This window comes from Paroedura picta, chromosome 3 (assembly GCF_049243985.1).
Source record: "Paroedura picta isolate Pp20150507F chromosome 3, Ppicta_v3.0, whole genome shotgun sequence".
NCBI lineage: Eukaryota > Metazoa > Chordata > Lepidosauria > Squamata > Gekkonidae > Paroedura > Paroedura picta.
In genome coordinates, this window is record NC_135371.1 from 101,571,863 (window position 1) to 101,860,220 (window position 288,358).

Genomic DNA, 288,358 nt, shown 5'->3' on the forward strand with positions numbered 1-288,358 from the left:
ACTTTTCCTATCCAGAATTAGAGAAAAGAGAATTCTTGGCAAAATTTTCTCTTCTGTAAAATGAGGATTGAAAATAAGCATCTGGCATCCTGGTTGAACATATGCACCATAATTTAGATTCCATTTTATGTGATACTAAAAAGAATAGTTGGCTTTTACAACCCCTTTTTCACTACCCAAAAGAGTCTCAATTAAGCGTACAACTGTTTTCTCTTCCTCTCTCCACAACAGACATCCTGAGAGGTAGGTGGGCTCTGACAGAACTGCTCGATGTGTTACTAGCCCAAGATAACACAGCTGGCTGCATGTGGAAAAGCTGGGAATCTAACCCATCATCTTCAAATTAGAGGCCACCCCTCTTAACCTTGATGGTGTAGACAAAACACACCCTTCATTGCCTCTCTCAGATCTATGATGTTAATGGGATCTCATCCTTTATTTTGAATTGCATCTCCCAGCCTGAGATGTCCCTGCATTAAAAATAAGACATATTTTTAATACTCAGGCTTATTTTATTCTGTACAAACCTGCAAGTGGCCATAGTGGTTTTAAACATCCTAACATTATACTACTCCAAGAGGATAGAGAAAACCAAGCTATATATTCATGTATTTACTGATGGCTTAAAATACTTGCAAGGGATAAAAAACAAATTGTAGAATTATTCCCATCTGTGGCTTTAACTAAAGCAACACTCATATATCTTTATAAAAATGGTGTCTATAATTTCCAGATCTTATGAAGTCAATCAATTGCATCCTGTGGAAATTACAGTGGCCCAGCTGAAGCTTTCCATTTAAGATATGCTTGTTCTTTACGAATACGCACACAACAGTGGAGTACTCCTAAAACAAGTAGTTCTGAATAGGAGGTGGGGTTCAGTAGACATTAAAAACAAACACATTAATTAGCACTGTTTAAGCTTGTAACAAAGTGTCATAGTGAGCAGCCCATGAGTCCATTCACACTCGCATGACATCTCTGGGGTCATACCAACATTACATGCTTAATTGTTGTAATAGGAGTTATTTCCTTTTCTCAGGGAACTCCGGGATCAGTTCTGTGATGGGGGATAAGGACTCTTGGTGGAATTCACAGCAACCTCACCAAATGACAGTTTCCAGGGCTCTTTGGGGAAAGTTACACAAAAAGTGATCTAAAACTAATATACATTTCTAAAGAAAATATGCCCTGGATAGCAAACAGTGGCTATTGCAACCTTTGCAAAGAAAGAGGGCAGAACTGCAATTATCTGCCTCTAGCTTTCAGCAGGCAATGATTTAGTGGCTCCAGGAACAATGAGCAGAATTGCCCTCCTCTGCTTGTTTGTGTCTTCTCACTCGAATGCAATCCCACGAAGAAAAGCTGGGTGACATATTATGCTGGGTCAAGGAAAATATGTCTGTGGAAAGGAGGTGGATTAATGCGGGTTCTATGGGTTTGAAAAGACCTCTCAAGAGTGTGACCACCAAAGACATTTACTTTAGCCTGTCAGTTTAGCTGCAGGGGTAGTCAAACTGTGGCCCTCCAGATGTCCATGGACAACAATTCCCATGAGCCCCTGCCAGCATTCGCCGCTGTTTGACTACCCCTGTAGCAGGACTATTTGAGATCATGGTATCTGAGAAATCAGTCTGTAGCTGTGGCCATTTTTTCAAAGCGCACACACATTTATATACTGGCTGCTGTTATGAAGTTTTTTCGCTGAAATCATTGCTTGTAATCTTTTCTGCAGCTGACAGCTTATTTCCTTGGTGTATGGTTTGGGTTGCCACAAAACCTCCTGAATTATTAAAATGGTAACATATTTCCTTCTAAGGAAGCATTCAAAACTACCGGAGACTTCTCAAAGTTCTCCTGCAGCCTCCTGCAGCCTTAACTGCACAATCCCAAGGAGAATTACCCTATTCTAATCCGTTACTTGCAAACAGCTTTAGATAGGTGTAGCTCTGCCTTAGATTTCACTGTTAAGAATAGAGTTATGCCCTTTACTTTGTAAGTGTTCAAGTCTGAGAGATTTTGTCAGTCCTGAAGAAGACAATGATGATGATGAAGAAGGAGAGCTCAGTTGTTGTACCCTATTCTCATTCCCAAAGGAGTCTCAAAACTGCTTATAATTGCTTTCCCTTCCCCACAACAGTCACCCTGTGAGGTAGGTGAGGCTGAAAGATCGGAGATAACTGTGACTGACATAAGATCACCCAGCTGGCTGTATGTGGAGGAAGAGGGAAACAAATCCAGTTCTCCAGATTAGAGGCTGCCATTCTTACCCACTATACCAAGCTGACTCTCAAGTAGCCAGTGAAGTAGGTCAGGCCAGCTGTACAAATAGCAAACACAGCCATAGAGTGCTTCTTGCAGTAACTTGCACCTGGGAGATATTGCTGGAAAGATAAACTCTGCTTCTCTGCCATGTAATAAGTGAACAGCATATTCACATGGAAGAAATTTATTCTACAAACAACATGACAAACTACACTGCAATAAAGAGACTAGCTGAGACCCTATGCTATAGCACATCTAGCATCACTTCTAACCTTGCTTATGTGTTCCCTATTTAAAAGATGCTGAGAAAGCTTAAATCATACAGAATGCCTCATTTATAAATATGCTGTGTTGCATTTCTCTGTGCTGTTCAAAAACGCTGCTGTCCAAATATTGTCATATAACAAAGACCGAAATCTAGAGAAACCTCAAATGCAATAAATGCTAATAATTAGCAGCAGGAAGGTTGAACTTTGGGGACTTTTTTGGCATTTTAGTTTATTAAAGGCAATGTGATATTTGCTATCCCCGTTGAGAAAGAGAGTTGTTGTTGACAGTCATCATAGATTTTTCAAGGAGCTGGTGTTAAATTGTAATTTTTTTTCAAATTCATGTCTAGTTTTTTCAATTTGTTTTAAGAATACGAATGGTCTACTTAGCTACTTAGCTAAATCTGGGTACATTCACATATGGCCTTTATTTCCAGAATATTTACTTCTGGAATTTCAACATCTTTGGAGAATATGTTTCCTACAACAGATTTCATCTCTACAAAGAAAAATGCAGTATCCCATTATCGCCACAAGAGAGAGCCTGAAAACTCTTACATGGAATTTGTAGGAAAAATTGGATTGACAATATGTTCTATAGGACCCATGAAACTTTGAATCCTCAAGTACACACACACACACACACACACACATACACACCTACAAAATATTCTGAGATCTGTAACACTTAGGGCCAATTTTATGTCTGTTTACTTAGGGAAATTAGGGATGACTCCCAAATAAGTGTGTCTAAAATGGTAGCTTGGCTTTTGTTATCACTGTTATCTTGGATTGGGATAAGCCACTGGCTGCTTTGCCCAAATCCAGCCCCTGGCATTACAGATCCTATCCCCCATCTGAGCAGGGCATGACGGGAGCACTGGCTGTGAAGCTGATGGACAAATGTTTCCACTGTCAATATATCTCGGGCTTATTATATAGCAGTTACTATATTATTCCAAATGAAATTCTACCCAACCTTTTCCTCCTCCTTATTTCCTTCTTCATTATCCTCTGCTGGCTCCAGCCATTGAAGTATTGTTCATTATTGTCAAATCCTGTAAAATTGGTTCCAACAAATACAGTTCATTCCATTGTTTTTGTTGGCATGTTTAAAAATACAGAATGTCTTTTCTTGCCAGACAAATGTCAGCTGAGCTATTGGCTGGTTATTCTCAGGAACACATTGTCTTCTGCTCCTGTGGTCCATGAAATGGTTACAAAAACAATGGGAAAGCTACCAGCATCTTCTTGCCTAGCAAATTTCTTGGTGGCTAAATGACATCTGACATTTAGGGAAAAGGCTATTTTAAGTGCATTTGAAGGTGTCCACATATAATTGCAAGAAAAGAAAGGACTAGGTTGCTACCTGATGTTCCTTTCCCAACAACCAGTTGTGTTCCTGTTCTGTCTTCTGCAGTGGGGCAAGAAGTCTACATTTACTCCAAACAATTCCTAATACAATTCACACAATATTGGCTTATTTTTCACATTTATTTTTTCTAAATGGTTTGCATGAAGTCCTAAAACCTGCCTAGCAATGCTGTTTCCATTTCTATGGATATCTGAGGGGGAGAAAAGAAAATTAAGCTAAGGCTAAATTCATTACTAAAAATCGCACATTGTAAACACTTTTTAAAAATCATTCTTACTTTGCACTAGAGCCCCAAAGGATGGTCACTGGATTTTCTCAGAGCTGAAGCAAAGATTTAGATTCTGTCCAAGAACGTATCAAAATAATTGCCTCCTGGAATGCTAGTGTGTAATAGTGGTAAGAATGCCATTTTAGGATTGAGGGGAACCAGGTTCAACTCCCTTCTCTGCAATGCACACTCACTGGGTGGCCTTGGCCCAGTCACACACTCTCAGCCTAACCTCTCTCACAGGACTGTTGTGAGGATCAAATGGAGGAGAATGATTCCACTCATTCTTAGTCCCCATTATGAACACTCTTGATGAACAGCATGGACTTCTCTCCGGAAAGCTACATTTCTCATGGAAACTTCCTTTCCGCAAGATACAAGCCATTGAAGCATATTATTCAAATGTATGCAGGAGATAGGACATTGGAAAGAGCTCACAGTCCTCTTCTGGTTCACAGAAAAGCGGCTGTGAGCATGAGGAGCACATTACTAAAATATTGGATAATATTCAGGTATCCCTATGATTGGGTAAAAGTTTTATCTAGATAGTAGAAGGACACTGAATGGTACAGAAGAAATGGTTGGCAATTTATGAAAAAACAGAAAATAAGATAGTTATTTATTTTGCCAGAAAAATCTACTTCTTAAAGGCAGGCTTCATATTTGAGAAAATGCTTTGAGCCTAAACGTTTTCTACTTTCTGTTGCTTAGGGAGAGTTTGACACAAGGCAGTTCTGTCAAACAATGTATTGCCGGTGCACTTTAGTGGGGGCGGGTTGCAAGGAGTCTTCAGGACCTCCACACTGGAATGGGTCCTTCAGTGTTAAGTGCCGACATGTGGGCTCTTTCCTACAAAAGAAATTTGGAGTGGTAACATCTCATAAGACGACCGTACTGCTTAACCCGAAAACACTTGAATAGCTCCTGAGAGAGACCTGTTTTCACTTATGCATCCCTGGCTCACACAGGCAAAGGGGAAAGGTGCAGCAGTAATTTACACACCATAAACTTTTGTAGGTTTTATTCACCTCATTGGCCTGGTATTTAAGCAAGATCAGATGATGACAGTGTAATCTGGGAGCTAAAAGCATGATGGCTTATTCCCGAAGCACCACCATTCAGTTTCATAGACGAATGACCCTGACCAAGGGAACTGGGAAAGCAGGCTGATGTAAGCGAAATGAGAACTGAGATCATGTATAAGTTATTATGCATGTTATATTACAGTAAAACCCAACATGAATAAAGTGCCATAAAAAGATGAATGGATACCCTGCCGAAAGGCTGTCCAATATGGATTGCTTCAGTAAGATCAAAGATGTCATGGGCATCTTATATATACAACACATAAAAGACAAGTTCCTTATTACTTTTTTTTTCTGGAGGAAATGGCAAGAAGGGTTTTTTTCCAGCATTCATTGCAATAAAAATATAGAATGATATAACATCTCAGCATGCTTTATGGGAAACAGACATGAGATGGGATAGGAGTCATCTCTCTATCTTTGCACCCTTTAATTCTTTATCAAAGTTAGTGATACTCCAATTCCGAAGTCGGGGGTAGGGGACAGGCTGGAGTGAATAAGAAAACTCATACAATGTGGGCAACTTCCTTCATGTCTGCTTATGATGCTTGTAAACCTATTGATATATATGTCTTGAATATGATCTGTTTGATGTTACATAGAAATAGTATCATATCTATTATTCAGTACTATCCTAAGAATACATCCCAGAGGGAAAGTCCTATTGAACAGAACTGAGTAGGATCCTAAGTAGACCTGGGGGTATTGTGCACTGGGGGAAATCTTGCAAATACTCTGCAAAACAAATGTCTTTTTCCTGGTTTCTGCATGTGGCCTCATTTCCTCATGGAAGCCCCACCATCATATTTTTGATTCTTCATGGTACTCACCCCTCATGGCATTGAGTGCATATTATCCACAATGATTCCTTGCAGTATTGTAAACTTGCTTTGCTGTGACTTTTCCTTTATGATGGTTCCAGGGAAACCTTTTTTTGCATGCATATATGTGATTGTGTTTTTTTCTCTCCTTTCCTGTGCTATTGTACACCAATGAGTAAACGGAAAGCCCCTTTCTGTTTGTACTCCCTCATCCACCAATGGGAGGTTTGTGCCCCTTGTTTCGCATGGCCCTTCCCACCTCTGCTATTACAACATTACACCAGCAGAAAATATTTTTGTCATTCCCTCAGAGACATTTCAATCAACTCTCTAAGAGGAAACATTTATCTGAGAGGGGGCAAAGTGGTAGTGTTTCCAGAGATACAGGTTGGCACTCAAAAGGCTGTGCCCACATGGGAATTTCTTGTTGAAGTCTCCATGTCCATTAACAACAATTCCCATGCCAGCAGCATGTGTCAGAGTGGCAGTCAGGTGACATAGCAGCTGACCATAGCCTACCAATGAACATGCAGTAAGTACCCCTCCCCCTTGAGGATTTGTCATCATAATTGTTTCAAATGCATAATCATTAATTACCTTAGTATTGCTCTCATTGAATCCAAATTCAGAATATTGTGTCGAATGGTTCTAGTAGTGCCCCCCCAATGAAGGAGAGCTCTCATGTTGAGAGGCATTAAATATAACCTATTGTGCAGAGTTTTAGTTACTCCTATTTTGAAAAAATATGAGGGAAGTACAGAAGGAACAGGAGATTTAAAATGGTCAGAGAAATGGATCATATTCTTTAGAAAGGATTTTTAAAATGCTAAGGATCTTTCACTGGTGAAAAGGATGGTTGAGAGATGACAAAAGTATATTTAGAACCATGTACTCCTCAGAGGGTTACTAAAATTATTATTAATTATTAAGGCACATTCTACCTGAGGACTTGAGGTCTGGTTTTGCCATCAAAACCTCAGTTACATGTCCTGAATCCTTTTTTCCTTCACACTTGCTACTGAGGGGACTACCATATCTCGTACTCTGGGAGATTAACTACTACTCCCTTCCCTTTCTGCCCTTGGTATGCCTGGCCTGAATATGGGCTTTAATATGAGATTAATCACAGAGGTTAAATTAGCTGTATTGAATGTAAAGAATTTGAGAAAGGTAAGTGCTGACCAAATAAATAAGCACAACAGACACAACATGGATAAAAAGAAGTACAAACCAGTCACAGGCCTCTAACCCTAACTCTAATTGTAGTGTGGCAAGTAATTAGAAATCACCAATTACTTTGGATTCAGCATCTAGAGTTGTATTCATTACCATGTGCTCATGGGTGCTTCTTGGAGTTAAGGTAGAGTCCTCTTCCTGGATGAGTCCAAAGGGCCAAGACAGCTTCTTCAGTGGGTTTAGAAGTTTTATTATTTCCTCCTTGGTCCACATACTGGCAGACAACCCTTTGTCTTTTCCTGTTCGCATTTGGGTCCACTCTGTCCATTGTTCTCCTGAAGCTTTATAATTTAGGTGTGACTATGACTGTAGAAGAGGAAGAAGAGTTGGTTCTAATATGCTGCTTTTCTCTACCCAAAGAAGTCTCAAATACTGTTTATGCACTAGGAACTTCACTGCCCCAGCTCCCATACAGGAACACAAATTGGGGGTAGATGAGGTGCACTAGGCCAAATGCTCCCCCATGTGGGTGCAGGAAGAGGTGGGGCAACCTGCCATGACTAAAACTCTAGCTTGCAGCCCAACGTGAAACCTTCAGTGCGTAAACGATCAAAGCGGCTTACAGTTGCCTTCCCTTTCCCCTCCCCACAACAGATACCTTGTGAGGTAGGTGAGGCTGAGAGAGCCCAGATATTACTGCTCAGTCAGAACAGCTTTATCAGAGCTGGGGTGAGCTCAAGGTCACTCAGATGGTTGCATGTGTGGGAGCGCGGAGTTAAACCCGGCTCACCAGATTAGAAGTCTGCGCTTCTAACCACTACACTCTCTTTAGATGAGATGCTGGCTGCCTATTGTTTCTCTTCAGACTAGAGTCTACTTTCCTGTGGTATTGAATAGCTCTGTGCTCGGGAGTTAAGTATCCTCATTCCTCCTTCTCTTCCTCCTTACCAGCCAGCAAAATATATATTTTATAAATGCTGATCCTGTGCAGGCTGAAAAGCCAGTCATTTCCATGTTGGAATGTGAAATTTGGGATAAGGAGCAGTCACTATTAAAAGTAGCTGTCAATAGATGCCACAGCTAGTTGGTCAAAAAGGGTGTGGGGGTCATGGGGAGTATGTGGGGGGGGGTATGTGGAGCTATGTGTGCAAGCAGCACACCTGGCAGAATGGCTGAGGCTGGGCCAAAGGGTGCCTATGTAAGGTGTCATGTGCGGCAAGACTAGCCTCTCCATCCAGACTGCCGCTGGGACAGCTTCCTGCCCATTGTTAGAATGTTACAGGTTGGTTGTTCTTGTTAAAAAATTGCCACCATTGTGGATTAGGGGGCACTAGAAGGGCAGGGAGGCCCGTCTGTGAGCTGGACTCCCTGAGGTTTGGGATGGGGGTCTCAATAAGAGACTGGCTGGGCAACAAGGATGGCCCGTCTAATAGTAGTAGTTCTAGCCAGAATGGTTTAAACTTCAACTCCTCAATATCAGAGATGGTGCATTTCTGTCTAACAAAGTATGGGGACAAATATAAGAGGTGGGACTGCCATCTTGCTCTATGAACTTTGGTGGATCATCTGATTGGTTAGTACTGGAGACTGAACTCTGAATTAGATATAACCCAAAGATGTCACAACTTACAATCAATTAGATATAACATTAATCTCACCTGGTATAATTATCTCATAGCTTTATGCCTTTTAGTATATATGATAAAATCAGCTCTCAGGTTTGAGCTACATAAATGAGAAACTGGTTAAATAAAATGAGGATCAACAGCCGGAGTCATGATCAGAATAGCAGTGCAATCCTAAGCAGGGTTACATTCTTCTAAGTCCATTGCAGTTAATGGACCTAAAATGGCACCGCTTTGCTTATGATTGCACAGAAAACCTCTGATAGAAAAAGTTTCCACCTGGCATAAAATTGTGAATTGATTTTGGTCTAGTAATACTAATTTTCATCCTGTTGAAACTGGAGTGTGCTGTAGTTAAGAAGAGTTTATTCAAGTCTCACCAGGGTAATGTTTGCAATGTTTTTGAGAAAGAGATCAAGCATATATGCCCCCCCAATACTAATCAAGAGTTTTCTTGCATGCCATGATTTCTTCTAAATAAAGAAAGGAAAACCACATATACACACATTCATTCATGGAAACTTCAAGTGACTATAATTCTAATTCATGTTGGTTGGAATGATGTTGGTTTTGCTAGAAATACATCTAATATGAATTTGTCCTTATAATCAAAAAATCTAGAGGGTATATGAATGGGGGCAGCGGGACATGACGTACATAGTGGTTTATCTGGAGAACAGGGCTGCAAAGCATTGTACTTACTTTCCACTTTTATTAAAAATGCCATTCTAACAAGCCCTAGTGGCCTTGGCGCATGGAAAATGGCTTGCTGTGTTTTGAATGGCACTAAGTAACACCCCAGGGCCTTAAATCAGTTCAAGATGTGTCGATGGCATCTGATCTTGGCCATAGAAAGGAAATTCAAAGCAGTATAGATTTAACCTATAGACCCTCCTTCTGATTGATGCTTATCAATAAGGCAGGGAAAGTGAATCCAGGAGACATTTTAGATCGCTGCTCATTGACACAGTTCTAAGAATTATAATATTTTTATAATTGTTACGAGTTATTTCTTTAAATCAGTTGGTGTTATGACCTTTGAGATAGTGATTTTATGTTCGCATTCGTCATTTCTTAGTTTTCATTCCCTAGGCATGAACAACTAAGGCTGCCTGACCAATTTCTATGTAGCGGTACAAAGGGACAGCCCTGTGGCAAGAGAAGTGGAAGCATTCTGAATCCTTTCTTCTACTGAGAAAAAGTGTCACTACTATTACAAGCCAATATGCAAGGTATGCTTAGGCCTAAACAACTTTACAGATGAAGGAGCCTTAATATTTATTTATATGTCATGTTCAAAGCATTATCTCGGTAGCCCTCACAAGCATGAAGCATGCCCAACAAAGCATGACAAAGAGTATCACCACCATGTTGCCAGTGGAGGCTGAAATAAGTCTGTGGGGGGAAAGAAGTTGGAGGTAATTTTTTTTCTCCTTTAAAAAACCTGAGTCACAATCTTTCATATCAGTACTAAAGTGACTTAGGAAATCAATCTAATTATTATTATAATTGATGTTTAAAGAAAATGCTTTTCCTTCCTGCAAATCCTCCCCCCCCCCTCCCCATGAGTTAAAATACTCAGGCATTCTACATCTAAATTTCAAGAAAAAAAATCTCTTTTCTAGAGCCAATTCCTGCCCTGCACGGCAAGCATTGCTACAAGTGGGAATGTTGCACTCCTTTGTACTACTCAGTAATGGAACATATTGACAAAGGGAGCTAAGCCCTCTCCCTCCTAGATGTGACTGACCTCAGATGCTTTCAAATTTTCTTTCTCAACTCCAACACTAAAGTCTACTGGGTTGGGAAAAAGATCTAAAAAGAACTGGTCTAAGATTCTTAATCTATGTGCTCTGATAAAGTTATCCCCCCCTACCTGACTAGTATCGAAGCTTTCTCTGACAGGAAAGCACTCTTATTTGCTCGGCTGAACTCTTTCCCCTCCAATGTTCTTTTAGGAAGGTTTAACCGCATTCATTTAGTGGAGAGACTATGTTTTCATGGCTGTATGGTCCCTGATCTCCTTCCGCATATTATTACATTTTGCCCTAAATTTTCCTTATACTGCCAGGGGATATCCAATATTCTATCTTCCCTTCAATTCCATAGTAACGAAACGGCAGCGATCAATAAACTACTTGATAGTAAGGATCCCGAGCGGATCGCCCGCATTGCAAAATTTTTAGCAAAGGTTTTTAGTATTAACTCCTTGTTTTTAACAAAATTGAGTAACTCTGTCTGATTCTTATAATTGTACCATTTTGTATCTCCTTACCTGTATTGTTCTTTATGCCAACAAAGGCTTTTGTATCTCTCTCTCTCTCTATGTGCTCTGATTTTGTTTATAAAGAGAACCCTTTTGTTCCAGCCTAATTCATTTACATGTTAACTGAAGGATTCATTTTTCATGAAGGTAGAAGAAGAAGAGTTGGTTTTGATTCCCCGCTTTCCAGTGCTCAAAGTAGTCTCAAAGCAGCTTACAATCTCCATCCCTTCCTGACCCCACAACAGACACCCTGTGAGATAGGTGGGGCTGAGAGAGCTCTGACAGACATGCTCTGTAGTAACAGCTCTAACAGGACTGTGACTAGCCCATAGTCACCCAGCTGGCTGCATGTGGAGGAGCAGAGAATCAAGCCAGCTTTCCAGATTAGAAGCCGCCACCCTGAACCACTATATTAGATATACTAGAATATACTAGATATACTAAAATATTTTACTCCAACTGCCAAGAACACTTCATTTTCAATGTTATTTTTCTTTTCAAACAAAATATATAGAAACAAGGAAATACAGCTGGCAAAATTTTAGAACAAATCATCAAGCAGTGGGTCCTTGAGCAGCTAGAGCAGATGGCTGTAATTACTAAGAGTCAGCATGGCTTTCTCAAGAACAAGTCATGTCAGACTGACTTTATCTCTTTTTTATTTCAGTAAGGCTTTTAATAATTTTCCGCAGGATATTCTTATTGACAAATGGGTAAAATGTATGGATCCTATTACCGTTAGGTGGATCGAGAACTGGTTGGCAGATCGCACCCAAAGAATACTTGTAAATGGTTCATCATCTTCTTGGAAAGGAGTGACAAATGGAGTACCTCAGCGATCTGTCCTGGGCCCCATGTTGTTCAACATATTTCTAAATTATTTGGGTGGAGGAATAGAGGAGGTACTTATTAAAAATTGTAGATGACACTCAGCTGGGAGGGGTAGCAAACACAGAAGACAGAATCAGCATACAAGATGACCTTGACAAGCTAGAATAGTGGTCCCCAACCACCGGGCCGCAGCCCGGCACCTTGGCACCAGGCCGCGGCTCCCTCTCCCCGCCCCCCTCACAGTAAAAAACTTCCCAGGCTGCAAGCTTGCGGCCCAGCAAGCTTCTTACTGGGGGAGGGGGGGAGAGGGAAGCAGGGCCATGCACGAGCGTATGTGCCATGCGCAATTTGGGCCAAAATCACGCGTGCATGCACGTCTGCGCATGTGCGCCGTGCGCGGCCTGGCAGTCGCCCTCCCTGCTGCCGCCGGTCCCCAGCCTCAGAAAGGTTGGGGACCACTGAGCTAGAAAACTGGGCTAAACTGGGGGGAAAATTAATAGTGATAAATGTAAAGTTCTTCATTTAGGTAGGAAAAAATCATATGTATCACTATAGGATGGATAAGAATTGTTTTGGCAGTAGTATGTGGGACAAGGATCTCGGGGTTTTAGTAGGCCATACACTGAACATGAGTCAGCAGTGTGACTTGTTGGCTAAAAAGGCAAATGGGATTTTGGCCTGTATTATAAGAAGTATAGTGTCTGGGTCACCCAAGGCGATGTTACTGTTTTACTCCACTCAGGAAAAACCTCACATGGAGTACTGTGTTCAGTTGGGCACCACAAATGAAGGAAAATATAAACAAACTAGAGCATGTCCAGAGGAGGGCTATAAAGATGATGAGGGTTTTGGAGACGAAGTTGTATGAAGAAAGGTTGAGGGAGCTTGGTCTGTTTAGCCTGCAGAGAAGACAAATAAGAAGTGATCTAACCATTTTGAATCACTGTCATATGGAATAGCGATCCCCAACCTGTGGGCTGAGGACCACATGTGGTGCTTTGACTAATTGGAGGTGGGCCCCGAAGGACGCCTTCTCCCTCCCCCCCGGCCCTTTACTTCATCCCCCCCCCCCGACCCTTTACAACACACTTCGGGTGCCATTGTCTCCCATCACTCCCAGATCTCGTTGCAGAGAAACAAGCTCAGGATTCTCATTGATTTGTCATTGTCATGAGTTAAAATGTCCATGAAAATAAAATGTTCCTTATGTTCATTGTTGTGGCGTGTCTGTATCTTATTTTGAAGGGATGTTTAAACATAAACTCATGCTTCTAGACCTGTCGGCCGCATTTGATGTGGTCGACCACGAGTTATTGGTACACCGCCTCGCCGGAGCTGGAATAAGGGGGACTGCGCTTCAATGGCTGGTCTCCTTCCTACAGAACCGGACGTAGAGGGTTGCGATGGGGGAGAGTATGTCGAGCCCTTGTGAGCTCCCTTATGGGGTTCCGCAGGGGGCGATATTCTCTCCCACACTTTTTAACATCTATATGCGCCCTCTAGCCCAGCTGGTCCGGGGCTATGGGCTGGGTTGCCACCAATATGCGGATGACACCCAGCTCTACTTCCTAATGGACGGCCGGCCGGACTCCACCCCGGATACATTTGCCAGCTATTTGGAAGCGGTAGCTGGATGGCTCAGGCAGAGTCGCCTGAAACTCAACCCCTCCAAGACGGAGGTCCTGTGGCTGGGCAGAAGAGGGCAGGACCAGGAAGCACGCCTCCCATGCCTGAACGGGGTACAATTAACACCTGCACCAGTTGCCAGGAATTTGGGAGTGACATTTGATGCCTCCCTCTCTATGGAGGCTCAGGTCACCAATGTAGCTCGGACGGCATTTTTTCCATCTTCGCCAAGCCCGGCTACCAGCGCCCTACCTGTCCTCGGAACACCTGGCCACAGTGATCCATGCAACGGTCACTTCCAGATTAGACTTCTGTAACTCGCTCTACGCGGGCCTTCCCTTGTCTTTGACTCGGAAGTTACAGCTGGTCCAAAATGCAGCTGCCAGGGTCCTCACTAGAACACCTTTGAGGGCCCACATTCAGCCGGTGCTTTGTCATCTGCACTGGTTACCAGTCTGTTTCCGAATCAGATTCAAGGTATTGGTATTGACATTTAAGGCTATACGCGGCCTGGGTCCCGTCTACCTGCGGGACTGCTTGGTTGCTTATGCCCCCCGCAGGGCACTCCGCTCTGCGGGTATGAATTTACTGGTTGTCCCGGGCCCACAGGATGTTCGCCTGGCCTCGACCCGGGCCAGGGCCTTTTCAGTCCTGGCCCCAACCTGGTGGAACGAGCTCCCAGAAGAGCTAAGGGCCCTGCAGGATCTACCAGCTTTCCGCAGGGACTGTAAGATGGAGCTCTTCCGCCAGGCATATGGTTGAGGCCAGGGCAGCTCTCCCACTAATCCATCAGAGGATCCCCTCCAATATTGAGATCTCTAACACCGAGATCATGGTTAGATGTATTGTATTGGTGCCACTCTCTTCTGAAGATTATTCTCTCCACCAGGCTGAACTAAGATCAGAATTGTGACCACCGCCGCTATATGTTATTTGATATGTTATATGTAACTTTTAATTGGGGTTTTTATGGGGATTTTATTGTGTTTTAACTGTTTATGTTGTAAACCGCCCTGAGACCTATTGGGAGAAGGGCGGTCTAAAAATTAAATAATAATAATAATAATAATAATAATAATAATAATAATAATAATAATAATAATAATAATAATAATAATAATAATAACCATAGCGATCAGAGAGCGTTAGGGCAGTGGTTGAGAGTAGAGGAGTAAACTATCCCCCACCCACCGGGCCTCAGTAAAAGGCGTTGAGTGGTCCCTGGTGAGTGGTCCCTGGCGTTGTGTGGCGTTGAGTGGTCCCCAGTGATAAAAAGATTGGGGACCACTGATATAGAACATGGAAAAGAGTGCTTTTCTGTTTCCCCATAGGGACAAACCAGAAATTAATTAAAAATAATTTTTGGCTAAACATCCAGAAGAATGTTCCTGACAGAGCAGTTTTTCAGTGGAACAGGCTTCCTCAGGAGGTGGTGAGTTCTCCTTCTTTGGAAGTTTTAAAGCAGAGGCTACATAGTCATCTGACAGAAATGCTGATTTTATGAACTTAGGCAGATTGTGAATGGGTGGGCAGGAAGGAAAGTGTCAGTGTTTCTCTCTTGTTTCTCATCTTTGCATACTCAGGGAATTGCTGATCATCACTGCGGGATGGTAGGTGAATTTCCTCCAGGCCAGGCTGGATTCTGGAGATTTTTGGTGTGTGTGTGTGTGTGGGGGGGACCACTTGGGCATGAAGTTGGGGTTACTGTGGGTGAGTGGGCAGGTAGTTGTGAGTTCCTGCATTGTGCAGCAGGTTGAACTAGATGACCCTGAAAGTTCCTTCAATTCTGAGGGCATTTCTGCACATCATTAAAAATAACATTACGCCAGCTGAGTGGCGTAACATTAAATACAATTGTGCCTCCCGGCCCCTCTTCACCTTTTTTGCTGTCTTGCTCTTCTCTGCCATCATTTCCCCATCTACAAGTGCTGCTGGAAATGGCGGAAGAGTGCAACAGGATTTATACGTGACTCTCTTCCACCTGTCACTCAAGCCACGCAGCCAATCCCCTTTCTTCATGATGTCCACCGATACCCGCTAATTTTTTCTTAAATGCATCAATTTGAACAGCCGATTGCCCAAGTTAACTACACTTATAGTGAGAAAGTGTTGACTTTATCAACATTAAGGTAAAGGTAAAGGTATCCCCTGTGCAAGCACTGGGTCATGCCTGACCCTTGGGGTGACGCCCTCCAGCGTTTTCATGGCAGACTCAATACGGGGTGGTTTGCCAGTGCCTTCCCCAGTCATTACCATTTACCCCCCAGCAAGCTGGGTACCCATTTTACCGACCTCGGATGGATGGAAGGCTGAGTCAACCTTGAGCCGGTTGCTGGGATTGAACTCCCAGCCTCACAGGCAGAGCTTTCAGACTGCTGCCTTACCACTCTGAGCCACAAGAGGCTCTTTTATCAACATTAGTGGCTGCACAAATAGGATTTTTTTCTCCCCCACCCCATCCCACCCCAACGATCTGTGCACCTGCATGGGTGGCACTGCTGCTGCCTCCCCCCACACATGCATACAAACACAATCTCCCATGAGGGGTTCCTGCTGCTGTTGCTGTCTCCCCTGTGCACATGACCACACACATACACACATGCTCCCCAGTGAGGAATCGCTGCTTCTCCCTCTTCTCTGCTGCATGCACGCACACACACTCTGCAGATGTATAGCTGCATGTGGTCGAGCCACCTGCCTGAGGGCCTCTCTCACTGGCTGAATGGAGCTTGCTGTGGGCTTGCAGCTCCTCACCCTGCCCCCCCCCAGGCGCCTCTCAGCTCTCCACCTTCTCCGAGAGAGGGAGGGGTGGAGGAGAGAGTACCCGGCTCCCCCATGTACTCTTCAAAGGAGGCTTCTTCAAAGGAGATAACTCCGGGTGGGGCGGGCAGGACAGGAGAAGAACTTTCTCTGGGGACACAAGGGGGGAGAGGGCAGGAGCTTTAGAGAGGAATGCTTTGTGCTATGTTTGGAAGAAATTCTTACTGCCAGTGCCTGCACGCTTGTTGACCTATTCATTGCTCCAAGATGTCAGACATTTTTAAAAAGATGTTAATGTCCCCAGGAGAGGGGGGCAGGAGCAAGGGCAAGATGAGGTAGGCGCCTTTCATGCAGTTGACCCCCTTTTTTAAAAAAAAAAAGGCAGACTTTTCAGAGGGACGGGGGAGGAATGGAAGATGGCCACAAGGAAAGGGACATTCCCAAATGACTCAAAATGGCTGGCACAGGGGAAAACATGATGTATACATTTCTGCATTGGGCACCCTCTAATTAGACTCTGCTTAAGAAGATAAAATCTAGAGCCATTCCGCACAGCGTTAATGTTGCTGAAGTCTTACCATTGTGTAACGCTATTTTTTTAACATTATGCACGACATCGTACACAATCTGCAACACTCCTGCAACACTCCCACAAAAATCGTTTCTTTGCAATGCTTTTCGGGGAATCCACAAAAGTGGATTTTCCCTTTAAAAACCACTAGACTCTTGAGAACAACCTGCAACACATCCCAAAAAGACATGTGCATTCTCAATATAGCTGTAGCAAGAATGTCCCTCCCTAAGTTCTCGCACCCAAGCCTCCAGCGTTGCGATCGCCATTTATTCCCCTGAAACTGGCAAAAGCAACGAATAAGCAATGCTTCTCCGGCTAAAATCCGGCTAAATTTATAGACAAGCAATTGTCTATAAAGTTTCCAAGCACAATACAGCCCCTTGTTCGACACTGCCCGTAATTTCGGCCGGAAATTGCACTGGGGGGGGGAGGGATTTTTTTAAAACTGTAAGCGCATGTAAACAATTAAGTGCAAGCTCCCACGCCTTTCTGATACATCGAATTAACAAATATGTGTTGCTATAGGTGTTTTGGGGTTTTTAAAAAACAGTTTTTAAAGGGAAGCACGAACACAACAGTTCATTGGCTGTTCTTTTTGATTGACGGTGAGTGGCGGGAGTAAGCTCGGATAAATATTGCCTCCTTTGTTGCAATTCCAGGGAGACCGGAAACTTGTGCATTACGAGAACAGCACTAGTTGGAGAGCCTTTGTTCCGAGAAAACCAGCTGTGTGGGTTGCCAAGACCTGCCGCTATTAATTGTAGTGCTTTTCGATAGTGCTCGGATTAAGCTACATTGGCAGTTGTGCAGAATGGCCCCTAGTTTACTGGGGATTCCTTTGCTGCAGGGCAAATGAGGGGGCTACTCAGGACTGCTCCTGAAAAAGCAAATTTGACTGTAGAAGCGGACAAAAATGTCAACCCTTTAAAAATGCAAATCTTAACAGTGCTAGTGTGGAAACTCATGTAAAAGAAGCACCAATTATGATGAGAAATTTGGCCACACTCAGTGACCATCTTCCCAAGCAGAAATCTGAAGCCCACCACAGATCATTGTCCTGCTAATATCTCTAGCTGCAAAATCAGAAATGGGAAGCCTGCCACTCAAATGCCTGCTGTTTAAAAGGGTCAGTCTAACTGAGCATACTCTGTAGCAATCACCAGCCACAGGTCTCCAAGCAACACTGTTTTTATCCCCAGCTTCTGCTGTTCTACATTGCCTCTAATCTAAATTGCCTCGAAAACTCATGCCTTGAAAAATCTTTGTTGGTCTTAAAGATGCTATTGGACTTTGATTTTGTTGTGCTGCTTCAGACCAACATAGCTACCTATTTGAAATTATTCCTTTTGGGATCAATTGATGCCAGAGCCCCCAAGAATTTGTCTAATCTTTCTTTTTTAAGTCATCTGTACCAGGGGCTATCACTACTTCCTGTGGCAATGAGCTCCACAAATTCCAATAGCTATCAAAAAAACCTAATTTTGTACAAGAAGAATATGCAACTACTCTCCTAAACCATTAGGTCATTTTTTAAGAGGAATAGATTTATCTTTGCCATGTGATGTTTTAGTGTACAAAGAGTCACAAATGGAAAAGACCATTTTATTACCAACTAGTCTTCAAAGCCCGCCCATAAAAGTGGGCTTTGAAAGGGGGGGCCATGGCAGTGGTCCCTGCACCCCCGCCCCCATGCGGGGACCCCCCCACCTGCCTCCCTCCACGCCCCTGGCTTCCCTGCAGGCCTTGGAGCAGGTCCGCCGCATCGGGGACACAGCAGGCCTGCTCAGAGGCCCATAGGGAAGCTTCCGCTGCCCGGGCCACTCCCCGCTGAACTCCAGCCATTTTGGTAATCGGCCAATCAGAAGGCGCTTCACGCCTTATGATTGGCCTCTCAACTGAATGGCTGGAATTCTTGTCAGTCTGGGTGAAGGACCAATCAGAAGGTGTGAAGCACCTTCCGATTGGCCCCTCACCTGGACTGGCCCCGCCCACTTCTCTGCCTACTTAGGCCTTACCAATTATGAATACCACTCCTAGTGGTTTCAGATAACTTGCCAAAAGGACAGGACATCTCAAACTACAGCCAGCCTCAATACCTCCCACAGCACCTTTTAAAAATCACTTCAGCTTGATCCTAGGTAGGAGAAACTCCATTACCAGTTTTTCCATAAAGGTGCCGTAGATGACAACACTTGCTGGTACCCAACCACACAATTCCTCCATTGGGGTGGTATTCCCTTTTGCTTCAGAGCAGGCAATGATTTCTCCCTCCCATTGCAGAAACTCCCTTTGCCTGTTCCACTAGGATGCAGCTGGATATGTTGGTGGAAAAGTCTTCTTGGTGAAGCTTGTGAATAGTTGACTGCACAGCACTGCATCTAGCATGTTTTATGGAACATTTGTCAATTTGTCAGCTTCCCCAACACAGAGAGACTTTAAAACTTCTTTATATCACAGTATGACGAATGGAAAGCCTTAAAGCTAGAAAACACTGCACTGAATTTCAACAAGCATGCTCTACAAATAATTCCACACATTTATATGACAGCTGTTTAAAAGTACTCCAGAGAATCTGACACTTTCTCGCTTTTGGCCAAAGTCCCTGCCCTTTTCTGTTTGATGTTTAACTTTGCTGGGATTATGCTTGCTAAGAACACACACACACGCACACACACAAAATGAAATGATGAAAGGTTATAATCCAGCTGATATCAACTATGTCTGAGACAATGTGGAAATAAATAATCGGTTACTCTATCACCGTGAACATTACCATCCCACACTGGCGTCTTCAGCAGCAGCGTGACCACAATGTCCAATTATAGGATAATTATTGTTATTGTGTTTCTGACCATGAATTGGTGGGAGTTTAGTGCCAGTATGAAAGAAGAAGCAGGAAGTGGGAGGAATGAGTGTTAGGATCTGTTGGCTGCCCATCCCCAGGGAGGTTGCCGTTGTTTCCCCAAGGGAAGAACTGCTGCTGATCTCCTCAGGCATCATGGGACATCTTCACAGATATTTGTAGTTGCACTTAGCAATTAACGACTAAGAATATTAAAGGTTCTGAAATGTTTCTGGAATTTCTCCAGTGATCTGAAATGCATGCTCAAAACTCAAACAATTAACTGGGTATTATTGTTGTTGTTGTTGTTGTTGTTGTTGTTGTCGTTTAGATTTTTATTTCCTGCCACACCTGAGACCATCTTGTGGTGGGTTATAATTGTCCACAAAAAAACCCCTGTAAAACCCCACTAAAATTGAAACAGGATGTAAAATTACAGTATATAGATAAGAGAACATGGTAGTAAAAATCCACTACATCCCCCCATAATGACAAGAGGGGAGCCATAATCTCTGCCGTAGCTGACCCTTATGTACTGCTGCTTAGCACCAAGCACAAAGCACCATAGAATCATAGAATAGTAGAGTTGGAAGGGATCCCCTAGGTCACTGGGTGGGGGGGCGATCAGATCTTCTACTCAGATTCCGGCCTCAACCTGTCGCTGTAGTAGACCTACAAAAGTAGTACAATGTTCTTTATCACCAAAAATATGGTGGCCAATTTGAGGTTACTGCTTGCACAGGTATAGAATCCATCAAGTCTGGTAGGGCCTTTCATAGTGATGCCAGCCTCCAGGTGGGACCTGGGGATCCTGTGGAATTGCAGCACATCTACAGTCTACAGAGATCATTTGCCCTGGAGAAAATAGATACTTTGGCATGAAGTCCCTGTCCTCCCCAGACTCCATCCCCAAATCTCCAGGAATGATGCTAGAGTTGGCCACCCAATTCCCCCAACCCCTGCCAGTGTTTTGAGGGGGGGAGGCTGGCAGCCATTGTCCTTGAGCTGCAAGCTTCTGTTGTGTACCACTAAACATGGCTGGAACTGGCCACCATTTCTTTAACACTTTCTCTGATTTCTGCTGCTATCACCCAACAAGAAGAGCATGTAGAAACTGTGTTATCATTGTATTTCTATCTTCATGCTCATTCCAGTACTTTGCATGCTAATTCAGCTCTCATTTATGATAGTCAGTAGATGTGGACATTGGGACCTCCCAGGTATTGGGTTATTTTTACCCATTTTAGAGCCAAAATGCAGCTGAAAATATTCTAGTACACTACATTCATGACTGCTTCGACCCGGCTACCATCTTGTCATCTTTTGCCCAGATTTCTGCACATCTTGGGGGCTATGTCTGGTTTGTTTCAATGCTACTCACAAAAACTAACATGTAGAATAGGTGGGTAGCTGTGTTGGTCTGAAACTGCAGAACAAAATTTGGGTCCTGATATAAAGAAGTGTGCTTGCACCTGAAGGTTTATATCATGAATAAAGTGCCACTGGACTCAAACATTGTTAGGTAGAATGTAAAAAAGGTCCTCCAGGAGAAAAGAACATAGCCACTATTGTAACCTATCCGTTAATGGATTGTAAAGGTCTTACACGGCATTTATGGTTAGGGATGAGCATTTAGATCATAACTAGCCTAACTCTGATCCAAATGTTGCTAGATTCAGCAGAATCATGAAATCATAAAAAGGTAAAGGTATCCCCTGTGCAAGCACTGGGTCATATATAGACCACCACTCTTGACCAGGACAGCTCGTAGTGGTTTACAGTAAAAATACATATAAAGGTAAAGGTAAAGGTATCCCCTGTGCAAGCACCGGGTCATGCCCTATTCTTGGGGTGCCGCCCTCTAGTGTTTTCATGGCAGACTCAATACGGGGTGGTTTGCCAGTGCCTTCCCCAGTGATTACCGTTTACCCCCCCCCCAGCAAGCTGGGTACTCATTTTACCGACCTCGGAAGGATGGAAGGCTGAGTCAACCTTGAGCCGGCTGCTGGGCTCAAACTCCCAGCCTCATGGGCAGAGCTTTCAGACTGCATCTCTGCTGCCTTACCACTCTGCGCCACAAGAGGCTCTTCATGAAATCATAGAATAATAGAATTGGAAGAGACCTCTTACCCTCCTCCAACCCTCTGCACTATGCAGGGCACTCACAACCCTATCTCTCATCCTCTGCAACCTGCCACCCCCTTGAATCTTCACAGAATCAGCCTCTCCCTCAGATGGCTATCCAGCCTCTGTCTAAAAATTTACAAAGATGGAGAACCCACCACCACCCGAGAAAGCCTGTTCCACTGAGAAACCGCTCTAACTGTCAAGAACTCCTTCTGGATGTTTAGACAGAATTTCTTTTGAATTAATTTCATCCTATTGGTTCTGGTCCGTCCCTCCAGGGCAGGAGAGAACAACTCTGCTCCATACTCCATATCACAGCCTTTTAAATACTTGAAGATGGTTTCAGATCCCCTCTCAGTCATCTCATCTCCATGCTAATAAATCCAAGCTCCCCCAACCTTTTCTGATACATCTTGGTCTCCAACCCTTCACCGTATTTATTGTCCTCCTCTGGACATGCTCCAGTTTATTTACATCCCTCTTCAACTGGGGTGCCCAAAACTGAACACAATACTTTGAGGCCAAACCAGAGCAGAATACAATGGTACCATCACCTCCCATGATCTGGACATGATACTCGGTTTGATACAGCCCAAAATCCTATTTGCCTTTTTAGCCATCAGGTCACACTGCTGACTCATGGTCTACTAAGACTCCTAGATCCTTTTCGCACATACCACTGCCAAGACAAGTCTCCCCCATCCTATATTGTATTGTATGTTTTTCTGCCTAAATGCAGAACTTTACACTTGTCCCTATGGAATTTCATTTTATTCAGTTTCCCCACTTCTTGAGCCTATCAAGATCATCATCCTATATTCTGATTCTGTCTTCTGTTGTATTGCTACCCCTCCCAGTTTAATATCATCTGCAAATTTAATATGTATCCCCTCTAATCTCTCATCCAAATCATTTATAAATATGTTGAACAACACAGGCCCCAGGACAGATCCACTTATCACTCTTCTCCAATAGGATGCTGAACCATTAACCATTAACAAGTACCCTTTGGGTATGATCTGTCAACCAGTTATCTGTCAACTAGTTATCGATCCATCTGACAGAATTAGGATCCATACCACATTTCATCAACTTGTCAACAAGAATATCATGTGGGACCTTATCATAAGCTCTACTGAAATCCAAATAAACTATGTGCACAGCATTCCCCTGACCCAGCATGGTTGTCACTTCCTCAAAAAAGAGATAAGGTTGGTCTGACATGACTTGTTCTTGCAAAACCCATGCTGAGTCTTAGAAATCACAGCTCTCTCTTCCAGCTACTCAAGGACGGACTGTTTGATGATTGGACTGTTTGATGATTTGCCAGCTACAGATGTCAAGCTGATGGGTTGGTAATTACCCAGATCCTCCTTCTTCCCATTACTGAAGATAGGGACAACATTCACTCACCTCCAATAATCTGGCACCTCACCTGTTCTCCAAGAGGTGTCAAAAATAATGGACAGAGGTTCAGAGATTATATCTGCAACTTCTTTTAGTATTCTTAGATGTAATTCATCAGGCCCAGAATACTTTATTTTATTTAAAGAAACTAGGTTTTTATAGACTCTTGACACCCCAGATGGGACACTTCCCTAATGTGGGAATCCAGCAGCAAGGGGACCCACGTTCTTGGTGGGGGGTCTGGGCGGTCCCCAGGGTGCTACTGGGAACTGGGTTATTGTGCTTGGCTGACAGCAAGTCAGGTTCCCTCTCCCGTGTTGGGCCAGTACTCCTGCGGAGTTGATAATAAAGGTGTGGTCTTGTATAAGGCAACAAAAATGTGTATGCATCTTCCTTAAGCCCAAGGTACGCTCTTGGCAGTCAATATCTCATTAAGTTTTTAACTTGGTTTGGAACTCAATTGGAATGAACCATGAAAAAGAACTATATGAAATAGTTTTTTTTTAATCTATATTAATGTGTCTATCTCCCTCTCTTGTTGTCTTCTGCCAGTTGGAGAAGATTGTTTTTATTTGGTGTTCTCTCACTAACTCTTATTACCCCTCATCCCTGTTGGAGTGTTTATGTTTAATTTAACTGTTTTTAAATATTCTTATATATTTCTATTTCAGGGACCTGGGGTTAGGCAGAAAAATAGCATAGAAATGCTTTTAAATAAAAGAAAGAAAACGTCAAGGAGCCTGCACTGTTCCATGACAATACTAAAGCACTATGAATGCTATTCTTCAGAAATTACAAGGTACCAATGAATCTGTTTCTTTACTACACAGCATCAAGCAGGAATCTCTCTCTTTCCTGAGAACTTAAAATGTCCTTAGTTTCTGTTAGGAAGAGGTTGAAAATAAATTAACATTGCACTCAAAACTTCCTGCATGGAATTATCTGTTCACATGCACAGTGATGTCTGGGTACAACGTGGTGGAGGAGAAGCCAGCCCCAGATTTTCATCAGCTAGATGTTAAATTAGTCCTCTCTTTCACATGGGCTTATTTTATTCCTTCGGCCTTGATTAAGAACATGGGTTTGATTCTGTGAGGAACAAATTCTTCTAAGTTCTTAAAAGGGAAATGGTAGTTAGCACACTTTTATTATGGCTGCTTTACTGGGTAACCAATACAGCATGTTACCATTATGAATCATCTGATTTGGAGTGACATGAAAGGAACTGGAAGGGCGGGGGGAAGACTCCCAGCCAAAACACTGGCAGGCAACAACTCACCAAGCTAGATCAGCTGCTGCTGGCTTTTCTGGTAGCAACTGTCTACAACTTATCGTTGTTTTGACTACACGTCTCAGCCCATTTCATAGAACAGAGACAAATCAGAGTCAGACGGAGGCCATGTCTATGCTGCAAATTTAAAGCAGTTTCAAGCCTATCTATCCATCATTATTCCTAATGAAGGAACTCTGCAAAAGGGGCTGTAAACTTCATAAAGACTTCAAACCATCCTTCCCAAACTGCAATTTTTGGGATGGGAATGATGAAAAATAATTAGGGCAGCCAACTCTATTAAATAGACAGGACATTTCTCTCTCTCTCTCTCTCTCTCTCTCTCTCTCTCTCTCTCTCTCTCTCAGACTGTTGATAACCAAAGTTTAAAGAGCATTTCATTAGGAATTTTTAGTCCAATGGATACATGTGTCAGATTATTTTTTTTACTGGCTGCTAAGTTGTATAAACAACAGAGGTGCTACTAGTAGGGAGCCAGAGGTTTTGAAACAGGAACAGAAATGCCCCCTATTCTGAATATGGTAGCACTTCTCTGAGGAATCAAATTCATAACTTGGTTGATGTTGCCAACCCAGGTCTTCTGTTAGAAAATCAGGAAGCAGAAATTGCTAATGGCTCCTTTTAGTAACTTCATCTGCTGAGCCTACTGCTGCCCTTCCTGGGTAGGGAAGATCTTGCAATTGTGCTGCATGCCCTGATAACCTCTAGATTATATTATTGCAATATGCTGTACATGGGGCTTCCCTTGAAGACTGTCCGGAAGCTACAGCTGGTACAGAAGGCTGTGGTCAAAAAGTTACATGAGAAAAATACTGTCTGAGGCAATTAAAAAATCAGGTCACTGCAAAAACATCATATATGAAACTAAGCACAACAGGGATCAGTTAATTACATAGATATGCTTAACTGTGTCTAAGCTTCCTATGTAGACAAACACCATATTCTGAGCACCAGCTGTTAACATGATTCACAGGCAGTTGAACTTTATGGTTTTGACAATGACCTGATTTTTAAATTTTTATATTATTTTAATTATTAATTTCAGACATCGCTCCAGATGAAGAAATTTAGAAAATGGCTATGACCTGAAGCCAGTTTTACTGTTATGGGCTGTGATTTATAGATTTTTCTGCACAGCTCCTTCTTGAAAAAAAAATAGACGAAGAAACAAAGAGAGACTTTTCTGCTTTAGTAGGTTTATTGACTCAGACGGTGGCAGTGTTCAGGACAAGAAGTGGAAAACTGGGGGTACATATGAACAGTTTCAGAAAATCAACTCAAGTGGGTAGCTGGGTTGGTCTGAAGCAACAGAAAGAAATTCCAAGATGGCGATGGCAAAAAAAGCTTTATTCAGAACACGTTCAGCTCACGGGTCGTCTCTGCATGTCGGTCTGAAGCAGCAGAACCAATTTAGAGTTCAGTGGAATCTTTAAGACCAATGAAGTTTTATTCAAGGTATGAGTTTTCATGTGCACACGTACTTCCTCATATCTGATATGAGGAAGTGTGCAACTTCCTCAGATATGAGGAAGTATGCATACACATGAAAGCTCATACCTTGAATAAGACTTTGTTGATCTTAAAAGTGCTACTAGCCTCTAAATTTATTCTGGAAAATTAATTAATTGCTTTCTTCTTGTATACTTTGTGCCTTTGTGTATACTTTGGGCCTTTTCGCACAGGGATCTTTGTTGCAAATTGTTTGCGGAATGAAAAATCGCCATTTAAAATAGTGGAATTCGTCGTTATGCATACCTGCCTTTGTAGTGGAATCAGTTGCGTTTTTTAGCGTTTCCCACAGGCTTCCGGTCTCGGCAGAAATCGCTAGAAAGGAAGCGCTATTGCCAAGCTCGTCCCGCCCCTGGCCGTCAAGCAGCCAATGGGCAGCCGTTAGCATGCTCCCAAACAGCCCCTTTCCCTTTAAGAAAGGTTTTTTAAAAAAAAAAACGACCCATAGCAATGAATCTAGGTAGATTCGTTGCTACGGAGAGACCCATCCAGCTGCCTAATGTGAGCTGTCGTTTGATTGTATGATCATTTGCACGCTGCCTCGAGTGATAAAAAAAAAAATCCCCCCCCTCTCACGGGCACGATTTTCGGCTGAATTTATTTGTAAAAAATAAAGGGACTTTATTTCAGCAAACGGGCTTTTCAGTGGTTTGTGCTTAGTGACTAAAGGTGAAGGACTGAAGCCAGGGAAGCCTCTAAACAGAAAGAGGCTCGCCGGTGCGTTTATCCCCGCTCGCTCGGAGAAAAAAAAATGGCGATCGCTTCGCCGGAAGTTTGGAGGAGAGAGCCAGGGGGAGGGACTTTGAAGAACCAGCAACAATGGTAACGCACAGATCTTTAGCGCTACTGTTGCAGATTGGTTGCAGGAGTGTATCGCTATCCGGAGGGTGAATCCACTTTTCTGGATTCCCCTGAAAGCGCCACAACGAAGCGCTTTTTGCTGATTGGTTTCAGGATTGTTGCAGATTGTCTACGACGTCGTGGGTTATGTCAAATTAGTAGCGTTTCCAAATAGCAACCATTCTGCTACTTTGAAGCCGTGCGAAATGGCCCTTTGTGTACTTTGTGCCTTTGTGCCTGCCTCTGGTCTGTAGTTTCAGTACCATTAACAAACATGGTTCTCTCAATCAGGGATTACATAGTAGTATAATAAGGTCATGTAATCATGCAACCAAATTAGAGTGAGGGCAGGAAATCTTGCCCTTGCTCTAAATTAACTTCCTAATAACTTCCTATAGTCAATTAGATTAAATTTTAGTTGCACAATAATTCATAAATCCCAATTAAACTGAAGAGTATAGTTTCAGGCTGAATGGGAAAACATGTTTGCCCCATCCTCCCCACTAATTGCCAAAAAGAGGGAGAAGTTATGTGAGTTTAAAACTTTTTGTCAAACATGCTCTTGCCATTTTAGTCCTCAGTATTACAGCAGAGGACACCAATATACCCTTCTATGTCTCCCCCCGCCCCCCGTTGGACTAGTTAAAATGTTCACTCCCTTCTATACAAATGTGCCACCTCCATTTTCACATGGAGATTCACCTGAAATCAGAGAGCTCTTATACTATAATGGCTAGCACTTCAGACCAGGACTCAGAAGGCCTAGGTGTATTATACATGGCAGGAAACCTTATAAAAAAGTCTGCCCCAAAAGATGTCTTTTTAAAAATGTCTGCACATGGCACCAGTTTCATCATGGAAAACCCACCATAGTATATTTGATTTTGCATAGCACTCTCCCCTCTTAGCGGTGACTGCATCTTTTCAGCACAGTATTTAAAATTAGCTTTACAATTACTTTTATGACAGTACTGAGGATGGCCTTTTTCATGCATAAACATTACTATGTTTTTGGACTCCTCCCTTGTGCCACCATACACCAATGGGGAATGGACAGCCCTAGTCCCTCATCCACCAGCTCAAGGTGCCCCTTTTTCAGTGCTGCCCATTCCATCTCAGCCATTACAACATCTCACCAGCTGTGAGAGCAAAGCTGAAATGGCAGTCTACCACCTCTGTCACAATTTGCCTATTGGTATTAAGGAATTGATTATTCCATTGTGCATGCAGACAAGAGAGCATATGAAACATCTTTTTTTTTTAAAAAAGTAGTATGACCCTTAGATTTGCTATAGTGCAAATGAATGAAATGTTCACATGCACAGCTTTGGAGGAAATCGTTAATGACAGAATTGTGATCCTTGAAGGCAATGCTGTACCAAGATGGTCCACCATTACAGCTGCAGAAAAACAAACTCACTAACTGAAGCCAATAAAAGCAAAACCAGTTGTGGTCAGCCTCCATCTTCTGTTTACAATTCTTGCCACATGTGGACATGCCCCCCATCTGTTATTTCATTTAGGACAATACTGGTACTCAGCTGAATTTGTGGATGGAACTACTGAAAATGAAGGAGTCAATGTAATTTTTTGCTCACCGAGACTTTTAGAGACCTTAATATTTATTACTGTTGAGCTCACATCTTTTTAAACATGCTTACATTTGACTTGGATATGCCTTCTGAGAATTGAGGATGGGGATGGGGTGGAAGAGGAGTAAGCAATCTTGCTTCAGAAAGGAGAAGTCTGCAATCAGATCATCAATTGGGCAAAGAACACATCACTAGAACCTTTGCTTAATTATGGAGAAGCTCCAGGAGTGGACTAAGGCACCTTATAGAGATTGAGGTGCCCTCTCAGAAAATGATTGCAGAGAGAACTGCAGAGGTATCGTGGAAATGGGTGTAATCAGAGGGGATCAGGGGAGGAGGAAGCTTGTGGAGCACAAGAAATCATGAGAACCCGAGCAAATTCAATTTGCTTTTGGTTCCATATGCCCCACCCCACCTTTTAAACCTGCTTCTTATCTGATCACAGCCATTCCTCCCATTTCTTCAGAATGGATAGGATGCAGCAAATTCAGATGGCGTTGCATGTCATCTGTATGCAGGCGTTCCTCCAAATTGCACTGATGTACCAGTGGAACATGGATTGCATGGAGAGATTGATCCATGCAGTGATTGGAAACCGGAGGACAGTTAGCATCAGAAGAAAAATGAGACCCTTTCTTTGCGGAGCTCACAGAACTTTTTTCACCTTGGTTCATGTTCCAGCGCCTCACCTGTACTCAGTGTTTGCTAGATCATTCAAATGGGTTGACAAGTTTGTGTTCAAAATCTGGACAGATGAACAGTGGTACCAGAATTTCTGCATGTCGAGGGAGACAATCTTAGAGGCCATCTGGCCATGGCTGACTCGCAAAACTATAGTTGCCATCATGCTCTGGTACCTGGCCAATATGTTAACCTACAGAGAGATCAGGGAGTAGTTTGGTGTCGGGCAAGTTACCACAGGGGAGAGTGAGCTAGAGGTGTGTCAGTCCCTAGAGGTAGAGTTGTTCTGAAAAACTGTCCTCCTGGGAGACCAGATTGCTAAAATGAGCCTATTTGATTTCAAAAGTTCCTGAAAATGGCTATGATGTTCATGTTTTGTAGAAGGAAATATTTAAAATTGAGGGAAATTAATTTTAAAATGACATTTCTCTGTGTCACTTGCCATGGTGTGCCATGCTTGGAGGAACACCTGTTGACATGAATTGTTAAATCCAAACCATGGCGCTGATTATCAATTCCTTTTTTTTCCAGATCATGCAGGGCTTTGTAAATTATGACTTCCCTCACTACATCGGGGCTAATGACAGCACCCACATTCCGATTTGTGCACCAGAAAATGTCTTGCTTCCTGCCTTACACGCCACCATCTGCCGTTGCATTTTTGCAATTTAACTTGCACCTTTAAAAAGCAGCACAAGTCTTTTCACCCAACAGGAGCGTGAACTTTAAGGCTGAGTGGTTTGGGATGAATTTCGGATGCTTGCAGCATGCCACTTGGAACACAGAGAGTTTTATGAAGACAAATCCCCATCCTCAGTGTTTGTTTGCTAGGCGGCCGCAGTGAATGAAAGACTGTGGCAGATTAACTTTCAGGGGGAAGGAATGAACACCTTCCCTTTACTGGTGCAGCAAATGAGCCATGTCACAGTGGCAATGTTTCAAGACATATAGGTTGTCTATGTAAAAAAAATTCACCACCATGGGAATGTATTTTGGAAGCGGGAAACATTAAATTAAAACATGGGATTCGAGCCGGAAAGCTCGCAACATGGAGCCACAGGTGCCTTGTATTCTTCCAGATGTGCCACACCACTATGATTGCTGTGTTCTATACTACTGTCAGGTGTTGCTCAGACTGTTAGCAGTGTTGCATCAACCTTTACTAGCTAGTGCAGCAAAGGCAACTGGAAGCTATGAATACCTGTAAGCCAGTCCTCAAAGCTAGCCAACGAGTGCTGAGCACAATGGAGGACCTGCCCCTCCTACCAGGAAACAGCATTTCCAATTTCTAAGGATATGTCATGATATATATTTGCCAAAGCATAATCATTTGCAATGTTATATTGCTAGAGGAGGAAAACAATTGTGTAGTAAAGAACATGCATAACCACAACTGTTTTTAACAATTAGAATTTAAAAGGGTCAGTGTACTGACTTTGGTGCATAATAGCCCCTAGATTCCAACCCTTTCTCTGCCATGAAGTTCACTAAGTGAACCCAGGCCACTCTCTGAGTAACTAACCTACCTCACAAAGTTTTCATGAGGAGAAAATGGAGGGGACCACTCTGAGCTACTTGAAAAGAAAGATGCCCTAAAAATATGATAAATGAAATAGCTAGTGCGACATACAAATCACACTCCAGATCTCAATTTACAGTACACAGAGTACTGAACTCAATCATCAGAAAGGCCAAAGCTGAGAGTGAGCTAAGATTAGCCAGGGAAGCCCACTGTAACAAGAACAGACATGGACAGAGAGGTTATTGAGAGGCTGTCTGGGTGGCAGGTTGACATGGACAGCGCGACTCGCAGTTGCTCCTTTGCCGGCAGCATGACGCATAGGGCCGCCGGCAAGGGCGCGGCTGCCGGGGGCTCCCTGCCCGTCGGCCTGGTGCGCCGAGAGGCGCTTCGCTGGCCTCTGGCGCAGGCGTGAGGCTGGATGCTGGATGCGCCTGGATGCGGAGAGGAAATGGCGGCGAGGAAATGGCTGGCCCCACCAGAAGCCCGCGTCACTACCACCTCTGCAGGCCGCCCTGGGCTTCTGGCAACCCCAGGACCACAGCCGCGCTGTTAAGGGACAGGAGCATCGCGAAGCCGGTGAGTGGGCCTGGGGTTCTGTCTTGGCTTTGCAGGGAGGAGCGCGGGGTCGCATTTGGGGGGGGCTCTGGGAGAGGGGGTGGATGGGTGTGTGGGAGCGTGTTCCTTACCCTCCCCCCTTCTCCCCTTTCAAAGCCCATTTTTATAAATGGGCTTTGAAAGTAGTTATATATAAATTGTTTTTTTTCCCCCAGGATTTCTCAGTGCAATTCTGCCTCTTGTCCTGCTGAGCTCTGCCGCCACCTGGAGCACCTGGCAGGCTATTGCACTGCACTGGAGGCACTGCTGGAGTGGCTAGCGGCTGAGAACAGGCACCTGCAGGATGAGCAGCAACAGTGGCAGGGCCCCCCCCCCCAGCCAAGCTGCTTGTCCTGCCATGACCCCTGTGAAAGGGTTGTTCCAAAAGGGTCCTGACCCCCAGTTTGGTGACCACTGATCTACAAGGAGCAACCATTCAGAATCATCTGACTTTATCATCGGAGGGCACTTGTCTTAGAACCTCTCAATATTCTCTGATTGGCCCATGCACCCATTGCAGGCATTTTGTGGGTGTGCCCACTATTTTCAAAATTCCACAAGTGTCCGCTGGTTCAGCAAGGCCAGGGAATCCTGATGTAGTGACCTTTGATACGGGGTTTATTTATTTATTTAGTTATTATATTTCTATACCACCCTCCCATGAGGCTCAGGGCGGTTTACATTAAATGTAGAAGTATATAGTGAATCATGATAACAATAACAACAATAATCATAACAGTGGGTTCCAAGTTAACAAATTTACAACAGTTTATAGTAAATAATAACTTTTATAACTTTTAACATAAAGCCATAGGGAGGTCAGTTTGGATTCAGATCATTGGGGGGGGGGGGTCTGGGGACCAGCAAATGTTCTTTGGCTGGTCTGGGGGGGGCAGTGAATGTCGTTTGGTCGGTCTGCCTCAACCAAATGCCTGGTGGAAGAGCTCCCTTTTACAGGTCCTACAAAATTGTGAGAGTTCAGGCAGGGCCCTGATTTCTTCAGGGAGTTCATTCCGCCAGGTGGGGACAGAGAAAGCTCTGGCTCTGTTTGAGGTCTGATATACATCTTCGGGGCCAGGGACCCTCAGCCAGTTGGTGGTGGCAAAGCATAGGGCTCTTTGGGGGGTATAGGCAGGGAGGCGTTCTCTCAGGTATATTGGGCCCAGACCACATATGGCCTTGAAGGTTCTGTTTACTTTTAAATGGATGTTTTTGAACAACAGACTTCCCATGTGAAAACTGAAACATTCAGGAGACTGCACCACCCTACTGATTGAATATTTAAATCAGCTTATGTGAGACTAAACCAAGGAGAAAGATCATTTTAACACATGAAACTGATAAACTCAAAACCACTGGCCCCTCTAGATCAGTGTTGTCTGCTCTGTCAGACAGCAGTTACTCAGCTTCTTATGCAGAGGAAGATCTTTCCTAACAGTCACTACCTGGGAACATTTTTTCCTGGACATGCCAGAAGCCTTCCTTGTGCAAAGCATGTTTCCTGCCATTAACCCACAGACCATCCTTAGGGTTCTGCCACATTTCAACGTTTAATTTTGTTCAAGCTCAATATGAGCAAGATAAATGGAAACAGGAGTGAACAGGTTTGTTCCACTGGCTTGCTGTAGCATGAAAAAAAAGAAACCACCACTAAAGAAGGGAAGAAACAGATCCTAATTTGTCTGATACATTGATCGAGACATATAATCTCAATTGACTGAGCAGTGAGACAAATTCACGTGCCCCTAGCAATATATACTCCCCTAATGGCCTAGAGTTGCCAGCTGTCTAGGGAAAGAGAAAAAACAGTAACAACAACTTGGCCCACTTCTGTATCTTTCATAGCAACTTGACTGGCATAAATAAGATGGACTTTTTCATGTAATGCCAAATGCCTACATATCAGGCTGCTGCTACAGGTGTAGGAGTGGGAACCAGTCAAAAGGGTAGGAACATTTTGTGAGAATTTCTGTAGAAGAATCCTTTAGCTCACACGGTCACCATTAATCACACTCACATGGAGTACCTTTGCCTCATCCTTTTTAAAATGTCTAGAGGTTCTTCCACTGTGATCACCATAAAATGTGGAAGCAATATGTGCCATAAGTTATGACGAAAACTGTGATCAAATCAATCCAGAAGATGCAAGCATAGTTAGCTGGATAAAAAGTGCTTGCTTCTCTCGTAAATGAATTGAGTTCCCTAATCCTTGTAGCATTTTGCAATCTTGCTTGGCCTATAATTTTCGAGCACTTTTGGAAATGGTGATGAATCACAGCATTTCAAGATCTCAGAGAAAAGAAGAAAAACCAAAAGAGATGACAGTAGTGCTCCTTTCTTCGTTAAATATATGTTTGCAGCAGGGCATGAAGTGCTGGGCTTAATGAGCAGCTGCAATTTACTTATCTTTAAAATGGATCACTTTAAATACATGTTGGTGAATGCTCTTCCCCTGAACTGCCCATTAGACATGAAGTACAAAGTCAACGGATTGTATCTGAGAAACTGTTCTTATCTTGTGCCTTTAATATGTGAGCAGCAAGGGAGGGGGAGAGCAAAGGGGGCAATAAAAGGGTCTTAGCTGTATAACATTTTTTTTACATTGGAATGTATTAGGTTTTTTCTCAGCCCACAAATGAAAAGATAAAACAGAACAGTGCAGTTTTAATAGAAATGACTTACTAACCTGGCAAAACAGTCCAGGAAAAAGGTACATGAAAAAAATGTTTTTGAAGGACTGCTACAGGATGTTAGATCTCAGGGTCTGATCCAGAATGTCAAGGGGTTTTAACCTATAGGTTGCCAACCATAGGTTCAACCATATAAATGGGGGAAAGGAAGTTCTCAGGTATGCTCCCCTTCAGAAAGTGGTCTATCATCTTAATTCTTTGGGTAATGCTGAGGAAGCCAGGTTGGAGTGAGGGGAGAGAGAACAATCCTGAAGAGGATTTGACAGTCTGTACTTATAGATCCTTGTTAGGGTTGTCACCAATCTGGAGGAAAAGTGTCCTGCCCCTCTAACAGAGAAAATAAGAAAATCTCTTCTGTGTCGGACCAGTGGTCCTTCTAGTCCAGCATCCTGTCTCACATAGTGGCCAACCAGCTCCAAGGCCTTCCTCAGATCTTCCTTCCTAGCTCTGTTTTTCAGAGGTTGACTGCCTCTGAATGTGGAGTTCCATTTAGTTAATGTGGTCAGCAGACCTTTCCTCCATGGATCTGTAATCCTCTTTTGAAAGTTCTCCATGCTTGTTTGCAAGTATAAATAAGCATTTATTTATGTCCATCCCGAATCTACTACTCATTGGCTTTGCTGAATGTCCTCAAGTTCTAATGTTTTGAGAGGGTACCACAAGTAGTGATACTCTCCCCCACATTTTTCATCATCTATATGCATCTTCTGGCTCAGCTGGTCCAGAGTTATGGGCTGGGATGCCACCAATATGCGGATGACACCCAGCTCTATCTGGGACGGACAAGTCTTTAACAGGAATGATGGATCAATAACAGTGGCTGATGACAGCTCTAAACAAGGTGGAAAACCAACAGTAGAAGAGAAATCTGAAATTCTGGAGACGGAAAATGGGATGCCGGAGTTCTGCAGCCCAGATAAGGACACCCTTTTTAAAAAGACATACAGCCATCTCAAAGCAACAGTGTACAAAAATCAATCAAAAGAAATATGGATCTGCAGTGAAAGTAACCGATTTAAAGGAGCTCTTTGGGGAAAAAATTGTATTGATACTGGAGTCCAGGAGGTGCAACGGCCTCAAGATTTATCGATGCATATTCTGCGGGAAAGAGTACAACTGCACTTTCTACGCCAAAGGCCAATGGGACAGAATATAAGTCTACGGGAACGACAAGATGTAGCAAGCCTCGAGATGAGACCCCCTTAAGAAGACCGAAAGCTCATATTGTTTTATGTTTAATGTTATACTGTATTCTATATTTCTATTTTTATGAAAAAGGGGAAGCAGTGTCTCTTTCTCTCTTGTTTCTTGTTTTTCTTCCTTTGTAGGCATATAGGTAATATAATGATTAGTGTTGGAAATATAAAATGGGGTTCTCCCCCCTTATTTTTTCTTTCTTCTATTAGTGTATTGTTCTAGGACCAAAGCCTACACTGACCTGTAGAAAATGTTTAATGTTAAGCTTTCAACTTAAATCTGAAAATATACCTGTCAGGATGGCTCTTAGAATGGGTCAAGTATAAATTGTTTTGTAGATGTATAAGAATTAAGGATAAGGAGAAGCTATAGAAGACTGAAAGCTTATATTGTTCTATGTTTAATGTGAAGCATTTAATCTAAACCTGGAAATCTTATTATTCTCTGTATTAACAACATATACTGTATCCTACATTGCTATTTTTATGAAAAAGGGGAAGCAGTGCCTTTTTTCTCTCTTGTTTCTTTTCCTTAATAGGCATATAGGTAATAAAATCGTTAGTGTTGGAAATATAAAATGGGGCTTTCCCCCCTTAGTTTTTTTATTGGTGTATTGTTATAGGGCCAAAGCTCATATTGATCTGTAGAAAATGCAAAGCTCTCAACTTATACCTGTCAGGATGGCTCTTAGAATGGGTCAAGTATAAATGGTTTGTAGATGTATCTGTATTAAGGATAAGGAGAAATTATGAAATCCTTTTGTAATTTTTTTTCTTTGTACATCTTTAAGGCAAAGCCCTACTTTCCTCTCCCTTCATCAGGGTATTGATACAGGGCCAAAACTCATACTGTTCTATAAGAAATGTTTAATGTTAAGCATCAAACTTAAACCTAGAAATATCTGCCAGGATAGCTCTTAGATTGTATCAAGCAGTTAACGTGAGGTCTACGATCTCTCAAGTAAGTTGATTAATAATAACTTTTCTTTTGTATATCTAAACAGGCCTTTTTTTAATGTAGTGGAAATGTGGATGGCTCTTAGACTCATGGCTCTTAGAGTTTTGGGCAAAAGTTTATATCACTGTGGAGTCAATGTGGGGTCGTATATTTTCAAATGATGATTATATTTTATTTACTGCTTTTTGTATCAATAACTCGTGTTGCATCCTATATTTCTATCTTTATGAAAATAAAAAAAAATTCATTACAAAAAAAAAAAATCTGACTCACCAGATTAGAAGTCTGCATTCCTAACCAGTACACCAAGCTGGCTCTCTGAGGGTCCCAGCAGAGCTCTCTGGGTTCTGCAGGACCTGTAAGATGGAGCTCTTCCACCAGGCATTTGGTTGAGGCCAGGCTGGAGACCAGGAGTACTAAGATCAGGTCTCTCCATTCCCCCTCTTGTGAGCAGTACTCCTAGGCCAACATCTCTGGGACCATCTACAGAGATGGTGAGCAACACAGTGAGGCTCCACAGGTAAGAATAGGTTATTGTTTGCTGCTGCCATTGACCATCTGTTATCAATGTATTGGGGCTTTAATAGTTTTATATATATATATATTAGAGACTCTTGTGGCGCAGAGTGGTAAGGCAGCAGACATGCTGTCTGAAGCTCTGCCCATGAGGCTGGGAGTTCAATCCCAACAGCCGGCTCAAGGTTGACTCAGCCTTCCATACTTCTGAGATCGGTAAAATGAGTACCCAGCTTGCTGGGGGATAAATGGTAAATACTGGGGAAGGCACTGGCAAACCACCCTATATTGAGTCTGCCATGAAAACGCTAGAGGGCAGCACCCCAAGAGTAGGACATGACCCGGTGCTTGCACAGGGGATACCTTTACCTTTACCTTTATATGTATTTTTACTGTAAACCACTACGAGCTGGCCTGGCCAAGAGTGGTGGTCTATAAATTTAATTAAATAAATAAATAAATAAATAAATAAGAGGGAGAAAAAGTTGTCTCTTTCCTATCTTAGCTGATATTCTTGTTGACAAGTTCATAAAATGTGGTATTGATCATAGTTCTGTCTGGTGGATTGATAACTGTTTGAGAGATCATACCCAAAGGGTATTTATTAATGGTTCAGCATCCTCTTTGAGAAGAGTGACAAGTGGAATGCCCCAGGGATCTGTCCTGGGGCCAGTGGTGTTCAACATATATTTGTAAATAATTTGGATGAGGGATTAGATGGGGTATTTATTAAATTTGTAGGCAATACTAAATTGGGAGGGGTAGTAAACACAACAGAAGATAGAATACAAGATGATCTTGATAGACTCGATAATTGGTCTAAAATGAATAAAATGAAATTCAATAGGGACAAATGTAAAGTTCTGCATTTAGGTAGGAAAAACCAAACACACCAATATAGGATGGGGGAGACTTGTCTTGGCAGTAGTATGTGCGAAAAGGATCTAGGAGTCTTAGTAGACCATACATTGAGCATGAGTCAGCAGTGTGACTCGGGGGCTAAAAAGGCAAATGGGATTTTGGGCTGTATCAAATGGAGTATTGTGTCCAGATCATAGGAGGTGATGGTACCACTGTATTCTGCTCTGGTTTAGCTAAGGTTGTGAGTATCCTGTATAATGCAGGGAGTTGGACTGGATTCCCCAGGAGGTCCCATCCAACTCTGTTATTCTATGATTCTATGATTCTATCTCTCTACCTGTAATGTGTGGAAATGGGCAGGAAGCATTTTTTAGTGTAAAGGTCAATATCCTATTAAACTTCTGTTTTGTGTCTGGGTTGCTGGTAACCCTCTAATAAATATATACATGAGGAAAAAATAGTAAGTCCAAACCTAAGATTGTTTGTTATTCAAACAAATAACAACAATGGGCCACAATGTAGGCACTATCCCTGGTTTATAGACCCTGCATCACAAGGTCAAAAACTCAGAAGATCCATCAATTCTTTTATAAGGCTACACCAAAAGCTCTAAAGACTTTAAGAGGCCTTTTCTTTGAGTCCTCTAAAAGCCTCAGTAGATTGATCTCCACTCAGTGGAGAAAATAAACCTTAACATTAAGCCTTCTTCTCCCTTCCTATCTGGCCAGCCACATTCCCAGTCCATTGGCCTTCACTGTTTCCTTTCCTGAAAGCATATAATAATGAAGTCTGCAGAGGTTCCTAAGAAAAATAGTTACAAATTTTGGAGAATCCTTTAACCTATACATCCACAGAATCATTATGAGCCTTGTTGTATCAAATAACTTGCTTCGTGACGGCAAAATCATGCTTGAATAAGTATCATTGGATACAGGGGAGATGGGGATCAAAGCATACAGCTGAGGATATACTGATTTAATATCTGTGCAAAGAAAAACAAAGCAGGCATTTAAATGATATGTTTTGTCTCTAGGCTGCTGATGCCATTTCAGAGGAGAATTTAGCTGTCTGGAAATGTTCTTCTCTCTTCTCCTCCATTCTTCAAGTCTTCGACATGATGGAGCAGAGATGCCTCCAACATCTCTCATCATCCAGCTATTTAGATTAGAATAGTAATCTTCTCTTTACCTCTAAGTGTCTAGCATTAAGTTGCCTAATAAATAAATAAGTACAACCTTGGAGAATATGCTTTTCTTTGTTGTTTTCTGACCACATGCACTCAGCAGCATACTGCACTTATCAGCCAAACTAGGTACTTTGCTAACGTTTAGGATATTAAGACTTTACCATAAGTCTACCAGTATTTAATATCCTTCAAAAAATAACAATATAGTGGTAAAATAGATTAGTTTAAAATATTTAATAGCTAGGCTCCAGCAATATGTGGACCAAGAACTTCCAGAAGTACAGGCAGAATTTCAAAGAGGCAGAGGAACTAGAGATCAAATTGCCAACATACGATGGATCATGGAGAAAGCTAGGGAGTTCCAGAAGAACATCTACTTCTGCTTCATTGACTATGCTAAAGCCTTTGATTGTGTGGAGCACAACAAATTGTGGCAAGTTCTTAAAGAGATGGGAATACCAGAGCATCTTATTTGTCTCTTGAGAAACCTAGATGCAGATCAAGAAGCAACAGTGAGAACAGAACATGGAATCACTGATTGATTCAAAATTGAGAAAGGAGTCAGCAAGGCTGTATACTGTCGCCTTGCCTATTTAACTTGTATGCGGAGCACATCTGAGAAAGGAGGGATTAGAGGAGTCACAAATTGGGATCAAGATTGCAGGGAGAAATATCAACAACCTCAGATATGCAGATGATACCACTCTAATGGCAGAAAGTGAAGAGGAACTAAAGAGCCTGTTGATGCGGGTGAAGGAGGAGAGTGCAAAAGTTGGCTTGAAACTCAACATTAAGAAAACAAAGATCAGGGCATCCGGCCCTCTCAATTCCTGGCAAATAGATGGGGAAGACATGGAAATAGTGACAGATTTTATTTTCCTGGGCTCCAAGATCACTGCAGATGGGGACTGCAGCAAAGAAATTAAAAGACGCTTGCTCCTGGGGAGGAAAGCTATGGCAAATCTAGGCAGCATCCTAATAAGCAGAGACATCACCCTGCCAACAAAAGTGCATTTAGTCAAGGCTATGGTATTCCCAGTTGCAATGTATGGCTGTGAAAGTTAGACCATAAGGAAGGCTGAGCGTCAAAGAATTGAGGCTTTTGAACTCTGGTGCTGGAGAAGACTCTTGCGAGTCCCTTGGACTGCAAGGCGAACAAACCGGTCAGTCCTAGAGGAAATGAGCCCTGCCTGCTCCTCAGAAGGCCAGATCCTGAAGATGAAACTCAAATACTTTGGCCACCTCATGAGAAGGAAGGACTCCCTGGAGAAGAGCCTAATGCTGGGAGCGATCGAGGGCAAAAGAAGAAGGGGACGACAGAGAATGAGGTGGCTGGATGGAGTCACTGAAGCAGTCGGTGCAAACTGAAATGGACTCCGGGGAATGGTAGAGGACAGGAAGGCCTGGAGGATCATTGTCCATGGGGTCGCGATGGGTCGAACACAATTTCGCACCTAACAACAACAACAACAAAACTTGTAATTATTGTTAATTATTAATTATTGTTAAGATTTTGATGAGGAGGTGATGGGGAGGACTCTTGATTATCACTTATATATTTTTAATGTATTATATAATCAAACTAAAATTTAGAAAGCTTTAAGGGGAAACAATGGTTCTTAAGGGTTTTACCACAACTAAATTATAACAATTATTTGAAGAGTACAAATTTGTGTTGCCAGTTCTGAGCATGGAAAGACCCAGAGATTTGGAATGTGGGGCCTGGAAATGGTGGGGTTTAGGGCAGGGAAGGACCTCAGCATGGTACGATACCACTGAGTTCACCTTCCAAAGCAGCCCTTTTCTCCAGAGAGACTGATCTAGGTCATCTGGAGAGCCATGGTCACAGTGGTAGATCTCCAGGTGCTACCTGCTATCTAGGAGGCTGGCAACACTGAGGGAAATTCAGCATGTAAAGTTTTTATTCCAGTACTGTGAGTGAAATATTATTTTACCACAGCATTTGTCTATATATTTAGTGTATTTCATTATTATTATTAGAGAGTTGGCCATTCCAGTTAGGTAGAGAACAGTAGAGGTTTGAATCCCATCTGGCAAGAACATGTGCTAAGAAAATGTGGGCGAGACTAGGGTTTCCAGAACTTGTAACCCATACTTGCAGTTTGAACTGGTTATTAACATGCTGTCAGTTACAAGAAGTGTGAGAGAAAGTTCAATATTTCCACCACTAGAATGTGGTTTGCAGAAGTACAGACCATGCAATTTTATTTTGCGCCACAGATACATGACCAAATACCACTGCAGATGTGAGTGATGGCAGACTATGGGTAATTACTGTGCTGAAGTATGTAAGCATTTGAGCTTATTCCCAGTGATATGCTGAAGCAAGAAAAATTATTACACTTATGGAATACCTCTAGTGCTGGCCTGAAAACTTCAGGAAGTGGGAAAGTGACAACACCTCCATTATGCAACGAACCAGGATGAATTCCTGGGGTCTCCTTCATATTAACTAGGGGCAGATCTATCAAGAAGATGGACAAGTGTTTCCATCTTCTTGCTGCTGCTGTCTATGATAAAGAACAATGGCGGTGTCATTAAAACAGGTCCAACTGTCACCGTTGTGCGAAGGAGCTGAGCCTTTGACAAGAAAGAAAACACCTAGGCCCATTTAACTGGTTATAAAATAGCAGTAATAAAATATTTAGAACCAGTGATCTGACTGGAATTAGATTTTTAAAAGGAAATATTCACATGTTCTCTGAAATATGAAGTAATGATGAGGGCAGCAATAGTCTCTCCTGCTCTCCCTAAATGACTCCCCATACTGTGCAATGTGACTGTGTTGATCTTCTTGAAGAAAAACATAGAGCTGGAAGAGGAAGAGTTGGAATTTTGTAGCCCGCTTTTTACTACCCAAAGGAATCTCAAGTGGTTTATAATTGCCTTTTCTTCTTCTCCCCACAACAGATGCCCTGTGACAGTGGTCCCCAACCCCCGGCCCTGGGACTGGTACCAGTCCATGGATCAGTCGGTACTGGGCCGTGGCTCTTCCTTGTCCTCCTTCCCGGCTGCTGCCTCGGGGGCTGCCCTGCCACTCTGCCGCCAGCTCACTTTTGGTGCTCTCTAGCAGCTGCCATGGCTGGGGCTCCCCCTCGGCATGGCACTGTGCAGCTGCTGCTAGCAGCACCCCCCAGTGGGCAGTGGAAAGTCAGGGGCACCGGCGGGAAAGCAAGTGGAGCAGGAGCTCAGCCAGCAACAACGTCTCTCGGCAAAAGACTACCCCCCCCCGGGCCTCAGTAAAATTGTCAAGCGTTGACCAGTCCCCGTTGATAAAAAGGTTGGGGACCACTGCCCTGTGATATAGGTGAGGCTGAGTGATATCTAAGAGAACTCTGAGTGGCCCAAGGTCACCCAGTAGGATCCATGTGAAGGAGTGAGGAATTAAACTTGGTTCTCCAGATCATAGGCCATCACTCTTAACTGCTACACCAAGCTGGGTTTGAAAGTACACCAAAGGTCAACCCTTACACATCACAAAGAATTCACTGCTCCCACTCCCCCATTGACCCCTGCTATGTGCCCAGAGGAAGGCACCAAGCCTCCAGAATTGCTGCAAATCCAGTCAAAACAAGCATCATGGAGATACTTCAGAAGCCTCTGAGATGTTGAAAGCATGATCTGGAAACTACCAGCCTAAAACATTCTGGCTTCCAGTCATTGTAAAACCTTTCTACAATTGAGGAAACATTAAGGGCTGCCACTATTCAGAATTAATGGTATCTGAAGTTGTTAACCTCAAACTGTTTCTACAATAGCCTCCATTTTAGACAGGTACTACAGATGAGAACATCAGATACTTTCTGCCTTCCTGTGCATTCAATAAAATAACAGCTATTATTAGTGACTCATGGCCATTAAACCACTATCATCACCTCCAGAAAAAATAATAAGTGAAGCACCAGTTTCTCCTGGGCTTGACAGATCGCTCTCAGCACAAGTGATCTGTCCAATGTGGTAAGGACACCCATCCTCAGAAAGTTCAGAAGTTCCATCTGATAAATGGATTTGGCTTCTTTTCAAAACCTTACAGGATTCTCTCCGCATTTTAAAAGCAGTTGGTATTGCTAAGGAAAACAGGTTTCATCGGTCTTGTTAACTCTCAGCATAGCTTGCAAGAGAAAAATCATAGCTTGTTTTAGAAAAACCACTTGAAATGTAAGCTATTTGACATGAAACAATTGTGTACATCTTTACCTGGCTCCTCATCATTAAAAGACATCTCTGTTGTTCCTTCCTTTCTAGGACTTCTTCATTGGATTATCTTCTATAATCTTTCCATAGTCCCACATGCCATATTTGGGGGCAGAAGGAATACTACAGGGGTGAGCAGACACACATCATATACTGCAGAAAGACAATGCACACATGTTGGCCTTAATGTGCTACCTTAACCCCATAGGTGTCATCAGCATCTACCCAGCCAGAGTTACACCCTTCTAAGTGTTTAGAATTCAGAAGATTTAGAAGGATGCAACTCTGGTTAGTGTTGGCAGGGTAATTAACACAGCAACAGGGCGCAACCTTGTTAAATAGTAGATGGAGAGTTTTTTTTGAATTGACAAACTTGATAAGGAAGGAGAGACAGAGATAAGTTCCTAACTACATCTCTAGCTGAGAAAAAGGGGAAATTGTATTAAGAATAGTAATCTGGAGAGAGACATCAAATTGTCTTCTTACTGCCCCCTGCAGGGTCTCCTTCTCTTCTTCTTTGTACACCAGGTATTGTCTTTTCCAACAGCTGGATGGTACTGATCATCACTGATGTTTGTTTTCTTGTCTCCTCGCATGTATTTGTGTGAACTTTCCCCCTCACCAGACATTAAGTGTTCACACACAATACTTTCAGGGGAACATATGAATGCCAAATCAGATCACTGATCTACCTAGACCTAGACCAGTACTGTGAACTCTGACAGGGAGCATCTAACCATGATCTCAGGCTACAGTCTTTCCTATCATCCACTGCCTGGAGTCTTCCAACTGATGGTGCCAAGGAATGAACCTGAGACCTTCTCATTGCAAAGCATGTGCTCCATCCTTGAACCATGACACTTCCCAAAAGATCATTTTTTAAAAAAATGACAAAACAGTTTGCTAAAATTGAACACATGCTGAAGACCTTGAAGATGCTCTTCAAGATATGGCAGGAGGTCCTGAGAATGTCCAGAACAAACAGAATGTCCAAGCCTGTTTTAGAAGACCTGTCTGTAGCTGAATTCTTTAATAGCCTCATTGGTGACCATTTTGCCAAGGAGCAGCACAAGACTTAACATTAAGAGCTTCTATACACTTTTACGTTCTTTAAAAGAACATGGAGTATCTCTAGTCAAAAATGCCATAGTGGGGGAAGTAAATGCATTCAGAGACCAATTCTGCACAGGCTGAACAGGCCAGGCTAGCACTCATATGGCAATAGGGCTAATCCCCACTTCCAAATGATGTTGACACTGTTCCATCCTGGCATATTTTAGACCCTCCATTGCCCTGTGCCAAGGGTATGTGGATATTTCTGCCTTAACCGGTCTGCCACAGGGACCAAGGGCACAGGCCTGTCTGATGGATGGGGGAGAGCTGGGCCTTCCAGGCCCAGCTTCTCCCTGTCTATGGCATATCAGCAGGGACAAAAAATACCCCAGTCAGCTCCATGGTGCTTCGCAGTGGCACAGGGCTGAATGGGGGCATTTTTTAATTTGCACTGTGGGATTGTGTCTCACCTTCATGCAAATATACAACTCCCCTACCACTGCCCCCTGTGTGGCAGAATTTTTCCACCCAGTCTTCCCCAATCCCCGGGCCGCAGACCGATACCGGGCCATGGAGCCCTCAGTACCAGGCCGTGGGGGGGGGGAGGCACCAGCGCTTGTGCCGGCACGCCAACGGGCATGCCTCCCTCCCCCTTTGCAGTATGGTGCTTGCTGCACCGGGAGCGTTCAGCTGTTTTGGCGGCCGATCGCTCCTGGGCCCCGGAGCAGCAAGCGCCACGCTGTAGGGGGAGGCACAGGCACCAGTGGGCACAAACGCGCAGGCATGGAGCTGCCGCGCCTGCACGTTTGCACCCGCCAGCACGCCGGCGCCGGCACCCACACCTCCCTCCCCCCCTGCGGCACAGCGCTTACTGAACTGGGGCCCAGGAGTCATTGGCCACCAAGCAGCCAATCGCTCCTGGGCCCTGGCACAGCGGGGGGGGAGGCGCCGGTGCTGGCACCGGCACCAATGGGCGCAAATGCGCAGGCACAGAGCAGCTGTGCCTGCACATTTGTGCCCGCCAGCGCACCATCACCCACGCCTCCCTCCTCCCCAGTCCTCGGGCCTTCCTCCCCCCCCCCCCCCCCCGATCTTAGACCATGCTCTAACTACTACAGCACACCGGCTGGTTATTGTCAGTCCAGTGCCCAGAAAATTAATGTTCTAAATGTTCAAATTGTATATAATAGTAGTGCATTTGTGAACTGTTTGATGTAAATTCAAAATATTGGAAAGTTTGGATTTTTAAAAAATAAACTCTGTATGATAGGTAGATCTCAGTTCCAGTTAAGCATAGGAAGAAAAACACTGTGCGAATTTAAACTGATTTCTGATTCAGACTGACCATTTCCCCTGTCTCAAGTAGCTGCAAGGGTTATAGTAAGCACTGATTTCATCACTCATTTTAGACACATTTTAGCTCAGCATTAAACCATCTGTAAAATAGCAAGCTATCATATCCTGTTCTGGTATATTATGACTTCCTACCAAAATTACCTCCAATAGATGTCAGAAGACAGATCCATGGCTCACGTTATTTTTTAATTTTCATTCTTTTCTCTTGTGTGTTCAGTCGCGAGAAAACTAAACTCTCAAAGATGTCCCAGACCACTAACAGCAGAAGTGCTGAGGAGGCAGAACTAAGACGTTTACAGGGGCTTGCGGGGAAGCAGCTGTTGCTGGAATTGAGTCCAAGCAGCACTTACGGTGGGTACCCCAAGGTCATTCTGAATAGCTCTGAAGCGGAATCCAGCCAATCAGACATTTTATAGTGACTTTCAGAGGATTTCTGTATTTCACAGGTGCTCTCGGCAGGATGCACATGATCCGAACATTTGCTGTGATTGCTTAAACAGGACAAAAACCAAAGAACATGAGTTGAAAATGGCAGTTTATGGGAAACGATGCATTCCAAACAGCAAGGACTGATGATCCACTACTTAGGCTGTCTGTAGATTTATTTGGCACATGTTGTACCTAGCATGAACTATGATCTAGAAAAAATATATACAATTGCATATATACACAGAGACTGGTGAAAACGTCCATTTCTGACAGATACACTTTGGACTGGGTCATCTTTCCTGATTACTGTGACCTGACCAACCATCAACCATACTTTCATAGCCACCTTTATCCCCCCCCCTCTCTCTCTCTTTCTCTTTCTCTCTCTCTCTCTCTCGTATGTGTATGTGTGTGTGTGAAGTGCCATCAAGTCACTTTTGACTTATGGCAACCCAATTAATCAGAGTCCTACAAAATGTCCTATCACTAACTTCCTTCCTCAGTTCTTGCCACCTGAAGGCTGTAGTTTCCTTGAGTGTGTCAATCCATCTCATGCCAGGTCTTCCTCTTTTCCTGCTGCCTTCAGCTTTTCCTAGCTTTATTGTCTTTTCCACTGACTCTTGTCTTCTCATCCCAACTTCTTAACTCTACTACTAACTTCTGCCTTGCCATTTAAAACAAGGACTATAAGACTGGACATGCTTTCTACGCCATACTCCTGAAGCTAAATTCATACTCAGCACTGAGCAAACTATGCTGTTAAATATTCACTGTCCATTATAAAATATTACTGAGTTAAATATTGTACATCAGCTGTCAACTACAATAAAAAATGGAACAGCTTGCCATGTATAAATTCCATCACATATTAAATGGCCAAGATCAAAAGTGGTAAGCTAATATCATTAGATGCTGAAAGAAACAGAAAATATTCAGCAGATCTAACATTCAGAATCAAAATGCAAAGAGAACAATTTAGGAGCATTTTGGAAAACAAAATTTGTTACAGTGTTAGCTACTGTAGAGGAATGAAAAGAAAACAGAAATTCCAGAGACACTAATCTAGACAGGCCTTAAATTATTCTTGCAGCATCATACCTTCCCATAATACATGATGAGATTAAAGAAACTTAATTTTAATGGGGAAAATGGGGCAAGGCACAGAAGAACAAACTAGATGGCACAGGATTACCTATCAATTATACTCTGTCAATTATACTCTGTGCAAACTACTCATGTCTTCCCATGACTGCCTGCTGGTACTATATACTGTTGTATGTGTGGATCTGCCAAGGACTGAGCTTGAGGTCTTAGGCAGGATCCAAGCAGACGCATAACTGACCAATCAGTTTAAGCCAATCAATGCTAATCTGGCCAATTGCATGCATAGTTCTGGAGACCTATTGTCTGCTTTGTATATATAATACGAGAAAGGAAGAAAGATTCAAAACATAAACAGAGAAAAACAGAACCTTTCCAAGGCAATTGGTACAGTAATTTTTATATATCAATAATTTTTTAAGGACCAACCAAAACGGTTTCTAGATATACTCCGTTTTCACAATATTTCTTCAGTGGTTGATTCCTTATACTCTTATCAAGCAGTTTTTATATATATAGATAGGCCACCAGCTCTGTAAAGTATTGTGGGGAATGTCAGTCTGACAGGGGAATTCTGGGGGGTGATTACCTATTTTGATAATCATATGCTTGTGGGGAGGACAGCCCTCAAGCTTGCCGACCACCTCTGAGAGGTCCTGCACCCTTTCAACACAGCTGGACTGAAGGTGAAGTGAGAGTAATGTTGTCTCGGTGTTCCATCAGTACCTTGGTTTCCTCATTGATGCCTCTGGAGTCCACCCAGCCATGGACAAGGTGAAAACCATTCACTGCCAACGTTCAAATATGATCTGCAAGCCTTCCTGGGCCTCTTAAATTTCTACCATTCACTTCTGCCCAAAGGCCACCATCACAGAGATTCTGCATCGGCTCTTTGATAAGAAGACACCCTGGGTCTGGGGATCCACTTAGAAATCTGCATTCAAGTCTGTCAAATGTCTTATCACCTCGGAAAGCGTACTGATGCACTTTGATAGGACTCTGTTGTCCTGGCTTGTGATGCATCCCAGATCAGAATCAGCACCGTTCTGAGCCACTGCCTACCAGATGAGTGACAGGTTTTGGTGTCCTATTTCCAGACCTTATTTCCACTAAGCACAACTATGTGTAAATCAACAAGAAGGCACTCGCTATAGTGATCAACAAGAAGGCACTCGCTATAAAAAAATTCCATGACTATCTATATGGCAGAATTTTGGGTTTTCTAGAAGAGTGCTTGATACACCAGATCACCTCCGCTCTGTTCCACCCTTCAAAGAACAGGCAGGCCGAGTGCATGGTCTGCATGCCCAAGATGCACTCTCCAATCTGACATAGGGAGATTGGCAGCAGCACCTGACTCACTTCCTGGCTCACCAACATGCAACTCCATTGTCATTCATGGATAAGAACCCAGTGGAATTGTTGATGGACCAGAGACTCCACACCCTCCTGGACCATTTGCATCCAGACCATGATGCAACCCAGTCAGCACACTAAGAGGTCTCCACCATGCCCTGCACCTTCATCTTCATCCCAGATGACCCGGTCTATGTCCAGAACTATAGTGACAGCCCCAATTGGGTCCCAGCCACCATCACACAAACAACTGGACCGGTTTCCTACTATGTCCAAGCCCCTGATGGCCACCATCTCTGCCAGCATGTGGACCAAGTATGCCACCATGACTCCAGACCAGCTGCACCATAGGCACTACCAAGGCCAGCACCCACAGCTGTATCCACCACTGAAAGATAGTCATTTCAACCTGTCACAGCACTGGACTTGACTGCGCAGACACTGGGTGGGCCAGCATCAAGTGTTCCGGCAGACCCTATCTTTCCTCAGGACCCTATCTTTCCCCAGCCAGCTCCAGCTCCTCAACTTCGCCAGTCCACATGGATTCCCACGACACCCTGCTACCTGCAGGACTTTGTAGGGACTATCTAAAGGGAGAGGGGTGCTGTGTATGTGGATCTGCCAAGGACTGAGCTTGAGGTCCGAGGCTGGATCCAAGCAGACACGTAACCAGTCTGGCCAATTGCATGCACTATTTGGGAAACCTATTGTCTGCTCTGTGTATATAACTTGTGGTTTTCTGAAGGCTTTCTCAGTCTTTTTGTTTCCTGTTATAACATGTACTCACTGCTGAAATTACTAATAAAGAGCTGTTCATTTGCCCAGTAGCCTGGCATTCTTCCTATGAACCCACATATTTTACATATACAGTGATACACCAATCTTTCACATAGCCTTCTGCAAACTAACCTCACTGATGCTTTATTGATTTTGTTATGGCTAGCCCTAAATTAAGGCAAGCACTCCAAAATCTCTACAATGCATCCTACAATGCACCATTATATGGTGTTCCTCAACCAAGCATAGATTCAAGTGGGTAGCCGTGTTGATCTGAAGCAGCACAACAAAACAAAATCAGAGTCCAGTGGCACCTTTAAGATCAACAAAAATGTACTCAAGGCGTGAGCTTTCGAGTGCAAGCACTAGTCTGAGGAAGAGTGTTTGCACTCAAAAGCTCACACCTTGAATACATCTTTGTTGTTCTTAAAGGTGCCACTGGACTCTGATTTGTTTTCTTAACCAAGCATGTTAGCTTGTTGAAAATCCCTGGAATTTAGAGGCAATTGAAATCAATTTCATATTACTTCCTAGCAAACACATTCATAATCACATGACCATCTTATGGAGAGGGGATGTTCTTTTGATAAATCACGCTTGAAAGATGACTGAGAAATGAATCCTTTTATGTATTTATTGCTTATAATTCACCTTTCTTTCTGCATCAAACAGCAGTTGCAGGGCCTTGTGCAAGAGGGTGGACAGGGGTAGGGGTAGGGGTGAACATCCGAATGATAAGATCTTCAGTTTCCTTAACGCTGCTTATAGCATTCCAGCTAATAACTTCCAAGAATGTGTATGAGTTGAGGAGTTACTAACTAATAGTGGCTGTAGCCTTTTGGCCAATAACTTCTAAGAATGTGTACCAGTGGGTGAGATTGGCTCACAAGTCAGGCAAGATGCACAGTGACAAAGTGTGCCCACTTTCTGCCTTTATAAAGTTTGTTATGGTTTGTATAGAAGCTTATACTCTTATGGTGCTTGTGCTCAAGAGGCACTGCAACTATAACAGTTGAAAATGGCATAAAAGCAAGCATTAATGGACATAGAACTCCACCAGCAGGTTCCTAATGATACCAATCAATACTACACATGAGGCTTTAACAAACAGTTCTCTAACTATTATTATGATATGTTTTCTCAAAAATAGCTTTTGACTAGGATATTATATTTTGTTGAATATTCTCCTAGTACCTTGTCACGGGTTTGCCCAGAATATGGAAGAAGCTGGATGCCTCAGGGAGTAACTGCCTCTCCTTTTTGGATACACAGTTCTCATTCCTTGGACTAACTGTTGATGTAGAATATTCTGCAGTCCTAAAATCGAGTCTAAAAGCAGACTGCTGATACGCTGGGAAATTCATTACCTCCAACATCTGAAAAATGCAAATAGGAGCCATGCAGGGACACAGTTTGGATCAGACCATATTAGGAGGTTTAACTCTTTGATCCCAACATGGTTTCACCAGTAAAAACTGGCATCCTCTTGGAGCTGTTATGAGCCTTGGAAAGGAGGGAGGTAATTTATAGGAAAGAAAAGCTTAGCAGATATTGTCTTTAAAACTGGTATTTAATTTCTTCTGCCTTGGTGTATTTCACTTGTTTGTTTGATTTTTATGCCACCCTCCCAGCTTAGCCAGCTCAGGGCTGTGTACAAGCAGGTATGACAATACAATGAATAAATTTAATAATATAGATTGAAATTAGTTTAAAATATTAAATGGTGGCATTGCAACTAGATCAGCAAATACAGCATATTTAAATATTTCCTCTATACACCTCAGAGCCAGGATAAGATTTGGGGCTTCGTATAATGATGGTAAATGTCAGTTAGCACCTAATAAGTGGTAGGTGGTGAGTGAACTGTTCGGAAACAGAGGCAACCATTTTAATTCCATTTCACTGGCCACAGCGGCAGATTTATTCAGTAAGCCTACCTGCCTGTTGGAATGGCTGCATTTCCTCAATATTTCCCATGGGTTTCCTCATATTTTTCTCAATATTTTCCAACCCCCAGAATTTGGGCTAGTTACACAGGTATACAAGTGTCTCAGATGTTGACATCTTTCTTCCAAGGTGCTCACTGCAGCACACCTAGGCCTCATCTCCTCATATTGACCTTGATGCAAGATCACTTGAACTACTTGACAGAACGAGAATTTGGTCTCTCCAGTCATAGTGGATTATGTAGCACAACAAAATCAGAGTCCAGTAGCACCTTTAAGACTAACAAAGATTTATTCAGGCGTGAGCTTTTGAGTGCAAGCACTCTGTCTTGGGAGAAAGCATGCAAGACCTTGCCTCTTGAGAGCCCATTCCACACTTTCATTGTGTTAGCGGGATTCTTAAGTGGACTTCTCAGAGGCTGGCAACATTTCAGAATTTCTGGAGAAGATTCAGAAAGGATGGAAACAGATCTTCTTTCTCTTTTTTAAGTGTTGGTAGTAAGCCTTGGATCTGCAAAAGCCACATTCCTTGTCCCCCATTTGAACCTGCCTTCTGTTGCTTTGCTGTGCCTCTCTTTGTCTAGGCAGAAGGGTTACAATAAGGGCAATAATTTTTGTTTGTTTTGTTGCTGCAATGTCTTTTCAGCAGGCTGGTGCATATTTACTTCTCAGCTAGGAAAGGATTTTATTTCTTTTACCATCTCCCCCTCCCCCTCCCCCTCCCCCTCCCCCTCCCCCTCCCCCTCCCCCTCCCCCTCCCCCTCCCCCTCTTTGGAAAGAGAGGGGTATGTTTAATTAAGAAAGGCCCCTTCTTGGTCGTAATCCGCTTCCAGTTCAGTTCCTCGGCTGGATAAATCCCTTAACCGTGTTGTCGTCCCTTATTTATCGATTGGAGGTATTTGGTGTTTAATTGAGCAAGTCGGTCGTGGCCCAGGGCGGGAGTGGCGCTACATGAGCAATTAAATCTGATTAGCCGGAGCCTTTTAAGCCCCAACTGGGTGATTGATAACCGAGACCGGCATTCCTCAATGGGCTGGCGACATCAAAAAGGGAAACGGCTTTCGCCGAGAAAGGCAGGAGCCCGGCGTGAAAAAGAGCCAGGGAGCTGGGCAGATTAGACTTCTCAAAGGAGGTGAACTTCAAGGGGACCGGGGAGAGACACAGCGAGCCGTCCATCAAACAGACTCTGGGTTTTTCCATCCCCAAGCCCGGCGGCAGCTGAAAAGAGCCGGCCAAAAGGAAGCCGAGCGCCGCCCGCCTGCCTGCCTGCCTGCCTGCCTGCCTTGGGGACGAGCACGGCTGGGCCGCGCCGCGCCGCTCCGGCTCGTCCTCCTGGGAACTGAACTCTGCCCATAAAGCTGTCGTCGACTCTTTGTGAAAAAAGAGTGTTTGTCCCGTCCTTAGCTCCTGTCCCCAGCCGTTTAAGGAAATCAACTGGCCTCTTGGGCCCAGAACTGCGGAGAGCATCGCCATCCATCCATCAAGGCGACCCCCGCCCTCCTTGAGGGATGCCCGTGATCTGACTGACCCGGAGCAAACGGGAAGGGACCCTAATGTTAAGTGCCTGCATGCCAAAACACGGATCAGGATGCTGATTTACTGCTATTCCCAGAGTCTGACGACGGCCTTAATCCAGTCTCAGCGATAATCACCCGGTTTCCTATGCAAGCAGCTAGCCCTTCCTAGCAATTCAACCTCTACCCACCCCTCTCGCTACTTACGTGGAATGCTGTTTCATTGTATCTGATGAAGTGTGCAGGCACACCAAAGTCTAAGCTTGGAATAATATTTTGTGTGTCTCAAAGGCGCCACTGGACTCAAACTTTGTTTTGGGAGGCATTCTGTTGAAAGGGAGGGGGGGTACAGGCGACCTGGGGGTCAGGATCCCTTCAAAGATGGAAAAGCAGTGGGGAACAATAGTCTGTCCTGATAGCCGCAGACAGGAGGAGGTGTGATGAGTTCAAACTGCAGGATGGGCAAGTCCATGTGGTCAACAGAGCCCTGGAGTGCACCTCCCAATGGCTTCAAAGCTGCTCTCAGTTATGACCTTTCCCCGGGCAACAGATGTTCTCTTGGATCTATGAATTCAGTATTGAATGCCTGCCTCAGTGCTTCCAAGCACGTGTAGATGTTTTTTCACGGCATCCAGGCTGCCCAGATGGACAGCCACTGGTCAGGGATTGTGTTTTCTGTGGTAAAGCCAGAGCTGCAAGAAAGTGGGATGCAAAGAGGGGATTCAAATACGGGCTGAAAGAAACAGATTTTGGGCTTGTAAGGACACCTGAGCTCCAATGAGGGTGACAACAGTCTTGAAAGACGCTGAGCCTTAGTCTGCACAGAGTCTTAGTCTGAGTCTTAGTCTGCAGAGAAATTCCAAGCAGGTCTCAGAATCCCACCTTGGAACATGCTGGTTCAATCGATTTGCAAGCAGGTTCCCCCCATTTCATGCTGGAAAAGCCAGTTGCAGGAGACACTGAAAGTACCATATTTGGCACATGTGACATCTACTCCTTGGGGTTTGCCAGGGGACTGTCCTTAGACTGTCAATGCAGAACTGCTGGGAAAGTGAGATGAAGATTTTTGTGATGATGATTCCAACATTAGTTACCCTGGCAACCCCCCTCCACCCACCCCCTCTTTCATTGTATTAGATCAGGGGTAGTCAAACTGTGGCCCTCCAGATGTCCATGGACTACAATTCCCAGGAGCCCCTGCCAGCATTCGCTGGCAGGGGCTCCTGGGAATTGTAGTCCATGGACATCTGGAGGGCCGCAGTTTGACTACGCCTGTATTAGATGCTCAGTGTTACTTTCTACTGGGAACAGTCTGTTGTGCTGCTTTACAAATAAGGGCCTTGTTCACCTCTCAGAATTACCTGGGAATGTATGTTTATATTTTGCTTCATTCATACCATTTTATCTCAGTGTGCACGTGTGGACGCTCATTAGCACAGGAAGCCTTGTTCAGCAGCAATCTGGAGTCATGTGGGGTCTTGCATTGCCCATGGCCCATTTTAAAATTAGATTCTGCTCAGGATGTGAACTGCTCTGCTCAGTGAAGGAGGGGAAGGAGGCTGCTTACATTGTTCTTAGCGCCTCCATTTTAGACTCACAAGAACAGCCCTGTGAGCAAGGTTAGGCTGAGTGTGTGTGACTGGCCCAAGGTCACCTATCCAGCAAGCTTTCAGGGCTGAGCAAGGATTTGAACTGGGGTCTCCGCTGTCCTAGTCCAGGGATAGCCAAACTGTGGCTCTCCAGATGTCCATGCACCATGCTGGCTGGGGCTCCTGGTAATGGTAGTCCATGGACATCTGGAGAACCACAGTTGGCCTCCCCTCTTTAGTCTTTCTAATCACCGCACCCAGCATATATACCAAAGGCAAGGCAGTCCAAAGTATACATGCCTGGCATGAGCTTTATTGTGGGGAAGTTCACTATCTTTTTCTCCCACTCAGCTCTGACTTTAGAGTATTGGATTCCGGTCTGGGGGCCTTTCTCCACCTTGGGCCCTGCCTGGTGGAATGAGGTCTGAGAGGACATCAGGGCCTGATGGAACTGGAACAGTTCTGCAGGGCCCGTAAGATGGAGCTCTCCTGCCAGGTTTATTGTTGAGGCCAGTCCACACAATTACATAATTTGAACATTGACTCCCTGCATTCAATCCTTCATCTCTTCTTTAAATTAGGACACAACTGCATATCCAATCTGGCTGGCCTAGCCAATTAAATCTGAAAAATAGGTTTTGGTATCTGTTGATAAGGAATTGCTCATTTTATTTTAATGTATTTATGACCAGTTCAATAGGGGCAGTCTATAAAGGTAAACAAACAAAGGTTCTAATCCCCACTTTTCCACAGAGACTTGGTGGGTGATTTTGGACTACAACTTACCTCCTGGAGTTACTGAGCAGATAAAATGGGTTAATCTCAGAGAGAAAAACTGGGTATAAATTCTCTTTGATGTGGTGAGTGTCATAAAGAATGTGGAAATTCTGCACCGTGCTAGAAACCAAACCACAGCTCCCACAAGACTCATATGCCATATGGGTTGCCCGGCAAAAAATATGGGGAAGGGATGCCCCTGGATGCTTTTGGAAAGGTTTTGTGCACAGGAATGGCTCTAAGGGAAGTGCAGAATTGCCTAAAAAAACCAACCTACCTCCTCTGCATTGTTAATTCATCATGATAACAAAATAGAGCCTCCACGTACAGAAGCAGCATATCACTGGAAATCAGATGAAGAGAGATGGATTTTTGTACCCCACTCTTTACAACTTGAAAGAGTCCCAAAGTGACTTATTTTTATTTATTTATTCAATTTCTAGGCTACTGCTCCTGGTCTGCCAGCTCACAGTGGCTTACAACATACAAGTACATTAAAAAAAGATGCCTACATCCCCTGTGCCAGTCATCCCCCATATATCTGGGGGATATTATTATTATTCGACACATTGGAGGATGGGCTAAGACCATCACCTTTCCTTTCCTCTCCCCACAACAGATACCCTGTGATGTAGGTGAGGCTGAGAGAGCTCTGAAAGAACTGTGACTGGCCCAAGCTCACCCAACTGGCTGCATGCAGAGGAGGAGTGGGGATTCTGGGGAATCAAATCCAGATCAGAGGCTACCATTCTTCACCTGGACACCACTCTGACTCTCTACCTGTATCAACCTCGGTCTAAAGTCCTGAGGCGGAAGTTCTCTGGGGAATGGCCCACCCCCAGCATGGGTGCCAGCTCTCTTCTTGACCCTGGGCTCCGAGAAGCACCGACCCGTTCCGACTCACCCCTGGAGGCCCGCAAGGGCAGCTCTTCTCCGGAGTTGGAGAAGGTGAAGCTCTGCAAGCCTGCTTGCAAAACCCCGGTTTCCTTTCCCTCCAACCAGGCCCGCTGCGTTCCAAATCAGGACCCAACCAACACAACACAACACAACACAACACAACACAACAACAGGCGAGCAGAAAACCGGGGGAGGGGGGAGGAGGGCGTCAGCAGGAGCCGGTCTTCTCCGCAGCCTTCCGCCCCCGTCGGCTTTCATGGGAGCGCCCCCCTCCCCCGCTGCCGCCCGACCGGGAGCCCCCGAGCCCCCGTCTTAATTAGCGCAACCACCCATGAAAAGCCCGCATTCGCCGCCCCAGTGTGAAGCAGCACCAAGGCCCATAAACAATTGTTAGCTTGGCCTCTTGCCTCTGGTAAATTACACAGCATTAAAAATAATGCTTTTCATATTAGGCAGTAATTAAAGGTTGGGACGGCTTGAAAACAAGAGCGGAGGGGGGGGCGAATCAAAGAAAATATAAAAATGTTCTTTCAAGAGTTATGGGAGGCTAATAAAGTCTGTCTGTTCGAGGGAACCACTTTGCCCCCAGCTACAGCCAAACTGGAGCCGCGGCAATTGCCTCTCAATAAGATAATGATATTCCTTTCTCTGCTATTAAAAGGCTCACAGTGCAAACTTAAAATGATTTATTTAATTTAAGAAATTATGAGGTGTAACTTCAAAGCGTAAGCCGTTAGTAATGGAAAACACCAGGTTGTTTCAAATTATAATAATAATTGTTTAGAATACACTGACATCAAAGTGCTTTCATCACCAAATAAAATATAGCCCAGACTCCAAGATCCAGGGGAGTTTATTGAGTAGACGAGGGTGCGCGCGCAGGGGTGCGCGCGGGAGCGAGTGTCTTTATTATTTCCTTATCAACAGACATTATTTTAGCAGCTCCTTTTCTCAGCTTTGAAGTTTTGACAGTCTTAAATTAGTTTTATTGCTTTCCCCCCTTTTTTTCTTTTTCGGTTTGCCGATGGGAGATTATCTCGACTGCTTATTTTTCATTCTGATTGAGGTATTTTGCCTCCTCCTCCTTTCCTCCATCTCCCCCCCCCCTTGCTGTTTCCAGGGGGACTCGCGTTTGTTATTTAACACAGCACCTTGATGGCCCAGAACTGGCCATTCAGAGGTATTAAAATCCAAATAACTCTCTTTTATTTAAAAAAAAACAGTTCCTAAACTAATCCATGGGGGGGGGGGGCGCACACTCTGGCATTTAAAACAAACTTGGTACTGAATTGTTGGCATAATCAATTCAATCATAAAAAGGCAGTGCCTATTTTTAAAGAGGAAAGGGGTATTTTTTCCTTAGCTTTTACGGGTCTCTTACTTATTCAAAACACATCCGTCTTTTTAAAAAAAAAAAAAAAAGAGCGCGTCTTTCTGCCAAAGAATCACGCCGTCAAACGCCGGGAAAGGCTTTAATTTCCTAGAACAACGTTATAAACCGACGGGATGGTCGGTGCGCTCGCAGGAGAACCGGCGTCCCCCGGAAAGATGCCGCGCTCCTGCCAGCTTTCGCCGGCATTTCTAGAATCGCTGCCGCTTTATAGACCGTGAGTTCCACTTAAAGCAGCGGGAAGGGGATTTCCTTCGGTGGTTAAGAGAGCGCTTGGAGGGACAGACAGACGCGTCCCTTCTTACTGCCTCCCCCCCCCCCCCCCCGCAATACGCTGGGAAGCGCCGCAGAGAAGGGCGGCTTCAGCGGCAGAGCTGCGTTTGACGTCCCAGCAAAGAAATGCCTCCGGCGATGCTCGCATCGACGACCATCACGGCCCGAGTCCCGTGATGGGAAACTGGGAAAGAAATCTCACGGGGTTCCGTGGCCAGCCTGGGCAGGGAGTTGAGCTGTGCCTCCGAACGCCTGGACTCCATCCGAACAAGATGTTCGGGGGCGCCTTTTGAATGTGCTTCCCCCCCCCCCCGACCCGTCTGGTCTGAACGCGGACAGTGGAAGTTCTAGTTGGAAGGCCTTTCGAGAAACTGTCCCCGGGATCCATTGTAGGCTGAGCCGAAACAGACTGAGTTGGAAGAGAAGGCCCGCGGAGATCAGTGGGACGGGGATTTCTCAGTCCCCGCCCTTCCCTGCGGAGTCGGAGGTTGGGGTCTTAAGCTCTGGCTTTAAAGCTGCCGCTCAGGAAGCGCGTTAGGCATCCGTTCTTCTTCACTGGCAATAATCCAGGGATACGACTTCCGAAGTCCCTGTGAGTTATGGACGGTCGAGACGAGAGCTCTGTGTGGCGGAGTCCTCTGCACGGTGATCTGAGAGCAGGACAGCAAGTCCCATTGAATTTTTTGGGCCTTGCAGCTGGATCAATTCCTACAGGAAGAGACCCTGGATAGGCCAAGCAAGCCCGATCCGGTCAGATCTCGGAAGCGAAGCAGGGTTGGCCCTGGCTAGCACTTGGAAAGGCCACCTCCAAGGAAAACCAGGGTCGTGAGGCGGGGGCAAGCGACGGCAGCCCCCTCCCAACGTCTCTTGCCTGGCCGCCAGATGATCTTAGGATCCCCTGGCGACATGACCCATGGGCCATAGGATAAATAAATAAATCCTTCAGGAAGGATCGGGGTGTAGGAGCTCTTCCCATTCCTTGTTTCCTGTATTTCTAGTTTTCTCTGTTTCCCTTAGTACCGTATGAACCTTTTGCATACAGAGCGTAGATGCCTGTACCCTGGAAGCACACTGCAGGTGGATGTTCAAAGGGCGTGCCTTTGGTGAGGACTGCCCAGGAAGCCGCAGTACCTGTACAAAGTCGCTTGCCAGAAACACTGGTCGGGCACAAAAGCCTCGCCCTTGGATCTCAAGGTGCCTGCGTGACCAGCTCGCTCTGCCTTCCGTGGGGGTGATTTTCTATAGGGCTAGACTGCACTGTAAGGAGGAGAAGAAGGGCTGGCTTTTTTTTGTACTCCGCTTTTCATTACCCAAAGGAATCTCAAAGCGGCTTACAATTGCCTACTCTTCCTCCTCCTCTCCCCACAACGAACACCTTGTCAGGTAGGTGGGACTGAGAGAGCTCTGGGAGTAGAACTGTGACTGGCCCAAGGTCACCTACCTGGCTACACACGGAGGAGGAGTGGGGAGTCAAACTCTCCACCTTAGGGGCCGCTGCTCCTAACCAGTACACCAGGGGTAGTCAAACTGCGGCCCTCCAGATGTCCATGGATGTCCAGCATTCGCTGGCAGGGGCTCATGGGAATTGTAGTCTATGGACATCTGGAGGGCCGGAGTTTGACTACCCCTGCACTACACCAAGGCCACCATACCCTTACTAAAGAGTTGCTAAAAGCCTTCCATGGGCGCTACTTTCTTACATGATCGACCAACTTGTTCATGTTTCTAAGATGCTTCCGCCTTGCGTGTGCGTGCGGGGGGGGGGGGGTGGCGAAACCAGAGGAAAAGGCAGGGGACCGACCTTCTGTGAGTCTGGAAGGGAGGGGAGGGGAGGGGAGGGAGCCATCCCTGGCAATGTTTCCATCCCGGTGTTCTCACCCATGAGGGCGGTTGAACTTCGACTAAGTGATTGCGATGAAGGCTGCCAGAGTACACAAAAGCAGCGGGGAGGGGAGCACCTTAGATCAAAGGGCGACCGAGTAGCACATGAAAGCGTCGGACTCCAGAGATAATCCAGCTCTCCAGAGCTCAAGAGTGGGGTCCCCATCTGCATGATCAAACTCAGAGTATACCCATTAGCAAGCTACCCAGGCTGCTCCTGCAGCTAATTCTAGAGCAAGTCTACCCAGAATCCTTCTCAGTGGGGCGAAAGGGCTTTGGGGATGTGCACCTATGCCACAGAGCAAAAAGTGCTCCTGATTGTCAGCAAATATCCTGGGTTCCCAACAAAGCCTATGTTCTTACTTAGTATGTGGCGGCGTTGGTGCTTACTCCCAAATACGCTCTGTATAACTCTGTCGGCATCTGTCTACCTGCGCGCAGATGTTAGTAAGGGAAAGGAGCCCAATCCCAGTGAGCCTTGATCATCTTGTCTCTTTGGTCAGCAGGCTACAAACCAAGTTGCTCCCCAGATATTTTTGCCAGCAGATATTTTTGCCACAAAGACTAATAACCTTTGGCAACTAATAAGACTAATAACTTTTGCCAACGCCAATTCCGACTCCGGCTGCTTGTCCGGGACCTCTTCCTTTCCCTCTCTTGTCCTCCAAGACATGGCCTGACACTTTCTGGAAAGTCCCCCGGTCGTTTAAGCGCTCAGGGATCCGGGGCCTGCCTCTGACGAGGGAAATTCAGAGGGAGAAGGCTCGGTGGGGAGCATTCCCTCTAAACGCAACCGTCCTGCTGGCCCCACGAACCGCGCTCCAGACGAGTCCGGCAGAACTCAGGTGGACTGGAGCCGGTTTGTCTCCTCTGTATGCTTAGACTCCGATGACCTCTGTTTCTAGCAATTGGATTGTATTGCATCCAATTGCATTGGATCCAGCTGCTCGGCCTTCAGGGGAAGGGGTCTCAGTAGCTCCTAAAAGGCCTTCCGTTCGAGGGCTAATTCACGTGGACCCAGAACCTCCCACCCTCAGCACAGTTTCTCTGACCAGCCAGCCAGCCACCCAGCAATTCGTTGAAAGTTAGCCAGCGTTCGCGGTCCTGAAATCAGAGGACAGCGTCGAGGGAAGGAGCTGGCGCCCATCCGCGCCATTCCGCCGCCGCCTACGAAACCGAAAGCCCCTATTGCTTGCAGTTCTGGGACTGGCCTCCGTCTTCGAATCGCCATTGTTATGCAAGCGTCGGTCCTGGGCTCCCAGGGCCTGGAGCCATGCCTGGAATCCCGTGGGCCTGATTCACGCAGCCAGGCCTACGCGTCTTTGGGATGGATCAGGTCCAGTGGAACCTCGGGAGGCGCCTTAAGGCGGACCACTCCGGAGCTCAGTGCTACCTGCCTCTGTGCGGCGCGCAAGGCGAGTGTTTGTGTGTGTGTGTGGGGGGGGGAGAGCGGGTCCCGGGGGCCAAACCACATCCCGAAGCCAGTTGAAAGTAGCTTCAGTGGCGGCTCCGCCTCGCCCTCTCTGGCGAGCCCGAAGGATCGGGGTTGGGCCAGGCGATGTGACAAGACGGAAGGCAGACTCCGGCGAGGGTCGCAGCCGTGCCCAGAAAGCCCTTTCCTAAGCGTTCAAGTCAACAGCTGCGAGACAGGGGGATTCAGAGTCCGGGAGGGGGTGGGGGGTTGCCTTTCTGCCAGCGGCGGGGCCGGACTCCGCTCATCAGGTTGGAATTTGGAAAGCTCGATGCAGCCCTTTTCCACGCTGCGGATGTTTGCGCCTTGCCTTTGGAAACGCCGGGTATTTATTGCTCCAATGACGGCTCGCTTTCTGCCGGAGTTTTGCTGCTGCTGCTGTTGCTGTTGACGTTAAAGCTCTCCTTTCTAGCTCCAGTGCCAACCAAGACCGCCAATAAGTCGGATCCCCCCCCCCCCCCAATAATCACATCTGCTTTATGTCAAAAATCAGTTCAGAAATATTCAAGTGGGTAGCCTTGTTTGCCTGAAGGAGCAGAACAAATTTAGAGTCCAGGGGCACCTCTAAGACCAACAAAATTGTATTCAAGGTATGAGCTTTTGTGTGCAGGCACACTTCCTCAGATACAATGTCATGGATTGGAAGGAATCAGTTCAAACTTATAGGTAGAGTAATAAAATCAGAGTCCAGTAGCACCTTTAAGACATACAGCAAAATGAAAATGGTTAGATTCTAGAGATTAATCAATCTCAAGCAAATACAAACAAATCCAAATTGCTGTTCTTTCCTATTTATCTGAGGAAGTGTGCATGAAAAAGCTCGTATCTTGAATAAAACTCTGTCAGTTCAGAAACAATTGAACTTTTGCATTGGAATTACAGCCACTCCCCCCCCCCTTTTCCCTGTGTTTTACTAATGCTCAGCGATGGGGTGGGGGTGATGGCGAGGCAGCATCCTTTAGGTGCGTTCAGGGGGATGATCCCACTTACACCCCTCCAGCTAGCTGCCTCCAGGGCACCTCCCATTAGACAGAGGATGAAAATCTACCTTAATTTTTTTTTTATGCCCCCTTGTCATGAAGGGTAATATTCAATTATCTCTTTCTAAAAGATTCAATTGGATTAGGCTAATAAATTGGGTGCTGGGTAGAAAATCCAGTGACTGTCTTCAACACCCCGACCTTCTGCAATAAATCTAGAGTCCCTGGCAAGATGCCCCCTCATCACACCCTCAACGCTCCTTCACCCAAAGAACTCCTGGTAATCCCTGACACTGCTTGATTTATGCCCAAGAACTCCTTGCTTTATGAACCTTCAGCGCCTCTCTGCTCCTGCTTCCCCCTCCCCCAAAGGGCATTAAGGATCATTGGCCTATCGGCTAAGCTAAGGCCCAGCCTTTTTCTAAAGAGAGAATGCATTTAAGAAACATAAGAGTCTATAAAATAGGATGCCAAAAGCCTGGGTGGGTGAAGGCGGTTGTGGGGAAAGGGTGGCTACAATCAAAAAACTTCAGTGGGTTTTTCTTTTCGATCGCCTGGTCAAGATCTTGATCCTCTGCAGTCCTGTTGGCCTAATGGGCAGGGAGGAAAAGTTTATTCCTGCTAACAGTTGCCTAAGAGGCAGGAATGTAACAGGCCAAGATTTGAAGATGGAGAAACAACAGGGGAGGGGGGAGTGGAGAGAAAGGTGTGCAGCCATTTTACTTCAAAGTAGGTTCATTGTCTTCGGGGTCAGTGATATGTAGCTGCAGAGGCCAGGAAGTAGGAGAGGCTGCCTGCTCCAGCTCAGAGGGGAAGCCGAGGCTAATCAGGCACAGAGCCTGTGTTTGGAACTGGAGGCCTTTGGACAGCTGTCCTGTGCACCCAGCAGGGCTGACTCCCCACCTAGCTGTTCACTGAACCCAACTGTACAATGCTAAGTGCCTCGTGATAAAGAAACCAAGCCTGGATTCTCAGGTCAGCAGCTCTCCACAAACCCCAAGAGACGCTCAGGGCTCCCAAAGGGTTGGCTTTGTTATTCAGATTGGCCCAGACATCATACCAGGCATCTTTAATTCATCAAAACCAGGATCCCACCATTTCAAGACAGGAAGGCTGTCCCCCTCTCTGCCCTCAAAAGTTAAAATGGGAGTAGATTGGGATGGTCAGAAGGAACCCTTCGGTAAAGGAAAAGCAATCTGTTTGTTAGGACTCAGTTATCAGCTGGGAAATACTACTGAAATCAATCACTCCTTCACCAAGCAATGCTTGAAGCAACATCCACAAAACAATGCAGGAGCATTAGGCGAAGCAACATACAGGCTGCATGGGAAACCTCCCCCTCCTGGAACCCTGCAGGTATGTTTGGATGAGTCTTGGCTCAGCACCCACTTGTCTTCACACCCCCAAAACTATCCAGGTCATTCGGAAAAATGGGTGGTTCACAAAAGAAAAGAAAAGAAAAGAAAAGAAAAGAAAAGAAAAGAAAAGAAAAGAAAAGAAAAGAAAAGAAAAGAAAAGAAAAGAACGCGAACCCTATGCTATGCATTTAGGCTTGGAAGCAAATCCCAGGGTATTAAATAGGACTTGATATGCAGAAGAGTGCACCTCTAGTCATGACCCTGCACTTTAACCTGATAAGAAAAACAAGCATAAGTAGTTACTTAGGAGCAAGTCCCATTGAATTGCTTGAAAGTTTCCTTTCAGGAAAACCTATGTAGCAACCAAAGTAAATTCCGATCTTACTAACTTTGATTGAACAAGGATTTCCCAAGGAAATGGCCTTACTCCCTGGGGTAAGCAATGAGTACCTTTATAAAATACCTGGATAAAGGAAGAAACCAGGACATGGCTACAGAAAGTTTGTATATAATAGAAGTGCTAAAGCAGCATCAAATAAAGGAAATTTTGTTAAAGATTTGGCTTTTTATTTGGAATGTATGATAAGCATTATTCCATTGAATGTTCAATGAAGGTTGGCTTTTCTCCAGTGTGGAGTTTAAGAAAAATGGAAATGGGGTTAAATAAAGTAAGTTTGAAATATGATAATACTGAGTATTTCTTTGAACTTAATTCTCACTGCCCCTGTGCAGAAATGGAAGATGTGCTTCTTCCCCCTATAAAAAGAACTCCAAGTACTGACAGACCCACACACAATTAAACAAGTTTTTTTTAATTTAATTCTAAATAAAAGAGATAAGAAATAATAAATCTTCATCAATCATCAATAAAATATATAAAATTATACAAGGCATCCCTTTCAAAGGGATTTTAGTAGGCTGGGGGTAAAAGGGTGGAGCTGAGCTAATGGGCAGAAGTCATAACACAGGTTGTAGTAGGGATAAGACCACCCCCCAAAAAAATCTTTTGGTTTCTTCCCTTAGTAACATCCCAGAGAATTCCAGTCTTCAGCAATCTGATCCTCCATAGACATTTTACCACTAAGTTTAGCTATAACAACAATAATAAAACAATGAGAATAACAAAATGGGGCCCTTCCTTCCCAGAATGAAAAGAATGAGAAGAAAAGGGAAGGGGTTCATTTTGCTGCTTTGCATAGCCCAATCTTGTTCCCATAAGTTTTTGTTTGTTTGTTGGGTCTATGGGTCTTTCAATAAACATTCGAGCATAATTCATTTTTATAAGCTGATAACAGTAAAGGCATCAGTAAAAACAAACCAGTGCTGCAACATGGTCTTGATAGTCTCTCTGCATCCACACACACACTTTCTCTCTCTTCTGAAAAGCAATGCCTTTCTTCATACCTCTATCCTTGTTTTGCCTGGCATCAAATAGACAAGTGACTGTTATGTGGCAATGATTAACCAAACAAAGGAGAAGAGGGCCGAGACAAAGCTTTTACAACCTACCCTCTTCTTTGGCTGCTGCACACTGAGCACACCCCTCCTTGCATGGCATTCTAGAAACAAGAATAAACTGTCAACTAAAGGCCAGCAAAATCATTATTTATCTCACTCCTGAGGCTATTTCTTTTCCAGGATATCAGACTCATACATTTCTGCCCTACAGCAAATATTAGAGAATTTCCATTGTTAAGAGCTTTATTCTAAAACCCAAATATTGTTTTGCTGGGCTGCATCAATACTCACCGGATCCAAAATTTTTCATTTCCAATATCCCAACCGCTTAAAATGTAATTTAAGGAGCACAGTGGTGGCTAAGCCCATGAGAAAATACAGAAAGCAGCTCCATTAGGCCTGTCTTACATTTATTGCTCTTAACACTGTTCTTTTTCTTAAGAGGTTGGTATTCTTGACAAAGTGTCTTTACCAGTCAACCTTTAAGCCATAACGAATCAACGCCTCTATTCCCACACACCCTCACCCACCCACTAAATGGGAACAAGTGCTGTTGCATGTAGTGGAATTTGCTTCTGAAAACGTCTACATAGGATCGGGATGAAAATTGCCTCCCTGTAAAGAATGATACGCTCTTATTACCAAAAGCTCCATCTCTCAGTCTTCCACTGGGAACGTCATAAGGAAAACAAATATGCCTTGCAAACACATGATTTAAGATTGAGCCCCCTCCCTCCCACCCCCCCTGCAGTATATAAACAAACTATATTAGTTTAAGCATTCAGGGGAGGAAATAAACACCTCTCTTTCACCATCAGTTTTTGAGAGTTGAGATCACACCTGGCTGGTTCCCCAACCTGCAGAACATGGGCTCTGCTTTAATTTCAAACTCCTATATACTTGATAAGGCACATACAAGCATGCAGGAAAACAACCAGTATTGGGTTTTTTGTACTGCACTCTTGAACGGGGCAAGATCCACCAGGAAGTCTATGTCGCATTGCTGTGATACTTTCCAATCTTCTTACGATAAGTGGTACATGCTATATCCAACAGGAGTAGCATAGAGTCCTACAGGCGGGATGGGAAGCACAGGTCTATGAAAGGGATACGATGTTCCATAGAGCGAGGCAGCTTGGATAGGGGAGTTGATGGGGAAAGGAAGGCTGAAGCCAGAAGGCAACATGGGCTTGGCAGCCATCTTTAGCTTTTCCAGCTCAGCTTCTTGCAGTCTCTTTGCCTTGGCCCTCCGGTTCTGGAACCAGATTTTGACTTGGGTCTCTGTGAGGTTAAGAGAGCTGGAGAACTCTGCTCTTTCAGCAATTGAAAGGTACTGCTTCTGACGGAATTTGCGTTCTAAAGCCAGCAGCTGAGAGGTGGTAAAAGGTGTTCGCGGCTTCCGGTTGGTCTTGTGCTTTCTCAGTGTACAGGCTGTGGGGCTCAGGTGCCCTGGAAAGAGAAACAAAGATCAGTTACTCCCCAAGGAAGGAATAAACAGCCCCTGCCAAAAGTCAGACTAGCATCAGATTGCACATGGGGTTACGTTGGTTTCATGGCCTGGGAAGGAGAGTATGTAGCGAAATTAGACAGTGTATATTTTTGTTCAAAAAACTGAGTGTTCCTAATGAATTATGCTGCTGTTTACCACTTATTATCAGTTCATAATGCAGATATTCTAAGAGTGGTTTTAGCAGCAGCTATCACAGTGGATCAATGGAAACATATAGCCAGATCGGTGCACTGATCCTTTGATACAAGAAGGCCAGTGTATTAACAAATCATCACCCGTTTAAAAAATGGTTCAAAGACTGTGAAGTAGTAGAAGAAGAAGAGATGGTTCTTATATGCCACTTTTCTCTACCCAAAGGAGGCTCAAAGCGGCTTACAGTCGCCTTCCCTTTCCTCTCCCCACAACAGACACCCTGTGAGGTGGGTATGCCAGATTAGAAGTCCGCACGCCTAACCACAACACCAAACTGGTTCCAGGTGTCCTGGGAGATCTTTTTTCCCATAAGGTGAGTACCTTACATCAGTGGGATTTCAGTGAGCAATTCACATTTCTGTGAAGGGTTAACCGGTGGTATTCTGGTGTCCTGCCCTAAACTTTAAATGCCACTTTGGCTATGATTATTACAGCAAAGGTGTGCCAGAATGAAACAGTCAACATCATCATTGGAGCGACATTGGCCATCATGTCCTCGAGATAGCATTGTTACTTTCAGCCAGAGCCCTACATCTCCCTGGACTCTCCAGCACCACCACAGACAGGACAACCAGCCCTACATCACTCCTAGATAAATACTACAAAAATTCCACCTGGCTGAGGTTGGATGGATTGCCAACCACCAGTCTTTTCTGCCAACATTTTGCATATGGACTCTAGTGAGAAGACCTGCACTTGCTGAGAACATCTAGAGGCCTCTCAGCTTGCTACAGTGTGGATCTCAGTGAGACACAAGTGAACAAAGAGACCTACAGATCACTACGGGAATGGGATATTGATAGGCAACAGATCAGTTGAAGAATCCTCTCCAAGTTAGAAATCCAAAGGGTCAGAAAGAAATGCTTCCCCAGCCATTACTCACTAGGATTTATTCACTGTGAATGACATCTTTGATCACACATTTTAGCCAAAACATTACCTAAGGACACTGAACTCAGTCTGGAAAGGGACTCTCCCCCCACCCCCACCTCTGTACACTACTAAAGCTTTCAATGAAATCTGCGATAGACTTGTGATCTGTGAGCAAAGAGTCAGCTGTTCAGGTTTCTTCCCACCCCCCTCCATTCCCAGCCAGAGACAACACTAAGGAGAAAGGAGGCTGACATGTGAACTTAACAGCCAGCCTTTATGACACAATGTTAAATATTTTTTTTAAATAATATATCGCTACAAAACATCTGTAGCTAATAGAAAGAAGTGGAATTGGTTTCCTATCTTGTTCCATTGCAAAGTAATTGCGCAGACTTTCCTTAGCATGGTCTCAGAGGCCATGAGATTTTAAAGAGGCACACGGACGTTCCTGGGACTTTGCTTCTAAGTGCTTGCACTGAACATCACCCAACACTGTCTTACAAAGAGTCACTGCAGTCAGCTGGGATCAGTTGATAGGAGGAACTCTTAGGATTACATTGGCAATGTTGAAGAGAAACTCAACTATGAAAGGGGGGGGGAGTTTTACTTGGAGGATTCAGAAGCATACCAACCCAAGGAAGCGGAGAATGAATATCGTAGTAACAATGAGTACTTAAAAAAATTTCCCATTTTCTCTTTTGGAATGTAAAAAGGACTTTGGAAATCTAAAATGAATCCTACTAAAACCAGTGCAGTTTACAATGAAATGGATGCCTTGGGCCAGGTTGCTGGATAAGCTTCACCTATAAGCCCCAAAGAACTTAGAATAAAAATGTTTTAGATAATGCAGTGAAAGGTGGTGTTATTGGAATACGGTGTGTGGAATTTTCAGTCTCACCCTCACTTAAAGCAAACCTAGGATAATTTATTAATAAGTATCCTCGGTGATGCTGAGCAAGATTAATAAGTTGATTTCTGTGGTGAAAACTCAAATTTGTTCAAAGTGCAAAATATTTGTCTCCATTTCATACCATTTCAACCACGTAATGGTTTTTCAGGTGCACGATATTATTAACACAAGGCAATTGTGGAAATGTTTCTTATAATGTGATTACTGTGGAACATATTTTACATTTTGATATGCCTAGGAATGTGTCTTTGCCTTAGTTTACTGTTAGCTTTTAAAGCCAAGAGATCATTAGATGTGCACTTCATCAAAAGTGTTTGATTAAGGTTTTGTGAAGTAACTTACATGTAAATATGGCAGTATTTTGATTTTGTAGAGATGGCTTCCATTTTGCTAGGTATTGGAATCATTCTGGCACTAAATGTGAAGTTCAGCAACAGATATTGGAATAAATTCAGACTCCCTTAAGACTGGGTATGAAATGGTTTCAGTAGTCTTGATGTAATACAAGAAGGAAACAAACAACACGGGCTAAATGCCACTAGAAAAAGACAATGCGGGAAATGAAGGCAGAACCAATGCCATTGCTGGTGACAGCCTTCTAGCCAAGCCAGTCACCTGTATGCCTTTCTATTGTTACTTATTTTTCTTTCAATTTTTCCCAAACTATATCCCCATATTTCTTCTGCTGTTTTATCTTCCAAAATGACCAAAAGCCCTGAAGAGAGGTCCAGGTAGGTAACCGCATTGGTCTCAAGCAGCAGAATGAAGTTTGAGCCCAGTGGCACCTTTAAGACCAACAAAGTTTTATTGATGATATAAGTTTTTATGTGCTTACACGATGACTAAAACTGTGTTGGCCTTAAAGGTGCCAATGGGCTCAAACTTTGAATGTTCTGTTCACTTTATTATATGCAGACTACAGCATTTTAAATAGTAATTGACTAGGAAGATAGTCCCTGTACTTCCCACTACAATTTGTTAAGACTTTTTTAAACCCCATTTTCCCTAGATAACTTTTTAATCGGCCAGGGAAGATGCATTATCACCAAAGAATTAATTTTCCTTTACAAGGGAATAGCTACAACTGAGAGTCAGCCTGGGGAATCCACCACGTAGAGATTTATAAGGATCTTGGGAGTCATTTAGAATGTTTCAGACTCTGAAATTCTATTCTTTAGACAGCATCCTTGTTTTAGACCATCACTTTCCCTGAAGAAGAAAAATTAAAAGAATGGTCACCCTGACATTCTACAGAATTCAATGAAACTATTACTGGGCATAGAGGGAGATTTAGTTCTTTTAATGGACTTTGTCAAGTTCCATGCCCTCAAACCACCCCCCTCCCATATCCTTGGGGGTTTGAAGCAATTTTTTAACAACTCGTTCAGATTTAGAATACCTGGCAATTTCCTATGATGGCACAGGAAAATTTTTCAGGACAGCATCTCACTTACACTACTGTTCAAATTTACCTTCTTAATGGCAAAAGTCATAAATAGTAAGGCCTGTTCAGATTGAGAATTTTCACCAGGCTCTGATGACCTTGAGAAAAATGGTTAACAAGCATACTTAACTGGGTGAGGGTCCCAGTGAACTAAAGGGATATGCATTTGCTTTTCTTTGCCTAGAACTGAGATGTGGGCCTTCTCAGGCTACAATCTCTTCCATGCTCACTTGGGATATTTCCTGAGTAAACATGTATAGGCTCAGGCGGGAGGACATGGAAACAGAGAGAAGGAAACCAGGCAATGATTTTCTACATAGAGGCTTTGCCGGGAAAAGGGAAAAAACAGAAATAGAAATATAGACATCAGAAAAGCAATGCTTTTCTATGTTGTCAACAGCAAAAGTCCCTTCCTGGTGTTTTGTACATGACTGAAAAGCAATAACATATCCTGAGACCACTCCAAAGCTTTTTAAACCTTCAATCACTTTTTGCGCCCCCCCCCCCAATGTCCTAAATTTAACTTCAAACAGATATAGTCAGATTAGCCTTCTGCTCCACTAAGGCAATGGATGTGGCAGAAATGGGTAAAGTCACTGTTAAAACTTCCTGCTAGAAATGAGGAAGGAAATTTTCTCTCTTTTGCATACAAATGAACTTTACTTATTAGCTGTTATCTGTAAGATGATTGAACCATATTTCTGTAGAACAGGAATTTTTGCATGTCTTTTTTTGTTTTACCTTTTGAATGCAGTATTTATCACTGTTACCTGATCCTGACTATATACTGATTCAGGGCCATTAAAAGCTAGGGGCCAGGTTACTATTCATCTATTAAACTTTGCTCCCTGCGTCTCTTTAAGTACAAGACGAAATTGGAGGAGGACATAGGTTGTTTGATATATGCTGTCTTACAGGCCCCTCGGTAGCCAATGAACCTGGCGTCGGATTTGGGAAGCAAGGCATGGAAAGAAATCAAACTGGAAGGTTTAAAGAAGACCTGACCTACAAAGAACCCCGTTTCTAAAAACAGGTGGAAAATGGACAGGCCAGTTTAGCCCAAGAATCTGGGCGAAGTCGGGATCTGCGGGGCGCGACGGGGAATGACCGGCAGCCGTTCGCCGTTTCGGGATCAGTCGCCGGCCGGGGCGATCCGAAGGACGATTTCTAGCTGTGCCCGGTTTTATTAATCCTCCCCCGGCGCAGTGCGCCAGACGCGGCTGGCAATCGGCAGCTTTTCTGCGGAGCCCAGCGAGCCGACGGAGTTGCGCTCCGGAGCGTTGAGGCAGTCTCCTGCGAACAGGTGCACCAGAAGGCAAGGCGAGGCGCGCTCCCATTTCCCGACAGGCCAAAGCGGCCTCCCAGAGTGCCCCCGTCGCTGATCCAGTCCCCCCCCCCCCCGCTAGAGACCCCGGGACACGGCGACATCGGAGGTTCTCGTCGGAGAGCGGCAACAGCCACCCCTCGGCCTCCTTCTCCCTGGCGCCGGCTTCGGGAGGCTCCAGGAGGCCGGCCAAACCTCCGCCCGTCTCGGACTTTCCCAAACGCAGCGGATCGTGGACGGCGCCTAAGGGGGCGGGGACGCCGTCGGCAATTGCCGCCGCAGCCTCAGGACTCTCCCGCGGGACAGTGCGGCGCTCCGCGGGAAAATACCGCCGGCCTCCCGGAGAAGAGCGCAGCCGGCGCGCCGGGCAAACGGGCGGGCTCCACTTGGTTTGTGTTTCCAAGGGGCGCCCAATGTTCTCTTCCCCGGTGCGTGAATCGCGCTCAGCGGGTATGTGCCTCGCCCCCCACCCTCCTTCGGCGCGCCGTTGCCCGAGAGCCGCGCCAGCCGAGGGCTCCGACGCCAGAGCCTCGCCTGCCTGTTTCCCTTCCGGCTCCGCCAGAGGAGCCCTACAGGAGCAGCCGGCTAATTTCCCAGCCGCCCGCCCGCCCGGCGCCTCTTCAAGCTCTCCTCTCCCCTTCCCCGGGCCGAGACTCACTTGGGGGCGGGGAGTATCTGCCGGCCTCCGGGATCCACGACGACCCATCCTCGGAGTTCTCGGACTTGACCGACGAGGTCTCGAAGGTTTTTGTCAGGCCGCCGGGGCTGGGCGCTTCCCTGGAGCCGTGACCGGGCAAGAGCAGGGGCCGGGAGGTGCCCAAACCGGAGCCCTCCAGGCCGGCGCCGGCCTCTCGGGGGGGCTTCTTGTCGGACATGAGCGCCTCCACGCTGAAAGGCAGGCTGGACACCTTGACTTTGCGGGGCTCCTCGAGCGCGGCGACAGGGCCCTCTTCGTCCGAGGAGAAAACCTCCTTCGCCTTGGCCGGAGGAGAAGAAGCCATCGCGGCGCGCCCGCGCAAGGATCCCTGCCCACAGGAGCCGCCGCCGCCTTCTGCTCTGCCGCTCCGCCGCTCCGCTGCTGGCTCCGGGCCCGCGAGTCGTTCGCTCCGCTCGCATCCAGCGCAACAACCCAGCAAACTTTTTTTCCTCCCCTTTTTTGGGAGCCTTCTGGCCGTTTCCTCCTTTGGGAAGTTGAGTAAGCGCGGCCGGGCCAATGAGAGCGGCGGCAGGCGGTGACGTCAGGCGATGACTCAGGCCATTGGCTCTGACTCCCAGCGGCTCGGAGCCTAGATTGGTCCCCCCCCCCCTTCTCCTTCTTCTCCTTCTTTCCTTTTAAATAAATTAGAAGTTAATGACACGGGCCGCGAACGAAGCTGTGCTATTAGGGAGCTTTCTAGCATTGTAATTCTGCCAAAACAGGAAAGTCACTGGAATAATTAGGGCTCATGAGATGAAGAGGAAATTCTGAGCGCGCAGACCTCGCCCTCTCCCCCCACCGCTACCCCCACCCCCGCGCAAAGATCTGCCACAAAGATCTGACTAAGGCAAAGATCTGCCACGAAGCCCCTCGGCACGAAAATGGGGAGGAGAGCACTCTCCACAGTGATGTCATCGGCCTAGGATCAAAGCCCACCTCGGGTTCAAAGCTGGCGGGGACTCCCAAACCCATCCTGCGAGGCAGGCCCCTTGGCCCTTCCTTCCGAGACCCGAGTTGCCGCCAACCGCAGCAAAGTGCTGCGAGCCTAGGGAAGAGACGGCCCCAGAGACTGCGCATTTCATGTCCAGGTTACCACCGGGGGAAACCGGGAAAAGCAACGCTTGGGGGTCGGTTTGATTTTTGCGGGGGAGGGGATGCCTTCCACAAACAGTGGAAGGGGACAAAAGGAAGGGAGCCCCGGATTTCATAGAAGCCCCACCGACAACCGGATGCAATGGCTTTGAACCCAGTGAATGAGACAGAACCATCCCATTTACATCCGAAGGGGGGGGGGCTCCCCAAATTCTGCCTGCGTCATCAGATAATCTCTTCTAACCAATTAGTTGAACGGGTCGTTTGAACAATCAGGAAGAAGACCCCCCCTCTGTACCCCCCCCAGTATGTATACAAACCAATTAAATGCCCAAGAAAGAAAGGGGATTGCTTTTTTTTTTTTTTAAATGATTATGTTGCTAATGTAATTTGCAGGCGCCTAGCCCTTGATGACAAACAGATGCATTTGCCAGAAGCCGGCGCAGCCTAGAGCCTCTCGGCTCCTTCATCTGCGAGCGCATCAGGCAGCCGCGATGTCTGCGCGGAGCTGCCCCACTTTACAACGGCGGCCGATTGAAGCGAACAAGGCGCATTAATGTAATGGGAAGGCATTTCAATTACCACCCCGAGAAAAAGCAAATCATTTTGCCTGCATAATTAATTTAATCTCGTAATGATAGCTCTTTAATTAGGTGTTGATAACCATTGTTGTTGTGTTACTCAAACGTTCGCGGGCTGCTGGGGAAGGCCTGGAAGTGTCAACGCAGCTGGGAAAGGCAGGAACCTGACTCGGGTGTATGCAGAGCTTTGGATTTGTGTGTGTGTGTGTTTGTATGGAAATCTCTCTAATTGCTATAGATCTCTGGCCGAACGCCTTACTTTTGGCCATTTCTTTGAAAGAGCTCGACTTTCCAGTTTCCAGTGGCTTGGTAAGGACCGGTGTGTTCGAGGCTCCTTGGGAGTGACACTAGATTGGCCCCTGGTAGGCTCTTACCAGAACTTGTGCTTTCTTTTCAGGTTTGTCTGCACAGTGGAAACTAGAAAACATCTTTTCCAAAACGATGGCAACTCTTGCACTAAATAGCTTCGGTGCTGAAAATTAGAATCTGGGTCGCCTCAATGTCCCTCTGTTGCCTTTTCCCACAGCTGAAGACAAACTGCTGATTATTTGAACTCTTTCGCTCTTTGGGGAATGGACCAAGCTTTACCGGCTGTCACAGCCTCTCCGGATCTGGTGCTTGTGCTTTCCCTACAGGATCCATGCTGTTGAGAGTTGGGAGACAGACAAGGTAGGGAGGGTTATAGGATCTTTGAACAGGCTTCAGGACTCCGGGCCCCACTTTGCTCTGCAATGGCTGGGCCGATGCCGACCCATCCCACCTTACACCTGAATCAAAAACCATCTGTGGGAATAGAGACACGTGCAGAGAAAGAACGAAATGTTCTCTGGGGTGTGACCCTCCTCCTATGGAGACAGCGGCCAACTTCCACCATTTCCATTCAGCCAGCTTGCTTTGAAAGGGCTATGCCAGCTGAAGCACCAGAGTTGTAGGGGCAAGAAAAACACACCGGGCCCTGGCGTTGGTTAAACGGGAATCGCGGGGCAGTCCTAAAGAAGTGCAGGCAGAACTAAATCCCACCAAGCTCCCCACCCGTAGTTAGAATACCTAAGATCACACCCCAAACTCAGAGCTAGCAACATAATGCTAAGGGAAATCTTCTAACACCGATGTCCTTTATTATGGTGGGGCTGACTCAAAAGTTTGCAAACTCAATTCAGCAACCTGCAAGTTTTACCTCCCTCCCTCCCTCCCTCCCTCCCTCCCTCCCTCCCTCCCTCCCTCCCTCCCTCCAGGTTCTTGCCGTGTTCTGGCAAAGGCTCGGGTCTCTGAATGAAATAGGCTGTAGGACCCGTGAGTCTCTGTCTCTCTCTCACACACACATATACACGCACCGTCCTCGTGGACCTATGGACCTGAGGCCAAATCTTCACCTTAAGACAGCAACCGAGATGGGCAGCGATTTTGGCAAGACACCCCAAATCCAGATGCGGTGAAGCAGACTGATCATTAAAGAACCTAATGCAGAACATGGGGGGGGGGGACTTAACTCTATCCCCGGATGTGTCCCCCCAATCTATTCACTAAAAAAAAAACCCTACAGATTGCCTAGAAAGCCAACAAGGAAGGGCTTAAGAGAGCGACTCATTGTGGAGTGGCTTTGAAAAGGAATGGATCCCATGCTAGCAGCAAGTCTGTATGTACCCTGCTTCTCCTCCCCTTAATGACAGGTAAATGAGAATGGATGAACATAAGGAAACAATGCATGCAAACAGGGAACAATGAGGTGCTAGTGCCACTCTGCTGAAGTGCTACAGATAATTACACCAAATCAATGCAAAGTTTCTACCCCTGAAGAATGGGAATGGGCTTGAGGTCAGGTCACAGCGACCTGGTTTGACAGAAGTGGGAAGAAACACATTTTCAGACGGACACATGAACTCCTTGGGGTGGTTTCAGAGTCTTCTTTTGCCTGCCCTATTTTTCTCATGATGCTGACTGGAAGGCAAAGGGCTTGGTTTGAAATGCTGCTTTCTGGAGCTCTACATTTCTTGTGAAAAGTCCCCTTGGTTCCAGAGGGCCATCATGGAATCTCATCATTGTCAGAACTCATGGATCAGCGGACTGGTAGCAGCCTTGGAGCATTAGACCTTGATCAGGTCAGAAGCACCTCTCTCTGGAGTCTGTTTATTTACAGTCCCAAGGAAGACCACAAGAGACATTGCAACAAGCAATAGAATAGGAGTATCTATTTGGTGTATATTTCTTGTTGTATTTTCTTTTTATATGGTTGGTATGCCAATAAAGGTGTTGTTGTTGTTAAAATGTCATCAGACAAAACAACAGTCTCAAACAAGGCAGTAGGACTAGGATGACAGAAGTTAGAACAACAATGCGAGTGGTATCCAAAATGGTGTAGCATTAATGATGCAGAGAATCAAATTGCAGAAGAAGAAGACAGTACAGTAAGAACAGGATAAAACCTACAAGGAAACTTCAAGGAGCTTGTTCCTTTGATAAAGAAGTGTCAGTCCTGAATCATTCCATTCTAACAAAGTTTGGGTCCAGTGGCACATTTAAACCCAACAAAGGTTCATTGGGGGGTATAAGCTTTCCTATGTAGGCCGCTTATACCCCAAATGAAACTTTGTTGGGCTTGAAGGTGCCACAGGACTCAAACTTTATACTGTTGATTCAGGCCAACCCACCTGAACCATTTCACTAGAATACAGCCCTTCATCCAAACACCCTCTCTGAAAAATTCTGTTTAACAGAATCTGCAGAATGCCTAGAAATGTGGGCCTTCTCATGCAGTCCATTCTACCAGATGGGAGCCACAACAGAGGGTGGCAGGTACAAGGACAGTTTTATGCACTATGCTGATCTTGACGGCTTCCCACAGTTCCAAAATCTTTGGCTCAACAGAATAGTTGATCCAGCGACATAGTGATGGATGTATTGCACATTAACATAATCCTAAATACATTTTCTGGGACATGAATTCCTTTGAGTTATTTTCAGAGCAAGGTGTTTCCAAGTTGAGTGTATCTGGGAACCCAGTTGTCAAGCTTACACACAGTATGTGTCAGGTCTATAAAGGTGACTGGCTGGTTGCTATTGGGGGGGGGGGATGGCTGGTTGCAGTCCCCAGACTTTGGTAAAGTCTTGAATGGTTCAGGTTGCCAACTTGAGATTGTTGGCTTTTCTTTATCCACCACGCCTACTCGGCCAACCTACCACCAGGTCCACAACCCAAGTCCATCCTGTCCACACTTAGTGGAGAGAGTCAGCTCCACCTGCTGCTTCTTTCTGATTTATAGAATGAAAATGTCCTTTAAAAAATATCTGTGCTAGAATTTGGGTTTCAGATGTGTGCTGAGTGTAAGTAAACATCTTTTAGGCTAACAGCAGAATGACCAATACACAAACACAATGGAGCATCCACCCACAGACTTCCCATTCCTGAAGAGAATCATTTTATTCTGAACTTTAAAGGATTGCCTGTAGCTGCAGGTACAGGTATGGGATGGACTCCCCTAAAAAAACATTGAAATGATTTGTTTCAGAGCATGCTGAAGTGCCTCAGTGAATCCCAGAAGGAGCTGCACTCTTAACCCTGCTGGACCTTTGTGCACTTTATTGACTCTCTCTATTGTTGTTGTTAGTATCAACTGTAACAACTGGAGTAAATCTCGAACTGAAGAACATCATCTGCCAGGCAAGTATCTGGCTGTCACAAGTCATAATAATAATAGCAACAACCCGGGAAGGGGATTTGGAAATGGAAGTGCTGGCCTACATGACTCCAGCGACTTTGCCAAGACTCCTCACCAAATCCTTCTACCTAGGAAAAAGATTGTTCACGTGATGCTCGAGAAAGAGGGAGAGTCACAGTGGGAGTGGGGAAGGGCCTGTGTGCATGGAGCTAGGGTGAGTGATCTGGATCCTGACAGATGCCCTTGCCAAACTACAGCTCCTGTCGACCAAGCCCCTTTCCCTCGAGCCCCTTTCCCTCGTGGGGTGTCTTTTCCGTTCCCATGGCAGGCCCACGACTCTTCTGTCCTCCCTTTAGCAAAGCGGCGTACCCTCGCCCCTCCCCACCCCCATCCGCTGCTCCTTTCTGGTCAATTACACCAGCTGGGAAATATGCGCCCTGTTCCCGAGACGCTGCAGCTCGGAGAAGGGGGGGGAGAGGAGAAAGAGGGCGGGGGAGACGTTGCAGACGAACTGAGGCTGTTTGCAGGCGCCAGCAGCGGGGAGATGAAAGAGAAACTCCTGGGGGAAGCGGCTGTGCAGTTTGACCGGCTCCAGCGAGAGTAGAAACGGCGGCTCGTCCCAGGCAGCTCCGCCCCGCATCCCCCATCCTTACCCCCACCCCAGGGCAGCCTCAGCCTCACCCGCTGCCTGCCCACTCATCTTACCTTCCTGCTCTCTGGTCCCAGAGGAGGAGCCACCGCGAGCCCATCGGCTGGCTGCGCTCCCCCGTAATGACTCTATCAAGGCCTGACATCCGAGGGATGAAAGGAGAAGGACGTTTTCGTGGCGGCGGCGGCGGCGGCGGCGGCGGCGCGGGGGGGGGGGGGGTTAGCTGAGAATGCTTCTCGCAGCGCAGAAGCCAAGGCCGTCCACGCCCGTGGCAACGAGGCAAAAGCGGCTTAATCGCGGGCGGGAGTAGCAGAGAGAGAACCGGATCTGGTTCCAGAAGCGAAAGGTCTGCTGTCCGAATTCCTTAATGAACGGGGACGAAAAGGGCTGGAAAAAAAAGAAGGGACATTCTCTAGCCAACAGAACCTCTTCCCTTTCCAAAGACACGCTTCTTTTTTCTTTTGCTTTTCAGTGATTGTACACGAAATAAAATTACACCAATTTATATTAAAAAGGAATTTGTTCCACTCCTTTCCCACCCCAGCCCAAATCTGTGGCAGGAGCAAAGGGGCCGCGGTAACTCCGTTTTGCTGTAAACTACAGAGCACTCTTCCCGAGAAGCGCACTTTGGATCGAGGCCCCTGTGCTGCCTACAGAAACAAACCTCGCCCCTACACACTAACACCCCCCCCCCCGGCCTGAAAGGATTTAGAAGAATTTCAGATGTTGGGGTGGGGGGAGCTCAGCCAGGTCTGAAGGCTCTTGCATAAACTCGCGATCCGTTTGCAACCTAGCAGTTTATTCGAAGAGTGGTTTTGTTGGGCTGCTTTTCTTTCGTCTCCCTTAGCAGCCTTCGCCCGCGCTCTGTAACCAAATCAAACCGAGGGATGTTTAGGTCTTTTTGGCACTGCTCTTAGAATTATTTGCAACCCGATCCTAAATTTGTCACCTCGGAGGTAAGTCACTGCGCAGTGGATCGCAGCCCCCAAAACTTATAACAGCAAAAACAGGCAGACGAAGAATAGAGACAAAGTTGGCCGGAGATGTAGGTGTTTCCACAGTGTAAGGTGCGGAAAGGGGGGGGGGCAGGCTGGACTACGGTCTCCCATCATAGAAGAAGCTTTGGGCGGCACGGATCGAGTTTGGGGTACGAGAATAATCTTTGTTCCTCCAGCACGATTTAATATCTGGCTTCACTTAATGGTCTGTGTGTGAGGGAGAGATCATTCATTAACCCAACCTTGGGAGGTGAGACTCTAACTGCAAGACAGACAGACTGAAGTTAACTAAAGAGTCTTGCAATTAAATGATTAGTCAATTTCCCAAGAACCTGGATTCCTCTCTCTCTCTCTCTCTCTCCTGGTTGCAACTCCAATGCAGGAGCCAAAGTCGGTCGAAAACAGGCTTAATTATAGGTAATATCTGTACATTTATCTTCAGACAGTGCGGGGAGGAGGTGGAGAGAGGAAAGAAAAGGAATCAAAAACATCACAGCCTTCGAGGGACGAGAGCCGGTGCGCTTTACAAGCGCTTCTGTCTCTGCGCTGGGCTTCAAAGCCCGGGTGTTTTTTTCTTTTTAATTTTTTGCCTCCCTTGATTCTTGTTATGTCTGTGCACTTCTGAGTTTCTTAGCTGTCGGCATCTGGGGAGCGGGGAGGGGAATGGAGCCCAGCCCAGCGGGGGGGGGGGGCGTGCTCAAAGATCGCTCAGTGGTCCGCTCAGGTTCTCCGATTCGGGTAAGGCAGGGGGGGGGATGCTGTTGAGGAAGGCCCGCTTCTCCCGACCCTAGCAAAGCACTCCAGGGAGTTGGGCTGGGTGGCTCCTTCGGGAATTTCTGAAAAGAAGGCGGGGGTCCATTGCGCATTCGCTTGCGGATGGGCCGTGGGATGCTCCAAGGGATTCCAGGCCAAGAGATTTTCATCTAACTCAGGGAGGCGGTTTCAGGTCGGGGAGGAGATTCCATGGGGGGGGTGTAGGCGATTCTTTGCCATCAAAGCTTAAAGGCTCGTTCTCCCGTGTACCAAAGATTAATAACGCGAGTCTAAGCATGCTCACTCCCAAGTCCCACTGACTTCAACGGAATGTTCTCTAGTCTAGACTATGTACCCACTGGTGGGTATTGAAAAAGCGGCATATCTGTGTTGTGGTTATTAACAACAGCTATTACGAAAAGCTTTCTTTCTTTCTTTCTTTCTTTCTTTCTTTCTTTCTTTCTTTCTTTCTTTCTTTCTTTCTTTGCCTTGCACATGCATAACCCAGTGGCTCGACCCATTTAACTGCTCCTAACACAAGTCACTCCCTGCCTAGCATCAGAAGGAGCTCAGGGCTTCTGTGGATGGAAGGCCTCCCCCCCCCCCCGCCGCCCATTCCCCGGACGCCCCAGTGGTAAGCCAAATCAGCCAGCCGCGATGCCTTCGGTAGTCTCCGTCTCATCTGACCATGACCCAGATTCATGCTCTGGTTTGCCATGCTGGCTGTCGACGGTCAACAATCTTGGTTATGCCCTCCTTATAGAGTGAGGGCCACCCCTCCACCACAGTGCAAAGTATCCGCAAACTATTGTATTCAGTGGCATTTCTGTTTTCATGGGGGGGGGGGAGAAGATATAGGGCTTCAAAAGTAACCTTATTTACTGGGAGGTACATCCCATTGGCTTCCGTGTGATTGACTTCTGGGTAAACACGATTGCTACCATGCTCTTAACACTGGCACTAGGTCCTTGAGTGGATGTGTAATAGTATGTGATGCTGACAGGGTCAGTTAGGTCGAGATGTGAGGCAAATGGTTCCAAAGTAAGTTCCATGAACTTCACTGGAGCCCCCTTTAATGCCCTGAAGAGTTTGGACGCCATTCCGAGTTGCAGGGTTACTTGGAAATCATTCCCATTGAACCAAGTGGATCAGGCTTTTGTGTATGCCTAGGATCGTCATTTGTGTCAGAAGCTTGGCCAGGTTTGCTCCTCCTTCCATTCCAAGTAGGCTCCCATCTCTCTTCTTGGAAGCCAGACTTGGATTTCAGGGTCCTGCCTAGCCTTTGGACACTCAGGCTTCTTGGTTTTATTGCCTTGCCCACCCAGAACTGGTGCCAAATCGGGATCTCTGTGGTTTCTCCTGGAGGACACCAGCCACCACTTGGGGGGAATCACAAGAGAACCTAGGAGTCCATAAACTAGAGAAATGAGATCACTGCTAGGTGATTCAGTTGGAAGGTGGTCCTGAACAGCCAGAATGAAGTCTTTGGCGGTGCTGGTTTCACAGGAGTGAAGTGACTTCAAGCAACACTCTGGCAAGTCAGTCTTAAAACGTTAGAAGGAAGCTTTGAGACCACAGATCTCTATTTCAGGCTTAAGGGTTTAGAGAGATTTTTTAAAAAATATATATTTTTAAGCGGCAACGTCTTTTCAACCCTCTTGTTCAGGGGACATTTTTGTTACGCTGTATAACAAAATTCGAGTCCAGTGGTCCCTTGAAGACTAACAAAATGTCCCAGGGTATCAGTTGCTGTGAGCAGAACTGAGTCAGATACAACTTCTATTCCTAGCTGATGACACGAGCTTTCACTCGGGAAAGCTCATCCCTTGGCCAATGTTGTTACTCTCTCATAAGGGGCTACTAAGCCGGATTTTGTGGGACTCCTGCAGCCTAACAGGGCTGCTGCTGTTGACCCGGAACTATTTTGTGGGAAAGAATACCTTAAAAAAATAAAATCCGGACTAACAGAAAAGTCTTAAAGTCCGGAGCAAGCTTTTGAGTTCCCCAGAGTCAAGTTAGATATTCCATACCCAAAGGGAAGGTGGGAATAAAATAGGTTTTTAGTGTCCCACCCCCACAAGCTAAAGTGAAGAAGAGTTCTCTGCAAAGCTTGTTTACCAGGCGGCAACTTGATCGGGCCGATAAAGAAGTCTGCAGCTGCTATAGTCTTTGGGTACTGCCTGGGATGGACCATCCCGGCTACCTGCAGGTGTTGCGTATCGCGAAGCAGCCGGTTGTTGGAGAGGAGACCGTCCGCTTGCCCTGCGGGGCCGCTTGCCCTTTGGGAACTCGACGGGGTCAAAGCCCTCCTGTAGCCCTCCTGTACCCCGCCTTGAGATCGCTCCCTTAACAGTCCCGAAGACGCGTGTGGGAAGGAAGGGGGAACCGCGGAGCTCTTGCGCGAGGCCGGTGCCTCGATGAGTAAACAAGAGAGAGAGAGAGAAAGAGAGAGATTTTGCACCTGCTGGTGTCCTTACGATAAAAAAAGATATCACAAGTATTGGATCGCTTCTGTGTATTGGGGAAATCGGCTAACGGCACCACCGATTACGTGGGATTTCTTTTTAATGGGGGCGGATGGAGAATCTGCCTGCTGTCAAAGATCAAACGCTCCTTCCGCCCCGTTTAGTTTTGTTGAAAAGAGACATTCCCGAGCTTCACTTTCCCTCCCAGCTCAGGGCAACTGAACAGTCGGCTCGGAGACTTTGAAGCACGCCCGCACGCAGAGGTAGGCTCGGAGTCAATGAAGGGGAAATCGCAGCAAAAACCTGGATCACCCCTTCTGCGGTGTGCCGAAGGCGTCCTTCCAAACTGGCTGTACCACATTTCAACTTCATTAGATACATCCTACTGCCCAGCTAAGTGCTTCACAAATCATTGGCTATTAGAGGCAGAGGGTGAGATTCAAAATCCCCGCACTGAAATAAATAGAAACGACTGAGGATTTCAAAGGAGACTTAATCATTGTTACGCACATAGGCGTGTTTCTTCCTTGGAAGGGCCATTTTCCATACTCATCGAATAAACTGTTTTATATGAGCATCCCTCCCTCCTTCTGAGGATAGCGTGGCTCAAATCTTCATTATGTTGTGAAACTTTCTGAATGATCTTGTTCCAGTCTCTCTCTCTCTCTCTCTCTCTCTCTCTCTCTCTCTCTCTCTCTCTCTCTCACACACACACACACACACACACACACACACACACACACACACAGGTGTTGGTGTGAGGATAAAATGGAGGCAAAGAAACCAATAGATTCTTCCTGGACTCCTTGAGGGCGGATGGGACAGTAACCTCAATAATTGTACGCACTCTCAAAATGGCGAAGGAATAAAACCTTCTGAATTCTCAAGAGGCTTCAAGTACCGGTCCCCTCCGAAAGAGGGGTGGAAATAAAAATCTCGTGGAGACGAAGGGGCATTGCAGTCTACATCAAGTGACTTGGAGCTGGGTGCAAGAATTCAAAAAGCACCAAAAGTAAAGAAGCAAACACTGGATGCTCTCACCGGCCAGCACTGTCCGAAATACATGAGATGTTTGACCAGTAAAATCCATTAGCATAGCCAAGACTTGGCTGGAATGGAACCTCCCTGCCATCATAAAGTCTCAACAGGAGATATCGCTTCTCCAGTTGAATGATGGGGGGCGGGGGTGGGCGATTGAAGTAGGTAACCGCAGTGGTTTGTGGGAGAAAACCCCCAATAGTCCTGTAATATCTTTTCTTTAGGAGCAACCCAAATGCCAGGTTAGAGGCATATGCGGCAAGGCACAGTGTCTGTCTATCCACCCTCGTGTGGAATAATAATGACAGGAGGCGCCTCGTGAGGACAAGAAAAAACAGAGGGTCAGCCAGCACTCAATTGCTACTGAGTTCACTGGAGCTGCGCATGTGCCACACGTCTTTCAGGCAAGACCCTCTAAATGGGAATGGATCATTTGGCACCCCAGCCATCCTTCCGATGCGCGGTCGCTTGAAGTATAGCCCCTTTAGAGTCAGACCTTTAGCCACCAGGTTTATATTTCTAAACACGACACTAGAAAGATAGACGTTTTAGGTATACCAAAGAGGCTTTCTGGCGGCCTGTCGAGGAACACCTGAAGGGTACAAGAGGATTCACACTCATGCAGCCGCGCAACCTCAAGACAGAGATGTCTGGTCTGCATTTCAGCCGCGGACCTAAATGCTTGATGAGCATTTGTGCTTTGGCCTAAACCGCGTACAGGTTACATTGCTGGTGTTTGGAGACGCGGACTCCGGGCCTCTTCGTGGGATTTGAGCGACCTTCGAGGGCTGGCCTTGGCGACTAGGGTAACCTCCTTCTGCCAGCAGCCAAGGGCCTTGTGACTGGACTTCGAGGGCCATGATTTTGAAGAGGGAGCTTTGGCAGGAGACCACAGCAGGGAGCACATGGCACGAGGCAGAATGCTTGTCAGTTTCTCGCAGGTCAATGTCCCCTGCAACACTTACTTGCCTATTCAGAAATCAGCCCCAGAGTAGACAGCCGGACCTCCTCTGGTGACCGCAGATTTCACAGCACCACAGTGCAGTTCTTAACACAGAGAGGGACTCCTTCTAAACCCACTGACTTCAGTAGGTTTACAAAGACGCAACTCTGCTTAAGATGTCAGCGAAACAAAGCAGACAGATTCTGAAATTCTTTTTTTCATCCTCCATGTTAACAGAAACGGCACGATTCTTACGCAATAGCATCCTCAGGACATCCCCCTCCCCACACACACATACATACGCAAACAGGAGGGGATACGTATTCTGATGGAAATGGTTAGGAAATGGTTTCTCTCCTGCCTGCCTCTGAAAGGAAGGCACACGCATCTACCTGCCCTTGGCCACCCCATCTGCAGCCACATGGACCAATGGAACCGAGGCACGTGGCTTTGCTCTGCTGAAACCTCATGGCTCAGGCTGAAGCGGTCGCAAGGACAGAACCGCAGGCCAATCCCTCGACGGATTTCGACTCGACGGCCGCCCTGCGCCTATGACCCGAGAGTCGTTCCCGCTGAGTACAGCGGCTCTCTTGCCCGTGTGTGCCTTGAGAGCTCGGGGCTCCGCTGAACATTCTGTCGCCCCCTTTCTCCTTCTCCCAAGGTCCCCTCCCCCCGGCTTGTCCTCAAAACAGGGGTAGGTTAGGCTGAGAAGAAGTGCGGCTGAGTCAAGCTTCGCGAGTAGGGATTTGAATTCGGGTCTCTGCGTTTCCCCGCTCTGACCACTAATCACCGACTCCGGGAAAGGCTTCCGAATTGCCCGCTCCGCCATCCCGTCTTTTATCACGGGCATGCTATTCAGGAATTCAAACGGAGTAGTTCCAGGTCCAAGGTACTTTCAATCCTATCAGAAACAAATCCGTAAATCTGTTTCCAGGTCAACGTGGTAAAAGGGCCGGGCGTCTATGTATAGAGAAGGCTGCTTTTGTCAAATCGATCCTGCTTTGGTTAAAAGTTTGACTACCGACGACTCTTTTAAGAAATCTACGGAAGGGAGCTAGAACTACATTTTATCAGGCGAACTTCTCTGGAGTCACACAAGCCCAGCAGGGGACTGTGATCCGCTCCCAAATAGCCGATTCCCGCAACGGTTTGACATCGGACGCCGATACCCATTTTAAATCGGTTTCTCGCTCAAGGACTATCCCCAGACATTTGGGGGCATTTCGGCTCTGCAACACCCCCCCCCCGCCCGCCATGCACACACTTAAAAAAAGAGGAGAACTTCAGTTCCCAGAGTCCCTTGCAGGGAAACGCGTATCCTTCAATTGCTTTACTTTGCGGTACATTTTGCCGCTGCGGCAGCTGAAAGCCTTCGCTGGCTGTGAGGGTGCCTGCCTGCCGACCCCCTGGAGACCCCGCAAGCATTTCAGAGGGCTCTTTCAGGCGCCCGCTCCCCTAGCGATGGATTTTATGGAGATCCACCGGATCGCCTTGCGAGCGCCTCGGCTGGCAGCCGCAGGGGGCAGCGGCGCAGCGGCGGGGGCGGACGGAGCCCAGGTGAGATTTCCGCACGGCGAGCCTGGACTAAGGCTAAAGAAGGGACATGCCTCCCTCGCGGGGGGATCCGGCTGCCTCCACCACGCTCGCCGGGCGAGGGAAGCCTCCGTCGATCCGTTCACCCGGGCGGTCTATTTTTGTCTCCCTTTTTCCCAGCAGCTCGCGTTGGTTGGTGGTTGTTTGTGCGAGTGCGTCCCGAGCTCTTTTGGAGCCCACGGGGGTGATTTGAGGGTCGGGGCTCTCCGCGAGCAACCAAACTGACCCAGTGCCCGGAAGCTTCAAGGCCGCCTCCCTTTCCCTGATCGGGGGAACAAGAACCACAGCAAAAAATTCTAGCCTCAGCAGGTTTTTGGCAAGCCGTTCTTTGGGAATTCATCGTCTCGCCCGAGGGGTCGGAAAGAACGATCGGCATCTCTTTTTAAAGAATCGGATATATTGAGAGAGAGAGAGAGAGAGAGAGAGAGAGAGAGAGAGAGAGAGAGAGAGAGAACGGGGAAGAGAGAAAGAGTGAGAGAAGGTAAACTTCTTACACTGTGAAATGGGCAGGTATAAGCTGGGGAATAAGTCCTATTGAAGTCCGCCAAGCCAACCGACCGACAAGCCGTGCATGACTTCGAATTGCAGCGACATGCGAGCACTTGGGTGGATCAGGTGAAAAACCATCGAGTGCAACAGTCGCTTCCCAACAGCAGGAGCCTTCAGCCAGCTGAAAGGCAGAGGCCGAAGGGATGAGAAGGACCCCCCCCCCCCTTCCTCCTTCCCAGGCTTGTTCAGAGGGCAAATAAGTGTTGATGGCATTGATAAACTTGCCTCATCAAGAGCTGGCTGCAGATTGGCTCCAATGAGTAAACAGACTGGTGTGTGCTTGTGAGCAAGCAATTTGTGCATGCACAGAGAGAGAGAAAGCACAATAGAAACGGTCCAGAATTTGATTTCTGCCAAGGCACCAGTGACTCTCTCTCTCTCTCTCTCTCCCCCCCCCCCATTTCTACTGTATCCAAACAGGGCTTTGATTGACAAAGCACTTTGGAGAGTCTGATACCCCTGGAGCTTCCCTGCATTGTCTTGGAGAACCAGCCTGAGGCAATTGTTGGAACATCAGACCTGGGTGGGGGAGCTCAAATCCTCACTCTGTCATGAAATTAGCTGGGTGACTTTAAGCCAGCCACTCTCGCTCAGCCTGAACAACCTCACAAGGCTTTCATGTCTGGGGACATTGGTAGATGTTGTTTCTTTCCCCCTCTGTGTGCAGCAAGGATGTCATTTGGTTTGGTTGAACAAATGTAGGTTTGGGTTTTATACTCAATGCCATGGTGCTATCAAAACCTAGAACAGCTAAATTATTGTCTCTGAATGACAGCTTATTTTGTGCAAGCTCCCTTGATGGATCCAGGAGGACTACTGCACACAAGAAAGCTTTGAGGCAAATGGTGCCCATGTGTTTAGTTAAAAATTACATTTTGCTTCTTTGATGGGATCTTTGCTCATCTTCCTGGTATGCATTTTATAGGAAAACAATTTGACCACTAACATAATTAAGTAATAATTAAGGAAAGCACTGGGAGGGAGCCTTGGAGACCATTTGTGATGGTATCATTAAAATCATTAGTGGTCATGCCCAAGAATGTAAAGGGACACATTATGTTCAATAAGCAAATGATGTCCTTTTGAGAAATACTGAAATAACATTCCATTAAGAAACAATTTTCCCCTCTGTATAATTTGGTGGCGTTTACCCAAGACATGTCAACAAACAACCAAAACAAAACCCTGCTTGTTTGCATGTAAATGGAAGAGTTCCTTTGTTCACAACGGATCACTTAACATGAGACTTCTAGTGCATGGCTAGCAGTCATGGTAAGATTGCTCCAAACACCAGATATGGGCTAGAATGATCAGATCACAGTCCACTCCAGTTTTTGCTGCTTTCCTTCCCATTGAGTTTATGAACAGACCAATATGAGAAGAAGCTCATAATAAAAGTAAAACCCAGTTCTGTTAGAAATGTGAACAAACATTCAGCCTGGATCTTTTATTCCAGGATTGCAGAGTATACTGTCAGAAAGGCAAAAACACCTGTGTGAGTCAAGCAACACATTCATTCACTGAATAGAACACACACACACACACACACATATAGCATGATGAAAATGAAAATAATGAATTTTATTCTGCAATTATGCTTCTATGATAAGTAGAATTTGGGTTGATTCACGGGAAGCTTATTATTCTGTAATATTTCATCAACCTAGGGACTTGGGGAAACAATAAATGGGAATAATCTGAGAAGATCTGAGAGACACGTCTTTTGTAAAAGTGTGACTTTGAAACATCTTTTTTAATTATTAAAAAAACCCACCTACAACCTCAAAGCCTCCATAAACTACCATTATTAGACAGAATTATTTGATCTTTTATTATTTGATCTTTTAACACGTGGATCAGGTAAATCATGATTCTACCCTATCCCATCCCATGCATTGGGCAAGCATAACTGTAAGTTGCTTTGTTGGAGGTAGCTAAAAGGCTAGTAGGAACAGGATCTAACCCTGTTCCCCTTGAGAGGCATTGGAAAAATTTTTTGCTCATTAAAACTAGTTTCCTAAAAATTTAAGAAAGAGTGATAGCATTTACGATATGCAGGACACAGATAGCCTGGAGATGATAATGGTAGAAAATTTGAAGATTTTAACATTTTTTTATTTTAATTGATATTTTTTTGGAAATGACAATGTATGCAATTTTTACTTACAGGACTTTAATTGTATTATTTATAACTTGGCATATAAAATGTACTATTTGATGTATTTAAGAAATGTCAAAATAAAAATGCCCTAGATTTCTATAAGCAAAACTGCAAGTATACACTGTACGAGAGGAGCAAGACCAGATAATTTTTGTCATGTGGTGGAAAAAGAAAAAAGTTAAAAACAGAAACCCATTTAGTATTAAACAAAAGGAATGTGTTACTCCAATGGAAAGAGGTTCAAACAGTAAGGACTAGGAGCATATTTGGATGTCAAGTTACACTTTATAACGTTGAAAAAACTATAGTATAAGTGTATATGTTAGAACACATCAATTGTGCACAAAATTAGTCACATGTATTATTATTATTATTATTATTATTATTATTATTATTATTATTATTATTATTATTATTATTATTATTATTATTATTATTATTAATGAGATGTACTGCCCCTCTCCATATGCAGGCTCAAGGTGATTTACAACAGGTGTCACTCGTATATCATTTTAAAAATCACAGTTATTTTTAACTTAACTTTTAATTATTAAAAACGTACAGTGCTTCGCTACTTCTGCTCATCAATTAATCGATCTACCTCCTAGTCCATTTCACAGAGAATATGGTATTTTAATCAGATTCTAAACAATTAACAGAGTTGGAAATATTATATATTTCCACAGCATATACAGTAATTATAATTATTTAATGCTATAGTCTTGCATTAAAAATATTTCATACTATACATTTTGAATGAAGCTCATTAAAAATGCTCATTACATGCATTTCACTCGTGTCAAATGGATGTCAAATGGATGTCTCTGGAATTTGTTTTTCAGTGCTCCACCAACATTTCCATTTTTAACTGGAAAAATGGAAAAGAAGTGCTCATTATAATAGAAGAATATTATGTCCTCCCATGTTCCTCCAAAATCTTCACAGTTCTAGTAGGGCCAAGTTACACCCTTCTAAGCAGAGGTACACCCTTCTAAGTCCATTCAATAAATGTAGATGAAGGGTACAACAAAAAATAATTGTAGATGAAGAGTGTGATTCTTCTTAGGACTGCACTGTCAGATAGCTTGACCTCTTTCCCAGATATGTGATCTTTCCCTGACCTGGTGGTATGAGATGAGGGCCTTGATGGAACTGGTGCAGTTCTGCAAGATGGAGCTCTTCCACTAGGTATTGGGTTGAGGCCAGGCCATGGAGGTTCTGGGGTCCCTCCTCAGGATATCCAGTACATCTAGGACAGGAGGTACCTCCTCCCCCTGAAAGGAGTGTAGGGGGAAGGCATTTTTGGCCCACTGGTGGGCTGGAAGGGAGGTAAGATGGATTATGCTGCCAGGAATTTTATAATTATATAATTTATAATTATATAAAATATAATTGTTATTTTACTAGGGTTTTAGTGTAAACCACCATGAGCTGGCTTGGACGGGGAATGGTAAATTAACAAACAAACAAACAAACAAATGGTGTGTACCTGTTGCTGCAGGGCAAATGCATTATTTTTACTTCCTATCCCTTGTGTTAGTAGGGAAAACTACTTAGTTCACTTTGCAATGAAGCCAACAAACAGCAATCTCTGATGTACTTTTTTGTATTATGGATTATTGTATACTGAGTCTTCTCCTTTTACAAGATCAATTGATAATATGTTGCTTGCAAAGTGACCTCCCTGCCATGCCCATAACCTAGCAGAGAAGGAAGGCAGGTATGATGAAACAAATATTTATGTTGAGGCCAAACCATATAGTTTCCCTGAAATTAAAATTTAATAAAACCCCACATTTGGTGTGTGAATATTTACCTCATTCAGTGTTCACGTGCAACAACTATAGATCTTAAAATCTCTTTGATTGTTTAGTTTTTGGCAAGTGCCTGAGATCAAACAGTTATTAACTGGCAGCAGGGAAATATTTCCCAACAACATCTATCATGCCATCTATCATATATATTTGAGGCAGCAGTGTTTTTGCTTTCCATCCCACAGAATTGAAACTCTCAAGTATATCTCATACCCAAAAAACAAAGAGGAAATAAACTTTATTATATAAGCAAATATAATATAGGCATCTCTATCATACAAGGCATATAAGGATACAATATGTATCCATTTTTAACTTTTGTCTTTTATTCAACTTGAATTATATTCTTAGGAGTTATACCCCTTGTCCAAAGGACCAATCCTACCAATTTTCAGGCAAAGAAAGAAAGAAAGAAAGAAAGAAAGAAAGAAAGAAAGAAAGAAAGAAAGAAAGATAGTCAGTTTTATTTTTCACTTGTACGTCAGCCACAGAAAGGAATGTAACACCCCAAAAGAAGCATGCAGCAGGCCACAGAAGTGAGGGAAGGTGACAACAAGAATAGCTGCAGGTAGTGCTGCAGAGTGAGCCCAGAAGCATGCATTTGCCGATTCAAGAAAGCAAACATTGGCAGGGAAATGATAGTCAGCTCATTTTTAAATAGACTTCCAAAAGCAGTCCCTAACACTACAATAACAGTACAGAAATAGTGTGCCCAGAAATACATAATCCTCCCTGGAAGTGGTACCAATATGTATCCTGCTGGTTGGTTAGCCTGCCTGTGACTTCCATTGTCTAATTTCACTTTCCCATTGCCCCTTTCACACAATCAGCGAGGCTCTATAATACTGAGGGTTAATATACTTTCTCAATCATTAATACATCTAGGTTCCAATCTGGTCAAATTTGTGGATACTGGAGCCATTTGTGGAATCTGGAGCCATGAAGAGACAAGAAAGATCTTTCAACAAATCTGAAAAAGTCCCAGGCTTGCAGTAAAATCAGAAATTGAAAAAGGAATACTGAGATTATCCCCCTTCACCCAAATAATAAAAGCAGAGCCTGTCACTTAAATAAATTAATGTCCTTCAGGGACTATTCTGAGGGTTGCTAGGTAATCACAACAGTGACAACCACTGTGCCTTCAAACTCTGATGTTTGTCAGTGAATGGTGGGGGCTTTTGGGGCCTTTGAATGAAAATTGGGTCCAGGACTGGGACCAAGTTGTGCCACCACACAACTTGTGTGGCTCATCCACAACTGGCTGTTCAACAGCAGTCACCCCACAAAAGTCAGTATGATGTGGTGGTTACAGTTTCAGACAAAGACCTGGGATACTCAACTTTGAATCCCCACATTACCTTGGAAGCTCCCTGGGTGACCTCTTTGTCTGATCTCCTTCACAAAGTTGTTGTGAGGACAAAATGGAGGGGAGGAGAATGATATAAGCTGCTTTGGATTTCAATTGTGGGAAAAGGCAGGTAGAATGAAGAAAAAAGGCAGTTAGAATGAAGAAAATGCAAAATAAATTTAGCTCAAGATGGTGAAGCAGATAAAAGGGAGGATGGTTGGTGGGCTGGGGAGAGAGAAGCAAGCAAGAGAGGGTGGGGATAGGGATACTGCTAGAAAGAGGAAAATGTGGAAATAGTGTGAGGAAGGGGAATACCGAAGAAAGTGAGGTGGCTCCACAACTCTTTGTGGGTTCCACACTATACAACTAAGCCATAGTTTTCCCAGGGAGGGGTTGCTGGTGGGAGAGAAAGAGGAAAAGCTGAAGGGGGCTGATAAAGGTAGGTTGGCTGGTGGATGGGAATGAGAGTGGGAAACAGGAAAAGGGGAGAAGCTAGGGGGGATTTCAGAGATGGGAAAGAGGACATGGTGTGGAAATGGAAATTGAGAAACCTCCCACAAGTACTTGCCCAGCCCCTGCTTGTTCCCTCTAAATGCCATCCAATTTTACATTTGGATGCAATACATCCCTACATTTTAAATATAGGGTGTATACGATTTGGATTAGTTTATGTCTGATTGCACTCCCCTTGTGAATAGTCAATATGAATATTACAGAGGAGAACATTGGGGAGTAAATGTATTCCATCCTGATGGTGAGGTGCTATTATTCTGCTCCATATCCAAACAGGGACATGTATCTTTCTTTTACTACTACACAATTTCTTTTACTCCTTAATGCATAATCTGACATGTTTGCTATGCACCTTTAACCGCAAAAGTAAACTTGTTGCTCCATGAAGCAATTAAATGTGTACCCTTCAACAGATCCCTAAAATAAACAACATAAGCACATTTGAAAGCACCAGCCATTAAATGTTGCAACCTGTGGGTTCTAAGAGAGACAGATTGTTTGTAATTATGGTTATTACTTGCATACTAAGAGAGAGTTGGGAATATGGATCAAAACAGACAATGTCAAAGGAATAATTTCATAATTAAAGATGACAGGCATTTGTTTTCTATCCTAGGTTAATTTTGGGTAACATTTCCTGGAGGAAGAAGAGATTGAGAGATCATACCAGTCCCCTTGTGGAAACCTGGTAGATTCATTTGGCTTTCCAGCACCCAAACAAGGAGAACATCAACATGACAGGCAGGTTGACAACATGGTTGACTGAAAGTCTGAACTAATGGTAGCTCCAAAAGTTCCTTGCTCTGTCACTCATTTGCATTTAGGCTTCTTGTTTCACTCCGATCTTATCCAGCAGGCTTCTTAATTCAGCAAAAGATCTGTAACAGCTTAAGGACCCGTTCCAATTTAGACAGGGAAACGGTTGAGGAGAAAGCCAGCCACACTGCAAGCTAGTGCTGCTGAAAGTACTCAGCTCAGACCTTGCCAGCAGGACAAGCAGAGTCGCCCCCCAAAAAAGAAGGAAAATTAAATAAGGGCTTTCTCTGATATTTTCCCTGAGGGCAATAGAAAAATTGGAAAAGAAAATCCTGAGAGACATTTTTTCTTTAGAATGCATACAATGCTACTTAAGGGAATGGTTAAGCATGTATAGCATGAAAAGTCTGAGAGGTTTTCCAACTTTTTCCAAATGGGAACACTTGGCATAGCACTAAACACCCTTCTTATATGGTAGACCTATAGAATATTTTAAATATTTTTTTTTTGTTTAAATGAACGATGAAATATTTATTCTTTTTGAGTAAGGAAAAAAAACTCCTTGTCTAACAAAGCATTTCACTCATTCCAGATGTACAGCATGACAAAGTCTAAGGAGTTTTGTTACAAGAACAGTGACTAAAGTTACATTATAAAACAATGTTTTGGAATAGCTATCGTGGTGTTAACACAGGCCAATGCTTACTTTCTGAGTGGAATACAAGCCTTCTTCTTTTGATAGGCAGAGATGGTTCGTAACAGATGTCTTGCTGCCTATGCAAGTCATTCTGGCTGAACAACCCACAAGTTAGGCAGCATTAGAGGGGCTACTTAGTAATAAACACATCTGAGTTGAAAGTGGGGGTGGGGAGGAGGCCTCTGCCTTCCCTACAAGGTGCTGACTGCTAATCAGGTATGTTCAATTGCCCCTGATGTTCTCATTACACTTGGTTCATGAAGCTCAAAACAATCCAATTGGATTGCCAATACGCCAACTTTCCCTATCCCTGTTCCATCTCTTGCTCCATGTTTAAAATAATCTGTAAACCGCTCCTGTGGAATGGTAAAAATAAAGCAGTAAGGCCTAGGTGGGAGGAGAAAGGGGCGGGATGAGTCCGTGATAAAAACTCAGAGGGACCAATTGGGAGCCGCAAAGTGGCTCCCAATTGGCCTGTCTGAGTGTCTGTCCAGGGCCAAGTGTCTGTCCGGGGACAATTGGCCCGTCCTGGACGCTGGGGTGAGGGGGCCGGGGGAAGAGGCTTCACTGCCAGGAAAGGACCGATGCAGCGGTCCTGCTTCTTTCCCGGCGGCGAGCCCGGGACCTTGGGCGGGGAAGGGGGTGGCGGCAAGGGGGTGGCAGTGGGCCTGCTCCTTTCGCCATGCCAAAGCCGGGACCTCAGGGGGGGAAGGCATCGGCGCAGCGAGAAGAGTAGGCCCGGTGCGTTGGAGATGCATCGGGCCTTCTCCTTTCGCCGCGCCGAGGCTGAGGGGTAGGGGGGTAGGGGCAGAAAGGCTTTGCCACGGCAAAAACAGCAGACCGGCCATGTCGGAGACATGCCGGGCCTGCTCCTCTCGCCGCGCTGAAGTCGGGACATCGGGGGGAGGAGGGCTGAGGAGAGGGGGCGGTGGGGATGCTATGGTGGGGGGGCCCGCAAGGAGCCCTCCAAGACCCCCGGCCCCACCGGCACCCATGCAGTACCCCTAGTCAGTTTTATAAAACAGGTGTTTCAATTCTGCTGTGTGTGTGTGTGTGGAGGGGGAAGCTGCACAGCTTGTCTCTCTATTCTAACCTTACCTATTTTGCTTGGCCGACACAATGTTTATTGGGTTTGGATTGCAAATATTTAGTGCACATATTTTGGCTAATGCTATATTTTAAAAGGTAAAGGTAAAGGTATCCCCTGTGCAAGCACTGAGTCATGTTTGACCCTTGGGGTGACGCCCTCTAGCGTTTTCATGGCAGACTCAATATGGGGTGGTTTGCCAGTGCCTTCCCCAGTCATTACCGTTTACCCCCCAGCAAGCTGGGTACTCATTTTACCCACCTCGGAAGGATGGAAGGCTGAGTCAACCTTGAGCCGGCTGCTGGGATTGGACTCCCAGCCTCATGGGCAGAGCTTCAGACTGCATGTCTGCTGCCTTACCACTCTGCGCCACAAGAGGCTCTTGTAATGCTATATTTAAGAAGTCCAAATTAGAAACATTTCCCAATAACTGGCCCAACACACCTAGTGGGTGCACGGGGATTCAATTTTCACCAGAGTTGCTGTCCTTGGTTCCCCAGCAGGATCTGGGCAACTAAAGAGATCAGTTCCCCTAGAACAGGGGTGGCCAAACTGTGGCTCTCCAGATGTGAATGGACTACAATTACCATGAGTCACTGGCAGCACTGGCAGGAGCTCATGGTACTTGTAGTCCATTCACATCTGGAGAGCCATAACCTGGCCACTCTTGTCCTAGAGAAAATGACTGCTTTGGAAGGGCTGCATTATACCCTGATGAGGTCCTTCCACTCCCCTCCCCAAACCCTGCTCTCCCCAGGGTCCACTGACCTATCTCCAGGAATTTTTGTACCGAGACCTGAAAAATCTATCTCAAATTCAAGTGTGTTCATTTGTATGAATTGGACTGATGCAGTCTCACACTGCTATCTAGGAACTGTAGTATGAAGAAGAAGACGAGTTGGTTCTTATATGCTGCTTTTCTCTACCTGAAGGAGTCTCAAAGCAGCTTACAGTCGCCTTCCCTTTCCTCTCCCAACAACAATCACCCTGTGGGGTGGGTGAGGCTGAGAGAGCCCTGATATCACTGCTCGGTCTGAACAGCTTTATCAGTGCTGTGGCAAGCCGAAGGTCACCCAGCTGGCTGCATGTGGGGGAGAAAGGGATCAACCATGGCTCACCAGATTAGAAGTCGGCGCTCCTAACCACGACACCAAGTGACCCAGTCACTTCACAGCATAGGTCAGCATGCTAAATGCCACCAACCATGCAGGCATACCAGCAGCACAAATTCTTAAATATAGTTGATTGTAAACGGTGCCTGGCCTACGCCTGATGACTGGGGCATAAATAATCCAAGCAACCCAGTAAATGATGAGTGAGGCTCAGCAGTGGCTCCTCAGCCAGCTGCCCTGCTCAGGGCTGCTGCTCTGCTGATGCAAATGCAGTTTGTTTTGAATTGCAAACCAGTCACTGAGATGTATGAGGTGTTAGATTTGAATGAAATAGATACTGAAAATAAGGAAAGTTCAAATGTTGATCACTTTCCTAATGGCATTTGTCATTTACCCTGAAAAAGACAACATTCACTGTCATTTGCAGGAGCCTTTGGCCAGTTCTGTCTCCCTCCCCTTTACCCCTCTGAAGATTCAGATTGCCAGCTTGCAAAACACCTCCTTGCCCTGGCGGACTTCCCTCACAGAGGAGCTGATCCTGACGGAGCTCTGCCGGGAGTGAGACGGCTTATGAACACCCACCTCGTTGTTCATTTGTGTCTCATCTCACTGCCACATTAAACTTACCAAATAAGGCACAGCTTACTGTTAACTGCTGCAGATGACTTTTCCCTTTCCCCTTACTGCACCTTGTTTATATTGTTCACACAACACTCAACATAAACTGTGACTGTGGGGGCAAATCATGTGGCCACCTCTTTTAAGGTTTTGCTTTTCTATAGAGCTACAATTCCCCTTCCCAAACAATTCTTCAAAACTTCTTTGGGGTTTATTTCACACACTCTCAAAAATCAAAGGTGACCCAGAGAGTTTCTGTAGAGGAGGGGAAAATGACATTGGGAGCTGCTTTGTGCCCTTATTGGGGAGAAAAGCAGGATCTAAGTATCTAAATAAATAACTATTTTGGGGGGTGGGCTGGTGTGTAGGGCACCAGTCATTGTGTCATGGCTCATAGAGACACGTTTGTGATTACCATGAGTCAAGAGGTCCACATTTACTTTCATTCCTAAACAGTATCATTGCTTAATCCATTCATCTAGCAGAGGTTGTACCAAGGTGGACAACACCTGTCAGTCACAAGACCCTCCGCATAACAGGCTTGCTCACTTCCCCAAAAACCAAACCGGGCACCCTACTGTGGAACAGTGCTCAGAAGAGCCACAGATGGCTTCCAAGCCACTGAGTGAGCATCATCGGTGTAGATTGTAGGGGATGATAGTATTTTCAAAGACACAGTTAACAGACAGGTATTATAGCCTTGTCCAATCTGTTGGCATAAGCTGCATAGACATGTAGCTAACAAACATGTTTATTTGTGGATCCAAGTGTGTAGAATTGGTGGTGAGTCAGCTTTCTATTTGCATTTCCTCAGACAAGTCCTGGTATGCGTGGAGCAGCCTTCAAGCACGTGAACTTCCTAATACAGTCTGAAGTGGTGCAGTCAAGAAACAGGTTTGTTGCCTCATTTGCGAAAATTTGGCTCTACGGCAGCAATTACTGTGAGCCATAAAGCGTCCTTAGAGGACAGAGGCAATTGGGAACCTGGTAATTCCTAAGCCTAATGACTATGTTACCATATTGGCGGAGTGGCTATTTAAAAAAAAACCCGCTCCATGAGCTGGCTCCATATTGCTGTTGCTGTCGATGGACAGCTAAGTGGGGCGGCCCTGGAAGGAAGTGACTACTGACTAAATAAAGGAAGCACCACTCTGCTCACCCTTCCAACAGTGTGTCTTCTAGAAACACAAACTTCCAGGGAATGGCTTTTCAGTGGCTGCTGTGTGGCTTGGGCAAAATGTGGACTGGGAAGGGACAATAGGTAACAATCTTGCATCTTTGGAGACACAAGAGACTAGCCAACATCAATTCATAGGAGCTGTTAATTACCTTTGTATCTTACCCTTCCTCTAGAGCAGGGATAGTCAATCTGTGATCCTCCAGATGTCCATGGACTACAATTCCCATGAGCCCCTACCAGAAACTCTAGGGAATTTAGGAAGCTTACATAAAGTTATACCCTTTCCTAGCCACACCAATCCTGTGAAGTAGGCAAAATGGAGGGAGTGACCCAGTGAATTTTGTAGGCAATGGGTGAAGCCCAGCTGCCCATTCTACTTTTCACCATGATGGGATCCACAGGGGCATCCCGCCTTTTCCACTGTGGCCCCATTTCTCTGGCTTTATCGAGTGGTTAAAATATTCTCCCTTGGCTGCTTCTCTATTTGATTCATTTTGGACTGTGAATATGATTTTATCTTTTCACAATCCCTTTGACTATCCAAATTCTCTGGGCCAAAATATGATCTTTTAAATACATTTAAGCAAAGTTACTTGGTGTGGATTTGAACTTGGGTCTCCCTTGTCCAAAGGCAACAGACTAACAGTTCACTTTCAGCCTCTGATTCATCCATTGACTCTATCAATTAGTCAGAGGCTGAAGTGAGTTCAGGGGTGATTAAGCCAGTGCAAAGTGTTAACTCAGTGGTCAGGTCTCTGGGGAGGAGCTTTCCTTCCAGGAGTATTAAGCCCCCCACCCCTAAGTACAAGTGAAGAGGAAGAACAACAAAGTTCCCTTCATGCATTGTTACAGTTCATCGTATTGGACAATGTACTGTTCTGTTTGCCTCCTTTCTAATGAGTATTTCTATGCCAGGGCAATCATGGTCGTTCTGTCAGAACTGCTGCCATGCAATGTCTTTCAGGTCTATTGTAATCTATAGTTGTTGAAGTTTATAACTCAGCAGTAAAAATCTCCTGCAGGCAAAATCTTGGCGAATTAAGTGTCATCACTGAGGTAATTGGTTTTCTTTAAACACCTTGGAAAAAAAATTGAACTTGCCAAAGGGCTATCATGTTTAAACGCCTACACTTCCCTGGGTGGTTCTAGATCATGTATTTTTACTCCTTGCCTGTTGTTTCTTTTTCCCTTCTCCCTACCATCTCCTTCCTCCCCTTACTCTAAAATGGAATCCTAGATGGGTAGGCAACATCTGTTCATGTTCACAAGAAGAGTTTATCTGAAACTTCCTCAAAGCATAAATGTCAGTATGGTCAGCATTTACTGCATTTCAACGTTATCCAAGAATCTTCCAGCCTTTAGTACAACTGTATTCTAGATATCACTATCACACATTCATATACAATATAGCTTCTTGAAGGGAAAGCGAGGCAGAGACAGCCTGTTGACCTATGAACTTCCCCAAGAAATATTTTAAGATACTCTGTGGCATTGCACAATTGGCAGGTCTCCAGAAACACACTCAGATTTGGATATGCTACTATATCTTGAGATTCTATGGTGGCAGCAATGCCTCTAAATATTACAAAGGGGCTTAAATAATAGGTTTGCTTTTGATTGGAAAAAAGGTCAGGCTAACTTTGGTCCAATGTCTATGATCATCCTAACTGAAGTATCTGACCTGACAGCCCAGGGCAGCATTTAGGAACAATTTTACCTATTTCAGCACATATACAGCTGAAATGCTTCTTTTATTTATTTAATATTAGATTTATTTCATTAATTTATACCCTACTTTTCTCCCCAATGTGAACCCACAGTATTGCATGCTCCTCTTTTCTGTTTTATACTCACAGAAACCTTGTGAGGTAAGTTAGGCTGAGAGCATGTGACTTGCCCAAGATCACCCAATGAGCTTCCCTGATACAATTAGGGATTTGAACCTGAGTCTTCCAAAGTGTCTGACACTCTTAACCACTACACCAGACCAACTCTCTCCTACTTTCCGTAGCCATCTAGGAGAGCCTGCACTTTACCATCCCCTGTGACCTGAAATTCTCACTTGTCTGCTCTATAACTTGACACTATAAGTTTAAAGGCTATCCAGATATAATGTCCATCAGTACACTGACAGTATTATCCTATGCCGAGGTATTCCAGTTTGGTGTAGTAACTCTATACAGGATTGCTCTCTAAATCCCAGTCATTTGGCTACACAAGAGGTTTCATTACTTGTTGATCATATGTTGGTTTGGACAGGATCAGAAAAAAAAGTAGTGTCCTCTAAGTCGATCTAAATATCTACCTAGCAGTGGTGGCATAAAAGGAAGGTTAATAAACAAACAAACAAATAAAAACCTGATCACTTAACATTGCCTCCAGATGAATATTTAGTTTTTTTCTGTTTTGTAACTGATCTGAGTGATCACTTGTGGTCATATTTTATGACTCAGCTACAGCACTAGGCCTGTCCAGGCTAATGTCTTTTTAATTTTTCTTGCAAAGAGGCGTCTGAGCACTAACTACCTAATTAGTTACTTCCTGCTGACTGGCCTGACCTCCCATCTTAATGAACTAGTCCCTGTTCTGCTCTTGAGGGGCTTGAAATAACTCTTTGCAGCCCAAGCAATTACAACCATGAAATAAAAAAATGAAAAAAAATGAACAATTCTCTTTGGGCTGCAAAGAACAATTAGAGCCCCCTTTAGGAGCAGGAACTGATGAATTATGGGCCAATTCAGAGGCTGTGTACTTATGAGTTAACAGGAAGCAATTAATTAAGACACTTAGAAGCAGAAGCCTCTTTAAAAGGAGGGGCTAGGAGGAAATGAGGCAGGAAAGCAAGGGACCTTGGCAGAATGTGATGGAACATGTACCTGGCCCATGGGGAATTTTTGTGTTGATTCAATGCCTTGTGGAACCATGAGTTTAATTCTGTTTCCAGGACAGCCCAAGCAAGCCCGATCCCTTCAGATCTTAGAAGCTAAACATGGCCAACCCTGGATTTGGAGGGGAGACCTCCAAGGATTTGGGTGGAAGTTTCTCCAAGGAACACCAGAGGTCATGATATGGAGTCAGACAATGGAAAACCGTCTCTGAATATCCCTTGCCTGGCTTCCAGACAAACTTTGGGTTGCCTGGCTGTACTATGCACATGCCCCATATGATGATCTATTTTCTACGCACACGCCCCATATGATGATCTATTTCTCCCCAGCTGACTGGGGAGAATAATGGCTTAACAGTTCATAGACACTGGTGTGGAAGTGAGATGAGTTAGGTGCTAATAGGACTACTTCTTTGAAAGGTCTAAAGTATAGAGAGGATACACAGAATAGCATCTCTTGCTTTGCAGTTCTGCCAGACGTTGTGCCCACCCACCTTCCTTGACCTGCTGCTGAAAGCAGCAGTTCAGTTCAGATGTACTCAGCAGGGGCAAGGATAGGGCAACAGGGTTAGAAGCAAGATGGGACAAGAAGTTCAGATGACTAACTTCTTTCATGGTTTTTGAATTCATAAGGAGCAAGCTGGCAACCTTCCTTCCTACAACACATGGAGCAGCATCGAAAAGAAAAGGGATCTGGTTTTATTTGGGAGTGTTCCCAGTTGTGTGGAACAGCACTGAACCAGGAACACAAGATGCTCCTCTTGGGATGTTTCCTTGGAGATAAAACACCCAACTATTTCCTAAATTATGTCATGTGGTGGTGTTGTTAGGTGCGAAGTCGTGTCTGACCCATCGCAACCCCATGGACAATGATCCTCCAGGCCTTCCTGTCCTCTACCATGCCTCGAAGTCCAATTAAATTTGCACCGACTGCTTCAGTGACTCCATCCAGCCACCTGATTCTCTTTTGCCCTCAACTGCTCCCAGCAATTTTGCCCTCAATTGCTCCCTCAATTGCTCCCAGCATTAGGCTCTTCTCCAGGGAGTCCATCCTTCTCATGAAGTGGCCAAAGTATTTGAATTTCATCTTCAAGATCTGGCCTACTAAGGAGCAGTCAGGGCTGATCACCTCTAGGATTGACCGGTTTGTTTGCCTTGAAATCCAAGGGACTCACAAGAGTTTTCTCCAGCACCAGAGTTCAAAAGCCTCAATTCTTTGACACTCGGCCTTCTTTATGGTCCAACTTTCACAGCCATACATTGCAACTGGGAAGACCATAGCCTTGACTAGACACACTTTCGTTGGCAGGGTGATGTCTCTGCTTTTTAGGATGCTGCCTAGATTTGCCATAGCTTTCCTCCCTAGGAGCAAGCATCTTTTCATTTCTTTGCTGCAGTCCCCATCTGCAGTGATCTTGGAGCCCATGAAAATAAAATCTGTCACTATTTGCCAGGAATTGAGATGGCCGGATGCCATGATCTTTGTTTTCTTGATGTTGAGTTTCAAGCCAACTTTTGCACAATCCTCCTTCACCCGCATCAAAAGGCTCTTTAGTTCCTCTTCACTTTCTGCCATCAGAGTGGTATCATCTGCATATCTGAGGTTGTTGATATTTCTCCCTGCAATCTTGATCCCAATTTGTGACTCATTTAACCCTGCCTTTCTCTTGATGTGCTCCGCATACAAATTAAATAGGCAAGGCTTTGCCGAACTCCTTTCTCAGTTTTGAACCAATCAGTGATTCCATGCCCGGTTCTCACTGTTGCTTCTTGACCTGCATATAGGGTTCTCAAGAGACAAATAAGATGCTCTGGTATTTCCATCTCTTTAAGAACTTGCCACAATTTGTTGTGTTCCACACAATCAAAGGCTTTAGCACAGTCAATGAAGTAGAAGTAGATGTTCTTCTGGAACTCCCTAGCTTTCTCCATGCTCCAGCGTATGTTGGCTATTTCATCTCTAGTTCCTCTGCCTCTTCGAAATCCTGCCTGTACTTCTGGAAGTTCTCGGTCCACATAATGCTGGAGCCTAGCTTGTAGATTTTTTGCCATGTGGTAGGTTAGGTTAATCCGCATGCAAGATCAGCAGTTTTACTTCCAAGTAGCTCAGCTGAGTGCACAGTCAGTGAACTGTGGCCATGGAAATTCCTTCCAAACTGAAACAAAAACATAGTAATTTGAAATTTGATTCTGAAATTCTCATTAAGCTCTGAAAATTGAGTGGACTGTGTTTGCTACAAGGTATTCCCAAACTTCTCCCATGAATTTTTCAATTTGTACTTTGTAATCTCTCACAACACTTTGCATGCCTTTCTAATTCATCCTTGTTCCTTATTACCTGAGTTGCAGTAGGTAGCTGTGCTGCTTTTAGAATTTAGCTAATGACTTGCAATTCGTACATCTCCTATTTGCAGTTCTCAGCTTCACAATTAATTGGCAGTCAGTTCAAATTCATAATCTCTTCCTTAGCATAATGACCTGAAAATAATTGCAGTTCAATATTAAAGCAACTAGGAATTCAGTGAGACATAGCACATATTTAGTGTTACAACTCACTTATCTAATGAAATAGCTAAAGGGAATAATGCATTAGCTAAAAATTAAAGAGTTATGTCATTAATTCTGATTATGCGCAAATGAACTAGGATTTGAAAATAATATTTAAGGCCTGGTGGAGTTGTCTGGTGCATCTGGCGCTCCCCTTGGCTTATGTAAGGCTCTGTGTACACTATTCTGTGGCCAGCACTTTCTACTGTCTCTGATGTTGTGCATGGAAAGCCAACTACCAACTGGGTTTGCAGTTTATTTTTCTGAAAATAAATCTTTGCAGGTTTCATGCTGATGCAAAATGAGTGCAAATTTCAATTTGCAACTTTGTTTAAAAAAGAGACCATGGAAGTACCTCATAGACTTTATTTATGACAAAAAGATAGATTCATGTTGGTCTGAAGCCGCAGAACAAAGTTTGAGTCCCATGGCACCTTTATGACCAACAAAGTTTAATTTGAGGTATAAATTTTCAAGTGCTGAAGAAGGCTGCTTGCTCATGAAAGCTTATATTTTCTATCTACATAAAATTGTGACCATACACCCTGACAAAATGTCGAAGGTACCAAAGCCTCTCCATTTCTGCCTGGAGAGCTGATTTTTATAGGAGGGAGATGAGCAGTAATTCCAGGAGATCTCCAGGCCGCACCTGGTTGTTGGCTACTCTTGAGTTGGAAATATTCCTTGATGTTTGAAAGTGGGGCCTCAAAAGGGTATAATGTCTTCATAGCCACCCAACCAGCCATATAATGCCCCTGACCTATTTCAGGTCAAGAAAACATTGCAGAGAGCAGGTAAGGTTGCCAGATAGGTTCATGTTCTGGAATTCCACACTTCCTAGGTATGCTTGAACTTGACTTGGCTCAGGACTGTTATACACAGAGAGACCTCCTCTTAAGGTTACCAGCTTCCAAGTGAGGCTCAAAACCCACACCAAACCATGAGCTAGCCCTTGTTGCATTACAGCATGCAATGGACTTTACTACTAGTCTTGAATAGTTTGTCTTTAAGGTGCAACTGGACTCAAACTTATGGGGAAAAAGAGATTTATTAAGAAAGAGACTGTTGGTGATGTGGGCTTCATATACTTTTAATCAAAATGACTAGATTTCCACATGGGCACCATCTAGGAAAAGTTAAGTACTATTGACTGATTTCAATGACAGAAAAGCAAGCACATGGTTAATTGTCCTGGAGAGATCAGTGGAACTTAGAAATGTTTTACTTTAGCAGAAGTGTGTTCTTGTGTTCATTATATGATGTTAGGGTGGCTGCAAGACTGTTAAGCCATGTTCCAGAGAAGAACAAAGATGAACATAAGCATCAAATATAAAATGAATAACAATTTTCCTTACAAAATTATTTAGAGAAACTAATAAACAAATATTTTAAATTATTGATAACCATATATTTTATAATATTTGAGGTCCACTGTGGAGAATGCTGGAGTACCATCTGGGAAATCCAGGTTCAAATCCCCACTCTGCCATGGATGCATGTTGGGTGACCTTTGGCCAGTCACATACTCTCAGCCTAACCTACATCACAGGGTTGTTGTTAGGATAAACCAGAACAGAGAAGAAAGATGTCCCCACTGAGGAGAAAAGTGTGGCATAAATGAAGTATATACATGACTGTAATTCCAATTAAGTAGTGAGAGCATGTGACTCTCAAAAACGCATATGTATTTGAAGGAGATTTCATTATCATAAAACAGGAAAAAATGACAATTGTAATGAGTTAGTCTACATATGAATAACTTTTCATTTATAATAAATTAAAAGGAAACCTGTCAGTCAATGAGTATCCTGCCCTATCATGTGCCAGGATTCAGTCCTGAAGTAGTCTGTAGTTTTCCATTTCCTAGTAATTTCTAGTTCTGCAGCAGAGATAGGCGAAATTGTACAGTTTTGAGCAATACATTGTTAGTATGAACTTGAAAATCCTTAACAATAACACACATGGGTTAAGAGTGACATTCTGTTTAGTTATCCTACTAAACCTTTCTTAAATATGAATCCAGAATTACTGTACATAATTACATTATCATCACATATGATAATATGTTCCATGAAACCGGCAATCTGTTCAACATTAAGGGGAAGAATGTCCAGAAATGTTATGTACTTGTGTTGTCTGCTTTGTTGTTGTTTTTATTCGTTTTTAGATTTTTACTTTGCCATTTCCCAGAAGGAATTAAAAAATGTTTACCCTACCGTTCTCCAGGGGGAATGTTGTTTTATGATGACCCCCATAGATTTTTCAAGGCAAGAAGGGGTCGCGTTCAAAAAGGGCTATGCATCTGTGATTGGATGCAGGCATCACAGGATCTTTAAAGCTTGAAGAAAGGGAATTGGCCGCCTGGCTTGATTGTCAGGCAGAAGAGAGTTGCGTATAAACTGCATTGCTCTCTTCCATCATTTCAAGCAGGCGATGTGGAGGGTGAGAAGTGTGAAAAGGTGGCAGAGAAAAGGTGAGGAGGGGAGATTATATTTAGCATTCAGCGGGTGTAACACTATTTTTATAGATGTGCAGAAATGTCCTGGGAAATACCATTATTTTTCTGGATTCAGCCTCGAGTTACCTTTCTTAAGGATGCCAGAGCCACATTTCTATCAGGATGGAATTTGTAGGCATCACCTAACCGGTTATAGATTTAAATACTATTAATTTTAGTGGGAGATCTAAGCATGTGCTTGCACAACTTACACAATGAAGTAATGTATCTTAGAAGTCCTTATCATTTTGGTCAGATCTTGCTCTTTGATCAGATTTTGAACAGGCACACAATCTAAGCCTACCTTGTGACTATATCTTAGCATGGTGTTCTGCTACTCAGTACATCTGCCATGCTCCTGCTGACATTTGACTACAACCACTTGATTTTAGCTCTGCTGCACTTTTTCCATGCAATGATGAGTGATCTGGCCACTTGTAAACAAAGGAGAATATGAACTTAGTATCGCCTTTACTAGACAGACAGTAAAATCATTTGAGTATACCTTTATGCTTTGATCTGACTTTGATCATTTCACTGTCAGTTACCTCATGGCATCTGTAGGATTTAAAATCACACACCAAAATCATATTTGAATAGTAAATATATTATTATACAAGGGTTGTGTCAGGAGAAATCATAGAGAGGTCTCTTTCCTCCTCTAATCCCCCTCTCCTTCTGCCTCCCTCACTTTTCATTCTCATCCTTGCCCTTCAATTCTTTTCTTACCTTGAGGCCTCAACCTTCAGGTAGAGCGGTATGGCAAGAAGAAACCTGAAATCCTGAAAACTCCAAAAGGTGTTAAGGAATGCAGTCTTGCTGGAGAATATATCGTCCTTAGACAAACATTGGACACCACATTAGACATTTGATCTTTGGTCCAGGACACCCAGGGCACCATAATGTGCAACAAGAACCTGGGGCAAAATAGGAGTCAGAAGGCTTGACATTCAGCTGGGTTGTTAAAACAATGCAAAACGATGTCAAGACCACATTCACATTTTTATTATTCTCATGATCTTGCCACATAATGTTTCTTTGGCTTATCTCCATGGTTACCATGTGACCATGTTTTTTGGCCTTGCTTTAACTGTGGAGTAATTCTTTTAAGAACTCTGTTGAGTTCCCAATAAACAAACTTGTTGTCAACAAGATGTTTCTTCATTAAAAGGGACAGTGAACAGAAGCAAGGGTTTTCCATGCTAAAACCGGAAAGCAAGCTTAGAAGCATTCCTTTATGCTTCCCCTGTGACCCCTCCTCCCCAGTTTCACAATGCACCAGGCCTGGCAGTTTCTCAAGCCTACATTCCCACACAAAAATGCATGTAACAGCCTAGATGCTACAAGCATTCTTAACAAAATACATCAGCCAAGCAAGGCCAAGCTAAGGAAGCTCTGTCAACAGATCTAATGTGAAAGAGTGCCGTATAATAGGTTTCTGGAGGGCTGGTTCCATATAAATGTGGGTCCTGTGTGGAGGGGGTTAGAAATGGAAACCTTAACCATGTGATTTGTCAGTGACCTGCAGATGCCTGGTCACATGGCAAAATGTACATTATTATATTGCCAACCTCCCTGGTAAGAGAATCATAATAGTGTCCATGCTGCATGGCGAGCTGCCAAGTTCTCATCCACTAGGTTGTTCCAAAGACTGGACCATTCGTTATCTGGTCTTTCCAGTTCTGCTACACTGCAACTGCAGTGCAATTATATTTAACTGCAATTATATTTAACAATGTTTTCCTTTGTTAATATGATCCAATATCTAATGTTTTGCAAAACAAATATGTCATCTCCAGTTGTTTCCCCTCTCTCATGACATCTCTGAGTCAGAACAACTCTTTGTTTCCCCTGTAATTTCACCTCCAGGGTTGTTTATGCATGCTTGCAATATGTTTCACAGAACACCTCCATCTTTCACAAACATCTTTCCCAATCAAGTATAATTGGGCTGGAGCTTAATTATAAAGACAATTTTCTTCCTGTAACAAAGTCTTTAAATAAGTCAGGTTTACATGATTTTAAAAGTACTAGTACAACAAAATTTGAGTCCAATGGCACCTTTAAGACCAACAAAGATTTATTCAAGGTGTGAGCTTTTGTGTGCATGAACTCTTCCTCAGACAATGGAATAGGGATCATAAGAGTACAGATATTAGGATAAAGTAAAGTAGTAGCAGATTAGTAAACAACATCATAAGTCCAAATATGCAGTATAATAATTCTTTGCTAGAAAAGTCAATCAGTCTTCGAGTTCAATTGTCATTTCCAAAATTTATTGGGGCAATAAAAATGTAAAGTTAGTTATTAATGGCAGATACTTTCTCAGTTGTGAAAAGAAGGGGGTCTTTCTATCTCCACAGGAAAAATCTGACTTGTTCAAGTGGGTAGCAGTGTTTGTCTCAGGTAGCACAATAAAATCAGAGTCCAGTGGCACCTTTAAGACCAACAAAGATTTATCCAGGGCGTGAGCTTTCGAGTGCAAGCACTCTTCCTCAGACTGTGAACTTTATCCACCATCACCCAAGCATGGAGGAATCCCCACAAGTGACAAGCCATACTGAGTTATGTTATCCTCTCCTGAGAACAGAGAGTTAGATTCTAAATAGCATTGCATGCTTACTTACATCACATAACAGTATCATTGTCCCAAATAAAATAAAGAGGGGATTGTAAGGAATGTGAATGCGTAGTGAGATAAGAAACCAATATCCTTGTTGAGTTGAAACTTGGCTTTTCCACACTGGCATTACTTGGAATAGGAAAAGATCAGGCAAAACCAGCAGTCAAACAAAGGATTGAGGACCCAGAGCGCCAAATAGACCTTTCGTACTCCCCCAGTTGGAAGCTAAATACTATAGGAGAGCATTTATGTTAGCCAGGAGCTCTACTTTGCCTTCTGCCATCTTGGTAGGCCATTTTTACAAAGTCCTATTAGCTGATAGACTCTACCATTGTGACTCTGGAGAGGTAAGAGTCTATTGAACATGTTCTTCTTAGGTGCCCTTCTTATATATCTGCAAGGATCAGGTTTATTCTTCCCTTACTCAGAAATGCCACTGAGAGCACAAGCAAAGGAAAAGTCAGATTTTTCCTGTGAAGATAGAAAGGCCCCCATAGTCAATCAGGTTGCCAAATATTGTGCACACACATCTTCAAGGGAAAGACAGCTGAAGCTATATCATTGGTTATCTAGATTTGCTTTATTATCAGATTTTAAATTTGTATTTTGCAATTTTAAATTTGGAGATTCTTTTACTTTCTTTACTGTATTTTAGTAAATGCTTGTATCTCTGTTTTATAAAATGTTTGCATCTGGACATAGTGCTGTATCAAATAAACTTACTTACATGCCTTACAAACTGTGCAGTCTTGTCCTCTTTATCCATACAGAGGCTATTAACTCCATTTCTTTATCTGGGACATTTACTTGCCACACAGGAGCAGTCCTCTACTGCCTTACTTAATTTTTTCCTTGAGATTTTGAGAAGTTCCACTCAAAGTCCCTACTTTCAAATTGTAGATCACTAAAATGCACAATGTACTGTAAGTTAATGTAGTTTTGGCATACTGGAATTTGAAGCTTTAGCAAAGAAGAAATGGAAGAGACATGGTCTTAAGCCATGTGTGTGTGTGTGTTTTTTTTGGGGGGGGAATAAATGGAAGATATGGGAATATCCATTTTTATATCCTTCTGTGCTCCTGTACATGGGGAGTGGGGTGGGGGTGATAAAGCTGGTCCACCAAATATAAAGAGGCAATTCTGCTGTCCTGGGCTTATTCCACACATGTAGGATAATGCACTTTCAATGTGCTTATGCAGCCAGATTTTCAGAACAGGAAAATCAACTTCTAAAGTGCATTGAAGGTGTATTAACCAGTGTGTGCAGAATGGGCTGGACTCTAATTCAGATGTTCCCATAATTTCAGCAAAGCACCTGAGAAGCAAGTATTTACTGTGAATTTACTGTAGATTCTGAGATGCATTTTGAATTTCTGGTATGCAAGTGGCACAGTTGTCAGAGTTGATCTGTTGATCTGAGTTGATCTGAGACTGAGAAGACCAGGGTTCAAGTCTTACTTATCCACAAGTACCCTGTGTAATCTTGAACCAGTTATACACTCAGCCTAAGTTGTGAAGAAAAGAGAGAGGGGGAGCAAGTATTTCCTTTCATACACAACTGAAATATTTACTTAAATTGCACCAGGATGGCATCCTTTCTCTCAGAGTCCTCTTTCTTTGACTGAGATTTGGACTATTATGATGCATTGCCTCACAGCAGAGTTCTGGATCAGGTTCAAGGTGTTGGTACCCACCTTCAGAGCCCGAAATAGGCTGGAGACTGCTTCTCCCAATATGTCCCTTGGAGAGCACTTTGGTAATCTAGTGCAAATTTGTCAGTAATCCCTGACCCCAAAGACATCCACCAGGCTTTGAATAGAGCCAGGGCCTTTTTAGCCTGGCTCCAACCTGGTGGAATGAGTTGCTGCCTGAGACCAGGGTCTTGACCGAGCAATTACAGTTCTACAGGGTCTGCAAGGCGGCACTCTTCCATCAGGCTAACAGCTGAGGCCAGGACAACTATCAAAAGACCCCCCACCCCCAATCCTACAGTTCCTCTCAATTTGCTTTGTCATCCATGTCATTGAGGGACCTGTCATACCCAATAGGAAGAGCATGAAACACATGGGAAGGGATGAATAGGTTATTAATTAATTGATTGATTGATTATATTTATATACTGCCCTCCCCTTGTGACTCAGGGCAGTTTACATATAACACAGGAAACAAGAAGGTAAGTACATTATAATTGAGAGTAATATCAAATGACAACAGTAGTAACTGAAGTTGCATAATAATTCATAACTGATATAACATAGCTAGCATAGCAACATTAACATATTCAGTATAACCCCAAGAGTTTGTGAGTTCAGGATTCAGTTCAGGAAGAAGGGGAATTCTGTGGGGGCCCAGTAAATGGTTGTGGGTTCAGTCAAAGATCTCCATTTTCCAGGGCCTGCAGATAATTAATAAGTGATTAGTTGTCAGGAAGAGAGGGCATTTTTTTAGTCATATAAAATTCTAAAATATATGAAATTAATAAAATTTGTATGTACTTTAATAGGCTGTAAACCATACTACTACTAATAAAATCTTGTGATTAAATGTGGGTGGCATATTTTTTGGAAATAAAAATTATATCATAGTTACATAATTTAAAATAGACTAAGTATTATCCTGGAAGAGGCTCAGACCCATGCTCCCCCCCTCCAGAAAATTGAGAAGTCTATGCCCCTGCCTCTCAGTGATACTTGTCTATATCTGTAGCAAATAATATAAGTAACAAGTGGGGGCCTGTGGGACTTGTGGGGGGTGGGGTGGGGAGGGTGGTGGTGGAATTTCATCTCCCTCACACTCTTTCGCCAAGCCCAGTGTGGAGCTCTGAGCTGCCTGGTGGCTTTTTGCAACTAACCCAGAGCAGCTCCAAGTGAACCAGAAGAGACTTCCCCCAGCCTATTTTGGGCCAGTGCAACCCAAGGACTTTGCTGCGGCTGGTGGCAAAACCTACATAAATGCTGCTGAGCTGAGCAGGGCCCCTGGGCTGCACCAACAAGGCTTCCAGCTACTTCCAGTGGCAGTGGTGAAGTATCAGAGCCCCACTGGCACCGGCAGCAGCTGCACAACCCAACTCCTGTGTTGGGTTGCTGCCTGCAGCATGCTCCATGTGACTCCCAGGCTGTGTTGTCATCATCAGGCCAAATGGGGCTCCTGGGTGGCAGGGCTGCTGCTGGGCCTGGCATGGCTCCCAGGCTGTCACTGGGCCCAGCATAGAACCCTGAGCTAATCTCTTGGATCCACCATGACTTCCAGCCTTCTAAATCTGCTGAAAGCTTGCGTTTGTGCAGTGAATATCGTTTTTATTTGGGGGCAAAATTGACCCTACTGTGCATTAAAAAAAAAAACATTTCAGATTTCTCTGCATGCCCAGAGAGTCCCACAGGTGTGCAGAAAGATTTGTTTACCTGTGTAGCTACAGTCAACAGATATAGATTATTGCAGATCGTGGCCATGGGTGACTAATTTGAGCTTCATTAGCCATTCAAAGCAGTTCTATTCAGAATTCTACTGAAGTCTCCATAGTGGAGTTTACTTTTAAGAGGAGTGTCTTAGTGACTGCACTTAGCCTTTTCTGTTTCATTTTGTAAGTGAGGATAAGAAAGAGGGCAGTGTTATTTACCAATGAAGTTCAAATTTGTTATATTTCCCTAACACTTAGCTGCTATCTTTTCCTAGTTTCATGCAAGCGAATGGAATGCTGTGATTGGATAGACAAGCTCTCATTTCATTCCTAAAGAAGTACATAAACAGAGAAAAGGTCTGGTCACTTTTCTTTTTTATTGCCACTGGGTGAAAGGTTTAGGAGATGGATTACACCAAGCTTGTAAATAGCTCTCAGAGAATGGAAAATAACTACAACTAGTCCAATTAAATGCTACTGTACTGGCATGACAAGTTTTCTCAGTCCTGGTCATGTGGAAAGGTTGATGTTTGTTGACTTCTTGCAGAGTTGTAAATAATTAAAGTGATTATTTTAAATTTACTTTCTTTTGTTGTAGATTTCAAAGGGTTTAGCATGTTGATTTATTTTTACTAGATTTAAATCCACCTAGCCCTATACTGGATTATGGAACTTTTCAATATCTATCCCAAGAAACTTGTTGGTGTTAAGACACCACCCACTGTTTGGAGATACTTTCACAGTGCATTAAATTGGCAGATGCCTAGAACTTTGGTGTGAAACATCCTAAAAATTGAACTCCCATCTTTAGATCAACAGGTTAATCTCATGCTGTTGGTTTTCTGATTTCCTTGCAGAGTTCTCTTGAGAAGATCACTGGAGAGGCAGAATACAGATTTACTAAATAAATAATAAAAAGTCCCTTTAAGAAGAAGAAGAGGAAGAGTTGGTTCTTATATGCCGTTTTTCTCTACCCGAAGGAGGCTCAAAACGGCTTACAGTCTCCTTCCATTTCCTTACCCTACAACAGACACTTTGTGAGGGAGGTGAGGCTGAGAAAGCCCTGATATGACTGAAGAAGAAGGGCCATTCTGCACAATGAGCAATGTTGCCAAATGTTTGCAGTATGCAGAAATGCTATATTTAATAGTGGAATTTTGTCATTCCGCACACCTTCAATTTTAGTGGAATTTTGAAGTCCCAGTAGCGGTCTATTAATTCCCCACAGGTTTCCGGTTTTTCCGGACTCGCAACAAAGGAGGCGTTATTTTCCCCTGCTTCTTCCCGCCCCAGTATCAAAGAATATGTGTTCATTCATTGTCTCCTGGGTGGCAAGAAGACCTTTTTTCCTGGCATAGGAGCTGGCGCTTAATTGTTTACACGTGGTTCAAGTAAACTCCCCCCCCCATGGGTGCAATTTCTGGCCGAAATTGCGGGCAGTGTCGAAACTTTAAAGACAATTGCAGAAGTATTGTGCTCGGAAACTTTAAAGACAATTGCAGAATGAGCTTTGTTTTACTGTTAAGCACTTCTGAATTGCTTGTGGAGGGTCTTCAGCCGAGGAAGCCTCGCTTATTCATTGCATTTACCGGGTTAAGGGGAAAAAATGGCGATCATGTCTCCGGAAGCTCAGGGGAGAGAGCTAGGGAGGGACATTCTTTCTACAGCTATTTTGAGAACATACATGTCTTTTGCTGATGTGTTGCAGCTTGTGCTCAGAAGTCTAGCGGTTTTTTGGGGGGTAATCCACTTTTCTGGATTCCCCCAGAAGCGCTGGAGTTTGGCGGGAGTTTGGCGGTTTGTAGGCGATGTCATGCGGAATGTTTTAAAAAAAGCATTGACAAACTGTAAGACTTCGGCTACATTTGACTTGTGCGGAATGGCCCGTAGAGTTGGTTCTTATATGCTGCTTATCTCTACCTGAAGGAGGCTAAAAGCGGCATACATTTGCTTTCCGTTTCCTCTCCCCACAACAGACACCCTGTGAGGTGGGTGAGACTGAGAGAGCCCTGATATCACTGCTCAGTCAGAACAGTTTTATCAGTGCCGTGGTGAGCCCGATGTCACCCAGCTGGCTGCATGTGGGGGAGTGCAGAATCAAACCCAGCATGCCAGATTAGAATTCCGCACTCCTAACCACTACACCAAACTGGTTCTTGGGGGAGAAACTGTGCCCAAATATTTCTTCAGCTTTTTATGAAGACTTTCCCATCACATACATTGTCCTTTCCCTTAAAATGTCATAATTCAAGGCACGAAGTTGTAAATATAACAATTTTCACTTTATTGAATTTTTATTATGAAGTTGTTTGAAAACAGCTTGTCATAGGTCATCATAAAAATAAAATAAGTACTCTTGCTTTATGCAAAACTAGGGTCATTTCCGCACATCACAAAAAATAGTATTGCACCAGCTGAATGCTTTGGGATTTACTGTTTTTTCAGTGTTTCTTCTTTTATCTGAGGGGCAGCATTGTTTTCCTTTTCTTCTTGGGGTTGTGTTTCTTTTAAAAGTTGATTTTTACAGTTCTTTCTTTCAGTTTTCAGTTTTACAGTTCTTTATTTCAGTGTTTTGTTCTGGGGGGCACTGTAGCCCCCAGTTTGGTAGCTGTTGTACATGTTGTAGTAGGTTGCCAACTTTGGGTACTATTATTCTGCTCTGATTTGCTGGCCTGGGGGGCACTGTTTGGTTCTCCTGCCAGAGCTGTTCTCACAGAGCAGTTCTGTCAGTGCTCTCTCAGGGTGTCTGGCATCAAGAGAGGAAGGGAAGGAAATTGTAAGCCGCTTTGAGACTCCTTTGGTTAGTGAAAAGCGGGGTACAAAAACCAGCAGCTGTTCATCCTCCTGACTTTTCTGTATTTGTTGGATGGGAAGGCCTGTGATGATGGAGCATGGATTAAGCACTTAGGCCGCCCTGTAAATTTACCAGTAGCCTGCTGCATTTCCCAACCTCAGCTTATATGTGAGTCAATACGTTTGCCCAGATTTTGCGGTAAAATTAAGTGCCTTGGCTTATATGCGGGTTGGCTCATATGTATACGATATACGATAATCCGTGCTGGGATAGTCTGATGATTTCCTTAGTTTTGGCACTGAGTCACACCGTCAGTCAGAAACTAGGGACCAGTTTTGGAATGCCTAGCTCTATTTGCTGAAGAGTTACATACGACATATACAACTATTACCTGAAATGGTGGGTGGGTGTTTCCAGAGATTTCTTGGGCTGGATATTTCCCTTTGACATTTGAATTCCAGTGTTCATCCTGAAGCTGCTGAACAGTTCTGAGTCAACCAGCTTTGTTTTCTGCTTAATGATGTCTGCAACAGTCGACCTTTGCTTCAAATGCAAAGTGTAAAGGGGCATTTTTGCCAAGCACACAGTGCTTTATAGTCCAACTGCCTTTGTTTCTGGCACAGAAACTCTCATAATCACCTTGAACCTCATGGCAAATTTTGAGGCTTCCATGTTTGGTTTTGGATGAGTCTTACCTGGCACAGGCAACCATAATTTTCAATGGAAAAAGTGGATGGGAGGGTTTCAGAGACTGCTTGAGTCAGGATGTCCTAGTTCTTTTCATGTTTGGCAATGTATATCCCACAACCAACACAAAGCCGGGAGTTGATATTGAGGCTCCAAGCTTTATTTGTCGATTATCATGATGCAAATGTGTGGATGGTTGGACGAATCCTTGTATTGCTATTGACATTTTTTATCCCACAAGTTTCAAAGGCAGGTCTGACTCCTTTTGTTAATATTAAAAATTCCAGCAAAGGTTCTCTGTGTCACTGCACTTTAAAGACTATAGAGATATTATAGAGCAAGCCCAGTGACTGGTCATATACATTTGATTACATGATTAGCGATCAGATAAGAATGGCAATTTTTGATCCATGTTCAATTGCCAAATTAGGACATATGCATACATAATTATACCTCTTCCCCATGTTCTCTTGTTGCACAGCTATTAACTATAATATTTGGGCTCTCTGGAATGCCCGTCTTATGAGTCAGTCTTACAACAAACAAACAGAAGTCCAAAGCCGACAACCCCCGTAGACATCCACATGCCCCTGTATGTGTCTGGCTGCAATTTCCATCTCTCTATGGATCTTCTATGTTTTTCACCTGCCTCCCTGCTTTCCAAAGGCTTACTAATCCTTCACTTTGAAAAAGTGAGATGGAAAAGGAGAGTGTCTGAAGTGAAAACTGACACTTCTGGCTCTGGGCATGAAACTATTTCTCTCTTTTCCTCCCCTCCTGGGGATTAGTTGACATTCTATTAGTGTTGGAGCAATGATGAGCAGCCGATCTGGGGCCTCATCTCCCGAGGACAGAGCTCGGCAACATGCTGTAGTAAAACATGATATTTCTTGCAGGGGCCAGCTCCCCATCTTCGCACATAGCTCAGAACCAGATAGCCTCTAAAATTCCCCCCTCGGGCAGTCTCTCTCATCCTTTGTTTGGAGCAAGTTTTGACAACGGCAATACTAATTGATTAAATGTTATAACCAGAGATTATAACTTAGAAAGAGAGAGAGATAACATTTTTAGTGCATGGCATCTCTTGAGTATTCACTAGATGACTATATTTCTACAACCTAGACACAAGTAGAGTCAGCTTTATTATTTATTGTAACCCCAGATGGATAATTGTTATGACAGTTCATTTGCACATCACTTTTAAAGCAAATGTTAGAGCCTCCCCTTCAACACTTAATTCATGCGCAAATAAATGTTTAGTGGTCCATCATTGTCTCATATTCTAAAAACAAAGATAGCTACATCGTTGAATGCTTAAATCCAGTGACTGGAGCTATGAAAGGGCAAGACAGATCTTTCTACACATTAGAAATGGGCCTCAAGTTTGCATTAAAATGTGAAATATAAATAAATAAATGGAGTGGTTTTTTAAAAATCCAAAAATAAATGTTTTAAAAAGCCTCCTGTGGCTTTAAGCAATGGATTCCCTCAGGGGCTATTGCTTGGCAACCACAGTATTCTAGGCTTCAGTTTCAGTGAGGAAAAAGGCAGGGGGCCAGCCATGAGTAGGGTTGCCAGCTACAGGATGGGATCCCAATTTCATGTCCAAAGGATCCACCCCCCACCCCCCAAAAATCTCCAGAATCCAGCCTGGCCTGGAGGAAATTCACCTACCATTCCACAGGGGAGATCAGCAATTCCCTGGGTATACAAGGAAGGGCCACAAGAGACAAACACTGGAACATCCCTTCCTGCCCACCAACTCACAATTTGCCTAAGTTCATAAAATCAGAATTTCTCACAGATGACTATTCAGCCTCTGCTTAAAAACTAGCAAAGATGGAGAACCACCGCCTTAGGAAGCCTGTTCCACTGAGGAACTGCTCTAACGATCAGGAACATCTTCTGGATGTTTAGCTGAACTTAATTTTTTAAAAAATTTAAACACATTGGTTCTGGTCCAACCCTCTGGGGCAACAGAAAACAACCCTTCTCCATCTTCTACATGACAGCCTTTCAAGTACTTGAAGGTGGTTATCCTACCACCTCTTAGTCGTCTTCTCTCTAGGCTAAACTGACCAAGCTCCCTCAACCTTTCCTCATGTGACTTTGTCTCCAAACCCCTCACCATATTTGTAACCCTCCTCTGGAATCCTCCAGTTCATCAACATCTTTCTTTGGTTGTGGTGCCCAAAACTGAACACAGTACTCCAAGTGAAGTCTTACCAGAGTGGAGTAAAGCGGTAACATTACCTCACAAGATCTGGACATTATACATCAGGGGTAGTCAACCTGTGGTCCTCCAGATGTTCATGGACTATAATTCCTATGAGCCCCTGCCAGCAAACGCTCACATCTTTTAATACAGCCCCAAATCCCAGTTGCCTTTTTAGCTACTGAGACACACTGCTGACTCATGTTTAGTGTCTGGTCTACTAAGAAATACAGATCCTTTTAACATGTACGACTACCAAAACGAATCTCACCCATCCTATAGTGATGCATATGATCTTTCCTACCTAAATGAAGAACATAACATTTATCACCAATGAAATTCATTTTAGCCCAGTTTTCAAGTCTGTCAAGATCATCTTGCATTCTGATTCTGTCTTCTGGTGTGTTTGCTACCCCTTCCAGCTTACTGGCATCTGCAAATTTAATACCAACCCCCTTTACTCCTTCATTTAAATGATTTATAAATATGTTGAACAACAAAGGGCCCAGGACAGATCTCTGAGGCACTCCACTTGTCACTCCTCTCCAAGAAGATGACGAACCATTTACAAGCTCCCTTTGTGTGTGATCTGTCAACTAGTTCTTGATCCACGTAACAGTCATAGGATCCATACTGCATTTTACCAACTTGTCAATAAGAATATTATACGGAACCTTATCAAAAGCCTTTAGAAATCAAAGTAAACAATATCCACAGCTTTCCCATTATCTAGCAAGGTAGTAACTTTGTAAAAGAGAGGTTAGTTTAATCTGACATGACTTGTTCTTGACAAAGCCATGCTGACACTTAGCAATTAAAGCCATCCATGCCAGCTACACAGGGTCTTTGTGCTTTATGATTTGTTCTAAAATTTTGCCAGCTATTGAAGTCAAACTGATGAATTGGTAGTTACCCAGATCCTCCTTCTTTCCCCTTCTTGAAGATGGGGACAACATTTGGCCACCTCCAATCTTCTGGCACTTCACCTGTTCTTCAAGAATTGTCAAAAATAATGTACAGAGGCTCAACAATTACATCTACAAGTTCTTTTAGTACCCTGAATGCAATTAATCTGTCCCAGAGGATTTAGTAGGATTTAAAGAGTCTAGGTGTTTATGAACTTCCCCTACATTGATCCTAGCCACAGCTCCCATCCCTTATCATGTGAAATAATTTTGCCACATTGAGCACAATTCCCCTTGCAAGAGTAGAATTAGGAGATGTTGGAATCGAGCAGTTCAGCCCTCTCTTCATCACCTGTTACAATGTCACTTTCTGGTACCTAAAGGTAAAGGTAAAGGTATCCCCTGTGCAACCACTGGGTCATGTCTGACCCTTGGGGTGACGCCCTCTAGCGTTTTCATGGCAGACTCAATACGGGGTGGTTTGCCAGTGCCTTCCCCAGTCATGACCGTTTACCCCCCAGCAAGCTGGGTACTCATTTTACCGACCTCGGAAGGATGGAAGGCTGAGTCGACCTTGAGCCGGCTGCTGGGATTGAACTCCCAGCCTCATGGGCAAAGCTTTCAGACTGCTGCCTTACCACTCTGCGCCACAAGAGGCTCTTTTCTGGTACCTACCATGTCCATATTCCTTTTCTTACTTTGAACATAACTAAAGAACCTTTTTTGTTTGTTTGTTTGTTTTTAGCATTTCTTGCTAGCCTAAGCTCATATTGAACTTTAGTTTTTCTAACACTCTCCGTACACGCATTAGTTATTTTTTATAGTCCTCCATGGTTATTAGGTCCTCCTTCCATTTCCTTAATGGATCTTTTTTCAGTTCTTTTGAAAGCTGTTTATGGAGCCACCCTGGTTTCTTTGGGTTCCTCCCATTTCTCCTACTCAAGGGAATTGATTGTGCTTTCAGAATACATGAACTGCTAAAGGAAGATGAGGAGATGGCAGAGATGCTTAATGAATTTTTTGCTTTTGTGTTTACTGTTGGAAGCTTGGAAGTACTCATGCAATAGTCACTATTTTCAGAAAGAGAGTCTGAAGAACTGAGTCAAATTGATGTACTATGAGATATAGTTCTAGACTTAGAGGGGTAATTTGAACACCTATACATGATCAGATTGTCATGATATGCACACAAGAATTCTCAGGGAATTCAAATGACACTATCACTAAATTTAGGTGCTGTACCAGAACACTGGAGAGTAGAAAAGTTCACTCAAAAGTGGAGACAAGAGGTCAAAAATAGAGATAGAGGGTAAAGCAAGGAGTAAAACTAATTGTGTATTTAAAGTCAAGTTTCTAATGCAATAAAATAAAGTCCAGTTCCCAAGGCAGCAAAATATCCAAAGGGTAGGATAAATAGTAGAGAGACACACTGGGCACCCAGGACTGGGGCATCACTGTTTACAAGACAGTAGCAGTCTTAACTGGCAGAATCTTGATTTGAGGTCAAATCCTAATTTGTAGGCTTGTGTCAAAAAGAAAATAGTAATTGCTATCTAGGCTTAAAAAGAGCAGGATGTCCAGGAAAGGTCAGAGAGTTGTATAATCTAACTGGACAAACAAGAGGGGGGCATAGTTCAGTGTCCTGAGAATGGTTACAATGAAGGGAACAGGTGAGGTATCCAGGTGGACAGACAGTCTGTTGGGAGCAGCTTTGATGATCAACAACATGTGGGCTGGCAGACAGTTTCAAACAGTCTTAACTATGTAGTAAGTACAATCTGATCCATTTGCGAGGGATGGAAATGTGGGTACTCTTCATTCTTTGGGACAATGATAACACAGCAAGTTCTTTTTGTTGCTAAGCTATATTGATTAATTATGGAGATGATTAATAATCAGATGGCCCAATACTGGGTGAGGTATTTGAAATGGTGGAGATCAGGTGTGATGCCACTTACAGTCCTGGCTATCTGAAGTCTGTGGTGGTAATGGGCCCATGCAAATAGGTCAAGATAAGGGTGGGACTGAAAAACAAATCAAAATGAAGATTTGGTGGTAATGTTGTTGCCTCTTACTTCCATCTCAGTTCCTGACTTGGTTTTGAATTTGTTTGATGACTACATGTAATAGCACCCTGGCTGATCTCTCTGCAGATAATGAAAGAGGCATAATGGGATTCCTGTGGCAAGACCAGTACCTGTGGGTGTGGGTGTATGCTTCCCAGCTATGTAGAAAAATATAATTTTTAAAATTAATCAAAAAAATTATTTGACATGTCCTGATGGGACTAAGTGTGCTGCAAAAGGGAAGGAATTTTGAGAGCAGCAGAGAACAAGTTAAATAGGAAAAAAAATGCAAAAAAGCAAGGGGGAGGGAAAATGACCTTGTTCTTTATGGTATATGATTCTTTATGGTATATGAACTTATCCTTTCTAAAAGCTGTCTCTGCTAGTAGACATCAACACTATACATGGATGAATGTAGACAAGATTGAGGTGCTGCTGCTCAATGACAAAGACACTCAAGGATTAAAGAGGCAAGCTGTCCTGGCAGAAGCTGGACTCTCCTGAAGGTACAAGTTTGTAGTCTGGAAGTACAGCTACTGATCCTGGCCCATGGCTGGAGCCTCAGTTCTCCTCTGTGGCATGTAGTATTTTTTAGGAGCTTTGGCTGTTATGGCACTGTGGTGGAAAGGACTATAAAAGCCAGGTTCCAAGTACTAAAGTAAAAGCAACAAGTGAAGGGTTAAAAATCCTCACTAGGCAGAGAGGACTGTAGTTACAGACTGCTCTAAGCACTCTGATTGGCTAGCAACAGCTGAGAAGAAATTGATATAGTAGCTATGTGCTGCATGGAGTTGATTCTGATTGCCATACTGACAGAATCTGACTGTGCTTAGTTAAACATTTACTCTGTGGGGAAATTTTAGTAAAATGTTAAAGGATCTTTATTAAAGGCTAGAAGAAGAAGAAGAAGAAGTTGGTTCTTATATGCCGCTTTTCTCTACCCGAAGGAGGCTCAAAGTGGTTTACAGTTGCCTTCCCTTCCCTCTCCCCACAACAGGCATTGTGTGAGGTGGGTGAGGCTGAGAGAGCCCTGATATCACTGCTCAGTCTACACAGCTGATCTACACAGTGATGCGGGGCCTGGTCCGCGCGGGCGCGGCCCAATGCCCTGCCGGTCCCCAGCCTCAGAAAGGTTGGGGACCACTGTTCTAGAAAACAGGGGATTTAAATGGAACTCACAAAGATATTTTATTTAACATCTTCATGCACCCCCTTGCTCAGCTGGTGTGAAAGTTTTGGCTTGGTTGCCACCAATGTGTTGATGACACTCAGCTCTTCCTCCTGATGGATGACCACCCCAACTGTCCCCCAGCTAGATATCTGGAAGCAGTGATGAGGTGGCTCAAGCAGAGTCGTCTGAAGCTCAATCATTCAAAGACAGAGGTCCTATGGCTGGGTAGGAAGGGACTAACCAAGGAAGCGTGCTTGCCCAGCCTGGATGAAGTATGACTAGCAGTAGCCCACTCCACCAGAGACCTGGGTGTGATCCTTGACGTCTCTCTCTCCATGAAGGCACAGGTCATGAAAGTAATACAGCAGGCTTTGTACAACTTATGCCAAGCCAAGCTACTAGCATCCTACTTGGCTCCAGAACACCTAGCCACAGTGATCCATGCAATGTTCACCTCCAGACTGGACTTCTGCAACTCACTCTATGCAGGCCTACTGCAATTGGCCCAGGGTCCTCACTAATACACCATGGAGATCGTACATCCGGCTGGTACTGCAACAACTCAGCTGGCTCCCAATTGAATTCTGGATTAGGCTTAAGGTTTTGGTTCTTACCTTCAAGCCTTATGTGGTCTAGGCCCAGTGTTCCTAAGAGATCATCTCTCTGCCCATACCCCCTAAAGAACACTATGCTCCACCACTGCCAACTGGCTGGTGATCCCTGGCCCCAAAGAAGTACGTTGGTTCTCAACAAGGGCCAGAGCTTTTCTTGTCCTGATCGACTTGGAACATTGCTGCTGTTCCTGTTCTGTGTTTTCTAATACCCAGATGAGGTGGATCTGGATTTTTGTGCAGTGAGCATTAGCTGTGGATATGTCTTTACTTTTGCTTTGCATTGGTTCCTTTGTCTGTTGGTGGGAGAGATATGCTTGGGGAACGGAATGGACTTAAATATGGTGGTAGAAACAGAGTAGGCCAGATAAAGGAACTGGACAATTGACACATGTGTTATTTTGCCATTTCTAGTTCTTTTCTCAACCAAAGTGATGTCACTAGCCAGATCCACAACTCTTGTGCTAAATGCCAGGGCAGTCACAGGAAAAGTAGAAATCATCCATGATTTAACCCCTATGAGAGAGCCGACTTGCTATGTATTTCTAAGACTAGGCTGCTGAAGGGTTAACATTTCCCAGCTGTCTCTGCCCAGGGTGCTTTGTGATATACCAACATAGGTCTGGAAGGTGGGTAGGAAGATGGTGCCACTGTAGTCTACGAGGACTCTATTCTCTTAGCATAGTTCTCCATCCAGGATATGTCCAGTTTTGAAGCTGTGTACCTAATGTTTGGATTGATAGACAGGATTAGAATTCTGTTGGTATACCACCCACACTGCTGTCCGACAGCAGGGGTCCCCATTGTGGAGACTGTGAATGCCATGGCGCACTCCTGCACCTTTCCTGGCACTCCCCAAGTGTTTCCAGGAAGGGAGGGGGTGCCAGGCAGTGCATTTACCCAATAAGACATCTGACTGACCATTGGGAATTTGATTGGTTATGCAGATTTCTAAAAATGGTGACAGCTGCCTCCATAATACAAGGGTCTGTATGACTGAAAATAAGCTGTCACAGCAGGCATTTCATTGTTGACTCCACTTCCTGTGCCATCCATTCTGTGGTGGAATGTTTGTGGCTGCTCTCACCATACCGTATCAGAATTCCAAATCTGCTTGAAGGCTTGAAACAGTTAGCAATACCTGGCCTGACAGTTTCCCTTTTTGAGCTGATAGAAGTAGTTCTGGGGTTGGTGTTGACTGCCTATAAACTGGTTGATCTGGAGGAATCCAGTGTTCATGTCAAAGCTCTTGTGCCAGGAATGGCTCAGTAGTCTTGGAATATGCTAGATCTGTAATGTGCATGATTCAAAAGCATATGAAGAATATCCACTGGGAGCATCAGAGTAGGTGTAATAAGCATATAGAATAGGAATGTCCAGCCCATCAGTTAAAAGATCTGTTTCCAAATCCCTGAAGTGCCAGACCAAAACATTTATTTTCCCCCTAGAATCATAGAATCATAGAATCATAGAGTTGGAAGATCTAATGGGTCATCTAGTTCAACCCCCTGCACTATGCAGGACACTAACATCCCAATTGCTCATCTACTGTAACCTACCACCCCTTTGCCTTCACAGAATCAGCCTCTCCATCAGATGGCTATCTAGCTTCTGTTTAAAGAACCCACCACCTCCCGAGGAAGCCTGTTCCACTAAGAAACCGCTCTGTCAGGAACTTCTTCCGAATGTTTAGATGGAATTTCTTTTGAATTAATTTCATCCCATTTGTTCTGGTCTGTCCCTCTAGGGCAAGAGAGAACAATTCTGCTCCATTCTCCATATGGCACCCTTTTAAATACTTGAATATGGTTATCAGATCCCCTCTCAGTCATCTCCTCTCTAGGCTAAGCAAACCAAGCTCCGCCAACCTTTCTTCATATGTCTTGGTCTCCAAACCCCTCACCATCTTTGTTGCCCTTCTCTGGACATGTTCCAGTTTGTCAACATCCCTCTTCAATTGGGGTGCCCAAAACTGAACACAGTACTCCAAGTGAGGCCAAACCAGAGCAGAGTAAAGCGATACCAACACTTCTCGTGATCTGGACATGATACTCCATTTGATACAGCCCCAAATCCCATTTGTCTTTTTAGCCACTGAGTCACACTGCTGACTCATGTTCAATGTATGGTGTACTAAGACTCCTAGATCCTTTTCGCACATGCTACTGCCAAGACAAGTCTCCCGCATTTTATATTGGTATATTTGGTTTTTCCTACCTAAATGCAGAACTTTACATTTGTCCCTATTGAACTTCATTTTATTCAGTTTAGCCCACTTCTCGAGCCTATCAACATCATCCTGTATCCTGATAACTGTCTTCAGTTGTGTTTGCTACCCCTCCCAGTTTAGTATCATCTGCAAATGTAATAAGTATCCCCTCTAATCCCTCATCCAAATCATTTATAAATATGTTGAACAACACAGGCCCCAGGACAGTTCCTTAGGGTTCTCCACTTGTCACTCTTTTCCAAGAAGATGCTGAACCATTAACAAGTACCCTCTGGGTATGATTTGTCAACCAGTTATTGATCCACCTGACAGAATTAGGATCCATACCACATTTTACCAACTTGTGAACAAGAATATCATGCAGAACCTTATCAAAAGCTTTACTGAAATCCAGATAAACTATGTCCATGGTATTCCTCTGATCCAGCAAGGTAGTCACTTTCTCGAAAAAAAGAGATAAGGTTGGTCTGACATGACTAGTTCTTGCGAAACCCATGCCGAGTCTTAGAAATCACAGCTCTCAGTTCCAGCTAGGCTTGTGCGATTCGGCCGCTTTGGCGGCCGTTCCCTCCGGGCGCAGCGCCGCGCCGTGGGGGGGGGGAGGGCGGTGCCGGCAGTGGTGTGACAGCGGGCGCAACCATGCAGGCGCGGAATTCCGAATCGCACAAGCCTAGTTCCAGCTGCTCAAGGACCAAGTGTTTGGTTATTAGTTCCAAAATTTTGCCAGCTACAGATGTCAAGATGTAATTACTTGGATCCTCCTTTTTCCCTTTCTTGAAGATGGGGACAATATTTGTCTATCTCCAATCGGCTAGCACCTCACCTGTTCTCCAAGAAGTGTCAAAAATAATGGACAGAGGTTTAGAGATGACATCTGCAAGTTCTTTTAGTACCCTTAGATGCAGTTCATCTGACCCAAAAGACTTTTTTTCATTTAAAGAAACTAGGTGTTTGTGAACTGTTCCAACAGTGATCCTAGGCCACCATTCCAGTCCCCCATGTTGTGTTACGTTTTTGCCACATTGATCACTATTTCCCTCACAAGAGAAGACCGAGGAGAAATAGGAGTTAAGCAGTTCTATTAAGCAATTCCCCTGGCTTTTAACTGATGGGCTCTACCTTTTAAAGCTGTTTTAGAGCTTTTCCTAATCTGGGAACTGTTTCAGGAGTATACTTTCAGGCTGTAGAATGGTTTCTATGCTGATGTTATGTCCCTGCCTTGTTCTGAAGGCTTTTTACATAATTCTAATGTTGATAGATGAGAATGTTTAGGTTGTTTTAATGATTTCATTGCAGGACTTTGGATAAGCAACCATAATTTCCCTCTTTGTTACCTCTGTGTGTAAAGTGTAGTCATGGAGCAGCCAACATGGTGACTCTCAAGGCAAGGAACAAACAGAGGTGATTTTCCAAACACCAATTCATAGACATCTACTATACAGAAAAGTTTATAGCTACCTATCCATGCTGATATGATAAACTTTTCGATTTGGAATGTAGTTATTATCTTGTATGTAACAGAATTCTAATGTAAATGGAACATGAAGATATAAAGGAAATGGCACTTATGCAGTGAACTATTAACTTACAGTCAAATTGAAAAACTAAAAGCCTGGGTTATTTCTATGGAGGATTATGATGTCTCCATATTAATGCACAGTGTAGGAAGGGGACTATGATTTAATAGGCATTACAGAAACCTGGTGGGATAACTCTCACAACTGGAATAATAGGATTATGTTATGAATATATATACTTGTGAGGAATATATGTGTCTAAGCATGAGAATTCAGCTGAGAGTCTTTGGGTAAAAATAAAAAGAGTAGAAAATGATAGTGGTATTATGGTGGGTGTTTGTTATAGACCATCAGGCCAGGCAGAGGACTTGAATGAGATGCTCCTAGCCCAGATTACAAAGTTCTCAGAGAGACAGGACCTAGTGGTCATGGGAGATTTAAATTACCTAGATATCTGTTGGAAGACCAGCTCTGCTAAAAATGAAGTCCAATAAATTCTTGTCTTGTCTTGCTGACAACTCCATTTCCCAGAAAGTAGAAGGGGCAACCAGGGAGCCTCGTATTTTATACTTGAATCACATTAACAGGGAAGAACTGGTTGAAGAGGTCAAAGTTGTGGGCACACTTGGTAGTTGTGACCATGTGATTTTGCAGTTGTGACCATGTGATTTTGGACTTTATGATCTGGGAAGAGAAAAGCTGTACGTACTCTCACATAGGGGCTGGACTTCAGGAGAGTGAAGCTTAACAAACTTAAAGTTATATTTGGGTAGAATCCTGTGGTCAGAAATATGTAGGGAGATGGAAGTCCAAGAAGGTTCAGAGTTTCTCAAAAATGAAATACTGAAGGCACAATTGCAGACAATTCTCTTGAGAAGGGAAACTAGGAGGAATCTAAAGAAACCAGAATGGCTCCATAAACAGCTTTCAAAATAATTGAGTAATTAAAAAGACTCATTTAGGAAATGGAAGGAGGAATGTAAACAAATAACCAAGGCTTGTAAGTAGAGTGTTAGTAAAGCTAAAGCTCAGAATGAGCTTAGGTTAGTAAGAAATGCTAAAAATGACAAGGGGACAAGAAAATGACAGTGTAACAGGTGATGAAGAGAGGGCTGAAATGCTCAATTCCTACTTCTCCTCAGTCTTCTCTTGCAAGGGGAATTGTGCTCAACATGGCAAAATCATTTCATGTGATGAAGGATGTGAATTGTGGACTAGAATCATTATAGGGTAGTCCACAAACATGTAGATTCTTTAAATGAAACCAAATCCTCTGGATCAGATGAATTGCATCTAAGGGCACTAAAAGAAATTGCAGATTTAATTTCTGAGCTTTTGCCCATTATTTTTGACAATTCTTGGAGAACAGTTGAAGTGCCAGAAGATTGGAGGTGGGGAAACGTTGTCCCCATCTTCAAGTAGGGGGAAAAAGAAGGATCTGGGTAACTACTGACCCATCAACTTGATGTCTATACCTGGCAAATTTTTAGAACAAATAATCAGTCAGTCCTTGAGCAGCTAGAGTAGATGGCTGTAATTACTAAGAATCAGCATGATTTTCTCAAGAACAAGTCATGTCAAACTAACCTTATCTCTCTTTTTTGAAAAAGTTACTACCTTGCTAGATTAGGGGGATGATATGTTCATAGTTTACCTTGATTTCAGTAAGGCTTTTGTTATGGTTCCAAATGATATTTTTATTGACAAGAGGGTAAAATGCAGTATGGATCCTATTACTGTTAGGTGGATCGAGAACTGGTTTCCAAATCACATTGAAATGGCGCTTGTTAATGGTCTCTCATCTTCTTGGAGAGGAGTGACAAATGGAGTGCCTCAGGGATGGAATAGAGGGGGTGCTTCTTAAATTTGCAGATGACACTAAACTGAGAGGGGCAGCATACCCAGCAGAAGACAGAATCAGAAAAAAGGATGGTTTTGACAGGCTAGAAAACTGCAAAAATGATAGAAATGAATTTCAATAGTGATAAATGTAGAGTTGTAGCAATATATGTTAAGAATCTTTATACTTGTAAAGAAATACAGGTACTTGAGCATGAAAGTTCAGTTGAGTGTATTTGGGTAAATATAAAAGGCATAGGAAATGAGAATGGTATTATTGTGAGGGTCTGTTATAGACACCAAGCCAATCAGAGGACTTGGATGAGATACTCCTAGACCAAATTACACAATTCTCAAGGAGGAGGGAAACAGTGGTCATGGGTGATTTCAGTTACCCAGATGTCTGTTGGAAGACCAACTTTGCTAAAAATACGAACTCCATTAATTTCTTAACTTATCTTTCCGACAGCTTTATTTCCCAAAAGGTAGAGAGGGGAACCAGGGGGTCTGCTTTTAGACTTGATTCTCTTAAATAGGGAAGAACTGATAGATGAGGTGGAAGTAGAGGCCACACTTGGTGGTAGTGACAGTAATTTTGGAATTTTCAATTGTGGAAAAGAGAAAACATTTACGTGGTCAGACGTATAGACTGGACTTCAGGAAAGCAGATTTTAACAGACAAAGGTATGTTGGGTAGAGTCCCATGGTCAGAAAGAATGAAAGCGATGGGAGTCCAGGAGGGCTGGGAGTTTCATAAAAGTGAAATACTGAAGGCTCAATCACAAACAATTCCCTTGAGAAAGAAAGATGGAAGGAGCCAAAGGAAGCCAAGGTGGCTCCATAAGCAGTTGTCAAATGATTTGAGGAATAAAAAAGAGTCATTTAGGAAATGGAAGGAAGGCCTTATTACCAAAGATGAGTATAAACAAATAACGAATAATTGTAGGAGGAGTGTTAGAAAAGCTAAAGCTCAATATGAGCTTAGGCTTGCAAGAAATGCTAAACATAACAAAAAAGGCTTCTTTAGTTATATTTTAAGCAAGAAAAAGAATAGGGACACCATAGGATCATTGCAAGGACAAGAAAGTGAAATTATAACAGATGATGAAGAGAGGGCTTAACTGCTTAACTCCTATTTCTCCTCGGTCTTCTCTTGTGAGGGAAATACTGATCAATGTGGCAAAATTGTAACACAACAGGGGAGATGGGAATGGTGACCTAGGATCACTGTGGGGGCAGTCTATAAACACCTAGTTTCTTTAAATGAACCAAAGTCTTATGGGCCTGATGAATTGCATTAAAGGGATGAAATTACTTCAAAAGTAATTCTGCCTAAACATCCAGAAGAAGTTCCTGACAGAGTGGTTTCTCAGTGGAACAGGCTTCCTCGGGAAGTGGTGGGTTCTCCATCTTTGGATATCTTTAAACAGAGGCTGGATAGCCATCTGACTGAGAGGCTGATTCTGTGAAGGTTCAAGGGGGTGGCAGGTTACAGTGGATGAGTGATAGGGTTGTGGGTGTCCTGCATCATGCAGGGGGTTGGACTAGATGACCCAGGAGATCTATGATTCTATGATTTTATGAGTGAACCTCTGCCGGTTCAGCTGTTTGTTGGGCTGTGTGTGGTGGGTTGGAATCAGCTGATCCCAGGGAGAGATGCCACTCTGCAGTTTTCCGGGCTATGCGGAATCAAGTTCTACTTCCAGGTGTAAAAGGGTGTTTTATACCTCTACATGAGTTTTTGTCAAGATTTTTAAAAACCTGTAGGTGCTTTTTCTTCCATCACTATACAGTAATCCATGACTAAAAAGTCATTTAGAAGACATGCAGAAAAAAAATAGAACAAAAGGGGAGGAACAGGAATTATCGCATCCCTTACAAAAATCGTTCATGGACTACAGATATGCATAAATGCATACTCAGAATAGTCTAATTGTTCTCAGAAAAATAAATGCTTTGAAGTTGCATGTATTTATATTACCTATATTATCTAAAATACAGATTAACATTGCAGTCCTAAATTAAATTACACCCTTCTAAGCCTGTTGACTTCAGTTTTCTTAGAAGGATAGAACACTGCTTAGGGTTGTAGTGTTAAGTACTTTAAGTACTTTTTTCAGGGGTAGAATTCAAACTTTACTATGAAGAGCCAAAGTGTGCTGTTATCCATGATATATAAATGTTCTCATGTACAGAGACCATCTATTTCTGAATGCATCATACCATAGCCTTCATGATCTACTTTTGGCTAGCTGTCATTGCAAATTTTGTTAGACATGTTCTGTGGGGCTACTTGCTCTCAATAAGCACAATATGATTCTTCTTGATTGATTGATTGATTGATTGATTGATTTATATACCGCCCTCCCCGAGGGCTCAGGGCGGTTGATGGGAGGCAATGTTTTGACAGCCATGTCCCAGAAATGACATGAAAAGCAAAGGTGAGTTATTGCATCTTTGGTGTGATAAAAAAAAGTTTGTGAGAACAGAACTTCATTTAGGAGTATATAAGTGATGAGCTTTCCCTTTAAATGTGAAATTACTGCACTCATCCACTCATCATCAGTAGCTTTGGGCCGTGTGCTGGGAATAACAGATGTTAACAGATAATGCAGAACACTCAAAGAAAAATAGTATCCTTTCATCCTTTATCTGTCTCTTTATATCCCACCCATCCTTGAAGGAACTCAAAGCAGCACACATATCTCTAGCTCTTTCAGTTTATCCGTACAGCCCTGGAGGTTAGGTTGACAGAGCATGACTGCTGCAAGGCCACCCAGTGAGATTCATGGAAAAACTGGGGATTTGAAAACCAGTCTTATCAATCCTAGCCTGATATGCTAACCATTGTGCACCAGTGGCTGTTCCTTTCGCTGCTGTTTTCTCCCTTTGTTGTGGTACAGAAAGACCTAGGTCTACCACTTTCGGATTTTATAGGGATGGGTTAAAATTGTAGTCCTTTTGTCAGTAGCATAATCAAGGTATGGTGACCAGGGCTTGTGCCCTGGGCACCGTGGAGGGGGGCAGCAGGACTTGAGCTGCTTCCTACAGATTGTTTAGGTCCTGTGGGTGCATGCTGCACTCTCTGCTGGAGGGTGCCTGACACATGGTGCCTTCTCTTCCAGTAGGGATGTGAGCAAATGAGTATGAGGCAGCACAGTGGAAGAGCATTTGCTCCAAGTGCAGAGCATTGGCACCAAGATGCTGTTGCTGGCTGGGTCCGACTCAGTCACCCAGGCGAGAAACCCCAGCCTGGCCCTTGAATGCCAGTTAGTTTGCATGCTAGTTTGTTCCTAGCATCTTATTAGCTGTGAGTAATAGATGCTGTTTTCTTACAGCATCCCTGCATGGTAGGCCTAGTACAGTGAACTTAAAGAGGAAATTGTGAGGTGAGGAACCATTCACACACTTACTGATTTGTAAAAAAGAGGGTGGCACATTTTCACCAGAATACTGGAACCTCCTTCTTTTATTATTAATTTTATTTATTTGATTTATATCCCACCTCTCATTCAGCATCTCGGGGCAGCTAACAACACAATTAAAATACATAATAAAATACTAATTTATTTCCTGTTTGCTCACCGAGAGTTAGTAGAAAAACTAAATGTTTTAAGAATTGGTGTTCTGTTAGTAGTGGATAACCATCTCCAGCAAATCTCTGGAAGAGATTTGTGACACTGATTTGACATTCTAGGATACAGGAAAGGCATGGAGTGTTGTTCAAATCCTAAAGAATAATGTCAACATCATGCTAGGAACATGGGGTATTTCTTCTGGGTATTCCTTGGAAGTGACAGCATGCCTTTGGGGCATGCTTTCCCACATCACTGCCCTCTCCCTCTAATACTGGTTGCCAGTGAATGGCTGGGAACTGGAGGGATGAACTTGGCTAATCCAAGCTGGAAAAAATGCCTGAAAAAAGTAAACAATATATCCAACTAAAAAGATGCCCCCCCCCAAATAGTTTGGGTATTAATTTAGTTGGATATATTATTTACTATTTTTTGGCTAACCAAAATAAATAAATCCAAAAAAAATCATGATTTTTTGGGATTGATGGATAACTGCAGTTAGGCTCTCAGTCCCTTTAAGCGTATTTGGAGTGAACTCTTCTTCAGGGGCCCATAGAATCGGACCCCCCAGTCTAATTGGTTTTAACCTTTTTTGTTTGTTTGTTTTTTGAGGAGAGGCACCAGCGGCTATGCTGGAAATGTATTTCTTCTTGAATATTTACCGAATCTGAATCCCACACTGATGTCAGTATTCGGGAACATTGGGAAACACCAATATATTTCGATTCAATGTACTGAACCCCGCTAATACCTTTTGTTTTTGCACAAACCTATGGGAAACCCAAGCAGAGTATGGGCTGAGAAAATGTGATTCTGAAGTCTGTGTGTGATTATCAAGTTTCTTCAGTTGCTCAAAAAACACAGCCCTTGAGTTGGTGCAAAAGGTTGCATTTATTTTGAAGCAAGCAAGTGAACCTAACAAGTACCTTGTCAGAATTGGGGTACAATAGAACAAGCACAGCATATAACCACTTCACCCGCAGCCCTTCCCGTGAGAACCTGAGCAACACAGGAGTTCTTCAAAGGGAACCAACCAGGCAGATAGTGAGGTACTTGAGGCTGCAGTGCTGTGTTCCAGAGACAGGCATGATGGACGGGGTGGGGGAAAAGTGTAAAAGGGAGAAGGAAGGGAAGGAATCTGGGTACAATAAACTCTCTACATCTGAACATCAAACTAGATCTACACCATCAAACAGAATCAAAACAAATAGCAGAAGCACAGCCTTCTGACAGTGATTTAGGGTGGTCAAGCAGGGCCTATCAATTGGTGAGGGGCTTCACTGGTGATGTAATGATGTTGCCACAGGGATACAATGATGTCACTCCCTGAACAAATCCCTAGCAATGCACTGATGTTACTTCTAGGCATATGGGGAGTGATCTCAGTGTATCAGAGTATTGCTGGAATTCCCTTTCAGGCCTACAGGGAAAAGATGGGGTCTTCAATCTTGTTGAACCTATGAGTGCTTTTGGAATTTTAAAATGGGAAAAGTGTGACCTCCTGCTAGAGTTGCCAATCTCCAGGTAGACTCAAATCTCCTAGAACTACAAATGAGCCCTAAGCAACAAAGAATAGCCCCCTTGGAGCAGCCCAAAGAAGGCAATGCCTCCTTTGGAGAATGGACTGTATAGCATTATACCGTACTGATTTCTCTACTCTCACCAGGCTACACCCCTAAATCCCCAAGAAGTTCCTGACCTGAAGTTCGCATCTCTATGGCTTACAAGGCAGCCAGGATAATCACATAACAGCTGCATGGGTTGCTAGGGAAATCCCAAAATGTTGGGAGTAGGGTTGTACATGGCGGCATCCGAATTGGCCATTCTAGGCCGTCGCAGCCAGCACTGCACTGTGTGGGGGGGAGGCGCAGGCACCGGTGTGTCAGTTGGCGCATACACACAGGTGCGGAGCTCTGTGCCTGCGCGTGGACCGAGTTGCGCACCGGCGCCTGCACCCCCCTCCCCCCGTGCGGCGTGCACTGGCTGTGTCAGCCTCGAACGGCCAATTCAGATGCTACTGTGCATAACCCTATCTGGGAGGCTGAAACCCAATTTTTCTGAATCTGTGCTACCTGCAGACACAGCAGTGATCCTTCCTGCAGTCTACTGAAGCACCTCTTGCTTCCTTTAGTCAAAGGAAAACCAGTTTGTTTTGAGCTTGAAATGCTTTGGGGAAAAAGAGAAATTTTGGGTTGAAATGCTTTGGGGGAATAGGAAGGTCTCGCCATTAGAAAGGTGGGATGGGAACTGACAGTCATTGGTGGGGGGCAGCCCACACCTATGCCCACGACAGAGGGAAGACCATAGGGGTTTGTGCCAGGGGGCTATCGTGTGTCACTCCATCCAATGCCAGTAGCTGCCATGGCCAGCCTTGAGTCCATGTGCTGGGGGGCCAGCCTGCCTGTGCCCAGCACACACACTGCCACGCCATCCTCAGTGCTCCGGGGTGGGTGACAATGGATGCAAGCCTGGCTTCATAGTAGCCCTTACCTTTAAAATACTTGAAGTACTAGAATTCTTCAAGAGAAAACATGGTAAGGGTTAGCTCCCTTTACCTACTATCCTCCTGTTTAAAAATAGGCCTCCTCACCACAAACCCACACCCACTTAACCCATATATTGCTCACTTAACTTCTTTATGTTTCAGTGGCTTACATCAGCGGTCCCCAAACCCTGGTCCAGGGACCGGGACCGGTTCATAGATCAGTAGGTAACGGACCGCAGCTCCTCCTCATCCTCCCCTCCGGCTTCTGCCTCAGGGGCTGCCCTGCCACTCTGCTGCCGGCTCACCTTTGGTGTTCTCCAGCGGCCGCCATGGCTGGGACTACCCCTCGGCGTGGCACTGCGCAGCTGCTGCTGGCAGCGCCCCCCAGCAGGCGGCAGGAAGTCAGGGGCACCGGCAGGAAAGCCAGTGGAGCAGGGGCTCAGGTAGCGGCAGCGACATCCCTCGGCAAAAGACTACCCCCCCCCCAGGCCTCAGTAAAATTGTCAAGCGTTGACTGGACCCCGGTGATAAAAAGGTTGGGGACCACTGGCTTACATTGTTCTTCCTTCTTCCATTTTATCCACACACCATCCCTGTGAGGTAGGTTAGACTGAATGTTTGTGACTGGGCCAAGGCCACCTAGCAAACTTTCATACATTACAAATCCTTCCTGGTAGGTCACTCAGATTGCCTGTCAACTTTTGCTGTTTCTCACCCATGAGATTATCAAGCTTTCACTGCTTAGAAAGACTCAAAGACATGCCCATTCTAAGCCAGTGAGCCAGCAATGTGATTGGGACTTTGTAAGGATACAAATCTTGCAGTAAGCCTCTTAGGATGGTGAATGTACCCCATTTGACAGCTGTGATAGCCTATGAACCAAACTCAGATCAGTTTGCTTGTCTGCAACCTGTCCAGGACACCTATTATCCAGCTTTGCAGCTGCACAGTAGCTGTAGAAATGATGTTTTGTTTCCTTGTTATGATGGCATTTCGTTTCCTTGCCTTGATGAGAAAATATTAGCTCTTTGTTCATCACCAGCAGCCAGACCATGAGCAAAACCAATGGGTGTTCCTGTATGCATAGTGGTGATACAGTGAACTTCAGAGAAATGCAATAAGTATTCAAACTTGCACCCAACTAACCTTCTTCCTTACATGCAAGTCATATATTTTTTTTACCAGAGCCCTCCGATTTTTGGCTCAAAATTCAAATTAGGCACTATGACCGATTATGCACGGGGCAGAAAGCTTACCCCCGATTATGTCCGATGTCCATATATATCACCTTGTCAATCACTAGTGAAGGCACATATTGGAGAGCTAGCTTGGTGTAGTGGTTAGGAGCGCTGACTTCTAATCTGGTGAGCCGGGTTTGATTCCCTGCTCCTCTTCCACATGCATCCAGCTGGGTGACCTTGGGCTCGCCACAGCACTGATAAAGCTGTTCTGAATGAGCAGTGATATCAGGGCTCTCTCAGCCTCACCTCCCTTACAGCGTGTTTGTTGTGGGGAGAGGAAAGGGAAGGCGGCTGTAAGCCTCTTTGAGATTCCTTCTGCTAGAGAAAAGCAGCATATAACAACCAACTTTTCTTCTTCATATGCCACAACTAGCCAACCTCCCAAGCATAGATTAGTCAGAATACATTGATTAAATTATTTAAATTGAGGGCAGTGTGGGAGTGAACACTACAACACCCATGATGCAATGCAGGATTGTGCATGAACAAATAATTTCTGGTGTGGATAGTTACCTGCTTTTCCCAATCTGCTTTTGCCATTAATGAACACTGAATCAGATGGAGATATCATTATAATGTAACTCTGTTTAAGATTGCACAATAATGACATATCGCCATTGAGGTCATGGGGTGTGGATTACATTTTGTACAAACTGTCCAAAATTTAAAGCCTATCAGTTTTGATAATGTAGTGCTTGTCTGTGATCATACATCTTTTATCTTCTCTTTATTTCAATTTATGAAATATGAAAGAATCCTTCCTCAGATACAATTTCAGTGTGCAAATGCCATTTTCTCCCTTTCCTTGATTACTGGGGGGGGGGGGGGGTCAGCTGAGCCATTTCATCCCCTTGCACTTGGTTTTCTTTCTGACAGCTTTGCTTTTCCTCCTGGAGAAAACAGACTTGCAGATTTATCAATTCAGATGAATGTCCTATCCCACCTTTTGTTGATGCACTTTCATTGATGCATGCATATAGTCCCCTTCCCCAATGTTCCCTAAGGGAAATAAATAAGTCTGGCTTTGGAATCTGCATCAATGTCATTTGAACAGACAACCCTTTTGGGCAGAGTGAGGTCCAATCACAGTCACAACATTAGTGCATCGTTTTGTCATCTCACATTTCATAAATCCCTGAAAACAAGCTTCTGAAAAGCAGGGGTAAGGTGACATTTGGGAATAGAGTCAGATCACAACCCAAACATGAACTCTGGTAATGGTTGAGAATTAGGCTACCAGCTCTTCAGTCTATTTAGAATGGCTTAGAATGTGATCGGAACTGTTTGCTTAGCCCTGTTATGCATACAAGGGTTGAACTCATGGCCTTCTCCCTCATAAATAAACTGATGTCCAGGCTAGGGTTTGATGCCCATCTTTCCTTGATGTGACACTTAGAGTTCACATCCTAAAAAATCTCTGGGGTGTGGAGGGTTATGGAACATAAATCTATGAAAATAGTTTATTAATGCTATGTTGAAAGCTCCTGCCTGCGAAAATCAACAGGGAGGATTAAGCAGCCTGGGCATATAATGGAGAGGAGTTCCCCCTTATTTTCCCTCTCTTAATTAGAAACAGACAGAGCAACGGGGTTTTCTCCTGAACTATCAGCTATGGCTTTGGTCTCTACACAAGAAAAGAACTGATACTCAAATAATATGACATACAAATGAAACTTTCTGTACGTGGATTTAATTTTTGACCTGGAACATCTACTGGCGCGGTCCCCCAAATGGAAGTCTATGGATGTGACGTCCATAATGCCGCTGCCAAGGATCGTGCCAGTGGATGGACAGCGGCAGTGGCGCCAGAGCACTGAGGCACACTCAATGCTCTAGCACAGGGGTAGTCAAACTGTGGCCCTCCAGATGTCCATGGACTACAATTCCCAGGAGCCCCTGCCAGCATTCGCTGGCAGGGGCTCCTGGGAATTGTAGTCCATGGACATCTGGAGGGCCGCAGTTTGACTACCCCTGCTCTAGCATCATTGCTGCCACCAGTCGGAGAGCGAGAGTAGCTTCAGGAGACTGGCGGGGGTGGGGCCAGCACAGCAATGCACAGTGTCGTGCGGTGCTGGGCTGGCCCAGACTCCGCTATGCCTCTGAGGCCACCCCTGCCCTCCAGAGGGTTGGGGCAGCCTCAGGAGACTGGTGGGGGCTGGGCTGGCCCTGCCTCCGCTATGCCTCCGAGGCCACCCCCACCCTCTGGAGAGCGGGGCCGGCCTCTGGAGACTGGCAGGGGTGGGGCCAGCCCAGCCAGCATGTAAGGAGATGGGGTGGGGGGAAGATGGAGGGGGCAGGGAACAAGGATTCTTGCCCCATATGTGGACGTTCCACATAAGGGGCGAGAATCTTTGTCGGTAGATTTTTTTAATCTCCCAAAGTCAATGTTAGAAACAAGAGATGCAGATAGAAACAAAAGATGCAGATGGACTTGGGTCAATGTGGGATGCTATGGAATAACTAAAAGAACATAACATCATTTACTTCCAAGTCATATATGCATAGCCTAATCAGGTAGATATTATTTTAAAAATGAATTTCCTCCAGCAGAAGGTTTAAAGTCAATTTTAATTCCTGCTTAACATATACTGTGCATTTCCTTTTTATTTGTTTCAAGTCTCCCGTTCTTACTGAGACTGAGGATGGATTACACAGAGTAAATCAATGCAATCAACAGTATGTGACATCTAATTAGCTGGGATTCAAAAATTGGAAACATGATATTGCCAAACAATGCAGAAAATAGTGTTGCATAAGTGGAAGACAATGCAGTGGAACAAGATAATATGTACAGCAAACAGATAATTTGGGCTATGTGCAGTGGCATAATCCATAGTCTGTTTCCCTTTACTAAAGTCTCTTCCATCCTGTTATAATGAAGCCCTATTGCCTTTATAAAAGTGCCATCCTGAATCATTCGGGTTTATATAGATTGCTGAATAATAATAAAGTGGGTGCCTTACTAACTTGAGTAGGAGGCTATGGCTGAACAGGTCTGCCCTGGCCTGCAGTCCATGATTCACCTTTGTCCTCCAAGGTATTCCCAACACCTGGAGAGGGTTTTCTCTGGCAACCCACCACTACCATCACCACCACCACCACCTGACATTTGTAGGGATTGCCTGCTGGGGGGGGGGTGAGGACTCCCAGCTTACCATCCAAGTTCTGAGTCCTTTCCTCTGTGTCTCTTGTTGGCCAGCACTTGGTCACCACACAGATAGCTTGCTGCCTTGTGGATCTCTGGGGAATAGCAACTTGCCAACTGACTGAGTTCCCCCTGGTGCTCCTTTAAAAAGTCCAAGACTGTATAGGTTAATGTGGCACAAAGAGTCACTATCCATTTCTAAGTCTTCAGCCTCAGAGACTTTCCCCCCAGTATTCTTCTACTACAGTTTTAGATCTAAAGATCTCTGTTGCCCCAGTAGAGTCTGCTACAATACTTAGATGCTCAGCTTTGGGAGGGTACTGCAGAATATGATGCTTCAATGTGGTTCAACAGCCCCCACCTCCACATACTTGATGTCCAACTCAATACAACAATGTGAAACATTAGCAGATGTATTAAACCCACTGCAACTTATAGGTTACCCACATTTGTCCCCTGCATCTCTGAAGGCAAGATGCTCTTCTTTGTGAATATAATGTTGTTAGGTGCAAAGTCATGTCCGACCCATCGCGACCCCATGGACAATGATCCTTCAGGCCTTCCTGTCCTCTACCATTCCCCAGCGTCCGTTTAAGTTCCCACCAACTGCTTCAGTGACTTATTGGCTATATTTGTGAATATAGAGCATTGTAAAGCCCCAACACTTGGCAATAAGATCTGCACAAATCACAACAATTTGATTTATGGAATGAATGGCAGCAAACATGGATGCAGTCAATTCCATCTGATAATCATAACCTGATAACACCAACAAGAGGCCTGCAGGATTTGATTTGCTACATAAAGTACGGAGGAGTGCTTATGGAATACAAACAGGCTTTGATAGTTGTGTAGACTAGGGAAGGGTGATTTGGTTCGGATAAGCCAAAAATTACCAAAATGAATGCTGATTTGCATAGTTTTTAGATCTATTCAATCCAGATCATTCATCCTTGTGCCTTAAACCAGCCAAAATTCAACCAGTTTAAAGGAAGGTTTGGGGGGAGAAAGTGTGTGCCAAACAGTTGCTCTGTCATGATCAGCTGCTTGGCATGCCCTTTAAGTTTCTCCCTCCCAGCCTTCTCAGGCAGCGGATATGATCTTGGCTGGGAGGAAGACTGATCATGACAGATGACCTCCTTGGTGCATCATTTAAATGCCTCCTGCCCCCGAGTCTTTTCAGGCACTGCCTAGGAAGGTGCAAGGTAGAGAGAATGAGCCAATAAGCTGGTATGTCTTGGTCAACTTCTTGGTGCACCCTTTAAATTCCTCCACACCAGCTTTCTCAAGCAGTGGAGATGCTCTTCACTGCCTAGGAAGGCGGGGGGAAACATGTGCACAGAAAACAAAATTCAGATCTATTTGGCTGAATCCAAACCAGCAAATAGTGATTTGGGTTTGGGCCAAATTCAAAACAGTGCACATGCCTAGTGCAGACCTACTGTTTAAATGGAGCAAAATATCAGATCCTACATGTAATTGTGGTATAGCCTCCCAAACTATTTTCTACCTGTCACAGGAATGTGAGTGTCATGCTTTTCAGAGTGATGTGATGGAGCTCTGTATACTCTCCCCAGCTGTAAATGAATGGATTAAAAACCTAGCTATTAGTATTGCAGAACCATTGAACCGACTTGGCTATATATTTAATATTATTTTATATTTCCTGTGTGTCACTTTGCCATATGATAAATAAATATATCCCTAATTTATTTATAATTACATTTATAGCCTGCCCATTTTGGGATGGGGTACATCATATGACAGTAACTGTCCAGTAAAAAACATATGATAAATAGTTTTAAATTTTATGAAAATGTATTTCGGTATCTTCAGCAGTTAAACTGACAGCTCACTCTTAGTCTCCTTCCTCTGGAACAGGACACAGAGGGTTGTAGTGGGGGATGAGTTGTTGGACCCCTTTTTGACTCCTTTGTGGGCTGCCACAAGGGATGATACTCCCCCCCCCACCATTTTCAGCATCTATATGCAACCTCTATGGGCTATGGGCTGGGTTGTCACCAATACGTGGATGTCACCCAGCTCTACCTCCTAATGGATGGACGGCCGGACTCCCCTCCAGATACATATGTCAGATGCTTGGAAGCAGTGGCTGGATGGCTGAGGCAGAGTTATCTGAAACTCAAACCCTCCAAGACATGGATCCCGTGGCTGGGTAGAAGAGGGCGGGACCTGGAAGCACGCTTCCCATGCCTGGCAGGGGTTTAATTAACACCTGCACTGGTTGCCAGGAATTTGGGGGTGACCTTTGATGACTCCCTTTCCATGAAGGCTCAGGTCTCGAAAGTAGCCTGGATGGCGTTCTTCAGTCTGCACCAAGTGCGGCTACTAGCTTCCTGGCCATTTGGCTATAGTGATCCATGCAAGTCACGTCCAGATTTGACTTCTGTAACTTGCTCTATGCAGGCCTACCTTGGCTTTCACCCGGATATTGCAGCTGGTACAAAATGTGTCTGCTATGGTCCTCACTAGCCCCATGGAGGGCCCATATTCAGCCAGTGCTTTGACATCTGCCCTGGTTACCAGTTTGCTTCTGGGTCAAGTTCAAGGTATTGATATTAACCTTTAAGGCTATATGTGGTCTGGGTCCTACTTATCTGCAGGACCGCTGAGTTGCTTATGCCCCCTGCAGGGCTTTTTGCTCTTCAGGTATGAATCTACTGGTTGTCCCAGGCCCCTGGGGCATCTGTATGGCCTTGACCAGGGCCCCAATCTGGTGGAATGAGCTCCTGGAAGACCTGAAGGCCCTGTCAGACTTGTTAGCTTTCCGCAGGGTCTGCAAGATGGAGCTCTTCTGCCAGGCATATGGTTGAGGCCAGGACTGTGTCTTGGTGTTACCATTTGGAGGATCTCCCCCGCCCCCCATGTTGGATTAGATCTGGTCCCTCATTCCCAGTATAAGAGAACTTGACTCATGGCCTGATTGGATGGGAGTGGGTGTGTAGAGTTCTTATCGCCATCTGATTAATTGTAATTGTATGGGGTATTTTTAGGGGGTTTTATTGTATTTTATTACTATTGTAAATCACTGCAAGACCTTTGGAGAGTGGCATATAGAAATTTAAGAATAAAATAAATAAGGCTAGTTCCCCAGAACTTGTTCAGGTAGGGGAAATGATGCAAGAGGGAAAATCTTTAGGCCTTTTACCCTGCGTTCTATGGTCCTGATCTGGATTAGACTTTCATATACTCGAGAACCACGGAACTCCCATACCATGTTTCTTTACTAACTCTAGAGATGTATCCCAAAAAGAGTATTACGTAACTCCATCCTCAACCATGAAGCTTCACAAGTGACCTTCAGTCATTATCTCTTAGTCATTCAAAGAGTTTTTGGGAGGGTAAAATGGGGGAGTGAAGAATCATGTGTGCCCATCTGAGTTTAGAGGAAGACTGGGATGAAATGTAAGAAAAAGGCAGTTTGTATAGACAAGAGTGAAACTACAATGAGGGCAAAATCATTTGAGCATCTGTGGAAACTCATAGGGATCATTCTCACCTTCAAATAGATATTATAATTGTGTGGAGGATAGTGAATTGATGTTGCTAGTTATTTTGATCGAAATAATATTTAGAGACAATTATTTTAAATGATTTTTAAATCATTTACTAATTTTAAAAAGAACTGGTATGAGGGAAAGAAGAATGAATTGAAACTGTAGATAATGAAATTGCTTTTCTTGCTGCACATATGAGAGGAATGAGGAGATGAAGTTGAGGCTGCTCCCAGACCGCCTTCAAAGCAAACTGAAAATGCAGGTATTCAATGCTTTTGACTAAACCCGACACTTGAGTAGCATAGGGTTCACTAGTCAGCTGTTAGATTTAAATGGTTGGCTATCAGCCATTTAGTTCTCAAAGTAGGGGAGGAGAGCAAAACTGATGGATTCAATAGCTACAAACCATTTAAGCCTCAGAGCTGATTGGCAGATCTGTTCATCTGTTAGGTTTAAGTGACTGTGACCAGGAGAAAGGGAGAACAAGATTCACTGGACTGACTTGGTTCATGTGGGGCCCATTTAACTTGGCTTGGGGTTCAGTTCATGAGCCACCCCCAACCAAACTGCCCTCTTAAGATTTGTGCAGCTGTGTCAAAATGTCTTCTTCCAGTATTTTTGCATTGCTGTTTGCTTAGCTGCTTTTTCCATTATAATCTTTATCACTTGCCCTCTCCCTCAATTGCTGTTATTAGCCTTGTTTGATGCCAGTGTGCAGTGATACATGATTGGTTTTGATTTCATTTATGGATATGCAGTGATGTAATCACATGAGAAGTAGTTTTTGTCATCCTGTTTCAACATGATCCTTAGTTGGGTGGAATGGGAACTCATGTGACTTACTCAGATTGAGAAGGAACTAGAATGCAGGGAGAGAAAAGACATAGAAGAAGCAACAGTGAGGGGAAAGAATGATGCTTGACAGGATGTCAAAGGAGTGAATATTCATACTTTAACTTTGTTTGGTGTAGTCAAGCAGTCTTTCCAACCTTTTGAATATGGAGGAACCACTGAAATATTTGTCAGGCATTGAGGAAGTGGTAACATGTCCCTTCAAAGAAGGGGTGTGGAAGTAAGATAAGGGAGGCAACAAATCAATTAATCGATCATTTGCCATTTCGATTGTGGAGAAAGAGGCTAGACCTGTAGAATAACAAGGGAAGTGAGTGCCAGTGATGTCTAATTAAGTCAGTGGCCATCTGAACTTCTGGAAAGGCCATATAACCCCTGGGGAGCTCTCACATAACTCCAGGGTTTCCTGGAACCCTGGTTGGGTATCCCTGGAGGATGTCAAGACTGAAAAGACCAAGGTTCATATCCCCAAACTGTCATGAAGATCACTGGGTAACTGTGGCCAGCCATTGTTCCTCAATTTAGCCTACTTCACCAGAATTTGTATAAGAATTTGTGGGGAGGGACCAAGTATGCTGCCTGGAGCTTCTTGAAGACAAGGTGGGATAAAAAAATAATAATTTAGTAATAGTTCTACTGACATCATTGACACTGATTCAGTAACTATAGTTATATAACCTTTAGAATATTTGGAAAGTCCCTTTGGTGTGAAACTCAGTAGCCAGATTGTTCACGGGCGTTTGTTCTATTATATCTTCTCAGTAATGAAAACGCTCATATGGCTTTCCCTTCGCTTCTGGGTACAATTCAAAAGGCTGGTGATTACCTTTTAAGTTCTACATTATGTGAGAGTACCGAATACAAAAAAGACTGCTTTCTTATATGAACTTGCTTGGCAGTTACAATCAACATATTTATTTTTTTTATTTTCCAGATTCTTAGCCCATCCTTCCCCCAAAGGCTCAGGACAGGTCACAACAAGCAAAAAGCATACAATTCTATAAACATTTTTACATATGCAATTTTACATAAATTCTAAAAATATAAAACACAAAATATAAACTTTATAAGACAGTATAAAATATAGGGCCATTTCGCACGGCTTCAAAGTAGCACAATGGTTGCTATTTGGAAACGCTACTAATTTGCCATAACCCACGACGTCGTAGACAATCTGCAACAATCCTGAAACCAATCAGCAAAAAGCGCTTCGTTGTGGCGCTTTCAGGGGAATCCAGAAAAGTGGATTCACCCTCCGGATAGCGATACACTCCTGCAACCAATCTGCAACAGTAGCGCTAAAGACCTGTGCGTTACCATTGTTGCTGGTTCTTCAAAGTCCCTCCCCCTGGCTCTCTCCTCCAAACTTCCGGCGAAGCGATCGCCATTTTTTTTTCTCCGAGCGAGCGGGGATAAACGCACCAGCGAGCCTCTTTCTGTTTAGAGGCTTCCCTGGCTTCAGTCCTTCACCTTTAGTCACTAAGCACAAACCACTGAAAAGCCCGTTTGCTGAAATAAAGTCCCTTTATTTTTTACAAATAAATTCAGCCGAAAATCGGGCCCGTGAGAGGGGGGGGGGATTTTTTTTTTATCACTCGAGGCAGCGTGCAAACGATCATACAATCAAACGACAGCTCACATTAGGCAGCTGGATGGGTCTCTCCGTAGCAACGAATCTACCTAGATTCGTTGCTATGGGTCGTTTTTTTTTTTTTAAAACCTTTCTTAAAGGGAAAGGGGCTGTTTGGGAGCATGCTAACGGCTGCCCATTGGCTGCTTGACGGCCAGGGGCGGGACGAGCTTGGCAATAGCGCTTCCTTTCTAGCGATTTCTGCCGAGACCGGAAGCCTGTGGGAAACGCTAAAAAACGCAACTGATTCCACTACAAAGGCAGGTATGCATAACGACGAATTCCACTATTTTAAATGGCGATTTTTCATTCCGCAAACAATTTGCAACAAAGATCCCTGTGCGAAAAGGCCCATAGTATTGCTTGCCCCAGTGCTACATCTTGCCCAGTCTGCATTTTGTCTGGGAGGAGCAATATATAGGGATGTCAGCTCTCTAAGAGAGTTAACTAGATGGAATCAGGTTGAGAGGCCAGCAGAAACTAAGGCCTCAACCATAGGCCTGGTAGAACAACCACATCTTGCAGGCCCTGTGGAACTGTTTAAGGTCCTTTAGGGTCATAAACTCATCAGGTAGAGTGTTCCACTAGGCCGGGGCCAGAGCTGAAAAGGACCTGGCCCAAGTTGAGGCCAATTTGATTTCTTTGCCTGATGTGCCCCCATGGTCAAATACATGATGGATGATTACTAAGGAGAAAGCCTTTACTATGATGGGGCCTCAATTTTAGAAGTCTTATCTCATACCCACAACCCAGATCAACATTATCCAGCTTTAGATTCCAGGTAATGCCAGAAATTTATGCCAAGAGACATGGTTCATTTCATACACACACACATGCACACACACCAGACTCTTTTATTACTCATTTTCACCTGCGTGAACATTACTAATTTATATTATTTTTTGTATTGAGTTGGTTTTTAAATAAAAGTTTGTAAATTTGCTTGATGTAGTTTTTTAATGCTGATGTATTCATTGTTCATTTTAGATTGAACTTTGCCTTCAGTTATCAGCCGAAAGAGCTATTCACCAACTTAAAAATTCAATGAATGGATGAGTTCAGCTGTCTCGTTGATGACTGCCTTTAGTTGCTTTTTACCATGGTGATATTCATCTTAGTTAACAACAACAAAACATTCCAATACTGATCTTTGGCCATCTCGCAAAATCTTCTGTTCAGCAAGAATGATTTGAAAATGTTTTCCAAATCAGCAAGAATGTGTATGCTCAACAGGTGTGTCAGTGCTCTCAGCTGCACTGAGGATGAAAAAGTGCAGCAAATGAATCATTGTGCTAGCAACATGTGGCATTCGATCATGGTGTCGTAGTAGGATTTCAACAAGCAATTAGGAGATGGATACAAGGATAATTGGCACATTTGTTTTTTTGTCTCAGGTTCTTCGGTAATCACTTAAGCTAATTCATTCTGCAGGTAGGAGTGGTAGGCGAAATTCCATCTCATGGTTTGCCCGGTTCATTGAGGTAGCTGATTAATCTATTTCCAGTATACAGTATTCACTTGAGCTAGCAAAGAAACAGGGCTTTTCCAAGCGATCGTGTTGCAGCTTGCCACTGAAGAGGGCTTTCACTGGGGAAAGAACAATTACCACATCGTTGCAAACACCGAGGAGAGACATGATGTAAAAATTAAAACTTTTTTTTTTGGGGGGGGGGCTAATACTTGGCTTTATGTAAACTCACAGACAATCATACAAGACACTCAAGGTAGATTATAGGTTTGGGCAAAGCTAGAAAATTGCTGCCATTATATTGTTATTATTAACACCTTGCAATTTGCCCTAAGGAATACCAAAGTTCTCTCTTCTTATTTGGCTTTAATGAAGGAAAATTGCTGCTTTTGCAAGTTGGATGGCGCCCGCTCTGATTAGTCTTAAGTATAGAGGGCTATTATTTTGAAGATGTTTGTTGTCGAGGGATATTAGGGCAGGGAGGAAAGTGGATGAGATAGTGGTTGGGCCTTTTAATTTCCTTGAGAAATGATGAGTCACTCGCTTGCCTTGGTCACGGTCATCATTTTACGGTTGAAGACCAGAAGTGTGATGAAGGTACCACAACCCTAAATTAAGTTGTTGACCAGAATTTTGTGGCAAGAATGCCCAACTGTTTCACCTGCTGATCGCATTGATAGGTGGAGTAATTGTGGAACGAAGATAATTTTATTACAACTCTTGAGAATTGCTCCCTCTGAATGAATTAGCCCCGCCTTTCTAATAAAACAAAACTATTTATGTATGTCCCAGAGCCTTTTCCTGAGCCTTTTTGATGTTCTCAATGGTAATATCTTTCAAGTATACCGAAGCCAACATTAATCAAACATTTTTCTATACATCTCCACACCTTTTAAGTTGTCATTGTCATATTTTGGAAGAAAATTAACATTAAAGGAAAGCTGCAAGTCTGATTATCTGTAATGAATTCATATTTTGATAGGATAGAAGAAATCTTTTCAAAACAAAAACATGTAAAGACTTAACAGCTCATTTTCTCCCTTCTTGTGAACTGCTGCAGCCACTTAATAACGTATGCTGAAGCAGAGCAGTTTATGACTTTTCCCCACCCTCCTTCCGGGAAGGGTGAAGATGTTGCCTTTCATACTTAGACAAATTGCTTCAAATAATGACTTAGTGCAAAATTAGTCAGACATAATTGAGAAATTCTATAGATGAATAGCAGAGAATGTCTAGAAGAGGTTATCATTTTAATGTTTTAAATCTGCATGGGTTTTACCACAGCAGTTGAAGACAAGTATCCAACAGTAATATATCATGACTATGTTAAATGGATAACATATCTAGGCTTTTGTCTGATTAAAGTTTTCTCTTCATAGGATTTTATTTAATGGTCTGAGTTACTTTATTTAATAAGATAGGCCTATTTTTAAAATCTGAAAAGAAGAATGATACCATAAGAATTTGAGAAACAAAGGCTGTTTCTTTTTGTTAAGAAGAATGGACATTATGTTCTTTTTCATCCCCTGTTACAGACAAATATGTTCCTAAACCTAAATTTTCAACCTCACAATTAAAGAATTTGCCCTCACCGATAAATCACCTAAAGCATTAGTCAGTTGATCCACCAGTTCAGACGGTTAAATGTGATAGCCCTATGTAGATAGCCCTTTGTGGAACAATATTTGCCAAATTTTTGATTTGACATTGCAAAGGCAGCATGTTGGGATCATGAAGAAATCTTTCTTCCACACTGACTTTTTCTGAGGCACTAACAGATGCTTTTAAGTGAAGATGAAATATAAGAGAGGGTGATATTAAAATGTTAATGAAAGCTGGGGTAGGAATGCTGATTTTAGGAATTTAGGCAGATTGTGGCTGGGTGGGCAGGAATGGGTGTCCCAGTGTTTGTCTCTTGTGGCCCTGCCTTGCATACCCAGGGAATTGCTGATTGCCACTGTGGGATGGTAGGCGAATATCCTCGAGTCCATGCTGGATTCTGGAGATTTTGGGTGATTATGGGGATCACTTGGGCATGAAAATGAGGTCACAGTTATGAGTTCTTACATTGTGCAGGGGGTTAGACTAGATGACCCTGGAGGTCCCTTCCAACTCTATGATTCTATGAATGATCTCATAATTGGGCCCGGATTTCTCACTCAGGTTCCCCCTCCACTATTATTTATGTTTTCAAAAGGCTCTAACTTAGTAGTGATATTAATGGCTTCTATAAAGAAAGGTAAGAGCCTCTTGTGGCGCAGAGTGGTAAGGCAGCTGTCTGAAAGCTTTGCCCATGAGGTTGGGAGTTCAATCCCAGCAGCCGGCTCAAGGTTGACTCAGCCTTCCATCCTTCCGAGGTCGGTAAAATGAGTACCCAGCTTGCTGGGGGGTAAACGGTAATGACTGGGGAAGGCACTGGCAAACCACCCCGTATTGAGTCTGCCATGAAAACGCTGGAGGGCGTCACCCCAAGGGTCAGACATGACTCGGTGCTTGCACAGGGGATACCTTTACCTTTACCTAAAGAAAGGTGGAGAAATGAAGGTTTGGAGTTCTTTCTCTCCTACCCACCTACCTTTCATTACCGCTTCAGACATCCCTTTTATGCAGTGACATGGACTGTCAGTAGCTCATAGGTCCCACCTTTCTAGGCATGTCACCGTTCCGTTTTTTCCCCCCTAGATGTCATTTATGACACTCTTTGCACAAAAGAGACAGGAATGACAATCTCTATACTGTAAAGAGTTTTTAATGTAATATATGATTTTAATAACTGGAACGTCAGATCCATGAATCTAGGCAAGCTGGACGTGGTCAAACAAGAGATGACAAGACTGAACATCAACATTTTAGGAATCAGTGAACTGAAATGGACAGGAATGGGTGAATTTAATTTAGATCAGTGGTCCGCAACTTTTCTAAGGCTGTGGACCGGTAGTGGTGGGGAGGGGGATCACGCGGCTGCGCATGTGCTTTTGCGCCATGCACGGCCAGAAATGCACATGCGTGGCACTTCCGCACATGCACGTTTGCGGCCGTGCATGGTGCAAAAGCGCATGCGCGGACCTGCTTCCCTCTCCCCCCTCCCACAAAACGAAGCTAGATGGGCCGTTTACATCCTGGGAAGTTTCTTACTGTGGGGGGGGGGCGTGGGTAGCCGCGGCCCAGTGGTTGGGGACCACCGATTTAGATGACCATCAGGTATGCTACTGTGGGCAAAAATCTCTCAGAAGAAATGGAGTAGCTTTCATAATCAATAAAAGAGTAGGAAAAGCTGTCTTGGGATACAATCCCCAAAATGACAGAATGATCTCAGTTCGAATCCAAGGTAAACCATTCAACATCACAGTAATCTAGGTATATGCCCCTGCTGCTGAAGACGATGAAGTTGACCAGTTCTACGAAGCCCTACAACACCTTCTAGAAGCAATGCCCAAAAATGATGTGCTTATCATCATGGGGGATTGGAATGCTAAGGTAGGAAGCCAAAAGATAACCGGGATAACATCGCTCCTATTTAAAAAGACTATCAAGATCTGGGGAGGAAGCTCAAGCAAATGGGGGCACAAGTGGTATTCTCTTCAATCTTGTCTGTCAAGGGAAGAGGAATGCGTCGGGAGAGGAAGATAATGGAGGTGAATCACTGGCTGCGTAGTTGGTGCCGGCAGGAGAGATTTGGTTTCTGGGACCATGGGATAGGCTTTCTTGAGGAAGGCCTACTAGCACCTGATGGACTGCACTTATCGAAACTGGGGAAGAATGTGTTTGGCAGGAACCTGGGGAGATTCATCAGGAGAGCTTTAAATTAAAGCCACTAGGGGAAGGAGACGATCAACATAGGGAGTGTATGGAAGGAAAACTATCAGAGGCAGCCCAACCGGCAAGGCCAGCTCATAGGGAACCAAAAGTAAAAGGATTCAGATGTCTTTATACTAACGCCCGAAGCATGGGCAATAAAAAGGAAGAGCTGGAACTTCTCATGCTGATGGAAAGGTATGATCTAGTAGGCATCACAGAAACTTGGTGGAATGATTCTCATGACTGGAATGTAATGGTGGATGGATATGAACTGTTCAGAAAAAACAGAATAGATCGAAGAGGTGGAGGAGTGGCACTGTATGTGAAGAAAGGGCTTACCTGTCAGGAAATTCTAGTGAAGGAGAGCATATCTACAGTGGAAAGCATCTGGGTGAAAATAAGCGAGGGGAAAACAAACAGTGTGGTGGTTGGTGTCTGCTACCGACCGCCTGACCAACGAGAGGATGTGGATGCTGCACTTTGTGAGCAGCTTGAGAAAATATCCAAACGGCAGGACCTTGTCATCATGGGTGACTTCAATTTCCCAGATGTGTGCTGGGAAACAAACTCTGCGAAGCGTCCTCAGTCATGCAAGTTTCTGACCTGCCTGGCTGACAATTTCATTTATCAAATGGTAGATGAACCCACAAGAGGTTCAGCCATACTGGACTTAATACTGACCAACAGGCAAGAGTTGGTGGATGAGGTGAAGGAGGTGGGGACCCTAGGGGGAAGTGACCATGTCCTCATAGAATTCCTTTTGAGATGGGGAGCCAAGGAAGCTTGTAGCCAGACGCGGATGTTGGATTTTCGTAGGGCAAACTTTAATAAACTCAGAGACATAATGAGTGTCATACCATGGACGAGAATGCTGGAAGGGAAGGGAGCATGTGAAGGGTGGGCGCTACTCAAACAAGAGCTGTTGCATGCTCAATCAATGACTATTCCAGAAATACGAAAACACTGCAGGAGCTCTAAGAAGCCTATTTGGATGAACAGAGAACTTCAAGAGGAACTAAGAAAGAAAAGGAAAATGTTCAGGAAATGGAGGGAAGGACAGAGCTCTAAAGAAGAGTACCTACAGGTTACTAGGCACTGTAGATCAATCATCAGAAAGGCCAAAGCTGAGAGTGAGCTAAGATTGGCCAGGGAAGCCCATTGTAACAAGAAAAGATTTTTCAGTTACGTGAGGAGCAAACGTAAAGTAAAGGAGGCAATAGGCCCGCTGTTGGGTGCGGATGGACAAACTCTAACGAAAGATGCAGAGAAAGCAGAAAGGCTTAGTGCCTATTTTACATCTGTTTTTTCCCACAGGTCAAAGTATTTAGGCACATCTAGAGATGGCTGTAGCCAAAGGATAGTGTCTGGGTGGCAGGTTAACATGGATAAAGAGGTTGTCGAGAGGCATTTAGCTGCACTGGATGAGTTCAAATCCCCTGGTCCAGATGAAATGCACCCGAGAGTACTCAAAGAACTTTCCAGAGAACTTGCACAGCCCTTGTCCATCATCTTCGGAACCTCTTTAAGGACTGGAGATGTCCCGGAGGACTGGAAAAGAGCAAACGTTATTCCGATCTTCAAAAAAGGGAGGAAGGATGACCTGGGAAACTACAGACCAGTGAGTCTGACCTCTGTTGTGGGGAAGATAATGGAGCAGATATTAAAGGGAGCAATCTGCAAACATCTGGAGGACAATTTGGTGATCCAAGGAAGTCAGCATGGATTTGTCTCCAACAGGTCCTGCCAGACCAACCTAGTTTCCTTTTTTGACCAAGTAACAGGTTTGCTGGATTGGGGAAATTTGGTTGATGTCATTTACTTGGATTTTAGTAAAGCTTTTGACAAGGTTCCCCAGGATGTTCTGATGGATAAGTTGAAGGACTGCAATCTGGATTTTCAGATCGTTAGGTGGATAGGGAATTGGTTAGAGAACCGCACTCAAAGAGTTGTTGTCAATGGTGTTTCATCAGACTGGAGAGAGGTGAGTAGCATGGTACCTCAGGGTTCGGTGCTCGGCCCGATACTTTTTAACATATTTATTAATGATCTAGATGAGGGGGTGGAGGGACTACTCATCAAGTTTGCAGATGACACCAAATTGGGAGGACTGGCAAATACTCCGGAAGATAGAGACAGAGTTCAACAAGATCTGAACACAATGGAAAAATGGGCAAATGAGAACAAGATGCAATTTAATAAAGATAAGTGTAAAGTTCTGCAACTGGGTCAGAAAAATGAAAAGCATGCCTACTGGATGGGGGATACGCTTCTAGGTAGCACTGTGTGTGAACGAGACCTTGGGGTACTTGTGGATTGTAAACTAAACATGAGCAGGCAGTGTGATGCAGCGGTAAAAAAGGCAAATGCCATTTTGGGCTGTATCAACAGAGGCATCACATCAAAATCACAAGATGTCATAGTCCCATTGTATACGGCACTGGTCAGACCACACCTGGAGTACTGTGTGCAGTTCTGGAGGCCTCACTTCAAGAAGGACATCGATAAAATTGAAAGGGTACAGAGGAGAGCGACGAAGATGATCTGGGGCCAAGGGACCAAGCCCTATGAAGATAGGTTGAGGGACTTGGGAATGTTCAGCCTGGAGAAAAGGAGGTTGAGAGGGGACATGATAGCCCTCTTTAAGTATTTGAAAGGTTGTCACTTGGAGGAGGGCAGGATGCTGTTTCTGCTGGCTGCAGAGGAAAGGACACGCAGTAATGGGTTTAAACTTCAAGTACAACGATATAGGCTAGATATCAGGAAAAAGTTTTTCACAGTCAGAGTAGTTCAGCAGTGGAATAGGCTGCCTAAGGAGATCGTGAGCGCCCCCTCACTGGAAGTCTTCAAGCAAAGGTTGGATACACACTTTTCTTGGATGCTTTAGGATGCTTAGGGCTAATCCTGCGTTGAGCAGGGGGTTGGACTAGATGGCCTGTATGGCCCCTTCCAACTCTATGATTCTATGATTCTATAACAGGCAGGTTTGGCCTTGGAGTACAAAATGAAGCAGGGCACAGGCTGGTAGAATTTTGTCAAGAGAATACAATGGTCATAGCAAACACTCTTTTCCAACAACCCAAGAGACGACTCTACACATGGACAACACCAGACGGTCAACACAGAAATCAGATTGACTATGTGCTCTGCAGCCAAAGATGGAGAAGTTCTATACAGTCAGTAAAAACAAGACCAGGAGCTGATTGTGGTTCAGATCATCAGCTTCTTGTTGCAAAATTTAGGCTCAAATTGAAGAAAGTAGGGGAAAGCACTAGGCCACTCAGGTATGAACTAAATCATATCCCTAAGAAATATAAAGTAGAGGTGACAAATAGATTTAAGGAATTAGATCTGATAGACAGAGTGCCTGAAGAACTATGGACAGAGGTTCGCAACATTGTACAAGAGGTAGCAACTAAAACCATCCCAAAGAAAAAGAAATGCAAGAAAGAAAAATGACTGAGGAAGCTTTACAAATAGCTGAGGAGAGATGGGAAGTGAAGGGCAAGGGAGAAAGAGAAAGATACACCCAACTGAATGCTAAATTCCAGAGAATAGCTAGAAGAGATAAGAATGCCTTCTTAAATGAAGTGCAAAGAAATAGAAGAAAACAATAGAATAGGGAGGACCAGAGATCTCTTCAAAAAAATTTACATTCCAATCCCAAAGAAGGGCAATGCCAAAGAATGTTCAAACTACCGCACCATTGCACTCATTTCTCATGCTAGCAAAGTTATGCTCAAAATCCTACAAGCTAGGATCCAGCAATATGTGGACCGAGAACTTCCAGAAGTACAGGCAGGATTTTGAAGAGGCAGAGGAACTAGAGATCAAATTGCCAACATACGCTGGATCATGAAGAAAGCTAGGGAGTTCCAGAAGAACATCTACTTCTGCTTCATTGACTATGCTAAAGCCTTTGATTGTGTGGAACACAACAAATTGTGGCAAATTCTTAAAGAGATGGGAATACCAGAGCATCTTATCTGTCTCTTGAGAAACGTATATGCAGGTCAAGAAGCAACAGTGGGAACCGGGCATGGAAACACTGATTGGTTCAAAATTGGTAAAGCAGTTCGGCAAGGCTGCATACTGTCGCCTTGCCTATTTAACTTGTATGCAGAGCACATCATGAGAAAGGTGGGGTTAGATGAGTCAGAAATTGGGAACAAACTGGTTAGTCCTAGAGGAGAAGTCCTGGCTGCTCCCTAGAAGGCCAGATCCTGAAGATGAACCTGAAATACTTTGGCCACCTCATGAGAAGGAAGGACTCCCTGGAGAAGAGCCTAATGCTGGGAGCGATTGAGGACAAAAGAAGAAAGGGATGACAGAGAATGAGGTGGCTGGCTGGAGTTACTGAAGCAGTCGGTGCGAACTTAAATAGACTTCAAGGAATGGTAGAGGACAGGAAGGCCTGGAGGATCATTGTCCATGGGGTCGCGATGGGTCGGACATGACTTCGCACCTAACAACAACAACAGCAATGCTTTTAATGTTCAATGCTATTTGTGATTGTATCATATTGCTTGATGTTAGCCACCCTGAGTCTCATGGAAAGGATAGAATAGTCACTTTTTATCCTGGACAGGTTTTTTCCATCTCTGTTGAGGAAAAAAAAATGCTTCATTGAAAGTTCTGTACCTCCCCATGCAATTGTTTCCTCATAAAAGTCATTATATCTGGAAAGTTTTTCTTATTTTATGGTATGTTTTCTAGTTGCATCATTAAAGAGTTTTGCCTTTGGTCTTCTGTATAGATCTTTGCCATTCTGTCACACTGCTGTTCTACGTTCTGCTGAAGCTGAATGGAAACATACTACCTTGTACAACAAAGCCTTGCAGATCATGTGTTTGTGTTTAAGCATATAGAGAAAGAAATGTCAGTGATGCTGTTCACATGCTTAATGTTAAAGATGTAAATAAGAGTACTTTGAACTTCTGTGAATGGTTACCCCAAGGCTATTAAAGCAGTCCACCACCAGGACATTGAATGCTTCAACACAGAACATGCCAAATTAGATATTATTATAGATATTGGCTTATCTATAATGTTTCTGTTGTGTATCTAGGTTGTATAGACCTAATGAGACTCTGGCCGTGCACATTTTGACCAAATGGCCTTCTTCAGTTGTCAAGCATAATGATTACACAATGGCTTCAGACATTGCAATATTAACACAATAGTACAATAACTTTGGGTCCAAACAGCATTTGTGCTATTTTTCCTTAGACCAGGATAAGAAGTTATACTATCAAATTTCCATTAAAAATGTGCATTTAACCAAGGCAGACATTTATCTATATGAGGCCTCTGAAATTAATATGCCGTGTATCACAGATAATGTTTATAACATTTTTAACTTGGTCAAAGTTTTAGAATCTATTGTATTAATATTGCAATGTTTGGAGCCATTTGTAATCACTATGCTTGACCACTGAAGAAAGCCATTTGGCCAAAATGTGTATGGCCAAGGTCACATTAGGTCTCTATTTGACATAATAGTATGACATTATTCTGTTTTGAGGCTATTACATTTTTAATTCAGTTGTAATAAATACACGTTGTGAGTTCATGCATTGTGCATGGGGTTGGACTAGATGACCCTTGATCTCCTTTTCAACTGTATGATTCTATGATTCTATGTGTTTTTCTATAGAGTAGCACATCTGTCATATATTAAGACATAGCATTACTCGGCCCTGAGATTTGGAATTCTTCAACAGCTGAGCTGAAGATAGATGTTCCATGGCTTTGAAAGGTGATACGAGAAGGTCAAGGAGCATGGGTCTAGTAAAGGTTATTAACCATGACTACTGGATGGAACCTCAGATTCAGCAGCTTCTGAACATCAGTTGCTGGGTGGGGAACAGAATGGAAGTGAGCTTACAATCTTCCAGGAGGCATCTAGTTGGCAACCATTTGATGCAGAATGCTGGACAACATGGCTCTTGGTCTGATCCAGCAGGTCCCTTCTTATGTTGTTACACTGAACAGCCCGAGAGCAGAAGTAGGCATGCCTAAGCTCACAGATTTCAAAGGGCTTAGGCATACTGTAAAATTGTGGAGGCAACTTCAAAGAGTGATTACTTCCCACTCAGCAGAAACTATATGTTATGATTGATTGATTACTGTAGGTTCCTATTAGCTAGTGATCATGACACTACTGTAGCTAAATATTATATACTTCTGCCATAGGTTACCAGTCTTCAGGTGGTGGCTGGAGATCTCCTGAAATTACAACTGGTTGCATAGAGTTCCTTTGGAGAAAATGACTGCGTTGGAAAGTGGACCATGTGGCATTATACTCCACTGAGATCCCTCCCCTTCCCATATCCCATCTTTCCCAGGTTTCACCCACCTACAAACCTCCAGGTATTTCCCAAACCAGAGATGAATATTCTCTCATCACTTGAGTGTGTCCTATGGTGATTACGGGCTCTCACTTCTTACATGTAGGTCAGCCATCATGAACTTTCCACAAACTTTCAAGGTTTGGAGGTTTGTAGTTGTTCATGAGACATTTCCGGACAGATTGTCTCCAATCAATCAAAATGTTTACATAACTTGGAGGGCTTGAAGAGGAAGATTGGGGAGGGGGTGCCCCCTGTGGCTTTGATGTCACTAGCTTGCACATTCTATTCTCTCCTGAACCTGTGCCTGTCAAAATGATCACAGGGCGTCATTATGACAGGAGCAGGTTTAGGAGTGTTTAGAATAGATCCCGTGCAAGCTAGAGTCAACAACCTCACAGGCATCTCTGGCTTTCTCTCTTCTACCTGTGCTCTGAGTTTGGTGAGGATTGGATTTATGAGGTCCAAGTTTCAGTCCACCAAAGAAAAGTGCTGTCTGAGGAAATGCTTGTGGCATCTTATTTGACGGTCGTTAATTTGGACCCCATAACTCTAATCACCACCAGACTTGCATGGCAGGTGGAAGAGAATCAGCTGAAGATCTTCTGCATGTTTGGTGCCTCTAACTTCCCAGATGGGAATTCTACTGCCTCACGAACATCACAAACCTCATCAGTTGGTGAACGCAGAGCTCTGCATCTGCCTGCAGGCGCTGGGTCACAAGCAACCACTAGTGCCGCCTCTCCCCCCGCACCACAGCGCTGGCTGCTTCGGGCTAGAACGGCCGCTTCAGTGGCCGAAGCAGGCAACAATAGCTGTCATACCACAAACCATGAAACAAACCACATTTTAAAACCCACTGTACTTAGCAGGATTAGAGAGGTATAACTCTCTTTAGGATTACACTACTTGTCCTCACTACCTTGGATTTATCTAGCCTCTGTTTAAAAATTACCAAAGATGGAGAACCTACCACCTCCTGAGGAAGCCTGTTCTACTGCCAGGAACTTATTCCAGATGTTTAAATGGAATTTCTTTTGAATTAATTTCATCCCATTGGTTCTGGTCTGTCCCTCTGGGGAAAGAGAGAACAACTCTGCTCCATCATCTATATGGCAGCCTTTTAAATACCTGAAGATGGTTATCAGATCCCCTCTCAGTAATCTCCTCTCCAGGCTAAACAGACCAAGCTCCCCCAACCTTTCCTCATATGTCTTGGTCTCTAAACCCCTCACCATCTTTGTTGCCCTCCTCTGGACACACTCCAGTTTGTCTACATCTCTCTTCAACTGTGGTGTCCCAAACTGAACACAATACTCCAAGTGAGGCCAAACCAGAGCTTAGTAAATTGGTACCATCACCTCCTGTGATCTGAATATGATACTCCATTTGATACAGCCCAAAATCCCATTTGCCTTTTTAGCCACTGAGTCACACTGCTGACTCATATTCAATGTATGGTCTACTAAGACTCCTAGATCCTTGTTATATATATTATTGCCAAGACAAGTCTCCTCCATCCTAAATACAGAACATTACATTTGTCCCTATTGAATTTCATTTTATTCAGTTTAGACCAGTTCTCGAGCCTATCAAAATCATCCTGTATTCTTTCTGTTGTGTTTGCTACCCCTCTCAGTTTAGTATCATCTGCAAATTTAATAAGTACCCCCTCTAATCCCTCATCCAATACATTTATAAATATTTTTAATAACACAGGCCCCAGGCCCCTGGGACACTCCACTTGTCACTCTTCGCCAAGAAGATGCTGAACCATTAACAAGTATACTTTGGGTACGATCTGTCGACCAGTTATCAATCTGCTTGATCTGCATTTTACCAACCTGTCAATAAGAATATTATACGGAACCTTATCAAAATCTTTAGTGAAATCCAGATAAACTATGTCCACAGCATTCCCCTGATCCATCAAGGTAGTCACTTTCTCGAAAAAAAGAGATAAGGTTTGTCTGACTTGACTTGTTGTTGTGAATTCCGTGTTGAGTTTTAGAAATCAGAGCTCTCTGTTCCAGCTTCTCAAGGACTGACTATTTGATGATTTGTTCCAAATTTCTGCCAGCTACAGATGTCATACTGATGGGTCGGTAGATACCCGGATGCTTCTTTTCCCCTTTCTTGAAGATGGGGACAACATTCACCTGCCTCCAATCATCTGGCATCTCACCTGTTCTCCAAGAATCTTCTAAAATAATGGACAGAGGTTCAAAGATGACATCTACAAGTTTTTTTTTTTGTACCCTTGAATGCAATTCATCTGGCCCAGAAGAATTTGTTTCATTTGAAGAAACAAGGTGTTTATGGACTGCTTCCCCTGTTGTGTTATGTTTTTGCCACATTGAACAGCATTTCCTTCACATGAGAAGACTGAGGAGAAATAGCAATTAAGCAGTTCAGCCCTCTCTTCATCATCTGTTATAATTTCACTTTCTTGTCCTCACAGTGGTCCTACAGTGTCCGTACTCTTTTTCTTACTTGAAATATAACTAAAGAAGCCTTTTTTGTGATGTTTAGCATTTCTTGCTAGCCTGCTCATATTGAGCTTTAGCTTTTCTAACATTCTCCCTACAATTATTGGTTATTTGTTTATACTCATCCTTGGTAATAAGGCCTTCCTTCCATTTCTGAAATGACTCTTTTTTTATTCCTCAAATTATTTGACAGCTGGTTATGGAGCCACCTTGGCTTCCTTAGGCTCCTTCAATCTTCTTATCCAGGGAATTGTTTGTGATTGAGCCTTCGGTATTTCAGTTTTAAGAAACCCCCAGCCCTCTTTGACTCCCATCTAATCTCATGGGACTCTAGTCAACATACCTTTAAGTCTGTTAAAATCTGCTTTCCTGAAGTCCAGTCTATACATCCGACTACATAGAGGTTTACTCTTTCCCATAATTGTAAATTCCAGAATCACATGGTCACTATTACCAAGTGTGCCCACTACTTCTACCTCATCTAACAGTTCTTCCGTATTGATGAGAATCAAGTTTAAAATAGCAGACTCCCTGGTTCCCCTCTCTACTTTCTGGGAAATGAAACTGTCAGCAAGACAAGTCAAGAAATTAATGAAGTTTGTATTTTTAGCAGAGTTGGTCTTCCAACAGATATTTAGGTAATTGAAATCACTGATGGTCACAGTTCCCCACCCCTTTTGAGAATTAGCTCTAGGAACATCTCATCCAAGTCCTCTGACTCACTTGGGGGTCTATAGCAGACCCCCACAATAATAGCATTCTCATTTCCTACTCATTTCCTAATATAAATTTACCCAAATATACTCAACTGCTCAGGTACCTGTATTTCTTAACAAGTATAAATATTCTTAACATATATTACTACTAGGAATAAAGCCCATTGTAGTGTGAATACAATGGGCGCTAGCAGGGAGAGCGGCTTTATGTGGGGTGCTGGCAGGGGTCCGGGGAAGCGGCCCTGTACCAGCAGGGCAAAGTAAGGGAGGGGTCCCGGGGGGAGAACGAGGAAAAGGAGAGGTAAGGTAGGGAAAGGGAGGACAGCGTTGAGGGCAGCGTGAGGCATACCTGAGGGAGCGGCGATCTCGGTGTGCGGGCAGCGGCTCGGCGGCGTCCTCGTCATGGCGTTGGGCGGCAGAAGGACACGCGAAGGGAGGGCCCGGCATGTTGGGCCGGCTCGCCGTCAGCGTCCTCATGGTAGCAGCCATCTTGGCGTGTGGGCGGCGGCCCATCTTCCCCCTCGCTGTCTGCGTGGCCATCGTGGCATCCAGGCTGCAGCGGCAGTGGCGAAGTGTAGGAGGAGGCGAAGCGGGTAAGGGTGGCGAGTGGGGGGCGTGGGCGCGGCGGGGCAGGCAAGCTCGGGGACAGGCGGGGAAGCGGGGAGGAGCAAGTGGGGGGGTTGGGGGGAAAGTGTGCGCGCGGCGGCAGCGGTGGGAGGATGTCGGGGATCGGGGTGGTGGGCAGGGAGGGGCATCTGGGGTGCGGGGGGAAAGTATGGGTGTAGCAGCAGGGATGGCAGGACATCGGGGATTGGGGTGGAGGTCAGGGAGGGGTGTCCGGGGTGGCCATGGGAAGGGTGGGTTAGTCGCAGGGCGGGCAGGCGGAGGACGATCACGGGCAGTTGGCGAGGAAGGGCATTCCGTCTTTTGGGGGTAAGCAATGTCCCCAAAGCCCAGGGAAGTGGGGCGTGGGTCCTCCCTGGCAGCCATCCGTGGAGGATGGCTGCTCAGGAGGAGTGGAGCGTGTGGCACGGTGGCTGGGAGACGCAAAGCGCGCCTCCCTGTTGGACACTTGGCCCTGGAGTGCCACTCGAAGCTTCGCGGTTCCTGATTTGCTCCTCCGAGTTTTTATCCCGGACAGAGCCCGCCCTAACTCCTCCCCACCAGCCCTTACTGTTTTATTTAGTCCGCGGCGCCCGCGGCACCGCGGGACGTTTAAAGATACTTCCACCCTTCATTACTTATCTGTCCCTTTTGAATAGATTGTACCCTCAAATTCTAGTATTCCAGTTGTGAATATTATCCCACCAAGTTTCTGTGATTCCTATTAGGTCATAGTCCCCTTCCTCTATTAGGACTACTAGTTCTTCCTGCTTGTTTCCCATACTCTGTATATTAGTGTAGAGATTCATTCTTTGTGTACCCCGTGATTATTATACCAATAATAAATCTGGATTTTAAGTGCATTGTTTTGTTTTGTTTTTTGTCTTCCTATTTCTTTATTTTTTTGCTGAGCTTTAGTTAAGTGAGCCTATATGAAATCTGTAGGATATGAGTTTCAAACAATTCAATGCAAGCTACCTGTACATAATGGAATTGGTATACACAGCTTTCTCTGACATTGAATGGAATAATCCTTGTTTGCACATGTGCATCAGAGCTGGTGAAAAGCTGCAGACCAGAACATATGAGTCGCTTTTACTTTTCTGACACATGCGCATAAGTATACATAGGACTGCAAGCCATGAGTGCCATGTTATGTTTACTAGCAGCATTATCACTGATGCTAATCACGCATCATTGGGTACCGAGTTGGTAATAAGTACATGTAAAATTGTATTAGTAGTAGTGATGGTAATCATCATAAGAAATAGAATCACTATAAGGAAAGTAACAAGCTTTGATGAGACACTGAAAAAACCTTATTGACCAAAAAGCTACTCACTTGATTACTTCCTTCAAACAGCAGGAAGTCAATTATATCAAATTGATATAATTGATGAAAGTAAGGATATATAATGTGGTTATTTCCATGTCATCTAAAAAGTAATTAGGATAGTGAGGAAACTGGGGTTTTATTTCGACTGACATTTTAACTATTTATTGTAAACCTTGAGTCATTGGAAAAAGCAGGATATAAATGTTTTAATAAGCCAAAGAAGAAGGGGACGGCAGAGAATGAGGTGGCTGGATGGAGTCACTGAAGCAGTCGGTGCAAACTTAAATGGACTCTGGGGAATAGTAGAGGACAGGAAGGCCTGGAGGATCATTGTCCATGTGGTCGCGATGGGTCGGACACGACTTCGCACCTAACAACAACAATAAGCCAAACACACTTAGATTAGGGTTGGCTGTTTTCCTAAGTATGAGTAGTGGTATTGCATTGGAAAGCATACCCAAGAACTAATTTATTTACTTATTCGGCAAAGGAGCATTTTGTAGTATTCCAGAGGGGAAGGGTTTACTTTAAGGTGGCCAGATTTCAACATTGGTAAAGCAGAACACCATTGACCGGGGGGGGGGGGGGTCTTGATTAAAAATTTGGTCTATATGGGGCAACAAAATGTTTCATAGAACACATAGAAAAAGCGGCAAAGACTTATCAGCAGCCGCCATTGATGCAGCGGAGGAGCGGGCGGCAAGAAGACACGTGGGGGGGGGGAGGTTCCAAGCCAGCAGGAAAGGTAACGCAGCACGAGAGGATTGTGCTAGCCTGGTTGGCGCCTGGGCGTGGGCTCAGGACGCCTTAAAAGGCGCCATGTGGAGGAGCCCTGCCTCTTGCGCCAGGCTTGCCGCCCGAGCAGCTTCCCTCCCACCCACCCTGTTTTGTTGGCTGTTAAGCTTATGTCTGTATGGCCACTGGATGATGTCTTTATATTGCATTTTGTCACAGCTGGTGGTTTTGGCATGGGATGGAGCCTGTTAGGGGGAGTTCGGTCTGCACATCGGACTCCCCAGGTTTGGGACCTCCCTACGAGGTGGCAGGTCTGCGAGCAGGGCCAACCCGGCTGGGAAGGCTTGGGGCTCGCAGTGCCAGGTAGCCCGGGGTGGGACCAAGAAGGAGATGGGCACCTCTCCTTGGCACCCCGGGGCTTACAGTGCCGGGTGGCCTGGGGCGGTGGCCGAGGGAAGTGTGCGCTTCCTCTTGGCGCCCCAGGTGGACATTTCCCTATGGTGGGAATCCAGTGGCAAGGGGACCCACGTTCCTGGTGGGGGAACCGGGTGGGCCCTAGGGCGCCACTGGCTCTTCCTATGGATGGGATCCCAGCAGCAAGGAGGCCTGTGTTCCCAGCGGGGGATCCGGAAGGACTCCAGGGCGCTGCTGGGTCCAGGTTCTTGTGGTCTTCTGACTGCAAGTCAGGCTCCCTCTCCCATGCTGTGCCAACACTCCTGTGGAGTATTAATAAAGCTGTGGCCTTGTTTAAGCCAACTAAAATGTGTGAGTGTCTTCCTTGAGCCCAAAATACCCTCCTGCAAGTCAATGCAAAAATAGTATTGTAACATATATTTTTTAATTTCAACATAAGTACAATTTGCCAGGTGGGACAATCTGGTCACCTTAGCTTACTTTTATGTGTGCGGGATGGAATAGGATAACTACCTGAAAAGACTTTTGAAGGAGCAAGTCATATGAAGACAACAAACCCGAATTGTTGCATGTTCATGAGGAAATATAGACAAGTTGGACGGTTTGTATTGAATACAATAAGAGAAAGAAAAAACCTATCCCAAGGCTACTATAAATGTTACTAAAATTATTACAGAATAAATGAAGTAAAGGGTTCTTCATTCTTGTTTGTTTATTCTCATATAGGATCCAACCAGAACAGTTTTTAGATATGTCCCGTTTTCAAATGGAAATTTTCCTCAATGGTTGTCCTTTGAATGTAAATGTCATTAATATCAAAATTGTGAAATTCAACCTCTAGTGAACAATATAGCATATATATCACCCTTTGGCTTTCCAATATAGAGATGCTAGTACTTGGTATTAGGACATGTTCATGAGGAAAGGCATGAGTAGAACACCAAATGGTCTGAATAAGGAAACTGTGAATATGCTGGGGATTTCCCTACCTTGTAATGGACAGCACTGGGAAAATTTCAGTACCGTACCAATTTTTCCTGTCCTTGATATAATTTATGCTCTGTGGAAAAATGAGGAACCTGAAGGCTTTGCAGTGCTTGGCTGACAATGTGTAATGACAACATGTGACATTACAAGGACTCAAGATCTGGAAAAAAGCATTTGATGAGGTGACTTTTGCCCTCAGACTACTAATTGGCCATTTCTGCAGTCAAGCATGTTACTTTGAACAATTATAAATCCTTATAAAGGACTGAAAAAGACTCAGTCTTACTGTAAAATCAGTGTAAATTATGCTGCTTGACAATTCCTGGACACTGCTGTTGTAAAGCACACATCACTTTCCTCATGGTATACCATCACACATTTTCCAAGTAAGGACAATGGTGGTAGAAAGTGCTATCAAGTCATAGCTGGCTTATGGCAATCCCATAGGATGTTCAAGGCAAAAGATGAACAGATGTGGCTTTTATTGTCTGCCTTTACAAAAAAACCCTTGAACTTCCTTGGTGATTTCCCATGCAAGTTCTAACCACAGCTAATCCTGCTTAACTTCAGAGATCTAAAGAGACCAGACTAGCCTGGGCCATTCAGATCAGGTATAATGGAAATATATTGTCATCCTAAATGGTTTCACCAGTTCAATTATAAAGAATAATAATGGATTCATATAGTTTTCTGAATGCTCTGGAAGATTTTCCTCCACGCATTAATGGCAGTCCTACTAAAGCCCTGATTGCACTGTGGAATGAAAAAGTGACTTAAGACACTGACATGATTGCTCCAAACTATCCTTCTTCCCACTCACTCAAAGAACTGTGGTTTCATCATGGTTGATTCTGCACCAGTGGTGCTGCTCCAGTTGCAATGGAGCAGTATACGTTGCCATTTCCTGTGTCCACATAGGGGACTTTTTACCATGACAGATCCGATCTGCCCCAGATTTGTTCATCTCAACAGATGCAGCTGGGGCAGAAAAGTTCTGCCTTGCAGGGGTAGGGCAGGAGGATTATTTGCAGGAAAGTGTACCTTCCTGAAAATAAAAACAAATGCCCCATTCGGCCCTGTGGCTCCATGAACCATTGTAGATCTGTCTGAAACTGCCTGAAGAAGTCATCTGAAGTTCTGGCGTGTGGCATCTATGTGCCAACAACACTCAGTTCTATCTCCCCTTTCCATATGAATCCATTGCTGTAGTGTATAAACCAATGTTTGGAGGGAGGGAAGGGCTAGATGTGGACAAATAAGGCTTTTAATAGAGGGAAGATACAAATAATGTTGTCAGTGGTAAAGCAGGGGATAGAACTATCAACTGGTCAGGACAGGGTAGCAATCTGCCTTAAGAAGCAAGTATGCATCTTGTGAATACTTCTTGAGAAATACACAGCAGAAGTAGTGCTTTATCAGTTGTGACATTCCTGGAAACAGCAGATACCTTTGCTGTCTGGGACACAGATACCTGAGGGATCACCTATCGCCCCTATGCCCCTTGCAGAGCTCTGCGGGTGATAATTTACTTGTTGTTCCCAGCCCCGAGGAAGCGCACCTGGCCTCGACAAAGGCCAGGGCTTTTTTGGTTCTGGCCCCACCTGGTGGAATGAGCTCCCGGGTAAGCTGGGGGCCCTGCAGGAGCTTCTGGCATTCCACAGGGCCTGCAAAATGGAGCCCTTCTGCCAAGTCTATGGTTGAGGACAGGGCAGTAAGGAAGATAAAGCCCCCCCCCCTCCCGGTCTGCCAGCAATCTGTCTGAGATCTCAACGCCTCCTTCCATCCCTCCAGAGACAGTGACTGGGTGGGGGTTGGGGGAGTTTTTAATACAGTCATTATCGCCATGTTGCCAGTTTTGTATTATGAGTGTTGTCCATTTTAATAGGGTTTATGGGGGTTTTATCGGACGTTGGAACCCTCCATGACCCGTCCTCAGGAGTGGTGGGGAATAAATTGAATAAATAAATAATATCAGCAGTATATTAAAAGTAACACACTGTGTACATATAATAAAAGTTCAGAAAGTACAACTGATGAATATCCAGAAACACTGGATTTTTGAAAAGGTGAACAAGATTAAATGTCAAAATTTTGAACTCTAAATAATAGAATCATAGACTTGGAAGGTACCAGCAGGATCACCTAGTACAGGAACTCACAAATACCTGCCCACCCACAGTGACCCCAATTTAATGCCCAAGAGATCCTTCCACCAAAAATCTCCAGGATCCAGCCTGGCCTGGAGGAAATTCACTTACCCACATTGGCAATTAGCGATTCCTTGGGTATATAAGGAAGGGCCACAAGAGACAAATACTGGCATATCCCTTCCTGCCCACCCAATCTGCCTAAGTTCATAAAATCAGCATTGCTCTCAGATACTACATAACCACTGCTTAAATACTTCCAAAGAAATTCACCATCTTCTGAGGAAGTGTTTTCCACTGAGGAACCACTCTGTCAGGAATGTCTTCCTGATGTTTAGCCAAAAATTATTCTGAATAAATTTCAATCTATAGTTCTGGTCCATCCCTCTGGGGCAACAGAAAACAACTCTGCTCCATCTTCTATATGACAACCCTTCATGTATTTGAAGATAGTTATATCACTTCTTAGTTGTCTTCTTTGGAGGCTAAACAGACAAAGCTCCCTCAACCATTTGTCATATGGTCTTCAAACTCCTCACCATCTTCGTAGTCCTCCTCTGGACACAATCAACTTTCTCAACATCTTTCTTCAGTTGTGGTGCCCAAAACTGAACACAAGTCACCAACTGAAGTCTTACCAGAGTGGAGTAAAGTGGAAACATCACCTTGAATGATTGGGACACTATACTTCTTTCAGTACAGTCAGAAATCCCATTTAATAGCTTGTCAAGATCATCCTGTATTCTGATTCTATCTTTTGACATGTTTGCTACCCCTCCCAGTTTTGTGTCATCTGCAAATTTGATAAGTACCCTCTATTCCTTGATCCAAATAATTTATGATGTGGAACCTTATCAAAAGTAAACTATGTTCAAAGCATTCTCCTGATCTAGCAAGGTAGTAACTTTCTCAAAAAAAGAGATACATTTAGTCTGACATGACTTGAGAAAGCCATACTGACTCTTAGTAATTACAGCCATTTGCTCTAGCTGCTCAAGGTCCATCTGTTTATTATTTGTTTTGCCAGCTATAGATGTCAAGCTGAAGATGGGGACAAGAGTTGCCCGCCTCCAATCTTCTGGCACTTCACCTGTTCTCCAAGAATTGTCAAAAATAGTGGACAGAGACTCAGAAATAACATCTGCAAGTTCTTTTAGTTCTCCTGGATGCAATTCATCTGGCCCAGAGGATTTGGTTTTGTTTAAAGATACTAGGTATTTATGGACTACCCCTACAGTGATCTGAGTCCACAACTTTCATCCCTCATCATGTGCAATGATTTTGCCATATTGAGTATGATTCCCCTTGCAAGAGAAGACTGAGGAGAAGTAGAAACTGAGCAGTTCAGACCTCTCTTCATCACCTGTTACAATATCACTTTCTGGTCCCTACAGTGGTCCTACCATAACCCTAACCCTTTTCTTACTTTGAATATAACTAAATAACCCTTTTTTCTTGTAGAGAAGTTGGCTTACTTCCTGGTGCAGATCGACAACTTCATGTTAGACTGTTTATGCACTAGAGGTTTCATGCCGGGCTGCAGGCTGGAGTTTTAGTCGTGGCAGGTTGCCCCACCTCTTCCTGCACCCACACAGGGGAACTTTTGGCCCGGTGCGCCTCATCCACCCCCAATTTGTGCTCCTGCATGGGAGCTAGGGTAGGGAAGTTCCCAGTGCATAAATGGTCTTAGACTGGGGGGAGTCCTTCTGGTCAGAATCAGATGCAGTGTTCAAAGATTCCTGGCTGCCTTAAAGGCCTGATTCACTGATCCCTCTTGTGAGAAATGAGCCCACCTGGAACTGCAGAACTTGCACCAGAAGGACAGACCACTGGCCAACTATATCGACAATATCCGGCCCCTCTTCAGCTGCCTCTGCTCCCTCAACAATGACAAGAAGGTGCAGGCATTTAAGAGTGGCTTGGACCCAGTTATCATGGACAGGATCTACGCCCCTCCTGAGGAAGACCTGGATGCCTGGTTCCCAATGGCTGCATGCACCGAGGCAGATCAGTTGGACTACACATTCTGGAAGCTACAACTGAGGAACTTGGCCCCTCAGTGAGAGCACAAGAGACAGCAGGGACTCTGCTTGGAATGTGGAAAAGCAGGGCACTTTTCAGCAGAGTGCCCTAAAAGGAAGCTGGGTCCAAAGGCTTTGACCCCAGGATGAGCCCTGACAGTGGAGACCCCAACGCTGAAGCGACTGTTATGCAAGAAACCACCCACTGTGAAACCACACTCCCTACTCATGCCAAATTTGCACTGAAGACAGCCCCGGGGAGTCATCTCAGGAAGGTGGAGAGAGGAACTTGCATCCCCGCTGGGAAATTTCCCTGATCTGCACTGTGAGGTGACCTTCAGCGGATCATTCTGAAAGGCACCCTGGTACCTCCCCGCAGGATTCTTTCCCCTATCCTACTACTGGCCTGATTGCTTAACCAAGTAACCAGGGCACAGCTGGATATTCAGGTGTGCACAAAGTTCCACCACTTTGATCAAGCCAGAGTTGGTGAAAGGACTTGGGTTGGAGACTGTAGCTGGACAAACACATCCTAATGAGACAAGTGGACGGTGCTCTGGTGGGGGGGAGAGCCATCACAAAAGCAACCACCCCTTAGTGATTTTTATAGGGGCCCATTGTGAGCATATATCAATGACTATAGCCCCCATTTCAGGATTTTCCATCCTGTTGGGCATAGTTTGTTTAGACACCCACAAACCAGTTATAGACTGGGATGACAAAATGTTGTTTTGTACATAAAGCGTGTGCCCCCCATTTTTGGGTCTCCAAACCAGGAAAGGAGGTACAAAACATAGTGGGGGAGGGGAACCACCCTGCCCAGATAAACCCCTGGCTGTGGGGAATGGGCCTACACAAAGATGAGGAAACGGAGCTCCCCTTCCCCTACCAGGACTTGGCCGAGGCCTTTTTGGAGGAAGAGTGCAACCACCTTCCCCCCCACCGTGCCATGGACTGTGTCATAGAATTGGTTCCATGGGCGACCCTTCCCAAAGCCAAGCTGCATAACATGAGCCCTTCAGAGCTTGAGGAAGTCCACAAATTCTTGGCTAAGAATCTGGCCTGTGGCTTCATTTGCCCTGCCACTTCACCCATGGTGGCACCTGTAGAAAAAAGATGAAAAGAAAAAAGATGGCACGTTGAGACTGTGCACAGCTTACAGGGCCATCAATGCAGTGTCCAGGACCAAAGCCTACTCATCAAGGACTTGCTGGGAATGTTTGGGGGGGAGATTTTTACCACTTGACTTGCGAGATGCTTATTATCTAGTCAGAATTGCAGAGGGAGATGAGTGGAAGATGGTGTTTAACAACACCTGGGATAGTTTGAGTATCTCATGATGCCCTTGGATTAAGCGGCTCACCCAGATATTCATGAATGTAATTAATGAAGTGTTACATGATCTGCTGTACTGGAGGTGGTGGAGGTGGTTTTTCTTCATGATTTACAAAGCAAATGAAGAGGAGCACATCCCCCTAGTCCGCGAGGTCCTAAAAGGACTCAGGGACCACAAGTTGTTTGCAAAACTATCCAAGTGTGAGTTTCATTGATCCAGTATTGATTACTTGGGGTACAGGGTGTCAGCTCAGGGGATCCAGATGGACCCAGCCAAGGTAAAAGATGTGTTAACTTGGTCTACTTCCCACAAGCGGTGGCAGTTACAGTCATTCTTAGGGACTTCTTACCTATGTACTCTTAGGTAGACTTTCCTTGGACAGACCTTCTGAAAACTAAAGGTTGGGGGGGAGGCAGAAAAAAAAAACAGGCTCTGTCCTCACCTGGAATGTGTGTTGCACCCAGTCTTTCAATGAACTCAAGCGGCTGTTTACCAGTGAGCCTGTGCTCACCAACCCAGATATGAACCACCCATTTATTATGCAAATAGATGCCTTAAACTTTGCGGTGGGCAGAGTTTTACTCCTAAGAGGGGAGGGGGGAAAACTGCCCTCTGCGCATATCTGTCCCATAAGTTCACCCCAGTAGTGAAGAACTGGGTGATCTGGGAGAAGGAGGAAGCAGCAGTAAAAACTGCCCTGACGGTATGGTGCCATTTCCTGGAGGGGGCCAAGAATCCCTTCCAGGTGTGGACCGATCACAAGAATCTTGAGATACTCCGAAAATCCCACAAGCTAAACACCAAACTGATCCAGTGGGTGGAATTTTTCTCCTGGTTCAATTTCACACTCAGCCACGTTCCAGGCTACTCTAACTTTCTGGCAGATGCACTATATAGAATGCCCCAACACAAGTGTGAAAAACTAGAAAAAGTAGATATAGTTTTTAACTCTCACCAGCTAGAGCTTCTGGTACAGACCCAGAGCAAAACCAAGACAGGGGGACACCCCCCCCCTACCTGCCTGAGGGGTAATACCCCTGCTTAATTTTGTCAGGCACTGGCCAAGGACCCCCAACTGGCCTCTTTGAAGGGATCTTTGGAAGAATACAATGGGCTGTGGCAAAGTGTACATGCTGACCTCCCTATGTAGGAGAATTCTTGAGGTTTGCTATGATAGTAAAGTCACCGTGGATTTTGGTTTTACCAAGACTTATCTATTGGTGAGGCGGCGGTTCTGGTGGTCCAACCTCTACCGGGACGTGGAGCAGTATGTGAAAGGGTGCCCAGTGTACATCATGACCAAACAGGTGGTGGGCAAACCTCTGGGTCTCCTGAAGTCCCTAGAAACCCCTAGCCGACCCTGGGAAGTAATTCCCATGGATTTCATTACTGAATTCCCACCCAATAATGGTAGAACAGTGATCTGGGTGGTGTGGGACCTTTTTTCCAAACAAGCACACTTTGTGCCATGCACCTTTTGAAGTGGTAAATGGGTATGCCCTACACCCATTCCCCTCTCTTGAACCTCCTCCCACAGATCCATACAGTCTCCCTCCAAGAGTGGTAGATTGGGCATCTTGGGTGGGGGGCACAGGAAGTGTCAGATGTGCTCAAGAGCGCTAAAGTTGAGTACAAAAAGTGGCCTACAAGAAACGGGTGCCATGCCAGCAGTACAAGGTGGGGCACACGGTGTTTATTTCCAGCAAGCATCTCAAGAACTGGCACCCCAGCAAGAAGCTTTTGTAGGACTCTTCCAGATCATGGAAGTGATAAATGAGGTGGCAGTGAGAGTAGATCTCCCCTCCAACTTTAGGAAGGTCCATCCTGTTTTTCATGTGAGCTTGCTGAAATCGGCACCCTCGCCAGATAAATGTCACCCTACTGTGCCCCTCCTCCACCAATCATGGTAGGGGATGAAACACATGTTTTATCACCCCTTTGGTCCTGGATTTGTTTGGGAGATGCTGGAAATTTACTGCCGAGAACAACTGTAAGGGCAGATCAGATGTCTCCATGCTATTCGTGCCTTTTTAGATCAATAGTCTCCTCTTATGTGAACCCCTCTTCCTGCCTGAATTACCCTCCTATAAATACCCCTATGGGGGCATTACCCTCCTATAAATACCCCTATGGGGGCAATCCATCCTGGTCTCAGTCAATGCTCCCCTGCACCTACTATGCTGTGTTTTCGCATCATCTAATGCAGGGGCAGTCAATCTGTGGTCCTCCAGATGTCCATGGACTACAATTGAATTGGACTACAAAGGAATTGTAGTCCATGAACATCTGGAGGACCACAGGTTGACTACCCTTGATTTAATGGGACTTTTCAAATAAAGACCAGCTTCTTAGCAGCTGTCTGGAGCAGTTCTGTTAGAGAGGGTTTCTTCTGATAGAGCAGAATCAGCCATGGTTCATGACACCCATAATTTGCACATTAGTGTACAGACATTGTAATTGTTCATACAAATACCCCAGGGATTTAGGTTTTGAAATTTCCTGTAAGTTAATAGTTCCCTGCATATGTGCCATTCCCTTTAAATCTGCATTGTTCCCATCTACAGTTATCGTCATCAAACTAGGCTTTGAATGTACGTCTCGCTCTCTCATTGGACTTAGTTTAAAACCTTACTCACCATGTCTGCAAGACTCTTCATAAAGAATTTTTTCCCCACTTTTGTTAGGTGCAAACCATCTCCCCTTAGAAGAGCCTCATCACGGTAGCATGATCCATGGTCCAAAAACCCAAATCTTTCCCGATGACACCAATGACGTAGCCAGTCATTTATCTGCATTATTTTTCTTTCCCTTCCTAAGTCTTGGCTACTAACAGGAAGAACCAATGAAAACACAACCCGTGCTCCCAAGTCCTTCATTTCCCTCCAAGGCCATGTAGTCTAATTTCATATGCTCCACATTGCAATGGGCATTATCATTTGTTCCCACACAAATGAGCAGGAAGGAATATCTGTCCCTGGGCTTTAAAAGTCTTTCCATACTTTTTGTGACATCTGTGATTCTCACACCAGGTAGACAGCATACCTCTCGAGACAAGAAGTCCGGTTGACCCACTACTCCTCTCAATATGAAAACCCTAATTACCAGCACTTGTCTCCTAATCCTAATATGCTGGGGATCCAAAATATTGTGTTTGCACATCCCTATTATTTTGTGATCATATCTATTCAGTTAAATTACAGTGTAAGGAGACTAAGGTGTTAACCATTGTGGCCCTTCCTTGGATACCCAGGGAATTGCTGATCACCACTGTGGGATGTTAGGTGAATTCCCTCCAGGCCAGGCGGATTTCTGGAGATTTTTAATGGGAGGGGGATCACTTGGGCATGAAATTCGGGTCATTGTGGGTGGGCAGGTAATTGTGCGTTCCTGCACTATGCAGGGTGTTGGACTAGATGTCCCTGAAGGTCCCTTCCAACTCTATGATTCTACGAATCTATGACATTAATCATTTGTTTTCTTTTTCTATGTTTATAATGATGAGACAAACTTTTATTGTTCTACAGTCACAGTAACTTCCTGGTTTTGCTCCATCAATGCAGTTTGGTGGATGGGCCAGCCATCATTTTGCTAGGTTAAACAGTGATGGCCATTGTCAGGGCGTGTCTATGATGTAGATATTAGCTCATCATCTTTTAAAACGCTGACATACATAGTGAAGCTACAGAAGTTGGGATTATTGAATTACAGGGAAGAAATAAGTTCATCTGGCATTAGTTGTGAAGTAATATGAGACTATAGACATGACTAGATAACATTTTACAATTTTCATGTGGATCAGCTATACACCTGACAGCTATCCAGCTATATTTTGAGTGCATGGTGGTTCCAAACTATGTGCTTTGCTGATAGCCAAAATTCTGAAACCAGTGATGCCAGTGTATGTCACAAAACAGGAGGATAGATGTTAGCACAATATTCTCTCACCATGCCATACCACGTTTTATTGAGACTACATTCCAATGGAAATGTGCCCAAGGCAGCTATTTCCATATCCAAGCATACCCTGCAGACCATCCCATTTGACCTAATCTGGACTTTATGAGTAGGTAGAACTGTTCAGATTAATTGCTCTCGCAATCCTGAAACAATCTCTTATCTTTCCAGGGGCTTATTCTGAGATTGTTTAAAACAGGTGTCGTATCTTTGCCCTATGTCATACAGGCCCAGGTAAGAATCTTGTAAACCTGTGGTATGAGAGCTAGAGCCTTAGTCTACAGAAACTGCAAATTACACTCTCAAAATATCCAAGCATTTAGTTGTTCTTTCTCCCCCTCTTCAGAACTTACCTTTTGATGGTACTTCTAAAACCAAAATTATTTCCAACTTTTCATACAATGTTTGATCCCATCAACTAGAAAATCTCCTGTGCAAACTTACAATCGATTTCTCACAGAGAACCATATGTTTTAATGGGACATGGACAAAACTATCATGTGGATTACATTTATTGCCTCCAATGCTCCACTCTGGCAATCTGGATCTAGTTTCAGGGAGTGTGTACCATTATACAGTCTCCGCCCATCATCTGGGAATCCTCATTAGGATGTGTTTGGTATATGAAGTCCCAGTCATTTAATAAATTGTAAGGGCTAAGTTGTTAGCATTCTTCCAACTCTCACCACTGCTTTCATTCCTAGCAGCTAACTGTTTCCAAACAAGTTGCTGTCAATCCAACTGATGATTACATGAAAGGATGGAATGGCAGCAACTCGCTGTCATGGCTTTAGCAAACCAAAAACTGGCTCTGAGTGAATCTTTCCTAACGTGTCTGTGATTTCAGATCCTGCAGCAATTAGTTTGCACATCCCGTGGCTTCCAGCTGATGAGTCAGCCTCCCAGATCAAGGCAGAAAGGAAAAAACCAAGAGTCTAAAAAAAGTTCATACAAGTCAGCAACAATTATTTTGCAATGACTAAAAGTTACCACAGATGTGGTAATCCTGACACCTCCTTAGGCACACAGTAAAAAGTGACCTTTTAGGCAGAAAATGAACAAAGATATTTTCAAACATGCAGAAAAACCTGTGAACAAAAGACCGTTGAGCCTCCTGAAGCTTTTCTCTTTTTAACTTGCAGTGAGATCATCAGTTTACACTATATGAGGAAAGAGATTTTGCATTCACAGAGGAGATGGCCTCCTTAATACTGTGGTATAAAAATCTGTTTCCACAACCCAGGTGGACTTTAAAACTTGTCTCAATTTAAGATTATTTTTCTGCTTTGTGTTCAGACTTTCAGCCATCCCCAAGGCTCTGAAATGAGGAGCCGCAACCCTTGCTTTCAGGGACTGGGACTTTGTAGGCTGGATGTCTATGCTTGTTGTTGTTTTGGCCACTGGAGAGCAGGAATTGAGCAGTTCAGCCCTAGAGGCATTAGTCTCTAACAGAGGCGGAGGATAAGAAGGGGCTCAAAGTAATAAAGTTAAACTTGCAACCTTATAACATTCTTTCATTGGGGGGGCTCACTAGTTAAATAAATAATGAATGTAGGATAGTAGTAAGTGGCATATTCATTTATGACAACAACAGGTACCTGAATTCATTGAAGTTGAAGGTAACTACACCACTATTCACACATGCACTGTATATGTAAGCAAAGCTATCCATAAGCAGAAAATGATTTTTTTTTTACACTTTGCCTTCCATTTTTAATTGAAAACATAGACATATAAAAGGGACCATCCCCAACTTAGGAGCAGAAGGCTTTAATGCTAGTACTGGTATCTATTTATTTATTCTCCTGCCTCTAGAGACTCAGGGCAGCTTACAATAAAGACAAAATTACATAATACAAAAATAGAAAAATAGAAAATTAAAATTCAATTAAATACATTAAAACAGTGGTCCCCAACCTTTTTATCACCGGGGACCACTCAACGCTTGACAATTTTACTGAGTCCCACTGCCCTAACGCTCTCTGACTCTGGTCGCTATGGTAATGTTTAAACATCCCTTCAAAATAAGATACAGACACGCCACAACAATGAACATAAGGAACATTTTATTTTCATGGAAATTTTAACTCATGACAATGACAAATCAATGGGAATCCTGAGCTTGTTTCTCTGCAATCTGTGCGCCTGCCAGATTGTGGATGAAGTAAAGGGCCAGGGGGGGGGGAGAAGGCGTCCTTCGCGGCCCACCTCCAGTTAGTCGACGGACTACATGTGGTCCGCGGCCCACAGGTTGGGGATTGCTACGTTAAAATACATTAAGCAGAATTAAAAGCTACATTTGCCCAATTCCCACTGTTATATCACAAAAGAGGAGGGGGAGGGTCATACAAACTCTTTTATTGGTCTAATTTGGCAGATTCTGACAGGCCAGACTTCTTTATTGGGCAGCATAGAGGAAGCAGTAAGCACACTCTTTGCTAAAACTGAGGAAGGACCCTCAGTTCAGGCTCCATATAGCATTTGGAGTCCCAAACCCCACTCCCCACAAGGCATAGCTTTGCCCTAGGTTGCAGATGGTCAGCAGGGTGGTGCCCTTTCAGGCCGTGAGTGGGGGGCTGGTCATTCCCCAGGGGAGATGACTTCAGTAGATAGTAGGAGCAGCACAGATGCCAGGTTGTCCGAGATAACAAGAACTATCAAACGTGTGAAAAGTGAGGGGCCCTGGCAAGGGAGCAAGGTAACTGACCAGGAGAAGTGAGCTACATGTGAGAATCCCAGGACTGAATGGCTGCCAGCTTACTCTAAACAAAAGGGGACTGAACAATACAACAAACATTGCAACATGGTACTCATTATAGAGGTGAGGAATCAAATCATAGAATCATAAAGTTGGAAGGGGCCTCCTGGATTATCTAGTCCAATCCCCTGCATTATGCAAGACACTCACAACCCTATGGCCCACCCACTGTAATCTGCCACCCCCCTTGAACCTTCACAGAATCAGCCTCTCCGTCAGATGGCTATCCAGCCTCTGTTTAAGAAATAACAAAGACGGAGAACCCACCACCTCCTGAGGAAGCCTGTTCCACTGTCAGGAACTTCTTCTGGATGTTTAGATGGAATTTCTTTTGAATTAATTTCATCCCACTGGTTCTGGTCCGTCCCTTTGGGGCAAGAGAGAACAACTCTGCTCCATCCTGTATATGGCACCCTTTTAAATACTTGAAGATGGTTATCAGTTCCCGTCTTAGTCCTCTCCAGGCTAAACAGAACAAGCTCCCCCAACCTTTCCTCATATGTCTTGGTCACCAAACCCCTTACCATCTTTGTTGCCCTCTTCTGGACATACTTCAGTTTGTCTACATCCCTCTTCAACTGTGGTGCCCCAAACTGAACACAGTACTCCAAGTGAGGCCAAACCAGAGCTTAGTAAATTGGTACCATCACCTCCAATGATCTGGACACGATACTCTGTTTGATACAGCCCAAAATCCCATTTGCCTTTTTAGCCACTGAGCCACACTGCTGACTCATATTCAATGTATGGTCTACTGAGTCTCTTAGAGCCTTTTCACACATACTACTGCCAAGACAAGTCTCCCCCATCCTAAATACAGAACATTACATTTGTCCCTATTTAATTTCATTTTATTCAGTTTAGCCCACTTCTCGAGCCTATCAAGATCATCCTGTATTCTGTATTCTGTTGTTTGCTACCCCTCCCAGTTTAGTATTGTCTGCAAATTTAATGTGCCCCCTCGAATCCCTCATCCAATTCATTTATATATATGTTGAATAACACAGGTCCCAGGCCCTTGGGACACTCTACTTGTCATTCTTCTTGAAGAGGATGCTGAACCATTAACAAGTACCCTTTGGGTATGATCTGTCAACCAGTTATCAATCCACTTGAATTAGGATCCATACTGCATTTTACCAACCTGTCAACAAGAATATCAGGTGGAACCTTATCAAAAGCTTTACTAAAATCTCAATCAACAATGTCCACAGCATTCCCCTGATCCAGCAAGGTAGTCACTTTCTTGAAAAAAGAGATAAGGTTGGTCTGATATGACTTGTTCTTGCAAAACCCGTGCTGAGTCTTAGAAATCACAGCTCTCTGTTCCAGCTGCTCAAGGACCGACCGTTTGATGATTTGTTCCATACTTTTGCCAGCTACAGATGTCAAGCTGATGGGTTGGTAGTTACCTGGATCCTCCTTTTTCCCTTTCTTGAAGATGGAGACAACATTCACCCACCTCCAATCACCAGAACACAATCACATTTAATATGGCAAATCCTAGAGGATTTTGACAGCCAGTGGATTTCAGGCTTCAACCACAGGCCTGGTACAAATGCTCTGTCTTGCAAACTCTGATCTTATTCAGTAGAGCATTTAACCAGGCCAGGGCCAGGGCCAATTTAATCCCTTTATGGTGAGGGATCCTGAGCAAGTTTTTCTCACTAGATCTTGAAGTTCTCTGGGGGTCATATGGGTACCCATCCCTTTATACACCTTAAACATCAAAATGTATGCTGTGTAAATTCCTGCTGATAATGTTCAAAACCAGAGACTATGTAACATGGTCTCATTCCTATATTAAATTTATCAGAACTTTCTTCTCAGTTCTTTATTTGCAACCCTTCATGAGGAGGACTTTCTTGATTTCCCATAAGCAAGTTTTTGGTATTCTTTTATCCTCTCAGTTTTAAATATCATGAGGTGTTGAAATGGTTTTGAAACAACCTGTACATATACTGGTCCACTTCAGAGAAATTTTGTCACACAAGTCCTATTGAAAGCAGTGGAACCAGTTAGTTGAAACTAACAAAGTCCCATTACCTAAGAATAACTACTTTTTTCTGCATGGCCTACAAACCAGTAAGAATTGAGGGGGGGGGGAGCAGGGATACAGGGGCAAGCAATGGGAAATGGCATGATTTCATCTCTTGGGAAAACTCAAAAATGACTCCATACCTTTCTAGAAATTGCCAGGAACTCTATGGTAAAACCATAGACTTTCTGTTAATGTCTAGAGAGAACTGAAATAATGTCTGGGTTTTTCCTGTAAGTGATGTCAGACTATTTTATGTTAACATTTTTCTCCACTGGCTATAGAAAGACTTTGTACCAGTGGAAGAACCTCATAAATCATAAGAAGACTGCTGGTTCCAGAGGAAGGCAACTCTGTTGGCTGATTGGAGTAGTAAAATATAATTAAAAACATAAGCAACAAATATAATTTCAGTCAAACATGAAACTCTAGCTATCATGGCAATTATACTGATGCTGTTTTAAATAGATGAATATTCTGTAATCTCCTTTCAAAAATGTAAACTAGAAATATTACCTGATTTTCTTGTTACATTAAGAACTTATTCAGAAAAAGTTAGAGACCTGGAGAAATAAAGTTCTTTTTCTAGGTCACAGACTTATTTTCTGGCCTTGATATGAGCACAGCTTTGGCATCATAGCTCCCAACCAACTGGCCTTGCAGACATGTTGAGATCTGACCAGCATTCTTTAAGAAAGGAACATCCCTTTGGCAGTACTGAATAACAAACACCATGAAGCAGCTTCTAATGATTGGACTCAAATGAATAAGGCTAATTGTCATAAGGAACTGCTTTGAACCTTGCCTCTGCGCAGCACTGGTAATTAAAGGGAGTACAGAAAGCTTTCCATTAACTAAGCTAATTGGGTTTAAATCCTGCTTGGCTCTTACACTCTGTGCCTGCCTTGTCTACGTAGAGGAGAGTGGAGGTAAGATACCTTTACTTGGGACTGTTTAGAATTGCATGTTTGTCCTGTACTTGACACAATGAAACATAGTTGGTATTCAGGAACAAATACATAATAAAGAACAAAAAAAACCCAACAACAACAATGGCCCATGCTAGTACTGGCAGCCACTTATAGAAATTTTGGGGCTGTAAATTTCTTGAATGTCTACAATGTCCTGACAGCAGCAGTGACATAGTCTACATATTTCCTCCCCCCACCCCTGTGTCTGTGACCATTTTCCATTGCTGTTATGCTGGCAGCCCATAAAACAGGGATCAGAGGACTGGATTTAGGCTCCCAGTTGACCATCACCTATCTCTGGCCAAGAGTTACCAGGTTTTCAGATGACAACCATCATGCTATTTGTCAGTCTTCCATTCTGCCCTTTTTCTTGAATAAAGCAGATTAATCACCAGTGCCTTCATTATTCCATTTTCTAAACCAGATGTGGTCCTTTAGTCTAAGGACTCTTTTAACACCAAGTTCCCATCACAGGGGTGAGAAATGATGGATTTTTGATTTCCCACCCCTTTCTCTCTATGAATGGGCTGTCCCAAAGTTATTTAAACATTTAATCTCAGATCCCAGAGATCCCAGCTTTATCATCCTCATCTAGTCATTTGTAATAGCACATGCCATTTCTTTGACTCAAAGCTCAGATTTTTGGTGTTAAATGGTCTTATGTCTGTAGGGAAAGGAGACAATATTCCATATAACAGCTGACCTCCAAAATAGAAGAAAGCAATATTGCTTAATTGCATAGTTTTAAAGATAGGCAAGTATAACTTCGTAGTCAAATTTAAAATATGCAAATATAAAACTGTAGTCAAATTAGACTGTAATCAGATTTCATAAAGCTGAATGTCAATATATTTAGGATATTTTAAAGAGAGACAGATGGTACCTATTTTGTGTGTTCATATTGAGGAACAATCTGTTCTTGCATGACTCTCCAATCTTTATAATGGAGGTAACACAAAAGATCTTCCCATTGGATTGTGCCCTTGGCAGTTTTATATTAAGGATACTACATGTATCGTACTCTAGTGTAAACCTGATCAATATGCATAGCCAAAAATGCTTGGATGACATTCCTGCATTATTGCAGATCTTAAGGTTTGTGAGTTATGGTACTCAAATGATCAATAATAAATTCAACAACTTTTTATGAGAACAAACCAATTTGAGAGAAACTGTCCTCTGCTTTTGAATGAAAGGGGCTAGCATGGTTTTCTCTGGGGTATAAGTACATGGATTTGAAAAAGCACAAATGTGGACAGTCTCAAATAGTTTAGTGCTAAGCCCTGAGGCCTTTGTCTTCAACAGAGCTTCTGTGCTATGTGCCAAAGAGTGCAATATTTCCACTTTGACATATTTTCTCTTTCCTATCGCTACTATCCCACACATCAGCACAGAGCAAGGAAAAACTGGGTGAAAGAGAACAAAAGGAGCAAGTCTTATCTTAGAGAACTGCAGGGAATTACATAGGTGTGTGGGTTTTTTTTTAAATCACTGTGATTGCTGAGGAGACTTGCTCTCAAGCTCCAACTGGTACTTGGATTCTGGCATCCCCAACCCCTAAGGTGATATTTCTCAGAAGGATGCACCACGTCAAGCAACAAGATCTGACAGTCATAGCCATCACAAACTGACATGTCCACATGGGAAATCTGAAGAAAAACGTACTGGGAGAGAAAATAAAGGAGTCATTTTTAAACCATGAAATAAGCAGAAAATGAGACATAAAATTTCCAGAAAGTATACTTAGGATGATCAGAATTATTCTTGTACATAGGCTTATAACTGCATACATTATTTGACTTACTTGAAATCTTTTGATATCTTCTGGCACAGCTGTCGTTGATTTACAAAGATTTTTCGCCATAGCCATATTTGTAAATGGTGAATTCCCCCTCTGAAGCAGTTTTTAAAAAATTACTTGGTTCAGCACACTCCGAGGGGGGGGGTTATGTCATGTTTTTAAACAAACATCCACAACTTAAAAAAAATTAAAATGTATAAAAAATTAATTCCACTCAATCAGCAAAACCCTTCTGGGGTCATCAAGATTTCATTAATCCCCTGCCGAGAAAGTCCAATATAATATAATCACACAACTGTCTCTGCTCCATGCATCTGAACAGGGCTTGTTGAAGATCTCTTCCTGCAGACAGAGTGAGCAGATCTGTCACAGTCCATGTTTGGGTCTTTTTGGTTGTGGCTCCTACTAATGGAACAGCTGATTAGAGGAAACGAGCAAAGCCCTCATATTCCTGTCCCACAGATTTTGGCAAAGCAGTGGTTTTTAATTTAAAAGGGCTTTATTATTAATACTAGCAACAAAGCCCGCTGCAGCCTTAAATGCAGTGGGTGCTAACAGGGCAATCGGTGGGTCGGGGAGGCAGCGGGCATGTGGAGAGGCAGCTGTGGCCAGGCATAGAGCAGCTTCCCTTCCATTTTTTTACCTTCCCCTCCCAAGGTAGCAGGGCACATGTGCAGCACCCTTGGGGTTGGTACTCCTTGGCCTGGCTGCTCCTTCCTCCTCCTCACTGCTGCCATCACCTAACTGCTGCCATGGCCTCACTGCAGTGGGTGCAGCGGCAGGCTGGGCAGGCCTTGGTGACTGGTGGGGAGTGTGTGACCGCGAGGCTGCATATGCGCCTTGTGGCCGGGTTTTGGGGGTGCATGCAGCCATTGACCTGTGGAGCGGAAGCGGTGTCTGGACACCCAGACAGGCCCTGGACACCACTCCACCCATAGACACCACTCCCAAATATATAGAGCCACTATGTGGTAAAGATGTATTGGCTTTAAATATTTAATAGTGATATACCTTGGATGTTTTTTTTTTAAAGAATACTATAAATGCTGGTAAATAAATATATAGCTTCATGTCAGGTAACAATCTACAGAATCAGCTAGCATTTTGTCTATATAAAAACCATCCTTAGATATAGTTCTGTGCACATCTTGCAGTAATTTTTGAGAAGATGAAACTATGGTTGGGGGAGGCATAATTGAAGTATGCACTACTTAGGAATGGTGGCTGGTAGAACAATCCTATTCTACAGATCAGCAAAATAAATCCAATATGAAAATATACTACAGAGTCCCTGTCTGGTTCGTGAATTCCACAACAATGCTTCAACCTGGCTTATCGATGTTTTGTGACTTCATGAACATACTGTCTTATATGTCATCAGATTACTGGACCATCAGTGTCCGTATTGACTATATTATTATTATTATTATTATTATTATTATTATTATTATTATTATTAATAATAATAATAATAATAATAATAATAATAATAATAATAATAATAATAATATGGGAGCTACGGGAGAAGAAAAGGGAAGTGAGACGACTGGAGCGAGTGTGGCGGAAGACTCGCGACGAAGCTACGAGAACATCTTATCGCACGCTTATGAGGGCCTATGAGATGGTGGTGAAAGTGGCAAAACGTGAATTTTTTGCCATGGAAATCGCGTCCGCAAGCTCTCGCCCGGCCCAATTATTTAGGGTAGTTAGATCCCTTACCGCCCTTGAGGGGCGCCAAAATAATAGCAAATTGGAACTCGGCCGTGAGGCATTTGCGAGCTATTCTGCGTCTCTCCGCCACGATCTTCCCACCACAGTTAATACAGTAAACGAACTGGAGGCCTGTTGGCCGCCTTTGGAGGTGACGTTTGATGGCTTCAGACGGCTCTCTTTATCCGAAGTGGACAAGTTGCTAGGCTCGGTTAGGGCGACCACTTGCCCCCTTGCCCCCTGTCCATCATGGCTCCTCAAAAGAGGCGGCCAGAAGATAGGAGGCCAGCTCAGGGACATTATCAACCTCTCCCTGGAGTCCGGGGAGTTCCCTGAGCAGCTGAAGGGGGCAGTGGTTCACCCTCTCCTGAAGAAATCTACGCTGGATCCACGGGACCCCGCCAGCTATCGCCCAGTGTTGCACTTGGCGTTCCTGGGCAAGATGGTTGAAAGGGCCGCGGCAGACCAGCTCCTGGAATTCTTGGAAGAAACTTTGGCATTCGATCCATATCAGTCTGGCTTTCGACCTGGCCACGGGGTGGAGACGGTGCTGGTCGTCCTGTTGGATGACCTCCGTCTCCAGTTGGATAAGGGTGGGTCGGCAGTGCTGGTTCTTCTGGACCTGTCGGCCGCTTTTGACATCGTGGACCACGAGCTGTTGGTCCACCGCCTTGCCGGCACAGGGATACGGGGCACAGCATTACGCTGGATACGCTCCTTTCTCCAGGACCGGACCCAGAGGGTTGCAGTGGGAGATGAGTTCTCGCGTTCCTATAGACTCCCTTGTGGGGTCCCTCAGGGTGCGGTCCTCTCCCCCACATTATTCAACATCTTTATGCGCCCTCTGGCCCAGCTGGTACGGAGTTTTGGACTGGGTTGTCACCAGTACGCTGATGACACCCAGCTCTATCTCCTCATGGACGGCCGCCCGGACTCCCCCCCGGAACCATTCGCCAGATGTTTGGAAGCAGTGACAGAATGGTTCGAGCAGAGTCGCCTGAAACTCAACCCCTCCAAGACGGAGGTCCTGTGGCTGGGACGTAGGGGGCAGGACCAGGAAGCGCGCTTACCCACCCTGGCAGGGACGCAACTCACCATCACGTCCCAGGCCAGGAACGTGGGTGTGGCCATTGATGCCTCCCTGACTTTGGAGACGCAGGTAAAAAAAGTAGCGGGCCAGGCGTTTTTCCACCTTCGCCAGGCCCGACTATTAGCGCCCTACCTGTCCCCTGAACACTTAGCCACAGTGATCCATGCAACGGTCACCTCCAGAATAGATTTCTGTAACTCGGTCTACGCGGGCCTTCCCTTGTCCTTGATCCGGAAACTTCAGCTAGTGCAAAACGCAGCTGCTAGGGTCCTCACTGGCACATCTTGGAGGGCCCACATCCAGCCAGTGCTGAGGCAGCTGCACTGGTTGCCAATTGCTGCCCGGATCCGGTTCAAGGTTCTGGTTCTAACCTTCAAGGCTTTACGCGAGTTGGGACCCACATACCTGAGGGTCCGCCTATCGCCCTATGCCCCTCGCAGGGCCTTGTGCTCTGCGGGTGAAAACCTGTTGGTCGTTCCCGGCCCTAGGGAAGCACGCCTGGCCTCGACCAGGGCCAGGGCCTTTTCGGTCCTGGCCCCGACCTGGTGGAATGAGCTCCCGGGAGAGCTGCGGGCCCTGCGGGATCTTTCAACATTCCACAGGGCCTGCAAGACGGAGCTCTTCCGCCAGGTTTATGGTTGAGGCCGGGGCTGATAATAGATCTATGCCTCCCCCGGGGACTCGGGTTCTGGACCCGAAGCAAAACATCATAATGACCTCCTCTCTACCCGGTAGTAGTGGAAGGGAGGGGGGGGGAGTTGAGCTGCCATTCTTGCCATGCCGGCAATATTGGCAATGTTATTATTGTTTTATGGGGTTTAATGGGGATTTGCGATGTTGTTACCCGCCACGAGCCGCAAGGGAGTGGCGGGCTATAAATCTATTATTATTATTATTATTATTATTATTATTATTATTATTATTATTATTATTATTATTATTATTATTATTATTATTATTATTTCCCGACACTCCCAATTTGGCTTGTGGCAGGTTACATGTCATAAAACCCCCGCTAAAAACCCCAGTTAAAACATAATCCCCAACATGGTGGAAAACCCCTCCCCACGTCCCACTATTAGAGGGGGAGAAGGAGGTAAGATGAGTGCTCATACCTGGAAGGGGGGTGTAGATCTCTCTCGCCAATCTCAGCCTCAACCATAAACCTGGCAGACCATAAAACTTGACTGGCCTCAGCTCTGCAGGGTTTCTTCTATCCCATGGTCATTTTGACTTTAGATATTGGGATCTGAACCTGGAAACTTCTGCATGCCAAGCAGACACTTTGCCACTAACTCACAGCTCCCCCCCATGCTTCATCCCACTCTTCCAATGTTTCTTCATGAGCAAAGGTTAATTCAACTCATGGGAATCCTTCCCTTCTCTTATACTTTTGGCAGTGTATGTGTGGGGGAGTGATGTCTACGAGTATGTATGCAATTTCTTTTTTTTTTTTTTAACCCTTTATTTATTTAATTTATACCTTACATTTCTCCAAAACGAAGACCTGAAAAGCCCTATACCATTCTTCTCTCTTCCATTTGATCTTCAGAACAATTCCTGGGAGGTAGGTTAGGGTGAGCTTAGGTCACTCTGCAAGTTTTTTAAGGCAGTGTGACAAAGTGAACCTGGGTCTCCCAGATCCTGGTGGTGGTGGAAAGTGCCATCCAGTTATAGCTGATTTCTGCCAAGCCTATAGGGTTTTCAAGGCAACAGATGTTCAGAGGTGGTTTGCAATTTTCCATCTCCATACAATAACCCCTGTATATCCTTGGAGGTTCCCCTTTAAATACTAATAGCCAGAGCAGACCTTGCTTAATTTCTGAGATCAGGCTAACCTGGGCTATCCAGGACAGGGCTCCCAGATCATACTCCAGCACTACTCATGGTCCCACACTGGCCAAAAATGCTTGTTTTTATTCTGTTCATCATATAATTAATTTGGTTTTTCTTTTTCAATTTCCATTCCCTTTAGTTTTGTGTTATTAATCAGTGAACTCATATCCCTAATGTATGATTCAGTACAATTGTATGGAGAAACTACAGCAGACAAAATCACTGTGTGAAATATTCTCAAGTCTGAATGTGATGCTCTACATTGCAAAAAACATTCCTGAGAAGATCTGCTAAGGCCACCCTGGCCTCTGAATTGCCTTCACCACTAAGCATCCTATCCTTGCAAATTAATTGATTTGTTTGGTGCAATGTCCCAACCAGGGACCAGCACTCCAGCTTTTGTCTCCCAATCTTTCCCTCTCACTAGTTCTGTTCCTGAGATTGATTCTAAGATGATATAAATACCTGGAGCAACTCCAAGCTTCATACCTCACAAACTAGTGCCACAACTAGACCCTGATTTTGGGTGTTGACAAAATCATGAACATAGATAGCTAGAATTTTTCTATCCATAGCTCAGGTCCATAGGAGGGAGGGAGGCAACAAGGAAGGAATCTGCCTCAGGATAGATTCCAGTAGCATTATTTTTTTCCCTTCTCCTGTACAGTGTAGCTTGAAGCTCATTGTTCTGGAATCATATCAATGCAACATATTTTCTTACTTCTGTACTATTCCCATGGTATGCTAAGATGCTTGTCATATGGGTTTGGAGGGTGTGCATATATGACACATGTATAATTCTGTTGTGCTTACTTGCATTTATCCATTTCAAACCTGTCTTTCCCTTAACATACCTAAGGAACAAACTACACATGATGCTGGTGATCTAGAATCATGGTCTCCCAGCGTTTGGTACCCGGGGGACTACGAGAGCCTGAGGGCTATCTGGAGGAACCTTAGAGCCTTGGAGGTGATTATTCTTCCAAGGGGTGCTGGGATCCATGGAGGAATCCACCAGAAAGGCTTACATGGGAGCAGCAAAGAGCTACATGAGTTTCACCCACAAAGCTGGCCAAGGCGATCCTTGGACTATTAATGAGATATTGGTGCTGCAGTATCTCACCCACCTGCAGAATTGGGGCATTTCTCACAAGACTATGCAAGTCCATCTTGCTAGTTTTTCTTTCTGCAGCAAGCTGCAGGGCAGCTGGGACCTGGGCTCATCATTTTTAGCCCGGCATGCAATGGAGGGGGGGCAGGTTAGACCCTGCTAAGAAGGACCCCAGGTGGCCCATCGTGCATACACTACTAGCTGGCTTGATGGCACAAGCAGAACTTGTGTTTTAAATAACTATGAGGTGACTATGATCAAAGCTGCATTTAGAGCAGCCCATGCAGGGGCTTTTTAGTGCTGTGAGCTCTTTGCAGCATCCCGATCTGCGGCAGGAAAACATTACCATATCAGAGGGTCTTTTGCAGATTTTAGTAAGAAAATCTAAAACTGACCAGAAGGGCCAATGGGTGTCAGTAGCTTTAAACCAGGAGGTGGGAAACAGCCTTCGCCCGGTGGGGAGCATGCAGGTCTATTTAGCTATTAGGCCTGCAGTGGTGGGAATTTGTTCATCCATGAAGATGGAAAATGCCTATCCCATTACCAATTCCTGGTGATTATGAGAATTCACCTTTGGCATATGGGGTTCAGTACTTGGCCTTCATTCGCCAGCAATTTCCAAAAATGCAGATTATGTAGTTCTATATGGTTGAGTGCCAAGTGTGGCACAATACAGGAGCAATTTAAAAAGTTAACTTGATCCTACAGAAGGTTAATAAGGTTGTAACCAAGAGTACTGCGGAACTGGGGGGGGGGTATAGCCATGTTGCACACAGCCCTAACCATGGAAATGAGGGCATATTATCGTGTGGACGGACATGACTTCTGGTTGCATGACATCAAGGCAGCTACAGTTGAGTAGATGGAAGGAAAAGGGGTGTTGGCAGGAGCAGTGTCAGCTGGCCTTGCTCTGATGGCAGGGAGGCGGGGGAAAGAGCCCAGATTTAAAAGGAGTTCATCCTGTGTGGTGAACTCCATATAGGGGGCTTCAGTAAGAAGCTATGGGCTTGCAAGCAAGTACCAACCCCACTGGGAAGGCAGAGGCTTGCAGGAACAGGTGGACTGGGATGGTTCCGCAAGAGGTTTGCACCCACTGCAGCATCTTAGGTAGACATCCTCTGGATAGGGGCATTAGCAGCAATGAGTTCTGCATTCCTGTTTGGAACCGAGGCAGGCTCAATTGCAATTGCTGGTTCAGTGGATTTGTATTGGGCTAACTACCATTTTGGCTCCTATCCTTTCACAGTGCTAACACTCCTTGGTATTCATCCTTATCCATGGTCCTTGAAGACTGCCAGTGAGGGGGAGCTCACCACCTCCTTAGGCAGCCTATTCCACTGCTGAACTACTCTGACTGAAAATTTTTTCCTGATATCTAGCCTATATCGTTATACTTGTAGTTTAAACCCATTACTGCGTGTCCTTTCCTCTGCAGCCAACAGAAACAGCATCCTGCCCTCCTCCAAGTGACAACCTTTCAAATACTTAAAGAGGGCTATCATGTCCCCTCTCAACCTCCTTTTCTCCAGGCTGAACATTCCCAAGTCCCTCAACCTATCTTCATAGGGCTTGGTCCCTTGGCCCCAGATCATCTTCGTCACTCTCCTCTGTACCCTTTCAATTTTATCTACATCCTTCTTGAAGTGAGGCCTCCAGAACTGCACACAGTACTCCAAGTGTGGTCCGACCAGTGCCGTATACAATGGGACTATGACATCTTGTGATTTTGATGTGATGCCCCTGTTGATACAGCCCAAAATGGCATTTACCTTTTTTACTGCTGCATCACACTGCCTGCTCATGTTTAGTTTACAATCCACAAGTACCCCAACGTCTCGTTCACACACAGTGTTACCTAGAAGCGTATCCCCCATCCAGTAGCCATGCTTTTCATTTTTCTGACCCAGATGCAGAACTTTACACTTATCTTTATTAAATTAGATCTTGTTTTCATTTGCCCATTTTTCCATTGTGTTCCGATCTCGTTGAACTCTGTCTCTATCTTCCGGAGTATTTGCCAGTCCTCCCAATTTGGTGTCATCTGCAAACCTGATGAGTAGTCTCTCCACCCCCTCATCTAGATCATTAATAAATATGTTAAAAAGTACCGGGCCGAGCACCGAGCCCTGAAGTACCCCGCTACTCACCTCTCTCCAGTCTGATGAAACACCATTGACAACAACTCTTTGAGTGCAGTTCTCTAACCAATTCCCTATCCACCTAACTATCTGAAAATCTAGATTGCAGTCCTTCAACTTATCCATCAGAACATCATGGGGAACCTTATCAAAAGCTTTACTAAAATCCAAGTAAACGACATCAACTGAATTTCCATGATCCAGCAAACCTGTTACTTGGTCAAAAAAGGAAACCAGGTTGGTCTGACAGGACCTGTTGGAGACAAATCTATGCTGACTTCCTTGGATCACCAAATTGTCCTCCAGATGTTTGCAGATTGCTCCCTTTAATATCTGCTCCATTATCTTTCCCACAACAGAGGTCAGACTCACTTTTTTGAAGATCAGAATAACGTTTGCTCTCTTCCAGTCCTCCGGGACATCTCCAGTCCTTAAAGAGGTCCCGAAGATGATGGAAGAGGGCTGTGCAAGTTCTCTGGAAAGTTCTTTGAGCACTCTCGGGTGCATTTCATCCGGCCCAGGGGATTTGAACTCATCCAATGCAGCTAAATGCCTCTCAACAACCTCTCTATCCATGTTAATCTGCCACCCAGAAACTATCCTTTGGCTACTGCCATCTCTAGATGTGCCTAAACTCTTTGACCTGTGGGAAAAAACAGATTTAAAATAGGCACTAAGCCTTTCTGCTTTCTCTGCATCTTCCGTTAGAGTTTGTCCATCTGCACCCAACAGTGGGCGTACTTTACGTTTGCTCCTCACATAACTGAAAAATCTTTTCTTGTTACAATGGGCTTCCCTGGCCAATCTTAGCTCACACTGAGCTTTGGCCTTTCTGATGATTGATCTACAGTGCCTAGTAACCTGTAGGTACTCTTCTTTAGAGCTCTGTCCTTCCCTCCATTTCCACATGGCGATCCATTCCTCTTAGCATGGAGTCTCCAATTACCAGTACTCTCCTTTTTTTTCTTCTCAACTCCATTTCCTTCTATCCCCGTGGCCTCTTCATTTTGTCTTAGACTTTGTTTTGGGACCTCTTCCCTCGTTGACACTTGCACCTCCTCTGCAAGGGCCTGAAATCTATTCTGGAGCTCCAAAGGCCCCGAGAACCATCTCGCTCTACGCCATTGAGTCTTTTTCCGAACTGTCTGCAGAGGCTTCGTAGTGAGGTCAATCCCCTTATCCTCTTCAGGACTGGTTGTATCCTCTTTATTCCGAGTTGCACAGCTCTGGTCTATAAACTCCCTTTTCTTAATTTGGGTCAGAGTAATAATGCTGTCTTCTAATCCCCTAATCCTTTCCTCCAAAAGTCTTACCAGTTTACACTTGGGGCAGATGTAGTCCATCTTGTCTTCTGGGAGGAAGGCAATCATGTCACACTCACTGCAGATGATGTGATGAGTGTCCTGGAGGTCCATTGTAACTTCTAGGCAGTGCTACTAGGGAAATATAATCTACTGATTCTAATTGCTCGGCCAAGAACCCCAGGCTAAGAGCTGTAGGCCAAGAGCCCTTTGTCGCTCGCCTCTGGCAAGGAGCAGCCCTTTTTAATCCTCCCAGCAATCACCCAGCAATCACTTCACCCAGTCACCACAATAGCCTCACCTGGTCAGCAGTAACACTCCCCAGTAGCTCTCTCCACGTGCTCTCAGTTGTCTGAATAGGGCCAATCAGGGTGCAGCCAGCAACACTGGCTCCACCCTGATTGGCCCTGCCCATACAGCTCCTGCCCTCTCTCCCTCAGCCATGCCAGAGACAGAGAAACACACACAGAGCCCTGCCAGACTGAACATGAGCCCTCATTACCTCCTATCACTCCTGCTGTGAGGGAAGCAGAGTGAGACACAGAGAGAGCTGCCCCAAGCTGCTGAGCAACCCTGCTTCCCTCCTAAGAAGGAGCCCTAATTACCTGCTATGGCTCCTGCTGTGACAGAGACACACGCAGATAGAAAGCCGCCTCTGCTGTGACGGAGGGAGAGAGAGACAGAGAGAGCTGCCCCTGCAGTGACGGAGGGAGAGAGAGACAGAGAGAGTTGCCACAAACTGCACACCAGCCTTGCTTCTCTCCTAAGAACGAGCCCTAATTACCTGCTATGCCTCCTGCTGTGAGGCACAGGGAGAGACATTTAGCAAGAGGGAGAGAGAGAGAGAGACACCCATACACACAGATCTGTACCTCCCGGTGTCCCCTGGGTCATAGCGTCCATTGCATTCCTGATTGCAATGGGCTTTCTTGCTAGTTGTTTAATAAAACTGTGGCCTTTAAATTTTCCAACAACAAAATGGTGTGCACATTCTTGTGTTAGCCAACTGCCTTCCTGCAAATCAATACCCCCCCCCCCAAGTGACAGAACCGTTGCTGTGTTTCCTGGGGGGGACACATTTCTTTGGGGCACCGGGTGTTCTGCTGAAATGTGTCTATTGCAGTGAAATATGTCCACTGAAATGTGTCCACTGCTGTGGAACATAAAGCCTGGTGCAGTTGCCACTATATGGAATCAGCCTAAGACTGGAATCCTAAGAAAACTTTCTTGACAGTTAGCTCTATTGAATAAAATGGCTCCTTTTCCCAAGGAAACCTGCTTGCATTTATTCCCTAAATCTCTTAACATAACAGTACAAGTCCCAGGAAGAGGAATTATTATTAGAACTGTTTAAGTCTGTGGTGCATATGTGCTCAAGATGTGGCTCCACTGGCAAAATTGCAAATTTGATTATGATTTTTAAATAGACCATAAATGACACATTCCTAGTGGGAGTTTAGTAAACCAAAGAGGTGTGAGAAGGGAATAGGAGTTAAACCCTTCCAACGATTAATCCTAAACTGTAAAATGTAAACACATTATGTAACACCAGCTTAATGTGTTTCACGTCATTTGTTCTTCTTTTAACAAATAAAATGTTGCCACTTGAAAAACTATTAGAGAGATTGAGATAAGATCCTTCTGTGGCATAAACAGGATTAGAGTTACAGATTACATTTCAAGCTTGTGGAGCAACGGAAAAGTACAGGCGGAGCCTTCTGAGAATGTCCCAGCTGCACCAGGCTTGTGAGTCAATATGCTGAGCCAAACAAGCGCCACGATCTGCATAGAATCTCCAGACCTCGAGGGCTGCCTCTAAGAATCTTGTTATCTTCAGCGTAGTTGAAAGATCACTTTCCAGCCTTATAAGGTGTGGAGTGTTTCAGTTCCTATTTGCCTGAACAACAATATAAGAACTTCCTGGTATTCAGATCCTGATTCTTCCGAGTGCCCAGTTCTCTGGATCTTTTTAAAATTGCCCTTTATAAAGGCTTAATGTTAAATACTTTTGTATCCTAACAAAGTAAATAGCAAAATTAATGAGGAAGATTCACAATGTCTCAAGACAGGGGCAAATCAGCCTAATATATGGTTCCGAAAATCCAAGAGTTGCCTGAAGATCTAGAATTAAAACCGATCTCCAGAATACATAAATCACTCATTTACTACTTATTTATTTGGAAGAGAAGAAGAGAGAGATGGGGGGGTTTTTTGCCCCGCTTTTCACTACCCACTCAGAAGCTGCTCTGTCAGGAACAGTTCTGGATGTTTAGCCAAAAATGATTTTGAATTAATTTCAACCCATTGGTTCTGGGGCAACAGAAAACAATTCTGCTCCATCTTCTATATGACAGCCCTTCAAGTATTTGAAGATGTTCTTAGTCACCTTCTCTCCAGGCTAAACAGACCAAGCTCCCTCAACTATTCTTCATACGACTTGGTCTCCAAACTCCTCAACATATTCATTGCCCTCCTTTGGACATGTTCTATTTCCCCTACATCTTCCTTCAGTTGTGATGCCCAAAACTGAACACAGTACTCCAAATGAGGTCTTATCAAGATCATCCTGGACCCTGATTCTGTCTTCTGTTCCGTTTGCTACCCCACCCAGTTTAGTGTCATCTGCAAATTTAATAAGTATCCCCTCTGTTGCTTCATCCAAATCATTTATAAATATATTGAACAATACAGGGCCCAGGACAAATGCCGCACTCCACACGTCACTCCTCTCCAAGAAGATGATGAACCATTACAAGGATTCTTTGGGTACGATCTGTCAACTGGTTCTTGATCCACCACAAAGGATCCATACTGCATTTTACCAACTTGTCAATATGAATTTGACATGGAACCATATCAGAAATTTTATTGAAATCAAGGTAAACTATGTCCACAACATTCCCTTGATCTAGCAAGGTAGTAACTTTCTCAAAAAATGAGATAAAGTTAGTCTAATATGACTTGGTCTTGAGAAAGCTATGCTGGCTCTTAGTAATTCCAGCCGTTCGCTCTAGCTGCTCAAGGAATTACTGATTATTTGTTCTAAAGTTTTGCCAGATATAACCGTCAAGCTGACGGATCCTCCTTTTTCCCCTTCTGGAAGACGGGGACAACATTTGCCCGCCTCCAATCTTCTGGCAATTCACCTGTCCACCAAGAATTGTCAAAAATAATGGACAAAGGCTCAGAAATTATATCTGCATGTTCTTTTAGTACCCTTGGATGTCATTCATATGGACCAGAGGATTTGGTTTCCTTTCTAAAAACTTGGTGGTTATGGACTACAATTCCCATCCCTCATCATGTGAAATGATTTTGCCACAATGAGCATGATTCCACTCTCAAGAGAAGACTGAGGAGAAGTAGGAAGTGTGCAGTTCAGCCCTCTCTTCATCATATGTTATGTCACTTTCTAGTTCCTATAATAGTCCTACCATGTCCCTGTTCTTTTTCTTACTTTGAATATAGCTAAAGAACCCTTTTTTGTTGTTTTTAGTATTTCTTGCTAGCATAAGCTCATACTGAGGTTTAGCTTTTCTAATACTCTCTCTTACATATATTGGTTATTTGTTTATATTCCTCCTTGGTTATAAGGTCCTCCTTCCAATTCCTAAATGAGTGTTTTTTATTACTCACTTCTTTTGAAAGCTGTTTAAGGAGCCATCCTTGGTTCTTTAGGTTCCTCCCAGTTTTTCTTCTAAAGGGAATTGTCTTCCATTGTTCCGTCTTTCATTTTCGAGAAACTCCGAGCCTTCTTGGACTTCCATCTCCTTAATTTTTTTCTGACCATGGGATTCTACCCAACATAACGTTAATTTTGTTAAAATTTGCTCTCCTGATGTCCAGCTTGTCCATGTGACTATGTATAGTTTTCTGTTCCCCAGGATCCTAAAATCCAAAATAACATGGTCACTACTACGAAGTGTGCCCACAATTTTTACCTCGTCAAGCAATTCAAGTCTAAATTAGCAGACCCCCTGGTTACCCCTTCCATTTTTGGGAAATGAAGATGTCAGCAAGACAACTCAAGAATTTATTGGACTTTTCATTTTTAGCAGAGCTGGTCTTCCAACAAATATCTGTGTAATTGAAATCTCCTATGACCACTAGGTCCCGTCTCTCTGAGAACTTTTAAATCTGGTCTAGGAGCATCACATCCACATCCTCTGTGTTGCTCAAAGGAGCTTATGATTGCCTTCCCTTCCTCTCCCCACAACTAATACTCTGTGAGGTAAGTGAGGCTGAATGAGAAAACTTTGATTGGTTTGAGGTTCTCCAGCAGCCTGCACGTGGAGAAGTGGGGAATCAAACCCAGTTTTTTCCAGATTAGAGGACATAGCACTTAACCACTATATCACACTGGCTCTCAACAACTAGCTCAGTTAAAATATGTATTCCACTTTTCCCTGGGAAAATAGTTGCTTTGGAAGGCTGACTGCATTGCATCTACCAGGGTCCTTCTTCTTCTAATCTCCATTCTCAAATCTTCAGATATTCCCAAACAAGGAGTTGGTAAGCCTGGCCTAAAGATAGTGGAGGGTTTGAGCACAATTGATGGTGAAGAGATTGAATGCATTCAAGAATTCATTTTTCTTGGATCACAAATTGATGTGAGTGGCAATTGCAGTATGGAAGTAAAACATCAGATTGCTCTGGTTTGCTCAGCAGTAATGAGCTTGAGCTGAACACGGAAAAGCAAGGATATAAGCCTGACTACCAAATGTAGATTAGTTGATCTATCATATTTCCAATAGCCACTTATGGCTGTGAAAGTTGGACAATGAAAAAATTGGACAAGAGAATCAATTCATTTCAATTCTGGTGTTGGAGAAAGCTTCTGCAGGTTCCATTGGCAGTAAAAGTCACAAACAAGGGAATACTGCAGCACATCAAGCCTGACATATCATTGGTAGGCAAAATCACAAAACTCCAGCTCACTTACTTTGGCCATATCATGTGATCCAACTCAATGGAGAAAGTGATTATGCTAGGATTGGCCAGTGGAAAAAGGAAACCAGGTCGATAAAACAGTAGGTGGACATGGTCAAGGTGGACAATGGCCAGAACACTGCATGGCTAAGGGAGGTGGTGCAGGATTGGAAATCATGGCGGGGGCTGTGCCATGGGATCGCTAAGAGTCAGACACAACTGAATGGCTGAAAAGAACAACAATCCCTTATTCCTGAAGCTGCCCTCTGTTTTATAATTTGCTTTATGGTGCATTTTATTATGCAGTTTTAATTGTTAACTGTCTTGATGGCCCTGATTGGGCAGAATTCTGAACATTAATATTGTAAATAAGTAAACCAATTTGGGACAAATAAGTCCACCAAGCCCATCTTAGATCTACTTAAAGCAGCTTCATATGATGTGACACTTTTGCTGACTCTGGGTACTCTGGTTCCAATGGAGCTTGTGTACCCCAAACACAGCTTTGTTTTCGTTAATGTAGCAAAGGTTGAGACTATGTCATTCCAGGTTGACAGTGAAGTCTTACATGACTGATGGCAAGAAATGTCCTGCACAAAGAAACTCAGGCTAGAAGTCTTGTCCCTGATGTCCCAGACACAGGTTTATCACTTCAGGGAGAATTAGGTCACATAATACACACATGCACACAAGCAGTAACAATTGGGTCCATGTATGCCTCAGAGACTGCTGCTTAATCAGAACATTTAATGGATCGATAATTTCCCTTCATCTGTTGCATGTGGGGACCGATACTGTACTACTAACACTTCAAACATCGCTGTACATGAAATGGCCCTTTTAGAAATCAACCTGAAATCTTTCCTTCTTGAAGCCTTAATATTTAAGTGAAAGCAGTGTAACAACCTGTGCCCAAGAGGGCAAGTGAGGTGCTCCCAGTTCCTCTCTGCTATCACCTCTTGCCAGAAGATGTCTCCAGCATCCGAGAGCCAAATAACATGTTGCAGCTGATTGTCCCATGGAAAGAACCGTTCAGAATCATCAGTTGAAGGTTAATTATTTGGGGGGGGGGGAGGGTTCAAACTTCTCCGATTCCATAAGCTTGTCATGCATGCCCTTGGGCCTGTCTGCTCTCCCATTCAGGCTCCTTGCTCTCCAGACTTCTTTCATCTCGCCTCACCCCAGCTATTTGATCTTCATTACGTTTGTGTTTGGTGACAACTTTCTGACTTCTTGCAACCAACTTTCTTATTAGAAGTTGTTTGTACCTATGAATATTAACGGATTGGTTAATTAAAGAAACCTGACGAGACGAGCAAATCTTACAAGCATTGCGAAAGTTTTCATTATAGGCCTTGAAATAATTAACATTATCCAATCGCAACAATGCATGTTTGATTGATGATTGCCCGTGCTACCATTTCCATGCAAATGTTCTTCTAAGACATGCTACGGGGCTGTGCGTTGCCGAGTATTTTCCACTAGTCTTTTAAAAATACATATATCATTATCCTGATGACTCGGTTGAGAAGTTTTCTAAATTGACCAGCTGTCTTGTAGACCCAATATAAATCACTTGGGATGGGCTGGTGGAGGCATTTTTCATCTCTTTCGTGTCTATTGGCTGTTTGACACAGGAGCCGGTGGTGTAACTGCTCGTTTAATACCAGACAGCATAATACCATTGCAGCTTGGTATGCCTGTCAGGTTGATTTCATTAGTACGATAAGATGCATAGGCTCCTTTTTATCTTCTCTGTTCTCCTTCTCGCTGTCTTTCTCTGTAATTTGGGTCTTTAAAGTTTTTTGCTGTCTCCTGATCTACAGATAATTGTTTACTGTAATACTAACCAGGAAAAGAGCTGATAAACTCCAGATGTAGCCAGGTCGTCACAGTCACTTTCTTTTTCTCTATGCCCATGGCTATAGACCTCAGATAACATTTTGCCACTGTCTGCAGTTCTCTGTAACTGCAAAGAAAACTGCCGTAGTTAAGATGGACAGTGATTAAATGTTCTCCTTCGCTGGGTAAACAGGGCTTTTGTCTCAAGACGTGAAAGCGCTTTTGCAAATATCTGGGTCCTCGAATATCTCCTGTGTTGTACACACTAATTGCATTTTGTACTGGCAGGAATCAGAATGCAATACGGTAGCCTTCTTAAATCAAAGGGATGGGGTAGTTTCTTGGACTTGTCAAACCTAAAGTGTAATTGATGATGAGTGTGCTACTCTGTGTAAAATAAGGAGTGCAAACTGGAACATGAAGCAACACTCCTCTTTCATCTTTGTCAGCTGCCATGCTTCTCTGTTGGGTGTTTATATTTATTATATTATTTAAAATCATAGAATCATAGAATCATATAGTTGGAAGGGGCCATACAGGCCATCTAATCCAACCCCCTGCTCAACGCAGGATCAGCCCAAAGCATCCTAAAGCATCCAAGAAAAGTGTGTATCCAACCTTTGCTTGAAGACTGCCAGTGAGGGGGAGCTCACCACCCCCTTAGGCAGCCAATTCCACTGCTGAACTACTCTGACTGTGAAAATTTTTTTCCTGATATCTAGCCTATATCGTTGTACTTGTAGTTTAAACCCATTACTGCGTGTCCTCTCCTCTGCAGCCAAATACACCAGACAAAGCGATCAAGGTTTTAAAAGCAAAGCAAAGCCATATCTATAAATTCATGCCCTGGCATGCCTCCTTCTTATAGATAGGGGCACACTGACCACAAACAGGTTTTTCTGCAAAATTAGGTTTATAGAGGAGAAGAGTTGGTTCTTATATGCCACTTGTCTCTACCAGAAGGAGTCTCCAAGTGGCTTACAATTACCTTCCCTTTCCTCTTCCCACAACAGACACCGTGTGAGGTAGGTGAAGCCATCCTTGTAACACTTTTGACATGCAATATTACAACAGCAAATGGTAGGCTGCAAAGGAAGGTGTTGTTCTGGATGGCAATGTTGTTCTCCCTAATAAGCAAATCAACATCTTGTAGATCCTATTAAATCCAGATTGGTACATGGAGGCTCAAGTATCTGTTGGTACATAAAGGCTAACTTCAGTTGATGTGTGATGTTCCTGGATAGGCTGGATGAATCAGTCCTTCGGGATATTTTTTGGTTTCATCTATATTTGGCTTGAACTTGCCTGGGTTTTATGCTGATTTTTTCTCTTTTCTGATGCTACTATCTAGTTTTATCATTTTATCATATCTTTGTTGGTTGGCTATTGCCACTCTGATGTGTTTTTAATTACTGTATATGTTTTTTTTAAATAGATGTATTTCTTTATAAAATATCTCCCCTCAAAACATTTAGCTAGATTTCACTTTCTGGGGGGCCAAACTGTGGTTCTCCAGTTGTCTGGGGACTACAGTTCCCACGAGCCCCTGCCAACATCTTGCTGGCAGGGGCTCATGGGAATTGTTGTCCCTGGACATGGGAATTGTTGTCCCAGTCACAGTTTGGCTACCCCTGCAAGATTTAAAACATGGCTGACTTTGCCAGTTTTATGGGTGCACGAGTCCCTTCCATTGTGATGACATTCTGAAGCTGCCCTCAATGGCTGATCATGGTTTCCTCAGACCATATACATACCACATTTCATCCAAGCACAATTAATCTCACTCTTTGGCCAGTGTAAGGAGTAACTGCAAGTATGCACAAGGTGCAAATTAGCCAGGGACAGTAATTAGTCAGATTGCCTCCAAGGCAAAAACAAATGAATAGTTTGACTTATTAATCACATGCCACCTTCATCTTTGACGTCTTGATGTTCCAGTTTTGGTGCTCCATTAAGCAACCCAGAGTGACAGCTGCTGCAGCCTCTGCAAAACCAGAAATTGGGTTGGCAGCATATTTCATGACTTCAAAGGCGGTAAATTACCTTGAGATTGTTTCATTAAAGCACCCTTCCCAGTGTGAATAGCAATAACAGAAGAATCAAGATCAAAGAGACATCCATCTTTCTAGATTTGTTACATAGAAAATTACATGCTGAGGGTGTCTTTTTCACAAATGATCTAGCCTCCCATTCCAGTAAGAATGGTTCCAATTAGGCCAGAAGCCTCCCTGACTCCTTAGAGGGTTGATTGTCATTAAAGTGGGAGTGGAAGCTTTTCCTCTCCCCCACTCCTTCTGTAGAGCTAGCAAAGGCTGTGATGTGCCTCCAGAGTCTAATTAGAAACGATTACGCTGATTAGCTAATTACAGGCAATAGTCAACTGCTCAGAAGAAACTTTTACCAGGCTCCCCATTTAATGCTATTTTGATTATTTGTCCATGTTCCCTTTAGCTGTCTGACTTCACAAGATCCTTGCCCCACAGCCTCCTCCCAAGGAGAAACTGTCACAAGAGAAACTTCAGCAAAACTCACATGGAGACAGACTAGGTGGTGCAAAGAGAAAGGGCTTCGGGCAATCCCCCTGATTGTTCTCCTCCTAGATGTGAGGCAGCCGACAAAAGAAGGTAATCTGCAATCTGATTTTGTATGAAGATTTAATGTTGCTCTCCAGCTCAACACTGCAGGCAGAGGCTATAATTTCCTTACTGCGTCTAAATAAGTTATTATTAGCAATGTTCAATTACCAAAGTTTCCTCCGTGTAGCAATGGGAGATAATTTGAGTATGATCTCTCTGGGTTGAAGTGAAATTCCTCTGGGAAGATTGCACAAGTACAAATCAGTACATTGTTTCTGAGTGATGTCTACATAGCATTCCACTGAATGGGCACAAAGAGTTATGCCAAAATGGTGGTGGGACAAAATGCAAAACAATCTCACTGTTTTCACCCATGTTCTCACTGGCAATTGCTGTCTCCTGTCAGTCACAGAGTATAGCATATAAACTGGTAAAAATGTGGTCACTCTGGGGGAAAGATGCCTTTATTTATTTAGGTAATTCTGTATCCCACTTTTCTCCCTGATAGGGAAACAGAATAGCTCACAGAAAAACCCAGCTTTGTTAGAACAACATCAATTAATCTAGAAGCAAAGCAATCAAACGATGAGCCAAGGAAAGGAGAAAAGCCTTTCCCCCCCTCGCACATTGGTCACAAGCTGAAAGCCAAAGGCTAATAACCAAGGGCCATAAGCACTTTGGGTTGCATGAAAAGGCTAATCTCTTTGGCTACACCCAGGCAGACAGGAAGGAGACAGGAACATAGCTGAGACATCAGGTGGATGACAAGACATTCCCCCAACTATTCCTGTCCTTGAAAGGCCTCTGGCCATACCCGTGATAAACGGCTGTTGTAGCCTATTGTGTAATCTCCCTAACATGCATATGGTTGCTCTGTGACTTATAATATCCATGGTGCTGGGTCAGGACTCTCAAAAATCCCTCTGTGGAAGAGCCTCTTATGCAGAAGGATTTACCAGTTTTCCCTTTTCTGCTTTCCCAACCCTTTGCCTCTCAGCTGGGCCTGTATGATCAAAGAGTTTCCTGAAAGTATATTTTCAGTGTGTCTGTTTATGTAGAGACAGACACGCACCATCTTGTTTACAAATAACCTTAAAATATAAAACAATGATCACACACACACATATTTCATATACGATTTAAGTATTTAAAACGGTGCCATATAGAGAATGTAGCCGAGTTGTTCTCTCTTGCCCCGGAGGGATGGTCCAGAACCAATGGGATGACATTAATGCAAAAGAAGTTCTATCTAAACATCCGGAAGAAGTTCCTGACAGTTAGAGCAGTTTCTCAGTGGAATAGGCTTCCTCGGGAGGTGGTGGGTTCTCCATCTTTGGCCATTGTTAAACAGAGGCTGGATAGCCATTTGATTGAGAGGCTGATTCTGTTAAAGTTTAAGGGGGTAGAAGGTTAGAGTGGATGAGCGATAAGGTTGTGAGCGTCCTGCATAGTGCAGGGGGTTGGACTAGATGATCCTTGAGGTCCCTTTCAACTCTATTATTCTATGACTGGAAATTAAGCCCGCTGTAGAAGAAATACAGCGGGTGCTAGCGCCTGGGGAGGAATAGTGTAGGAAAGGATGGTAGAAGAGGGAAGGAGGGATGGGAGGGAGAAATGAGGGCAAGGGGTGGTTGAAGGGATGCATAGAAGGGAGAAAGGAAGGAAGGGAGAAAAGAAGTAAAGCAGGAAGACAGGAAGCAAGTGAGAGGGAGAGACAGAGAGACAGGAAGGAGATTGAGAAACAGAGGAAGTGAGGAAGTCAGGAAGGAAGAAGGAAGGCAGGCAGGAAGGTAGGTGGAATGGGATGGGACAGGGGTGTGTGTGAAGGGTCCGCGATGTCTGTGTGTGGTGGCTGGCCAGCGGCGGCAGCACAGGAACAGGGATCGGGATCGGGGGGAAGGTAGCGGTGCACGGGTGCGTGTGCGTGTTTGGTGGCTGGGAAGCGGCAGGGGCACGGGAACGGGTCTCGGGATTGAGGGGGGAGATAGCAGTGCGTGTGTGTGTGCGTGTGCATGTGTGTTTGGTGGCTGGGAAGCGGCGGCGATGTGGGAACGGGTCTCGGGATCGGGGGGAAGATAGCGGTGTGTGGGTGCATGTGTGTGTGCGTACGTGTTTGGTGGCTGGGAAGCAACGGGGGCATGGGAACGGTTCTCAGGATTGAAGAGGGGTCATTCACTGTGGGTGGGTGCGTGCGTGTGTGTGCGCGTGCGTGTTTGGTACGTGGAAAGTGGTGGCGGTGCAGGAAGGGGTCTAGGGACCGAGGAGGGGAAGATAGCGGTGGGTGCATAGGTGTGTGTGTGCATGCGTGTTTGCTGGCTGTGAAGTGGCGGTGGTACGGGAATGGGTCTCGGGATTGAGGGGGGGGGGTACATACACTCTGTGCCACAAGTGTATGCAAAACAATGACGGATCCTGCTGGTGGCTGAGTTAAGGAGAAAGGGAGAAAGCAGAGAACCTTCATTGTACTGGGCATTAAAAATGTAACTCTCTGACCGATTATGCATGGCAGCAGCTGTGCTGGGCCAATGCCGGGTCCTTGCAGCGGGGTGGCATGCCCTGCCACTTCCTGAGAATGCATGGGGCATGGAATCCCCCAGCACACATGGACTGCCCTGGCATAGCATGCATGCACAACAGCAATGGCTGGGAGAGCCCAGTGCACTGTGTGGTGGCAGCAGTGGGGGTGGGGAGCAGGGGGCATGGAGTCCCCATTGCACACTGGGAGTGGGGGTGGGAGACTGTCCCATCCAGCTCCGTGGCTCCACACAGCTGACAGGAGCATTTGGTATCCCTGCAGGGACACCGTAGGCTGGGAGAGGAGCTGGTCCTTTGGGCCTCTTCCATTATGCATAGGGCTGGCCTGGCAGGGCTGCAGATTGTGCCCGTGGCATCAAAGGTAATGAATTATCATGGGCCATCTGGGGTGCTGCGTTGGGCCAGGGCTAGGTTGTGGCTGGGATGGTGTTGTCATCATGTGCAATCGGGGATTAGCCCCGCTGCCCTGCTGCTGCCAGCACTGCCTTTCCGCCCCTTGTATAATCGGTTTCTGGAACCTTTTCTGAATACTTGAATTACTCCTAATTTTCTTGGGAGTCAATCCACGAGCACTGGAATCAGATTGTTCTTCTGGAGTTATTTTTAGACTTCTGGAGTCAGATTATATTCTCCTGCCCATGGGTTAAATGAGGATTTTCAAGGGAGGGTGCTGTTGTTATTGGTGTCATTATTGGTGGCAATACAGTGGCCCCATTTTTGGGGGGAGGGAAACAGCTATCAAATATCTATATAGCACCGTAGAAGAAGTAGAGTTGGTTTGTACACCCTACTTCTTTTTACCATAAGGAGTCCCAAAGCACCTTACAGTTGCCTTCCCTTCTGCTCCTCACAACAGGTACCTTATAAGCTAGGTGGGGCTGAGAGAGTTTCGACAGAGAACTTTGACTGGCCCAAGGTCACTCAACAGACTTCATGTAGAGAAGTAAGGAATCAAACCTGTTTCTCCAGATTGGAGTCCGCCACTGTTAACAACTACACCATGCTCAAATGATAGCTTAAGAGGCTTCTTTGAATTACGAGTGTTTGTTTATTTATTTAGAAGTCTCTAGCACCTTCCCCCCCCCCCTTCAAAGATCGCTGCCTTGCCGTGGCAAGGGGGCTTGCGTAGTTCAGTGAAGCTATGAGCTATGCCGTGCAGGGTCACCCAAGACGGACAGTTCATAGCAGAGAGCTCTGACAAAGGGTGATCCACTGGAGAAGGAAATGGCAAACCACTCCAGTATTTTGCCATGAAAACCCAATGGACAAGTTCAAAAGGCAAAATGATATGACACCGGAAAATGAGCCCCTCAGGTCGGAAGGTGTCCAATATGCTACTGGGGATGAGCAGACGGCTAGTACGAGTAGCGCCAGAATGAATGAAGCGACTGGGCCAAAGCTGAAAGGATGCTCAGTTGTGGAAGTAACTGGTGGCGAAAAGACAGTCCGATGCTGTAAAGGCCAGATCCTGAAGATGAAACTCAAATACTTTGGCCACCTCATGAGAAGGAAGGACTCCCTGGAGAAGAGCCTAATGCTGGGAGCAATTGAGGGCAAAAGAAGAAGGGGACGACAGAGAATGAGGTGGCTGGATGGATGGAGTCACTGAAGCAGTCGGTGCAAGCTTAAATGGACTCTGGAGAATGGTAGAGGACAGGAAGGCCTGGAGGATCATTGTCCATGGGGTCGCGATGGGTCGGACGCAACTTCGCACCTAACAACAAGAACAACAAGCACCTTCCCTCATGGAGTTATAAGAAAAATGGGATATCATCTTGTGGGAAGAGGATTGAGACTTAAAAAAAAAGAAAAGAAAGAAAGCTGGGGATTCAGAGAACCTGCTTAAACTATAATTACAAAACTACAGCAATATATCAATATTTTTACAGCCTTTAAGAAAAACTTTAAATTACTTGTTTTCTGGTGGAAAGGGAGAATGTGATTTAATAATGATGACAGTCCAGTCATTGAAAAAGGGGTGGGGGTTGGTGTGCCAAAGAAAATTAATGTAAATATTATTTGCTAGGAAAATCCCAAATTAGAATTGGCTTCCAGAAAAACATCACGTTAAAAATTATTTCAAAAGATCTGGAAAAACCTGGGCAGTATGTGTGTGTGTGTGTGTGTGTGGAGGGGGGGACTTGAAATAAGAGAAAAACTGTACAGAGTCAGACATATCGATTTTACTTCAGGAAAGCAAATTTTGACAAACTTAGAGTTATGCTGGATAGAATCCAATGGTCAGAAAAAAACTTAAGGAGATAGGAGTTCATGAGGGATGGGGGTTTCTTAAAAGTGAAATACTGAGAAGGAAAAGTGGGAGGAGCCTGAAGAAGACAGGGAGGCTCCATAAGCAGCTTTCAAAAGATTTGAATAATAAAAAAATACTTATTTAGGAAATGGAAGGAGGATCTTGTAACCAAGGAGGAATTTAAACAAATAACTAATGTTAGTAGGGAGAGCGTTAGAAAAGCTAAAGCTCAGTATGAACTTAGGCTAGCAAGAAATGCTAAACACAACAAAAAAGGGTTCTTTAGTTATATTCAAAGTAAGAAAAAGAGTAAGGACATGGTAGGACCATTGTGGGGACAAGAAATTAAACTGTAGCAGGTAATGTAAAGAGGGCTGAACTGCTCAATTCCTACTTCTCAGTCTTCTCCTGTGAAGGAAATTGTGCTCGTTGTGGCAAAATCATGTCACGTGATGAGGGATGGGAGTTGCAACCTAGTTTAACTGTTGGGGTAGTCTGTAAATACCTCATTTCTTTAAATGAAACTAAGTGCTCTGGGCCAGATGAATTGCATCCAAAGGTACTAAAAGAACTTGTGAGTATAATTTCTGAACCTCTGTCCATTATTTTTAACAATTCTTGGAGAACAGGTGACGTGCCAGAAGACTCGAGGCAGGCAAATATTGTTCCAATCTTCAAGAAGGGAAAAAAGGAGGATCTGCGTAACTATCAACTTGTCAGCTTGATGTCTATAGCTGGAAAATTTTTAGAACACATCATGCAACATTTGGTCCTTGAGAAGCTAGAGTGCATGGCCCCAGAGAGTTGCGCCTAGCCTCAACCTTTTTGGTCCTGGCCCCGATCTGGTGGAATGAGCTCCTGGAGGAGCTATGGGCCCTGCGGGAGCTGTCAGCATTTCTCAGGGCCTGCAAAACGGAGCTCTTCCACCGGGTCTATGGTTGAGGCTGGGCGGCCAGGTAGATCTAGGCTCCACCCATAGAAGTGGCAGTAGCAAACTCCATCTGTACCCTCTTTCCTCCTTTCCCCCTCAGACATTGGGATAATATTAGAGATGGGGTGAGTTTTTCCTGACATATCTTAAAGGTTTTTATATATGTAACATGTTTTATGTCCGTTTTAATGGGATTTTATTGGGGTTGTTGGACCCGCCGCGTGTTTTGGGGAGTAGTAGGCTATAAATTGAAGAAAGAAAGAAAGAAAGAAAGAAAGAAAGAAAGAAAGAAAGAAAGAAAGAAAGAAAGAAAGAAAGAAAGAAAGATAGATAGATAGATAGATAGATAGATAGATAGATAGATAGATAGATAGATAGATAGATAGATAGATAGATAGATAGATAGATAGAGTGCCATTCTGCACCTGATTAAAGAAGTGGGAGTCTTACCTTTTGCAAACGCCATATTTTAGGCATTTTGCATGACATCCAGCATTACATCTGCAAATCAGCTGCTACATCCTCCTTCTTAAAGTGCTTGCAGGGGAATCCACAAAACTGGATTTCCCCTGCCATGAAGCTCTAGCAAGATGAGAGCAGCCAACCCTCAGGGCCGGTACTTTTAAACATATTTATTAATGATATAGATGAGGCGGTGGAGGGATTATTCATCATGTTTGCAGATGACACCAAATCGGGAGGACTGGCAAATACTCCAGAAGATAGAGACAGAGTTCAACGAGATCTGAACACAATGGAAAAATGGGCAAATGAGAACAAGATGCAATTTAATAAAGATAAGTGTAAAGTTCTGCATCTGGGTCAGAAAAATGAAAAGCATACCTACTGGATGGGGGATATGCTTCTAGGTAACACTGTGTGTGAACGAGACCTTGGGGTACTTGTGGATTGTAAGCTAAACATGAGCAGGCAGTGTGATGCAGCGGTAAAAAAGGTGAATGCCATTTTGGGCTGTATCAACAGGGGCATCACATCAAAATCACAAGATGTCATAGTCCCATTGTATACGGCACTGGTCAGACCACACCTGGAGTACTGTGTGCAGTTCTGGAGGCCTCACTTCAAAAAGGACGTAGATAAAATTGAAAGGGTACAGAGGAGAGCAACGAAGATGATCTGGGGCCAAGGGACCAAGCCCTATGAAGATAGGTTGAGGGACTTGGGAATGTTCAGCCTGGAGAAAAGGAGGTTGAGAGGGGACATGATAGCCCTCTTTAAGTATTTGAAAGGTTGTCACTTAGAGGAGGGCAGGATGCTGTTTCCGTTGGCTGCAGAGGAAAGGACACGCAGTAATGGGTTTAAACTACAAGCACAATGATATAGGCTAGATATCAGGAAAAAAATTTTCACAGTCAGAGTAGTTTAGCAGTGGAATAGGCTGCCTAAGGAGGTGGTGAGCTCCCCCTCGCTGGCAGTCTTCAAGCAAAGGTTGGATACACACTTTTCTTGGATGCTTTAGGATGCTTTGGGCTGATCCTGCGTTGAGCAGGGGGTTGGACTAGATGGCTTGTATGGCCCCTTCCAACTCTATAATTCTGTGATTCTGTGATACTCACACAAGACACGTGCGTAACCAAAGTGGCTGAAGTAGCAAGATTTCCAGCTCCAGTGCCCACCCTTGAGCCTACCTTCCTCTCTCTTAACCCAGAACGGGGCTTTCTTTTTTTTAAAAAAAAAAACTTCCTGGAGCAATGAATAGACACACAATCGCCCAGGTAGAGCACAAAATAAACATTTGCACACCAGTTTGCCCATGATGCATACCCCTTCCCCACCAAAACCCGCCCCTAATCATCCCCCCCAATTTTTTTTTAAGCTTCAAGGCTCTGGATTGTAAGAGCGCTTGCAATGAAAGGAGCCCTATGCATCCATGAATAAACGCATATGTGTTTAAATGAATAAGTCACTTTGAAAAATTGTGGGCATCGTGTCCCTTTAAAAGAGCAAGAAAGGTGATTGGCTGCGTGTCTTGATTGACAGGAGGAAGAGAGGAGTGTCTCTAGCCCATTCCTCTCTTCTGCCATTTCAAGCAGGCGTGCAGAATGCCTACATGGCAGCAGAGGCGCCAGCAAGTGAGGAATTCCAGGAGGTATGGGGTTTTTTTTGGTGTTACACCATTGTGTTGGCATAAGCTTTGTTCTTCCTGTGTGGAATGGCCCTAAGAGTCAGCATGGTTTCTCCAGAACAAGTCATGCCAGACTAATCTTATCTCTTTTTTTGAGAAAAATACTACCCTGCTAGATCAGGGGAATGCAACAGACATAGTTTACTTTGATTTCAGAAAGGCTTTTGATAAGGTTCCACATGATATTTTTATTGTCAAGTTGGTAAAATGCAGTATGAATCCTATTACTCTTAGGTGGATCAAGAACTGGTTGACAGATAGTACCCAAAGAGTGCTTACTAAAAGTTCATAATCTTCTTGGAATGGAGTGACAAGAGGAGTGTCTCAGAGATTTGTAATGGGCTTTGTATAGTTCAACATGTTTATAAATTATTTGGATGAAGGAATAGAGGGGGTGCTTATTACATTTGCAGATGACATTAAACTGGGAGTGGTAATAAACACAGCAGAAGACAAAATCAGGATCCAAGATGATCTTGACAGACAGGAAGACTGGGCTAAAATGAATAAAATGAATTTCAACAATGATAAATGTAAAGTTCTGCATTTAGGTAGGAAAAATGATATGCATAACTATAGGATGGGTGAGACTTGTATTGGCAGTAGTATGTGCAAAAAGGATCTTGGGGTCTTAGTAGCTCAGACACTGAACATGAGTCAGTACTGAGGCTTGGTGGCTCAAAAGGCAGGTAGGATTTGGGGCTGAATCAAAAGAAGTAGAGTGTCCAGATCATGCGAGGTGATGGTATCACTTTACTCTGCTCTAGTTAGACCTCACTTGGAGTACTGTGTTCAATTTGAGGTACCACAATTGAAGAAGGATGTAGACAGACTAGAGCACATCCAGAAGAGGGCAACAAAAATGGTGAATGGTTTGGAGAACAAGACGTATGAGGTAAGGTTGAGAGAGCTTGGTCTGTTTAGCCATCTTCAAGTACTTAAAAGGCTGTCACATAAAGAACTAGAATCAATGAGATGAAATTAATTCAAAAGAAATTTTAAGTAAGCATCCTGCAGAACTTCTGGACAGTTAGAGTGGTTTCTCAGTGGAACAGGATTTCTTGGGAGGTGGTGGGATATCCTTCCTTGGAAGATTTAAGCAGAGGCTAACTGGGCTCCAAGATCACTGCAGATGGGGACTGCAGCAAAGAAATTAAAAGATGCTTGCTCCTGGGGAGGAAAGCTATGGCAAATCTAGACAGCATCCTAAAAAGCAGAGACATCACCCTGCCAACAAAAGTGCGTTTAGTCAAGGCTATGGCATTCCCAGTTGCAATGTATGGTTGTGAAAGTTGGACCATAAGGAAGGCTGAGCATCAAAGAATTAAGGCTTTTGAACTCTGGTGCTGGAGAAGACTCTTGTGAGTCCCTTGGACTGCAAGGTGAACAAACCGGTAAGTCCTAGAGGAGATCAGCTCTGACTGCTCCTTAGAAGGCCAGATCCTGAAGATGAAACTCAAATACTTTGGCCACCTCATGAGAAGGAAGGACTCCCCGGAGAAGAGCCTAATGCTGGGAGCGATCAAGGGCAAAAGAAGATGGGGACGACAGAGAATGAGGTGGCTGGATGGAGTAACTGAAGCAGTAGGTGCAAACTTAAATGGACTCCGGGGAATGGTAGAGGACAGGAAGGCCTGCAGGATCATTGTCCATGGGGTTGCGATGGGTCAGACACGACTTCGCACCTAACAACAACAACAACAACTATCCACCTCACAGAAATGCCCTTTCAGTCAATCTGGACAGATTGTTAGTGGCTGGGCAGAAGGGATTGTGTTCATGCTTGGCTTTTGTGGCTCTTTGTTGCATGCCCAGGGAAATGCCAATCACCGATTTGGGTTCGGGAGGCAAATTTCCTACAGAGCAGACTGGCCATGGATTCTGGGGTTTTCTTTGTGGGGGGGGCCTCTGGGCATGGAATTTGGGTCATTATGAGCAGGCAGGTAGTTATGAATCTCCTGCATTCTGCAGGGGGTTGGTCTAGATGACCCTGGAGATCCCTTCCAACTATGAGTCTTTAATACTACAATTCTAAACACTAAAGGCAGAAGAATGCATGCAGAAATCAGGGCATAAATCAAAACAGTATGGACTTTGTGAAAAATATCACCATGAAGAAAAGCCATGGGATAGGTGGTAGGAGGAGCTAGAAGGCAAAGTAGAAGCTTTGTAGAGGAAGGGAGTCACGTGAAACTTCCTCTGCCACAAAGGAATCCACTCTACCAGTGAGAGACCATTACCTTACTATCCTGTTCTTCCTCTTGGTCATGAAACATGATGTCCTTGGCTTCTCAACATGCTCAGCGCCTTCCAAATGCAGCAAAAAATGGCAACTGCACAAGAGCTTGTACCGAAGGTTGAAAACTGCTACTCTGAAGAAAGGTAGCTTTGACTCTTGAAAAACTTGCATCATGTAAACCTGGCTGATGTTTAAGGTGTTGTTGTGGTTAGGTGCAAAGTCGTGTCCGACCCATCGCGACCCCATGGACAATGATCCTCCAGGCCTTCCTGTCCTCTACCATTTCCCGGAGTCCATTTAAGTCCAGGGAGTCCTTCCTTCTCATGAGGTGGCCAAAGTATTTGAGTTTCATCTTCAGGATCTGGCCTTCTAAGGAGCAGTCCGGGCTGATCTCCTCTAGGACTGACCTGCTTGTTCGCCTTGCAGTCCAAGGGACTCACAAGAGTCTTCTCCAGTTCAAAAGCCTCAATTCTTTGATGCTCAGACTTCCTTTCACAACCATACATTGCAACTGGGAATACCATAGCCTTGACTAAACACACTTTTGTTGGCTGGGTGATGTCTCTGCTTTTTAGGATGCTGTCTAGATTTGCCATAGCTTTCCTCCCCAGGAGCAAATGTCTTCTAATTTCTTTGCTGCAGTCCCCATCTGCAGTGATTTTGGAGCCCAGGAAAATTAAATCTGTCACTATCTCCATTTCTGCCCCATCTATTTGCCAGGAATTGAGAGGGCCGGATGCCATGATCTTTGTTTTCTTGCTCATACATGTGTGAACAAATTATACTTCCCGGCCACCCCTTTGCCTTCACAGAATCAGCCTCTCTGTCAGATGGCTATCTAGCCTCTGTTTAAAAAATTCCAAAGATGGAGAATCCACCACCTCCCGAGGAAGCCTATTCCACTGAGAAACTGCTCTAACTGTCAGGAACTTCTTCTGGATGTTTAGATGGAATTTCTTTTGAATTAATTTCATCCCATTCATTCTGGTCTGTCCCTTTGGGGCAAGAGAGAACAATTCTGCTCCATCCTCCATATGGCCCCCTTTTAAATACTTCTTCAGTTTAAATAACATCTTCAGTTATCAGATCCCCTCTCAGTCGTCTCCTCTCTAGGCTAAACAGACCAAGCTCCGCAAACCTTTCTTCATATGTCTTGGTCTCCAAACCCCTCACCATCTTTGTTGCCCTCCTCCGGACACGTTCCAGTTTGTCAACATCCCTTTTCAATTGGGGTGCCCAAAACTGAACACAGCACTCCAAGTGAGACCGAACCAGAGCAGAGTAAAGCGGTGACATTACCTCCCATGATCTGGACACGATACTCCGTTTGATACAGCCCAAAATCCCATTTACCTTTTTAGCCACTAAGTCACACTGTTGACTCATGTTCAATGTATGGTCTACTAAGACTCCTAGATCCTTTTTGCACATGCCACTGCCAAGACAAGTCTCCCTCATCTTATACTGGTGTATTTGGTTTTTCCTACCTAAATGCAGAACTTTATATTTGTCCCTATTGAACTTCATTTTATTCAGTTTAGCCCACTTCTCGAGTCATCTTATATGCGGGAACTATTAACTTACAGGAAATTTCAAAAACTAAAACCCTGGGGTATTAGAAGAAAAAGAAGAAGGGTTGGTTCTTATATTCCACTTTTCTCTTCCCAAAGGAGGCTCAAAGCGGCATACATTCTCCTTCCCTTTCCTCTCCCCACAGCAGATACCCTGTGAGGTGGGTGAGGCTGAGAGAGCCCTGATATCACTGCTCAGTCAGAACAGCTTTATCAGTGCTGTGGCAAGCCCAAGGTCACCCAGATGACTGCATGTGGGGGAGTGCTGAATTGAACCTGGCTCATCAGATTAGAAGTCTGCCACTCCACCAAACTGGTACACGTATGAATGATAACTATGTTTCTACACTAATGTGCAGGATATGGGAAACAAGCAGGAAGAACTAGAATTCCTAATAAAGGAAGGGGATTATTATGTAACTAGTAAATAAGCCCGCTGCACTCAACATGCAGTGGGCGCTAGTGGGGCGCGCCATGAGGGTGGCGGGGCTCTGCAGTACCTTGGGTGTTGGCGAGCAGGAGGGCAGGAGGCAGTTGAGGGGCTGTGGCGGCTCGCAGTGGCTCCGCGAGTTGTGGCCGGCAGTGGCTGGGTGGCTGGTCTGACGAAATCCTGTGGCGGTGGAGCGTCCGGCGGTGGGGCGGCAGGTGGCTGTGGCTGCATGCGGCGCTGCTGGAGCTGGGCGGATGGCGGCCCGTGTCAGAGTGCGGCGCCACTGCCGGGGGCCCCTGAAGCTTCCTCCTGCGGCCTGCACTGGCTGCGTGTTCCGGCGTGCGATGCGTTGTGTGCAGCGGCGGAGCATCCCGCGCACGTGCGGCAGGCAGGATCCGCTGTGGGTGGCGTCGCTGGAGAAGGGCGGCTTGTGCTCCGTGGGGCGCGGTGCAGCCGGCGGTCCCCAAGCTTCCTCCGGCGGCTGCTGCTGGCTGGCTGGGCCGGGGGGGGGTGATGTGTTGGCGGCAGCGGCGGCGACCAGCGCCATTGGAAGGCTGGAAGGTACTGCCGGCAGTCAGCTGGCTGCGTTGGAGCTTCGCGCCTCCCGAGTGGTCAGTCCGGCGGCAAGGGACCAATTGCGAGCCGTGCCGCTGGACTGACAATCCTGACAAGGCTTTGCGCCTGCCGATTGGGCCCTCCGATTGTCAGTCCAGGGGAAGGGGCCAACCGGCACCCTTCCTCATCCCGGACAGGGCCCGCCGACGGAGCCCTTAATGCATTATTAATCCGCGGGAGCGCTTAAAGATAGGCATTACAGAAACCAGGTTGTGATAACAGTCACAAATGGAATTATAGAATTGACAGGTACAACTTATTTAAAAGGAACAGATACGTAAAGAAGGGGGAGGAATAGCACTATATATTAAGAATATATATAATTGTGAGGAAATACATGTGTCTGAGCATCAGAATCTAGCTGAGAATGTTTGGGTAAAAATAAATGGAGTAGGATATTATTATTATTATTATTATTATTATTATTATTATTATTATTATTATTATTATTATTATTATTATTATATAGTGGTATTATGGTGGGGGCCTGCTATAGACTTCAAGGCTGGGTGGAGGACATGGATGAGATGCTCCTGGAACAGATTACATGTGTTCTCAGAGAGACAGGACCTAGTGGTCATAGGAGATTTCAATTACCCAGGTATCTGTTGGAAGACCAGCTCTGCTAAAAGTGAAAAGTCTAATAAATTCTTGACTTGTGTTGCTGACAACTTCATTTCCCAGAAAGTGGAAGGGGCAACCAGGGGGTCTGCTATTTAAGACTTGATTCTTACCAGTAGGGAATAACTGGTTGATGAAGTGAAAGTTGTGGGCATGCTAGTGACCATGTGATTTTGGACTTTATGATGTTGGAGAAGAGAAAAGCTGTACGTAGTCACAAATACAGTCTGGACTTCAGGAGAGTATATTTTAACAAACTTAAAATTATGCTGGGTAGAATCCTGTAGTCAGAAATAGGCAAGGAGACGGAAGTCCAAGAAGTTTGGGAGTTTCTCAAAAGTGAAAAACTGAAGGCAGAATCACAGACAATTCCCTTGAGAAGGAAAACTGGGATGAACCTAAAGAAACCAGATGGATCCGGGTAACTACCAACCTGTCAGGTTGATGTCTATAACTGGCAAAATTTTAGAACAAATCATCCAACAGCTAGAGTGGATGGCTGTAATAATTACAGTGCAATTACGAAGTGTCAGCATGCCTTTCTCAAGAACAATCATGTCAGACTAACCCTATCTCTTTCTTTGAGAAAGGTGCTACCTTGCTAGATCAGGGAAATGCTGTGGACACAGTTTACCTTGATTTCAGTAAGGCTTTTGATAAGGTTCCACAAGAACCCACTGTAATGATGGTCAGTTCATAGTCTGAGGAAGAGTGCTTGCACTCGAAAGCTCACGCCTTGAATAAATCTTTGTTGGTCTTAAAGGTGCCACTGGACTCTGATTTTGTTTTGTTGTACTGCTTCAAACTAACACAGTCATTTGACTCTGTAAGTCATAGATGTGCATTTGCTACAGCTTATGCTTATAATATTCATCCCTTCAAATAAAAATAAGGGTTGATCAACAAATTTTGACTTCATAAAATCCTGTTGTTGACTCTTTCATAACACTTTATTTTATGAACAACTGAAATTCCATGCAGTGATTATTGTTCCTCAGTTATGGATTATTTTCCTCCTGGGATTTTCCAAGGCCAGAGCAAGTGGTAATATAATTTTCCTTTGAACAGGCAATTAATGACCAGGAATAAATTTTCTTTAAAACTTTAAGATGAAGCCCAATACTGAGTGTTTGATCATGTATTCCGGGATGACACACTGTACTTTTGTAAAGCACAGTAAAAAAAATTAAAGGACTGTTAGGGGGTTAATTCTTCAAAGAAACAACCTTGAGAGACAGGCTGCTCCAAGCAATCTGATTGGTTAGCATCAGCTGATCAGAGAAAGACTTGAAAGCTATATGCTGTGGAGAGAATCAGTCAGATTTCTACCTTGACAGAAGAATGTCTGATTTCAACCTAAGTTGAGATTGGTTTAACACAGACCAAGAACTGAGGGAAAAATTGGTAAGAGAGATTGGGAAGTGAACAAAGACTCACATTCAGGGCCAAGGAAAGGGGATAGATTTTCTAGAGAGAGAAGAAATGTCCCTACCCTGTCAAGTATGAAGTTAGTTCTGAAGACCAGGTGTGGTTAGAAACTTCTTGAAGAAATCTTAAGGGTCAATTAAAAACTGAAGTCGAGCAATGGTGTTTCAAGAGAAGTGGGTTGGGTACTGGAAAGAGTATACCAGCCTTCTAGATGCTGAAAACCAAAAGAGTTGGAGAATACTCCAAGGAAGTGTACTGAAGTGTTTGTGGACAACAAAGGATCAATACATAGATTTAAGTCATTATGAGAAGTATAAGAACTAAAGTCTGTGCATGTAGTATTTTTATCTCAAAAAATTCAACCTCTGATTATAGCTAATCTTGAAAATCTCCTATGTACCATGAAATTATGTGCTGCCACCATTAAGATATTCAAAAACTTCATAGGAAAATAAATCTTTATGCATTTGTATAATAACCATGTTTACAACATTTTATAGATTACTTTAAAATTGTGATTTTATTATTCTTAATTTTAAATGCATTCAACATTTTGATATCCCAGCAATTATTGTACTGGTTGCAATGACTGTAAATAAAGTCTTGAAGCTGACCTTTCCCCTTTATATTAAATTAATTTAAAAAAACACCTTGAGTGCCACTTAACTTGTTTAGGTTCTCAGATTGAACCAAGAGCTAAAATACCATACTGTGACAAGGCGGGATACCCAGAGTTCTTCAGAAAAGAAGAAAACACATTACCAGTCACAGAAGAGAAATAGAAATCAATTGTACCTAAACGAGCAAACATGGAATAGAATTGAGATTGCAGAGCATATGATCCTCTCTCTGTGAACATTTTATCTTTTTGTAGGTATTTTTTTTCTGGTTGCCACTTCTTACATACATACATCTGCTTTAAATATTGCATACTCTGATTCTCTGTAGTACCACTGCCTCCTGCTCCTATATTCTTGCACTAAGAGCTGAAATAGTAAGTGAGGTCACATTTCAGTGTTGCATGAAGGAAAGCAGTACAGTATGCTTTAGGAAATTCAGTTCTGCTATCCATATTTGTTAGCACCAGATTGCCACCACGATGATGATGCTCAGATGTTGTTTGGGAACTTGAATCTACTGACTGCTTCTGTTAGCCTGAATTAACAGCTGGATTTATAGCTTGTAAATATTCTTTGTGGTGAATTCTCACATCCTCAGCATAATTGCCTCTTCCTGCCAAGACCTCATTCCTGAATCTGAACCCTATGAGATTATCCCTGGTAGGCAGCATGTGCATGCAGCCTTTGCTCAAAAGTCAATAAAGTTGCTTTTCAGATCTTTTTCACAGACTGATTAAGTTGCATGACGTGGTGACGCTTGCAATCCATCTGCAACGGTACCCTGGGTGTTTATAATACTGAGCGTTATGTCTCATGTGCCAACTTGCCATTCCTCAACTGATACATAAATATGCACATAGAAACATAACAGACTTCCTTTGGAGCTTCGTTGAGGAGAGATGGGGTAAAAATATACTCTCCTTTCTCACATTCACCCACCAGCCACATTAATACATGCTTTTTAAAATCTGTGTATGGAGTATTACAGTATGCTGTACGTAGAACTGCTCTTGAAGACAACCCCAAACCTAAAACTAGTTCAGAACATGGCAGCCTGTGAGGTAGGTGAGGTTGAGAGAGCTCCAGCAGAATTGCTCTGCAAAAACAACTCTAACAAGACAGTGATAACCTTAGGGTCACTCAGCTAGCTGCATGTGGCAGAGTGGGGAATAAAACCAGCTCGCCGAATTAGAGGGGACTGCTCGTAAACACTATCGCATGCTGGCTCTCTGATCAAAGACCTATCCTGTGTTCACCTCCCTACAGCAGTCTCCAGGAAAGTAGACAGCCAACAGCCAAATAGATCAGGAGGCTGCAGTGAGGAGGATTAAGGGCATCCCTCTTCAGTCAGCAGAACTGGGGTGTTTCCTGAGATAGAGCAAGGACTGCTGTGAGGAGGGGAGTACAGGAAAGATCTACAACCGTCAATATAACGCTGATGGATTGTGAGATCCCACCTTCAATTCATTAGCCTCAGAAAGATAATAAATCCAAGAATGTTCCTCTAGCTTTTGTATCCAAACTGATTAGGTCAAATCTGGCCATTCCCCACCCCCTGCCCCCCAAATATTTGGAAATCAGTGGCTCTCTTTACTTTTCACTTTCCATTTGTCAGAGCAGCAAGGCCAAGGAAGCAGCAGCAGTGACTCAGTTGATATCTATGTTTGATAGGCACATCATCCAACCAAATCATTTAGGTCAGGTTCACCCCACAGAGAAGTGTACCTGATTAGCATTTCCAGACATAGTATTTTCATGAATCATACTGCTGGCTCATGGGCTTTTGGAATGATCTTATTCTATGCAAGTGGAAGGCATGCCTTCTAGAGTCATTCCAACTATGAAGTGTTAATTTGCCCGCAGAATACTTCACTTATAACTAGTGGGAGAAGTCACTATGGGGGCAGAGAGGGGAGAGCCCTCTCCCCAGCCTACTACCTCACAGCTTCATAGAAAGAGAGAAAAAGCTTTGCTTGCATTCACTGAAAGATATAAGGGCTGCTGTACCGCACTGAGCATTCAAACAGCCAAAGGCCAGTCTTTTTTTGGTTGCATTTCTCCCCCTCCTCCCCCCCGCTCCCTTTGTGAAAGGGTTTTTACTTTCTTCGCATAGCAGTAAAAAAGAGGGGAAAGTGACAAAGTTGAAGTGAGAAAAGATAAGGAGGTTCCTCTTTGCGGAATGGGCTCACCCAAAATTACCCCAGGGAGTCCCAATAACGTTCATTCTCTTCAATTAACATGTCAAGTGTATGTGTATGCTTCTCTACCTCCTCCTCCTCTAGAGGCAGGGTTGCCAACCTTCAGGAGGTGGCTGTAGATCTCCCACTATTACAATTGATCTTCAGGTGACAAAGATCAGTTCCCCTGGAGAAAATGGCTGCTTTGGAAGGTGGACTCTATAGCATTATAATCCACTGAAGTCACGCTTCTCCCCAAACCCCACCCTCCTCAGGCTCCACCCATAAAATCTTCTGATATTTCCCAACTTGGACCTTATTCCAACCCTAACTAAACGTGGAATACTCTAGGCCTATCTTGCCATACCTCACCAATGTTAGAAGCATTTCTGTCTTCTAATCTGGTCTAGGAACAATCATCGTTATACCTAGCAGCTACAATACTAATAAACAAAACACTAATAAACAAAACATGACCACATAACAAATAGCACAGAACCCTTGCTTATTGAACAAAAGTAGGGACAGGTGAGATTTTTCTGTGAAGAGGGAATTGTATTAGAAGGTGGCTCATTATATTATAATTATTTAGAGCAGGCACAAGTAACTGAGGCTGACAGTTGACGCCATGGAGGGCAGGCCAAGGAAAGACGCGGCTGCATGTGGCCCAGCATCATGTGTGCACTTGGATGAGAGTGCACAATGGTGGCATGAGAGGTGGGCTCATGGGTGCCTATTTAAGGCACCACATGGAGCAGCACAGCCTTTCCGCCACTGATTCGCTGCCCTGACAGCTTGCTGTTCAAGCGGCTGAGTGCTGGGGCAGGGTAGAGGGACCGAAGCATGGCACGGTGAGGCAGCTCCATTCAGGAGAGCAGGTGCCAGGGCACCAGAGTGAAGGGCTCAAGGTCTGCTGGGTGAGGAGTTCACTTGCAGCAGGTGGCCAGGTGCCTGACAGGGAGAAAGTAGGGCTTGCACAGCAATGGAATTGGGGTGGCATTTGTGTACTTGGAGAACAGAGACTATGGGGGATGGTCGGGAGACCCCTTCACAGAACAGGAGGGCATCTGGAGGCTGAGGGGGAATAGGACCAGTGCATTGCGGGTCTGTGAGGCTTGGGCAAGAGCTCAACGACAGGCAGGCAGCAGCAAGGCCCTGAATGAGGAGAGGAGGCCCGAGACAGCAATTGGTGGGGGCTCTGCTCATGGTCCATGCTTTGCAGCCTGGTGGAGTGTGGAGGCGCTGGGTGGAGAGGCCTGGACACAAGGGACAGGACATGGATGGAGCAGGAAGCAGCCCAGAGCCTTGAGGAGGCACCCAGTGGGTTTGTGCTCCTCAGAGAGTATTTCCACATGGCCATGCAGGCAGGTGGGCTGACCCAGATGGAACCAAGTGCCTCCATCCATCTGGGTTCACACAAGGAGGAGCCAGTTCCTGAACACCAAGGCAGCAAGGGGCTTCCCAGCAGGGGCAGGCACAGGGGCAGGCAGCCCAGAAGGGGTAGCAGTGGCAATCAGGCAAGCAAGGAAAAGCCATTGCCCAGGACTAGAGCCAGCAGCAAAGACAAGTGAAAGGTGTGTCTTTACCTTCTAGTATCAATGCCTCCAATTGGCAAGGCTATTCACAGGTGGTAATGCACATGTCCAGGGACAGCCGGGTAAGCAGTTCTAGTTAAAGCCTGAACACTTGCAGAGTCTGTTGGGGAAGGGAGTTCCAATTCTGGCTCTTCCACCCATGAAGGGGCACACCACAAAATGCAAGGCAGGTGGTATGGTAAGAAGTGATGCAAAGGGTGTGGCTAAAGATGTCATTCTGAGAGGGTGGCAGGGCATCTGCTCTGCTATCTCTGAAGCCTGACAGGGGTCAATTGCGCAAGCAATTGGCAGAAAAGAGGAGGGGTACGCAAACCCCACCTCACTTTTCTACCCAGGAAGTTTTTGGGGCCGTCTCCAATCCTTTAGGGAGTATATCACCCTGGATTATAGGCTGTCAGCATTCCAGGTCCAGAGGACGACTGCCATTTTCTATCTCGGACTTTCTTTTCTCTCTTTAATCTTAAAGTATCTGCTTCAACCCTACACGACGATTTACTGCAAATGAACGTTGTGAACTGAGGGGAGGACATCGGCTGAGTTCCAAAACATCATTTACTGCAAGTATCTCTCGTTGTTTTTTTTTCTCCGTCTCTCTTCCTGCATCAAAGCCCTTTGTTTCCCCCCTCCTCTTACTCTGCTCTGCCCGAAGCCACCTCGTTATGAGGCAGGCTAATTCTCCTAACTAAGCAGAAGAAGGACTCAAATCAACTCAAATTAATTGGCAAAAGCTCTTATTGTAATTGTTTTGGTTTTCGGAGATAAGAGATAAGAGCTGTAAATGGGAAGATCTCACGAGAACTCTGTTCCAGCATGAGAATATCTGCCTTACTGACTTCAATACGTCACATGCCTGTGCTGGAACGTTAGAGCAGTGGCCCCCAACCTTTCTGAGGTTGGGGACCGGGAGGGCATAGGGGCGCGGCCCGCGGCCCGCGCGGGCCATGCCCACACATCGGGCTGTGCCCACGCATCGGGCCGCACCTGCGGGCCACGCCTGTGCATCGGGCCGCACCCACACGGCCGCGGCCGGCCCCGATTCCCTCTCCCCGCCCTCCCACAGTAAGAAGCTTCCCGGACCGCAAGCTTGCGGCCTGGGAAGTTTTTTACTGCGGGGGGGGCGGGGAGAGGGAGCCGCGGCCCAGCGCCATGGCCTTCGCGGCCCGGCACTGGGCCGCAGCCCGCAGGTTGGGGACCACTGCGTTAGAGGATAAAACAGAGGACCTCTACTGGCCACTTGTAAAATTGTTTGAGGCCGGCTGTGTTTTTTAAAGTCAAAAACATGTTTATGTTAAAAAGATTGGCTCATCTAATAGAGAAACAAACCCAAGATTTCAAAGTATTTACAGAAGGATTGGTCAAAAATATCTTCAAGGAGATCCAAGATGGCAAGGAAGAAGTCTCCAACAGGAATGATGGATCAATAACAGTGGCTGATGACAGGTTTAAACAAGGTGGAAAACCAACAGTAGAAGAGAAATCTGAAATTCATATCTTCAAGGAGATCCATGATGCCAAGGAAGAAATCTTCAACAGGAATGATGGATCAATAACAGTGGCTGATGACAGCTCTAAACAAGGTGGAAAACCAACAGTAGAGGAGAAATCTGAAATTCTGGAGACGGAAAAGGGGATGCCGGAGTTCTGCAGCCCAGATAAGGACACCCTTTTTAAAAAGACATACAGCCATCTCAAAGCAACAGTGTACAAAAATCAATCAAAAGAAATATGGATCTGTAGTGAAAGTAACCAATTTAAAGGAGCTCTTTGGGGAAAAAATTGTACTGATACTGGAGTCCAGGAGGTGCAACGGCCTCAAGATTTATCGATGCATATTCTGCGGGAAAGAGTACAACTGCACTTTCTACGCTAAAGGCCAATGGGACAGAATATAAGTCTACGGGAACGACAAGATGTAGCAAGCCTTGAGATGAGACCCCCTTAAGAAGACCGAAAGCTCATATTGTTTTATGTTTAATGTTATACTGTATTCTGTATTTCTATTTTTATGAAAAAGGGGAAGCAGTGTCTCTTTCTCTCTTGTTTCTTTTCCTTTGTAGGCATATAGGTAATATAATCATTAGTGTTGGAAATATAAAATGGGGTTCTCCCCCCCCTTTTTTTCCTATTAGTGTATTGTTCTAGGGCCAAAGTTCACACTGACCTGTAGAAAATGCAAAGCTCTCAATTTATACCTGTCAGGATGGCTCTTAGAATGGGTCAAGTATAAATTGTTTTGTAGATGTATCTGTATTAAGGATAAGGAGAAATTATGAAATCCTCTTGTAATTTTTTTCTTTGTACATCTTTAAGGCAAAGCCCTACTTTCCTTTCCCTTCATTAGGGTATTGATACAGGGCCAAAACTCATACTGTTCTACAAGAAATGTTTAATGTTAAGCATCTAACTTAAACCTAGAAATATCTGCCAGGATAGCTCTTAGATTGTATCAAGCAGTTAATGTGAGGTCTACAATCTCTCAAGTAAGTTGATTAATAACAACTTTTCTTTTGTATATCTAAATAGGCCTTTTTTAATGTAGTGGAAATATGGATGGCTCTTAGACTCAGTTTTGGGCAAAAGTTTATATCACTGTGTAGTTAATGTGGGGTCGTATATTTTCAAACGATGATTATATTTTATTTACTGTTTTTTGTATTAATAACTCGTATTGCATCCTATATTTCTATCTTTATGAAAATAAAAAAACTTGTATATATATAAAAAAAGAAGTGATGCAAGAGCCAGTGGGCATCCTACGACAGCCCCTTTTTGGGTGAGTCCTCTTCTTGAAAGAGGGACAAAGACCTGCAGAAATGGTGGTATTGGCTGGAGAGTGCCTTTGTGCCAGGCTTATCCTCCTGGCTTCACAAGCGGAGGGAGGAGGCTCAACATCTCTTGGATGCTGAAGGAGTAGACCCAAGGGAGAGGGAGACTCCAAGCTGGTACACAGATACACCACCAGGTGTGCATTTGAATTTCACCTGCAAAGTAGTAGAGCCGTGATGGATGATTTGTACACGGCTGTCACAGGCCACCAAGGTGTTGACTAGAATGTACCACCACCTATTATTATTATTGTTGTTGTTGTTGTTGTTGTTGTTAGATTTATTTCCCACCACTCCCCGTAGGCTCCCTATACAGGGAATTAAGGTCAACTTATGGGTCTGGTTCGAATGTTTGCAGAATTTCCAAAGGGTAGACTCTGCTGAAGCTGGGAACACCAGGAGATTCATTTGGATATGGCAAGTAGCCTAGGCTTTGGGGTCTTTTACTGTAATAGGTGATGTGCACAGCCATGGCCAACCACCTGTACAGTGGATGTGTGTAGGGACCTCACTTTCTTGGAATTTTTTTCAATATTGGAGGCTGTGGTCATATGGAAGAAGCTGTTCACCAACAAGTGGATCATGTTTTGATGCAACAACATGGCAGTGGTCCATATCCTCAACCATCAGTCTGCCAGGTTGGTCAGGGTCCTGCACTTGGTGAGACGCATTGTCCTCACTTGACTGGAGGTGAACATTTTATTCCGAGCACAGCACATAGCTGGGGTGCGGAACAAAATATATGACGCTCTCTCTCAATTGCAGGTTGAGAGGTTTTGGTATCTTCCTCTCAGGCAAACCAGGATCCAGAAGCTTTCTGAGAGGGTCTCTGGGAACTTGGAATAAACTGATTTGGACTGGCATCATGCCATCTGTTGCGGAGTCAACCCACTGGTGCTACAAGGGGACCGTCAAGGGATTCATGGGATTTACCTGCATGGCAGGCTACAGGCACCTCTGGGCCATGGAGGAGCAGATAATCCTCCACTACCTGGCCCAAAAAGGAACAGGGTTTTTCACATAGGAATGTCCGGGTCATTATGGTGGGACTTTACTTTTTCAGCAAGACCATGGGGTCATGGGACCCAGGGTTGTCCTTCTTAGCCAGAAAGGCATTAAAAGGACAGGGAGGACCATCAAAGCAGCACCCAACCACAGGTGCCCCATCACACTGGTGGCGGGGGACCTGGTGCAACAACAGAAAGCACTGTGTTTCAATTCATTTGAAGCAATGCTAATGCATGCAGCCTTCATGCTTGCATACCATGGTGCCTTTCAATGCAGTGAGCTGGTGGCTCCGTCATGAGCAGACAGAGGTTCCTCAGCTCTTAATGTTGAGGATATAGAGTTTACACCTGTGTGATTGCTAATTACTTTCAGGAGATTCAAGATGGATCAGAGAGGGTGTGGAATGTCAGCAGTGCTGCACTGGACAAGGTCACCTAGCACACGGCCGGTTAGGAGCTTAGGCAATTACCTAGTCATGCTACCCACACCCTGTGGGTGTTTTTAATTCACCACAATGGCACAAGCCTTTCCCGGTTCCAGTTCGTGGCTGTGCTTAGGCTGTGCCTCAACTGGGTAGGATTGCATCCTGACTGTTAAGGGATACATTCTTATATATAATTGGGGCAGCTACACAGGCATTCCTTGATGGGGCCACACCTCAGGAAATCATGCAAATTGGGCAGTGGTGGTCACTGGCTTATAGATTGTATGTACCCCCCAGCATGTTTTGCTAACCTCTTGCTTGTTCCAGGCCTGATCACTGCATTACCAAAGGTCCTCATCGTGTGACACAGTATTGTTTATTGGGCTGGATGTTACGTGGAAGCAACAGTATGGGGACCTCACCTGAGCTTGGGAGAACAACTGTGCATCAAGTGGTCAGAACACAAGGGGATGACATGGGCATTGTTGTTGGATATCATGGCAGCTGAGGTCCATGAAGGAGGAGCACCATCTGTGATAATTGTGCACCTTAGGGAAAGCGACCTTCCAGGGATCTCTGGTCGTCACCTGTTTAAAATGATCTCAAGAGTACCTGGCTGTGCTGCAGCAGAGGTTGCCTGGTGTACATTTGATGTGGTCAGAACTCCTGGACAGAAGGGTCTGGAGGAATGCTGTGTGCCTGGAATGTGTTCATTGGGCAAAAGAGAAAGTTAATAAGGCAGTGTGTAAGCTAGTTATGGGAATGGGGGGTGTCAAGATTTGCCAACTCAACATCACCCACCATTTGGCTCCCATCTTTTGGAGGGACAGTGTGCACCTCTCCAAGTGTGGTTGCAATATGTAGTTACAAGGGTTGCAGGCAGTATTGGTGGAATGGTTGCAGGGCGTCTGAAGGTTGGCAGGAATAGGGCCATCTGGCCCACTTTCAGTGGTGGTTTAGAGAAGCATAAGGATGAGCCTTTGTACAGGGTTCCAGTTTGCATGCTGGAGACCTAAAGTGTGAGTGAGGGGTCTCAATAAGAGACTGGCTTGCTAATGGGCATGGCTGACCTGGCTGGGAACCCAGGGGCTGGGAGCCAGGTGGATGGTGTGGTCAAATGAGGTGAGCGCCTATTGACCATCACACCTCCCTGAGGGGTGGACTTCGAGGGCAAGGGACCTGCCCTCCTGTCTGGGAAGGGTGCCCTGTCTGGGAAGGGTGCCCTGGGAGCCAGGTAGAAAGCAGCTGGTGTTATGGCTTATTTCTTGTGCCAGGCTCACCCTCTGGCTAGAAGTATACTGTGGCACCCAAATAAAGCTGTGGCCTCTGTTATCACTAAATTGAGTCATGTCTTTATTGGCCCTATGCCATCTTGCCAGTCAACTAGATCTCCATGGAGATCACAAGAGTAGTGCAGCTGGCATTTTCCACCTGCACCAAGCCAAACTACTATTTCCCTACTTGGCCCTGGAACACCTAGCCACAGTGAACCACCTCTAGACTGGACTTCTGCAACTCACTCCATGCTGGTCTATCCTTATCTTTGATACAGAAACTGCAACGGATTCAGAATGCAACAGCCAGGGTTCTCATGGGAATTTTATTTTGTATTTTTATTTTTTGGACTTATAGCCCGCTGATCTCAAAGATGCCTCACGGCGGGTCACAACAGATAATACATCAATGAAACCCAATAAAATACCCATTAATATTGATACCCATTAAACCCCCTATCAAGAACATTACAACACCAACAGATGGCAAAAACTTCATATGGGAAAAATAACCTTACGAGGATGACATAGGGGGAGACCAACCTGCACCAAGATGTCCAGCACCAATATCAAGGGGACACATACCACCTGCTCTAGCATTAGCCCTGACCATATACCTGGCAGGAAAGCTCAGGGCTATTCCGCACGATTTCAATGTTGCAAAAGGCTTCCAAATTGTAAACGCTACTAATTTGCAGTTATGCACGACGTTGCACACAATCTGCCACACTCTGAAACCGATCCGCAAAAAGTGATTCGTTGTAGTGCTTAAAGGGGAATCCAGAAAAGTGAATTCACCCTCCGAAAAGTGCTACACTCTTGCAAACAATCTGCAACAGTAGCGAAAAAGACCTGTGCATTCCCATTGTCGCGGTTCCAGCCAAGTCCCTCCCCCTGGCTCTCTTCTCTGAACTTCCGGTGAAGCGATCACCATTTTTTTTTTCTCTGAGTGAGCAGAAAGCAACGAACCGGCGAGCCTTCATTCACCCAGTGAGGCTTCTCCGGCTACAGTCCCTCCACAGAGCTGCTTTAAAGCTCCCCTCAAGTCACCAAGCACAACACAGCCCCATTTGCAAGTTCCATTTATTTTCGGCCAAAAATCACACCCATGCACGGGGAGGAGGGGATTTTTTTTTCACTCGGGGGAGCGTGGTAACGATGAATCGGCAGCTCACATACCAGCTGCCAGCTAGATGGGTCTCTACGTTAGGAGGAATCAAGGAATCAAGGTATATTCGTTGCAACATGTGTTTTTCTTTTTTTAAAAACCCTGTGCTTAAAGGGAAAGGGGCTTTTCGGGAGCATGATAACGGCCGCCCATTGGCTGTTCGTTTGATTGATGGCCAGGGGCGGGACAAAGCACAGAAAAAAATGTTTCCTTTCTAGCGATTTTTGCTGAGATCTGAAACCTGTGGGAAACGATTGAAACGCTACTGGATTCCACTACAAAGGCAGGTATGCATAACACAGAATTGCACTTTTAAAAATAGCATTTCCGCTTTCAGGAACCAATTGGCAACATTAGTCCTTGTGCGGAATGGGCCTCAGTTTTGCAGGCCCTATGGAAAGCAGAAAGCTCTCCAAGGGCCCACAGCTCCTGTGGGAGTTCATTCCATTAGGTAGGGGCCAGGACTGAAAAGGCCCTGATCAAGGCCAGGCGAGCGTCCCTGGGGATAGGAATAACCAGCAGGTTGGTACCAGTGGAACACAAAGCCCTGCAAGGGACATAGGGTAAGAAAAGGTCCCTTAGATATGTGGGTCCCAGGCAGCAAAAGGCCTTAAAGGTCAACACCAAGACCTTGAACCTGATCCTGGCTACAACTGGCAGCCTATGCAGCTGCCTCAGCCCAGGCTGGATATGGGCCCTCCAAGATGTTCCAGTGAGGACCCTAGCAGCTGCAAGTTGCACCAGCTGTAATCTCCGGGTCAGGCTCAAGGGCAGGACCACGTACAGCGAGTTACAGAAATCAATTCTGGAGGTGACCATTGCATGGATGGTGTTCAGGGGAAAGGTAGGGCACTAGTAGCTGTGCCTGGCAAAGGCAGAACAATGCTTGGCTGGCTACCTTCTTGACCTATGCTTCCATAGTAAGCGAGGCATCCAAGGTCACCCCTAAATTCCTGGCTTGTGACACAATGGACAGTTGCATCCTCTCCGGGAGGTGCAAACACACTGCCTGATCTGACCCCTTCCTTCCCAGCCACAGGACCTCCATCTTGGAGGGGTTGACCTTCAAGAGGCCACCCAGTCACGATTTCCGAACATCTGGTGATTAATGTTTATAGTGACACATTGTTAATGATACAATTATTAAACCATGTTATACTTTATTATACAATTTACGTTCTCTGTAAAGTGCCCTGAGCCTCAAGGAAGGGCAGTATATCATCTGTCTGTCTGTCTGTCTATCTAATTTGAAGCATGTACATTTTGCCATAGCTTCTGCTTCCTTCAGGTCATTTGTACCTGCTCTTTCCCCAGCTGATATACAATGGCACATTGATAAACACATTTTTCTTTTTGATGTGTTGCTTTGTGTTTGTTGTATGTTGCTGATATATACATGCTTTGCTACAATATAAAGCACCATGGATATAAAGTCTTGATACAAACATACGTATAATCACCTCAAGATGCTTTCCCCCGCTAGTGTAACTACCTGTGGCGTGAGAACTTTCATACAACTTGATCACTAACTGGATTGCCTCAATATTATGATTTTATGGTCACCTCAGACACTGTATTGAGAAGTTTTGTGACTGTGCAGTAGCTGCTAATGCTACAGAGTCGTGACCTAGTTCTGCCATACTAGATAAATTTCATTTATTTATCTGTTGCAGCATATGGTTGCTTTTGCACTTGTGCAATTTATGAAAACCTCTGGAGAAGAAGGCATTGCTGCCTCTCATCCACAAGCCTAATCCCAGATCACTCAAAGAGCACTTTGATGATCAAACAGGCTGGGAGGCTTGATGGTTTAAAAACAGTAATCCAGGTATTTGAAATAATATGCTAGATCCTCTCATCTGATTCACAATAGGTCTGTTTAAATAAGATTAAGCTGAAGGACATTCATTTTTGTATCAGGACCACAAGGAGGCCAAGCAATACTCCAACCCCTTTCCCCCTAAGTAACCAAAGAAGCTTTGGGGTAAAATGGAGAGGGCTTCCAGCTGATGTGGACTTCAGGTATGGAAGACCATGGGTTAATGGCAGAACTATTTATTTTTGGAGGCAGAAAGTTCCAAATCCAGTCCTTGTCCTCTCCAGATAAAAAGGAACCAACAAGGGCTTGGAAAGACCTTTGACTAATAATTTAGAGATCTGTATCAACCAGAGTAGCTCATAGCAGAATAAAGACAGACTTTTTGCTTCTGGTAGCTACTATTTTTTTCAAGAACCTAGGAGCTACCAGGCACAAAATGGCAGTTTGACAAGTGGCGCTGTCACTAAAATAGAACTCAGTGAGTGGAGCCATTCACAAAACGTCAGCCTTTATAAAAAAACACTGTATTTCAGAGCAGGTGTGCAGTGCTCACTTAGGGAAATCTTTAGTTCCTCTGCTGTTCCCCCAAAGCAAAATAGAACCATCAGCCTAAATTGTGACTTGCCCTTCAAAGAAAAATTATAGCAACTTTGATACAGGGCCAAATAGCTTTAATGTGGGGTGCAGGAGCCTATTGCATGTTACTTTCTTGTCCAGAGCAAGGGTGTACATGTGTGCCTCTTTCTACTATGCATGAAAGAAAAAGAGGAGAGAAGCCACCATGTTAGATTTAAAGGGAAGCATAATAAAGTAATTACAGAAGAACTTAAGGCAGGATCCAGATCTACTTTTAGTTGCTTGAAGAGAGACTGATCACTTCTGAATGATCTTCTGCCCATCCTTTGTCTATGGGTTTTATAACATTAGGCATATCAGAACTGTTTGTGTACTCTTTGGAATAAACCATACAACCCACATGCCTTGGCTAGTCTTAACAAATTACATTATATGACCTTTGATTTGGAACATTCTTCTCCTCCCACTATACTATAGAATAATAGAGTTGGAAGGGACTTCCAAGGCCATGTAGTCCAATCCTCTGTACAGTGCAGGAACTCATAATTACCTACCCGCCCACGGTGACCCCAATTTCATGCCCAAATGATCCCCCCCCAAAATATATCCAGAATCCAGCCTGGCCTGGAGGAAATTCACCTACCATCCCACAGTGGCAATCAGCAATTCCCTGGCTATGCAAAGAAGGACCATAAGAGACAAACACTGGGGTACATCCCTCCCTGCCCACCCACTCACAATCTGCTTATGGTCATAAAATCAGCATTTGTGTCAGATGACTATCTAGCCTCTGCTTAAAAACTTCCAAAGAAGGGGAACCCACCACCTCCCGCGGGTACTCGGTCAGGAACTTCTTCTGGCCTAGCTTTCACTAGTTTCCTCGTCATTGGTCTGCTACTGTTCAATGCATAACTGAATGCTGACCACCATGCAGAGTGTTTCAAGGTGAGTTACTGACAGAATCAAAGTCTGTCCCACTCATAACAACTCCATGATTAGCCCAGTAACAAAATTCCTAATTGATTATGGTAAATACAGAGCGAAGCCACAGAGATGTGCGCAAGTGACAGGGCTGCTTTGCTAGCCAAAACAAAGTCTGCTTGATTTAGCCGCACTACTGTAGAATCCTGATCACAGAAGTAGGCAAGGATGTAATAAGGCACATTTCTAGACAAGATAAATATAGACCGTAATATAATCTAAGTGTGGAGAATAGAGTTACTGTGGAGATTTTAACACTAATTTTTTTTTACTGAATTACAGGAGGCACTCCCTGCTGGAATTCTGGTTTTCACAGCCTCTTTGCTTGTCAAACTTAATATCAAGTAAAATAACCTAATTTGACTTGGCAGAGGCATATACAATATGGGCTTGATATCTGTGACTGAGCTTTTTGAAGTTTCTTATAAACAATGTTTTCTCGGCTTTGGAACAGGGAGTGGAATAATAAACAATGTCCCTGACTCCAAACCTGCTGCAAAAGCCTACAGATCAGCACGCAGCTCATCAGCTAAGGGAAACCACTATTAGGCCTCTTCTGCTGAATTTTTGACATGGGCACGCCAGGCAAACACAAGAAGGATGCTGTGCTGAATCAAGACATTATAGAGAGGATGAGGCAAACATATTCTTTAGTTCAGACTTACAAAGTGGTTCAGACTGAACTGCTTACAAATGAAAAGGTAATCCAGATGAATGCAAATTAGATTTATTTTTCAGTTCCTGTAGGCTTTTCTGCATGTGATTGGCTCTTAATACGAACTGGTTTGTCATGAACACGGACTTGTAAAATTGGAGTTGTTGAGTTGCAGCTCAGATAGAATGCCTGAGGGAAGGTTAAGGCTACAAGGGTATGTCCTTTGCGTCCCCTCAGGAGTGATCAGCCCACTTGTTTCAGCAGAGGGGGAAGGAAGACCTGGGATGGGAAGCTTAGCAAGGCAACAACTCCTTCCGTGTCAGCAGCATCCCTAGGAGACATTCTGTGAGCTGGAGCTTCATCAGACGGGTAGAGTGCTGACCCAAAGAACCTCACTTTTATGTAGAGTGTAAGTAACATGGGGAAAAGGGGAGAAGAATGAGGAGAAGTTTCAATGAGAGGCCAGTGTAAAATAAGGACCAGTAAAAAACAAATCTGGGTGAGAAGAACCGCTCCCAACTGTTAAGTGACGTCCTGGGAAGGATTAGCATGAAGTCTCAGTAAGGAAAAGTTTGTGTGAGACATATTAAGCAGATGCAGCCTAGCATTAGAGACACTATATAAAGCAGGTCAAAATTTGTACAGGAAACCAAGGCCCTTATTAGAACCTGGAAGGGAAAAAGTGTTAAACTTCTTAATTCAGCCCTGTCACATTTGATGTTCATTGAATTTCTTTTGTAAGAGAGAATAATAATCAAACAATAGCTAGCGTTGCCAGCCTCTAGATGGTAACTTGAGAAAACTGTATGAGGCTAGGTAAAGTTAGGAAAAAAACAGATTGTGTCTCTCAAATTCTTTTAATAGGGGTTGTGCTGACAATAACAGTCAACTGACTTCTGATACTAGCCATTTTCAGTGAATTTTCATCAGGACTGATATTCAATATTAATATTTAGGATGATATACACAATGTTTTCATAACTTTATCTGGCTTCATATGGTTTTCACACTTTGTATCCTAAACAGTGTGACCTTTTCTTTGTTTCACCTTCAAGTGCTGTCTGGAGATCTCCCACTATTATAACTGACAGGCGACAGTGATTTGGAGAACTGGTCACTTTGGAAGGAGGATTGTCTGGCATTATATCCTATTAAACTCTCTCCCTTCCCCAAATCCTGCCCTCCTCAGGCTCAATCCCCCCCTTAATCTTCAAGGTGACAACCCTAGTGATAGTGTGTCTTGGAAGACTGAATTGTTACAAGTATGATTCTTAATGTGAGATTTGTCTCCATTTATTATTTTGTTCTTGGGCTACAGGTATCCCTCTGGAATTAGTATCAAGGGGGAGAAAGAGTAGCTGGAGGTAGGTATTTTTAAGCTAAAACAGCCAGCCAGTTGAAAAGAGCATGGATTAAGGACCTCTTCCTCTGCCCAAAATCACATAATCTGAAGGATAGTTTTCATTCAACACACAAAAATGCACACCAAAGGTTCACTGTATACCTATTGTACACAGTTTGTCCTTCAGTGTATGACACATTCGGATGAATAGGCAGCTGTTTTAAGATTGAACTGAGTACTGTCCATATATCTCATACTTAGTCCTGATACTAAGCCATCAGTTTAAGCTTTTGCATGCACATTTTGCTGTCTGGCACCAGGAAACATCTCTGAATTCTCTTTCCTGTCCCTACATCCAGCTCAGTAAGGGGAGTTTTAGAATTAACCATTACTTCTAGACTTAGTTGCCTCTTTGTATTGTACCACATCTGAATATAGGTGGGAGATTTACAAATGTGAATTTTCCTCCCAGGTATCATTTAGAAAATAAGAAAAATTGGTCAGAATGGTGACAATAAAAGGAGGATGGAAGACTAAAAAGACCTCCTTTCACACAATACAAAGTAGAGTCACTTCCTCTCTCTGACCCATTATGCACGGGGGGAATAACGCACATTCGGGGTGGAATGGCGGCGACTAAAATCACCAATAACACACGGAGCCGGCTGCAACCGGCCGCAGCTTTGGTGCATGCTGCCGAAAAAGCCGCGTTAGCGAAACGTGGAAGGAAGTGCAGCTTCCAGGTGACCGGGGCGCAACCAGAGGCGGCGCCAGGATCGCCACGTGCATAATCGGTTACTCTGAGGTTTGCCGCCGTCGTGCCCCGCCCCGTGCATAACCGGTGTGCGTCGCGTCTTCCCCCTCCGCGTTTTCCATGTGACCCGAAATTGCCGTTTTGCCGGCCGTGCATAATGGGCCTCTGGGAAGCCTACAGTCATGATTTTTTTAAAATATCAGTTTTATACCTTTTTACCTGTAGTGTAATCCACCCTGAGTCTCCTGAGAGAGGGCGGGAAATAAATGTCATTATAAATAAATAAACTAGTAGTGCCGTTTTTATCCCTGTGAATCAAAGGCAAATATACCGGACTCAAAAGAAGCACATGGCCATTTGCCTCTGAACCATTCTCCCATAGGACCCCAGTGTTCCATTGAGGAGTGTGTCTAACAACTCTGTTCTATGAGTTTACAAGAGACTCAGGACTACATGATAAAAATATGCCACCAAGCTTTATAATCATCATAAATTAAATATAAACCAAACAACAGCAATAATAATAATATACAAAAACAGATGGGAATTTGGCACTGACACTCCTGACATTCCACTACTGTTGCTGTAATATAGCAGTGTTGGATTAGGATAATTAAAAGTGGGGACCTGCAATAATCATGGAGGGGGAGATTCCTCTAATGAGTCTCCTTATGGTTTTGGGGGGGGCAGAAGACTCATGGGGGGAGTCCCATTCCCACCACTGCTGTTCCAGGTCTTACCACCTACTTTTAGCAGGAAGAGTGACTTCTGTCCCCTAGAGTAGCGATCCCCAACCTGTGGGCCACGGACCACATGTGGTCCTTCAACTAATGGGAGATGGGCCCCGAAGGACACCTTCTCCCCCCCAGCCCTTTACTTCATCCCCCAACACACTTCAGGTGTCATTGTCTCCCATCACTCCCAGATGGGACTATCTCGTTGCAGAGAAACAAGCTCAAGGTTCCCATTGATTTGTCATTGTCATGAGTTAAAATTTCCATGAAAATAAAATGTTCCTTATGTTCATTGTTGTGGCGTGTCTGTATCTTATTTTGAAGGGATGTTTAAACATTACCGTAGCGATCAAACAGCGTTAGGGCAGTGGTTGAGAGTAAAGGAGTAAACTACCCCCCCACCAGGCCTCAGTAAAAGGCGTTGAGTGGTCCCTGGTGAGTGGTCCCTGGTGTTGAGTGGTCCCCGGTGATAAAAAGGTTGGGGACCACTGTTCTAGAGCCTCTCCTAGAGTGATCTGCCATGGTGCCCAGGCCTGTAATATTTCACTGTGGCATCTGGGCCTAGAGCAGCTCTCTGAACATTCTGAACAGAAACTCTCCTGAGGTCTGCTGCCATTGCATCCACCAGCATCCACCAGCATCACTACCAGGCAAGGAGCCAATCCACAGCTGCCATGGTCAGCCTGAAGTGGTGCCAGCTCTGCCAGCTCTGTGTTCTGCCAGCTCAACTGGTAAGACTGTTCTCTGTGTAAGTGCAGAGAATGCTACTTTACTTTTGGGGGAGATTTAAGCCCATCTCTGTATTTTGTATTTTGTATTTTTGGAAATTATCAGATTATTCTGCAATCCTGGAGAGTACCCCATCTGTTTATCATCTATGTGGCCCTAATCTACAGATTTAGCTATCCACAGATGGGAGTCACATGTGGCTAATAATATGTAGATGCTAATGTCACAAAGTAGAAGAGTAGTTGCAAGAGGAGTGATATGGTCAGGGCTCTCTTCATTATTTTTTTTCTATGGCAGGAGTGGCCAAATATATATCAGTTAAGCTGTCAGCAGTGAAAGATTTTTTTAGTTGATTAATTGTCTGTCTTTCACTGATGAAACAGTCAAGTAAACAAATGATAAATTAAATCCTTTGTGAGGATTCGGAAAGAAACATACCATTTGCCCTAGTGGTAACAAACTTTAACTTAGTAAAAAAAATCTGTCACTCATTACTGCAAGTTTGTTCATATCTGGAGATATGGAATATTGAATATTTATAATGTATCAAAGTGGTGTTTAAAATAAACAAGTTCATAACCCATTAGTATTAATGCACATGATAAGATTGACCAATTTGGTGTGGATTTTAGATGAGTAATGCCATCTTCAGTTGAGTGTGGGGGTTTCCTTTTGCTAGGAGATAAGCCATAGCATCTTAGACTTCTATTACATTTAAGTTTAACTTTCCTCCATTAAATTCCTGAAATCCCCCCAACTGATAATTGATAGATTGTTCCTTCCTTACCAATTTCCTTTATTAGTTTCATCAGGAAGTTTATTGGTGTCCTTTCTATGTAACTCAATCTGGCTGAGAACACCACATATGTTTTTAAATCAAATGTAAATTAATACTGTCCAGAAGTTGAAAGTCAAAGATCAACAGGACTTAAAAACTAGCAGATATCTAGTTACATGCCAGAGGCCTCCTCTTCAATGGAAATAACAGAAATCTAAAGGCTAGAGGACTTCTGTTTGTTCTTAATGAATTAGAATGAACGTTGCCTATAACTAGCAATGATTTGCATTTGAACAGCTGGAGTCAAGTAAAACATGCACCACTATGGTTGATACACTCTTAAATTTTGTGCATGGCCACAGGCAACCTTATGGTCATCCAGTTGGGTTCTGTAAGCACATACTTACTCATGAATACTGCTATTGATTTCTTTGCAACTTGTCACAGGAATAAGACTCAAAGAACTAACCTCATAACTACTTTTTCAAAAGGTTGCCAGAAAAACAAGCTTTTCTCATGATCATCCACAAGGATGATATCTAGGAATTATGCAGTGTTCTTGTGTATGCATCATATTCCCTGTTGCTGCTTCACCCCATAGGCACAACAAAGTATATTTGCAACCAGTCTTAGAAGACCATACATTGAACATGAGTCAGCAGTGTGACTCGGTGGCTAAAAAGGCAAATGGGATTTGGGGCTGTATCAAACGAAGTATCGTGTCCAGATCACGGGAGGTGATGGTACCATTTTACTCTGCTCTGGTTCAGCCTCACTTGGAGTACTGTGTTCAGTTTTGGGCATCCCAGTTGAAGAGGGATGTAGACAAACTGGAATGTGTCCAGAGGAGGGCAACAAAGATGGTGAAGAATTTTGAGACCAAGATGTATGAGGAAACATTGGGGGAGCTTGGTCTGTTTAGCCTGGAGAGGAGACGACTGAGAGGGGATATGATAACCATCTTCAAGTATATAAAAAGCTGCCATATACAGGATGGAGCAGTTGTTCTCTTGCCCCAGAGGGATGGACCAGAACCAACGGGATGAAATTAATTCAAAAGAAATTCCGTCTAAACATCTAGAAGAAGTTCCTAACAGAGCGGTTTCTCAGTAGAACAGGCTTCCTCGGGAGGTGGTAGGTTCTCCATCTTTGAAGATTTTTAAACAGAGACTAGATAGCTATCTGACAGAGAGGCTGATTCTGTGAAGTCTCAAGGCAGGGGGTGGCAGGTTACAGTGAATGAGTGGTAGGGTTGTGTCCTACATAGTGCAGGGATTTGGATTAGATGACTCAGGAGGTACCTTCCAACTCTATTATTCTATGAACCAATTGACTTCATATTTAACACAGCCTGGATTTCTTTTTCCTGTATTGAATTTGGGGAGGGGTCACAGTCATTATAGAACTTATTTTACCTTAACAATTTTTATATCTTGTGCTTGGTTATTAAGGTTAGACTGGAGGTGGTGTTATTGTTGCACCCATCCTGCTGCCTAATAGATTTCATGAATCAGCTCTACCTGCTGTATACTCAGACCATTGATCTATCAAGCTCAGCGTCCTTTGCTTCTACTGGGAGCAGCACCCATTGCATCAGTCTTTAGGGATCTCAGCAGTTGCTCTAAATGTCTTTGATCTCTGATGCAGTTCGGGTCTTTGTGGTTACAACAGGCACAGGACTCTCTCGGTTTATGTCTAGCTAGCCATATACATGCAGCAGTTAACATGCGTGATTTGACATTTCATGTCAGAATTGAGGAAGGGGATGTATAATTATGGAAGCCTATAATAGATCTCATTTATGAACAGATTCATGGACACATTAAGGCATGAGTCATAAGCTCTTCTGGTCTCTCTAATTGCACAAGACTCATGAAGACAGGTCATCTCTTAAAGTCATTGAATCCTATTGCCCTTGGGGACTTTTCCATCCAGGCTGACCGGCTTTTCAGCTAATCTCTAGATGATTTCAGTGACAGGAAATCAGATGTGTGGTTGATAAATGGTTTGTAGATATCCTGTTCCAGTGCACAGAATTGAAGTGGCACTGTAGCTGCCAGAAGAACTACTGGGGACAACACTGGGATTTTAATAAAGAATCTGACCAACTAAGGACCCATTTAAAATGATAGTCCATGGTAGAAATAGTGGCTAACCACCCAATTGTCATCAGACTCACAGCAATCCAGTGGAGCTGTTTTATATTGTTGAAATCATTATCATTGAGAGCTTGAATCTTGTACCTGGGACACTGCTGTGTTCCATGGCACGGCTAAAGCTGCATCCAGAACCACCTCTCTCTTGGCACCGAAGAACAAGTTGAGGGTGTGGCTGGCCTGATGAGTGGGCCAAGCAACAAATTGCGAGGGTTCCAGTGTTGCCATGGATGACACCAGGTCTGAGCCAAGTCTTGAAGAGGGCGCATCCACACGGACATTGAAGTCCCTCAGGATTATAAGCCTAGGCAACTACAACGCCCAAGTGGCTGCCCCCTCCAGCAGCTTCGGCAGGGCATCTGGTGGGGCATTGGGCAGAAGGTGCACCAACCAGATGGCCAAGCCCTTGACTGAGTCCCATCCAATGCGACAAACTCCACTCCCCTGATCTCCGGCGCTTGGAAGAGCCCTGTAAGAGGAAGCCTCCCAGAACATGATTGCCACCCCCCCCCCATGGATTCAAGACTGGTACAGGACTGAGTACCCAGGCTGGGCAACTTTTTTGCCATCCCGCACCCAGGTCTTGGTCATGCAAGCAAGTTCTGCCCTTGACTCTGCAAAGAAGTGCTGCAGAGTCAAGGCCTTGTTGTTGATCGATCTTGCATTGCATAGGACCAGAATCAAATCCTCCCTAGCATCCACCCTCACATATCTGGGGATGGGGCAAAGGTTAGAAGATGTGCGAGCATGCCCGGAGCTGTGGCCATGTCTCCACGAACGGGCCCACAAGGGGCTGCAGCGCTCAAAGATCTTCTATTGTCCGATCCCCACCACATCGCTCCTGGCACATTATGGTTGGGATCCCAGCCCCAGTAAGCCCGTCCCCCTCAGCATCCCCACCCATCACAAGCTCTGGCCACAGGGGCCAGCCAACATGTCCAACTAACCCCACAACCTAGCACTACCAGCTAACCTAACCCTACCTAACCCACCTCACCCTTACCTACCCTATCCACAACTGTCTGGTAAGCAGTGGGTAAAGGTTAGATGGTTGCACTGAAAGGCTAGGGGGCTTTAGGCAAGAGATTTAGAGAGCCTGTAGAATACCGAGAATCCCACAACTCAGGTTTTGTCAGACACGCAGTGAAATTATGAGGAATGTAATGACATTTCTGAATTATGGAACTGGACTCAGGAGAAAGAAGAGCTGTTTTTTTGTACCCTGATTTTACTGCCCAGAGGAGTCTCAAAGCAGCTTATAATCACCTACTCTTCCTCTACCTAGGAGGATTCTAGTTGAGTGCAGTTCCAAAGTAAACCCAGGGGAGTTTGCTGTCATTAGAGGAGGGGTTAAAGTGTACATGTGTGTGTGAGAGATTTCCAAAAATACATATAATTATGTGGGGGAAAATGGTGGGTAGAGGGGGGGGAAGCATGTTTTGGACAGGATTTTAAACTCTGGGTTAGGAAATAACAGGAGATTTTTGGGGTGGAGCCTAGGGATGGTGGGTTTGGGAAGGCAGGGTCTGTGCAGAATATAATGGAGAGTCCACCCTCCAAAGCAGCCATTTCTCCAGTGGAACTGATCTTCATCAATTGGAGATGAATTGTAATAGAAGATCTGTTGCGTTTTTGCTACCTGAAGGAGTCACTAATCAGCTTACAATTGCCTCACTTTCTCTCTCCACAATGAGCACCCTCTGAGCTCTGAGAGAACTGTGACCAGCACCAGATCACCCATCTGGCTACATGTGGAGAAGTAGAACTTGAGACAGTTATAGTATAGTTGGTGCCTTGGCATTTTGGTACAAGTTCCCTAGGGTTCCATTTTGTTCCTTATGTTGTATAACACATGAGAAAAAAATGAGCAAGGTTGTTTAAGATCTGGAGTCGGGGGGTATCAATACGCTAAGAAGACTCAGCTCTATTTGCTGGTCTTAAGGGTGCCACTGGACTCCTCTATTTTCCTGTTATTACCTCTTAATCCTTTCTCAAAAGTACTTATAACAGTGTTCACCTATGATTTATCCTCATAACAACCCTGTGAAGTAGGTTAGGCAGAGAAATTAGCAGTTGGATAAAGATGACTCAGTAATAGGCCAGCATTTTAATCTTTATAGCACATAAGCTTTTGTTTTCATCTAAGGCTTGAGTTGCCAGCTCTGAGTTGAGAAATACCTGGAGACTTTGGGGGTGGAGTCAGGAGTGGGCAGGATTTGAGGCAGGGAGGGGACCTCAGTGGAGCATAATGCTATTGAGTCCACCCTCCGAAGCAGCCATACTCTCCAGGAGAACTGACCTCTGTTGCCTGGCAATGAGCTTTAAAACTGAGGGATCCAGTTCCACCTGGGATCTGTCATCCCTATCTAAAGCAGGAGAAACCAGCCTGAAAAGCAGCGGTGATATCGGTATCAGTTGACAACTGTTTTTTTTAAGAGGCTGCAGGAATAGCTATGAACTTTGCACAAATTGCGTTTGATCATTTTCATTAAAAGGCCATATGCAGTTCGGCCCTGGTGTACTTGAGAGACCACCACCCTGCCTATACCCCCAAAAGAGCCTTGCGCTCCGCCATCTCCAACAGGCTGCAGATCCCTGGCCCCAGAGAAGCACGGTGGAACTCAACAAGGGCCAGAGCCTTTTTGGTCCTGGCCCCCACCTGGTAGAATGAACTCCCTGAAGAAATCAGAGCCCTGCCTGAACTTCCACAGTTCCGCAGGGCCTGCAAAGGGGAGCTCCTCCACCAGGCATTCGCTTGAGGCCGACCGATTGAGAACATCTGCTGCCCCCCCCTCAGACGCCCTTCCATGACTGAACAAATTTGATCTCCCCAGTGTTGTTGTTATTTATGTTGTGTTATAAATTGTTACTTGGTTGTTGTGATGTTGTATTGAAACTTGTATGTTATAGATTATTATAATGTTCCATGTAAAATTACATAATGTTCGATGTAAACCGCCCAGAGCTGTAAAGAATAGGTGGCATAAAAATCCAAACAAACAAACAAACAAACAAACAAATAAATAAATGTTTCATGAAGTTAAAATGTTGCAAACAGTGGTCTGAAAGGTGAAAGAGTTCCCAGGAAAGCAATATGAGAATATGCACAGGCAATCAACAATTGAGGACATATGCAGACTCTTTAAATATCAGTGGTTTGTCCAATATTTACAGTGCTGTCAGTACCTTGTAGGTAGCTTGTGAACATCACCCATCTGGGAGACTAAGGCCATCTTCTTCTGGTGCTCTCTTAGGACTGGCCCTCTGACATGCAGGCTTTTTCCATGATGGGCCCAGTTCATTAGGAGAATGGGTGCAGAGGAGGGTTACCAGCTCCACATTGAGAAATACCTGAAGATTTTGGGGATGGAACGGGGGGAAGGTGGGGTTTATGATGGGGAGGCATATATTGCATCAGAGTTCACCTTTCAAAGCAGGCCATTTTATTCCAGGGGGGCTTCAGTGGAGAGTAAACTGCTTTGGCAAGTCTAGCTGAGTTTTTTCTGTAATTGACTGAAATATTGTTCCCATGTGTTTGCAACTTGTTTTGTTATTGGACTTGAGTCTAATGAGATGTGGTGGGAAATATAATAAGTAAATAAATATTTTCCATATGTATTCATTCCTTCAATAAAATAGCTTTTTAAAGAACTTTGATAACTCCCAGCATACAGCACTACAGATGTTTATTTGCTTCATTTATCCCACATCATTCTCCCCAGCAGAGACTCAAAGTGGCTTACATTGTTCTTTTGTCCTCTCTTTTATCCTAACAATGACCCTGTGAGGTAGTTATGTTGAGAGTTTGCAACTGGTCCAAGGTCACCCAACAAAGCTTCCATGGCGGAGTGCATATTTGAACTTGGATTTCCCAGATCCTAGTCCAACGCTCTTAACCACTGTACTATGTTGTCGCAATGTTTTTAGGCTTATATAATGGCATTACAACACAGACTGCTTTGTTTTCAGTTTGAAAAATTGTCAGCACTGAATGTCAATTGCAGAGAGGTGCTGTTTTCAGGTAAGAATCCTGGGACCTCTTTTCTCAACAGTATTCTGATTCAACAGCAGTGAATTGCTTCTTGAGTGAAACTGGGGGAAAACCTTTAAAAGGATGGAAAAAGAAGAATGGGTGTCTCTTATTTGCTGCTCTTTCAGCAGCAAATAAGTTTATTTGCTTCTCACTCACCCCCCCCCCTTGTACGTGTACAAAATCCAACTTTATGGCATCCGTAATGACAGAGACTTTCTCCCTATCAAATGAAGGAAAAAGCTAGTTACAAAAGCCAGTGGCATTTGACAAGGGTATGACTCAAACATATCATTGTAATATAACCAAATGCTGATTGGAAAGGGCTGGGTTACAATAACACTGACAAAAGGAAGTGTGTCAACATTCAGCACATAATTTTCTGTGTGAACATCTTGCAAATGTCTGATCATAAATCTCTGGCAAATTACTCCACCTCTCATTGCCAAGATAATTGGGAGAAATCTCCCTCCCTCCTTCCTTGGCACACTTTTTGAAAGGAATGGAAGCAGTGCGTTTCTAAATGAAAAATGCTTTATTTTCTTGTGTCACACTAGGAAGCTATTTGTGCAGAGTATTATTTTTGTTATAGAAAGGCAGAAGCCATAGGCGTTTTTGTTGTTGTTGTTTTTGTTTTTAATGCCATCAAAGTGGACTGGGGGGAACACTCATAAAATTCACTTCTGACTCTAACCTTTTCTAATGACAAACAGGTTTCCTTTATCTGAGACTTTTATGAGTATTTACCAATCAGCAGGCAGATCCATTACCAAGGATTAACTTGCTTTCAGTGTTTGGAGTCTCTTTACTATAATTTTAAACTTGACCTTATGGGGAATCATATGTGTAATCTCTTATCTTGATCGGTTAAAAAACAAAACAAAAACCCTAACCTGAGGTCTAAAAGGTACAATGTGCAGAAGAATAGAGCAAAAATGCCTGCATGGCAAAGATCCTAAATCCTACTTTGAGAAATCTTGCAAGCATGGGATTAAGACGTTTTTAGAGACTGTTGAAACACACATGGAATGTGCTTAACAGGAAGAACAGAGTGGAGAGATCTCTATCTTTTGTTGTTGTTTTTGGCCACTACTTCGAACATTTGGTGGAGAGTCACTTTAGAAATACCAATAAAAATGTTCCAACATTGAGTGATGTAAACAAGGCAGCGTGTGAAGACTTATTTTTATTAATAAAATCCACTGTGAGCAGAACAGATGAAGTTAACAAGTCTGGTAGGCTGGAACCACAGCTTGATAACTATCTGAATGCTCACCACAGAGGCAGCACCAAGAATATGATCTAGCCCAGGAAGGGTGTCAGGCCTAGAATGTGTTAATTGTTTTTTCCCCTTAGCATTAATTTGCCAGTCTTCACCATGCTGAGTCATTTCCAAACAACTGGCATTTAAGGTCGAGAATGCACACAGAGAACCAATCCAGTTTACACTGATTACCAAAGGAAGTCATTCTAGTTTTGTACCATAGGTTCTTCTATACTAGAGGTGGGCAAACTGTGGCCCTCCAGATGTCCATGGACTACAATTCCCATGAGCCCATGCAGGGCCTCATGGGAATTGTAGTCCATGGACATCTGGAGGGCCACAGTTTGCCCACCCCTGTTCTATACTATCCATAAACTTCGTAGCCAGTAGCTTTTCTGTTCAAACTCCTTGATCATTATTTAGCCTGCAATAAACTTGATAGCAATGTGCTGTATTTGGCTTGGTAACACAGCTTTGGCATTGAGTTAAATATTCACTGTAGACAAATCTGGAAAGAGTAAAAAGGAGAGGTTCCCTTATTTTTAGTTGTCTGTACCTTACTTCCCACTTTTATCATATGAATCACCCTTCCCTCCCGAAGCATGGATGTGGCAGACATTGTGGAGAAACAGTCATGGGACCCTACCAGAACTGGTGAGACTAGCTGTCTTCATTGTGCCTTACACCACCCTTTTCTCATGCATTTATTTGTATTTTCCGACTCCAACTTCTTGGGTATGTAATGGCAGAAGGTGCCTCTAGTGCGTAGGCACTGGGAAATGGAGAATCAGTGTGAAGATTTCTCTGAATTCCCCGAGGGCTTTCCCTGAGCATCATCTCTTGAGCCAGAGTGCCTTGTTAAGAAGTAGGCAACATGGTTTCATGTTCTGTTCTTCCTACTACAGATATGTTTCATGGGAAAGACTGGTGATGTTCTTTAAAATATAAATTGGGCCAATTGATTCAAGATTTGCAACATCAGAGTAACAGATTTAATTTTAATACCACTGTCTCTGCTTCTTGATAGCTTCACAGTCCCAATCTACGCAGGTTGTAATTTACAAGGTGTTATTGAAATTAAGATGTCCCTGTTCACCCACAAAAAAATTGAACAAGTGATTCTGGGAATTTGGCAGTTTTTCCTTAACATTGCCTCTGCCCCAGTGGCTTCTTCCCAGCAGAGAAGTAGCCAATTTCACTCCAGTGGGAGCTTTAAATGAACATGATCAAATTTCAATGTTGAATCGCCTCCCATCTTTGTGTTGTAATCAGTGGCACGGGCTAACGATTCTCTGCAAGAAGCAAAACTGGTATGTCCATCATACTCCAAGGCTCTAAAATTATTTTTTTTAATGTTTGACATTTTCCTTAATCTCATTATTATTTCTGCTCTCCTTCTGTCTCTGCTTCACTCACATCAGCAATCCACAGCTTATTATTTAGGTTTGTTATCTACTGTTATGGCTCTCTTATTCAAATAATTGCCTTAATTAATGCTAATTGCTAATTATTAATCTCATAGTTATAAGCTTCCCTTTTCCTTGTTCACATATTTCCCATTAGTCATTCTGAAGAGCAAGACATGGGGTAAAATGTATAATTATGAGACACAAAGGACCCAGAGCTAAAGCAATAAAAATCAAAGACAGAAGACTGAAAAAAAATACTTTCAGCATTCCTGTGTAATAAGTAGGACTTCCTGTGTCACAAAGAACTTTATGTGAAGGCAGGGGTAGAATTCCTGACCCCCGTAGAGAGGAATGATGAAATGAAATGTTGCCTTCCAGCAAAGATGGCATTTTAAAGCATATCTACAGCATGCCAAATGACTGTTTTCACAAGGCAAGGAGACAACACTAAAGCTGACAGCTCATTTTTGAAAGCAATATATTTTAAAAGGCCAGGCAGAGCTTTGAAATGAGAGGCAGAGAAAGTTAAGTGGACAAGGATATTTATAGAGCAAATGAATACCTTTCCTCCTCCTTCTTGTTTTTACACTAAGGGTTTACCATATAGAATATCACATGGAACTTTCATTTTGAAAACAAAAGAATTAAAACACAATTCAGTAGCACATTGCACCTCAAAGTAATATATCAGTTGTTAAGGGTCTATCGGGTCAGACTTTGTAGGGATGAATTAGGTCATATGAGGTATCTTCACGGTCTCATATGCTCGATTCTTTGGAATAGAAAGATGGCACTACCTCTATGATGGTCCATTCATACATGGAACTCCTCATAAGTGGTTATGATTACCAAGTGATAAATATACAGGTTTAAACTAGCAGGAGAGATGGGGAATCTCAAGAAACAGAGTGCCTCACAGATAATACTCTTTCTCACAAAGAATCTTCTAGATTTGTGGCTAGGCCATTGTTCCTCTTAAGCCACAGAGAAATGCCAGCAATCCATTTTTCAGTAGATGATCTAATCCATAGTGTCTCTTTCCTTCAGTAAAAAGAATGTAATATTTCTAAGCTTAACAAAAAGTTAGATATCAACGCACTCTGCAAAAACTTGATAGACCCACTGATCTTGTCAGAGCAACATAGTTTAGAAGCTTGTATTTGTCCTCTCCTTAAAATGATTTTTACAAAAAAATCCAACATGTAATCATGCATTTTCCTTTACTGACTATAGAGAGCCACAGATTCAGTCCCCCTTTCTCAACACAGATAAGGGGAGTTTGCTCAGGATAACCCATCCCTTGTTAATGTGTGAAAATTATTGCATTGTGTTTTACTATGAGAAGAAATTATGATTTCTTTTCTGTAATCTTAGAGATTGACAAATGCCATCTGACAGAGAGACAGAACAGTGGCGTTTTCTGTTCATATACGAAAGGATGGTTTGTCAAAAGAAGAATGACTTAGTCCCACCCCAAACAATTCTGGGGATTGGATTAAAGCATTACAGTACATTGCTTCAAGTACAGGTGCTATATCCTTAGAATTAAGACAGAACTAGTGTCAAAATTTGGGAGGGAACCGGCCAGGAACCATGGATGGCTGAGGATTCCACTACTTGAAACCATATTTCTAGTGAAAGCTCTAATGCATCAAATTAATTTTTGTTTTGTGTTGGTAGTTCAAAGGGGATATTGGATTAAGGACTCATCTCTCTAGGTGATAAGCAGGTGTCTAACCAATTCACGTTTGGGGCACAGAAGCCTACAAAGGTCTGGGATGGGGCCTAATTCTCCAACAGTGTAACAGATTGGTCATCATGAGTGTATTAAGTGCTATCAAGTCTCTTCTGATTTAAGATGACCCTATGAATTAATGTCATAAACAGCCTTGCTCAAGTCTTGCAAACTGAAGGCTGTGGCTTCCTTGAGCTATTGTGCACAGCAGGAAACCTTGCAAAAAGTCTGCCCCAAAAGGCATCATTTTTAAAATGTCCATGGAACCATTTTCACTGTGGAAAACCTACCATAGTATTTTTGATTCTGCATGGTACTCCATCCTCAAAGAGGCAACTGCTTCCTTTCAGTGCAGTATTTAAAATTAGCTTTGCAACGACTTTTGTTGTACAATGGTACCAAAAACAGCCCTTTCTCATGCATAAAATTTAGCATGCTTTTGGTCTCCTCCCCTGTGCCCCTATGACAGCCCCAAGTCAAGTCTTTATTATTACGGTAGTAGACCAGTAGTCAAATTACAAGGTACATAAAAACATCTGGCATTAACAAGATAAAAGAATCATTGATAACTTAAATATTATAAAAGATAAAAACATTCCAGGTATAAGAATCATTCTGGTTTTAAAACTCACAAGCATTATCTCAAGCAATTCAGACTATCTCTACCTAAGTTGCTCCGAATCCAACCAGCTCTTCCTTGTTTTGATTGCTCTCCAAGCAAATCTGGTCACTACAGAAGTTATTTCTGTGCTTTTGTCTGACAACATGTCTGTCATTGCCTCTGAGTTGGGCTTATTCTGTAGGGAAGATATAAGTTCTCCCCTGAATTGATCGTATAGCCTACATTGGAGTAATACATGTTCAGATGTCTGACAGCCCCTTTTCAGTTTGCAGTCCCTCATCCACTCGAAGCTCGAGGTGCCTTCTGCTGATTCTCTGCCGAAGTAGGTAAACTGACTTCTCTATAGTGAAGTGGAGCCTCTGGCTGCTGTAGCTTCTCTGAAGAACTGTAGCGCAGTTATGTGCAGCAGCAGTCTGAGCAGTGACCATGGGAGGGGGGGGAGTCTGTTGTTTGACCGTTTATAAGGCTGGTGAAGCAGCAGGGTTCTCAGGCTCTGGTTATTCACCTTGGGAGTGTTGCTGGATCAGGAGCCATGACTGCTGGAGTCATTGCCTTTGGTAGCCAAGGTGCAAGAGGCATCTCCCCATCTCCCCTGCTCACGGGGAAAGAGATGGCAAGGGTAGTTGGGCAACTTTACCAGCCAAGTTGGATTCCTGCCTTTGTCCCATCAGGAGTCTGATAATGAGGCAGGGAACCCACATCTGTTTCCCCTTGTAGTTCATGAAAATCTGGAGGACCACAGGTTGACTACACCTGGTCTAGAAGACCCTTCAGGGGCCATACTAAAACCAGGGACAGCAATTGCCCATTGACAATGCATGATTGCCCATAGAAAATACATGAATGCTGTGAAGATCTTGAGTTAGCCAGAAAAGCAAACTCTTGATTTGAAGGAAAAGATTTCATTTATTGAGTAAGAAAGCACTCTCAATAAGGCATTCCCGAAACTGAGGCAAGAAACATGGGTCATCACATATGCGTATCCATGTAAACCGCCCTGAGCCTCCGGGCAGTATATAAATCAAACAAACAAACAAACAAACAAACAAACAAACAAACAAACAAATAACTCTCATCCTACTCCAGAGAAAGCAGGAGAAATCAAATAGGCAAAACACCACTATAAAGGGATTCCATTCCTATAAAGGTTGAGGGGGGGGGGGGGGAGAGAATAGAAATGAATAGAGCAGCGGTGAGGAGGACCAGAATGCCAGAAGGAGCATCAAGGCAATAAAGAGAACATATGGCAATAAACCTGATAAAGAAGACAGGTCAACTCCAACCCCTGCACAGCTAAGACTTTACATACCTAACTACATAAAAGGTAAAGGTAAAGGTATCCCCTGTGCAAGCACCGAGTCATGTCTGACCCTTGGGGTGACGCCCTCTAGCGTTTTCATGGCAGACTCAATACGGGGTGGTTTGCCAGTGCCTTCCCCAGTCATCACCGTTTACCCCCCAGCAAGCTGGGTACTCATTTTACCTACCTCGGAAGGATGGAAGGCTGTCAACCTTGAGCCGGCTGCTGGGATTGAACTCCCAACCTCATGGGCAAAGCTTTCAGGCGGCTGCCTTACCACTCTGCGCCACAAGAGGCTCTTTACCTAACTACATAAACATCACTAAATAATGGCAGGATCAACAGGGTTCTGACATTATTCCCAAATAATGGGAAGTACAATTGTCCATAGGAAATAATGGGAACCATACTTGCCCATAGGGAAAAATGGGAGGAACAATTGCCCCTAGGGAATAGAATCACAGAATCTCAGAATCATAGAGTTGGAAGGGGCCATACAGGCCATCTAGTCCAACCCCCTGCTCAACATAGGATCAGTCCAAAGCATCCTAAAGCATCCAAGAAAAGTGTGTATCCAACCTTTGTTTGAAGACTGCCAGTGAGGGGGAGCTCACCACCTCCTTAGACAGCCTATTCCTCTCCTGAACTACTCTGACTGTGCAAATTTTTTTCCTGATATCTAGCCTATATCGTTGTACTTGTAGTTTAAACCCATTACTGCACGTCCTTTCCTCTGCAGCCAACGGAAACAGCATTCTGCCCTCCTCCAAGTGACAACCTTTCAAATACTTAAAGAGGGCTATCGTGTCCCCTCTCAATCTCCTTTTCTCCAGGCTGAACATTCCCAAGTCCCTCAACCTATCTTCATAGGGCTTGGTCCCTTGGCCCCAGACCATCCTCATCGCTCTCCTCTGTACCCTTTCAATTTTATCCACGTCCTTCTTGAAGTGAGGCCTCCAGAACTGCACACAGTACTCCAGGTGTGGTCTGACCAGTGCCGTATACAATGGGACTATGACATCTTGTGATTTTGATGTGATGCCCCTGTTGATACAGCCCAAAATGGCATCTGCCTTTTTTACCACCTCATCACACTGCCTGCTCATGTTTAGTTTACAATGCACAAGTACCCCAAGGTCTCGTTCACACGCAGTGTTACCTAGAAGTGTATCCCCCATCCGGTAGGCATGCTTTTCATTTTTCTGACCCAGATGCAGAACTTTACACTTATCTTTATTAAATTGCATCTTGTTCTCATTTGCCCATTTTTCCATTGTGTTCAGACCTCGTTGAACTATGTCTATATCTTCCGGAGTATTTGCCAGTCCTCCCAATTTGGTGTCATCTGCAAACTTGATGAGTAGTCCCTCCAACCCCTCATGTAGATCATCAATAAATATGTTAAAAAGTACCGGCCCAAGCACCGAGCCCTGATGTACCCCGCTACTCACCTCCCTCCAGTCTGATGAAACACCATTGACAACAACTCTTTGAGTGCGGTTCTCTAACCAATTCCCTATCCACCTAACTATCTGAAAATCCAGATTGCAGTCCTTCAATTTATCCATCAGAACATCATGGGGAACCTTGTCAAAAGCTTTACTAAAATCCAAGTAAACAACATCAACCGAATTTCCACGATCCAGCAAACTTGTTACTTGGTCAAAAAAGGAAACCAGGTTGGTCTGAAAGGATCTGTTGGAGACAAATCCATGCTGACTTCCTTGGATCAGCAAATTGCCCTCCAGATGATTGCAGATCGCTCCCTTTAATATCTGCTCCATTATCTTCCCCACAACAGAGTTCAGACTCACTGGTCTGTAGTTTCCCGGGCCATCCTTCGTCCCTTTTTTGAAGATCGGAATAGCGTTTGCTCTCTTCCAAACCTCTGGGACATCTCCAGTCCTTAAAGAGGTCCCGAAGATGATGGACAAGGGTCCTGCAAGTTCTCCGGAAAGTTCTTTGAGCACTCTCGGGTGCATTTCATCCGGCCCAGGGGATTTCAACTCATCCAGTGCAGCTAAATGCCTCTCGACAACCTCTCTGTCCATGTCAACCTGCCACCCAGACACTATCCCTTGGCTACTGCCATCTATAGATGTGCCTAAACCCTTTGACCTGTGGGAAAAAACAGATGCAAAATAGGCACTGGGCCTTTCTGCTTTCTCTGCATCCTCAGAGTTCGTTCATCTGCACCCAACAGTGGGCCTATTGCCTCCTTTACTTTACGTTTGCTCCTCACATAACTGAAAAATCTTTTCTTGTTACAATGGGCTTCCCTGGCCAACCTGAGCTCACTATGAGTTTTGGCCTTTAATAATGGGAAGCATGATTGCCCCTAGGAAACAAGGCAAACCACACTTGCCCATAGGGAACAATGGGAAGCACGATTGTCCATAGGCAATCATGGGAAGCATGATTGCCCATAAGAAACAAGGAAACCATGCTTGCCCAAAGGAAAAAATGGGAAGCACAATTGTCCACAGGAAATAATGGGAACCACATTTGCCCATAGGGAATAATGGGAAGCATGATGGCCCATAGGAAACAAGGCAAACCATGCGTACCCATCCTTATCCATTGGTCCTCTTAATATTTACGAAACTGACTGGGAGGGGGTGGACCATGTCCAGGGTGTCCAAGTTCGAATATGGCCCCGGCCCCTATAGCTCCTGCCATCCGTTGCCAGCCGCTCCCTGCTCACCTCATACAATTGGCTGGCTGCTGGAGCCAGCACATCTGCAACTATCCGCTCCTCCACCTGCACCCCGTCTGCACCCATGCCACAGAACAGGCTGGCCCAGGCACTGAGGGCACAGGAGACAAGGTGGCGGTGGCAAGTGACCTGCCCAGCATGGCCACGAGGCACTGGCTCCACACACTGAGGGCCTACCTGTGCCCACACCGAAGAAGGGCCTGAGCTGGCCACCGAGGACATGGGAGGCAAGGCAGGTGGCGAGTAACCTGCCCAGCATGGTCATGAGGCGTCAGCCCCGCATGCTGAGGGCCCACCTGTGCCTGCACCAAAGAAGAGCCTGAGCTGGCCACTGTCCTAAGGGAAAAATGGGAAGAACGATTGTCCATAGGGAATAATGGAAAGCACTCTTGCCCAAAAGGAATAATGGAAAGCACACTTGCCTATAGGGAATAATCGGAACCACCTTTGCCCATCAGAAAAAATGAGAAGCACGATTGTCCATAGGAAATAATGGGAACCACATTTCCTATAGGGAATAATGGAAAGCATGCTTGCCCATAGGGAGTAATGGAAAAAATGATTGCCCATAGGGAATAATGAAAAGCACGATTGCCCATTGAGAAAAATGGGAACCACAGTTGTCCATAAGAAATAATACAAACCACGCTTGCCCATAGCTAATAATGGGAAGCAAACTTGCTGAAAGGGAATAATGCAGAGCATACTTTCTCTTAGGACATAATGCAGACCACTTCGGAATGATGGAATGTGAGACATCTGTTGGAGAAATTAACAAAATTAACTCTCTGAAAACCTCTCTCTTCTGTACTTTGATCCTCCACTATTCCCTTTATAACAGCCAGAGCTTTCTGTAGAAGCTAGTTGGTCTTTAAGTGTTTATCATGGGAAATTTGCTATCAATTATTATGAATTTGGTGATATCATCTTATTGAAACATATTGATGTTTTTGGTATGGTCCCTCAAGTTATTTATTTATTTATTTGCTTAGACTTATAGACCACACTCTTTGCTCAAGCGCACTCAGAGCGGTGAACAACTTAAGTCCCACAATACATTAAAATCACAGATTAAATAATTCTCAAATCAATTCTGAGAATTCCAGCCATGGGTCTAGAACCCAGAACCCAGTGTGGAGGTGTGATACAGGAGGGAGGCCAATTAGAGGTTGATGTTTTGATGCTTTATTGGCCTAAACCATAGGCCTGGTGGAAGTATTCTTTTTTACAGTCCTTGCAGAACTCATTCTACCTGGGAGCTCATTCCTCCAGACAGGAGCCAAGGCTGAAAAGTCCCTGTTTCTACTTTAGGCCAACCAAATTTCTCTGTGTCTTGGAACCACTAGCCTATGTGTACTGGCTGAGGACAAGGCTCTTCTGGGGACATATTCAGTGAGTTGGTTCCATAGGTATGATTGGCCTGGGCTGCATATGGCATTGAAGGTTAAAACTAGGAAACTTGGCCCAGAAAACTGGTAAGAAGTGCAGCTTCTGGAGGACAGATTGGATATGAGCACTCCAAGGGGTCCTGGTCAGAACTTAGGCTGCCACATTTTGCACTGCCACAATTGCAGATTCCTGACCAGAGATACGGATAACTGCCTAGACCAGCTTTTTTCAACTCTTTTTACCTTTGATAAACCTCTGAAACATTATCCAGGCTTAGAGAAACACCAGAAGTTGTGCAATAGTACAGAATATGTTTGGGAAGCATAGCTGTGTACATGCCCCCATGGGGCCCCTCCCATCACCTCCCAGCCCATCATTGGCCATGGGGGGGTTGACATAGCCACATATGGTCATATCACCCGATAAACGTTTAACAAATTTAATATATATATAATTAATTATCTCCTACCACTCTGGAAACCTTTCCAGAGCTGGCACAAAATCCCAGGGTTCCATGAAACCCTGCTTGAGAAAGCATGGCCTAGAGTAAGTTATAGAAGTCCAGTCTGGAAGTGACATAGATCACTGTGGCCAGATAGGGCACTAGTAGTTTTTGTTGGCAATGATGGAAAAATTCTAGCTGAGCTACTTTTGTGACCTCAACCTTCATTGTAAAGGAGGAATCCAGGGTCATTCCCAGATTCCTCACTGCCTGTGCTGTGGTAAACTGTACCCTCTCAAAACTGAGGTGCATGCTTCCTTTCCTTCTAATCCACAGGACTTCTGTCTTTGAAGGGTTCATCTTCTGGCAACTTCAGCTGAGCCATTCTATCACTGCCTCTAGACACCAGGTCAACAACACAGGAGTTGTACTCAACAAGCCACTCATCAACAGGCAGAGCTGGGGTCCATCTGCATATTGATGGCACCTAATCCTGCATCCTGAAACCAGCTGGACTAGAGGGCTCATAAAGATGTTAAACAACATTGGGGAGAGAATTGCACCCTGTGGAACCCCACATGAGAAGCTAAAGTGGTGAGATTGTTCCACCACAATAGCTTCTCTCTGTCCTCAACCCTGTAGAAAGGAGATCAGCCACTTCAAGGCTGTCCCCCATATCAAGGCAGCAAGCAAGAAGCACATCATCTACAGTATCAAAAGCTGCTGTAAGATTGAGCAATACAAGCAGCACCAACCTGCCAAGGTCCAGCTATGGCTGGAGATATCGTCTATGAGATCACCCAAGCCTGTTTCCATCCTGTGTCCAGGCCAGAAGCTGAGCTGGAAGAGGTCCAAAGCCAAACCTTCCTCTAGTATGCTAGCAACTGATCCGTGGCCACCTCTCAACCACCTTTCCCGAAAATGTGAGGTGCAAGATGGGATGATAGTTGGCAGGGTCTTGCTGATCCAGATATGGTTTCTTCAGCAAAGGCTTAATTTCTGCCTCCTTTAGACCCTCCAGAAAAGTCCCAACATAAGAAACACTAGAAACAAGTTTACTGTCTCCTGGAGAGGTCCTCCAACCTTCTCGCTGCATGCTTTCACAAACTATGAGGAACAGGAGTCCAGGGGCAAGTGGTTGGCCTCACTGAAGGTAGCAACCTATCCACCTTGGTTTGCCTGAGGCATCTGGAGCTGCCAAAACACACCTCCAAAGATGGCCAATGGGCATCCAGACTCGTTAGGGGTGTACACCAAAATTCTGTTTAGAATTACCTGGATTTGGAATCAGGGTTACAATTTTTATTCAAAATCCTGAATAATCTGGAATATACATAATGATACAGAATCTGTATTCAGGAAGTAATTGGAATACCAAGTGTATTCAGCCATTTAAAATACTGGGGGGATCTTTTTTGGGGTGGGTGGGGAAGGAGTCTCTTGTGAACCCAACAGAAACAAACATCTGGAGTAACTTCTTTCAACTAAAGGACTGCCTTATTTCAGATGAATTGCAAACCTCATTCTGAAACCATATCCAGCAAAACTACAGTAAAATACAAAAGGAAGGATTACAAAGGTCTTCCTCATCCAGTCTTTATGAGGTGTACAACGTGAAGGGTTGTGTTTACAGAGGTACAGTTCTCACCTCTGGCTGTGGCTGAGGTGGATGGACCCTCCTCCTCCTCATCATCATCCCCCCCTCCTGCTGGCTGGCTCCTTTTCCCCTCTGAACTGGAGGCTGTGGCATCTTCATAGGTGACTGTGTGGCTATGGTGGATAAAGAAGGTTTAATCAGTTTCAGCACACAGAACCTCCCTTGCACACCCCTGAAGACAACACTGCAATCAGAGCTTTAACAGGAGACCTATGGGTTACGTATTAAGCAAGGCATTAACAGGGCCACATGTTTTTAGTCTTGTCAGTTAAATGTATTTATTACTGCCTGGTAATCTCTCTGAGAAAGAACACCATCATACTGCTGTCCCCAAATAGACAAGAACATTGGGGGGGAAGGTTACTCATAGCCACCACAGTAATGTCCCGTTTACAACTAAAAGTAAAATAAGAAAGAAGTCAGAACTCACCCATATGTCTGAGAATCTCGAGGGGGGACTTCCCAACCTTCTCCCAGATCCGCATCATCACCTCATGGAAGACTGTCCTCCCACTGGGCTGCGGAACACCCCCCCCCCCCCCGCTGCTCTATACTGTTCAGAAAGTCAAGCTTTATGCGCTTGAACTTCGTCTGAACCTGCTCCCAGGTCCGGACATACCCCCTCTCCTTCATCTTCCCGGCCAGCACCTGATATGCCCCCTTAGTGTGGCAGTGTGTGCTGGCCATGAGGCGGCCGATGCTCTTAGATTGGAGCACCAGCTCCAAAAGTGCCTCAGCCTTGGCGCGCTGCCAAAATGACCCTTTCCTCGATGTCGACATTTTGATAAATGACAGTTGGGCAACGAATATGCGTTGCTTCCACCCGCCTCCAAAAGTTTAAACGTATCAGTGATGCCCAACAATGGAATTATTCCCTGGGACATAACAAACACGAAGTGCCTGTGTCCTCCAGTGGTATAGGTGTCGCCTAAACTTCCTGCCTAGCCGCCTCCCCCATACTATCCTGTAGAGCGTTCCCTGAACATGTTTGTCAATTTCAGAGGGATGTAACTACAGTGAGGTCACCAAGTCCGTAAAAGTGCTTTGGAACCAGAGACTCGCCAGATGGGTCGAAGGAAACTTTGGTAGACATAAAAAGGCAATAAGCTGAAGACAAGAGTGACCAAAGAACATCAAACTTTATTGAAAACAGATCAAACAGAATCAAAAGAGCCAAGTCAAAACCTTCTCCTATTTCGGTAAAGGTAACAGGCTACAGCGTCCCGAACCTTGCACCCCTCCACATAAATCCTTTTTTTTCTGGATTGAGGGACGGGAGCCGCATCCTCAAGGACCACAGGTTCAGGGTCAGCCAAGGGGAAGGGGATGTGATGTCCCTTGTCCTCGCAGATGTTGTGCAAGATTACACATGCAATGATCAATGGTGTCACATTGTCTATATGCACATGTAATCTGGACATCAAGCAACGGAACCGAGCCTTCAAGCGGCCAAAGGCAAGCTCCACAACGTTCCTTGCATGGGAGTTCCTGAGGCTGTAGTAGCTCTGTACATTTGTCCTTGGCCGCTTATAGGAAGTCATGAGGCAGCGTCATATAGGATAGGCTCCATCTCCGAGCACCAATGCCGGAACAGACTCTATGGTGGCGGTGGGGTCGCCAGGGAGAAAGACCCCTTTGTCTATGGCTACCCTGAGGTTCGACTCATGGAACACAAGGGCATCATGCCTCCTCCCACTCCACCCCACCTCGGCATCTATAAACCTTCCAGAGAAGTCCACAGTTCCTTGGAGGAGAACAGAACAGAAGTCCTTCCTGTTCCCGTACTCCTTTATTCTTCTTTAAGGTGCTCGGGTCGGAATGTGGGTGCCATCCATGGCCGCGAAGCCATGTGGGAAGCCCAGCCGGCTGAACCCGTCCATGCTCTAAGTAAAGAAAAATAAAAGAATAGACATCAGGGATCAATGTTAAGGTGGGTGCAATGAGTATTCGTTGCTTACCTGTCATTAAAAAAAATACTGTAAAGGGGATCAAACAACACCCACCGCTCCAAGCCGGTCTCCGAGGCACACCACTTTGCTGTACAATTCTGACTCCATGGCAAAGCAGAACTCCAGCAGGATCTCGCCGACCGTGGAGACTCCTAATCCAAATTGCTGGGCAACTGTGCGGAAGTACTGTGGGGTGGCCAAGTACCATAAGGCAGCTGTCATCCTTTTTTCAACAGGAATAGGACACTGCATGCCAGTTACACGTCTCTCCATGCGGCCACGGAGAGCTTCCACAATTTCAAAAAAAGTTGCCCTCTACATTCGGAAGTTGGAAATCCATTGGTCATCATCCCAGTGAGACATCACAAAATTTTCCCACAAGTCAGTGGATCTCTCGTCCATCCAGAACTGTCTCGGGAACCGAACCTCTGATAGAGATTGCCAGCGTTTCCTAGCCGCCACACGTGCCCTGGTGATGGCTCTCCTCCTGCTGCTGTCCACACGTTCTCTGTATGCCCAAAAAGTAGACCTCATCCGCAACACGGTGGCATGGACACAATGGGCTATTGCTAGCATCTGAGCCAGCAACACAAAAATAATTTTCTCCATTGCTACATTAAGCTGTGGAGTGGCCACGAGACAAGGAGAACAAATCTGTGGGTGTGTACTATGGGCGTGAACTGTGGGTTTTCATAGAAATCATTGGAAACCTGGTCCGTCTGCAGCAATGAATTTTCGAGGATTTGTTGCTACATGGTTTTCGGGGTTGGTTTTTTTTTTAAAAAAGGAACCCCCCCGATTGCGGCTTTGGGGGGAAGGGAAAAGGTGGCCGAACTGTTTGATTGACGGCCATGGGAAGCCAGAAGCGCGAAAAAGGGAACTCCTTTGTGGTGAGACAACCTAGACCGGAAACCTGTGGGGAACAATAATACCGCAAGTGAAAGTGAAAAATTCCGCAAAAATCGCTGTGGTGCGGAACGGCTAATTTTCGCTACTTTAAGTAGCAATTTTGGAAACGGCAAACATATGGCCATTTTGAGTGTGTGCGGAGCAACCTTCTTAGCCCTTATGCCCTATTCTTCAGCATGATTGCTGTGACTGCTTCAGGGCAAGAATGCATGGATGGTTGGGTTTCATAATTCCCTATGGGTAAGCGTGCTTCCCATTATTTCCTATGGGCAAGCATGATTTGTCTTATTCCCCATGGTCAATAGTGCTTCCCATTATTCACTGTGGTCCATCATGCTTCCCATTATTCCATATGAGCAATTGTGCTTTACGTTTTTCCCTAAGGACAAGCATTGCTTCCCTTATTTCGTTTGGGCAATTGTGCTTTCTTTTATTTCCTATGGGCAAATGTTCTTCCCATTATTCCCTATGGACAAGCATACTTCCTATTATTTCCTATGTGCACATGTTCTCCCCATTATTCCCTATGAAACAGTGTACTTCCCATTATTTCCTATGTGCACATGTTCTTCCCATTATTCCCTGTGGATAAGCGTACTTCCCATTATTTCCTATGGGCAAATGTTTTTCCCATTATTCCCTATGGACAAGCATATTTCCTATTAGTTCCTATGGGTAAATGTTCTTTCTGTTATTCCCTATGGACAAATGATCTTCCCATTATTCTTTGTGGGCAATCGTGCTTCCCATTATTCCCTATGGGTACTCATGCTTTCAATAATTTCCTATGGGCAATTGAGCTTCCCATTATTTCCTATTGGCAGTCATGCTTTCCATTATTTCCCATGGACAAATGTGCTTTCTATTATTTCCTACGGGCAATTGTGTTTTTCATTATTTCTTATGGGCAAGCATGTTTTCCATTATTTCCTATGAGTAATTGTGGTTTGTATTTACCCTAAAGATCGATTCAAGTGGATAGCCATGTTGATCTGAAATAGCACAACAGAATCCAATGGCTTCATTGTCTGAGGAAGTGTGCGTGCACATGAAATCTCACTCCTTGAATAAATCTTTGTTGGAGGTTGCAGTATTTTGTCTCCTGGAAAGGCTTTCCTGATGCCTACGAATCCCCATCCCAAGCCGCTGTGAAGAGGGGGAGGAGGCTCTTAGCAGTGGGGTGATGTCAGGAACTCCTTATGTTCCCCTCTGATCTCCCCAGGTTCCTCCAAGGAACTGTGGATACCTTTCACCCCCCCCCTTTCCTCCTGGAAGCAGGAATCTGTGCTCTCCTTCCCTGCCCCTTTGAAATGTTAAACTAGTAGATTTGTGTATCTCCCATGCTGCCATATGGTCAGCCACTCCCAGCCTGCTTCTCTCCAGTGTTCGCACCTGGCTAGGATCAAACACTTGCCCTATGCGAAAGGATGCTCCAGCACTCCTGGGAAGGGGCGGGGGAGCCAAGTAGATCTATAAAGCCTAGGTCTGACCTCAGTGCTTTGTTGCAGTCAATTCCTCTGTTCTACATGTGACCCTGGCATGGTGATCCATCTGTATGTCTTTTATTCAATAAACTAACTTTTTGTTAAATCCCGAGTCGTGGTATTGGCCATGTTGGAGATTTGAGAAAGGACTTCACAGTTGCTCTCGCCTGAGGTTTGTGACAACATCCCATAATTCAGTATCAATGAATACTGGGCAATCGGGTAGAAATCTACAGCAAAAAGGGAAATTTATAATTCAAAACCTTCTGAAATGTCCACTTACATGCTTAGCAGGAATTTCTAGTTCTTTTTTTTTTAATGTAACTGACATCTACAATAACTTCTGCTGTTAATGTCACTGAAAATACATAACAGAAGGTTTGGGTATTCTCTCATAATAGCTTTTTATTAACAAAATCTAAGTTTCCAAATGGAGTTTCTTCCTCCAATATTAAACTGTTTACATCACCATATTTTCTTGGTACAAATTGACTTCTCCTTGGTGTACCAGAAGAGTGGCACAGAGCTTGAGCTATTACTCAGGAGACCCTGGTATTAATTTTGACTTTGATGTGAACACTAGGCAGACATATGAAAAGAATTTTCTCTCAATTGCCTCTCAAGGGCAATTTGAGGATTATACAATTTACAGCACTAAATGCAAAGACTATAACATAAACAAAGTGCTTTGAACACTCTGAAACACAACATAAATAATAAGAATTTTATTATTACATGGCTGGAAAACAAGGCAGGGCCGATGCCCTTTTTCCACTTGACTCATGGTCATGATTTAACTTGGATGCTGTGCATATTGTCACTGAAAGGAATGAACAGCTCATATCTGATTGCAAAAAAAGTGAGAAAACCAGGAACAATCTCTGTAGACTGTAATGTCCTGAATTATGGTCCTGTTTATTGATTATCAAATGGCATGGGTGTAGTATAGCCAGGAAATCCTAGAATTTTCTGGCAGCAAGGCAAAAGATGTTCAAAGGTGAACACTGCCTGTCTCTACATCATGGCTCTGTTATTCCTGGGAGGTCATCCTTCCATCGCTAGCCAAGGTTGACCCTGATTAGCTTCTGAGAACACAGCCAGCTTCTGAGAACACAGCCAGTTCCAAGCCTGGGTCAATGGGAGGGTTAAGGACACCACTGGCAACTACATTTTTGCCAAGAAAATCCTATATTACAGCTTTCAAAGGATTTCGATATAGTGGCCAATGGTGAACCCCTCGGGCCAGAAGGTACCCAGCCAGTGGACCTGCAAGTAGTCCCGGATTTTATGATGTGCTTGGGGCAAATCCAGCAGAACCTGATGCTGCCAATGGTGAAAACAAGGGTCTAAGCTTTACGAAGATGCACTGAATAGCAACTTAGAATATTAAATGACTGACTCAAGGGAAATTGGAAATTGTCAAAAGAGAAATTGTCAGGTTGAACATTGACCTCTTTGGCATCAGTGAATTACACTGGACAGATGATGGTTTCTTTCAATCAGAGGATTTTACCATCTACTATTTAGGACACAACTCCATAAGAAGGAATGGCACAGCTATCATTGTAAGCAAAATATTTTCTAGAGTAGTGGAAAGTTTTTTGACAATCAATGATCAAATCATAGCACTTTGATTTCGTGCCAAGCCAATAAATATCACAGCTATATAAGTATACACTCTGACTTCTATACCGCCATTCAAGACCCTCTAAAACAAGTACTAAAGAAGGATGTCATTTACATCATGGGTGACTTTAATGCAAAAGCTGGCACACAAGCAGAGAGAGACATTATTGGCAAATTCGGACTTGAAGAAAGGAATGATGCCGGTAATTGTCTGGCACAATTCAGTCATGAAAATTGGTTTTGCATCATGAACACTATCAATGTCACCTATACACTTGGACATCACCAAATGGATGGCACAGGAACCAAATCGACTCTATCTTATGCAGCTGATGATCTTATGCAGCTGACAGTTAAATCTTTGCTGTCAAAATATATCCAGGTGCTGATCATGGTTCAGATCATGAACTGTTTACTGGTTAAAATCAAAACAAACCTCTGCAACATCAAGAGAACATCAGGGTTAAGGAAGTTCGATGTAAATAAAATTCTATTCACATATGCAGTGGAGGTGAAAAATCAATTTCAACTACTGGCCGCAACAGAGAAGATGCCTAGTGAACTGTGGCAAGATATCCAATCAACTGTTGTTGAAACAGCAGTCAAACACATACCACACAAGAAGCCAGAAAAAAAGATTAAAATGGCCCTCAGATGAAACTATAAGAATAGCTGAATGTAGAAAAGCAGCAAAAACTGGAGGCAGGAGGGAAGACACAAGAAAATTAAATGCAGATTTTCAAAGGGCAGCAAGAACAGAATATGAAGCTTATTGAAATCAGAAAGACAAGCAGTTAGAAGATTTAAAAAAGGACACATGAAAAATGCTTTTGCACAAGCAAAGAGGTTCCGAAAGCCTTTTGATGGTCACAAAAGCATTATCAAAGATAAACAGGGGAAGGAACTGACTGACCAACAGAGCATCAAGAACAGGTGGCAGGAATATACAGAAGAATTATATGCATGTAGAACAGAAGTTCTACATATACCATTTGGTGACACTGACTGGTGCCAAATAGAGAAAGGAGTGTGCCAAGGTTTATTTATTTTATTCATTTATTTTATTTATCATACTTTTATACCGCCCTCCCCAGAGGCTCAGGGCGGTTTACATTATAACAGAGAACCATACATAAAACAGTCTGTAGAACATGTACACCAATAATCAACAATTGCAACCAAACACAACACAGTATAACAATAAACAATCATAACACAAACAGGTCCAGGGCTTGTTGATGGGATTCTGAGGGGGGTGGCTTATTGATTGAATTCTGAGGGGGGGTGGGGGGGAGCAGGGGCCCTTGGTCACTGTAGATTACATCTGGTCTCGGCCAAATGCCTGGTGGAGGAGCTCCTTTTTGCAGGCCCTGCGGAACTGTTTAAGCTCCGTCAGGGCCCTGATCTCCTCTGGGAGCTCGTTCCACCAGGTAGGGGCCAGAACAGAGAATGCTCTGGCCCTGGTCGAGACCAGACGGACTTCTTTAGGGCCAGGGATCCTTAGGTTGTATTCGTTCCCCCTTCATATTTAACTTGTATGCTGAGAACATGATGAGAGAGACTGAACTCAAAGAATGAAACACTGGAATTAAGATCGGAGGAAGGAATATAAATAATCTTTGGTATGCTGATGATACTACCCTCTTGTCAGTAACTACAGAAGGCCTAGAACAGCTGGTTACAAAGATCAATGAAGTAAGTTAGAAATTTGGCCTGTTCTAAACACTAAAAAGACAAAAATAATGATGGCTGTGACTGCTTCAGGGCAAGAATGCATGGATGGTTGGGTTTCATAATTCCCTATGGGTAAGCGTGCTTCCCATTATCTCCTATGGGCAAGCATGATTTGTCTTATTCCCCATGGTCAATAGTGCTTCCCCTTATTCACTGTGGTCCATCATGCTTCCCATTATTCCATATGAACAATTGTGCTTTACGTGATCATATCAAGACAAAAATAACGACCACTGCAAAAAACAGACATGTCACAATAACAATTGATGGTGAAGAGATCCAGTGCTTTCAAGAATTCATTTTTCTTGGATCACAAATTGATGTGAGTGGAGATTACAGTATGGAAATAAAATGTCAAATTTCTCTGGGTCACTCAGTATTGACAAGCTTGAACCGAACATGGAAAAGCAAGGAAATAAACCTGACTACCAATTTTAGATTAGTTAGATGTCTCATATTTCCAATAGGCACTTATGGCTGTGAAAGATGGACAAAGAAAAAATTTGACAAGAGAAGAATTGATTCATTTGAACTCTGATGTTGGAGAAGGCTTCTGCGGGTTCCATGGACAGTAAGTAAAAGTCACAAACAAGGAAATACTGCAGCATATAAAGTCTGATATTTCATTGGTAGGCAAAATCATGAAACTTTGGCTCACTTACTTTGGCCATATCATGTGATCCAACTCAATGGAGAAAGCAATTATGCTAGGATTGGTCAGTGGAAAATGGAATCCAGGCCTACCCACAAGGTAGGTATGGAACTGCCAGATCATGGTGTCACTGATGTCCATAAAGATGCTATGGCTGATCATATCAAGACTGTTTAGAGGCATACAGAGGCATGCAACGCCTCTGTTAGGCAGGGGGAGGAGTGGGCTTCACCGATGCCCTTAAAAGGGGCCAGGCACTTGCACTCGGCCTCTTTCCTCCCTGGGGTCACAGCAGGACACTTTCCACCCTCTCTCCCTCTTTGTTAAGCATACTATTGTATGATTGTGGTTTCAGGGTTCAAGTTATGGTTCATTATTGTTTTGTCACAGTCGTGGGATGGCATAGGGAGAATCTTTTTTGGGGAAACAGGTCTGCAAATCAGTACCCCCTCTTATTTGGGGGTCTCCTTAAGATATTGGCTTGTATGCGAGCGGAATGCCAACCCAGCTGGGTAAGCAGGCTCACATTGCCAGATGGTTTGGGGAGACAGAGAATTACACCCACTGGATCCCCATTAAGCTACCTTCCCAGGACGGTTTTCAGATGGCAAGGAGTTCCACACTGTAAGCTGAAGCCTTGACTGGTTCTCCAGAGCGCCATCTGGGACTTTGGGTTATTCAAGGGCTGCTGACTGTTTTTTTGTTGGATTCATCCCCGTGCCACACCAACACTCCATTTTAGGAGTTGTGATAAAGCTGTGGCCTTATTTATTTCAAACCATTCTTGTGTGGTGTTTTTTTCTTCTTCTGCGGCCTATATTTATGCCCTCCTGCTAGGCAACCAACAGGGTCACTTTCCCCCTACTGTTTTCCTGGCATAGATGAATAATTTGTGACCAAGGCAGATTCAGTGTTAAATGATAGCAGAAAGCATGATTTAAATAGGTCTAGATAGTCATTTAATTGTGGCTAAAGCTGAGCTGTATTACTGGTTTTTACATCTTGTCAGATAAAGAAAATTAGTGATTAACCAATAGTTGGTGTAATCATTTGAGTCCAAGGAAGATTTGAAAAGGGATTATTACTGGCCATGCATGGCATGAATAGTACTTCAGCATTCGTTTATTATCACACTAGCTTCATAAGAACGGGCTTTGGAAAGGTCCATCAGCATCCCGACGGTGAGAGGGAGATTGGGGAGTGGGGGAGAGGGGGCACTTACCGGGGGGCCTGGAAAGCACACCTCAGCACAGCTACTATATGGCACTAGTTGGAACACTGATGTTGCACCCATTCTGTAGACACTCCACTAGTCAGTTATCAATTTCAATTAAAGTTTCTGGTTATTACATACAAAGCCGTTAAAAGCCTGGGACCCACATATGTACAGGAGTGCCTCTTCCATTATGCTTCCCTGAAATAACTTCATGCATGTGAGGAAAGCTTTCTATAGGGGGCACCATACAAATGAGTAAGATTGTCAGCTGCCTGTTCAAATGCATTAAGGACATAACAAGAAGCCTGCTTGATCAGTCCTGTGGCCAGCCAGTTCTTCTGGAGGTCCAGCAGCAAGACATAGAGGCTGAGACTTTCCCTGATGTTCCCCCCTGGCACTGATATTCAGAGATTTACTGCTTGCGAATATCGATGTTCCCTTTAGTCCCCATGGCTAGTAGCCACTGATGTTGAAGTCTGTGAATCTGTTAATATTCTTTTAAAACTGCCTATGCCTAGGCCATCACTACATCCTCTGGCTATGAATTTCATATTTTAATCACTCACAGGCTAAAAAAGTATTTCCTTATCTCTATCCTGAATCTACTGTCCATCAACAGCTCTAGAATTTGGGAGAGGAAAAAAAGTTGAAAAATTTCTAACTTGTCCCCTGCCCACACCTCAGTCATCACTTTTCTAAACTAAAAAGACTTCACCTACATTGAACTTCATTTGCCCATTGTCACTCACTCACCCACCCATCCACCCAGTTTGTGGAGACCCTCCTGGAACTCATCCTGAATACTGTTGTGCGGTCTGCCAACATGGCCACTGCACTGATACCTGCCCTGCAGGTTCCACATCATCTATGAACTAATTAAATAGTGCCAGCCCCAATGTCGATCCTTGCGGGACCACACTTTCTCATTGGTGGCTCCTGCCTTGTAGAACAGTCTGCCTGAAGAGTTCAGGAAGACTCTTACTCTTTTGTCACCCCATGGAATGTGGGGAACAGAACTGTTCAGCACAGCATTTTTTTAAAACAATAGAGATTAGAAATGTAGTAGAATGAAACAGGGAGGCACTTTTACAATGCAATGGGATTGTACAGAATAATGATTATTGTGGATATTTGCTTTTACTTGATTGTCCTATACCTTGAAATCTACTTTCTGCATTGTTTATAGAACAAAAATCAAGTCCAGTATCATCTTAAAGACCAACAAAACTTCCAGTGTATAAACTTTTGTGAGTTAAAGCTCAGACTGTTTGACATGAGCTTAAATTTTGTTGTTCTTTAAACTGCTTCTAGACTTGAATTTTGTTTTAATGCAGCCTAACATGGCTACCCATCTGAAATTTTACTTTGCATAGCTGCCTTAGATGGGACTCCTATTTTCCTGCATCCTCCTCCTGCACAGATATATTGTCTCTGCATATCTCTCAGCAGCCAATTGTATAAATAAACAGGGGCAAAATCATTCAGTTAGCCTTCTAGAAAAAGTCTTGCTCTTTGGTGTTTAAGCCTATTTATGTCGTATTAAGCATTTTCATTTTCATGTCGCCTTATGTTTGCACAGCTTAGTTCATTTAACTTTGTAGCCTGGCTATACATGACCCTGTGTAGAATAAGCTCGACTGATGCAGAAGCCCCCGCAAGGCAAGAAATAGAGACTCTACCACCATGAGGAAATGTAGCTCCATCATCACACTTGCCACACATTTGGAAAGCTGCTTGACAGCCATTCTTCCTGGATGCTAGACATGCAAAAAGAGTTAGTGAGGTTCTGGCTTGCAGGTTAACACAGCTATTGAATAGTGTGTGCCTATCAGACATTTTTGCCATGAAGAAGAGCTGCTTTTTATACCCTTGCGTTTCACTACCAGAAGGAGTCCCAAACACCTTCCTCTTCTTCTCCCCACAACAGACACCCTGTGAGGTAGGTGGGGCTGAGAGAGCTGAGATAGAACTGTTTTGTGAGAATAAATCTAAGAAAACAGTGACTACCTGAAAATCACCCAGCTGGCCACCATGGCTTTGTCATTAGCAGGTTCTCTTCCTACTGGTCAATGAAAGTTAGATAGGGTTCTTCCCCCTGTAATCCCTTCCGTTTTGGCAATCCCTGAAGGATCTGTTCTTCATAATTTACTATCCATGCTTTACTGGTAGTCCTGGGTCACCTCATGGCCATATTTTCTATAAATTGATGACATCCAGATCTGCCTCTCGGATTCATACCTTTTCTCTTCTATCATTTTCACGTCTACAGTTATCTTTTTTGGTCTGACATTTCTGTCTGGATGTTTCATTGTTATTTCAGTTCAATATATGCAACACTAAAATTCTTATATTTCATCTCCGTATATACTTTCCAGAATTGAAGAAGTGTGCTGTGCACATGAAAACTTATAACCTTGGATTTAAAAAAAAATGTTGGACATAAAGATGCTATTGGAATCAAATTTTGTTACGCTACTTCAAACCAGCACAGCTACCCACCTGAATCTATTAACAACCCATATTAGTTAACAACCCATTAGGCTTCTCACCTTCCCCATGGTACATTTATCTAATCACCAGAGGGATTTTACTTTAGCTCGCTGCAATGCCCTTCCTTCAGCTGTACTTGAAGGGAGATAAAAGAAAAATACTTATGGTGAGAGGAAGTGCCCCTGTGGCTCTGGTCAAATAGAAACAATGGAACATATAGATTCAAGTGGGTAGCCATGTTGGTCTGAAGTAGCACAACAAAATTTGTTTCCAGTAGTACATTTAAGACCAACAAAGTTTTGTTCAAAGCATGAGCTTTCGAGTGCATGCACTCTTCCTTAGACAAAATGGAACAAGGATCTTAAGAGGACAAATATAAAGAAAAGGTAAATTAGTGGCAAATTAGTAAATTGTGTCATAATATTCAAATTATGCAGTAAGATATTGCTAAAACATCTAATCAGTCCTGTTTCAGAAAAGAATTATCATGTGGCAAAATGTGGATATTATGACCCAGTTAACTAAATTGCCACTAACTTACTTTGCCTTATATATGTCCTCTTATGATCCTTGTCTACAACCTCCAACCTCCTGGTGGTCTCTGGCCCAAGGAAACCCACTTGACCTCAACCATGGCCAGAGCTTTCTCCATCCTGAACCCCATCTGGTGGAATGAACTCCCAGAGGAGATCAGGGCCCTGATGGAACTTGAACAGTTACACAGGGCCTACAAATGGGAGCTTCTCCGCCAGGCATTTGGTTGAGGTTGATCTGAACCACTGCTTCCCATTGGCCCCCAAGCCTCCCTCAGACAACAATCATTACAGATCTGCCCAACCTACTGGGGCTTCAGTACGAGTTGATTAATGTTCTCTAGTATTCTACCATTCGACAATGTTTATTGTTATCCCTAAAGGTAAAGGTATCCCCTGTGCAAGCACTGACTCATGTCTGACCCTTGGGGTGACGCCCTCCAGCGTTTTCATGGCAGACTCAATACGGTGTGGTTTGCCAGTGCCTTCCCCAGTCATTACCGTTTACCCCCCAGCAAGCTGGGTACTCATTTTACCGACCTCGGAAGGATGGAAGGCTGAATCAACCTTGAGCCGGCTGCTGGGATCGAACTCCCAGCCTCATGGGCAGAGCTTCAGATAGCATGTCACTGCCTTACCACTTTGCGCCACAAGAGGCTCATTTGTTATCCCTATATTGTTGTTATTGTTACTCTTGTTACCACATTACTATAAACTGAGTGATTTGTATTGTTCCTGTTTCATGTAAACTGCCCTGAGCCTTCTGGGAGGGCGGTATATAAATAAAATAAATAATAAATACATGCTCCCTGGTTTCCTGCTCACTGGAAGGCTGGGGAAGGTCCTCCAAGCATACTCCATACTGGCTGTGTCACTATCTCCAACCTCCTGGCCATTGGGGGAGGGTGGGGAAATCTAATCAGGCATACTCTGCACTGGCCAGCCACCTAGATGTTGGAGGATGGCAGGGAAGGCAAACTGGGTGTGCTCTGTGTTACCTGTGCAGCTCTCACTGGCCTCCTACCTGCTGGCCAACTGGGCACACTCCATGCTGGCTGCAAGGTTTTACTGACTGACAAAATCTTTTGAGCCTTTAGGCTCTGTAGACCTTAATTTTCTATCATGGAAGGTTGCCTTTCTGATGGCAATTTTCTACCACTTACCTCAAGAGGTGACATCACAGAGGTGTGACTTCCCAACTACAAATATAAAAAAAATAAAAATCACCACTTCTGTCATCTGTAGTTCTTAAATGCTTGGTTGAGTGTCAAAGGATGTTTGAAATGCTAAATAGTTCATGTAATGTTACAAGGGTAATAAACATGTTGAGGCTTGTTTTTGGCAACTCAATTGTGGAGCTTCTTTGCTACTGTATACCCAGAGGGGTCAGTCTTCCAAGATCCGGATAAGGCATACTAATTTGCCTAGCCCTGACTGGAACAAGAGGAGGCATGACCTAACCAATGTTGGAGGACTTCGCCCCACTGCAGAGAAGAGCCCTTCAGGTAAGTCCAATGCTTTATTTTCCTTCAGCTTTATTTTGACTTTCAATAGTTCACAGTCTGTACCAAAATAGGCTCCTGGTTTTCTTTTAGCAGATAAAATAGTGCTTCTCCATCTTCTATTTCTGATTATGTATTCTATTTGAATTCTGTATTGGTCAGCAGGTGACATCCATGTATATCATTTGGTTGCCTGAAATGTGTTTACAGTGAGCAAATTGCTATCTTCACAGAATCCTATGGGTCAGCCTCCTGCTTCATTTTATGCTCCCAGGCCAAATTTTCCAACTATATTTGTTTCTGCTGTGTTTCATACGTCTACATTCCAGTCACCTATGATTATCAGCACATCTTGTTTAGCTGTGTGACCAGTTTCTTCTAAAACACTTGTATAACAGCTTTCAATTTTTTTCCTAAAATGATTTATGGTTTTCACTTAAGCTGACCCTCCCATGATATAATTTGTTAATTCAACTGAGTTTGAGAGAGCCTTGAAATCTTTAAATATGGTATTCTATTCTATGATGCAATTAAAGTAGATCAAAATTCTCAGACAAATTCTCAGGGGCTTTTCGCACGCCTTCAAAATCGCACAATGGTTGCCAATTGAAAACGCTATTGATTTGCCGTTATGCACAACGTCGTTGACAATCTGCCACACACCTGAAACCGATCCGCAAAAAGCGCTTCCTTGTAGCGCTTTCAGGGAAATCCCCAAAAAGTGGATTCACCCTCCGGAAAGCGATACACTCCTGCAACCAATCTGCAACACTAGCGAAAAAGACCTGTGCGTTAACATTGTTGCGGTTTCTACAAAGTCCCTCCCCCTGGCTCTCTCCTCTGATCTTCCGGCGAAGCGATCGCCATTTTTTTTTTCTCCGAGCGAGCGGGGATGAACGCACCAGCGAGCCTCTTTCTGTTTAGAGGCTTTTCCGGCTTCAGTCCCTCCCCAGAGTCACTAAGCACAAACAACACTTTGGACACAAACAACAGAGAAGCCCGTTTGCTGATGTATTTTCCCTTTATTTTTTACACGAAAATCGGGCCCGTGAGAGGGGGGGGGGGATTTTTTTTTTTTCACTCGGAGGGAGCGTGGCAACGATCAAACGACAGCTCAAACACATCGGGCAGCTGGATGGGTCTCTCCGTTGCAACGAATCAACACAGATTTGTTGCAATGAGTGTGTTTTTTTTTTTTAAACTTTCTTAAAGGGAAAGGGGCTGTTTGGGAGCATGCTAACGGCTGCCCATTGGCTGCTTGATGGCCAGGGGCGGGACGAGCTTGGCAAGAGCACTTCCTTTCTAGCGATTTTTGCCGAGACGGAAGCCTGTGGGAAACGCTACAAAACGCAACTGGATTCCACTACAAAGGCAGGTATGCATAACGACGAATTCCACTATTTTAAATGGCGATTTTTCATTCAGCAACCATTTTGCTACAAAGATCCCGGTGCGGAAAGCCCCTCAGTCAGGAACAGATCAAAATTCTCAGTGACTAAATCAGTCTTTAGCTGAATGATTCAAGCTAAAATGCTTTAGTTAATCTAGTAGTACTGGCTTTAACGTTCATTTAAATGGAAAACTTTTGGTCCTATTTTCTAGACATTACTTGTTTGGCCTTAAATAGAATTCAATATCATTTCTAAACAAGCTGGGAACTCAGAAGGAGTCACAGGAAGGAGGGGAATGTTTCTTCTAACAGTAGGAGAAGGAGAAGGGGAACTGTTTGGAAATCCCACTGCATGCCTCTTAAAATCTTTTCCCTCAGGATCCTCTAAATCAGTGATTCTCAACCTGAGAATCGGGACCCCTTTGGGGGGTCGAACGACCCTTTCACAGGGGTCGCAGCAGGACAAACAGCTTGGCCGGGTGGGGGGCGCCATCCACACAACAGCCTTGCAGGGTAGATTGAGATAGAGTGTTCGTCTGTCTGGAGCAGTGGAAAAGTGCGAAATCGGCATGGTGGATAAAGAGGTACAGCTGAATTGAGAAACCCCGGAAAAAATTTTTATGTACAATCATGAACAATGGATCTTTACACAAGTGGTCGGCAACCTTCTGGCTGCCGCGGCCCGCTGCTTCTGGGTAAGGGGAGAGGGCGGCCTGGGGCTCCACGCATGCGTGGCAGCCCCAGCGCAAACGCACATGTGCAGACTTGCCGCTCGTGTGCGTTTGTGTCCGGTTGGGGTGCAAACATGCGCGCGCGGCAGCGCTGCACATGCGTGCATGTGAAGAACTGCGTGTGCGCGTTTGCTCCGCCGGCATGCTGGCAGCCGTGGCTCCCTCTCCCCGCCCCTCCAGGCCACCAGCAAATCTGCCGCCAAAGCGGCCGATTAGCTTGCGGCCTGGCAAGCTTCTCTTCCCCTTCCCCCCGAAGCAAGAAGCTTGCCGGGCCGAAAGCTAATCGGCTTCGGCAGCCAATTTGCTCACAGCCTGGCGAGCTTCTCACTGCAGGGGGTGGGGTGGGAAGAGGGAGCCGCGGCCCGGCGCCAAGGCCTTCACGGCCGGGCGCTGGGCCGCAGCCCGGGGGTTGGGGACCACTTCTTGACACCATTGGTCAGTTTCCGTTTAATTTCTGTGAAAAAACACTTGCATAATTTTACGGTTGGGGGTCAGCACAGCATAATGAATTGTATTAAAGGTTGCAGCATTAGGAAGGTTGAGAACCACTGTCCTAATTCCTCACAGGTGCATAGTGCTTACAGGCTGTATCTCACATATTTACTGGTTTGTGATGACAGTGGTGTCTACTGACGGCATTACTCCCCCATCAGTTTTCTAGGTCCAGATAGGGTTGCCAGTTTTACTTTTCTTTTCCTTTTTCGCAATCCTGATTCAGGAGGAATTTAATATTGGACTTTCATGCAAATGTAAACCTTTCTAATGGGGTGGTTCAAATCAATAAATGACAGCATCTTTATGGCTCAACAAGATGGGAAATGGCTTCAGAAGTAAAAACACTCCAGACATTGGTTTTCAATATAACAATATTTATCATCAACCCAAGAACTGCAAACCTAGTTATATAACAAAATCACAATGGCTATGAGCATAGCATCATTACTGGAAACAAAATCTTCAGTGTCCTTCCAAAAGGCCCTCAGAACAGAGCCAGTCCGAACAAGCAATGCCCAGTAACACAGGAAAAGAGAAAAACCAAACTTGAACTTACAGAAGTGTGAGGCTGCTGCTTTTTATCTGCTGCTTCAGGAGTTGACTTGCTGCTGCTGCTGCTCAGGAGTTCATTCCCTGGCTTGGGCCTGCAAAAGAATTAGCAGTTTCCCTCAGCCAAGCTCCGGGCCTTCTCTCTCCTGCTGCAGGCCAGACTGACTGAGGGGGGGAAAGCCTTACTCTGAAACACCATACAATGGAAAAGGGGAAATTATAAGGTGCAGCCTCCCTCTGGCTGTAGGCCCACCAAGTACCTGCAAAAGAATTAGCAGTTTCGCTCAGTCAAGCTCTGGGCCCTCTCTTCTGCTGCAGGGCCAGACTGACTGAGGGGTGGGGCTTGTGCAACTCATAATGTGAACAACTTAACATACTGCTTATACTCAGTGACCTTTGGCTCCCTAGGCCTAAATCCTAAACTGTTCAATTAAATTCTTAAAACAAAAATGACTTGAGTTACACAAGGCAGGGTTTTTTCTTTATCCTTCTAGGCCATTAGTAGAAGTAGAAATCAATACAAACAACACAAAAATAAAAACAGCATTTAAAGTAATAAATAAAATCAGAAACAGAGTGCCCAGCTTTAAAATATGAATCAAAATCATAAAATTATAGAGGACATTGGTTGGTTGCAAAAGAGGATGCATGTATTGATTGATATGTCATTTAACTGAGCAACTGTGGTTTTATTCTGTTTTTTACCCTCTGTCATATTGTTAGCTGCCTTGAGTCCACAGAGAAAGGTGTGCATGTGTCTTAAGTGCTGTCAAGACCCTTCCAACCCTTGGTGACCTTATGCATTGATGTTCTCCAACTGCCCTGTAATTAACAGCAAGGGTTCCAACGGGGTATGTGCACACAAACAAAAATCCATGTTGTTTTGGATTTGACAGGAAACGATTGGAGCCATATCTGAATCGCACGAATATCTCTTTACTTTTTCAGATTTCGCCAAATTGATTTTGATGTATCTGAAAAGTTTTGGGGTTGTTGGCACACATTCCTTTGGAAGAATCAGGCCAGTGCCAATGTCTACTTTATTAAAATCCTCAGAGAAAACCTACAGAGTGACATTTAATTTTAAAGTCAAGCTTGCAGCTCATAGTGAACCAGGGTGAAAATGTCATTTTACTTTATAAAGAAATTAATGCTTGGGGAATGTTTTACTACAGAAGATGTTGAAATTAGCCACAAGCTAACTGTAAATTGTTGTTGAAACAACTAAGAAGAGTTTAAAAGGAAATGCCTGAAAGAAGTGTCTGTCTGTGGTTAAATAACCAATTGACTATAAGGCGGCGACTAATAAGGAAGACGCTGCTCCTGCTGGCAGTAAAATGGCCACAGCCCCAGCAGGATACCGTTGCTTTTCCTCGAGCCGCCGCTGCGTCAAAAGGCGGCCGCGGTGAGTCACGTCCTTTTCATTGACTATCAGACGGCGACTAATAAGGAAGACACTACTCCTGCTGGCAGTAAAATGGCCGCAGCCTTTATTGCTACCTCCCCTCAACGGAGGGTTGGCACCACACGACCCGGTAGAGGAACCTGAATACCATCCAGCTGTCCGGCTGCTCAGATCACATGTTCCTCGTTACGCTCGGGGTCCGCGCCTCACTCCCAGCCGGGAGGGCGGGTCACACCACGTCATAAGGTATTCCCGCAGGGAAGCAACCTTTAGGAGACCAAAGGGTGTCCGCCTCCATTGGCTTCCCCAACTGCCTCGCCACAGGCCCCTAACCTCCCAGCCGGGTAGGCGGTGCCTTCTGAGTGGCTGGTCTCAGTAAGGAGACCCTCTTTAGTCAGGAGTCCCGTACGCAGATGGGACTCCCTACCAACAGGTTCCCTACCGGATGGATACCGCCACTGAACGGGAGCACAACTGCCCCGTTCTCGCCAACCCTCAGAAAACAAATTTTCACACAACCCTGCCCGCACATCAAATAACCATAAATTGCACCCCCATTCTGACAAATAAACTCCATCTTTACGGAACAGGGGTGGCAACCTAAATGAAATTCTGGATGACATATAACATCCCCCCTCCCAACTCAACAATAATTTTACGAGCCAACTTATTAGCTTTGTGCTTAGCCCAGTTCACCCTCTCAGGGCGGACAGCTGAGCACCATGCGAGCCTATCAAGCATGTCGGACCATAGCAATTTTGTTCTTGGGAGATGCTGATGGAGAAAAGGTAAGTCAACCTTGAAGCTAACACCAAGATGACGTCTGGACATAGCAGGTAAGTCATTTTCTCCCATATGCAGCACCAAAAATTCGGGAGCTCCATAACGGAAAACTTTGTCAGACACTACACGCAGCAGATCTTTCCAACACAGTCCACGATGTCCTGACCAGATGATTTGGCATGCCGCATCCAGTCCAAGGTGGGTCCCCCATCCCGAATTTGCTGCATATCGACCAGCCGAAAATGGAATGCTGTGGCCTAGGATCATAACTGTTGGCCTTGGTGGAGAGAGACCTGCAAAAGCCACATGTTGATCACACAGTATAGGGCAAATATAACACTTATACGCCCCAGACCTCCATCTCCCCAACTGTTTGATTTGTTATGAAGAGTTGCCCAACATATGTCCTTCCAGGGTAGCCCCAATTCTGAAGGAATGCGACCCGTAACCCGGTCAGCCTGTAGCCCAATGCACATCAAACAAGATCGCATGACTGATGTGAACTGGAAGCGAGACAAGCATGTCCCGTCTCCATGAATAAATAGTTGGCCAGGCACCTTAGACTGTACATTAAGATAACGTAGCATGCAACGTAACGGGCAAATAGTAGAACCTTCGATTGCGGACATCACTATCCATGAGCTTGTGCCCTGCTGGTCACATTTTGAACTCCTCAGGCTGCATACAACCCCACCATTGATTATTTCAAGATCTGAAACCGCCAAGGCCCGTGAAACCTGAGGCGTGCGGGCAGGCGAAATCAGCTCCCCAGCTCTAAAGGCTCCATGGAATGCCAAGCTGAATGCAGCCTTGAATAGTACCATTTCAAACTTGGAAAAACAAACCCCAGTTATGTGCTTAAACATAGAACCCAAAATTGAAGACATGATGGGCCGCCTGGCATCAGCCACCCCTGGTGTCTGCCTACCCCAGCCCTTTATGGCCTTCTTGGCTAAGAATGATGTTCTGGGGTCCCAACTCCCAATGGCCTTGCTACAAAATGACAGGCCTGCTAAGGTTCCTCTTAACGTCTTGCAGGACAACTTTTTCCCCCTTAAGTAGGCCAAATAACGCAGTTCCAGGTCTTCACCCATAGGCCAAGCAGAGTGCTGTTCGGCTTGCTTGGCAAAGTCCAAGAATCCAAAAGCAGCCCTTTCGTATGCTCGACGAATCGTCGGTGCCAGGGATGATAAAACCCTGTCAACGATTATTCAATGCCAAGACTTCACAGCTCCTTTGGGCACGCTTCTGGATCCGGATTTGCCGCTGGGGCGAGTCAACGAAACCTCTCTATCTGTAACTGAGAGAGGGCGTCGGCTAACTCATTCTGCACGCCCACTACATGCTGGGCTGCAAAAGATATGTTAAGCGACAAACAGGCCAACACCATGCGCCTAACCAGCCGCATGACTCTGGGTGACCTGGACGTCTGCCTATTCAAAACCCTAACTACTGCCTGGTTGTCACACCAGAACAGCACCTTTTTGTTTGAAAATTCTCTCCCCCATAGCAACACAGCTACCAAGATTGGAAAATATTCCAAAAATGTCAAATCTCGATGAATAGCATCTGACCAATTATCTGGCCATTGTTCAGCACACCACTTATTATTTAAAAACACCCCGAAACCGCTGCTGCCTGCAGCATCCGAGTGTACCTGCAGTGTGTCCCGAAGCTGACATGATGTCTGCCAAATGTCAACCCCGTTAAAGCTTCGTAAAAATGTTTCCCAAACTAGAAGGTCGGCCTTCATGTCTTTGTTCAGCCTAATATGATGGAAAGGCTTCTGCACACCCCGGGTTGCATACGCCAGGCGTGCGCAAAAAACCCTCCCTGGAGCCACTGCCTTACAGGTGAAGTTCAAGTGGCCCAAGACCACTTGTAATTCCCGTAAAGTGCACTTATTCCTTCTCAATAACCCAGTCAGCAGCCCTCTGAGGGTAACCAACTTCACCTCCGGGAGACGAGAAGTACCAGCCACTGTATCCATTTCAATACCTAAAAAGGTGAGTCTAGTAGCTGGACCCTCCGTCTTCTCACTTGCCAGGGGAACACCCAGCTGACCCATGACCTCTTGAAATAAACGTAACCTTGTTTCGCAAAGTTGGAATTCCCAGGGCCTGCTATCAGGAAGTCATCCAAATAGTGCACTATGCTGGTAAATTGCCCCTTTTCCCGCACCGCCCATTCCAAGAAAGAACTAAATCTCTCGAAAGCGGCACAGGAGATGGAACACCCCATTGGCATGGCCTTATCTACATACCAATAGTCTCGAAAACGAAAGCCCAACAGGCAGAAGTCACCGGAGTGTACTGGGTGGAGCCGGAAAGCCGACTGTATGTCGCACTTAGCGAGCATCACATTCCTTCCTCACTCGCGGACCATGTCTACCGCTGCATCGAAAGACGTATATCTCACAGAACAGAGGTATTCCGCTATGTAGTCGTTCACAGAACTGCCCCGTGGGTAGGAGAGGTGCTGGATAAGCCTATATTGCCCTGGAGTCTTCTTAGGCACTATTCCGAAAGGGGACACCCTCAAGTTCTTCATTGGTGGACTAGCAAAAGGGCCTGCCACTCGGCCATCCAAGCATTCTTTTTTAAGTTTTGCCGCCACCACTTCTGGCAGCTCCTGTGCTGACTTCAAATTTCCGCAAGTAGTGGCCTCCCTGGGGCTGGTAAAAGGTATGCGAATCCCTCCAGGAAACCTCTGGCCAAATAGTCCCTAGCTGCCCTATCAGGGTAAGCATTAAGCCAGCATAGGAGGGGGCCCAGCTGGATAAGCATAGAGGACCGGGATCCACGAAAGGGCGGCCCTGCCGGTGCCCCCACTGCACAATTGGCCATATAGTGGCCTTCTCCACAGGACTCACAGCGATGCTCAAATCTACAATGCCTGCGCGTACAGCCCCCTCTGTTAAAATCCCAGCGTACCAGTCCCGGCAACTTTTTGGACAGTCCTGGCATGCTAAACTTTTCCTTTACTCTCCTCTGCCTCGTGCTGGGCCCCGCCTACACTATCCATGCATCATGGAGTTTAAGATCCCAACGCGTGGCCACGTTTTGGGAGGCCAGTTCACGAAATTTGCGATCATATTCTATAGCTGCCTCCTCCCCCGCCGTCTCCCAGGCCAGCAAAATCTGTCTCAGGTACCAATTAAGATGCCAACCCCTCTCAGGGTATGCACCACAAATCAGACCCTGGAACTCTGTGTATCCGTTTAACCAGTTTAGCATTGACTTCTTGCACTGAGGCTTTGACCTAGCACGCTCGCATTTGGATCCAGTATCTGCCTTTTTGTATAACCTGCGGCTAATTCAAAAAAATCCACAAAATATCCATCAAGGACCCTCTCTCGAATCCTTGATGGCAGACGCACACCTGGAGGTGCCACTCCAGTTGTAAACACTGTTGGGGGTTCCCTACGCCTATTACTGATCCCTGCCTCATCAAGCAGCCGTTTGGTGGGGTGTGTGGCCAAGATGTCGTCCCGAGAGGATTGCAATGCAATCACTGAAGCCTGACAGGAGCCAATTGTGGAAGCAATTGGCAGAAAAGAGGAGGGGTACACAAACCCCACCTCACCTTTTTACTCAGGAAGTCCTAGGGAACTCTTGGGGCCGTCTCCAATCCTTTAGGGAGTATATCTCCCTGGATTACAGGCTGTCATCGTTTCGGGTCAAGAGGATGACCGCCATATTCTATCTTGGACTTTTCTTTCTTTCTTTCTTAAAGAATCTGCTTTAACCCTCCACTACGATTTACTGCAAATGAACGCTGTGAACTGAGGGGAGGACATCTGCTAAATTCCAAGGCATCAATTAACACACAGAGACTGCAAGTATTTCTCCGTTTTTTTGTTTCTCTTTCCCCCCCCCCCCCCTTTTGCTCTGCCTGAAGCCACCTGGTTATGAGGCAGGCTAATTCTCTTTCCTAAGCAGAAGAAGGACTTAAATCAACTCAAATTAATTAGCAATAGGTCTTACTGCAATTGTTTTGGTTTTTGGAGATATGAGATAAGAGCCGTGGGTGGGAGGATCTCGCGAGAATTCTGCTCCAGTACGAGAATATCTGCTTTACTGACTTCAGTACGTCACATACCAGTGCCAGGAACGTCGGAGGATAAAACAGACTTTTGCTCTCGCTTAGGATTGTATAGGACCTCTACTGGCCATTTGCAAAACTGCCTGAGGTTGGTTGCTGACTTACAAGCCTAAAACATGTCTATGTTAAAAAGAATGGCTCATCTAATAGAGAAACAAACCCAAGATTTGAAAGTTTTTACAGAAGGATTGCTTAAAAATATTTTCAAGGAGATCCAAGACAGCAAGGAAAAAGTCTCTAACAGGAATGATGGATCAATAACAGTGGCTGATGATAGCTCTAAACAAGGTGGAAAACCATCAGCAGAAGAGAAATTTGAAATTTTGGAGATTGAAAAGGGTATGTTGGAGCATTGCAGCCTAGATAAGGACACCCTTCTTAAAAAGACATACAGCCATTTCAAAGCAACAGTACACAAGAACCAATCAAAAGATATATGGATCTGCTGTGAAAGTAATCAATTTAAAAAAGCTTTTCGGGAAAAAAATTGTATTGATATTGGAGTCCAGGAGGTGCAACTGCCTCAAGATTCATCGATGCATACTCTGCGGGAAAGAGTACAACTGCACTTTCTACGCCAAAGGCCAACTGGACAGAACATAAGTCCATGGGAACAACAAGATGCAGCAAGCCTCGATATGAGACCCCCTTAAGAAGACCAGGGAAGGGAAAGGAGAAGCAGTGGTTGAAATTTTTTCTCTTTTTTCCTTTTCTTCTGTAGGCACATAGGCAATATAATCGTAAGTGCCGGAAATATAAAACGGGATTTCCCCCCCTTTATTTCTTCTTTATTAGTGTATTGCCATCGGGCCAAAGCTCATACTGTTCTGCAAAAAATGTTTAATGTTAAGCATTTAATTCAAATCTGAAAATATACCTGTCAGGATGGCTCTTAGAATGTGTCAAGTATGAAATGTTTTATAGATATATGTGACACTAAAAGGGACTGTAAAAATTACTAAAATTTATGTTAACAAACGTTTGAAATGTGGTAACAAAGTAGGCTTCTTTTCCTATATATGGCAGAAATGTGAAAAAGCTTATAAGTTTGGGGCAAAAGTCTATACCATTGTGTAGTCAACATGGGATCTCAGATTTCCTATATAAAGGGGAATCTGTATTAAGGGAAAGGAGAAGCAATGACTGAAATCCTCTCGTTATTCTCTTATACATTTTCAAGGCAATGTCACGAAAAAGTGGGGCTTTCCCCCTTCTTTCTCTTCTTTTTTATTAGGGTATTGTTACAGGGCCAAAGCTTATATTGTTTTACAAGAAATGTTTAATGCTAAGCATTTAATTTAAATCTGGAAATATCTGTCAGGATGGTTCAAGCAGTTAATGTGGGGTCTAAGATCTTCTAAATAAGCTGAATCTGAATGGAGTGGGTTTAAGTATAACAGATGAAGACTATATTTTACTGTTCATTGTCAGTTTATACTATTATGTAGTTAGTGTGGGGTCTTAGATTTCCTATGCAAGCTGAATCTGTATTATTAAATATATCTCCGCAGTGACTCCCAGTCTAAACTTAAAGCATAACTAAAAGGAGGCACCTAATCAAGGAGGTGTAAATGTAACCAACGAAGACTTTATTTTACCATTTTTTGTATTAACAACTCATACTTATACAACTTATACTTATATAACAACTTATATATTTTTCTTCTGTACAACTAAGTAGGCCTCTTTTCCTAAATATGGTGGAAATGTGGATGGCTCTTAGACTGTGTTAAGTATAAATTGTTTTATAGGTGTTATGGGACACCAAAAATTACCATTAAAATTGTTAAAAACTATGTAAACAAATGTTGGAAAGGTGGTAACAAAGTAGGCTTCTCTTCTTAAACGTGGTGGAAACGCGAAAAAGTTTATAAGCTTTTGGCAACAGTTCATACCATTGTGTAGTTAATGTGGGGTCTTATATTTCCAAACGAAGACTATATTTTACTATTCTCTGTATTAATAACTTACATTGTCTCTATTTTATATTTCTTAAATATATAATAATTTTTTTTTAAAAGCAGCCGTTTGGTTTCCTTTCTACGATTCGCCATCCACCATGGAAGGCCTGGTACAAATGCCCCTTCCACCCAAAACCAACCATCATGAATGGAGTCCTCCCCCTCATCCCAGGAGGACGACTCACCAGACGAGGGACTCTTTTGGGAAGAACGTCTACGTTTTTTTGATGCCTCAGACTGCTTCTTCCTATGTCTGGTCCCTTTCTGCAAAGACCCCTTCTCAACCACAATTGAGTCAGAGCTATCCACCTGGCTTGCTCCCGATCATGCTGAGCAAGATGTACCCTTTCTGGCCAGTTGGGCCACCGCCCTGGAATAACCTTCCCAATATCCTGGAGGTTTAGATGAATTAGACGCCCCCAGAAGATGAAGATTGGGAAGATGGTCTGGTATGCCTCCCCCTGTGTTGATTGGGCCTGCTCCATCCACGGCTATGACCACGTGCCCCTTTTGGCCTATCCTCTGCCCTCTTGTTCCCTGTCCGTGGCCTGTGTAGTGGAGATGGTGACTTCTCCCTCCTATACCATTGCCGCCCATGCCCTGAATGAAAATCACTGCCCCCAGCACTTGATCCTGAAGCACTGGTCTGATTTCAGAACAAGGAAATTGGCAATTTACCTGCTGAAATCATTTTTTTCTCACGCTTTGGGGAACCTATAGGATGGGACCCCTTGGTCCAATCTTCATGAAACTTGCAGGGGAGCTCTGGGGGGGGGTCTTCCCTCTGTCCCCTGCAAGTTTCAGGAAGATTGCACTAGGGGGTTCCATCCTGGGGGCTTCCAAGGAACGTTCCCCATAGAAGTATATGGAGAAATATGTTCAGCCTAAAGAATCTGACACTCCATTGTAACCAATGGAGCGGATAGGGGCATCCTCTTTGGGAGCCCCTAGGATTGGACCCCTTGGTCCAATCTTCTTGAAACTTTCAGGGGACTCAGGGAAGATTCTCCCTGAGCTTCCCAAGAAGTTTCAGGGGTGCAACTTGCACTCGGGGCCTCAGCGCACAACCCTAATATATATATATATATATATATATATATATATATATATATATATATATTTATTTATTTATTTAGATTTATATACCGCCCTCCCCGAAGGCTCAGGAAAGATATATAAAGAAGGCTCAAGAAAGATATATATATACCCTTCACACACCCACAACAAAATAAATAAATAAATAAAACCATCTCCTCAGCCCCCGCTAGTCCTACAGTGAGCTGAAGAGTTTTTGTTTTTTTTATTAATTCACAGGGACAGTCTGTTTTTTACGGCTGAAAGGGTTTTCCCTTTTTTTTGTCTTTTTTTTAAAAAACTGGCTGGCGGCGTCAATTCAACCCGGCAAACAACGGCTGGCAGCGTAAAGCACTCACGCGCCACAATAAGGAACCGCTGCCTCAGCCCCTCATCTTTTTTTTTTATACGCCCAAAACGCTCTTCTTTTTTTTTTTTAAATCAGACTGATGGCGCCAATTTCACTCCGACAACCACCGCCACTTCAGCCTGCCGCTCTCCGTCCACCTATGGCCTACCCAACAGCTCGTCAGACAGCACACTGTCTGACTGGCTGTGATGCGGAGAGGGCGGGACGCTTCGGGCTCGGCCTTAAATAGGCCCACGCCTGGCCTCTCCACGTGATCAGGGCCATGCAGCCCCAGCAGGATGCCGCCGCTTTTCCTCACGCTGCCGCTGCGTCAAAAGGCGGCCGCAGTGAGTCACGTCCTTTTCATTATGCACAGAAGCTGCTACACCATGCTGCTGCTGGTTTCTAATGGCGGGGTATTATGCCCCGCTACTTGCAATAACGCACAGGGTTTGCGCTGATGTTTTGAGTGCACATACACAATGCCAGGGCTGGAAGAGAAAGTCCTTGTTTTGTTGCAAAAAAACTAGTTCCTGTTTCTTGTCCTAACTAGCAGTTTACCTGTCAGCCATGTGACTTTCCGGTGGGCTAGTGGTATCCTGTTTTCAACCTGACTGCTAAAATGCTTGCAAAAGTACACCTATTGTGTTGAAGGGGTATTTTTAACCTAGAGCTTAATATGGACAAGTGCCTGTTGATAGGCTAGTGTCAAAACGACCATTTCCTTGGTAATTTCATCGGTAATAAGAAAGATACAAAATCTGATGTATATAACCTACGATATGCTGCTGCTCTCAGACCTGATATCTGTGAGTAGGCAGACCAAATGTGTGCTTGATCAATTAAACAAAGCTGTTTTATTTCAATCTCAAGCCTGTATCTCTCTTTATTGGATTTGGGGGCAGAGAAAGGCACAACACCTTTCCCAGGCAACGGTGACCATTTTAATGCTGCTTGAGAAGGGGGGTGGGTAGAGGGGAGCACCTGCCAAACAGCTGGTCATGATAGCCCACTCCCTTTAAATTCCTCCCAAAGCTTCCTCGTAGGGTTTAGTGCCCAAGCCCCAGATATTCCCTATTTCTCTCTTCTGCACCCTCTCAATGATATCCACACCCCCTGAAGTGGGCGGATGCATCTTAGGCCAGTATCTCAGCTGTGACTATTCTATTATGATTGACTTCCCTATATATTTATACTCCTTACCGTTCTGCTCTCAACTTTGCTGACAAACACAAACCCCTTCACCATGTTAAGGTGTGCACCCAAAAGAGAGAGAGAAAGGGAGAGAGAAATAAATATTATAACAAATAAATACCACTTCATTTGAATCTGGCATATAGCAACTATATTCCACAAGATGTTAAGAGGCCCAGACATACATGGAAATTTCCAGGCTAGGGTGCCACACTGTGTCTAAAAGAATTATAAATTGGAATAGTAATTTATCTTAAAATGAAGAATGATGAAGTAAGACAACATTTTTTCATTCATTCCAAAGGGATCATGCGGAGAAGAGAATGACATCACTACTGTTCATAGCCAGATTTAGCTATAATGTCACTACTCAAAAATGAAGCCAATTGAGAAAGACGTCAAGCAAAAGCAATAGACATGAACTGGGGATTATTTTTGCAAGCATTGCTGAAAGCCATCTAATGAACGGAACATATTTCAACACCATCAAAAATGTTCCCCCACCAGGTGGTGGCTTCTTCCCAGACTCCCTTTCCTGAGACCGTCTTCTTCTGTGTGGCAGTTTCCACAGGCACTAGGGGCTTTATGGCTCAATGAAAGATTGTTGTTTTATATGAGCAAAAATTTCTATTACTAGAGGAATGAGTTTCAGAAGGAAAAAGTGCTCCAGCGACAAGATGTAGCAAGTGGAAACAAGGCTTATAATCCCTCTGAACAGTGTTCAGATGGATGCTCACTTAATGTCCATCGACCTCAACTGTGCAGATATTATAATTCAATCACTGAAGGAAGCCATTTTAAGACTGGGATTGAGATACAATATAGTCATGTGTCATTTAGTCATGTGGCATTTATTGTTATAATGAAACCTACTGAAGTGATATTCAGATATTCATTCATGCATTTATTAGGAGGCTTCTATACTGCCCCCTCATGTCTGATTGCCTCAGGGTTGGGAACAACATAGACCTGGTAAAACAATCAGCATAAAAACCAAGATACATAAATTTACATTAGAAGCACCCCTGAAACTTTAAAAATATAATATACATAGATATAAAATAGATTATAAACCACTAGTCCTATGGGGGGAGAGGGGGAGGGGAGGATGAGGAAAGTCTCAATCAGCTGTTTTAACAGTTCATTCCACTGGCCTCAACCATAAACTTGGCAGAAGAGCTCCATCTTACAGGCCCTGTGGAACTCTATGAGCTCATTCCACCAAGTGAGATCCAGGGCTGAGATCAAGCATACTTCTTTAGGGCTGGGGAACATGAACTGGTTAGTGTCTGCTGACTGAAGAACTCTTAGAGGGATAGGCAGTCTCTTAGATATGCAGAACCCAGCCCACATAAAGCCTTAAAGGTTGACCAGAACTTTGAAACATCTGGAATTCAACTAAGAGCTGATACAGTTGCCAGAGGACTGGCTACATATGGGCTCTCCAGTGTGTTTAGGTGAAAACCTACATGGCCACATTCTGGATCACAATTTCCAGAGCAGGAATAAGGGAAGGCCCACATACAGCAGGGTACTGTAATTGTCTGGAAGTAACTATCACACAGATCACTATGGTCAGTCACTCCAGAGCCAGATAGGGCATGAGTAGCTTAGTATGGTGAAGATGGGAAAATGTTGGCTATCTGTGCAGTTGCAAGCTGCCCTCTGTCCAGGTTGTGTAAGCAAGCTTCCTGATCAGGGCAGAGTCTGCACTTACTTTGTTTATTACATTGTCAATCCTGTTGAATACAGATCGATTTGAACTCGAGTCTTCCTTCCCCCCCCCCTTCCCATTGAAACAGGAAAGTGTTCTACACGTGGATAGGGAGGCTCAGAAGAGGGGGAGAGGCAAATGGAGACTCTTTCTTTGTTTTCTTGAAGGGGGGAGAGGATCAAAGAAGTCATAAGGAAAAAATCCTTTCTTTTTTTGAAGCGGGGGGGGGGGGAGGAGAGGATCGAAGAAGGCAGAAAAAAAATCCAAGACGGACAGAAGTTGAGAGAAATTAGGGGCTTCTCCTTTAAGGCAAGTTTGTCACGTGACCACCTGTGGCCAATCATGGGTCCTCTACCATGGAGGAGAGCCCAGATTCAGAACAGCCTTTAAATATTGAGGGCTAAAAGCACTCTAAGATATCGCGCAATAAAGGTAGGGTCACTCCAGATCAATCCTTCTTGCTGCAGAAGGAAAATTTAAATCACCCCAAATCCAAATGGAAATCGCATTCTGTGTAGAGGGCAGGGACTGAATCGACCTGGGATTGGAATAAAAGCCCCGTGCAGTTTACACCCAGGTCCTTTCCTACCCAGCCACAGGAACTCTGTCTTTGAGGAATTCAGCTTCAAATAGCTTGGCTTGAGCCACTCCATCACAGCCTCCAAACACTTTGCCAATGAGCTCAGAGGGGCATCCAGCTAACCATCCATCAGGAGATAGAGGTGGATGGCCCCTAAGCCCAAAGCTCTGGACCAGCTGGGAGAGGGGACACATAAAGAAGTTAAATAACATCAGGGAAAGAATCACACCTTGGGGAACAGCACAACAAAGTTGACAGCGGTGAGACTGATTCTCCCCAACAGCGATCCTCTACCCCTGATGACAGAGAAAGGACATCAACTATGGAAGAGTTGTCCCTCGTATCCCCATATTGATAAGGCAACAAGCAATAAGCTCATGGTCTACCACATCAAGCACTACTATGAGATTGAGCAACACAAACAGCACTGACTCGCCTTGGCCTAGCTGCCACCAGATATTATCCATCAGAGCCACCATAGCCATCTCCAACCCAGATTAGAATGGGTTCAGGACCAATGCATCATCCAGTTATGCCAGACGTTGGTCTGCAGCAGCCTGATGAACCACCTATCCCAGAAACACAACATGTGAAACAGAGTGGAGCTGCTTGGGTCTTATGGATGCAACAATGGTCACTTCAATAGTGGACATACCACTGCTTCCTTAAGACCATCTGGGAAGGACCCATAGAAAGGGACAGATTTATTACTTCCCAGAGCAGCCTTCCTATCTTTTCATTGCCTGTTTTAAGGAGCCATGAGGGCCAGGGGTCTAGCAGACAACTCGTAGACCTCATTAAGGCTACCAACCTATCAACCTCAGTCTGTGCAAGGCATCTAAAGCTGTCAAAATTCTTTTATGAAGGCGGCCAAGGTTTAGGATGGGAGAAGATAGAGAGGTAGGGTCCAATCTCATTGATAGTGGCTGATATCTGGATGTGTCATTCATAAACCATCCCATCTAACAAGTTGTTGTGAGGCTTTGGGTCCCACAGGGCATTCCGGAATCCATCTGGATCCATGAGTCTCTGCAAGTGGGCATAAATAAATATGCCCACTGTCTGAGGAGAGAGGTGTCTCTATAGTCTATAGTCAGGTCTTCAGGCATTGTGGTCTGACTATGGCACCACATTCCTTGCTGTAAGATCCACTTCTACCCTCATGTCAAAGATCAAGTCCAGAGTGTCACCTGCTCGGTGGGTGAGACCAGCAACAAACTGTGAATGTTCTAGTGTAACTATGGATGCCACCAGGTCTGTGTCCAAACCAGAGACAGGCACGTCTGCATGGACATTGAAGTCCCACAAGATAATAAGTCTGGGGTACTAAACTGCCCACCTGGCACAGATAAATATATTCTTTGATTCCCATGGCATGCAAATTACTTATGTGACATTAGGAGTGCATTGTTGTTAGGTGCGAAGTCGTGTCCGACCCATCGCGACCCCATGGACAATGATTCTCCAGGCCTTCCTGTCCTCTACCATTCCCCAGAGTCCAATTAAGTTTGCATCTATTGCTTCAGTGACTCCATCCAGCCACCTCATTCTCTGTCGTCCCCTTCTTCTTTTGCCCTCGATCGCTCCCAGCATTAGGCTCTTCTCCAGGGAGTCCTTCCTTCTCATGAGGTGGCCAAAGTATTTGAGTTTCATCTTCAGGATCTGGCCTTCTAAGGGGCAGTCAGGGCTGATCTCCTCTAGGACTGACCGGTTTGTTCGCCTTGCAGTCCAAGGCACTTGCAAGAGTCTTCTCCAGCACCAGAGTTCAAAAGCCTCAATTCTTTGATGCTCGGCCTTCCTTATGGTCCAACTTTCGCAGCCATACATTGCAACTGGGATTACCATAGCCTTGACTAAACACACTTTTGTTGGCAGGGTGATGTCTCTGCTTTTTAGGAATGCATATGAACCAGGAAAATGTAGTTTTGTTCATGGTTGTGGTGAACCCTGATGTGGCAGAACAGCCCACCCCAGCAAGCTAAAGACTCCAAACTCACAGGCAATCTCCAGATGACTAACTGATCACCAAGTTATGTGAGGATTGAAATTAGAGGATCTGAAATATGCCCTCCTCAAAGATGGTGCCATAAGGAATATGCTTTGAGGGCAATGTCAGGTGCAACTTCAGGAGTGTATTGAATGAGTCCTATACAAACTAGAGGGTAAAAAAAATCATAGTGCTCCTTCCTGGGATGTTCCCCTACATGTTCTCCAAGTTATGTGCAAATTGGACTTGGTATGTGTGTGCAAGTTACAGCCCTGCAAATGTTTCCCCAGGAAAGTACTTTTGGGAAAATACCAGGCACAATTCCAGGAGTATATAGAACAGACCCTTTACAAGCTACACACACCAAATACACAGGGACCCTTACCCTGATGCCTACTCCTCTACCATCTCTGATAGTGGGGGGGGGGGTACATCCCAATTACCATGTTCCTGGGCTCTTTTCACTGTCCGCAGACAAGATGGTTGCTGGGCATGTCTGACCTCCCTTCTCTACCTGGTCCAGAAGTCAACTGCACTGTTGCAGGTGGCTGTATCCCTGGGTCCCATTCACTGTCCATAGACAAGATGATTGCTTAATATGGCCAACCCTTCTCTCCTGTACCCAAGAGTCACCTTCACTGTTCCATTCATTGTCCATAGACAAGATGCTTCCCCCCCCCAGGCTGCAGCTTTCAGCAGGTATAAGAACAATGGAAAAACTGAATGTGGCCATTCTGATTTGCATCCCACATCAGATACCCTGGAAGGATTGGCCATGCACAACAATCACCTGGCCACCACAAAAGCATCTCCAGGGATGCAAGTGAAAGGCCGTTCACAAGTTCCACAACTTCACTGGATGTCAATGTGACTCAAAGGTGCTTCCTACATCGTATGCCCACAAAGGACTGGCCATGTGTAGTAATAAACTTAATTGTGGGGTGAGTAGTATGTTGCTTCTAGAGTCCTTTGTAACAATATCCATGGGGACCTTTGTAACAATATCCATGGAAATTGTGGCTTGTGGTCCTGGGATGGATTGGCCGTCCTCAGCAATTATTTCATCGGAAGGGCAAATAATTTAGATTGGCTCTTAAACCACAAATGAGAGGCCTCTCCCCAAATCCCAAATGCATAATGTTGTGCCCACCTCCCCTCCCCATTCTACTGTGGAAACAGACAGATGCAGCACACACTCAGTACAGGGAGTGTATTATTCAACTCTGCATCTGGGTCCAGAGCAGATGTAGCCATTATGTGAAATCACAATGGAAAGGAAGGCACCCCCAAAAGTACTGTGGGGGCTCCCCAAAGTATCCCCACAACATCTGGGAAACTATAACTATAAATTCAGTATAATGCATGCAGCAAGCAAGGCAATAAAATTGGATCTCAGAATGGAAGACCAGCAAAATAAGTACAGAAAAATATCAATATGCAATGCAATTAAAATACTTTTCTTCCAGTAATTTAAAGCAATAACTTCATTCCTTTTATGAAAAAACATTTCTATCCCCCCCCCAAAAAATGTTTTACAGTTCCTAGTGTATCATACAGTTCTGAAGCTGAGCCTATAGCAGGAATGTTCTAAATGAGAAAAGAAAACAGACATCTGTGAACCGCCCGTGGCACCGCGGGCGCCACGGACTAAATAAAGAGTTAAGGGCTGTTGGGGAGGAGTTAGGGCGGGCCCTGTCTGGGATAAAAACTCGGAGGGGCCAATCAGGAGCCACGAAGCGGCTCCTGATTGGCCCCTCTAAGTGTCCATCCAGGGCCAGCAGCCAATGGGGAGGCGTGAGAAGCGCGCCTCCCCATTGGCTGCTTCAGCCGGCGGGGACTCAGTTCAGTCAGCCAGACCGCGCCGACAGTCCTCCAGCCGGCCTGCTCCTCCTCCTGCTCCTCCGGGTCGCTTCAGCGGCCGGGAGAAGCTACAGCCATGTGAGTTGGGGCCCACTCCGCCGTTCGGGACTTGGGGAGGGTGGGTGGGGTGGCGCCGGCCTTCTCTCTCCCCCGGGAGAGAGAGAATGCCATTCGGGACTTGGGGAGGGTGGGGGGGGTGGCGCCGGCCTTCTCTCTCCCGGGGGAGAGAGAATGCCGTTCGGGACTTGGGGAGGGTGGGGCGGCGCCGGCCGTCTCTCTCCCCCGGGAGAGAGAGAATGCCGTTCGGGACTTGGGGAGGGTGGGGGGGGTGGCGCCGGCCTTCTCTCTCCCGGGGGAGAGAGAATGCCGTTCGGGACTTGGGGAGGGTGGGGGGGTGGCGCCGGCCTTCTCTCTCCCCCGGGAGAGGCCTGGCTGCAGCCAGGCCTCTCCCGGGGGAGAGAGAATGCCGTTCGGGACTTGGGGAGGGTGGGGGGGCAGGGCAACCTTCTCCCGGCTGGCGGGGTGGCTTGCCGCGTTAGAAACGCGCCGAGCCCGCTCCGCCGCCCGGGAGAAGGCTCGGCTGAGTCTGGGCTGGGGGGTGGGCAGGACAGTTTCTCCCGGCTGGCGGGGCGGGCTCGGCGCGTTAGAAATGCGGCGAGCCCGCTCCGCCGGCCGGGAGAACGCTCGGCTGAGTCTGGGCTGGGGGGTCGGCAGGGCAGCCTTCTCCCGGCTGGCGTGGTGGGCTTGCCGCATTAGAAATGCGGCGAGCCCGCTCCGCCGGCCAGGAGAAGGCTCGGCTGGGCTGGGGGCTGGCCCGAGCAGCCTTCTCCCGGCTGCCGGAGCCGCCTCGCATTACCACCGTGCCGTCCCTCCCCCCTTTCTAGCGCCCATTTTATTGCTTCTTAAAATGGGCTTAAAATCTAGTTTAAAATATGTCTATTTGTAGCTTACTATAAAAACATGTTGACTCTGTTTAGGGATCGCTGAAGTGCTTTCACAAATTGGACTGTGCCATTGTAATTATTGCTGAATGTGGGCAATAGCCACTTGCTGTGAGAATTAGAAAAGACTGGAGCTGTATGCACACTGTGTTCCTGATTTAGTTAACTGTTCATAACTATTACCCTGTGTACCAGCCTAATGTACCTTCAGTTTTGCCCTTTCAACTCTCCTTCCATTCTAAGAACCATCTGTGCACTCTGCAGCTGTTGAAAATGGTTGCTAAACCATTTCAAGTACAGCACGGGGTTGGTGCCTGATTATACTTACATTGCCCTAGGCTGTAGCCTCAACAGCAAAGAGAAAGAAGATGAAAACCTCATTTAAGGCATAATCTCTTTTCCCTTTCACTGACAGCTGATCTTTTTCTACAAATTCCAATCACAGTAATTTTAAAATGGGATAGGGAATGGGCCACAGCACATGTGGATTTCCACTCATTCTGCTGTCTAGGGTTTCCAGGGTATTGGGCCGCTGAAGGGCAAGTCGCTGAAGGCAGGTTAGCAGACGTTGCGTCTAGACCATTCATTAAATGTAGGTGATCAGTGGTATAATGTAAGAACAAACAAGACACATCAGCAGTAGGTGGCTGACAAAGAAGATTTTTGCTATTGGGGGACAGAAAACAAGAAGCATGAAATAGTCATTGTGGGGTTAATCAGAACAGGCGTTCTCCTTCAGTGGTCACCACATAAGCAAACATTCTGGTTAAAACAAAACAAAAACCCAGCAGCATCTTGGTGCTGTGTTTATGCCCTGGGTCACAGCAGAGGTTAAGCAAAAATTTGTTTTAAGAAACCAAAAGAACACACAGCATATGATTCAGCAACCCACATACCACATGTTGTTAAAAGCATGAGAGGAAGAAAAAAAGAAAGAAAAGCTCCTGCTGTTTTTTTGTCAGCATCGTTTTGCTTTGAAGTGGGCCAGGGTACAAATCTGTCAGCCCCTGTGTTGACCGTAGGCTTCTGGAATCATTATTGCCTGTAAATGTTATTTGGCAAATATGTTCTATATCTGGGTGTGCCACTTTTGGTACAGATTTTGAAGTTCTGGGTGGTGATAGATGAACCCTTCCGGAACATGTCTGATTTCCTTGCTTAAAACCTTCTTGAACATTCCATTCAAATGTTTATTTAGTGAAAATGATACAAAATGCTCTGCTGGAAATTAGATTCCGTTTTCTGGACCGCATTGTAAGAGGAATGCAGTCTGATTGGAGGGGAATCACAAGAGAAGAGCACAGAGGATAATAGGTTCAGATCAGAAATGCAAGACATATGTGGAGGAAAAGAACTGAATATGTTTGTGCCAACAAAAAAACAGATTAATGGAATAAATTGTGTACACTTCAGTTGCTATGCTATTTGTCCTGTGTTGGCATGTGTGCTTCAGACCCTTTTGGCCAAAAAGTATCCAAATCAGGTCTAATTCAGGCACAGATTGGCCAAAAATGCCACCTGGATGGTGGCAATCCTATGTAACATCCTGAATTGTGTCTGTTGTCATATGCTTATGATTCTGCAGTCTACACATTCCATTTAATGTTGGAAACCTCATAGAAGCAGTCATTGCACAGGGAGAAATCTGCACCACACAGTCTTGGAAGTGTGAACATAAACAATGAGGTGAGTTGTGGAGGTTGTGTGTAAACAAACAGCTAAATCATTGTAAATCTGATCATGTTCATTTTAAAGTTCTCGGCATGCATAGGGAAAAGAACTAGTGAGTAAGCAGATCTTCTAAGTGTTTGGCTACACAACAACCACCGTGATTCCATTGCACTTTCACAATGAAGGGGTTTCATCTAAATTAGAGGTGTTGATGGAAGCTGCATCTCATTGAGTCCTTGCCACAAGACAATTCATCGACCGGAGTTGATTCATCAGGATTAGCATTTGGACTGCTGCCACCCTAAAATCTTAAAAAGGTGTTGTCAGATTTGTGAATCAGGATTACTCACAATTTATATTTCATCCCTTATTTGTTAGTACTGTAACTTTGCTAATCATGGTTATATGTTTTATTTATTTGATATACATGCAAATGACAAACTGAACCAATTAGTTCTCAGGACAAAATGGTTACAAAAGAACATAATTAGTTCAATTAGGGAATATGTTTCTATGCT

The 288,358-nt window shown here is 44.4% G+C and overlaps 1 protein-coding gene and 3 long non-coding RNA genes across 4 annotated transcripts; 2 read left to right on the plus strand and 2 right to left on the minus strand.

The window, feature by feature from the left end:
• Positions 1 to 63,912: 63,912 nt before the first annotated feature.
• Positions 63,913 to 71,986, minus strand: MSX2 (msh homeobox 2). The gene is made up of 2 exons (XM_077327019.1): positions 71,486 to 71,986; positions 63,913 to 66,023 (listed from the first exon to the last, which is right to left on the minus strand). Exons 1-2 carry the CDS (start codon positions 71,826 to 71,828, stop codon positions 65,599 to 65,601), a joined length of 768 nt encoding a protein of 255 aa, XP_077183134.1. The 5' UTR covers positions 71,829 to 71,986; the 3' UTR covers positions 63,913 to 65,598.
• A 163-nt stretch (positions 71,987 to 72,149) lies between these two features.
• On the plus strand, positions 72,150 to 75,462 carry LOC143832498 (uncharacterized). Its single transcript, XR_013229288.1, has 2 exons — positions 72,150 to 72,612; positions 73,013 to 75,462. It is a non-coding gene; the product is annotated as an uncharacterized LOC143832498 (long non-coding RNA).
• A 9,535-nt stretch (positions 75,463 to 84,997) lies between these two features.
• On the plus strand, positions 84,998 to 218,177 carry LOC143832499 (uncharacterized). Its single transcript, XR_013229289.1, has 4 exons — positions 84,998 to 85,256; positions 92,294 to 92,418; positions 96,762 to 96,841; positions 217,637 to 218,177. It is a non-coding gene; the product is annotated as an uncharacterized LOC143832499 (long non-coding RNA).
• Positions 218,178 to 264,672: 46,495 nt separating this feature from the next.
• Positions 264,673 to 268,530, minus strand: LOC143831276 (uncharacterized). Its single transcript, XR_013228783.1, has 3 exons — positions 268,478 to 268,530; positions 268,225 to 268,312; positions 264,673 to 264,749 (listed from the first exon to the last, which is right to left on the minus strand). It is a non-coding gene; the product is annotated as an uncharacterized LOC143831276 (long non-coding RNA).
• Positions 268,531 to 288,358: the final 19,828 nt, after the last annotated feature.

What these genes read in the sequence shown, in the direction of transcription:
- MSX2 (XM_077327019.1), bottom strand. Translation starts at nt 71,828, where the DNA reads ATGGCTTCTTCTCCTCCGGCCAAGGCGAAGGAGGTTTTCTCCTCGGAC. An exon ending in CAGATACTCCCCGCCCCCAA is followed by an intron (nt 66,024 to 71,485) that starts GTGAGTCTCGGC and finishes TTCTCTTTCCAG; the next exon opens with GGCACCTGAGCCCCACAGCC.